Below are 272,249 nucleotides of genomic sequence, written 5' to 3'. Positions count from 1 at the left end.
TTTGTAGATAAATCTTTAATAAAAAGATTATATATCGAGAGTCCTCGTTGTTTATTTGTTAAGATGTGATAAATGTACTTTTGACAATGTGGAAGTATAATAGTGGAATTATAATTTCTCAGAAAAGGCCATTTAGACAGAATGGTATTCCTGATGCCATAAAACTGAGTTAGTATTGGTGAAAAGAAAATTTTTTCGCAAAATTCTTCATAGTTTTCAATTAATTTACCTTGGTCATTACATAAGTCATACACATAACATATCCCTTTTCGTGACCATTGTTTAAAATGTAAGGTCTTGTTATCAATCTTTATTTCTGGATTGTGCCACAAGGGACGATACAAAACACTTTCTTCGTTGCATGGAAGGTACAAAAAACAATGTATATTTTCAAGGACTTCTTTCCAGAACAGATTTTTAATAGATTTCAACTTTTTTCTCCAATAGTCCGCCCCATATGAAATAATAGTAAATTTTGATTCGCCAATCACGTCTTCAAAAAGGTAGGTCCATGAATTATCATTTGTTAACAGGCGTTTTATCCAGGATAGTTTCATGGATTTAATGAAAGCATCAATTTGTACCATTTTAAGACCGCCATCTTTGTAATTTTGAACTATCAGGTTTCTTGAGATTCTGTCGTTTTTCCTGCCCCATATAAAATTGTATAAAGGTCTTTCTAGGATTTTTACAAAGTCCTTATCAGGTCTTGGAATACTTATAAATAAATGTGTTAATTTAGAAAGAATGATGCTTTTAACAACTGTAATTCTACCTATTGGACTAAGACACCTCTTTGACCATATGTGAATGAGAGTTTTAATTTCTTTAAGTTTGTCACAGTAATTCAAGTCAGCAAGTTCTGACAGATTCGGACTGAATTTCACTCCTAGGAAAGTGAATGGTAAGATAGTAATAACTTAGCAATTTAGATATGATCGTCCTATTGTAAGTGAGATGTACTTTAGTATATGAACACTGATACTTGATGTCAGATGTACTTTAGTGTATGAACTTGATGTCAGATGTACTTTAGTGTATGAACTTGATGTCAGATATACTTTAGTGTATGAACACTGATACTTGATGTCAGATATACTTTAGTGTATGAACACTGATACTTGATGTCAGATATACTTTAGTGTATGAACACTGATACTTGATGTCAGATATACTTTAGTGTATGAACACTGATACTTGATGTCAGATGTACTTTAGTGTATGAACATTGATACTTGATGTCAGATGTACTTGAGTGTATGAACATTGATACTTGATGTCAGATGTACTTTAGTGTATGAACACTGATACTTGATGTCAGATGTACTTGAGTGTATGAACATTGATACTTGATGTCAGATGTACTTTAGTGTATGGATACTTGATGTCAGATATACTTTAGTGTATGAACACTGATACTTGATGTCAGCTGTACTTTAGTGTATGAACACTGATACTTGATGTCACATGTACTTTAGTGTATGGACACTGATACTTGATGTCAGATGTACTTTAGTGTATGAACACTGACACTTGATGTCAGATGTACTTTAGTGTATGAATACTGATACTTGATGTCAGATGTATTTTAGTGTATGAACACTGATACTTGATGTCAGATGAACTTTAGTGTATCAACACTGATACTTGATGTCAGGTGTACTTTAGTGTATGAACACTGATACTTGATGTCAGATGTACTTTAGTGTATGAACACTGATACTTGATGTCAGATGTACTTTAGTGTATGAACTGATACTTGATGTCAGATGTACTTTATTGTATTAACACTGATACTTGATGTCAGATGTACTTTAGTGTATGAACACTGATACTTGATGTCAGATGTACTTTATAGTATGAACACTGATACTTGATGTCAGATGTACTTTATTGTATTAACACTGATACTTGATGTCAGATGTACTTTATTGTATGAACGCTGATACTTGATGTCAGATGTACTTTAGTGTATGAACACTGATACTTGATGTGAGATGTACTTTAGTGTATGAACACTGATACTTGATGTCAGATGTACTTTAGTGTATGAACACTGATACTTGATGTCAGATGTACTTTAGTGTATGAACACTGATACTTAATGTTAAATATACTTTAGTGTATGAACACTGATACTTGATGTTCAATATACATTAGTGTATGAACACTGATACTTGATGTCAGATGTATTTTAGTGTATGGATACTTGATGTGAGATGTACTTTAGTGTATGAACACTGATACTTGATGTGAGATGTACTTTAGTGTATGAACACTGATACTTGATGTCTGATGTACTTTAGTGTATGAACACTGATACTTGATGTCAGATGTACTTTAGTGTATGAACACTGATACTTGATGTCAGATGTATTTTAGTGTATGGATACTTGATGTCAGATGTACTTTAGTGTATGAACACTGATACTTGATGTCAGATATACTTTATTGTATGGACACTGATACTTGATGTCAGATGTACTTTATTGTATGGACACTGGTACTTGATGTCAGATGTACTTTATTGTATGGACACTGATACTTGATGTCAGATGTACTTTATTGTATGAACACTGGTACTTGATGTCTGATGTACTTTAGTATATGAACACTGATACTTGATGTGAGATGTACTTTATTGTATGAACACTGATACTTGATGTGAGATGTACTTTAGTGTATGAAAACTGATACTTGATGTCAGATGTACTTTAGTGTATGAACACTGATATTTGATGTCAGATGTACTTTAGTGTATGGACACTGATACTTGATGTCAGATGTACTTTATTGTATGAACACTGATACTTGATGTGAGATGTACTTTAGTGTATGAACACTGATACTTGATGTTAGATGTAATTTAGTGTATCAACACTGATACTTGATGTCAGAGGTACTTTAGTCTATGAACACTGATACTTGATGTCAGATGTACTTTATTGTATGAACACTGATACTTGATGTCTGATGAACTTTAGTGTATGAACACTGATACTTGATGTCAGATGTACTTTAGTGTATGAACACTGATACTTGATGTCTGGTGTACTTTAGTGTATGAACACTGATACTTGATGTGAGATGTACTTTAGTGTATGAACACTGATACTTGATGTAAGATGTACTTTATTGTATGAACACTGATACTTGATGTCAGATGTACTTTAGTGTATGGACACTGATACTTGATGTCAGGTGTACTTTAGTGTATGAACACTGATACTTGATGTCAGATGTACTTTAGTGTATGAACACTGATATTTGATGTCAGATGTACTTTAGTGTATGAACACTGATACTTGATGTCTGATGTACTTTAGTGTATGAACACTGATACTTGATGTTAGATGTACTTAAGTGTATGCACACTGATACTTGATGTTAGATATACTTTAGTGTATGAACACTGATACTTGATGTTCAATATACATAAGTGTATGAACACTGATACTTGATGTCAGATGTACTTTAGTGTATGAACACTGATACTTGATGTTAGATATACTTTAGTGTATGAGCACTGATACTTGATGTCAGATGTACTTTATTGTATGAACACTGATACTTGATGTCAGATGTACTTTAGTGTATGGACACTGATACTTGATGTCAGATGTACTTAGTGTATGAACACTGATACTTGATGTCAGATGTACTTTAGTGTATGAACACTGATACTTGATGTCAGATGTACTTTAGTGTATGAACACTGATACTTGATGTCAAATGTACTTTAGTGTATGAACACTGATACTTGATGTCGGGTGTACTTTAGTGTATGGACACTGATACTTGATGTCAGCTGTACTTTAGTGTATGAACACTGATACTTGATGTCAGACGTACTTTAGTGTATGAACACTGATACTTGATGTCGGGTGTACTTTAGTGTATGAACACTGATACTTGATGTCAGATGTACTTTAGTGTATGGACACTGATACTTGATGTCAGCTGTACTTTAGTGTATGAACACTGATACTTGATGTCAGACGTACTTTAGTGTATGAACACTGATACTTGATGTCAGATGTACTTTAGTGTATGAACACTGATACTTGATGTCAGACGTACTTTAGTGTATGAACACTGATACTTGATGTCAGATGTACTTTAGTGTATGAACATTGATACTTGATGTCAGCTGTACTTTAGAGTATGAACTGATACTTGATGACAGATGTACTTTAGTGTATGAACACTGATACTTGATGTCTGATGTACTTTAGTGTATGAACTTGATGTCAGATGTACTTTAGTGTATGAACACTGATACTTGATGTCAGATGTACTTTAGTGTATGGATACTGATACTTGATGTCAAATATACTTTAGTTTATTATCACTGATTCTTGATGTCAGATGTACTTTAGTGTATGAACTGATGCTTGATGTCTGATGTACTTTAGTGTATGAACACTGATACTTGATGTCAGATGTACTTTAGTGTATGAACTGATACTTGATGTCAGATGTACTTTAGTGTATGAACTGATACTTGATGTGAGATGTACTTTATTGTATGAACACTGATACTTGATGTCAGATGTACTTTAGTGTATGAACACTGATACTTGATGTCAGATATACTTTAGTGTATGAAAACTGATACTTGATGTCAGATGTACTTTAGTGTATGAACACTGATACTTGATGTCAGATATACTTTAGTGTATGAAAACTGATACTTGATGTCAGATGTACTTTAGTGTATGAACACTGATACTTGATGTCAGATGTACTTTAGTGTATGAACACTGATACTTGATGTCAGATGTACTTTAGTGTATGAACACTGATACTTGATGTCAGATGTACTTTAGTGTATGAACACTGATACTTGATGTCAGATGTACTTTAGTGTATGAACACTGATACTTGATGTCAAATGTACTTTAGTGTATGAACACTGATACTTGATGTCAGATGTACTTTAGTGTATGAACACTGATACTTGATGTCAGATGTACTTTAGTGTATGGACACTGATACTTGATGTCAGATGTACTTTATTGTATGAACGCTGATACTTGATGTCAGATGTACTTTAGTGTATGAACACTGATACTTGATGTCAGATGTACTTTAGTGTATGAACACTGATACTTGATGTCAAATGTACTTTAGTGTATGGACACTGATACTTGATGTCAGATATACTTTATTGTATGAACACTGATACTTGATGTCAGATGTACTTTAGTGTATGAACACTGATACTTGATGTCAGATGTACTTTAGTGTATGGACACTGATACTTGATGTCAGATGTACTTTATTGTATGAACGCTGATACTTGATGTCAGATGTACTTTAGTGTATGAACACTGATACTTGATGTCAGATGTATTTTAGTGTATGAAAACTGATACTTGATGTCTGATGTACTTTAGTGTATGAACACTGATACTTGATGTCAGATGTACTTTAGAGTATGGATACTGATACTTGATGTCAAATATACTTTAGTTTATTATCACTGATTCTTGATGTCGGGTGTACTTTAGTGTATGAACACTGATGCTTGATGTCATATGTACTTTAGTGTATGAACACTGATACTTGATGTTATTTGTACCTAAGTGTTCGATGAGGGTCCCGAACCTGTTGATCCAGTTGGGATATACCAAGGTTCAAAGCCTGTCGGTCGTTTGTAGTTGGCTACGGTGATGACAAAACTCAGGGATCCAGGCTTGATGGTCCTATATACTTAGCGACAGTTCGGACAGATACCAAGGTTCCAAGCCTGTTGGCCCTATGTACTTAGCGACAGTTCGGACAGATACCAAGGTTCCAAGCCTGTTGGCCCTATGTACTTGGCGACCGTCCGGACAAACACCAAGGTTCCAAGCCTGTTGGTCCTATGTACTTGGCGACCGTCCGGACAAACATCAAGGTTCCAAGTCCGTTGGTCCTATGTACTTAGCGACAGTCCAGACAAATAACAAGGTTCCAACCTGTTGGTCCTATGTACTTAGCGACAGTCCGGACAAATACCAAGGTTCCAACCTGTTGGTCCTATGTACTTTGCGACAGTCTGGACAAACACCAATGTTCCAACCTGTTGGTCCTATGTACTTTGCGACCGTCTGGACAAACACCAAGGTTCCAAGTCTGTTGGTCCTATGTACTTAGCGACAGTCCGGACAAACACCAAAGTTCCAACCTGTTGGCCCTATGTACTTTGCGACAGTCTGGACAAACACCAATGTTCCAACCTGTTGGTCCTATGTACTTTGCGACAGTCTTGACAAACACCAATGTTCCAACCTGTTGGTCCTATGTACTTTGCGACAGTCTGGACAAACACCAGTGTTCCAACCTGTTGGTCCTATGTACTTAGCGACCGTCCGGACAAACACCAAGGTTCCAACCTGTTGGTCCTATGTACTTTGCGACAGTCTGGACAAACACCAAGGTTCCAACCTGTTGGTCCTATGTACTTTGCGACAGTCTGGACAGACACCAATGTTCCAACCTGTTGGCCTATGTACTTAGCGACAGTCCAGACAAATACCAAGGTTCCAACCTGTTAGTCCTATGTACTTAGCGACAGTCTGGACAGACACCAATGTTCCAACCTGTTGGCCTATGTACTTAGCGACAGTCCAGACAAATACCAAGGTTCCAACCTGTTGGTCCTATGTACTTAGCGACAGTCCGGACAAACACCAAGGTTCCAAACCTGTTGGTCCTATGTACTTAGCGACAGTCTGGACAAACACCAAGGTTCCAAACCTGTTGGTCCTATGTACTTAGCGACAGTCCAGACAAATACCAAGGTTCCAACCTGTTGGTCTTATGTACTTAGCGACAGTCCGGACAAATACCAATGTTCCAACCTGTTGGCCCTATGTACTTAGCGACAGTCAAGACAAACACCAATGTTCCAACCTGTTGGCCCTATGTACTTAGCGACAGTCCGGACAAATACCAAGGTTCCAACCTGTTGGCCCTATGTACTTAGCGACAGTCCAGACAAATAACAAGGTTCCAAGTCTGTTGGTCCTATGTACTTTGCGACAGTCCAGACAAACACCAAGGTTCCAACCTGTTGGCCCTATGTACTTAGCGACAGTCTGGACAAACACCAATGTTCCAACCTGTTGGCCGTATGTACTTTGCGACAGTCTGGACAAACACCAAGGTTCCAAACCTGTTGGTCCTATGTACTTAGCGACAGTCCAGACAAATACCAAGGTTCCAACCTGTTGGTCCTATGTACTTGGCGACCGTCCGGACAAACACCAAGGTTCCAACCTGTTGGCCTATGTACTTAGCGACAGTCCGGACAAACACCAATGTTCCAACCTGTTGGCCTATGTACTTAGCGACAGTCTGGACAAACACCAATGTTCCAACCTGTTGGCCTATGTACTTAGCGACAGTCCGGACAAACACCAATGTTCCAACCTGTTGGTCCTATGTACTTGGCGACAGTCTGGACAAACACCAATGTTCCAACCTGTTGGCCTATGTACTTAGCGACAGTCCGGACAAATACCAAGGTTCCAACCTGCTGGCGGTATGTACTTAGCGACAGTCCAGACAAATACCAAGGTTCCAAGTCTGTTGGTCCTATGTACTTGGCGACCGTCCGGACAAACACCAAGGTTCCAAGCCTGTTGGCCCTATGTACTTGGCGACCGTCCGGACAAACACCAAGGTTCCAAGCCTGTTGGCCCTATGTACTTTGCGACAGTCCAGACAAATACCAAGGTTCCAAGCCTGTTGGTCCTATGTACTTGGCGACCGTCCGGACAAACACCAAGGTTCCAAGCCTGTTGGTCCTATGTACTTAGCGACAGTCCGGACAAATACCAAGGTTCCAAGCCTGTTGGTTCTATGTTTTCAGCGACAGTCCAGACAAATACCAAGGTTCCAAGCCTGTTGGTCCTATGTACTTTGCGACAGTCTGGACAAATACCAAGGTTCCAAACCTGTTGGCCCTATGTACTTTGCGACAGTCTAGACAAATACCAAGGTTCCAAGCCTGTTGGCCCTATGTACTTTGCGACAGTCTGGACAAACACCAAAGTTCCAACCTGTTGGTCCTATGTACTTTGCGACAGTCTGGACAAACACCAATGTTCCAACCTGTTGGTCCTATGTACTTTGCGACAGTCTGGACAAACACCAATGTTCCAACCTGTTGGTCCTATGTACTTTGCGACAGTCTGGACAAACACCAATGTTCCAACCTGTTGGTCCGATGTACTTTGCGACAGTCTGGACAAATACCAAGGTTCCAAGCCTGACGATTCAGAAGCTGAATATTCCAACTTGTGGTTATGAAAATCAACAAGAATTTTTACGTGTTATATCTACCAATGGGATTGCTCTACATACAAGGAAATGTTAGGTCACTGTATATAAAGTTTGTCATCTCCGTCCGTGGAATATTGTGGGTTGGTTTTGTGATTGTTGACTTTTTTAAGCCCTACCTGCATAATGAACTTCTAGTTTTCGACAAGCACGTGGTTAGTAAGTAATACTTTCTGATTTGTAATTAAAGCAGCTTTACTTGATTTAGTAACACCAACTTGAAGGATTTCCTCCGTATTTAAAAAAAAAATCCACATAGCTTCGGATTGAATCAGAGGCAAGCAATGCTGGATGTGTGAATCTAGACATTATTATACCAAACAGCTTTTCATGACTTTAAATTATTTGCTGACCTTGAACGGAAAGAAACTTGTAGGTGTGGTATGTCCTCGTTTTAATGCCTCGACACTTTGAAATTCCCTCACTGCTGCTGACTGACAATTCCATAGATCGTCAGTATGTAACCAGATCGACTTGCTAGAGAAAACGTAGATGTTAGAACTGGACAATATCAGATAAAGAAATCGAAAAAAAAAGAGTTAAATTTCATCAGAAATCACTTCCGATGTCTACTGCAAAATAATAATAAAAAAAACCCATCAAATATGTAAACGTCGATCACATGCATGACAAAAAGAAGGAAGATATTTGTTTTGTAAATCCTACATCGAATATACTAAAGCTACAATTTGCCTTCTTCAAAAATGCACACCTTGTTTATACTGTAAGATGTAGTTATAAACTTTTGTGTATTTATCTTTGAACAGGGTTTTGATTATATTGACTTTACCTTTTTGATCATTTTTAGTATAATCGTAATAATAATAAACATTATTTATTGAGGCTGAAAGACATGTATAGCCAGATGCTAAATCTTCAATATGGTCCTCCTATAATGCATGTGCTTAATAGAGTTTATACATGACCGTCGTGAGGGCAAGCTTATTGGACCGAATACAAACAACGACAAAGACAAGATAGAGACTAGTTAGAATTGAACTTGGCCGTTTTTTATATATAAACGACGGACTTGAAAATATAAATTTACAAGAAAAACGTTTGGTCGTAGGTGGGGATTTACACATATCTACATGTACACATACTGTTAATATTTATCATTGCTGGTATAATGGCAACTTTGTATAATACAATATCTACAGGTACAATATAATATATTGACAACCACCACAACCACAATATAAGCATGTACCAACGGCTATAAAACCAGTCTCCCAGAAGATACTCCTCCTATCTACTCAAACAATATAACTTACAAACGTCTGTAAGACGAGGTTTACAGGTACAGCAAAAAAATAATGAATGGTATTATTGTTACCATTACAGGTACAGTAAAAGAATCAAATAAAATGAAGGGTATCATTATTACCATTACATATATAGCAAAATAATCATGAAATGAAGGGTATCATTGTTACCATTACAGATATAGCAAAATAATCATTAAAGGAAGGGTATCATTGTTACCATTACAGGTACAGCAAAATAATCATAAAATGAAGGGTATTATTGCTACTATTTTACATGGCAATCATCGCGAAACAGACGTATGTTGTTTCTAATTAGGATTTGATCGGGATCCACCAATGGAAGGACTATCATTAAGACAGAACAACTGTCGTGTTTACCGCGAATGATTACTACACGGGCCCGGGGTCGATACTCCACGGGATAGCTCAGGGTGGATCGGTCGTCCTCTTGCCACCTAACAGTGCGGCTCTGTGTCTATAAACCTAACTCATCCACAGTTACGGAATCTGAACGTAATTGTCGGTATCGTAATATGTTGACATTTTTTAGAGTGTTAGCAAATTTATAAGCAGGCTGGTTGGGAGATAATTCAATATGGAATATTGTAGGTTGGTTTTGTGATTATTGACTTTTTTAAGCCCTACCTGCATAATGTACTTCTAGTTTTCGACAAGCACGTGGTTAGTAAGTAATACTTTCTGATTTGTAATTAAAGCAGCTTTACTTGCTTTATTAACACCAACTGGAAGGATTTCCTCCGTATTTGAAAAAAAATCCACACAGCTTCGGATTGAATCAGAGGCAAGCAATGCTGGATGTGTGAATCTAGACATTATTATACCAAACAGCTTTTCAAGACTTTAAATTATTTGCTGATCTTGAACGGAAATAAACTTGTAGGTGTGGTATGTCCTCGCTTTAATGCCTCGACACTTTGAAATTCCCTCACTGCTGCTGACTAACAATTCCATAGATCGTCATTATGTAACCAGATCGACTTGCTAGAGAAAACGTAGATGTTAGAACTGGACAATATCAGATAAAGAAATCGAAAAAAAGAGTTAAATGTCATCAGAAATCACTTCCGATGTCTACTGCAAAATAATAATAAAAAAACCCATCAAATATGTAAACGTCGATCACATGCATGACAAAAAGAAGGAAGATATTTGTTTTGTAAATCCTACATCGAATATACTAAAGCTACAATTTGCCTTCTTCAAAAATGCACACCTTGTTTATACTGTAAGATGTAGTTATAAACTTTTGTGTATTTATCTTTGAACAGGGTTTTGATTATATTGACTTTACCTTTTTGATCATTTTTAGTATAATCGTAATAATAATAAACATTATTTATTGAGGCTGAAAGACATGTATAGCCAGATGCTAAATCTTCCATATGGTCCTCCTATAATGCATGTGCTTAATAAAGTGTATACATGACCGTCGTGAGGGCAAGCTTATTGGACCAAATACAAACAACGATAAAGACAAGACAGAGACTAGTTAGAATTGAAATTGGCCGTTTGTTATATGTAAACGACGGACTTGAAAATATAAATTTACAAGAAAAACGTTTGGTCGTAGGTGGGGATTTACACATATCTACACATACTGTTAATATTTATCATTGTTTGTATAATGGCAATTTTTATAATACAATATCTACAGGTACAATATCATATATTGACAACCACCACAACCACAATATAACCATGTACCAACGGCTATAAAGCCAGTCTCCCAGAAGATACTCCTCCTATCTACTAAAACAATATAACTTACAAACGTCTGTAAGACGAGGTTTACAGGTACAGCAAAAAAATAATGAAGGGTATTATTGTTACCATTACAGGTACAGTAAAAGAATCAAATAAAATGAAGAGTATCATTGTTACCATTACATATATAGCAAAATAATCATGAAATGAAGGGTATCATTGTTACCATTACAGATATAGCAAAATAATCATTAAATGAAGGGTATCATTGTTACCATTACAGATATAGCAAAATAATCATTAAAGGAAGGGTATCATTGTTACCATTACAGGTACAGCAAAATAACCTTAAATTGAAGGGTAGCATTGTTACCATTTTACATTGCAATCATCGCGAAACAGACTATGTTGTTTCTAATTAGAATTTGATCGGGATCCACCAATGGAAGGAATATCATTAAGACAGAACTACTGTCGTGTTTACCGCGAATGATTACTACACGGGCCCGGGGTCGATACTCCACGGGATAGCTCAGGGTGGATCGGTCGTCCTCTCGCCACCTAACAGTGCGGCTCTGTGTCTATAAACCTAACTCATCCACGGTTACGGAATCTCAACGTAATTGTCGGTATCGTAATATGTTGACATTTTTTAGAGTGTTAGCAAATTTATAAGCAGGCTGGTTGGGAGAGAATTCAATATGGCAAGTGTCGTACCAAACGAAGGAATATTTCAGTTAAGAATCTAGTTAATTTAATGAGGCATTGACGAAGTCAGAAGTTAGTGTGAATACTTTCCTGAGTTATAAATATGACACATTCATGGAATGACTTGTTCTCTGTAACAATAGGATTGGTATTTATGGCCATGGTGACCGGAGAAGACGAAACAGTCCTTTTGAAACTAGGTACGTATTACTTTGTGGTGTCGTGTATCTATGTTGTTCATCACAAATCCTCACAATCGGTTGTAGTGTTTGTTTAGACACACTTTGATGATATCAAATGATGTCAAATAAAATTCTCATGTGGACAACAAATCAAAGGAAAGGTTGGTTTAGCACAGTACAACGTCTATGTAACGCCATTGACCCGAACAATCTGGTATCCGACGTCGAATTATCTACGAATTACGTCATGAGACATTTGTCTACCAACCTAGCCAATAACGACAAGCTTGAATGGTATAATGCCCTATATGACGATAGGAACAATGCTAACGGTAACAAACTTCGTACATACAGAACTTTTAAAAACGATGTTAAAACTGAGCGGTACGTCAGACTTGACATACCCAGAATCCATAGACGTAACTTAGCTCTTTTTCGCGCGGGATCGCTACCATTGGCCGTTGAGACAGGTCGGTACGCCAGGCCGCCCATACCCCTGGCAGATAGACAATGTAAATTTTGTACTCTACAAAAAATTGAAGACGAGGAACACTTCTTAGTAGAATGTGAACTTTTCTCTGATTTAAGACACACTCTTTTTCTCAAATGTGCTCAGCATATTGACGGTTTTCATGATATGAACAATAAAAATAAATTCATAAGTATTATGTTAAACGATGATCTCCAGCCAACTGTAGCAAGTAACATTTCATCCTTCTTCAATAGGCGAAAAGTATTTAATTGATTATTTGAATATATGTAGGGTAGATAGTGAGCGATTGTAGGTTTGGGTTGCCTCATCACTTTCGCTCATATCCTCTCTTGATATTGTCAAGGATATATAACTTAATAATAACTTTAAATTAGCATATGTGTTCTAGAATAAATACGGTAACAATTGAGTTAATTAAATATGCGTGATCTCGTTACTTCCACTTACTGAAATTTGAACATTTGAACTTTCAACAGTTGTAGGGGTCATAATTGAAATTTCACTCATTCATGTATTCGTACAATAGTTCAGCCTCAGTTTTGTGATACTTTTATATATGTACATATTTTTCTTGACCATACTATACCGTAGTCTGTGTACATTAAGCTATATATATATTGACTTTTAGGTGATACACTTTTATTATAACATATGTGATAATTTTTTTTACTGTTTTAAGTGTCTCATAAGTCAACCATACTGGCTGGGTGTTGATCATTGTACTATGTATATTTTATTGTATAATGTATTTTATGTTGATCAATGCGTGACACTTTAATAAACTAATTTTATTATTAATTGAGGGAGTCAATAACAGAAAACACGAATGAACAATCGAAAACACACGTTACAGTTCATACCAAGTGTTCTATTGAGTCTCATTACAACATGTTATGTCAAAGGCGGGGATACAGGGAATCAATGACAATCTAGAAACCCGAAAACAAATCACAATCGTATAGTCATTAAGATAAGTATTTTATAGGCGACCACTGTGATACTTAGTGTTTTATTAAGAATTGGTTTTGAATAGGTTCTGTTTTCGCTCTTTGAAATTCACTTCACTATTTCTGATGAATGGTGAAACACATGTCCAAAGCGTTAAAGTCTCTGACCAGGCAGAAGTCTAAGGGTTACAGCCTGATTGAACCAGATGATAATGGAATCCAAAACTATTGCGATACAGAAAGGACAAACTCGAATATTTCTACACTTGTAATGATAATTGGTCGACACTCCGTGGTAAACAATGTTCTCGGTATACGTGATAAAACAAGATAACGGTATGAATGAAAAGAAATTCAGCTTTAAAAATTATTCTCTTTTAATCCGAACATCTTCTTGCGTAAAAATGCGGTACAGAAATAACTGTTTTTACCGGGAATGTCCCCGTGCTCACGTTATTTAAATATATTTCTATTTGTAACTTAAATATGTGAAGAGATTCGGCACTGGTTATACAACTTACATAAAGCCCCTTCCCGATACAATTATACATAAATATAACAGCAAAATGGAATGTTAATTTACATATTTACAAATTGGTTTTAGAAAGAGAGAGAGAGTTTCAGCACGTACAGCCAGGGCGATAAACCATGATATGTAGAAATTACAATTGACTTCTAAAACCGTATCATATCAATTTCCTTTTATATTACATAGATAAATATCTCGATAAATGTCATTAGTATAATGCTCCTCACCCTGGAAACCTCAAGGAATAACATAAATATAAACGTAGCCTGACGCTTAACTGTTGTGGTGTGGTTCAGAGTGCCAGCTCGCTCAGTTAGACACATTAAATGGACATTCCTTCGTTTGAATAAAATGTATGTTGCCAAAATGAAACTCAATGAGAAATGTGTATTTTCCCCAAATAGTAAAAATTATTATCTTTAGATTAATACGTTAGTTTTACTCCCAAGGGAAACCCAAGTGCTTCAAGTATTATAATCATAAAAACTATCAATTCGACTCGAAATATCACTAATTAGCGCAAAGGCAGACGGTATTTGTGTACGAAAGGTCATATTTCTGTACATTTCGGCGTTTCTTTCATTACTGGTTGGCACAAAAACTCATATAATCGTCATTCAGGCATAGATTTTATCAATAGAAATTTTGCACGTTTCTGATGTCCGAACGAAGGGAGGCCCCTTTAAGTAATATACAACAGACATCAAGTACGTGCTATCATAGACGTCTATGTATAAAACAATAACCTATTATGATGGAGATGTTCATATGTAATAATTAATATTCAGCAATTAGATTCTGATACATGGCTATGACCGACTGTGTCTGGTTTGTACATATGGAAATATCCTCTATCATATTGAATCAATTCATTAATAAAGCTGGGAAAATTTCCTGTGTACAAAGCAGACACAATCTAACCACTGAAGCATGGTCGAGGACGCCCCAATGTAATCGCGACAAGGGAATTCCTTTAACGCTACCCGAATGATAAGCGACAAGGGAATTCCACAAAAGTAACATGATTACAACGCGACTCCAACGAAACCACCTACAACGCGACAAGGGAATATCCTTAACATTACCTGACGAAGGAATTCCACTAACATAACCTGATGACTGCACGGAACAGAACCGGATTACTTTGCGACGAGAAATTGCCCTAACAGAACCGGATTACTATATGCGACGAGGAATTTCCCCTAACAGAACCGGACTACTATACGACGAGAAATTGCCCTAGCGTGACCTGATGACTGCACGGCGAGGGAATTCCCCTATCGTGACCTGATGACTGCACGGCGAGGGAATTCCCCTATCGTGACCTGATGACTGCACGGCAAGGAATTTCCCTATCGTGACCGGATGACTGTGCACGGCGAGGGAATTACTCTATCGAAATCAGATTACTACGCGACGAGGGGAAATCCTCCAGTTGCTCTGTGCGTTAACAATTGAGCGCCATGGTTGTTAAGTTCATTTATAAAACAAGCACTCAGAATGAAAATAGAACAGAACCTAAAAAATACGAAATGATGAAAACTAAGTTGTCGTACTACTTCTTTTTATCTCGTTCGTACGACTATATTTTCCCTCCCTCTAAAAATGACACGAATCAGCTATCGTATGATACACATTAAAATAAAATGAACATTAAATGACACACCGGAAGTATCTTTGGACGTGAATCACAGTGTTCTATTTATCCTAATCTACAGGGACCTGGTCCTATTATACCTTGTTTTATTGCCCTATTAACGACCTACCCATACAATGACGATTGATTTATCATACATCATACGGGTTATTACGGAAGTGTGAAATATCGAACAGGCTTCAATGTGACTTTACCAATGGTATCCCACACAAATAAAACCAACACATGTTACGACAGTTACTGTCTCTTGCAGGTTCGGTGTTTAGATTTACCTGCTGCATTATTAAAAGAGGCGACTGAATTTGGTGAAAGCGGGGACTAACCTTTGTGTTTTATATTTTCTGTTCTTTCTGAATACCATTTCTTCTTAATTTTACCCAATAAGGAAGGTTACGGGTTCTTTTGATGCATTTTATGTTAAAATTAGGAGTATTATCTACGCTTTAGCGTATTTATTACATTTGGGGATTATGTCCTCGTGAACGCTAGCTATGGTCATATATGATGACAGGGACAACGGTTAGCTAAGGTCATATGATGACAGGGACAACGATTAGCTAAGGTCATATGATGACAGGGACAACAGTTAGCTGAGGTCATATGATGACAGGGACAACAGTTAGCTAAGGTCATTTGATGACAGGGATAACAGTAAGCTAAGGTCATATGATAACAGGGACAATAGTTAGCTATTGTCATAGGATTACAGGGACAACAGTTAGCTAAGGTCATATGATGACAGGGACAACAGTTAGCTAAGGTCATGTGATGACAGGGACAACAGTTAGCTAAGGTCATATGATGACAGGGACAACAGTTAGCTGAGGTCATATGATGACGGACAACAGTTACAGCTATGGTAATAGGATAACAGGGACAACAGTTAGCTATGGTCATAGGATTACATGGACAACAGTTAGCTAAGGTCATATGATAACAGGGACAACAGTTAGCTAAGGTCATTTGATGACAAGGACAACAGTAAGCTAAGACCATATGATGACAGGGACAACAGTTAGCTGAGGTCATAGGATGACAGGGACAACAGTTGGCTATGGTCATAGGATTACAGGGACAACCGTTACATGTAGCTATGGTCATATGATGACAGGGATAACAGTTAGCTATGGTCATAGGACTACAGGGACAACAGTTAGCTGAGGTCATGTGATGACAGGGACAACAGTTAGCTAAGGTCATAGGATTACAGGGACAACAATTAGCTGAGGTCATGTGATGGCAGGGACAACAGTTAGCTATGGTCATAGGATTACAGATGACAACAGTTAGCTGAGGTCATGTGATGATAGGGACAACAGTTAGTTAAGGTCATATGATGACAGGGACAACAGTTAGCTATGGTCATATGATTACATGGACAACAGTTAGCTATGGTCATATGATGACAGGGACAACAGTTAGGTATGGTTATGTGATGACAAGGACAACAGTTAGCTAAGGTCATATGATGACGGGGACAACAGTTAGCTAAGACCATATGATGACAGGGACAACAGTTAGCTATGGTCATAGGATTACAGGGACAACAATTAGCTGAGGTCATGTGATGACAGGGACAACAGTTAGCTATGGTCATAGGATTACAGGGACAATAGTTAGCTGAGGTCATAAGGATTACAGGGACAACAGTTAGCTATGGTCATTTAATGACAGGGATAACAGTTAGCTAAGGTCATATGATGACAGGGACAACAGTTAGCTGAGGTCATGTGATGACAGGGACAACAGTTAGCTATGGTCATAAGGATTACAGGGACAACAGTTAGCTGAGGTCATATGATGACAGGGACAACAGTTAGCTATGGTCATAAGGATTACAGGGACAACAGTTAGCTGAGGTCATATGATGGCAGGGACAACAGTTAGCTATGGTCATAGGATTACAGATGACAACAGTTAGTTGAAGTCATATGATGACAGTGACAACAGTTAGCTGAGGTCATGTGATGACAGGGACAACAGTTAGCTTAGGTCATATGATGACAGGGACAACAGTTAGCTATGGTCATAAGGATTACAGGGACAACAGTTAGCTGAGGTCATATGATGACAGGGACAACAGTTAGCTATGGTCATGTGATGACAGGGACAACAGTTAGCTATGGTCATATGATGACAGGGACAACAGTTAGCTGAGGTCATATGATGGCAGGGACAACAGTTAGCTATGGTCATAAGGATTACAGGGACAACAGTTAGCTGAGGTCATATGATGACAGGGACAACAGTTAGCTATGGTCATAAGGATTACAGGGACAACAGTTAGCTGAGGTCATATGATGGCAGGGACAACAGTTAGCTATGGTCATAGGATTACAGATGACAACAGTTAGTTGAAGTCATATGATGACAGTGACAACAGTTAGCTGAGGTCATGTGATGACAGGGACAACAGTTAGCTAAGGTCATATGATGACAGGGACAACAGTTAGGTATGGTCATGTGATGACAGGGACAACAGTTAGCTAAGGTCATATGATGACAGGGACAACAGTTAGCTATGGTCATAGGACTACAGGAACAACAGTTAGCTGAGGTCATATGATGACAGGGACAACAGTTATCTGAGGTCATGTGATGACAGGGACAACAGTTAGTTAAGGTCATATGATGACAGGGACAACAGTTAGGTATGGTCATGTGATGACAGGGACAACACTTAGCTATGGTCATGTGATGACAGATAAGACAAGAAAAACAACGATTATGAAGTCGACCAAAGTTCTCGCCCCATAGATACATGCAGAGGGACACAGACTAAAACATGCACAACTTTTCGATTCATAAAAACTGATCTAGAAAAAACTAGTGCGCGATAAATCTAATGGTGTTTCACTGAATAGCATGTATTGAGGATCGATGGACTAGCGTGATGTCTGGTATATAATATCAGCATGTGTAAATTATCATGTTTTATACATGGTAAGACGATAACTGTTGATAAATAGGCGTACAGACAATTTAACGATCTACCTATTGTATGGCGTTATTAGCTTGCACATAAAGGAATTTTAATTTGTCGAGCAGATAACACAATGAGATATTACCTTGGACTATACTATACAAATGCACTCGGCATAACTACGTTAAAGGACATGCACGCGCGTTCGAAAATTATATACAAAGTGACATCAGTAACAGGGTTTACAGACATCAGTAAGAACGGTTACAGACATCAGTAACAACGGTTACAGACATCAGTAACAACGGTTAACAGACAGCAGTAACAAGGTTTACAGACAACAGTAACAACGGTTACAGACATCAGTTACAAGGTTTACATACATCAGTAACAGGGTTAACAGACAACAGTAACATGGTTAACAGACAGCAGTGACAAGGTTAACAGACAGCAGTAACAAGGTTTACAGACAGCAGTAACAAGGTTAACAGACAGCAGTAACAAGGTTTACAGACAGCAGTAACAAGGTTAACAGACAGCAGTGACAAGGTTAACGGGGACAACAGTTAGCTAGGTGATGTGATGACAGGGACAACAGTTAGGTATGGTCATGTGATGACAGGGACAACAGTTAGCTAAGGTCATGTGATGACAGATAAGACAAGAAAAACAACGATTATGAAGTCGACCAAAGTTCTCGCCCCATAGATACATGCAGAGGGACACAGACTAAAACATGCACAACTTTTCGATTCATAAAAACTGATCTAGAAAAAACTAGTGCGAGATAAATCTAATGGTGTTTCACTGAATAGCATGTATTGAGGATCGATGGACTAGCGTGATGTCTGGTATATAATATCAGCATGTGTACATTATCATGTTTTATACATGGTAAGACGATAACTGTTGATAAATAGGCGTACAGACAATTTAACGATCTACCTATTGTATGGCGTTATTAGCTTGCACATAAAGGAATTTTAATTTGTCGAGCAGATAACACAATGAGATATTACCTTGGACTATACTATACAAATGCACTCGGCATAACTACGTTAAAGGACATGCACGCGCGTTCGAAAATTATATACAAAGTGACATCAGTAACAGGGTTTACAGACAGCAGTAACAAGGTTTACAGACAGCAGTAACAAGGTTTACAGACAACAGTAACAAGGTTAACATACAGCAATAACAAGGTTAACAGACAGCAGTAACAAGGTTTACAGACAGCAGTAACAAGGTTTACAGACAACAGTAACAAGGTTTACAGACAGCAGTAACAAGGTTAACCAGTAACAAGGTTAACAGACAGCAGTAACAAGGTTGACAGACAACAGTAACAAGGTTTACAGACATCAGTGACAAGGTTTACAGACAGCAGTAACAAGGTTTACAGACAACAGTAACAAGGTTTACAGACAACAGTAACAAGGTTAACAGACAGCAGTAACAAGGTTAACAGACAACAGTAACAAGGTTTACAGACAGCAGTAACAAGGTTAACCAGTAACAAGGTTAACAGACAGCAGTAACAAGGTTAACAGACAGCAGTAACAAGGTTTACAGACAACAGTAACAAGGTTTACAGACAGCAGTAACAAGGTTAACAGACAGCAGTAACAAGGTTAACAGACAGCAGTGACATGGTTAACATACAGCAGTAACAAGGTTTACAGACAGCAGTAACAAGGTTTACAGACAACAGTAACAAGGTTTACAGACAACAGTAACAAGGTTAACAGACAACAGTAACAAGGTTTACAGACAACAGTAACAAGGTTTACAGACAACAGTAACAAGGTTTACAGACAGCAGTAACAAGGTTTACAGACAGCAGTAACAAGGTTTACAGACCAGTAACAAGGTTTACAGACAGCAGTAACAATGTTTACAGACAGCAGTAACAAGGTTTACAGACAGCAGTAACAAGGTTTACAGACAGCAGTAACAAGGTTAACAGACAGCAGTAACAAGGTTTACAGACAGCAGTAACAAGGTTTACAGACAACAGTAACAAGGTTTACAGACAGCAGTAACAAGGTTTACAGACAGCAGTAACAAGGTTTACAGACAGCAGTAACAAGGTTTACAGACAGCAGTAACAAGGTTTACAGACAGCAGTAACAAGGTTTACAGACAACAGTGACATGGTTAACATACAGCAGTAACAAGGTTAACAGACAGCAGTAACAAGGTTTACAGACAGCAGTAACAAGGTTTACAGACAGCAGTAACAAGGTTTATAGACATCAGTGACAAGGTTTACAGACAACAGTGACAAGGTTTACAGACAGCAGTAACAAGGTTTACATACATCAGTAACAAGGTTTACAGACAGCAGTAACAAGGTTTACATACATCAGTAACAAGGTTTACAGACAACAGAAACAAGGTTTACAGACAGCAGTAACAAGGTTTACATACATCAGTAACAAGGTTTACAGACAGCAGTAACAAGGTTTACAGACAACAGTAACAAGGTTAACAGACAGCAGTAACAAGGTTTACATACAGCAGTAACAAGGTTAACATACAGCAGTAACAAGGTTAACATACAGCAGTAACAAGGTTAACAGACAGCAGTAACAAGGTTTACAGACAGCAGTGACAAGGTTTACCGACAACAGTAACAAGGTTTACAGACAGCAGTAACAAGGTTTACAGACAGCAGTAACAAGGTTAACAGACAACAGTAACAAGGTTAACAGACAGCAGTAACAAGGTTTACAGACAGCAGTAACAAGGTTTACAGACAACAGTAACAAGGTTTACAGACAGCAGTAACAAGGTTAACAGACAGCAGTAACAAGGTTTACAGACAACAGTAACAAGGTTAACAGACAGCAGTAACAAGGTTAACAGACAGCAGTAACAAGGTTTACAGACAACAGTAACAAGGTTAACAGACAGCAGTAACAAGGTTTACAGACAACAGTAACAAGGTTAACAGACAGCAGTAACAAGGTTTATAGACAACAGTAACAAGGTTAACAGACAGCAGTAACAAGGTTTACAGACAACAGTGACAAGGTTTACCGACAACAGTAACAAGGTTAACAGACAGCAGTAACAAGGTTTACAGACAACAGTAACAAGGTTTACAGACAACAGTAACAAGGTTTACAGACAACAGTAACAAGGTTAACAGACAGCAGTAACAAGGTTTACAGACAGCAGTAACAAGGTTTACAGACAGCAGTAACAAGGTTAACAGACAGCAGTAACAAGGTTTACAGACAGCAGTAACAAGGTTTACAGACAACAGTAACAAGGTTTACAGGCAGCAGTAACAAGGTTTACAGACAGCAGTAACAAGGTTAACAGACAACAGTAACAAGGTTAACAGACAACAGTAACAAGGTTAACAGACAGCAGTAACAAGGTTTACAGACAGCAGTAACAAGGTTAACAGACAGCAGTAACAAGGTTAACAGACATCAGTGACAAGGTTTACAGACAACAGTAACAAGGTTAACAGACAACAGTAACATGGTTAACATACAGCAGTGACAACGTTACGGACAGCAGTAACAAGGTTAACAGACAACAGTAACAAGGTTAACAGACAACAGTAACAAGGTTTACAGACAACAGTAACAAGGTTAACAGACAGCAGTAACAAGGTTGACAGACAACAGTAACAAGGTTGACAGACAACAGTAACAAGGTTTACAGACAGCAGTAACAAGGTTTACAGACAGCAGTAACAAGGTTAACAGACAGCAGTAACAAGGTTTACAGACAGCAGTAACAAGGTTTACAGACAACAGTAACAAGGTTAACAGACAACAGTAACAAGGTTAACAGACAACAGTAACAAGGTTTACTGACAACAGTAACAAGGTTTACAGACAGCAGTAACAAGGTTTACAGACAGCAGTAACAAGGTTAACAGACAGCAGTAACAAGGTTTACAGACAGCAGTAACAAGGTTTACAGACAACAGTAACAAGGTTAACAGACAGCAGTAACAAGGTTTACAGACAGCAGTAACAAGGTTAACAGACAACAGTAACAAGGTTAACAGACAACAGTAACAAGGTTAACAGACAGCAGTAACAAGGTTTACAGACAGCAGTAACAAGGTTAACAGACAGCAGTATTAAGGTTAACAGACAGCAGTAACAAGGTTTACAGACAGCAGTAACAAGGTTTACAGACAGCAGTAACAAGGTTAACAGACAGCAGTAACAAGGTTAACAGACAGCAGTAACAAGGTTTACAGACAACAGTAACAAGGTTTACAGACAACAGTAACAAGGTTTACAGACAGCAGTAACAAGGTTTACAGACATCAGTAACAAGGTTAACAGACATCAGTAACAAGGTTAACAGACAACAGTAACAAGGTTAACAGACAACAGTGACAAGGTTTACAGACAACAGTAACAAGGTTGACAGACAGCAGTAACAAGGTTAACAGACAGCAGTAACAAGGTTAACAGACAGCAGTAACAAGGTTAACAGACATCAGTAACAAGGTTTACAGACAACAGTAACAAGGTTTACCGACAACAGTAACATGGTTAACATACAGCAGTGACAACGTTACGGACAGCAGTAACAAGGTTAACAGACAACAGTAACAAGGTTAACAGACAACAGTAACAAGGTTTACAGACAACAGTAACAAGGTTAACAGACAGCAGTAACAAGGTTGACAGACAACAGTAACAAGGTTTACAGACAGCAGTAACAAGGTTTACAGACAGCAGTAACAAGGGTGAAGTCGTTGAGATGAGATGCTTGATCAACGCACTCGTTAAGGCTTCGGATATATTGCACATTAGTTTACACGGATCAGACCCGACGTTATGATCGCCCGAGCAACTGATTGTGATAACGAGTAATCCACGGAGGCCATTAATAGTAATGAGGGTGCATGTTGATGGTATTAATTTCTCACTCGACGTACATTACAGACTGTCGACATATTAAGTTTAAAGTATACATTTCTTAAACAAACAAACAAGGGAAAACACTCAATGTTATCATTCTTATTATTTAACACCGCGTCAACACAGAAAGGTGATTAGAGTTAATAGAATTTATTTTTATTTAAAAAGAAACACGAAACAAAGGATAATGTAAAAGCCTGATGCAAATATTTTTTACCGAGTGGACCATGGGCCTTAAAGGGCACCCGAGGTCCGATATATAAATATGTTCAGCATATAGGATATCCACTATTTATATCACATTAATTACTTTATATCTTATCGACTACTTGACATCTTATCCATTACTTGATATCGTATCCATTACTTATTATCGAATCCATTACTAGATATCGTATCTATGGCTTGATATCGTATATATAACTTGATATCACATCCATTACTTGATATATCGATTACCTGATATCGTATCCAGAACTTGATATCGTATCCATTACTAGATATCGTATCCATTACCAGATATCGTATTCATTACTTGATATTGTATCCATTACTTGATATCGTATCATTACTTGACATCGTTTCCATCACTTGATATGGTATGCGTAACTTTATATCGTGTCCATTATTTGATATCGTATCCATTACTAGATATCGTATCCATTACTTGATATCGTATCCATTACTTGATATATCCATTACTTGATATCGTATCAATACTTGATATCATATCATTACTTGATATCGTATCCATTATTGATATCGTATCCAATACTCGATATCGTATGCATTACTTGATATCGTATCCATTATTTGATATCGTATCCATTATTGATATCGTATCCATTACTTGATATCGTATCGATAACTAGACATCGTATCCATTACTTGACATCGTTTCCATTACTTGACATCGTTTCCATTACTTGATATCGTATCAATACTTGATATCATATCATTACTTGCTATCGTATCCATTACTTGATATAGTATCCATTTATTAATATCATAAGATGCTATCTATTCACAGTTGTGATTTGTTTGCAATCCTTTGGTAAATAAAAGAGAAGATATAACTACAAAAAATAGTATTTTATGATATCGTATTACATTGTTTTGCATTGCACTGTGTTGTATTTTTATTTAAGGCATTGTACTGCATCGTTTTGTATTTGTAATGCATTGTATTTTATTTCAATGCATTGTGTCGTATTTGTATTGCATTGTATTGAATATGTATTGCATATTATTGTATTGTATTTGCAATGCATTGTATTGTATTTGATTGTATGACGGTCCTAAGGCAATTGGAATCATTTACGGCCAAACAGCACCAGACTTGAAAGACGTTCACAGAAAGAAACACATTATACTCTAACTAAAATGATTAAAAAAATATTTAAACAAAAATATGATATCTAACAAACTAGCTGCAAAACACATATTTTAATGGTGAGTTGTGTTGCAGGTAAATAATCAATAATAAGCGATGCAGATATTGCACTGAATAAGCTTTTTTAAGGTCTAATGTTGAAAAAGTGGCCACGAATCTGTTTGAAATGGAGCAAATAAAAAGCAATGACAATAAGAATTCTTCGAGGGAATATACCAGTACACTGTACCACCGTAAGGCTTTACTCCACAGGTATAACGTGTTTCTTGTTATGCATAGTAGAACATCTAAACACTGTTGTATAAAGTGTTCCTCGCTATACATTGTAGAACATCTTAACACTGTTGTATAAAGTGTTCATCGTTATACATTGTAGAACATCTTAACAATGTTGTATAAAGTGTTCCTCGTTATACATTGTAGAACATCTTAACAATGTTGTATAAAGTGTTCCTCGTTATACATTGTAGAACATCTTAACACTGTTGTATAAAGTGTTCCTCGTTATACATTGTAGAACATCTTAACAATGTTGTATAAAGTGTTCCTCGTTATACATTGTAGAACATCTTAACAATGTTGTATAAAGTGTTCCTCGTTATGCATTGTAGAACATCTTAACAATGTTGTATAAAGTGTTCCTCGTTATACATTGTAGAACATCTTAACAATGTGGTATAAAGTGTTCCACGTTACACATTGTAGAACAGCTTAACACTGTGGTATAAAGTGTTCCTCGTTATACATTGTAGAACATCTTAACACTGTTGTATAAATTGTTCCTCTCTATACATTATAGAACATCTTAACACTGTTGTATAAAGTGTTCCTCTCTATACATTTTAGAACATCTTAACACAGTTGTATAAAGTGTTCCTCGTTATACATTGTAGAACATCTTAACACTGTTGTATAAAGTGTTCCTTGTTATACATTGTAGAACATCTTAACACTGTTGTATAAAGTGTTCCTCGTTTCTCTTCCTTGAATCACCGCGTGTATCATTGTCCATTCTTTGTATAAAGGTTAAAGTTAAGAGGTTTTCATTTTCTCTTTGAAATTGTAATTTCAAACGAATTTATGTAAGGCTAATTACTTAGACTGAATGCCTTTAATATCCGGATAGAAATCATACATGGCTGTAAATGGTAACCTGTGGAAGTAATTGCCAGACTGTCTGAACTGATTCCCATCAATGTTTTCTTTGTGAAGAGCCAATTAATACGGTATATTCGTGTCGATAGGATGCACTTTCGTCTTGTGACATCAGTCTTTTGTTCAAACCAAGTTATTTTTGTTCCACAGTAACATTTAAGAGATGTCATGGTTAGGAACCGTTTCGCACGTAGACATATTATTTGGTATATGATGTATCAAGGTATTCAAGGAACTAAATCGCAGACACGACGAGAGATATGCTACGTACAAACGGACAAATACTTGTCCTGTCAAATAGGCATATGTGCTGATAGGAATACACAACAAAGTGTGATGAATGACGTTTTAGATATGTAGTTAGATATAATCTGTACATAAAAATGTAATATACAATGATATTGATAAAATATTAAGTGTCCAGTGTTTTCTTATTGTGTAGCAAATGCCACGAGATATACTCAGCCAATTCAATCAGTCAATAATGACTTGGCCAGAGCAAGCTTGGCAAAACCGTCATCTCAATTATTGTTAGTCTGTGCTACATGTAGTTTGTAAACACGACATCTCGACATTTTGTTCAGTCGCGCAAACATATTAGATATAATCTATTGTTTAATCTTTTAAACCAATGTAGTTGCTGTGCTATGTGAAGTCTAGACAGATTTCAGCAATCATAAGTGGGGAAAGAACATACCAACTGTGTATCTTTGTGTGTCGAGGTTTCTCCGATTAAGCTCACAAGGACCTTCGCATTTTTTACAGTCTATTTATGTAACTGGACCTTCCCTAGTGTGGGTAATACATTTTTAGACGTTTTGGAGTGTTAGAACCTTTCCCTACCTAGGGAGTGTGACAAAGAAATCTTGACATTCATAAATTTCTCCGAGGGTTGATATTTCTTTGTCACACTCACCAGGAAAGGAATGATTATTTTTCTCCCATCACTTCGAATAATTGCATATCCAAGAGGTGACCAAGGTCTGTTTGTAAACAAATGTACATGGTTTGCGCATGAATATTCTCATTTGAAGAAGTACCCATCACATGCCCAGAAATATCACGTTTAAAACTGGAGATAAATCGGTAAACTGTGTGAGACAAAATGATCTAATTTACCACAGTAAAATCTATGTGGTAGTATTGAGATAAGATGAACAGGGTGTCTGGCTGTCTGTAGATTATAGTAGAATATATGTGGGAGGTTTGAGGTAATTAGAACACCGTGTCTGGCTGTCTGTGAATTATAGTAGAATATATGTGGGAGGTTTGAGGTAATATAAACACCGATGCTGGCTGTTTGTGAGTTATAGTAGATTCTATGTGGGAGATTTGAGGTATCTTGAACTCCGTGCCTGGCTGTCTGTGAATTATAGTAGAATATATGTGGGAGGTTTGAGGTAATATAAACACCGATGCTGGCTGTTTGTGAGTTATAGTAGATTCTATGTGGGAGATTTGAGGTATCTTGAACTCCGTGACTGGCTGTCTGTGGATTGCAAAGGTTTGAACAACTTGCTGTGATTTGCGGATTATAGTAGAATCTAGGTGGACCCTTTGAAGAAGGTTGTTGTCATTACCAATGCTTACTAGTACAAAAGGTGTATCAAACAGTGGTAAGTATCGATTTCTTTGAAATAGAATGTGTTCAGCGATTAACATCGTTGTCCCCTGGGGTAGCACTATTCTGGCTGTTTGATCAAGGTTCATGATATATTAATGTATTTTGTTCTGATTGAGACGGAGCTTGCGGACTCCGATTCATTCGTTTAGTGGAGTATTCTGGTAAAGTAAATACTTCTCTAGCGACGACTGACCATGCTGCACGTTTTGTTTGGATGACCTTGACCTTAACCTGTCTGTGTTAATAGAGGACTATATATAGGATTGAGGGTATGTAATGATTGACGTTGAATACAAGATATATTACAGAAGTATGAACGACAGGTAGTATCTCATACGAGTGAAATATATAATTTCATATTCACCATGAAACCAACACATTTACGAAACTAACGTGTAAAACGCGACACTAACGTGTATTGTTTATAGCATACTGTAAGAAACAAGAAACCGTACTATTTGGGGGAAACTTTTCCCTCCGGTAACGTTGCACATTTATTACATTGGAATCCTCTTAGGCGTTTAGGAGAACTAGCGTTTCAAAGAAAACTGTCACCTAATGTTTACTTTTTATGGTATATTGGAGCAGTTTATCGATCCATAACTGAGTAGTATATTTATCCTTTAAATACAGTATGTTTATGCCACATATATGTAAATGTATATTACATGTAATATATAGGTTTAATTGAATCACAGAGCAAATCGATTATGTTTTCCATTTAGCTGTACTTCCGGACGACTTTACCTATTATTGTCATTGTTTGTTCTACAATAGTTCATTAAGTTTTAATTCAGACATACAATCGATATTGTCTTTTCATTCCTAATTGATGTATCATCATCATGCAGTTGCTAACATCAAACATTTGTTTTAAGATATTTACGTTCAGCCACAATTATAGACACAAGAACTTGGTACACAGAGGTGGCAAAACTTGTCAAGGTTATATCACTCAGGCTGTTTATATCAAGGTTTATAACACTCACACTGTTTATATCAAGGTTTATAACACTCTGACTGACTGTTTATACCAAGGTTATAACACTCATACTGTTTATATCACGGTTATAACACTCACACTGTTTATATCAAGGTTATAACACTCCAGCTGTTAATACCAAGGTTATAACATTCATACTGTTTATATCAAGGTTATAACACTCACACTGTTTATACCAAGGTTCTAACACTCACACTGTTTATATCAAGGTTATAACACTCACAATGTTTATATCACGGTATATAACACTCACACTGTTTATACCAAGGTTATAACACTCACACTGTTTATACCAAGGTTATAACACTCACACTGTTTATACCAAGGTTATAACACTTACACTGTTTATATCAAGGTTATAACACTCACACTGTTTATATCAAGGTTATAACACTCACACTGATTATATCAAGGTTATAACACTCACACTGTTTATATCAAGGTTATAATACTCATCATGTTTATATCAAGTTTTATAACACTCACACTGTTTATATCACGGTATATAACACTCACACTGTTTATATCACGGTATATAACACTCACACTGTTTATATCAAGGTTATAACACTCACACTTTTTATATCAAGGTTATAACACTCACACTGTTTATATCGAGGTTATAACACTCACACTGTTTATATCAAGGTTATAACACTCACACTGTTTATATCAAGGTTTATAACACTCACACTGTTTATATCAAGGTTTATAACACTCACACTGTTTATATCAAGGTTATAACACTCACACTGTTTATATCGAGGTTATAACACTCACACTGTTTATATCACGGTATATAACACTCATACTGTTTATATCAAGGTTTATAACACTCACACTGTTTATATCAAGGTTATAACACTCACACTGTTTATATCGAGGTTATAACACTCACAATGTTTATATCACGGTATATAACACTCACACTGTTTATATCACGGTATATAACACTCACACTGTTTATATCAAGGTTATAACACTCACACTGTTTATATCAAGGTTATAACACTCACACTGTTTATATCAAGGTTATAACACTCACAATGTTTATATCAAGGTTATAACACTCACACTGTTTATATCAAGGTTATAACACTCACACTGTTGATATCGAGGTATATAACACTCACACTGTTTATATCACGGTATATAACACTCACACTGTTTATATCAAGGTTATAACACTCACACTGTTTATATCGAGGTTATAACACTCACACTATTTATGTCGAGGTTATAACACTCACACTGTTTATATCGAGGTTATAACACTCACAATGTTTATATCAAGGTTATAACACTCACACTGTTTATATCAAGGTTATAACACTCACACTGTTTATATCAAGGTTATAACACTCACACTGTTTATATCAAGGTTATAACACTCACACTGTTTATATCAAGGTTATAACACTCACACTGTTTATATCAAGGTTATAACACTCACACTGTTTATATCAAGGTTATAACACTCACACTGTTTATATCAAGGTTATAACACTAACACTGTTTATATCGAGGTTATAACACTCACACTGTTTATATCGAGGTTATAACACTCACACTGTTTATATCACGGTTATAACACTCACACTGTTTATATCGAGGTTATAACACTCTGACTGTTTATATCAAGGTTATAACACTCACACTGTTTATACCAAGGTTCTAACACTCACACTGTTTATATCAAGGTTATAACACTCACACTGTTTATATCAAGGTTATAACACTCACACTGTTTATATCAAGGTTGTCACACTCACACTGTTTATATCAAGGTTATAACACTCACACTGTTTATATCAAGGTTATAACACTCACACTGTTTATATCAAGGTTATAACACTCACACTGTTTATATCAAGGTTATAATACTCACACTGTTTATATCACGGTTATAACACTCACATTGTTTATATCAAGGTTGTCACACTCACACTGTTTATATCACGGTTATAACACTCACATTGTTTATATCAAGGTTTATAGCACTCACACTGTTTATATCACGGTTTATAACACTCACACTGTTTATATCACGGTTATAACACTCACAATGTTTATATCAAGGTTTATAACACTCACACTTTATATCAAGGTTTATAACACTCACACTGTTTATATCAAGGTTATAACACTCACACTGTTTATATCAAGGTATATAACACTCACACTGTTTATATCAAGGTTATAACACTCACACTGTTTATATCAAGGTTATAACACTCACACTGTTTATATCAAGGTTATAACACTCACACTGTTTATATCAAGGTTATAACACTCACAATGTTTATATCAAGGTTATAACACTCACACTGTTTATATCAAGGTTATAACACTCCGACTGTTTATATCAAGGTTATAACACTCACACTGTTTATATCAAGGTTATAACACTCACACTTTATATCAAGGTTTATAACACTCACACTGTTTATATCAAGGTTATAACACTCACACTGTTTATATCAAGGTTATAACACTCCGACTGTTTATATCAAGGTTATAACACTCACACTGTTTATATCAAGGTTATAACACTCACACTTTATACCAAGGTTATAACACTCATACTGTTTATATCACGGTTATAACACTCACACTGTTTATATCAAGGTTATAACACTCCAGCTGTTAATACCAAGGTTATAACATTCATACTGTTTATATCAAGGTTATAACACTCACACTGTTTATACCAAGGTTCTAACACTCACACTGTTTATATCAAGGTTATAACACTCACAATGTTTATATCACGGTATATAACACTCACACTGTTTATACCAAGGTTATAACACTCACACTGTTTATACCAAGGTTATAACACTCACACTGTTTATACCAAGGTTATAACACTTACACTGTTTATATCAAGGTTATAACACTCACACTGTTTATATCAAGGTTATAACACTCACACTGTTTATATCAAGGTTATAACACTCACACTGTTTATATCAAGGTTATAATACTCATCATGTTTATATCAAGTTTTATAACACTCACACTGTTTATATCACGGTATATAACACTCACACTGTTTATATCACGGTATATAACACTCACACTGTTTATATCAAGGTTATAACACTCACACTTTTTATATCAAGGTTATAACACTCACACTGTTTATATCGAGGTTATAACACTCACACTGTTTATATCAAGGTTATAACACTCACACTGTTTATATCAAGGTTTATAACACTCACACTGTTTATATCAAGGTTTATAACACTCACACTGTTTATATCAAGGTTATAACACTCACACTGTTTATATCGAGGTTATAACACTCACACTGTTTATATCACGGTATATAACACTCATACTGTTTATATCAAGGTTTATAACACTCACACTGTTTATATCAAGGTTATAACACTCACACTGTTTATATCGAGGTTATAACACTCACAATGTTTATATCACGGTATATAACACTCACACTGTTTATATCACGGTATATAACACTCACACTGTTTATATCAAGGTTATACCATTCACACTGTTTATATCAAGGTTATAACACTCACACTGTTTATATCAAGGTTATAACACTCACAATGTTTATATCAAGGTTATAACACTCACACTGTTTATATCAAGGTTATAACACTCACACTGTTGATATCGAGGTATATAACACTCACACTGTTTATATCACGGTATATAACACTCACACTGTTTATATCAAGGTTATAACACTCACACTGTTTATATCGAGGTTATAACACTCACACTATTTATATCGAGGTTATAACACTCACACTGTTTATATCGAGGTTATAACACTCACAATGTTTATATCAAGGTTATAACACTCACACTGTTTATATCAAGGTTATAACACTCACACTGTTTATATCAAGGTTATAACACTCACACTGTTTATATCAAGGTTATAACACTCACACTGTTTATATCAAGGTTATAACACTCACACTGTTTATATCAAGGTTATAACACTCACACTGTTTATATCAAGGTTATAACACTCACACTGTTTATATCAAGGTTATAACACTCACACTGTTTATATCGAGGTTATAACACTCACACTGTTTATATCGAGGTTATAACACTCACACTGTTTATATCACGGTTATAACACTCACACTGTTTATATCGAGGTTATAACACTCTGACTGTTTATATCAAGGTTATAACACTCACACTGTTTATACCAAGGTTCTAACACTCACACTGTTTATATCAAGGTTATAACACTCACACTGTTTATATCAAGGTTATAACACTCACACTGTTTATATCAAGGTTGTCACACTCACACTGTTTATATCAAGGTTATAACACTCACACTGTTTATATCAAGGTTATAACACTCACACTGTTTATATCAAGGTTATAACACTCACACTGTTTATATCAAGGTTATAATACTCACACTGTTTATATCACGGTTATAACACTCACATTGTTTATATCAAGGTTGTCACACTCACACTGTTTATATCACGGTTATAACACTCACATTGTTTATATCAAGGTTTATAGCACTCACACTGTTTATATCACGGTTTATAACACTCACACTGTTTATATCACGGTTATAACACTCACAATGTTTATATCAAGGTTTATAACACTCACACTTTATATCAAGGTTTATAACACTCACACTGTTTATATCAAGGTTATAACACTCACACTGTTTATATCAAGGTATATAACACTCACACTGTTTATATCAAGGTTATAACACTCACACTGTTTATATCAAGGTTATAACACTCCGACTGTTTATATCAAGGTTATAACACTCACACTGTTTATATCAAGGTTATAACACTCACACTTTATACCAAGGTTATAACACTCATACTGTTTATATCACGGTTATAACACTCACACTGTTTATATCAAGGTTATAACACTCCAGCTGTTAATACCAAGGTTATAACATTCATACTGTTTATATCAAGGTTATAACACTCACACTGTTTATACCAAGGTTCTAACACTCACACTGTTTATATCAAGGTTATAACACTCACAATGTTTATATCACGGTATATAACACTCACACTGTTTATACCAAGGTTATAACACTCACACTGTTTATACCAAGGTTATAACACTCACACTGTTTATACCAAGGTTATAACACTTACACTGTTTATATCAAGGTTATAACACTCACACTGTTTATATCAAGGTTATAACACTCACACTGTTTATATCAAGGTTATAACACTCACACTGTTTATATCAAGGTTATAATACTCATCATGTTTATATCAAGTTTTATAACACTCACACTGTTTATATCACGGTATATAACACTCACACTGTTTATATCACGGTATATAACACTCACACTGTTTATATCAAGGTTATAACACTCACACTTTTTATATCAAGGTTATAACACTCACACTGTTTATATCGAGGTTATAACACTCACACTGTTTATATCAAGGTTATAACACTCACACTGTTTATATCAAGGTTTATAACACTCACACTGTTTATATCAAGGTTTATAACACTCACACTGTTTATATCAAGGTTATAACACTCACACTGTTTATATCGAGGTTATAACACTCACACTGTTTATATCACGGTATATAACACTCATACTGTTTATATCAAGGTTTATAACACTCACACTGTTTATATCAAGGTTATAACACTCACACTGTTTATATCGAGGTTATAACACTCACAATGTTTATATCACGGTATATAACACTCACACTGTTTATATCACGGTATATAACACTCACACTGTTTATATCAAGGTTATAACACTCACACTGTTTATATCAAGGTTATAACACTCACACTGTTTATATCAAGGTTATAACACTCACAATGTTTATATCAAGGTTATAACACTCACACTGTTTATATCAAGGTTATAACACTCACACTGTTGATATCGAGGTATATAACACTCACACTGTTTATATCACGGTATATAACACTCACACTGTTTATATCAAGGTTATAACACTCACACTGTTTATATCGAGGTTATAACACTCACACTATTTATATCGAGGTTATAACACTCACACTGTTTATATCGAGGTTATAACACTCACAATGTTTATATCAAGGTTATAACACTCACACTGTTTATATCAAGGTTATAACACTCACACTGTTTATATCAAGGTTATAACACTCACACTGTTTATATCAAGGTTATAACACTCACACTGTTTATATCAAGGTTATAACACTCACACTGTTTATATCAAGGTTATAACACTCACACTGTTTATATCAAGGTTATAACACTCACACTGTTTATATCAAGGTTATAACACTCACACTGTTTATATCGAGGTTATAACACTCACACTGTTTATATCGAGGTTATAACACTCACACTGTTTATATCACGGTTATAACACTCACACTGTTTATATCGAGGTTATAACACTCTGACTGTTTATATCAAGGTTATAACACTCACACTGTTTATACCAAGGTTCTAACACTCACACTGTTTATATCAAGGTTATAACACTCACACTGTTTATATCAAGGTTATAACACTCACACTGTTTATATCAAGGTTGTCACACTCACACTGTTTATATCAAGGTTATAACACTCACACTGTTTATATCAAGGTTATAACACTCACACTGTTTATATCAAGGTTATAACACTCACACTGTTTATATCAAGGTTATAATACTCACACTGTTTATATCACGGTTATAACACTCACATTGTTTATATCAAGGTTGTCACACTCACACTGTTTATATCACGGTTATAACACTCACATTGTTTATATCAAGGTTTATAGCACTCACACTGTTTATATCACGGTTTATAACACTCACACTGTTTATATCACGGTTATAACACTCACAATGTTTATATCAAGGTTTATAACACTCACACTTTATATCAAGGTTTATAACACTCACACTGTTTATATCAAGGTTATAACACTCACACTGTTTATATCAAGGTATATAACACTCACACTGTTTATATCAAGGTTATAACACTCACACTGTTTATATCAAGGTTATAACACTCACACTGTTTATATCAAGGTTATAACACTCACACTGTTTATATCAAGGTTATAACACTCACAATGTTTATATCAAGGTTATAACACTCACACTGTTTATATCAAGGTTATAACACTCCGACTGTTTATATCAAGGTTATAACACTCACACTGTTTATATCAAGGTTATAACACTCACACTTTATATCAAGGTTTATAACACTCACACTGTTTATATCAAGGTTATAACACTCACAATGTTTATATCACGGTATATAACACTCACACTGTTTATATCACGGTTATAACACTCACAATGTTTATATCAAGGTTTATAACACTCACAATGTTTATATCAAGGTTTATAACACTCACACTGTTTATACCAAGGTTATAACACTCACACTGTTTATATCAAGGTTATAACACTCACATTGTTTATATCAAGGTTTATAACACTCACACTGTTTATATCAAGGTTATAACACTCACACTGTTTATACCAAGGTTATAACACTCACACTGTTTATATCAAGGTTTATAACACTCACACAGTTTCTATCAAGGTTTATAACACTCTGACTGTTTATATCAAGGTTTATAACACTCACACTGTTTATATCAAGGTTATAACACTCACACTGTTTATATCAAGGTTATAACACTCACACTGTTTATACCAAGGTTATAACACTCACACTGTTTATATCAAGGTTTATAACACTCACACTGTTTATATCAAGGTTATAACACTCACACTGTTTATATCAAGGTATATAACACTCACACTGTTTATATCAAGGTTATAACACTCACACTGTTTATATCAAGGTTATAACACTCACACTGTTTATATCAAGGTTATAACACTCACACTGTTTATATCAAGGTTATAACACTCACAATGTTTATATCAAGGTTATAACACTCACACTGTTTATATCAAGGTTATAACACTCACACTGTTTATATCGAGGTTATAACACTCACACTATTTATATCGAGGTTATAACACTCACACTGTTTATATCGAGGTTATAACACTCACAATGTTTATATCAAGGTTATAACACTCACACTGTTTATATCAAGGTTATAACACTCACACTGTTTATATCAAGGTTATAACACTCACACTGTTTATATCAAGGTTATAACACTCACACTGTTTATATCAAGGTTATAACACTCACACTGTTTATATCAAGGTTATAACACTCACACTGTTTATATCAAGGTTATAACACTCACACTGTTTATATCAAGGTTATAACACTCACACTGTTTATATCGAGGTTATAACACTCACACTGTTTATATCGAGGTTATAACACTCACACTGTTTATATCACGGTTATAACACTCACACTGTTTATATCGAGGTTATAACACTCTGACTGTTTATATCAAGGTTATAACACTCACACTGTTTATACCAAGGTTCTAACACTCACACTGTTTATATCAAGGTTATAACACTCACACTGTTTATATCAAGGTTATAACACTCACACTGTTTATATCAAGGTTGTCACACTCACACTGTTTATATCAAGGTTATAACACTCACACTGTTTATATCAAGGTTATAACACTCACACTGTTTATATCAAGGTTATAACACTCACACTGTTTATATCAAGGTTATAATACTCACACTGTTTATATCACGGTTATAACACTCACATTGTTTATATCAAGGTTGTCACACTCACACTGTTTATATCACGGTTATAACACTCACATTGTTTATATCAAGGTTTATAGCACTCACACTGTTTATATCACGGTTTATAACACTCACACTGTTTATATCACGGTTATAACACTCACAATGTTTATATCAAGGTTTATAACACTCACACTTTATATCAAGGTTTATAACACTCACACTGTTTATATCAAGGTTATAACACTCACACTGTTTATATCAAGGTATATAACACTCACACTGTTTATATCAAGGTTATAACACTCACACTGTTTATATCAAGGTTATAACACTCACACTGTTTATATCAAGGTTATAACACTCACACTGTTTATATCAAGGTTATAACACTCACAATGTTTATATCAAGGTTATAACACTCACACTGTTTATATCAAGGTTATAACACTCCGACTGTTTATATCAAGGTTATAACACTCACACTGTTTATATCAAGGTTATAACACTCACACTTTATATCAAGGTTCATAACACTCACACTGTTTATATCAAGGTTATAACACTCACAATGTTTATATCACGGTATATAACACTCACACTGTTTATATCACGGTTATAACACTCACAATGTTTATATCAAGGTTTATAACACTCACAATGTTTATATCAAGGTTTATAACACTCACACTGTTTATACCAAGGTTATAACACTCACACTGTTTATATCAAGGTTATAACACTCACATTGTTTATATCAAGGTTTATAACACTCACACTGTTTATATCAAGGTTATAACACTCACACTGTTTATACCAAGGTTATAACACTCACACTGTTTATATCAAGGTTTATAACACTCACACAGTTTCTATCAAGGTTTATAACACTCTGACTGTTTATATCAAGGTTTATAACACTCACACTGTTTATATCAAGGTTATAACACTCACACTGTTTATATCAAGGTTATAACACTCACACTGTTTATACCAAGGTTATAACACTCACACTGTTTATATCAAGGTTTATAACACTCACACTGTTTATATCAAGGTTATAACACTCACACTGTTTATATCAAGGTATATAACACTCACACTGTTTATATCAAGGTTATAACACTCACACTGTTTATATCAAGGTTATAACACTCACACTGTTTATATCAAGGTTATAACACTCACACTGTTTATATCAAGGTTATAACACTCACAATGTTTATATCAAGGTTATAACACTCACACTGTTTATATCAAGGTTATAACACTCCGACTGTTTATATCAAGGTTATAACACTCACACTGTTTATATCAAGGTTATAACACTCACACTTTATATCAAGGTTTATAACACTCACACTGTTTATATCAAGGTTATAACACTCACACTGTTTATATCAAGGTTATAACACTCACACTGTTTATACCAAGGTTATAACACTCACACTGTTTATATCAAGGTTTATAACACCCACACAGTTTCTATCAAGGTTTATAACACTCTGACTGTTTATATCAAGGTTTATAACACTCACACTGTTTATATCAAGGTTATAACACTCACACTGTTTACATCAAGGTTATAACACTCACACTGTTTATACCAAGGTTATAACACTCACACTGTTTATATCAAGGTTTATAACACTCACACTGTTTATATCAAGGTTATAACACTCACACTGTTTATATCAAGGTATATAACACTCACACTGTTTATATCAAGGTTATAACACTCACACTGTTTATATCAAGGTTATAACACTCACACTGTTTATATCAAGGTTATAACACTCACTGTTTATATCAAGGTTATAACACTCACAATGTTTATATCAAGGTTATAACACTCACACTGTTTATATCAAGGTTATAACACTCACACTTTATATCAAGGTTTATAACACTCACACTGTTTATATCAAGGTTATAACACTCACACTGTTTATATCAAGGTTATAACACTCACATTGTTTATATCAAGGTTTATAACACTCACACTGTTTATATCAAGGTTATAACACTCACACTGTTTATACCAAGGTTATAACACTCACACTGTTTATATCAAGGTTTATAACACCCACACAGTTTCTATCAAGGTTTATAACACTCTGACTGTTTATATCAAGGTTTATAACACTCACACTGTTTATATCAAGGTTATAACACTCACACTGTTTATATCAAGGTTATAACACTCACACTGTTTATACCAAGGTTATAACACACACTGTTTATATCAAGGTTTATAACACTCACACTGTTTAGATCAAGGTTATAACACTCACACTGTTTATATCAAGGTATATAACACTCACACTGTTTATATCAAGGTTATAACACTCACACTGTTTATATCAAGGTTATAACACTCACACTGTTTATATCAAGGTTATAACACTCACACTGTTTATATCAAGGTTATAACACTCACACTGTTTATATCAAGGTTATAACACTCACACTGTTTATATCAAGGTTATAACACTCCGACTGTTTATATCAAGGTTATAACACTCACACTGTTTATATCAAGGTTATAACACTTACACTTTATATCAAGGTTTATAACACTCACACTGTTTATATCAAGGTTGTCACACTCACACTGTTTATATCACGGTTAAAACACTCACATTGTTTATATCAAGGTTTATAACACTCACACTGTTTATATCACGGTTTATAACACTCACACTGTTTATATCACGGTTATAACACAATGTTTATATCAAGGTTTATAACACTCACACTGTTTATATCAAGGTTTATAACACTCACACTGTTTCTATCAAGGTTTATAACACTCACACAGTTTCTATCAAGGTTTATAACACTCTGACTGTTTATATCAAGGTTATAACACTCACAATGTTTATATCAAGGTTTATAACACTCACACTGTTTCTATCAAGGTTATAACACTCACACTGTTTATATCAAGGTTATAACACTCACACTGGTTATATCAAGGTTTATAACACTCTGACTGTTTCTATCAAGGTTTATAACACTCTGACTGTTTCTATCAAGGTTTATAACACTCTGACTGTTTATATCAAGGTTCTAACACTCACACTGTTTATATCAAGGTTATAACATTCACACTGTTTATTTTACGATGTTCTGTCGACAGACGGTGTCATTATGGCAAAAAACTAGATTATTGGACTCTTAGAAAAGGGAATACACCAAACTAAAGGCAGAATCGATAAATAGATAAAGATTAAGAATATTCATGACATGTTAAAAACCACTGATGTATACACAAGTCAATTGAATGCAACCAAAATTGTTAAAAACGTATATCAAACTTAGTTTGTATAGATGACTCCATGTCATGTAGATCGTGTCACGTATCCATTTAAAATGCGTACACTTATCATGAAATGTATCAATTGAATAACATTAATTTGCTATTAGCAATACAATAAGGCTGGTCCACAATAAGCTTGAAAAGCGTGGATGTGCTCTATGGCAAACGAGAGAGGATAACTCGGTACGTCGATAATGTATAACCTCGCAAAGAACGTTTTATTTGTAACTTTAGTTGTAAGTTCGTTTTAAAAATATCGTTTTCATTTGTTCGATAATGGTTTTACTAATCACGGAAAAAACATCGGCCGAGTACGAAATTGATGTTAGAATATCAATGGAAGCTATTAACTGTTTTGTAAAAGACACTTGTAAATACATATTTAATTACCTCCCCTTCAATATATATTACAAACACAAAAATTCAAGTTTTGGCAGCTTTATTATCAACTAATGTACATAATGGAATATATTAACATAAAATGCCCTTTCACCCCTGATCAATTTATCTCTGAAAGTCCATTATATTTAACAGTTAAATCATAAGCACTTAGGAGGGGTGAAAGGGCTACAAACAAAAGTACATAATTTATAATCAAGCACAAAAATATGGGAGACAATAATTGAATTCCATGAAAACACACATGTACATTATTATTACAAACAATTTTTGCTATTGTCAATAATATCTGTCCCATTGACATGAAAATGTTCTAACACAATTAATATGAGAAAAAAAAAAAAATTATATTAATTAAATGACGTAAATTAAAGCCACCAAGCCTCCGGCCACCAAAAAAGACGATCTGACAAAGTGTGGTGTTTCTTAGCAAGGGGACCGCGGTGGCCGAGTGGTTAAGGTGTCCTGACACTTTATCATTAGCCCTCCACCTCTGGGTTGCGAGTTCGAAACCTACGTGGGGCAGTTGCCAGGTACTGACCGTAGGCCGGTGGTTTTTCTCCGGGTACTCCGGCTTTCCTCCACCTCCAAAACCTGGCACGTCCTTAAATGACCCTGGCTGTTAATAGGACGTTAATCAAAACAAACAAACAAATCTTAGCAAGTAATCTACATATGTTCAGATGCAACTATAGAAGTGTGGTTTAGGGCTAGGATCGATGATTTAACCAATTGTGCCACTTGCAGTTTTTGTTTTAAGGAGTGGTCTAGGTACACCTTATAGGCCTCACTGGCCCAGTCTCCCTGCATCTGTATCAGTTCCCCCGGTACCCGAGATTGATGAAAAGCCCACGTGGCTCCTCCACGACGAAAACTATGAGATGAAAATAAGGTCGGATCTTGACCTGTGAGAGAAATAAGTTTACGTAAGAATTTGTGAAAAAGGGGATAGGAAATTGGTTTCAATCTGGAACCGGGGAGCGAGAAAGCGGGAGCAGATGAATGAGCCTGGACCTGATCGCACATATTAAAATATGCCAACACAGGACATAAGGTGGAAGAAGGTATACTTACGAGCGGAATCTCGTGCTTTCTTTTCCCGCATTGGTTTGTCTTGGACCATTTGATACAAACCAAAAGCATATCATCTTTTACTGTAATATCCTCTCTTAACAAAATTTTATTTGAATTAAAGTGTGTGTTGGAACTAATGAGGTTTGACTTACGAGCCATTAAATAAAATGCCAAACAAAAAACAACACCATAAAGTGGCTTCTGTAGAGTCAGAAAAATCTATAAACTTGGATATTTCTAATAATAATAAACAACTGAAAGGATCCTGTCTGTTCAGGGACAAATACAAAACTAACTAATCCAGGTGTATGATAGTGAATAACTCCTACAGTAAGGAGAGATCACAGGAGAAATTGATCAATGAAATTGATATTCAAATCAGATGACTGTTCACCAGAAATCTTATCCAGGGAACCAACAGGGATTAGGTTCGACAGGTGAACACATTTACCTGGTCAGTTACAACTACTGGTCACAACCCACTGGACATGAATATATATTGTACAGGGTATAATTAACCATTATGGAACATAATGTAAACATTACATTTTTTAAACACATCGTTGCATTCAAAATGCATTTCTGACATTGATTTAGCAATGATGTAATTGCTCCCAATGTTCCAGACAACTTGTTTGTCTCTGTTGTAATATTGAGCATTGTTTGACAAGGACAATGGGAAATAAACCACAAACGTTATTGCTAGATAGTTTTGTACAGCCGGCCATTATTACCTTTCATTAAGAATGAAGTGGCACTATTTAAGTCAGTTAAGAACTATCAACCATATCGTTTCGCAATTTAAATATTTGGAACTGAAGATCAAAAATCAAAGTACGGCGGTTCGATAGATTTTTATTGAAAGAAAAAAGTGTACCCGACGTAACGGTACCAGACCCTCCAACACTAAACAATGCGATTAATACTCCCTACCGTCACTCATTATAATCAGATAGGGAGTCAAGTGTCATCTTTATGCGCTATTGTTTGACCATAAAACCCATCGCTTCGACGGACTTCAACCCATGTTCGTTAAGTATTACCGATCAAATCACCAGGAACAAATAAAATAATCATCAAAACAAAAATTACTCGAAATTTCAATCGAATACAGTTTGCACACCACGTTCACAGTTTTACACGAGGTATTTTAGTCAGAATACACCTGTACACCACGTTCACAGTTTTACACGAGGTGTTTCGGTCAGAATACACCTGTACACTACACTCACAGTTTTATATGGGGTATTTAAGTCAGAATACTTGGTTTGGTTTGGTTTGGTTTATTTTGTTTAACGTCCTATTAACAGCTAAGGTCATTTAAGGACGGCCTCCCGTGCGTGCGACATGTATGCGTGTGGTGAGTGCGTATGTGTGTTTTGGGAGGCTGCGGTATGTCCGTGCTAAGTCTCCTTGTGATAGGCCGGAATTTTTGCCGATTTATAGTGCTACCTCACTGAAGCATACTGCCGAAGACACCCAGCAGCACACCCCACCCGGTCACATTATACTGACAACGGGCGAACCAGTCGTCCCACTCCAAGTATGCTGAGCGCTAAGCAGGAGTAGCAACTACCGTTTTTAAAGACTCTGGTATGTCTCGGCCAGGGGACAGAACCCAAAGCCTTCCTCACAGGGGCGAACGCTCAACTAAAGGCCAAAAGTGAGGCATTGTCAAGGGAGATATTAGGAAGAAGAAAGTTGTTCAGAAAGAAGAGAAAAGATAAGATCCCAAATTTAGTCGCCTCTTACGATCATGCAATGGGGGCAGCAGGTACAATTCTTACGCCCTACCTGCAGGGCAGAAGTCAGAATACGCCTGTACACTACACTCAGAGTTGTATATGGGGTATTTTAGTCAGAATACACCTGTACACTACACTCACAGTTTTGTATGGGTTATTTAAGTCAGAATACACCTGTACACTACATTCACACTTTTATATGTGATGTTTAAGTCAGAATACACCTGTACACTACACTCACAGTTTTATATGTGATGTTTAAGTCAGAATACACCTGTACACTACACTCACAGTTTTGTATGGGTTATTTAAGTCAGAATACACCTGTACACTACACTCACAGTTTTATATGTGATGTTTAAGTCAGAATACACCTGTACACTACACTCACAGTTTTATATGTGATGTTTTAGTCAGAATACACCTGTACACTACACTCACAGTTTTATATGGGATGTTTTAGTCAGAATACACCTGTACACTACATTCACAGTTTTATATGGTATGTTTTAGTCAGAATACACCTGTACACTACACTCACAGTTTTATATGTGATGTTTTAGTCAGAATACACCTGTACACTACACTCACAGTTTTATATGGGATGTTTTAGTCAGAATACACCTGTACACTACACTCACAGTTTTATATGTGATGTTTAAGTCAGAATACACCTGTACACTACATTCACAGTTTTATATGGTATGTTTTAGTCATAATACACCTGTACACTACACTCACAGTTTTATATGTGATGTTTAAGTCAGAATACACCTGTACACTACACTCACAGTTTTATATGTGATGTTTAAGTCAGAATACACCTGTACGCTACGTTCCCTCGCACCAGTACTATGGCATGTATGTATACCGTCTGTAATAGATCAGAGTAGAATCATTAACGACATTCTATTAGCACTGAAATATTCATCTGCATAAGCCCTTGTCGCCAACTTTAAAATACTCGGAGAAATATATTGGATATTTCCCATCATACTCACAAGGCTAGAAATCAAATCAACTCGAACTGCTAACTAAACCTTTTTCAATGTATCATTTAAGATGATTATAACCTTTTCTAAACATTATCAATGATAATTATACACTGTTTCATTATATCACCAATGGTAATTATACCTTGTTTCATTATATCACCAATGGTAACTATACCCTGTTTCATTATATCACCAATGGTAATTATACCCTGTTTCATTATATCACCAATGGTAATTATACCCTGTTTCATTATATCACCAATGGTAATTATACCCTGTTTCATTATATCACCAATGGTAACTATACCCTGTTTCATTATATCACCAATGGTAATTATACCCTGTTTCATTATATCACCAATGGTAATTATACCCTGTTTCATTATATCACCAATGGTAATTATACCCTGTTTCATTATATCACCAATGGTAACTATACCCTGTTTCATTATATCACCAATGGTAATTATACCCTGTTTCATTATATCACCAATGGTAACTATACCCTGTTTCATTATATCACCAATGGTAATTATACCCTGTTTCATTATATCACCAATGGTAACTATACCCTGTTTCATTATATCACCAATAGTAATTATACCCTGTTTCATTATATCACCAATTGTAATGATACCCTGCTTCAATTTATTATCAGTGATATTTATACTCCGTCTCAATAAATGATATTGATACACTGTTGATGGGAAATGCTTTTCGATTCCTGACATTGTTAATTCCAGCATGTTATGCAATGTAATTATAATCGAAAACAGCTATATATTTATACGAATATAACAGGAAATGAAGTATATGGGTCAATATCATATGTCAAGGGACTATGAACGTGTACCAAGGGTATTTATGATGATTCTCTCAGGTTTGTATAGCGAAATATATTGTGTACTGCTGGATGACGAGTGCGGTTAACACTTCAATCAATGATATGAACATTGAGCCGAGGAGTACATTTGTTACGTCTACCAGATGTTATTGTTACATTGATTACTAGTCCGCCCCATGGATATGTTTCTGCTTTACTCCGTCATTATAATGGTGAGATATTATACTCGCCCTTCGTCTGTCATGGCAATCTTTGCTATCGCTTTTTGTAATAAGTACTGAAACAATTTTTCTCAATCTTCATATATAGGTTTCCCTTGATCCTTATTTGCGCCCATTTAATTTTGGTCTGATTCAGAATAAATAACAGTCGACAGGCAGTCGCCTTTTTTGGATCGTTGAGGATTGTTGTCACAATTTCCTGAAGGATTTTTCAACCTTTATATGTATATACCGATCCCTAGTTTATTTTGGGTTTCATAAGGAAAACAAAATGGCCGACAGGTGACCATTTTGAATTTTGAAGTTTCGCTATTTGTTGAAAGGTACTGGAAGGCTTTTTATCAAACTTGTAGGTTCCTCTGGCCCCCTAACCTTTCCCATTTAATTTAAATATGATTCGAAAAATAAAATGGCCGACAGGTTGCGTTCTTCTATTTTGGTAATCGAAGTTTGTTATCGCTATTCATTGAGGTCTTAAGAAAGCTTAAACCTATTTTCTGGGTTCCCCTTGCTCCCTGTGTGTGTCCATCCAAAGTTGAGTCTGAACGGAAAACAAACATTTGGCAGTTGAACTTTGCTATCGCCTTTTCTTGATTAGTACTGGAAGGATGTTTCTCAATCTTAATATGTAGGTTCTTGTTGGTCCCTAGTTGTGGCCATTTGATCATCTTAGATTTCCCCGTTTGAATTTAGCGCCCTTTCTTGTTGTTCAAATTATTTTTTTCTTAGATCACGATATACATGTCACTACAGCCAACACTGTCTCACGATCACGATATACCTATCACTACAGCCAACACTGTCTGACGATCACGATATACATGTCACTACAGCCAACACTGTCTCACGATCACGATATACATGTCACTACAGCCAACACTGTCTCACCATCACGATATACATGTCACTACAGCCAACACTGTCTCACGATCACGATATACATGTCACTACAGCCAACACTGTCTGACGATCACGATATACATGTCACTACAGCCAACACTGTCTGACGATCACGATATACATGTCACTACAGCCAACACTGTCTGACGATCACGATATACATGTCACTACAGCCAACACTGTCTGACGATCACGATATACAAGTCACTACAGCCAACACTGTCTGACGATCACGATATACATGTCACTACAGCCAACACTGTCTCACGATCACGATATACATGTCACTACAGCCAACACTCTCACGATCACGATATACCTATCACTACAGCCAACACTGTCTCACCATCACGATATACATGTCACTACAGCCAACACTGTCTCACGATCACGATATACATGTCACTACAGCCAACACTGTCTCACGATCACGATATACATGTCACTACAGCCAACACTCTCACGATCACGATATACATGTCACTACAGCCAACACTGTCTCACCATCACGATATACATGTCACTACAGCCAACACTGTCTCACGATCACGATATACATGTCACTACAGCCAACACTCTCACGATCACGATATACATGTCACTACAGCCAACACTGTCTGACGATCACGATATACAGGTCACTACAGCCAACACTGTCTCACGATCACGATATACATGTCACTACAGCCAACACTGTATCACGATCACGATATACCTATCACTACAGCCGACACTGTCTCACGATATACATGTCACTACAGCCAACACTGTCTCACGATCACGATATACAGATCCCTACAGCCAACACTGTCTCACGGTCACGATATACCTATCACTACAGCCAACACTGTCTGACGATCACGATATACCTATCACTACAGCCAACACTGTCTCACGATATACATGTCACTACAGCCAACACTGTCTCACGATATACATGTCACTACATCCAACACTGTCTCACGATCACGATATACATGTCACTACAGCCAACACTCTCACGATCACGATATACATGTCACTACAGCCAACACTGTCTGACGATCACGATATACCTATCACTACAGCCAACACTGTCTCACGATCACGATATACATGTCACTACAGCCAACACTGTCTGACGATCACGATATACAGATCCCTACAGCCAACACTGTCTCACGGTCACGATATACCTATCACTACAGCCAACACTGTCTCACGATCACGATATACATCTCACTACAGCCAACACTGTCTGACGATCACGATATACCTATCACTACAGCCAACACTGTCTCACGATATACATGTCACTACAGCCAACACTGTCTCACGATCACGATATACATGTCACTACAGCCAACACTGTCTCACGATCACGATATACATGTCACTACAGCCAACACTCTCACGATCACGATATACATGTCACTACAGCCAACACTGTCTGACGATCACGATATACCTATCACTACAGCCAACACTGTCTGACGATCACGATATACCTATCACTACAGCCAACACTGTCTCACGATCACGATATACATGTCACTACAGCCAACACTGTCTCACGATCACGATATACATGTCACTACAGCCAACACTGTCTCACGATATACATGTCACTACAGCCAACACTGTCTGACGATCACGATATACCTATCACTACAGCCAACACTGTCTCACGATCACGATATACATGTCACTACAGCCAACACTGTCTGACGATCACGATATACATGTCACTACAGCCAACACTGTCTCACGATCACGATATACATGTCACTACAGCCAACACTGTCTGACGATATACCTATCACTACAGCCAACACTGTCTCACGATCACGATATACATGTCACTACAGCCAACACTGTCTGACGATCACGATATACATGTCACTACAGCCAACACTGTCTCACGATCACGATATACCTATCACTACAGCCAACACTGTCTCACGATATACATGTCACTACAGCCAAGACTGTCTCACGATCACGATATACATGTCACTACAGCCAACACTGTCTGACGATCACGATATACATGTCACTACAACCAATACTGTCTCACGATCACGATATACATGTCACTACAGCCAACACCGTCTCACGATCACGATATACATGTCACTACAGCCAACACTGTCTCACGATCACGATATACATGTCGCTACAGCCAACACTGTCTCACGATCACGATATACATGTCACTACAGCCAACACTGTCTCACGATCACGATATACATGTCACTACAGCCAACACTGTCTCACGATCACGATATACATGTCACTACAGCCAACACTGTCTCACGGTCACGATATACATGTCACTACAGCCACACTTTCACGATCACAATATACATGTCACTACAGCCAACACTGTCTCACGATCACGATATACATGTCACTACAGCCAACACCGTCTCAAGATATACATGTCACTACAGCCAACACCGTCTCACGATATACATGTCACTACAGCCAACACCGTCTCACGATCACGATATACCTATCACTACAGCCAACACTGTCTGACGATCACGATATACATGTCACTACAGCCAACACTGTCTCACGATCTACATGTCACTACAGCCAACACCGTCTCACGATCACGATATACATGTCACTACAGCCAACATTGTCTCACGATCACGATATACATGTCACTACAGCCAACACTGTCTGACGATCACGATATACATGTCACTACAGCCAACACTGTCTGACGATCACGATATACATGTCACTACAGCTAACACTGTCTCACGATCACGATATACCTATCACTACAGCCAACACTGTCTGACGATCACGATATACATGTCACTACAGCCAACACTCTCACGACCACGATAAACAGATCCCTACAGACAACACTGTCTGACGATCACGATATACATGTCACTACAGCCAACACTGTCTCACGATCACGATATACATGTCACTACAGCCACCACTGTCTGACGATCACGATATACATGTCACTACAGCCAACACTGTCTGACGATCACGATATACATGTCACTACAGCCAACACTGTCTCACGATATACATGTCACTACAGCCAACACTGTCTGACGATCACGATATACATGTCACTACAGCCAACACTGTCTGACGATCACGATATACATGTCACTACAGCCAACACTGTCTCACGATCACGATATACATGTCACTACAGCCAACACTGTCTGACGATTACGATATACAGATCACTACAGCCGACACTGTCTGACGATCACGATATACATGTCACTACAGCCGACACTGTCTGACGATCACGATATACATGTCACTACAGCCAACACTGTCTGACGATCACGATATACATGTCACTACAGCCAACACTGTCTCACGATCACGATATACATGTCACTACAGCCAACACTGTCTCACGATCACGATATACATGTCACTACAGCCAACACTGTCTCACGATCACGATATACATGTCACTACAGCCAACACTGTCTCACGATCACGATATACATGTCACTACGATCACGATATACCTATCACTACAGCCAACACTGTCTGACGATCACGATATACATGTCACTACAGCCAACACTGTCTCACGATCTACATGTCACTACAGCCAACACCGTCTCACGATCACGATATACATGTCACTACAGCCAACATTGTCTCACGATCACGATATACATGTCACTACAGCCAACACTGTCTGACGATCACGATATACATGTCACTACAGCCAACACTGTCTGACGATCACGATATACATGTCACTACAGCTAACACTGTCTCACGATCACGATATACCTATCACTACAGCCAACACTGTCTCACGATCACGATATACATGTCACTACAGCCAACACTCTCACGACCACGATAAACAGATCCCTACAGACAACACTGTCTGACGATCACGATATACATGTCACTACAGCCAACACTGTCTCACGATCACGATATACATGTCACTACAGCCACCACTGTCTGACGATCACGATATACATGTCACTACAGCCAACACTGTCTGACGATCACGATATACATGTCACTACAGCCAACACTGTCTCACGATATACATGTCACTACAGCCAACACTGTCTGACGATCACGATATACATGTCACTACAGCCAACACTGTCTGACGATCACGATATACATGTCACTACAGCCAACACTGTCTCACGATCACGATATACATGTCACTACAGCCAACACTGTCTGACGATTACGATATACAGATCACTACAGCCGACACTGTCTGACGATCACGATATACATGTCACTACAGCCGACACTGTCTGACGATCACGATATACATGTCACTACAGCCAACACTGTCTGACGATCACGATATACATGTCACTACAGCCAACACTGTCTCACGATCACGATATACATGTCACTACAGCCAACACTGTCTCACGATCACGATATACATGTCACTACAGCCAACACTGTCTCACGATCACGATATACATGTCACTACAGCCAACACTGTCTCACGATCACGATATACATGTCACTACGATCACGATATACATGTCACTACAGCCAACACTGTCTGACGATCACGATATACATGTCACTACAGCCAACACTGTCTCACGATATACATGTCACTACAGCCAACACTGTCTGACGATCACGATATACATGTCACTACAGCCAACACTGTCTCACGATATACATGTCACTACAGCCAACACTGTCTGACGATCACGATATACATGTCACTACAGCCAACACTGTCTGACGATCACGATATACATGTCACTACAGCCAACACTGTCTCACGATCACGATATACCTATCACTACAGCCAACACTGTCTCACAGAAAGCAGCAAGTCCGGACCAGGTTTTTATACTTTGATTTACTCGATCACAGGAAAGTCATCTTCAAAAGGGCGAACGCTCAAGGCCAAAACTGAGGCAGTGTCAAGTGGGAAATAAGGCAGAAAAATAATTTAGAAAGATTGAAAGTCATACTTATCCTTATTTTAGTCACATTTTTACGCATCATGCGATAAGGCAGCAGGTACATTTCTTACGACTTAAGCTGCTTTCTGTCATTGTCTGTAAGACACTGTAATGAAGCCATGCTATTGACCAGGTAAACAATTTAGATATTTAGTCTCGGTTTTTTTCTTACATCTTAAAAAAAATCCTAAAAGGAAATTAATTGAGATTTATTGACGTGGGACAGTGTCACGGTACCTGGAGCGTGGACAGACCTGTATTGACGTGGGACAGTGTCACGGTACCTGGGGCGTTGACAAACCTGTATTGACGTGGGACAGTGTCACGGTACCTGGAGCGTGGACAGACCTGTATTGACATGGGACAGTGTCACGGTACCTGTAGCGTGGACAGACCTGTAATGACGTGGCCCAGTGTCACGGTACCTGGAGCGTTGACAGACCTGTATTAACGTGGGACAGTGTCACGGTACCTGGAGCGTTGACAGACCTGTATCGACGATGCATACTCAATGTCTGGTATTGTAGTTACATAATTCGGCGGTGTATTTACATACGATACAATGTTAATTATGGTAATAGATTAACCGACTCACAGTAAACAAACATTTAAATCATGGTCGTAGGATTGTATAACTTAATGTTTATATATATGTTTGGGGCCCTCTCTTTTTAAATGTCTTTCAATAAATAATATATATTCGTTATTTGACCATATGATCAGATAAGGCTGTAGTTGCCAGATCGGTGGGATCCCAATGGCGGGGAATGTGCGACTTTTCGGTAGGGATATCCCTAATTACTCTCGAATTTCCCCAATAATTGGACCTTACTATTTTAATTGTATAAAATATAGCTTTACATATGCTGTTTTAATACTATTTATTATCTTCAAATTAAACCACATGATTTGATATTCAATAGAGATTTTTAAAGATAAGTCCGGATCAGAACACATTGTTTTTATTTAGTGTCTCGCAAGCCATAATGGGCTTAATATTAATACAGTTGTATGTGATTGTGCCTCAAATGTCTGTGTTATTACGATTATAGTAACATGTGACACTTTAATAAAATATCATTGATTGAATAAATCGATAAGACATGTGAAGGAAAACCCACAAAGCACTTGCGTTACGATATGCTCTGGTACGACAACTACTAGAGACACTTATGATATCGTTCAGTCCTGTGTTTACTTCTGTTGTTTTCCTGACTACATGACTTTAATCCCCTACCCAAACACAAAATCTTCCAACGACCAAAATGTCCTAGGTGATTAAAATCAATCCATTTCTAATTCTAATTGTTAATTTTTCTTTGACAACCATATAATTATCATCTCTTTAGTAACATATATATGTACAGCACAGAAAGTTTCAATTCCTTAACTTGGATAACCCTACACATACATTGCCCGTGTAAACGAAATATTGACCAATAATTCTTAAATATAGTCTATCTTAAATCCAAACGTAACAGCTACAGCAATAAAGCTGTATAATAAACATGATGATTTTAATTTCCCAGTTGTTAACTTTCCATTTCTAGGTAGTAACATCTCTACTTCCCCTACCTATGGTGTTTACATACCCCAGTTGATTCGATACAAGTTGACGATCTCATCGAAAGAGTCCATTCCCTTATGCGATATGAAGTAAGACTTATTCGAGCTTATTGAAACGCTTACTCTCCCAGAACACTTGATCTTACTTCCCTGGTAACTGTCAAGGTGACTCCATGCAAATCTAGATTTTTACTCATATTTATCACTGATTTTATTGATTAAGAGTTATAATAACGGTTTCTTTATGTCGATATTCCCAGTTCCTTTCATACCCCCTCAACTGAGATTCATAGCCTTTTCTATAAGAATTGCCAAATATTATTGAAATCATTGACAAGATATTCCACCCTCGGGATCACAAAATGTGGGCAAATGTTCAGCAAGCCTGAGGGTTTCACATTTTGTAGTTCCTTGGAAAGAATATTCCTATCCTACATACACACAAATGAAAGCGTCTTACAGTCTTCCCTTCTCTATATTCGACGGGAGAAGTCGTGCTGATATCGGCGTTTGGTGTTGTTGTTCTCGTGTCGATGTGGTACGATTCCAGGATACTTCCATTAAGCTTGATAGTTTTAGCACGTCACTGAACATGTAAATTTATTGATATTTTTATTATGGCAACCATTCTACATCCTCGCTCACTCCTGAACAACAGACAACCCAATAGAATACCGATAACAATCACATATCGTGCAATGTCTATTCTGACTGTACAGGTACAATGTGCAGGTGTAAAAAACTAGCATATTGCGTGTACAAATAGACTAATGAATTGCTAGGTGTCCTGATTAGCCAATGACATAATATAAGAGGTTTTCTTTACGCAGGATAAACGATTGATGTCTCCGAAAGATATTTTTTGCATACATTGAAAATTCACAATTGACTGGTGTTGTAAGATATCTTTGTAATTATAGTGGTATAATCAAAAGAGATTACGAATGTAACTATCATAGATCGATGGTTGTTATACGCTCTCTTAGATTTCACAACAGAGCTGTGCTAAATATTCAGGTAGCATGTACTTGTAGAGAGGAATCGCATAGAAAAAATATTTGGGATATTGTTACAAAACGCTCGCGAAGAAACTGTTAATACCATAGTGTTTTTTTCTATATGGTATTTGTTTATCTTGTATCTATAGTTTATTAAAAAAGAATAAGATTAAAAAAATTAAAACTACAAGCACCAGCAACGAAAAAATATAAATGACGCCATCTATTTGATGTTTTTCGTGCTAACAAGTTGACATAATTAGCTATATTATTTACTTATACATGTATTCCATTCTGAGTTAATTTTATTTAGCTCTAATTGATAGTTTCTCTTTGAAGGTCTTGTTACAGGGCCGTGTGCAGCCATCTGTGACAAACAGACCACCATCAAGAGCGTGTCGGGTCTGAGTGACGTCATATCAGCCAAGATCACGTGGGCACACATAAATGTATCGGAGCCTTATCTTGTCCTTAACACAGGTACCTGGTCATTGTTACATTTATGAAACAAATCCTATATTTAACGTGATAAAGTAGATAATATGCAAACTGTACTATGTAGACACATGAAACAAGGGTTGTTAAACATATAATATATTGCTTTTAGATATCGTTATTACTTACACATTCAAAATGGCTACTTGGCCCTTATTGTTTTGAAGTGCCCATCGATGGAACAATACAAAATGTAAATTATACTTTTTAGAAAAATAAAATAAAATGAAAGATTAAAAAATAATAACATAATAAAACAATAAATAAGTGACACACCTCTTTTTAAGAATATTTGCATTAGTAGTGACAGGTTTGTATTTAATGGGTTTTTTTGTGCGTTGACTTGGCTTTGACTTTGACGACCCATTTGGAGTCATTAAGAGGTAAATACTTAAAAAGGACATAACCCTATTTACAATGTACTAATATTTCCCCATTAGTGAATAGAATGCGGGAAGATGACAATGACTTGATTTTGCTGTTGGCGGAGGTCGACTATCATCTGAACTTCTCTCTTCTGCTTCCTAACAATGCCACTCGAGTTCTGCAGTGGTCTGCTCCTCAATCTTCAAATGAGGAAGATCGTGACAGTGTTTCGCTCAACAATTGTGGTTCCAGCTCAACATTTATGTCTCTCAGCCATGGAAATGACGAGACGGTTGATATGTGTCAGACTGAGACGCATGCTGATTTTAACTACAACATCATTAAAGACCGTCAACAGCATCGCGGTAGTGGGAACGCTTTGGTAGATATTGTTGCCTCGCTCACACGCCATCTGATGTGGTCATCGACATTCGTGATAACCGACAAAGGTAACGTCACATGCTCGAGTATACGAGTACATTTATAGTATGACGGTAAAACTGTGTGTCCTTTTTGATGGGTGTCAGTCTGACAATTGTATAAATGCTTTACTCATTTGTCATCCATATGTTTTTGACCCCGGGGTTTTGACAATACGCTACATGTCATGCTTGTCTTTTGCCTTTATTCTGGATTATGTTGGTATCGGATCAAAATGAACCCATGTATGATGGTTCGTTTCTATTTTCCAAACTTGTCTTCATAAATGTATTCAAGCATATACTTATCAGTTCTTAATCCATATTGAAAGGTGTGACTGCATTTTGTAAAATCGTGTGTCGCAGCAGATGTCGGATTCTTCAGCAAAGATGATGTAATACATCTACTTGTTGATAATATAAACGAATGCAAAATGTACTGTTTGGTATTAGTGTGATTTACCCTGACCCGTTAGTACTGAAATTATGATGGTCCTGTTTTCTTAACTACATGTCATTAAAATATCCTGTCAAATGAATAATTCAATGGTTTTGATTTAATGGCATCACTAAAAAATAGATAAAGTACTCAAATAAGGTTTTAAATCATTCTTTAGATCTGTACTATATTATTAATAAATCAAAGTCGCAGATTTCAGCATCAGTGTAGCGTAACGTGGTGCATCGAACATCGACGATGAAATTTCAGTATATGTACAAAACAAATTGTAATGGATCAGTAAAACAAATGAAAAGTCTTTTGTTTCTATTTATTTTTCTAATCAAACAATGGTTGCGATTTATACATTTATGTGTTTACAGAGGAAAACCTGAACGACATCGGGCGTGGTCTTTCTTCCGTTGGCGTATCAATTGTTGACGGTATGATGCCAGATATCAAATCACCACGGTTTGAACAAGATTTCCTATCTGCGATTGACTTTGCTATTCGAGAATTGCCCAATATTACCATAGTATGTAGCATGGAATGTGTCAGGACAATACTGAAAAAGGTGAGTCAATGTCATCAAACTGTTGTTGATAAGTAATGAATATTTGACTGTTGGTTTAAATGTCCTGGCTTGATTTTAGCACACTCAATCGATATACGAAGCATTGTATTTTGACACCTGCGAATATGGACGAACATTTGGATACATGTTTAATCAGCAACATGATATGTCTTTGTTCCTTGCTTATCATTACAGATATTTTACATCCATGAAATAATCGTTTATATTCTAGTGTGAGATGTTGACGAATCAGACGAATCGTTTGTTATTGTAGACGGTGATATTCACGAATAAGATGTAAACCATTGGTTAGTGTATTATGTTTTCGGGGTTATATGGTTAGCCATCCGTAGACGAAGCTATGATGAATAAGATATGTTATGGATGTTTATACATATACATGTATTTCGTTAACAATTTGTAGGCATTTGCTATTTTTACGCTTTCAGCCCTTCTCCATCGCTCGCTGGGAGGTACACCGCTACGCCATGCGCCATATGACACGATGGATTATCATTACTTTCAGCGATTTTTCTGCCGCTGACCAATTAACTGATCTAGAAACAAACCTAGACAACGTAGTGGTAATCGTTCTGCCGGAAAATATGGTCCGAAAATCTCTTTTCAATGGAGAAGTAAGTTTTCATAATCTGCTAGATAATAGCAATCACATATTCTTCATTATGAAAAATAATACGAAAAATTATCTTCAAAAGTAAAAATAACATAAAATAAAAAAAATGTAACAATTGTTTCATGATCAGTTTTTCAAGTCAGGATGCCAGAACAAGGCTGGGTGGAAGAAATGGTTTGTATTACCTACTTAATCAGAATTGCGAGTGCCATAGACCATGTAAGGATTTTTTTTATCTCAACTTATTTTCAGCTCACCTGCCTGAATGACAAGTGAGTTGATGGCATGGTGGGGCGTCCGTCGTCCGTCCGTCTGGCCATCTGGCGTCAAATTTCAATTTAAATGACTTCCAACTCACCAAGAGGCCCCCACATATTTTATATTATGAGAGTAGCATGCTGGGATGAATAACTGTGACATACTTTCAAAGTCAAAGGGGTCGAATGTGCTAAAACCTTTCAGCAATATAATGGCCAAATTGGACCAGAAGCATCCTTGAATGAAAGGCAGTTTTTTTCCCAAACGAATTACCTCGATATATGTTAAAAAAATATGTTAAAATCTTAAAGGGTCATCTATATAGGAGAATAATGTTGAATTTTAAACACGAATAAATATCTACAAAGGACCTGTTACAGGTTACATTGATTTTTGCCCACGAGCCAATTTAATAATTACCGGATGATATTTGTGTAACGTTTACGGGGTGTCGTACCCGGTTGATTCCGGGATAAGGCGTGTTAACACCAATGCCCTATCCGCGCTGATAAATCTATCTGTCGGCTCCAGCACACATGTGCCTGGTATACGTGATCTTTTCTCGGCGATAACATTCCCTACGACAATCATTTCACTGGCTGGGGGAAGACAGATATTTTCAGAGACAGCGACCCGGTAACAGCCATAGGAACCTTTGAATAACAAAGGGATGTTGATGTCGCGCATTCTCAGTAACCCCTGAGCAATGTCAATCATACAACCCTGCTCTATCATGAAGTCCATTCCCAGCAAACCATCAATAGTTAGGTCAGCAATCACGGTCGTCATTTCTACAGTGCGTGCTCCCAGAGAGAATGATAATACTCCTGCACCGACCACCTCCAATCTGCTGCCATTCGCTGTCTTAATCAGCTTATCCATGTTTCCCAGGCTAGGTCTATCGTCCTCCCTAATCCTGTCAAACACATCTCTTGAAACTATTGTCACCGTAGATCCAGTGTCTACTAAAAGCTTCACTTCTATGCCCTTGATAGTTGTCTGTATGTATATGCCGGCGTCGCAAGCTGCGCTAACTCCTGCGCTGTGGCTGACAGCATCTGTCTTATGCGTAGGTTTTCCATGCAGTGCATTGGTTTTACCGTCCGCCTTTTTCTGTTCCTTATTCTGTTTCTTTTTCGGGCAGTTCCTGGCTATGTGGCCATTTTTCTTACAGAAAAAGCATTGAATGTCTGTGTTACGATTCGGCCCAGCTTTGTTTGGTGTGTCGTGCGCACGTTGCTTCTGGCTTTGTGGTTTGGCCTTCATCGTAGCCATTAAAGTTTCCATATCCTCCTGGAGCTTTTTTAGGGACTTACTGAGCGCCGTTATATTGTCAGTCTGATCCTGTTTGTTCTCATCCTCAACAACGGCTGCTCTCGTATGGTGCTTTTTCTCCGACTTGTTATACGCCTCTAACTCCACAGCAAGCTGTACAGTTTCGTTGAACGTGCGAGGCCTCGACTGTTTAATGCGCACGCGCATCTCAGAGTCATGTAATGCGTCTATAAAATGCTCCTTCGCCAACGTTTCCTGTAAATTGTTTGGCGCCGTCGGATAAGCTAAATAGGTCAATCTTCTTATAGCTTGCCCCAACTCAGGTAAGGATTCGGACGCCTTTTGCCTCTTCTCCTTTAACTGTGTTCTGTACAAATCGGTCTAGTTTGGGGGAGCGAAGCGTTGTTCCAATGAACGTACGAGCTCGTCATAATGGTCTCTGGAGTCGGTTGGAAGGTTACCCAATACACCTTGTGCTTGGCCACGTAATGACACGGCAAGATATAAACCCTTTTCCTCCTGTGACCAGCGGTTAAGTTTAGCGCATGCGTCAAAGTGCGTGCGGTAATCTATCCATGAGCCGGTTCCGTCATAAGTAGCAGGTTTGATATTTCTAGGTAGCTGCCTCCTTGTAACAGGTGAGTCTTGCCCTGTATATTGTTCTCGCGCTACTGCCAAGCTCGGGAGCTGCCTTCTGCGTGTCGTAATCCTACTAGCAGACTGGCCTCTCAGACTGCCCACATGCGTATTCGCCGCACGAGCTAAATCATCCCCATGCGTATCTGCCGCATGCGCATTTGGTGTATAACTCGAATCGGCCGCATGCGTATCTGCCACATTAGGACTTGCCGCATGCGTATCCGCCGCATAACTTACATCGGCCGCATGCGTCCCTCTGTAATTCCTGTCAATATCATGGGTGTCCACTTGATATTCATGGTCCAGATCACTCCCTAGGTCTAGTCGTACCTTTGGCTTGGTCCCCGTTGCGGTGTCCCTCGTTGTAGTATCGTTTACACTACTAAACGGTGTTGACCCGATCCCAGAGTCCCGGGTGCTCATGCGCCCATCTGAGCCGGACGTTAGTGGGGTCGACTGGGCGAGCTGTTGACGGATTCTAAAACTCTCCTCCCGCATTCGCTCTAGCCGCTTGTCTAGCTCACTAATCTCCTGGTCTATATCGGCTTCCATCATAATATTTAATTGAAAACGTGTGGTTATTTGTAAACAGTTGCCTTATCCCACCGCTGCCACCAGAATCTGTAACGTTTACGGGGTGTCGTACCCGGTTGATTCCGGGATAAGGCGTGTTAACAAATAACTAAATAGAGCACGAGCTGCTTTCCTAGCAGCTAACAACACTCTCTCAATTTATAATACTTAATTAGTAATATATACAATGATCATGTGATTCGTTTATATACAACGCATGCGTCTAGCCTGACGCATGAGCCCTAAACATACGCATGAGCCGACGCATGAGCCCTAAACATACGCATGAGCCCTAACAGCATATATACATACTGTTTATTTATTGCCGGTGCGTTATTTTCCGCACAGTAGTGTGTACCCTAACAGTAACTACGCACGAGCAGGTCGTACTAACTGCCCCGGAGACAACTGTGTCACTGCGCACCGCGTCCTGTGTACGCTGGTGTTAACCAGCCAAGACCCCTACGGCTGCTGCGCAGTATACACACACGTGTATAGCCTACTACACGTACGTCTTGTGTACGCTCATGCGCCACTCGCCAAACCCTGCACAGGTCGAAAAGAGCGACGCACGAGCCAAGACTGATACTAGCACGTATCACTCCAAAGCCTCCGCTGTTAGTAGTACCAACTGGTCGTATGGAACACGTCTTCAGAACTGGGCCGTGAATAAGAATTTTCTCGGCCTTTTATACCCTGTCAGAACAAGATGTCTCGCTCTAAACGAGAAGCCTCGTTCTAATTAATCGCCATCGTGGTTCCCATAGCGTTTGTAACAATAGGGTTCAAAAATCACAGTTAATCAAGCTCCGAATTGACATTGACAAACACGGAAGTATATATACAGTTACAACAATAAAGGTAAGGCTATCTGAGCCTTCTAACATGTATAACTTTGATTCGCTACACTACCCACGTCTCCGATGATACTCGTCGCGAGTTCGACAATAATTAATGAACAACAGAATTAAACTAATTTACATTTATTTACATCGTGTAGCATGGATCATCTAGCCCTTGAATTCGACATAGTGATCCTTGAATCTACCAGGACGCTTCCTAGACCTAACTGGTCTGGATTCTTTGTCTTGGACCGCATCCTCTGACTCCGCATTTGATTCTTCGTCAGTATTGACTGCTTCATCTTCAGGAATTTCTACATCCTCTTGCTCTTCACCCGAGGGATCTTCTTCCTCATGCTGATTACTGCTGACTTCCTCGCCCCGCAATACCTGTCTTGTATGGGGACGCATGCGGTCACAATGGACGTCTTGTGGTTTTCCTCTGAGACCACAGTCTACTTCATATAAGACTTCTGAGACCTTTCTCAATACTCGATAAGGACCTCTCCAAAATGAAGTGAACTTCTTGCTGGTTCCAACCTTCTTGATAGGGAAATACACGCCAGCTCTAAACTTTCCCCATGAGACAGAACGATCATGATATCGCTTCTGTCGTTGAATTGCTCCAGCTATGTGTTTCCTCGCATGCGTGTGCGCTTCTTCCAAGCGTTCCTGTAACTCCCATGCCCATATGGTGTTGTATGGTTTCTTCAGTGAGTTGGGAAGCTCATACGCAATATCCAGCGGGGTGCTCGTTTCTCGCCCGCGCATCATCAAATTTGGCGAGCATCCTGTAGTCTCGTGGGCTGATGAGCGATACGCCATCATAACATATGGAATGTGTTGGTCCCAATCTCTGTGATGATCCTCTACATATGCGCTCAACATAGTGGCTAAGGTTTTGTTGAAACGCTCCACCATACCATCTGATTGGGGATGGTAGGGAGTCGTTCTCGTTTTTGTGATTTGTAACAAATCACACATTTCTTTGAAAACCTTCCCTTCGAACTGTCCTCCTTGGTCGGAGTGGATGTATGTAGAACTCCGAAACGACTTATCACCTCTTCAACAAGAATGGTAGCAACGGTTTCAGCCCTGAGGTCTGGCATAGGAAATGCCTCTGTCCATTTACTGAAGTAATCGGATATGACTAGAATGTGCCTGTTTCCGTCCTCAGTTTCTGGTAAATCAGCCATGATATCGAGTGCAATCCTCTCCATGGGCATACCTGAATGTACCACTTGCATTGGGGCTTTTTTAGTCTTCGACGGATTTTTCCGTTTGGTGCACGTCGCACAACCAGCGATGTACGTTTGTACATCTCTTTGAAGTCCCGGCCAAAAGTACTTCTGTCTTACTTTTGCCATGGTTTTGCTAACTCCAAGATGCGCACCAGAGCGGTTGTCATGTAGACCTTCCAGAATGTTTCTTCTCTCCGTCAGGGGCACAACTATCTGTTGTATACTGTACTTTTGTCCTGGCGGTGTCCAAGCTCTACATAGCAAGTCTTGGTGTATAGAAAGCAATTCCCATTGACTCCATAAACACTTCACAAAGAAGTTGTGTGCTGTGATATCCTTATAGGACGGCTTCTCACCCATTTCTAACCACTTCTGCACGAGTTCAATGTCTTTGTTCTCCTGCTGTCTCTGCAGCATCGTATGGACATCGTCCATTTTAGCGTCAGTCGTATCAGATGTGCACTTCAAGGTAGAAGCGGCATTCTCCTGGTTGTTCGTCCAGCCACATTGTTTGCATGGGTATCTGCTCAACGCATCCGCGTTCCCATGCTTTGGACCTGGGCGGTGCTCCACCTTCATATCATATTGACTGATTACCTCCATCCACCGAGCAAGCTGCCCTTCTGGGTCTTTAAAGTTGGTGAGCCAACGGAGGGAGCTGTGATCAGTCCTAACTATGAAGGTTCGCCCATACAAGTAATGCCTGAAATGTTTTAGATACTGTACCACCGCAAGCAACTCTCGCTTGGTAACACAATACTTTCTCTCGCTTTTAGAGAATGTTTTGATGGCATACGCAATTGGTCGTTCCTCCCCATTGAAAACCTGGGATAGAACTGCACCAGAGGCAAATCCACTTGCGTCTGTGTCCAAAATGAACATTTTCTCGAAGTCTGGTAAAGCGAGAATGGGTGCTTTAATGAGTGCGTTCTTCAAGGTGCTGAATGCGTCACTGCATTCCGTTGTCCAGTTGAACTTGGTGCCCTTCTCCGAGAGCCGATGTAGCGGTTTCGCAATCGCTGCAAATCCCTGAATAAATCGCCGGTAGTAGCTGCATAGGCCAAGGAAGGACTGTACTTCGGTCAGATTCGTAGGCCTGGGCCAATCTTTAACTTTGGCTATCTTCTCGGGGTCGGTAGATACCCCTTCTCCTGAAATGATGTGTCCTAGGTACGCGACCCGCTTAGAAAATAGTGTGCACTTCTTGGCTTTGAGCTTTAGTCCCGCAGCCTCCAGGCCATCAAACACTTTCTCAAGGTTCTCAATCATGTCCTCAAAGGTATTACCAACAACGATAATATCGTCCAAGTAGATCAGGCAAATCTCATAATGCAGGCCAGCGAGCACACGTTCCATTAGACGCTCGAACGTGGCAGGCGCATTGCAGAGACCGAACGGCATGACGCAGAACTGGAAAAAGCCTTTACGTGTAGAGAAGGCTGTCTTTGGTCTATCTTGTTTGTCGAGTTCCACTTGCCAGTACCCAGAGAACAGGTCGAGTGTTGAAAACCATGCGTTACCCGATAGATGGTCAAGCGATTCCTGTATTCTCGGCAGTGGATATGCGTCCTTGGAGGTAACGGCATTGAGTTTGCGGTAATCTACACAAAACCGTGTTGTCTTATCTTTCTTTTGTACTAGCACAATACCAGACGACCACGGCCCTGTAGATGGCTCAATCACCTTTTTCTGTAGCATATCCTCTACATGCTTGTCCACTTCACCGGTCATATGGACTGGTACTTTGCGCCATGGTTGTTTTATCGGCTGCGCATCTCCAGTTTTTATCTGGTGTTTCAACAACTGTGTACGTCCGAGGTCCAAGTCAGATGACGCAAACAGATTCCTTCGTTTAGCTAAAAACGCTTTAGCCTTCTGTATCTGATCCCCTGTCAAATGCTCACGAGACCTCTCAAGTAGTTGATGTAGCTGTTCATCCAGGTACGCTGTGTCCACCATTGCTGTCCGATCAGTGGTTTTATGGGTTATACGCTCCACTGGTGAGAGCTGTCCAACTATTGTTCCTCCGTATATCATTTGTGGATCCTCTGTAACATTCATTAGTCTTACAGGAACACAATTAGCCGCAGGAGAAACTGCAGCACGAGCCACCAATGCCCTATCCGCGCTGATAAATCTATCTGTCGGCTCCAGCACACATGTGCCTGGTATACGTGATCTTTTCTCGGCGATAACATTCCCTACGACAATCATTTCACTGGCTGGGGGAAGACAGATATTTTCAGAGACAGCGACCCGGTAACAGCCATAGGAACCTTTGAATAACAAAGGGATGTTGATGTCGCGCATTCTCAGTAACCCCTGAGCAATGTCAATCATACAACCCTGCTCTATCATGAAGTCCATTCCCAGCAAACCATCAATAGTTAGGTCAGCAATCACGGTCGTCATTTCTACAGTGCGTGCTCCCAGAGAGAATGATAATACTCCTGCACCGACCACCTCCAATCTGCTGCCATTCGCTGTCTTAATCAGCTTATCCATGTTTCCCAGGCTAGGTCTATCGTCCTCCCTAATCCTGTCAAACACATCTCTTGAAACTATTGTCACCGTAGATCCAGTGTCTACTAAAAGCTTCACTTCTATGCCCTTGATAGTTGTCTGTATGTATATGCCGGCGTCGCAAGCTGCGCTAACTCCTGCGCTGTGGCTGACAGCATCTGTCTTATGCGTAGGTTTTCCATGCAGTGCATTGGTTTTACCGTCCGCCTTTTTCTGTTCCTTATTCTGTTTCTTTTTCGGGCAGTTCCTGGCTATGTGGCCATTTTTCTTACAGAAAAAGCATTGAATGTCTGTGTTACGATTCGGCCCAGCTTTGTTTGGTGTGTCGTGCGCACGTTGCTTCTGGCTTTGTGGTTTGGCCTTCATCGTAGCCATTAAAGTTTCCATATCCTCCTGGAGCTTTTTTAGGGACTTACTGAGCGCCGTTATATTGTCAGTCTGATCCTGTTTGTTCTCATCCTCAACAACGGCTGCTCTCGTATGGTGCTTTTTCTCCGACTTGTTATACGCCTCTAACTCCACAGCAAGCTGTACAGTTTCGTTGAACGTGCGAGGCCTCGACTGTTTAATGCGCACGCGCATCTCAGAGTCATGTAATGCGTCTATAAAATGCTCCTTCGCCAACGTTTCCTGTAAATTGTTTGGCGCCGTCGGATAAGCTAAATAGGTCAATCTTCTTATAGCTTGCCCCAACTCAGGTAAGGATTCGGACGCCTTTTGCCTCTTCTCCTTTAACTGTGCTCTGTACAAATCGGTCTAGTTTGGGGGAGCGAAGCGTTGTTCCAATGAACGTACGAGCTCGTCATAATGGTCTCTGGAGTCGGTTGGAAGGTTACCCAATACACCTTGTGCTTGGCCACGTAATGACACGGCAAGATATAAACCCTTTTCCTCCTGTGACCAGCGGTTAAGTTTAGCGCATGCGTCAAAGTGCGTGCGGTAATCTATCCATGAGCCGGTTCCGTCATAAGTAGCAGGTTTGATATTTCTAGGTAGCTGCCTCCTTGTAACATGTGAGTCTTGCCCTGTATATTGTTCTCGCGCTACTGCCAAGCTCGGGAGCTGCCTTCTGCGTGTCGTAATCCTACTAGCAGACTGGCCTCTCAGACTGCCCACATGCGTATTCGCCGCACGAGCTAAATCATCCCCATGCGTATCCGCCGCATGCGCATTTGGTGTATAACTCGAATCGGCCGCATGCGTATCTGCCACATTAGGACTTGCCGCATGCGTATCCGCCGCATAACTTACATCGGCCGCATGCGTCCCTCTGTAATTCCTGTCAATATCATGGGTGTCCACTTGATATTCATGGTCCAGATCACTCCCTAGGTCTAGTCGTACCTTTGGCTTGGTCCCCGTTGCGGTGTCCCTCGTTGTAGTATCGTTTACACTACTAAACGGTCTTGACCCGATCCCAGAGTCCCGGGTGCTCATGCGCCCATCTGAGCCGGACGTTAGTGGGGTCGACTGGGCGAGCTGTTGACGGATTCTAAAACTCTCCTCCCGCATTCGCTCTAGCCGCTTGTCTAGCTCACTAATCTCCTGGTCTATATCGGCTTCCATCATAATATTTAATTGAAAACGTGTGGTTATTTGTAAACAGTTGCCTTATCCCACCGCTGCCACCAGAATCTGTAACGTTTACGGGGTGTCGTACCCGGTTGATTCCGGGATAAGGCGTGTTAACAAATAACTAAATAGAGCACGAGCTGCTTTCCTAGCAGCTAACAACACTCTCTCAATTTATAATACTTAATTAGTAATATATACAATGATCATGTGATTCGTTTATATACAACGCATGCGTCTAGCCTGACGCATGAGCCCTAAACATACGCATGAGCCGACGCATGAGCCCTAAACATACGCATGAGCCCTAACAGCATATATACATACTGTTTATTTATTGCCGGTGCGTTATTTTCCGCACAGTAGTGTGTACCCTAACAGTAACTACGCACGAGCAGGTCGTACTAACTGCCCCGGAGACAACTGTGTCACTGCGCACCGCGTCCTGTGTACGCTGGTGTTAACCAGCCAAGACCCCTACGGCTGCTGCGCAGTATACACACACGTGTATAGCCTACTACACGTACGTCTTGTGTACGCTCATGCGCCACTCGCCAAACCCTGCACAGGTCGAAAAGAGCGACGCACGAGCCAAGACTGATACTAGCACGTATCACTCCAAAGCCTCCGCTGTTAGTAGTACCAACTGGTCGTATGGAACACGTCTTCAGAACTGGGCCGTGAATAAGAATTTTCTCGGCCTTTTATACCCTGTCAGAACAAGATGTCTCGCTCTAAACGAGAAGCCTCGTTCTAATTAATCGCCATCGTGGTTCCCATAGCGTTTGTAACAATAGGGTTCAAAAATCACAGTTAATCAAGCTCCGAATTGACATTGACAAACACGGAAGTATATATACAGTTACAACAATAAAGGTAAGGCTATCTGAGCCTTCTAACATGTATAACTTTGATTCGCTACATTTGTAGTACTATATGAGACAACCCATGAAATATTTTCAAAAAAATCAAAAGGTCCCAGGGGCTTGTTATAGGACCATTTTAATATCACCCTACATAGGATTGTAACAGGGTTCCATTTTTAGTCAAAATAACGCACATTAAGCTTTTTTAACTTCAAAAAGTTATCATTTTATTTAGAGTGATATTTACTGCAAATCATAGATGCATTTATGCAACAAAAAATATCTATTAAAAAAAAACTATATTAAACCCCAAAATAACCTATAGTTTTAAGCCAATTTTTAGCCACGTTTACTTTTTACGGAATTGGCATAAGTAATTTCGTTTCTTTTACACCCAAAATATTTGGCAATTATTTTGACAATTCTGTTAAATATCTATGATTAAAATTTTAGAAAAGTTGAAAACCGATAAAGTTGTCATATATACAACAATCTGCAGGGAAGTATTTTCCAAAATAGCCCTGCTGATAGGGCGTAAGAATTGTACCTGCTGCCCCCATTGCATGATTGTAAGAGGCGACTAAATTAGGGATATTATCTTTTCTCTTTTTTTCTTAGCAACTTTTTCTTCCTAATGTCTCCCTTGGCAATGCCTCACTTTTGGCTTTTAGTTGAGCGTTCGCTCCTGTGAGGAAGGCTTTGGGTTCTGTCCCCTGGCCGAGACATACCAGAGTCTTTAAACCGGTAGTTGCTACTCCTGCTAAGCGCCCATGGCCAGCATATCAGGAGTGGGACGAATTGTTCACCCGTTGTCAGTATAATGTGACTGGGTGGAGTGTCCTGCTGGGTGTATTCGGCAGTTGCTTAAGTGAGGTAGCACTATAAATCGGCAAAAGTTCTGGCCTATCACAAGGAGACATAACACAGACATACCGCAGCCTCGTAAAACACCAATCTAATTAGAATATAGATGTTCATTCTCACTACGTTACATGAACATCTAACAACATCCCATAAGGGGTCACGTCAGGGTGACCTTTTGGATAAGCCAATCAAGTGACTACTTCCAGAATCTTGGAAGTGAATTTTATATGTCCGAATTAGCATGACTGGAGTGCATAGCTTGTATAATCTGTCAATTTGTTTCAAGTCATTTCGTCCTAGAAAGCATATAGCTATATACTGTACCGAAATGGTTTGCTTAAGATTCATACTGTGACGAAATATTTAGCTTCGATGACATCGACAAATTGCCAATTCGCCCTGAAAGTGAAATACACACATCTCAGAGGTCACCCTGACGTGACCCCTTATGGGATGCTGTTAGATGTTCATGTAACGTAATGAGAATGACCATCTAAATTTTAATTAGATTGGTAAAACACACATGTGCACTCACCAGACGCATGCTCTGAACATCTCCCTTGTGCCAAAACACCTTGGTATAAATCATGTAACATTACACAGTGTTTACAAAAACATTTTTGGCGACAAAGTGAGTGTTATCCTAGATGGAACTTACATTTACCCAAACAAAAGTTCGCACCATGTGTTTAAGAGGTCGTCATATTGTGGACAGAAAAAAACCAATTACCTCAAGTTTTATGTCCATTGTTTTACCAGATGGCTATGTATTGAACCTTACTTCGGGAGTGTCAATGATGCGTCAACCATCAAACCCATCATTGACAATGTTGAATTTCTGAAGGCTTGGCTTGCCAATCATGACAATGTCATAGTTAATCGTGGGTTCAGGGATGTCCTTGATGTTCTTGTTGAGATGGGGTATGATGCAATGATGCCATCCTTTCTGTCTGCTGGAAAATCCAAAGTTGATACATTCAGGCAAATGAAGACAGAACGTGTACTAAAACTTGTTGGGTTGTCGCAGTCACATTATACTGACAACGGACGAATCAGTCGTCCCACTCTTAATATGCTGAGCGCTAAGCAGGAGTAGCAACTACCATTTTAAAGACTCTGGTATGTCTCGGCCAGGGGACAGAACCCAAAGCCTTCCTCACAGGGGCGAACGCTCAACTAAACGCCAAAAGTGAGGCATTGTCAAGGGAGACATTAGGAAGAAGTTTCTAAGAAAGAAGAGAACAGATAAGATCCCAAATTTAGTCGCCTCTTACGATCATGCAATGAGGGCAGCAGGTATAATTCTTACGCCCAACTTGGAGGGCTATTTTGAAAAGTACCTCCCTGCAGATTGTTGTATATATGACAACTTTACCGGTTTTCAATTTTTCTATAATTTTCACCATAAATATCTAACATAATGGTCCAAATAATTGCCAAATATTTTGAGTGTACAAGAACCGGAAGTAGTTGTAGCAATTAATTCCGTAAAAAGTGAACGTGGCTTAAAATTGGCTTAACAATATAGGTATTTTTTGGGGTTTAAGATTGTGTAATTTTTTTAATAGATATTTTTTGTTGCATAAATGCATCTATGATTTGCAATAAATATCACTCTAAATAAAATGATAACTTTTTGAAGTTAAAAAAGCTAAATGTGCGTTATTTTGACTAAAAATGGAACCCTGTTACAATCCTATGTAGGGTGATATTAAAATGGTCATATAACAAGCCCCTGGGACCTTTTGATTTTTTTGAAAATATTTCATGGGTTGTCTCATATAGTACTACAAATATCATCCGGTAATTATTAAATTGGCTCGTGGGCAAAAATCAATGTAACCTGTAACAGGTCCTTTGCACAAATTTTTTTATGTGATATACCAATTGTTTGTTCGACATGAAGTTTCTAAAAAAAATAGCCAATAATTTGCTGTGGATGCCAGCAGTTTCTTCTATATAGTTAGTGCTAATGTAGCATGTAGTTCCAAGTCACATGGATATCCAAACCTGAAAAATGGCCATGCTGTTATGCTCACAAGTGAATATAGCACAGGATAGGAGCATTTGATTGACCAGATTTGATTTTATGTACGCATCAACACTAATTTTGTTTTGACATTGAAATGCAAATGGCGGCTGTGAATAATTTTACAGTAATATGGCATAAAGGAAGGCATTTCAATAAACAAAATTGCTCCTTTATCATAGTTTTAAGACATGTGATCATAGTAAGAAAAATATTTTTAAAACAAATTGTTAAATAAGTGAGTTTGAGGCTTTCTTCATAAATATGCATTTTTACCCCAAACTCAGAGGTTGAACATTTTTTCCTAAAAGCAGTCTTCTCGCCAGGTCTAGAGTTCTTGATAATGTTTAATAAGAACATTTTTATGTTTGGAATGCCTTCTTATATGCCATATTTCTGCGGTATTATTCACAACGCCATTTGCATTTAAAGATTAGAAAGTCATTTTGATTAAACCAATGCTCCTATTGTGTGCTTTCGACACTTATGAGCAAAACGCCATGGCTATTTTGTGCAATATATGTGATACAAATGAGCTAATTGTGACCCCCCTGAAACATGCCTTTTTTCGCATGTTTTGAAGCAATTTACAGACAGCTTAACAAATGATATGTTAACAGTAAGGTCCACTGCCTTGATAATATTAAATGTTGACAAAGTTACTTCTGCAACATAGTGGTAATTTATAGGCTTGTCAAATATCACTGTTTTTACTGCATTACTTTTTATATGCCCTTAAACGACTTCTTCTCAGAAATCACGAGGCCCTTAGACCATACATAGGCCCTACAGGACAAAGGTCTACAATGTTTGTAGAATTAAATGATTTTGATCTACTTTCAAGGTCCCATGAATCAAATGTGCTATAATCTTTAAATGACTACTTCTTAATAACCAAGACGTCAATTTACTCAATAGTGTGCCACTAGCATAGTTTGTTAAAGCGCGAATTGATTTTTTTTAAATGATTCTTTGCAGATAGGGTATAATTATTATACCTGGTGCTCCAATTGCACGACGGGGAAAAAGTTTGTTCGAATAAATGCCCTTGATCAACTGTCAATGTGTCGCGTGTTAAATGTTTAGAGAGAAAGGACTACAATTTTTTTTTTTAATGAAAACAATCGATCGGAGGACGTATGCAGCTTAGCATCCACATAAATGACATCAGCTTCAACGTTGCATTAGGAGTAGGTGAGCGATACAGGTCTCTCTCTGATTTGATAATTTGATTTCTATGTCAGCGTTTATACTACTTCACTTTTGACATTTGCATTTCCAAAGGAAAAAACAAACGAGTTTCTGTTTAAAACTAACGTCCTCGCGAATTGTGGGTCATTTATAGCGCAATCGCACTGAAATGTCACACCTGAACACGGTTGCAAGATGGCCCATTAGGTCACATGACACCGACAATGGGCGAGCCAGTCCGCACAAGAAACTCTTAAGCCTAATGTCAAGCAGAGAGTCCATGGTTCGTCTGGAGATAGAAACCAAGGCGAGGCAGTGTAGAGAAAATTCGTCTCCTTTGTCGCCTCTTTGGCATGCGTTCCTCATTTTTCTTCGCATGGAGTCTATCGGTACTTGATTTCTCCTGCTTCACATTAACATAACAATCTAATGTCAGTATAAGGACCTAAAGAGATGTCTCAAAACTTTTAAACGGCAAATGAACCTCTCTAAAGGGAAAGCAGCCACTCTTTTTCATTTATTTGTTTTTGACCCCTTGAATTATAAGTGGCGTTTTGAGGCGGTTATTCCTTGTAGAAGGCTTATTGCATGTTATCGAATGCAATTTGGTAAGGGACCCAAGGACAAGGAAGAGAGATGACATTTAAATTTCAAGCAATAAAATGGTATTTTTATGTCCGGACTCATTAGTCACTGTCAGGAAAAAAGTCTTTATCAATTAAAGTAGTTTTGACAAACATTAAAAAAAATCTAAATTCCAGATATGCACAATTAAAACCATATTATTGAACTAGTGTAATCTACTCTGTCACATTATTCTTCATGATAACGTGTTAAAAAGTCTTTATTCTCATTAATATGAAGTCTAACGTCAAGCAAACGACAGACAGACATTAACAAATTTAATAACTCTCGTACAGAATCTATAACCTTTCTCGCAAGGCAGACCATTTAAAACGAATTGCATAATCGAGCCGCAATAATATGATGTTATCAACGTAAAATAATGCAATTAGGAACGCACGACTACGTCTATGAAATATAACTTTTTTATAATACATGACTCATGGCAATAGCACGTGTTGGTTCCGGATGGATAAATTGTATGTTTCTGGTGGTGGTGGCATGGAGGTGGGGGGGGGGGGGGGGGGGGGAGCGAATGGACAGGGATGGGGTGGTGTGTGTGTGTGTTGGTTGGTGTGGGGGACTAGGGGTTAGTAGGGTTGTGGTGGGGTGAGCGTTGGGTGGGTGTGAGGATGCAGAATATTGCAAGAGAACACACATATTAGACCAGATATTCGGAAATACAATGGCGGCGAACATACATATCTAGATAGATTCCAGGTAATGTCACCGGTGTGGCTACAACCTCACTGTTTACCCTGTATACATTGCACATAGATGATACTATTCACCAGTACGATCATGATATTGGCCGTAAAATGTACCCTGGTCCTCAACCTCGAAAACAAGTTAAAACAGATAATCAAAGCTAGCAATCAAAGTAAATAATGAAACGAGGACTCTACCAAAACATACGCAATACTCCCTACACAGATTCTTAGAGATCCCTTAAAAACAATAAATCTATGCTGAAAACCGAGAATCAAAATAACTAATCAATGCTGAAAACCGAGAATCAAAAACATCTAATTAATACTGAAAACCGACAGTCAAAAGCAACTCATCGATGCTGAAAACCAAGAATAAAAAATCTAACTGAGAGCCAAAAACAACTAATCATTGCTGATTACCGGGAGTCAAAAACAACTAATCAATGCTGAAAACCGAGAGTCAAAAACAACTAATCAATACTGATAACTAAGTGTCAAAAACAACTAATCAATGTTGATTACCGAGAGTCAAAAACAACTAATCAATGCTGAAAACCGAGAGTCAAAAACAACTAACCAATACTGATAACTAAGTTTCAAAAACAACTAATCATTGCTGATTACCGGGAGTCAAAAACAACTAATCAATGCTGAAAACCGAGAGTCAAAAACAACTAATCAATACTGATAACTAAGTGTCAAAAACAACTAATCATTGCTGATTACCGAGAGTCAAAAACAACTAATCAATGCTGAAAACCGAGAGTCAAAAACAACTAATCATTACTGATAACTAAGTGTCAAAAACAACTAATCATTGCTGATTACCGAGAGTCAAAAACAACTAATCAATGCTGAAAACCGAGAGTCAAAAACAACTAATCAATACTGATAACTAGGTGTCAAAAACAACTAATCAATGCTGATAACTAAGTGTCAAAAACAACTAATCAATGCTGAAAACCGACAGTCAAAAACAACTTATCAATGCTGAAAACCGACAGTCAAAAGCAACTAATCAATACTGATAACTAAGTGTCAAAAACAACTTATCAATGCTGAAAACCGACAGTCAAAAACAACTAATCAATGCTGATAACTGAGGGTCAAAAACAACTAATCAATACTGATAACTGAGAGCCAAAAACAATTAATCAATGCTGAAAACCGACAGTCAAAAACAACTAATCAATGCCGCTAACTAGGGGTCAAAACAAGTAATTATTACTAATAACAGAACATAAAAAACAACTCATCAATGCTGAAAACCAAGAATCAAAAACAACTAATCAATTCTGATACTTGAGAATCATAAGCAACTCATCAATGCTGAAAACCGAGAGTTAAAATAACTAATCAATTCTGATACCTGAGAATCATAAGCAAGATATTGCATACAATCATTGTTCGATATATTGGGTGAACATTCGCTAAACGAGAACAGAATTGATCATTCGGTAGCACTGGCTCTAAAACGAGCACTTACTTTTAATGAGTGTCTCAAAAAACCAACTCACTAACGTTTGGCAGACCCAACGATTCAGCTTGATATCATTTATAATCAGTAATAAATATTGATCACTATATACCGATCACTTAAGACAAAATAATGAAGATAAAAGCCTCGTTCAATCGAATCTACATTTCCGCTTTATACACCAATGTATTCGTTTTTAAGGCATGCTTACTGCTTTTCTTTTATACCGTTTTAGGTTTAATCAATATAATTAGGTCATTTCCACGAACGGTAGATAACAGACGGATAATCTTATAGTGTCGAGGAGAGAGCCAATCATCTTCGCCATGGGGGTGACCATTCACATCACTGCCTGTATACCGTCCAATTATCAATTATCAAATTATAATGTAACATCGTAACATACAAAAATATCTACCTGAAAAGGTAAATCTAAAGCGACACTATAGAATGTCATTACATTGAAATATCGTGTCACAAGCACATTTGCATGACATCCCTCTTGTTCCATTATACTGTAATGTCGTGTTAGAAACACATTGGTATGACATCACTCTCGGTCTAATATACTGTATATCATGTTAGAAACGCATTGGCATGACACCCCTCTTGTTCCATTATACTGTAATGTCGTGTTAGAAACACATTGGTATGACATCACTCTCCGTCCATTATACTGTATATCATGTTAGAAACACATTGGTATGACATTCTCTGTCGGTCTATTGTACTATAATGTCGTGTTAGAAACACATTGGTATGACATCACTCTCGGTCCATTATACTGTATATCATGTTAGAAACACATTGGTATGACATCACTCTCGGTCCATTATACTGTAATGTCGTGTTAGAAACACATTGGTATGACATCACTCTCCGTTCATTATACTGTAATTTCGTGTTAGAAACACATTGGTATGACATCACTCTCGGTCCACTATACTGTAATGTCATGTTAGAAACACATTGGCATGACATCACTCTCGGTCCATTATACTGTAATATCATGTTAGAAACACATTGGTATGACATCACTCTCGGTCCATTATACTGTAATGTCGTGTTAGAAACACATTGGTATGACATCACTCTCCGTCCATTATACTGTATATCATGTTAGAAACACATTGGTATGACATCACTCTCGGTCCATTATACTGTAATGTCGTGTTAGAAACACATTGGTATGACATCACTCTCCGTCCATTATACTCTAATGTCATGTTAGAAACACATCGGTATGACATCACTCTCGGCCCATTATACTGTAATGTCGTGTTAGAAACACATTGGTATGACATCACTCTCGGTCCATTATACTGTAATGTCGTGTTAGAAACACATTGGTATGACATCACTCTCCGTCCATTATACTGTAATGTCGTATTAGAAACACATTGGTATGACATCACTCTCGGTCCATTATACTGTAATGTCGTGTTAGAAACACATTGGTATGACATCACTCTCCGTCCATTATACTGTATATCATGTTAGAAACACATTGGTATGACATCACTCTCGGTCCATTATACTGTAATGTCGTTTTAGAAACACATTGGTATGACATCACTCTCACTCCATTATATTGTAATGTCGTGTTAGAAACACATTGGTATGACATCACTCTCGGTCCATTATACTGTAACGTCGTGTTAGAAACACATTGGTATGACATCACTCTCGGTCCATTATACTGTACATCATGTTAGAAACACATTGGTATGACATCACTCTCGGTCCATTATACTGTAATATCATGTTAGAAACACATTGGTATGACATCCCTCTTGTTCCATTATATTGTAATGTCATGTTAGAAACACATTTGTATGACATCACTCTCGGTCCATTATATTGTATATCATGTTTGAAACACATTTGTATGACATCACTCTCCGTCCATTATACTGTAATATCATGTTAGAAACACATTGGTATGGCATCACTCTCCGTCCATTATACTGTAATGTCGTGTTAGAAACACATTGGTATGACATCACTCTCGGTCCATTATATTGTAATATCATGTTAGAAACACATTGGTATGACATCACTCTCCGTTCATTATACTGTAATATCATGTTAGAAACACATTGGTATGACATCACTCTCGGTCCATTATACTGTAATGTCATGTTAGAAACACATTGGTATGACATCACTCTCCGTCCATGATACTGTAATGTCGTGTTAGAAACACATTGGTAAGACATCACTCTCGGTCCATTATACTGCAATGTCGTGTAAGAAACACATCGGTATGACATCACTCTCCGTCCATTATACTGTATGTCGTGTTAGAAACACATTGGTATGACATCACTCTCGGTCCATTATACTGTATATCATGTTAGAAACACATCGGTATGACATCACTCTCCGTCCATTATACTGTAATGTAGTGTTAGAAACACATCGGTATGACATCACTCTCCGTCCATTATACTGTATGTCGTGTTAGAAACACATTGGTATGACATCACTCTCGGTCCATTATACTGTAATGTCGTGTTAGAAACACATCGGTATGACATCACTCTCCGTCCATTATACTGTATGTCGTGTTAGAAACACATTGGTATGACATCACTCTCGGTCCATTATACTGTAATGTCGTGTTAGAAACACATTGGTATGACATCACTCTCCGTCCATTATACTGTAATGTCATGTTAGAAACACATCGGTATGACATCACTCTCGGTCCATTATACTGTATATCATGTTAGAAACACATTGGTATGACATCACTCTCGGTCCATTATACTGTATGTCGTTTTAGAAACACATGGGGGGGGGGGGGTAGACATCCACTCTCGGTGTCCATATAATTGTAATGTCGTGTTAGAAGTAGGAAAACACATTGGTATGACATCACTCTCGGTCCATTATATTGTAATGTCGTGGTTAGAAACTACAGTGGTATGACATCACTCCCTCCGTCCATTTATACTGTATATCATGTTAGAAACACATTGGTAAGACATCACTCTCGTCCATTATACTGAAATGTCCGATGTTTAGAAAACACATTGGTATGACATCACTCTCCGTCCATTATACTGTATATCATGTTAGAAACACATTGGTATGACATCACTCTCGGTCCATTATACTGTAATGTCATGTGAAACACATTGGTATGACATCACTCTCCGTTCATTATCCTGTAATATCATGTTAGAAACACATTGGTATGACATCACTCTCGGTCCATTATACTGTAATGTCGTGTTAGAAACACATTGGTATGACATCACTCTCCGTCCATTATACTGTATATCATGTTAGAAACACATTGGTATGACATCACTCTCCGTCCATTATACTGTAATATCATGTTAGAAACACATTGGTATGACATCACTCTCGGTCCATTATACTGTAATGTCGTGTTAGAAACACATTGGTATGACATCACTCTCCGTCCATTATACTGTATATCATGTTAGAAACACATTGGTATGACATCACTCTCCGTCCATTATACTGTAATATCATGTTAGAAACACATTGGTATGACATCACGCTCGGTCCATTATACTGTAATGTCGTGTTTGAAACACATTGGTATGACATCACTCTCGGTCCATTATACTGTATGTCGTGTTAGGTATGACATTGGTATGACATCACTCTCGGTCCATTATACTGTAATGTCGTGTTAGAAACACATTGGTATGACATCACTCTCCGTCCATTATACTGTATATCATGTTAGAAACACATTGGTATGACATCCCTCTTGTTCCATTATACTGTAATGTCGTATTAGAAACACATTGGTATGACATCACTCTCGGTCCATTATACTGTATGTCGTGTTAGAAACACATTGGTATGACATCACTCTCCGTCCATTATACTGTAATGTCGTGTTAGAAACACATTGGTATGACATCACTATCGGTCCATTATACTGTAATGTCGTATTAGAAACACATTGGTATGACATCACTCTCGGTCCATTATACTGTAATGTCATGTTAGAAACACATTGGCATGACATCCCTCTTGTTCCATTATACTGTAATGTCGTGTTAGAAACACATTGGTATGACATCACTCTCGGTCCATTATACTGTAATGTCGTGTTAGAAACACATCGGCATGACATCACTCTCCGTCCATTATACTGTATATCATGTTAGAAACACATTGGTATGACATCACTCTCGGTCCATTATACTGTAATGTTGTGTTAGAAACACATCGGCATGACATCACTCTCCGTTCATTATACTGTAATATCATGTTAGAAACACATTGGTATGACATCACTCTCCGTCCATTATACTGTATGTCGTGTTAGAAACACATTGGTATGACAGCACTCTCCGTCCATTATACTGTATGTCGTGTTAGGTATGACATTCTCTGTCGGTCCATTATACTGTATGTCGTGTAAGGTATGACATTCTCTGTCGGTCCATTATACTGTATGTCGTGTTAGGTATGACATTCTCTGTCGGTCCATTATACTGTATGTCGTGTAAGGTATGACATTCTCTGTCGGTCCATTATACTGTAATATGTAATGTTAGAATGTTAGAAGAACATTGACATGAGCCAAACCAATAGATTAAAATTATGCGAATCAAAGAAAGGTCTGTCTTTCGGATGTAGATTTTTTGTTTTTAGGGAATTGAGATATATAACGATAATAGAAGAAATGTTGCTGACTGTTTAGGAACATGTTGATTTCAGGACGTACAGACGTACATACAGACTGTGCTGAGAGAAATCGGCGGCAGCTACAACCTGTCTTACGATGAGGAAAACAATACCACTCTCAAAATGCTGACGATGGATAAATTCGTCTCGGTAAGCAGTTTTTTTTATCTGGGCTTTGTCCATTATCAATGATGAATCCATTCTTTATGGATAACAACACTAAGCTAGCATATTGTTGGTCAATACTTCAATGATAATTAATTGCAATCCTATCATGATGTTTGTGAATACTTCACCAAAAGATATAATGAACAAAGCTGATAATATAATGTTGAAATTGATTGGCATAACGATAAAACCCAACAAATGTTGGTAGAACCATGTACATTTTGTAATTTGCTCATATAATATAATATAATAATAATATCAACTCTAATATTAATGACCTCATACAACATAACGATAAACCATATAACGCATGTGGGCTAATACCGTGCCTTATTATGTTGCTCATTAGTGTATTTATGCAAAATATATATATTACCACTAATAGGTTGAGATGACGTCACATCGTGTACAGGTCCCGTGTAGTGTCTGCAATTCCTGACACAAAGGTTTCATTATGTGTTTTCAGTGCTTTGTTCGATTTTTATATTTAAATTGATCAGATACAACATCAATCAATACGATATATAAATTTTGTTAAAAAAAATATGTTACGCATAAGACTTTGTCGTCAGTACGTTCGTGTTCACAGCTTGGATCGGCTGTCATGGCAACGACGATGCTTGTGGTTTAACTACAGTGATGTACAACTGAAAACTTCGACACTATACCTTTTTCCATTGGAAATGATTTATTGATAATTAATTAATACCGATCCATTGCATTCGTCTATCAACGTTTGTTTGTGTCTATATGCCGATGTCAATACTTAAAACACCGAATAAGCTAAAAGTTCAAAAACCGAAGCGTGAACATTAACACTATAAATCGTCCTAGAATACCCAACATCTAAAAGCAATGCTTATGAAACAGATAAAAGCGCGAAGACATTCTTATGAAAGAAGAATGTGTAACACTTCCCTCCAGTTTCTAAGTACGATGAACAAGTGTATCATGTTTATTTGTACGTTAATGGGGTACTCTGGCCATATTTGCCGACCAAGTGTTAACGTAGTGTTTCGTACCGGTCACATGACCACGCGAGAACACGAGGACCGCTGATAGATAAGGACGTTGGACACCGAACATTAAAAGCTTGTTGTGAATCATACAGAACTGACGAGGAAATCATTAAATAATGTATTTGTTTTAAAATTTAAATATTTTTTTTTGTTTAAAAATTAAAATGATTTTTGTTCTGCTCGATTATAAATCCAACATTAACAGTTATGTGATATATATGATACAATCATAGAATCCAATGGAGACTATAGTATAATGAACATATCATTTCACATAGTTTTTTCTATACCGTATGGTTTTCCAGATGATTCCGATTACAGGATGCATACATGCTCTCAGGAGAATGACTAGCCTATCACGGCTAGAGGTCTGATCAATGGACACCCTTGACATCCATTGTAGTGAACACAATATAACATGAAACCTATTTACGTACTGACCGGGTGTGTGTTGTTGTATCAGTGGTATTCAGCGATCCATACATATAACACCACTCTGTTTTGTCTCGTATAATAATTTGTATTTTGCATGTACATTAGAATCTTTCTATCAGGTTCACAAAATGCAAACATAGTTCATGTTTTTGTAATTATACGATATCGAGGAATTTGTATCTCATTGATTAAACTCTGCATTATATCATTTGCTTACTTGAACTTCCCCTTTTATTTTGGATCACTACACTTGGGCCTGTTTGTCTTTGTCAATGCTCTTACTAAAGCAACAAAAAATTACCAGGTCAATCATTATATCAAGCCGTTTGTACCACCATAAACGAAAACATCCCTGGCATCATTAACGAGTCCTAAATATAGATACAATAGTACATCTAATTTGAAACTATGGTTACTGTCGGATTTTATGACGGATCTTAAATACGAGAATACTTCTTAAAAACCGTTCATTATCATAGATAACGTAAAGTCCTTCAGGATTACTCAAATCCGGCAAAATCAACTTTATCTAGATCGGCAATATAATTACGCGTGGTACTGATCTAATCCGGAATGACAACATCTACAGTCTATTATTTCATCTTAACATGCCTTATAAAATGAATTCAATACCGCCGGGATCTGAAATACAATGAAATACACATCCCCATTGTCGACATCAATATGTAGAAGAAAGGCTAAGTCGATGGTACATAAGACACCTATACAACTACACTGAACTACAATTAACAGAGAATCCGGAGAGTAAATCCTCACATCCGTAATTAATGGACTTTCTTTTCTCTGATGTGTTCAGTATTCTAATTAACATGAGAAGGATTTTAAATTCTACCACTGGTTGATTTCACGACTCAGATATCACAGAAATAAAAACACTACAGTATTAGCCATTAGGCGATGTTTCGTGTTTTCATTTTATTTTTCATACGATCAGGAGAACTGTGGTCAGTCGAGGCTTGTTTTCTTTGACATTCATAATGCATTTAGATCTATAATAGAAGTTGTTTTCTTATTTTATGAATTACGGCAGAAAGCTAAAATTGATCATGATATACTTATGACACTTGATTACATTTTTGTTTTGTTTTTTGTTTTTTATTTATTTTATTTTTGATTCACACATATTCATACATTTTGATTTACTACAAACTGTGTTTACATATTATAAGAATTGTACCTGCTGCCCCCATTGCATGATCGTAAGAGGCGACTAAATTTGGGATCTCATCTTTTCTCTTCTTTCTTAACAACTTTCTTCTTCCTAATGTCTCCCTTGACACTGCCTCACGTTTGGCCTTTAGTTGAGCGTTCGCCCCTGTGAGGAAGGCTTTGGGTTCTGTCCCCTGGCCGAGACATACCAGAGTCTTTACAAATGGTAGTTGCTGCTCCTGCTTAGCGCTCAGCATACAAGGAGTGGGACGACTGGTTCGCCCGTTGTCAGTATAATGTGACCGGGTGGGGTGTCCTGCTGGGTGTCTTCGGCAGTATGCTTCAGTGAGGTAGCACTATAAATCGGCAAAAGTTCCGGCCTATCACAAGGAGACTTAACACGAACATACCGCAGCCTCCCAAAACACACATACGCACTCACCACACGCATGCATGTCGCACGCACTGGAGGCCGTCCTTAAATGACCTTAGCTGTTAAATGGACGTTAAGCAAAATAAACCAAACTAAACCAAATGTTCAACTAAATGCCTGTTCAATTGGTTGCCATTTTTTATTCATTATATGAATTTCATTGTGTTTATAATGACAAAAATGTATTTATATTTCTCTCTGTCTCAAATATGACAAAGCACCTGTTACATGTATCAAAGGAGTAGCAGAACAATATCTATATATAATGATTGCATTTTTGCCAATGAAATATGGAAATTTAGCAAACTGATCAAACTTATATTTGCCATACAGCGATGAGCAGTGAAAATATGTTTTATAGTTTTTAACCAATCAGAGCGAACCTTTGTTTTCACCTCACTGAATCTTGCCGATTATTCCAAGTGAAGCGAAAAGAGATAGATGGGTTATTTTGCTGTAATTCTGAAATATTCAGACTAGTTTTTGACACAATACTCACTTGACGTTAGCGTGTCATGCTCATATTCTCCGATAACAACTTAAAATGCTTAAATTGCGCTGATCAGTTCTTCCAAAATGACGCCACCAAGTTGACATGGAGTAACGCCACAAAGACACGACGTAATGAATTATGTAACTGATTCCCGCATTTTTTTTGCACTATTTCCGATGTTTTTAATTTCGTTTTTTAGCATGAAAATGCAAAGATATATATACTTATATCGATATTCTGCCATACTCGTGAAATATATGTTATATTCAACTGGAAACCATTCAATGTCCTCTCTATATATGTAGCGTCTTATTATAAAAAAACAACAATTTAATATATCTTTTTAATAATTGCTGCAGTAACCTAAGATGGCATCCATTTTGTCGAGTTCAATGGCAATGTTATATTTTTCATGAAGCAGGTTTGAAAACTCTCCAAATCACATTAACATGAATACATTGCCACATAAGATGATACAAGTCTTTATCTTCTTAATTGCAGAAAGTACACCTCTTTATCATCTTTTACTTCATATTTGTATCGAAGAGTATTAATGCACAACATTCTATGATTTATTTTGAACTGAAAATTTCTTAAAATTATATTATGTTTACAACTCCCTGGTATCAAATAGGTCAATTTCCAATTAATATCTAGATTTTGTAAGTCTTGAGACCACTCTTAGGTTTATAGAGAGAACAGGTGATCAGAATTCTGAATAAAAGGTCTTAGTTAGTTTGACAAAAAATCCGATAAGTCTGATATCATCTGTTTCTTGAAACGTATTGTTACCATAGCTACGAATATACCTTTTACATATGCCCAGAATAGCTAAAATAATGTCATAGAACTTAATTTTCTGACCATGTGGCATATTAAAGTTTTGAGAAGTCATAACGCAACCATCATTTTCAATAAAATCTGCTATCCTGTTGATACAATGTAACTTTAACTTGCCATTTCTGGTGCAGATTTGCTTTATATTATGATTAAACCATATTGGCTTTGACAAGTAGTATTCAGCGTTATTTTGTTCCAAGTTTAGCGTACTCCATGCCCAAAATAATTATCTCTAAAAAGGATATAACTTATCGGTAATGTTTTGCATTATCATTTTAAACATATGGGAGAATGCTAATGGTTCCATATTTTTCCAATTTATCGAGCAAAAGCAGTTTCCATGGAGAGGTATTCTGGGGATCAAGTATTTTCTGAATCCAAGTCATTTCCATAGATTTGATAATCTGTCAATGTCAATCATTTTTAGGCCATCGTTGTCCCGACTACTTTTAATGTAGACCTCTTTAAAATATTTGTCCTTTTTATCATTCGAAATTAAATTAAAATATATTTCATTTAATTGTCGAAGAAAGCAGGTGGCATGGGTAAAACTGTTAATAGTTTTCACTAGAATTGGAATTGCCAGCGACTTGATGACGGTGATTTTTTTAAAGTCATGGTTAGAAATCTTAAAGACCAGTTCTTCAAAACCGTTGTACTTCCATAATGTTTTGGTCATTTTATTATAAAATTGTACAATATGTATCTGCCGTAAATGATATTCGAAATAAAGTGTAAAATACAAAATTAAATATAATGTTCTCAAAGTGAACCGCACTGATCATCATGTTAACATGGCATGTTCTGTAGTTCTACTTTATTTCGTCCAGAGCAACAAAGTCATGTGTCAGTGGGTAGCCATAGAAGCCCTGATGTGGACCAAATCCGGAAGAAAATTCCAGACCGTCGGACATATCCGGGATTCCGGCAGAGTACTCACTTCCGGTGACATATTCCCTAACGCCAAATTTGGATTTAATGGTCGGGAATTTCTAGTATCCACCAATGTGGTAGGTTTGATTACAAAGATAATTGTACTGGTGAAGTCTTGATCATTGCTGTCAATATATTTTTTTGGTTTGTTGATGGCAGTTTCAAAATAGACCATAGTCATTTTGTAATTTTCATCACCTGTTTTTTTCCAAGTGAAGTCTTAAAACCTGCAATTAACTTAACAGAAACTACGACAATTATATTTTTTACTACAATATTTATGTTCATTTTACACCCTCCCACGTTGACAACCCCACCCACGCAATTTTCTAGGTGTCCATACACAACCGGATGTTTTGAACATATGTAATATATGCAGCTGATTTTCAAGCATCCTCCTTCAAAATATTAACCTTATCACTGATTGACCGCTGAAAAGCACCTTTCATTTACTGGTGATAGTGTAAATTGGATGTTTGCATATTCGCGATAATACTGACGACAGTTGGTGTGAATAGGAGTAAGTGAATAGATAGTGATTTTAGCTCGTCTGAGAAAAAGTTAATTTGGCATGTTACTATCCTTTTTCATCCGTCTTAGTGAATCAGTCATTAACATTTAATTTTATAAACATAAATGAGGAAATTCAATGAAACTTCATAGAAATGATTAGCGCTTGCTCCTCACCCGTTGTCATTGCATGTCCATCAATTAAAATCGTATGATACTGAAGGAAACTTCATAAGAATACTTTTCCGAGTCTCATTGCAAACATATCAGCTCTTTTAAAAATATATTACAAACAGATATTGCAGCAAGGTAGGCTATATCAGCTTCACATCTGACTTTGTTTGGTATAACGCAAGTATATATCATTTTACCTGTGCCAATAAGGCGCAAGGGCTTCTTATGTAATATCTCCATACCTTATAATAGCTAAAGGGTATCAAATCTCTGTTTCATAGTTAACGGTACAAACATGAAATAGTAGATATTACATTTTTTATCATTTGACCGTATTTGTTCCTCCCACGCAGGTCTGTGTAAATGTATAAATCCTGTTTCTATTATCTTCACAGTGGGATCCGTTTGTTGCTAAACACGATAATATGACGTTCACTGGATTCTGCATGGACATGCTGGATCATTTAGCAGCCAGTTTGAACTTTACGTAAGTATGGATGTTAATGTTGTATTTCAGTCACTTTGCATTTTTATCGACTCAGTAAATGTAACATTTCGGAGCTATATTCGTTTGCGCTTAATACGCCTATGGCAGAAACAGAATCAAATACAGGACAAAATCGTCAAAATGATCTTATCGTTTTATATATATGTACTACTAAAATACTGATATAAATTTAATTGATAAAAAAGGAATCCATATTTATCTTGGATAGAAAAATATAGAGCAGGAATTCACATTGAAAACAAGATATTCAATACAAATTCGAACTTGACCTGATATGAAAGTTAAATGTTGACTTACCTCGTCACTGTTTAGATACCGTTTGACTATGCCGGCAGATCTCGCTTGGGGGATGGAGTTCGACAACGGCAGCTTCAATGGTTTGGTCGGTCAAATGCAGAGAAATGTACGTGCATCTCTTATTAATACAATGGTGCTGATTGATACAGCACTGTTTGGGTGGGAAAAACCTTCAAATGGAAAGTTAAGTGTAAAAACATGCCATGTAGAAATTTGTATTCAATTTTCAATTACAATTCAAACAGGTCCTCACATAAGATATTCATGAACTCAACTATAATTGTAATCTGTACTTTAAAAATCCATTAAAATAATAATATATTGATATAAATGACTATCTCAACTAAGTAAAATCAATTCTATTTCCAAGAAAGTCTCTTTACAAATATTTCTGTCGTTCTTTTATTAAGAACATTTCATCAAAAGTATAACTCACACGTCAGTACTCACTTGGAATATTTCTTAGCATTGTTGTCCTATTGTCACAGGAGATAGACCTAACGGTGGCCCCGATGTCTATCCAGACAAATCGCGAGGCAGTCATGGATTTCTCGTACCCTTATTTCTATGAGCCAACCGTAATGATTCTGAAAAAGCCCGACCCCTCCGAAACAAAATGGCGGACCCTGATCGACCCCTTCACCACGACAGTCCTGATCTGTATAGGAATAGCACTGCCAACAATGTCCTTCGTGATGTGGATGTTGGAGTATCTCAGTCCGTACTACAGTCATATAACGGACAGAGCTTCCATGAGGGGGCTTCATCACTTCTCAGACTCGTTTTGGTACCTGTATGGCGCCCTCCTCACACAAGGTAACCTAGGCAACACATACTGTCAATGATATAACAACATGTCACCATTATCTGCTGTTAGTCCATCACTGGTCCGTGATCTCTGAGGAAGTGGCGATTTGTTTTCTATTTTCCGTACAAGTAATGGTTCTTCCCTTGACGGTGTTGCTGTAGGCCGCGGTTTCATCCTTAACTAAGATCCGCCCTCACATCTAACATCTAACTGTTATCCCTTTTCAAACTCCTTAGACATGATTTTTGCCGAGAAAAACCATCGATAAGATCTTTAAATCACTAACAAGAATTACTTTTCCCCTTTAGATATATTGTCGATGTGTTAAGGAAAGAAAACAACACATTTTTCACATGAAAACATCGGCGATGCTCCGGTTAGAAGGACTCATACCAATGAGACAAATATAAAGAAAACAACCATTTTGTGATAATTGCATATATAGTTTTACACTCTGGTGTGGTGACGTGTGATATTTCGACTATTTTGTTGAATATTTAGCTATACGTGAAGCTGTCCTCTTAAGTAAAGATCTGACAGTATTCCTTTCAAACTGTCAGACTAGTGATGCAGTAAGATTGCTCTTTTCAGTGTACTATCTTTATTTTCTATTTTTACTGAAATCATATCAGAGTGTGTTTACAGCTTGTTGTGTATCTCCATTTGATCCCCACAGATATATAATTTTTGATAAAATGCCATTCGTGACTCTTGCCCACAACTAACATGGAACTATTTCTCGTTTCGATACCAGGTGGGGAACACATGTCGGACTCTGTCTCGGGAAGGACATTACTAAGCTTCTGGTGGCTCTTCTGTATCGCTATGATGGCCACATACAGCGGCAATCTCATTGCCTTCCTAACAGTTTCCAAGGAGAAACTGCCATTCGACACTATTGGCGGCATGGTCAAACAGGACGTTTATAAGTGGGGGACTATCGGAGGGACGGCCTTCATCGATATCTTTAAGGTATTGTAAACTGAGGCACAATAGAAAGCGCTCCCATTGATACATGTAGATACAGAGATATTTATTCAGTCACAATGGATGGGAGCTGTCATTAATGTATTTACTAAGACTTAATTTGCGAATATTACAGTGTATATTCCAGTCAATGGAGATGATTTATTACAGATATACCCGAAACGATGGAGGAAGGTTTTTATATTTTTGTTCTGAGGTGCATTGTCATTGGAAAGTCGACTTTCATAACTTCTTGTTATAGTGATCCAGTATACGTGATGTTTGTACTAGTTAAACGAAGAGAAGGTGCCGTGATAGCACAGTCAGTTAAAGTAGCGGCCACGTAACCTCAGATAAAGATCCGAGGTGAGAAGTTCGACGCTCCCTACCAGTGTCAGTTTGTCTTTCTCAGGAAGTTGAAAAGCAGGCCGGTCTGTGTTGTCATGGTTGTGTCCTTGGGCAAGGCACTTTACCCTTATTGTTATAGGTGGCATGTGACAATGAGGTAGTTACCAACTACAACAAGGAAACCCCGCCTCAAAATGATCCCACGTGGCGCTAAACCAACCAAAAACAAAACACGAAAATTGCCTTTAGTTTTTCCAACATGTATCTATTAATCGGATTTGATGAAGAATTTTAATTCCATCAAATAAGAAATAAAGTTGTATTCATGCATTTATGTAATATTACAGACATCCAAACAGCACGTGTACCAACAAGTGTGGGACGGACTTGTCCGCTTTAACCAGTCAGAAAACGACGTAATGAGCTCTAACCCGGAAGTCCATATAACCAAGGTACTGTCTGGGGACTACGTGTTTCTTGGGGATAAGACCTTTAACGAGATTAAGATGCGGAGCCGTAACGAGTGCGATTTGGTGATAACAAAAGAGGAGTTCCTACCTCTACAGTATGCGGTTGGACTTCCGAATAACTCCCCGTACACAAGGCTGTTCGCTAACGAGTAAGTACGCTAGGGTCATTCAGTTCGATAGTTATTCTTGGAATTCATATCGATAAGAGTTCGACAATATCTTTATAAAACTCTGTGGTCGTTGTTGCGAAATGTACGTGATAAATTCACCCTCATAAAAAATCTTTAAGTGTCCTTTTTTCGACATAATTATACGACATCATGAAATAGCCAGTCACAATCGGATAGGTATCGTCTTGTAAACTGCAATCGATGAAACTAAATGTATTCTTGTTTGGATTCATTAATTAAATGTACGCGTTTATTTTCAGAATACTTACAATTCATGAAAGTGGACTGTTGCAAATTTGGAAACTAAAACATTGGCCTAAACAGAGCACATGTTACAGTTCGTTGGTACCTGAAGCTACAATAGTGAACTTGATTGACATACAGAGTGCTTTCTATCTGATCGGAATAGGGATTGTGGTGGCAGGAACAGTGTTGTTATGTGAATGTGGATACTCCTACTGGCAAAAACAAAAAGGTATCAACTCGCACACCGACGCAGTGATCCATAGACACACCAAAAGTATCTTATAACAACCATAGTTGATTACGCTCTCAATTAATTCGCGATTTCATTCTATTTTTTCAAACAGCGTAAAAGGAACCATTGAAAATTATAACCATCATAATATGGTAAAATAATTCATACACGTTTTTGTGACGACTTATTTTCAACAATCAACGGCGTGTTTTCCGTTTTAATGTATATATATATATTAACTTAATATTGTCATGGCGTGAACATCATAAAAATAAAACTCTTGGGAATATTTGTAAGGAAATGGTATATCGTGCTGGAATGTACAATATATGTACGCCAATCTAAAATCTACAACCGCGTCTTATTTAAAGGTGCTACAGCTCTGACAAAGAGTAGCTATGATCAACGGAAAATAGAAAGAGTAGGTTGTATATTTTTATATATTAACATAAATTACATACTTGTCGCTATAATCATTTCCTAAAAGGTACATTAGGCTTCTCGTTTTTTTTATTTGCTGGCGTTAATAAGTTATAATTTCATAAGGCGGGAAGCATCTTGAAGGTGTTGGACTCATAGTGGAAGGTTTAAAGTTCTAAATTTTAACATTTTCCAAAAGCACAGGCAGCGTAGTAGGACAGCAGCACAGGCAGCGTAGTAGGACAGCAGAGCTTGTGTTAGACTGACAAATATACAACACCACAACTAGGAGAATGTTACAATACTAATGGCGGCGGGATAGTGGAGAAAATCCGAAACCGATGTCAGGAAAGAAGAATAACATAACTAGTCTTGACAATTATGTGTCTTATCTGTCTAATAACATTCTTATAATAAAATATTAACATTTGCTAAGAATCTGGTCGTCTTTATTTTGATTCGTTATTAATACAAAGCTGATCCGATATGTTATACACTGTGCCGTACCAACAAACATTCTTAGCCAACCTTCAACAGATGGTGGGCTATTGAAATCACCTTTGTTCGTGGTACCGGTCCGTCAGTCAATCTTAACCCATCCTTGTTAACGCTATTTCTGAAATGTACCAGTGAAATTTGTCCTGTAATTCTATGTACGTTTCCCTTGGTCTCCAGTTGTGCATATTGAATTTTGAAATTGACCTGAAAGCAATATGCCGACCATATTTGATTTAGAGTGTCGAAGTTATCTCAATATCCCAGAAAGTTTCCCATTCACCTTTCTTAAATGTCGGTTTCCCTTTGTTTGGTTTGTTTGTTTTTGTTTAACGTCCTATTAACAGCCAGGGTCATTAAGGACGTGCCAGGTTTTGGAGGTGGAGGAAAGCCGGAGTACCCGGAGAAAAACCACCGGCCTACGGTCAGTACCTGACAACTGCTCCACGTAGGTTTCGAACTCGCAACCCCTTGGTCCCTAAGTAACATTGAATTGTTTTTGCTATTGTTATTTCTTGAGAAGTACTAGAAGGAAATTCTAAAAAGTTTCATACGAAGGTGTGTGTTGGTCCCTGGTTGGTCCCATCGCATTTTGAATCTTTTCGGGAATACTAAATGGCCGGTTGGCAGTCTCCTCGTATTTTGACAAATACAGTTTGTTTTACTTAATACTCGAGAAAATCTGGAACAGCATTTTTTGAACTTCGTAATTATATAGGTTCCGCATGGTCCCTTGTAGTGCCTGTGCAATTTTTAAAGTGATTGGGAAAATAAATGACTGATAGGCAGTCGTCCTGGATTTTAACACTTGGAATTTGTTATTTCTTAAGAAATAGTGGAATCATGATATGTCAGATACCTTTAAAAGTTTGTTATTGCTATTTCTCAAAAAAAAAGTCTTGATTGAACTTTCTCAGACTTCATATTTAGCTTTTCTTCTGTCCTTTCTTGTGCTTGTCAAATTTTGAAACTGATCAAGAAAGGAAAGGACGACTAACAACCATTGTGTATTTTAAAACTTAAAACCTGTTCTCGCTATTTTTCAGAAAATTCTTCTTAGATAATTCATTACACACGTACATAGAATCCCCTTAGTATATTTATAGCATGGAATATTCGTTTGATAAAAACAAATGAAACAGTCATCAACACATGTTCTCTCTCAACCTTTAAGTGGAGAGATCGCCCCGTGAGGAAGGATTTGAATTTTGTTCTCAAACCGTCACGAACCAAAGAGATTAAATACTTGATGTTGCATGCTTTATGTTCAGCAATGAAAGGGGTGTACACGGAGATATAACAGGACCAGTTTAATGCTAATGGAGCTGACTGGGAAAGATGTCACGTCAATGTCTCTGTGACATGGCATTTCAGTGTAATGGACTGGGAGAGATGTCACGTCAATGTCTCTTCCACGTGGCATCTCAGTGTAATGGACCGGGAGAGATGTCACGTCAATGTCTCTTCCACGTGGCATTTCAGTATAATGGACCGCGAGAGATGTCACGTCAATGTCTCTTCCACGTGGCATTTCAATGTAATGGACCGGGAGAGATGTCACATCAATGTCTCTTCCACTTGACATTTCAGTGTAATGGACCGGGAGAGATGTCACGTCAATGTCTCTTCCACGTGACATTTCAGTGTAATGGACCGGGAGAGATGTCACACCAATGTCTCTTCCACGTGACATTTCAGTGTAATGGAATGGCAGGCAGAGAGGTCACGCCGATGTCCCTCCAACATAGCATTTCAGTATAATGGACCGGTAGTGAACAATAGTGAACAGGGAGAGATGTCACATCAATGTCTCTTCCACGTGGTATTTCAATGTAATGGAATGTCAGGCAGAGATGTCACGCCGATGTCCCTCCATCATGGACAGGTAGACAGGTCATGCCAATGTCTCTTCTTTATGAGATTTCACCGGAAGAGATGTCATCTCAATGTCTCTGAAAGATGGTCAGTATAATGGACCGGGAGAGATGTCACGTCAATGTCCCTACAACATGGTATTTCAATTAAATTAAACTATAAAGCGTACCTAGGAGAGTCCCTCCATGAATGTTCTTGTTTTGTTTAATAAGGCAACAATAAAATCCTGGACTAACAATCTCGCCTGACGATTAAATTATCCTATGACATTTAAAAACGTTCATAATGTGATGAACGCAATGTGGGGAATCGTTTGGGGGAAAGGAAAATATTTGCAAATATGAAAGAAATCATTCCATTATGCCAACTCTTTTAACTGAATATTCACAGACATTTTGACAATAAACTGCCAAATCCAGTACGTGTTCTATTACATCAGAGAATAATGGAAATAAAACCATCGGGAAATCGAGTTGGCCTCTACTAACGTGTTGGAATACATACGAGTTATCTCCCGTAGTACCCGTTGTCGACTGTTGCTGCCCACTGTGGTCACTTTAACTCCGGCCGTTATGTATACTCAAACATATACAAAAAAACTCGGGGGCATATTGGCTCCACTCCTACTTTCAAAGAGCAGATATGGGTTATTTTGTTCGTAATAAGGACGTATTGCTGGTTAAATACGGTACTAAACACGTGATCGGTACATGACCTGTCACTGATAATTAGAGTAAGGGGTGACAGCTAATCCGCATAACCTACAGACTTAAGTCCATCGTATCATTGTAGAACAATGGAACTTAGCACGAAGTACACTCATCACGTATTTAGGAAATACAGTGTTTTCTCAAAAACAAACCCATACATAGAAATTACACTATCCATTCCTTCATCGCCTCGTCATTATTACTGTTTAAATTATTTTCAACATTTGAACATTTTCAAGTTAAATATAGAGGCAATTAGTCTCGCGTGCAAGGAAAGACCCTAGTTGTTCACGTGACGATAAATACATCAAGCAAACAAACATTGTTTCCTTTACAAAATCATACAGGAGAGGGTCAGCGTGTACATGTAGGTCATTCGATTAAATATTTTATAACTTACATGTACAATACACAGTAATTTATGATTTGTTTACAGTGCACATGTTCTAGGAATCTAAAACATAAACGTCACAGTGAATAGAAATGTCAATCTATGGTAAGGCCCCAAAAACTGGACGAAACAAGTGCTTGTGTATCGTAAATTATAAGTGTACGCAAGTAAAATCGTGTATACCTTTTTACTTCATTCTTCCGATATGTAGGACAGAGAAAACGCATTATGGATATCCTTTTGCCACGTGATTGTCTTGTTTATTTGTTTAATTATATAGTGATTTTCATGACATGTTCACTGGAAGCTGACTAGCTCCGAACGATCATGTGACATTCCTGTTATGTAAAACGAAAATGATTGTGAACGGGTGACGATAAGAACCAGGGAAAGGGAAGTCAACCGCGGTGTGTAAACAAAAACAATAACACACGGTTACGAATTGTTTCATATAAAGTATACAATCATTAATATTTTTGAAATGGCTATATCTATGATTTAAAATCAAAACTTCATCCATATTAGCTGTTTTAGTAACACATTCGTACTGTATCATATCCTAGCAGTGCTATACTTTGAGGTTTATTTCATTTCAGAAATATTTTATTAACAATACAAATATAAATAAATACAAAGTATTGTCAAAAGAATAAGACAACAGGCGCAATGCCTATATCAGTCTTCTTCTATTACTTCCGGTTAGGCTTGGTAGAAAGATGATATGTTTCACTTTATTATTTCTACAGAAATTATATATCATTACATGTATAGTATCTAATTCAAAAAGGGATTACTGTAAGGAATTATATGTTCATCATGAAATTAAATAGAATAGGTGTTATAATTATAGAGATAACTACTATTCAAAATTACTTAGTAAGAAAACAAAACTATTATTTGATAAAGTGAAGACACAACATATTTCCACCAAGCCTAAAATGAAAAGTTATATGTAATGTAATAAACAACAATAACTCACTCACACACATTCATTCATACTTTCATACTAGAATGTTATAAGGATGACTATTTAACATAACAAACTTGCTATAATAGTTGAGTAAATGTATATAATTGTATTACTACTAAAGACAGTATTACATATAGTTTCTTATTTATACACAGAAAAACGTTTTGAGGATTTAATATATAAGTTTACATGATATAGAATAGAGATATTTAAATGATCAGGAGCATTAATGATGCCACACACTAGGCATTGAAGATTTATATAACCTAACAAGTTGTAGATGGATAGAATATGGTGCCTAGAATTGGAATACATGGGACATTGAAAGAAAAAATGCACAAAATTTGAGGTTTATCGGGTATAGTGGCTGATTACGGCCATCTCTTGTTAAGCTTATTTCTTGTGAAATTACAGAAATGTATTAAAAACAGTTAAGATGAATACAACAAACATTATTAGTATACCTTATAGGAACTTAATACTTTTTACACATACATGGTATGTACAAACCATATTATATATATTAAGCTGTAGAACTTTCCAGACTTATCTATGTTGCGTATTGCCAATTATTAACGAATATTTGTTTTTTTTATGACAATTACACTATATATATGTCAGTGTAAAAATAGTTAGCCCTATTGTATAATCTCTACATACAGTATAAAGGGAGATAACTACTCCAAAATTTACAAAAGTCCAGAGGTCCTTACACTAGTTATTTTCACAACAATGAATTTTCAAGTATGTTTCATGTAGCTCCGATATAGACTTAAGCCTACTGTACACTTTATTTTTAGTAGTGGCATTAAGTATATTGTATTGTAAAGAAGATGAGTACATTGTGTATTATTATAGTACACATAAGGGGCGATAACTTTCCCCAGATTCCCACCAGTCTATAGGACAAATAAGCTATTCCTAGTGAGATAAAGAATTACAATGAATCTCTGTATAATTTATAAAGCTTAGTGTTATTTACCTGTGCATATTGTAAACATAACTTTTTATAAGTATGAATTTATATGCTATTATGCTATAGTGTAGAAGTTGCCAGTTATTATCAATTAATATTCTACTACATTCATATTTCCCAGATTTTCACAATTCATTATACGGAAAAGTAAGAAACAAACAATTATGTCCATACATATGATCTGCTCACATTGACATGTTATAATTGTAACATTGCTGTACACTTGTTTGACCTCTTGTTACACACTCTCAAGTGTGTCAGAGAGTAATACAAATCTTGAATCTTGTTGGCGCTTTAGCGTGTTAACGTTCTCAAACCGCGCCAAATCTAGTTTAAAACCACGAAAAGGTGTCAACACGTACGAAATATCGCGTTGGTGCGTTAGGGTCTTGATACAGTTTTTAAACGTGACAAGGCGATTTTTTCCCTATTAAATCTCGCCGCTTTGGCGCGTTCTCAAACACGAAAACACAAGACAGCGGTAACCAGCCACCGTAAACAGCCATCATATATAGCCACTATATACAGACGCCATATACAGCCATCATATACAGCCACCATATACAGCCATTATATACAGCCACTATATTCAGCCACTATGTACAGCCATTATGTACAGTCACTATATACAGCCATTATATACAGTCACTATATACAGTCACTATATACAGCCACTATATACAGATTACAGCCACTATATACAGTCACTATATAGAGCCATTATATACAGCTTTCATATACAGCCACTATATACAGATTACAGCCATTATATACAGCCACTATATACAGCCACTATATACAGATTACAGCCACTATATACAGATTACAGCCACTATATACAGCCATTATATACAGCCCCTATATACAGCCATTATATACAGCCACTATATACAGCCATTATATACAGCCACTATATACAGTCACTATATACAGATTACAGCCACTATATACAGTCACTATTTACAGCCACTATATACAGCTTTCATATACAGCCACTATATACAGATTACAGTCACTATATACGGCCACTATATTTACATTCTGTGTTGCATTTGCCTATATGTCATTAGTAAACCAAATTGTAGTCATGAGAATGTATACGACAATTTACAGTGATTCGGTCAGAGTAGGAATACAGCCCCAGGAGTTGTTGGTCAAAACAATGGCCACCAGTTACTTTCGGCCTGGAGAGATTTCAAATGCTAGCATTTATAATCCACAACACAAAAGTAAAGCAACTTCACAAGTTATTAGAGTAATATTTTATAATTAAAACAAAATGTAGTCAACAAGAAATAACTATAAGCGCCGTTCTTGATCTAGGAATAATCAAATTGTCAATGTCGTCACACTCACAGGGGCTCGTTTCAGAATTTTCAGAAAAGTAAAACACGACAACATTAAAAGTTCAGTATTTATAAAAAAAAAAAAAAAATCTTGTGAAAAATCGGGAGCATCAACATGGTTTCCGGTTGTGTATTTATATTGGATTTTAGTTTTGTGGTTATTTACTGATGTTAAAGGCCTATCTTACAAATCGAGCCCCTATGAAGTTGAAAATCGTCTGCTAAGATGTGACTGGTTAGACTTGAATCTGTTTCGAACGAAATATCTTTGGAATCGTTTTCACATACTGTCAAGACGACTTTCATTTAGAATGTAAGAACTGATATTCTTCTGAAAATAACGTAAATCCAGTCGATAGAAACTTAAGTATTTCCGAGGAATCGAGTCTGTCCTGTGCAATACCCGTTCAAAGCCGCATCACTTCTAAATGTTAACTGTATAGCATTGCGCCGAAAAACGGCTTGGATTTTAAACAGACATTATGCAATTGTGAATAACTTGACGATATCTACAAACGTATATGAAATAGAAAATAAAGCTAAATTTGTCCAAAACCATTATATGTGTTTGCTATTAATAACGACATGAGGGACTATATTAATCCTTCTGGAAGTTTCGGCTGTTCCGGTATTTGAACCTGATGACGTCAGTGATAGGGGGAAGCGGCAAATTTAAACGCGTCTTAAGTTACAGTAAATAAAAAAAATATGAATGTAAATATAAGCATTGAACTGTTACCAAATGGTAGTATACTGTCGATATGAATACAATTTGGGTGACAGATAAATATTTCATGTGGCCCTAACGGGCGACATTCTATTTATCTGTCACTCAAATTGTATTCATATCGACTGTATACTACCATTTGGTAACAGTTCAATGCTTAAATATACATATTACTGCCATTATATACAGCCACTATATACAGCCTCTATATACAGCCACTATATACAGCCACTATATGCAGCCACTACATACAGCCACTATATACGAGAACTCTATAGATAGCGTTACATATGCATGTATACATGTATATATTGGATATATTATATATAATCCTATATTGGATTATACCGTCGTTATTACTTACAAGACCCTATACAGCATAGTAACATAGTAACACAAATGACGAAGGAAGACAACATATATATGTGTGTGTGTGTGTGTGTGTGTGTGTGTGTGTGTGACCTCTATAGACCACTGGCCTTGACTCAATAGAGAAAGCAATTTAAAATCTGACACTGTTATGTTTCACTAGTTGTAATGTTAAGAAGTAAGTGTGGTCATTAAATTTCACCGTTATAATCATATTCAGTGACAAACGACTGTGAAGAACTACTTCCTGTGCGTTATCATTTTAAGGACATCGTAAAGCGGCCTTCAAGTTTTAGCCAATTAGTCAAAATAGTCAAATAGTTCCGTTCAAAGGTCACCATGTCAACCAATCAAAACTCATTTAGAAATTATTTCACGTGTGGTAGAAAGTGAATGTTATTCAACTGTTGTAATGATTATTCCATGCCTTTGGAGTTCATAGCACCCTACTTTTGTGGTAGAAATAAATTTACTTATATTTTCTTGCAATAGTTATAAAACTAGTTATATAATTTCGTACCGATCAGTTTTATTGATGCGAATTGAAGCGCGGAGAGGACATTAATGCACATGGAAAATCGGGGTTTCGGTAACTGTCGGATATGAACGTGTCCCCACACGTGATCACATCCTAATCAAGCTGCTGTTTCCATGATAATCCACAAAAGAGCAGTTTTCTTTTCGAGATTACGGTGATAACCGGTATTCAGGTTCTTTCTAGATTTCAATGCATTTTCTAAGTAGTAAAATGTCCACAACTTTTACAATACCGTGTCGAAAAATATATATATACTGTAACATTATCATGGGACTGTTGTTGTAAATAAACAGTGATGTTTCTGAATTGTAAAAGAATATTTTTACATTTAACTCAATATAACAAACGTCTCGTATTTCTAATGGGCGTGCCTGCGATATATATTGGTGACCAAAGTATACTTATAGTGTCAGAGTCCCCACACTTATCACAAGGTGAGCGGGCTGATGTTCGCACTGACCTGAATACAACATAGTACGTACGTTAGGTGTTTCAATGAACATCTATATATCTTATTGAAGCGACATCAGAGATAAGCTGCACCAAGACAACGGGTAAGTACATATGTATGTAAACTCATTGATAGGTATGTATAGTCCATTTCATCTTTCCTCTTTGGCTACAATGTAAGCTTTATATATTTTCTTTGTTAAAATGTAGTAGATTTCTTTGTTAGAATATAGTATTTCTTTGTTACAATGTAATATTTCTTTGCTGCAATGTACTTAGTAGTGTTTCTTTGTTACAATGTAGTATATCTTTGTTACAATGTAATATTTCTTTGCTACAATGTACTTAGTAGTGTTTCTTTGTTACAATGTAGTATATCTTTGTTACAATGTAATATTTCTTTGCTACAATGTACCTAGTAGTATTTCTTAGTTACAATGTAATATTTCTCCATTATACTGAAATATTTCTTTGATTCAATGTAATATTTCTTTGTTACAATGTAATATTTCTTTGTTACAATGTTATATTTCTTTGTTACAATGTAATATTTCTTTGTTAGATGTAATAATTCTTTGTTACAATGTTATATTTCTTTGTTACAGTGTAATATTTCTTTGTTACAATGTAATATTTCTTTGTTACAATGTAATATTTCTTTGTTACAATGTAATATTTCTTTTTTACAATGTGATATTTCTTTGTTACAATGTAATGATTCTTTGTTACAATGTAATAATTCTTTGTTACAATGTAATAATTCTTTGTTACAATGTAATATTTCTTTGTTACAATATTACATTTCTTTTTTACAATGTAATATTTCTTTGTTACCATATAGGATATCTTTGTTACAATAGAATGTTTGTTTGTGGAAGTGTAGTATTTCTTTGTAACGATATAATGATTCTTTGTTTAAAAAAAACAACCTTACAGTCGTTTTAATATCGTATCATTTCTTTACGTTCTAACATTCCCGATTGTTAAAGTATCATTAGAATCACTACGGTACAACTGGTGTCAAGGTCGACATATCAAGGACAATTTGTGAGTATGTCCAAGCTGATAAGAACATATTATGGGTTCATGGCAGCGTTGTAAGTGAACATGCTATCAAAAGATAAAAAGATATGAAATGTGTGTTACATATATTTTATACAGATACTAGACAAACATTGATTGCACCTTACTAATACTTATGCATTGAACTGTTACCAAATGGTAGTATACAGTCGATATGAATACAATTTGAGTGACAGATAAATAGAATGTCGCCCGTTAGGGCCACATGAAATATTTATCTGTCACCCAAATTGTATTCATATCGACTGTATACTACCATTTGGTAACAGTTCAATGCTTATATTTACATTCATAAAGATTTTTTATTTACTGTAGATTATGACGCGTTTAAATTTGCCGCTTACCATATCACTGACGTCATCTTGTTCAAATACCGGAACAGCCGAATTTTCCAGAAGGAATAATATAGTCCCTCGTGTCGTTATTAATGACAAACACATACAATGGTTTTGCACAAATTTGACTTTATTTTCTATTTCATATACGTTTGTAGATATCGTCAAATTATTCACAATTGCATAATTTCCGATTGTTTAAAATCCAAGCCTTTTTTCGGCGTAATGCTATACGGTTAGCATTTAGAAGTGATGCGGCTTTGAACGGGTATTGCACAGGATAGACTCGATTCCTCGGAAACACCTAAGTTTCTATCGACTTGATTTACGTTATTTTCAGAAGAATATCAGTTCTTAAATTCTAAATGGAAGTCGTCTTGACAGTAGGTGAAAACAATTCCAAGGATACATTTGTCTTTCGTTCGAAACAGATTCAAGTCTAACCAGTCACATCTTAGCAGACGATTTTCAACTTCACAGGGGCTCGATTTTGTAAGGTAGGCCTTTGGCATCAGTATACATATACAACCGGAAACCATGTCCATACTCCCGATTTTTCACGAGATTTTCTTTATATAAATACTGGACTTTTAATGCTAATGTTTAATGTCGTGTCTTGCATTTCTGAAAATTCGGAAACGAGCCCCTGTGAGTGTGACGGCATTGACTTTGACAATTTGATAATTCCTAGATCAAGAACGGCGCTTATAGTTATTTTGTGATGACGACATTTTGTTTTAAGTATAAAATATTATTCTCATAACTTGTAATGTTGCTTTATTTTTTTGTTGTGGATTATAAATGCTAGCATTCGAAAGCTCTCCAGACTGAAAGTAACTGGCGGCCATTGTTTTGACCTGCAACACCCGGGGCTGTATTCCTACTCTGACCGAATCACTGTAAATTGTAGTATACAGTCTCATGAATACAATTTGGTTTACTAATGACATATAGGCAAATGCAACACAGAATGTAAATATATATATACTGCATTCGTTCAAAATTCAAATCCATATGGTATGCTGATAACAGTCACACACTTAAAATATAACAGTCATTCAATTTCCAAAAAACAACGCTGTCCGACATACCTGTTCTGCATTACATATACGATTAATTTAGAAATTAAATGACTGTTATGGTTTTTGTGCTTTTTTACGGCCATCGGTAATAAGTCATGTAAGACAAGTGCTCCACTGGTATCAGCATATCATATGAATTTGAATTTGAAAGAACAAATCTATTTAAAACATTTGGCTGGTTTGTGTTTTCTTTGTGTTTTGTGCTTTCAAAATGTTTGTAAATATACTTAGAACATTAGCGAATTTAGCAATGCGCTTATGATCTATATACAATATGTAGTTGAGTTAAGCATTGAACTGTTTTTGTATGGTATTTATGATCTATTTGAATGCCAGAGCTTTGCAAGCAAACAACATAATGTGCGTTAGCATTCAAAAACAGTTCAACGCATATATTTACATTCCTTTTACATTTTTTATTTTCTAAATGCTATAATTCATATTTAGAATGTATAATTCTTGCCTTACCGACAGTCAGCAGATTTTTTGTCAGTCGTTGGAACAGCCGAAACATGGTCGCGTGCTTTTTGGCAAACAAAATAGTACGTGGAAAATAAAATAAAAAACCTCAATTTTGTTAATCATTTTATTATCAACGTAATGCACAAATGGCATATCTTTTATAACGAATAATGTAGAAACACTAATAAGTCGTTAAACATAATTATCGTGGATATTGTAGTTCCGGTTTGTGTTGTATTAATACGCTGATAAGTGTAGGGCGTGATGGATGGCATTTAAACGTACATCAATGCCAGAGCTCTCAAACAGACTATGCCAGACAAATGTAAATATAATGTGTAGACGAATGTCCACCGACACTATCCGCTCTCAGAAACATAATATCCACGTGTTTGGAGTTAATCGCTCTGTTTTGGGAGTTAACTCCGTTTTGGGAGTTCATAGCTTTGTTTTTGGGAGTAAATAATTCTGTTTTGGAAGTTAACAACTCTGTTTTGGGAGTTAATAGATATCTTTTGGGGGTTAACAGCTCTGTGTTTTCTGACTTGGGGAAATCACCTCACTATGAACCCCATTAAGTCTAATGCAGAGAAAATGAGTTATTGCTTATTCAAATGTTATAGAAATGATGTGTGGAGTAAACATTGGGATGAATACCTAATTAGTCTGCAGTTAATGAGGTGTTGACAATATTTCCTTGTATGATATCCTTGGAGACATTGACCAATCAGATTTATGATCTCTCATTCTCAAGTCCGTCTAGGTATTCTAGAAGAGTCAAAAGAGTCCTTTGCTAAACATCAGTATGTTAAAATAAATTGACAGGCGATATTTGAATAAACCAGCCAATGATTTCGAATAGTGGCGACTGCACAAGTACCTGTAAACACGACTAATTAAACGAGTCAGTGTCCATCCATCGTCCTCCTGTACCTGTAAACACGACTAATTAATCGACTCAGTGTTCATAGACTAATTTAACGAGTCAGTGTTCATCCATCGTCCTCCTGTATCATCTGTAAACACGACTAATTAATCGACTCAGTGTTAATACGACTAATTTAACGAGTCAGTGTTCATCCATCGTCCTCCTGTACAACTGCTTTATCACACTATATAAACAGTACTGAATGGCTTTGAACTTATTTTCATTTCAGAATGTTTTCGAACTAGATATATCTTTTTCAACTTAACACGTAATCTCCCAGTGATTCACATGTGTATATACATACTTATATGGCATAATCATATCTCAGTCGGTTAGGGAGATATCTTTCCATTGTCTCCTAAATCGAGTATAAACTGAGATGGCTGATTCGCGTCATCCCTTCATTCGATATGTACATTTTGTATGTTCACATAGTTTTTTTATATACTAAAAGACTGGTATAGTTATTTTGTGGTAGGTAATGGAGATGTTTTTTTTTACTTTAGTCCTAAGTCGAGTATATCGTTTTGGAATTAAATTCAAAATGAGACGGCTGGTTGCTGGTCTTCCATTTTGATATGTAGATACTTCTTGACATTTTATATGCATGTAACTTTCCATTTTGTCTTTGCTTTCACCTAACTTCGCAATGCGTCATATGTGTTGTCTCCAATACTGAATCTGCCTTCTCATCTTTTTAATAACACGTTATTTGTGTGGGTATCTTAAATTCAAAATTGGCATTCTGTGATGAATATAACCAATCACAAATGCCTGCGTATGTACCAGTGTTTTATCGCAATGTCTGTGGCATGTTTTACTGATCAAACATACATTACTTGTTTAATATACTAATCCCAAGATATATGATTCCCTGAATCCACAAAAGAATAATCACAAGAAAAACAAAATCATGTACTAATGGATTTACTAAAAACTCATTTGTTTTTCTTGGGATTATTTTTTTGTGAATACACATGTAGTTGTATGTCAACATTATTATTTTAATTACTAAAATTGTGACTTAAATTATCTTCTTTTTTAAATATTATTTTTTTAAATCGGTAATTAGTTTATTACAGATTCAATGTGAAATGCTTTAAAGGAAAATCTTATAGATAAGGTATTGGCGCGAAAAAAATTCAACAGAAATGGCGCGAATAAAAAAGAGAGAAATCATGCGATGCATGCGAAGAAAGAGTTCGTGGCGCGTAAACACAAGTAAATATAACGCACGTAATGCAACAGATAATTTCCTTTTTTTATAAAATGCTCACTTGGAGGTCTTTTTTTTTTATTAGAAAACGCAAAAATAGCGTTGACCAGTCCATTCAAAATGGCGCAGTCTTGCACAGCGTAACGTTGCAAGGACACATCAAAGGTTATACTACTAATCCTCGCGTTTTATTTCCTTTCTGTTTTTAATTCCTCGAAAATTGGATATTTTTCATTGTCCACACAGTTAGAATTACTTCTTTGCTCCATATATATATATATTCGGTTATACTCGTGATACACATGTTATACCCATGTTGGAACTATCCACATTATAATATTACCTTCGGACTATCGGGCCTTCGGACTATTGGAACTTAGGACTAACTTGCCTTTGGACTATAGAGCATTTGGAATATAAGGCGGTCACCTTGGTATTTAACACATACATGCATCTCGCCCATAAAGGAGCCGTCCTTAAATTACCACAGCTGTCGATACGACGTTAGACAATACATTTGAAACCCATTTGGGAAGCACTGGATACAGTCTGAATACAAGCACCTTAACAGTGCCCGAGATATTGTGCATATTTAACTGAGTTTCCATCTTAACTTAAACTGATCTTGATCTTTGTCTTTGGGACTGGACAAGTTATCAAACACAAGCGATTTCCACGAGGAAGTATCGGACAATGTCTTGAGTTCTATCAACCATAAAAACCGCAAGATAGTTTATGCACCAACTGCTTTTCTATGTACAGTAACAGTGGTCTTGATTTTTAACTATGGGTCCTGAAATGGAAAAAGTCTGAGCGCAAGCAGCTTTTGTAATTGTGTATTGTTTCATACATTGAATTGTTTTGTAATGTCTCCTCTCTGATGTGTTGAAAAACACAAAGAAATAAAAAGAAAGAAAGAAAGACTACACAGATCCAGTACTTTAATTCAGGAGTGGACTAGATAAAGTCCTAATGCGACTGGCCTAACTCGTCAACTGAAAGGCCGAATAACAGCAATAATAACAACAATAATAACAACAATAACAACAACAATAATAATAACAATAGTAACAACAATAGTAACAACAATAATAACAACAATAATAACAACAATAATAACAACAATAACAACAACAATAATAATAACAATAGTAACAACAATAATAACAACAATAATAACAATTATAACATCAATTATAACATCAATTATAACAACAATTATTATAATAACACCAATAATAACACCAATAATAACAACAATAATAACAATTATAACATCAATTATAACATCAATTATAACAACAATTATTATAATAACAACAATAACAACAACAATAACAATAACAACAACAATAACAACAACAATAATAACAACAATAGTAACAACAATAATAACAACAATAATAACAACAATAATAACAACAATCATAATAACAATAGTAACAACAATAATAACAACAATAGTAACAACAATAGTAACAACAATCATAATAACAATAATAACACCAATAATAACAATTATAACATCAATTATAACAACAATTATTATAATAACACCAATAATAACACCAATAATAACAACAATAATAACACCAATAATAACAATTATAACATCAATTATAACAACAATAATAACACCAATAATAACAACAATAATAACAACAATAGTAACAACAATAATAACAACAATAGTAACAACAATAATAACAACAATAATAACAACAATAATAACAATTATAACATCAATTATAACAACAATTATTATAATAACACCAATAATAACACCAATAATAACAACAATAACAACAATAATAACAACAATAATAACAACAATAATAACAACAATAATAATAACAATAATAACAACAATAATAACAACAATAGTAACAACAATAATAACAACAATAGTAACAACAATAATAACAACAATAATAACAACAATAATAACAACAATAATAATAACAATAATAACACCAATAATAACAACAATAATAACAATTATAACATCAATTATAACATCAATTATAACAACAATTATTATAATAACACCAATAATAACACCAATAATAACAACAATAATAACAATTATAACATCAATTATAACACCAATAATAGCAACAATAATAACAACAATAATAACAATTATAACATCAATTATAACATCAATTATAACAACAATTATTATAATAACAACAATAGTAACAACAATAACAACAACAATAACAACAATAATAACAACAATAATAACAACAATTATAACAACAATAATAACAACAATCATAATAACAATAATAACACCAATAATAACAATTATAACATCAATTATAACAACAATAATAACACCAATAATAACAATAATAACAACAATTATAACAACAATAATAACAACAATAGTAACAACAATAATAACAACAATAATAACAACAATAATAATAACACCAATAATAACAACAACAATAATAACAACAATAATAACAACAATAATAACAACAATAATAACAACAATAATAATAACACCAATAATAACAACAACAATAATAACAACAATAATAACACCAATAATAACAACAATAATAACAATAATAACAACAATAATAACAACAATAATAATAACAATAATAACAATAATAACAATAATAACAACAATAATAACAACAATAATAACAACAATCATAATAACAACTATAACAACAATAATAACAACAACAATAATAACAACAATAATAACACCAATAATAACAACAATAATAACAACAATAATAACAACAATAATAATAACACCAATAATAACAACAACAATAATAACAACAATAATAACACCAATAATAACAACAATAATAACAACAATAATAACAACAATAATAACAATAATAATAACAACAATAATAACAACAATAATAATAACAATAATAACAATAATAACAACAATAATAACAACAATAATAACAACAATAATAATAACAATAATAACAACAATAATAATAACAATAATAATAACAATAATAACAACAATAATAACAACAATCATAATAACAACAATAACAACAATAATAACAACAATCATAATAACAACAATAGTAACAACAACAATAACACCAATAATAACAACAACAATAATAACAACAATAATAACACCAATAATAACAACAACAATAATAACACCAATAATAACAACAATCATAACAACAACAATAATAACACCAATAATAACAACAATCATAATAACAATAGTAACAACAATAATAACAACAATCATAATAACACCAATAATAACAACAATAATAACAATAATAATAACAACAATAATAACAACAATAATAATAACAATAATAACAATAATAACAACAATAATAACAACAATAATAACAACAATAATAATAACAACAATAATAACAACAATAATAATAACAATAATAACAATAATAACAACAATAATAACAACAATCATAATAACAACAATAACAACAATAATAACAACAATCATAATAACAACAATAGTAACAACAACAATAACACCAATAATAACAACAACAATAACAACAACAATAATAACACCAATAATAACAACAACAATAATAACACCAATAATAACAACAATCATAACAACAATCATAATAACACCAATAATAACAACAATCATAATAACAATAGTAACAACAATAATAACAACAATAGTAACAACAATAGTAACAACAATCATAATAACAATAATAACACCAATAATAACAACAATCATAATAACAATAATAACACCAATAATAACACCAATAATAACAACAACAATAATAACACCAATAATAACAACAATCATAACAACAACAATAATAACACCAATAATAACAACAATCATAATAACAATAGTAACAACAATAATAACAACAATCATAATAACACCAATAATAACAACAATAATAACAATAATAATAACAACAATCATAATAACAATCATAATAACAATAATAACAATAATAACAACAATCATAATAACAATCATAATAACAATAGTAACAACAATAATAACAACAATCATAATAACACCAATAATAACAACAATCATAATAACAATAGTAACAACAATAATAACAACAATCATAATAACACCAATAATAACAACAATCATAATAACACCAATAATAACAACAATCATAATAACAATAGTAACAACAATAATAACAACAATAGTAACAACAATAGTAACAACAATCATAACAACAATAATAACACCAATAATAACAACAATCATAATAACAATAGTAACAACAATAATAACAACAATAGTAACAACAATAGTAACAACAATCATAACAACAATAGTAACAACAATAATAACAACAATAATAACAACAATAGTAACAACAATCATAACAACAATAATAACACCAATAATAACAACAATCATAATAACAATAGTAACAACAATAATAACAACAATAGTAACAACAATAGTAACAACAATCATAACAACAATAATAACACCAATAATAACAACAATCATAATAACAATAATAACACCAATAATAACAACAATAGTAACAACAATAATAACAACAATCATAATAACACCAATAATAACAACAATAATAACAACAATAATAACAATAATAACAACAATAGTAACAACAATAAAAGCGATCAGCCCAACAGAACTTGAGATATTATAAAGAAACCAAAACACGGACAGACAACCTGCATGATAAGCATAGGCAACCACATCGTACGTTTTGAGGACTAATGAATGAAATTTAATTAATAAATTCATTCATTCATTCATATTTCATTTACTCATTCATTCAGTCATTTATATGGGCTCTACTTTGATTTGAAGAAAGGAACTATATACACATGTATATACATTGACATGTCACAGTAAATCAGGCAAACTAGACTAGTACAAGATAATCATATAATACCAACCTATTAACTTCACATAGTTCAAGCCAATTAAAGCTCAGTTGTATAATATAATATAACCACCCTATTAACTGTATATCAACTGTGACTACCATTCAGTATAGTTTTATCTAATATTTGAACTGACATCAATTGACTTGTAAACTGAATATGAGTGAAACATATCATTGTCACTAATCATACTATTGATTGTAAACATACACGCTCGTCAAGTAATAAGTTCTTCTGTGTGAATACTAGTGTGCTCATGTATCCCACGCGTGTGATTTAAGTACGCATGTCCAAAGTGCGGTGGAAAAGAAGCTGTGTAGTTACGGGGTCAACGTACGTACATAGACGTTCCTCAGGGTATAGCATCAGTACCATTACATCACGTGGATGGTAAAACATCAGCTGTGAAGCACGTGATCAGTGTGTGACTGACATGGTACAGGACAGTAACATACGACAATCAGAGGTCTTCTCATTTATGGATTCTAGACGGCGGGTACGTGGTTGTGTGTATTCTATTTCAGTTTTGTATTTATGTGTGTAGTTTAACAAACCCGAAGACTGTGGTGGTGGCAAAACAGCTGTTCCTGCCTTGACTAATAATAAATGTACTATATATATAATACAGCGTGTACATATTAATATCAACATACTAGCACCACTGTTTAGTGTAAAGGTTTACCTAACCATCACTTTAAGCTTGCTACGGTTCGTAGCACTGGGAATCCATAGTCAGGTTCGACTCAGGTGTAAAAAGAGATTATTTGATAATTGGACTTAGTTACTGGAAGACTGGTTTTCTTGTGACTAAAATACGCATTAGTTCGTTACCATAGTTTCAGTAATAGGAATGGGATTGGATAACCCCAAATCTCATGGTAGACGCTCTATTGTAATTATAGGTTTAATTGTTTGTTATTTTGGAAAAGAGCCGACGTAGAATGACACTTGAAATATATTTAGAGAGTTATGCTTTACTAGTGTACAGGCGAGATTCCACCTGTCTAGTGGTGAACAAACACTTTATAATATTCAGTCATGGCATACGACAATGTGCACACCTTCCTATTTCAGGACGGTTGTTATCTTGGGAAACTGCTTTAAGAAAGTTTTAATGGTGCGATGTATAGCTGATACAGGTGTAAATAGGGTAACCGTACTGTGTACACAGTATTACGGAACCACTTCATTACACTGTTATTAACATAACAGGTAGGTGTTGTGATCGATAGCGCACTCCTTTCGTCAGCTGTGTTGTTCATCTTCAAAAAGGCAATCATATGGCGCAAAGAGCTATCATATATGAATATTCATGAACATGCACAAGTTAACACCGTTCTGGTCGGTATCAACAGGTGTATAAAATAACTCCATGCCCTGTATTGATTAAAGGTGAGTATGTGGGTCTACCACAGTTCAAGGTAAATCGGCATTCTCATCGGGTTCAAGTCAAACACTAAACCATTCCCGAGTACACAGTAAGATCACCATCCCTTTAGTGCTCCGTAGTATCTCCTATGATTGTGAGAGATTCATGACTAGAGAACGAGATATTCAGTCGAGAAGGAAAGGGAAACCATTGTTTATAAAAAAACGGCGTGTAAAAAATAATGGGGTCGGTTTGTGAATAAATACTATTACTTTGTTGTTAAACAGCCGGTATTTTTCTTGTCAACAGTTAGGTGTATTCATATTATAAAAAGGTTTTCCGCGCTGTCGAATCCAAGCATTAGAAAGAGCGGTGCATGAATAATCTGTTAGCTGTTAATGGAGTCTATTTTGGATAGAGTTGCCTATGTCGAGACATAACGACGTGTACCTCTATAAGCATTACAAACATGTATACTGTTTACGATGGTGTAAAATAAACCGAAAATATGTAAATGCACTGTATATTTATATTCAGTTACAATGCAGGAGGCAGGGGGTTTCAATTTGTTGAAGTATATGCCGATACGGACCTGGAGAAACATGAATACTGCCCCCTCCCCCCCCCCCCCCCCCCATCCCAACCCCCAAAGCAAACATCATGTTCACATTTTACTTTGTTGTTATTTTCAGATAGCAAACATTATATAATACACAACTGTATATGAAATAACAAACTACAAGAATAGAAAAACGTTATTTTCCTGCACACATTAGTTCAACATAAAACAATTTTGGAGATTATATCGACGTGTTTATAAGACCGTAAAGAGTTTGGAACACAAAGCCTGGTAATACTGAACATGATTATACAGTATTGCGACGGTATGTCTGTAGACGTACTTTTTCACGACCATGTCGACAAACTCGCCGTCCAAAAGCAAACCAAAATTAACAGGTTCGACATTATTTCATTGAGCAACCCTGGTCGGCATTCCTCTGGTCCAACCGAGCAACCCTGGTCAGCTTTCCTCTGGTCCAACGGAACAACCCTGGTCGGCATTCCTCTGGTCCAATCGAACAACCCTGGTCGGCAGTCCTCACGTCCAACCGAACAACCCTGGTCGGCAATCCTTTGGTCCAACCGAAAACTCTTGGTCGGCAGTCCTCAGGTCCAACCGACCAAACCTGGTCGGCATTCCTTTGGTCCAACCGAATAATCTTGGTCGGCAGTCCTCAGGTCCAACCGACCAAACCTGGTTGGCATTCCTCTGGTCCAACCGAACAACCCTGGTCGGCATTCCTTTGGTCCAACCGGATAATCTTGGTCGGCAGTCCTCATGTCCAAACGACCAAACCTGGTCGGCATTCCTCTGGTCCAACCGAACAACCCTGGTCGGCATTCCTTTGGTCCAACCGAATAATCTTGGTCGGCAGTCCTCAGGTCCAACCGACCAAACCTGGTTGGCATTCCTCTGGTCCAACCGAACAACCCTGGTCGGCATTCCTCTGATCCAACCGAGCAACTGTGGTCGGTATTTCTCAGGTCCAACCGAACAACTGTGGTCGGGATTCCTCTCTTCTAACCGAACAACCCTTGTCGGCATTCCTCTGGTCCAACCGAACAACAGTGGTCGTTATTCCTATGGTCCAACCGAACAACTGTGGTCGGGATTTCTCTCTTCCAACCGAACAACCCTTGTCGGCATTCCTCTGGTCCAACCGAACAACTGTGGTCGGCATTCCTATGGTCCAACCGAACAACCTTGGTCGGTATTCCTCAGGTCCAACCGACAAACCCTGGTTTTCATTCCTCTGGTCCAACCAAACAACCCTGGTCGGCATTCCCCAGGTCCAACCGAACAACCTTGGTCGTTATTCCTCTGGTCAAACCGAACAACTGTGGTCGGCATTCCTCCGGTATCACACCGCTTTAACCGTTTGTACCGCAATAAACGAAAATAGTCCTCACGAACCAGTCCTTTGAAATTGTACGAACTTAAAGGTGAACTTAAAGAAAACATGTTCTTATTTTATAAACACTGGTTTGTTACTGCCAGAGGACAGACCCATCAATCGATTTAAGAGGCGAGCGCAAAGCTGCTTAATACATAGATGCAGCGTTAAGTGAGACCTCAAAGGAAATCACAAATATTTAGTCTCGTATTGCAATTGAAACAGCAGGTACAATTTGTACGCCCTTCATGCAGGGCAGTGACAGTAAGAAAACCGCATGATCATATTTCGAACTTATTTTGTTGATGGACCTGAAAATTGAACCCTGTATACACACTGCATCGCCAGCAAAATGGCGTGTTATCAACATTCTGTTTCATAATCAAACTAACATATGACACAACTGTAAATTGATAAACAATAATAAGTCAGGTATGGTGTGGACGTGTTAGCTTTCTAGTATTTGATGTCGTTAATATAAAGCCTATATATACCATGGATTCAGGAATCACGACCTCTCCGATAATCAACGTTAGCGGCAATCCACTTAATGATCTGTACGTCTGTTTACTCCAGCTTGTCACCGTGGGCAGTGTGAAAGGAAATGAACGGACAGTCGAGTAATCTGTGGTTCGATATGTCAATGTAATGTCTGTGTAAGACGGAATATTGACCCACGATATCTACTATTACCAGAACTATAGAGGTGTTGAGAATGACATGATCTAACCATCAATGCCGTTGGTCTTCCTATGGACACAATGGACATGCACAAACCTTGCTTGGTTTTGGGCCATTGCAAGAACAACTTTAGATGCAGTATCACAACAGAATTATCCCGCATATACCGTGCCTAATTCAGACAGGCAACATAAGTAAAGCTTGTAATATTCTTTTTATTGTTAACACAACTTTATGTGTTGATTTTTAAAACATGAATCACATGCATATCTTAATGACGGTACAACCTGCAACTCGACTGTGTCATTTGACATCGGCGTTCACCTGAAGATAGGATTTCACCAGTATTAATCATAAGATCCATAAGAAGTGAAATCCTATCAACCACCTCTTTTCGTCTTACCAAATAAGATATTTGTGTCCAATCACACTGCGAGGAGAATTACCGGGTCTTCTTTCTAATAAAAATGTTCTTGAAATGTTTCCCTCGACACTGGGTGTAGGTTTACTGGGTCTTCTTCTAAATAAGATATATTCTCCTAATGATTCATCGACACTGTATGTAGGTTTACTGTGTCTTTTTTCTAACAAGATATGTTCTCCTAATGTCTCCATCGACACTGCGAGGAGAATTACCGGGTCTTCTTTCTAACAAAAATGTTCTTCAAATGTTTCCATCGACACTGTGTGTAGGTTTACTGGGTCTTCTTTCTAAACAAGATATGTTCTCCTAGTGTCTCCATCGACACTGTGAGGAGGGGTATTCGGTCTGTCCCACAGTCGTGGCATACGGGGACCATTAACTGTTACGTGCTGCTCCGCGCTGGATGTTCAGCATTGACAAGGTTACACAGTGGAACATACCATGTCCATTCAGAGAAGAACCTGATGAGGTAGTATACCATTGTGTCTTCGACATAAATTCGGTTTTGTCTTTAGTCCTGTTACGAGTTTATTACACAAGACGCAAACATTACAGTCCATATAAATATATAACGCTTGTTAAAAAGAAAGAAAGAAATAGGAGATATGAAAGGTGATACATAATTTGTGTTACACATTCCCTAGACCAACCATCGTGTTGTTTTACGTACTCTTTGACACACAGTAAGGAGAAGTCGTACCAAGGAAGAATACCTCTCCCACATACCTCTCCCACATATCCGTGTATTGTTGATATTTTGTACTTGTTTTGTTATTCATTACCTTTTCCTGTTTTAGTCGAGTTCAGGATCCACTCACTGGATTTGTCTGCGTTTGAAAGGAAAAAACGTCACTACAACAGAAGGGTTTAGCTAGCGGAGGTCCATTTGAAGCACTGCAATCAGAATAAAGGAATGCCGGAAGTGACGTCATGGTAAATATAAGCACCACGATTGAGGGCGATAGTGACCTCGGGGTTTGTAACGGAAACATCAAACATATAGGAAACCAATATGAGACTAACATGCATAAATCAAAATGTTCATCCATTGGAAATGTCAGTAACATGACAGAAAAGAATAAAGAGACAGATAATGATGAACGGAGGACAAGCACTTCTGTGAATACTGATCGTCATAGAGCAAAGGATTTGTGGCATGAAGGACTTCCGGTAGATACTGGATGGGCCTGGATGGTGTTGCTAGGTGAGAATAAATAAATACTTAAATCATGTATTTACCTTAATTTCCGCCTGTTTTACGTATTTAATTACCTTTATAAATTTGTCCAAATTTATTACGTCAGAATGTATTGCACCTCTTCCTGTACATCATGATTCGTTTTGAGCCCGTTCTGGTTTTGTAATTTCACTCTATGATGCCATTGACGAACCTTGGAGGAAAGAAATAAATGTCTAATAAGAAGTCCATGCGAAATATACTGTGTAAGGCTAAGAATTCGTATTTAGATATCCCATGCACTTACCTTTTGTACATAATAAAATATGAAGTCAATGCTGATTTTGCAGGATGTACCATAAATATGGCTCTGATCTTCGGTACTCTGAAGGCGTTCGGGATCTATTTTGTGGAATTCATTGTCGTATTTGAAGCTGAAGTGTCTGTGACGTCACTAATATCGGGTATTCAACAAGCAACATATTCTGTGTTTGGTAAGTAGCTGAAGAACAAGGTATGTAAAATGTCAGTATATCTTACAGTGTCAATATCACTATTATGCTACATTGTACATGTAAAATGTCTGTGTATCTGACAGTATCAATATCGCTATTATACTATGCTAGATATCCACTGTTCACTATAGCCGATGTTTCAACGATATAAAGTATCCAAAAGCGCTGCCTAGCACAGCCTATTGCTTCGGCAGCTAGAGGGGGTTCTGATTGAGCATACACGGCATATTTCTAAGAAGTAGACAAAAGTTGACAAAGCAATTCCCCTTCGGCATCCTGGAAAATTCAGGATTGGCAGCTTATACAGTTCTCAGTCAAAACATTGTTGATTCTTTGTTGAATGCTTCATCGAGAATCTTACAACTTTTCAAATTATTGATGGTCACTGTTATTGTTTGTACTAATATTTGAATGCTAATCGAAATCAACTCAGTTATAGCCACCTTATTTATTGTATGCTTTGATTTTATGCCGTTTTAATTGTTAATATTTATATTTTCACTTCGCTCCGCCTCAATGAACATAGTAAACTCAGATCACTTGGAACTCAGAACAGGTCGAGTGCTTCTGTTCTGAGAGACGAATCACTTTCTTGCCGGCGTGTGAATACATTCACTGAGTTTACAATGGCGATCGAGTTCTGTACCGCCTCAGACTTGAATGCACTTTCATTTTGTGAATTGTGTAACATTGTTATAAACGTATATAAACACAAGTGGAATAGCCGCTTTATGTGCTAATAAAAATGCCAGTATAATGCAGACAGTTTAGAAAACAGGATCTGACAGAACACTGACACTCCCGATAGCACCGAGCTCATGACCTACGTAGCGCAGTAGGTCTAACGTTAGCTGTATCTCGAATGCCATGCTTGATACCATTTTAGTGGTCACAGAAAATAAACCTCAATTTTAACACTATTTAACAACACAAAACAAACTGTAGCAGCAGTATGCTTTATCGAGCACAGGGACACATTATTGTCGTAATTTGACTCAATCTAAACATATGGAGGACACAAGTTTCCAGCTGTCGAATACCGCGATTTTCAAATCAATGTTTCTTTATAAATTTACTTACTATTATCAGAATTTACATCCCAAAACGCCAGTACGACAATGAAATCCAATATTTCAAGAGCACAATGTACATCATCAGCTAACCTGCGACTAAAATCCACATTGTTACACTTTTTCTGGAGCTCTGAATATCCCGGCTATTAGACTGCATCACATACGGTCACAGGGGTTCGGCGTTAAATTTTGAGTAACATATGACATCTATAAATAATCGAAAGACTAAAAATCCAACATTCACTCAAATTATAAAACCTTACAAAATCCATTTTTTCAAGGCTTTAGAGAGAATATAAACTCTGTTTTTAATGTTGTGATATTTCACTGAACAGCTGTCGTCACGTTAATCTTGTGCTCATTTTTTTAACCGAGTCCCTGTGTCTCGAGTGACCAAATCACACACATACTATACTGTCAACACTGCACTTTAAATTCTTATTTATATGGGTATTGCTAAGTTTTTATTATATTTTATCATAAATATTTGTTATAAATGAATATTTTACCTTGAAAATATCGTATTTATGTGTATCAACATCGTAATAATCAAAACGTGTATGGGACTATATTTTGTGTTGCCTTGACGACGAGAATAGCTGACTGTCTGCTGTTCCACTACTGTGCACACATGTACGATAAGTATAACAATGTTACAAAATGACATACTTACGTCACACCGTTGTGACCGAATTTTGCAATCTGGTGGCGAAGTTTTTAATTTGGTTAACGTAAATATAAGGATTGAAGTGAACTGCGAAGCAGTTCATGTACCATTTGCACGAGGTTCACTTCCCTTCATCAGTCCATGCAAGTAAAAAAATTGACAATCAATCCTTAAATGAAATGACGATAATACTCTAATTGAGTAAACTGTTCAAAACGTGAAAACGTGATAAAAACCGAATGCCTATAGGCGGATAAGTATGAAAATTATCATTGTGTTGATCACGTGATAAAAACCTAACAGTTATCATTGTGTTGATCACGTGATAAAAACCTAACAGTTATCGTTGTGTTGATCACGTGAGTAAAACCTTTATGTCTATAGGCGGATAAGTCTAACAGTATACAGTTGTTGACTGGGGTTGAGGGCAACAGATGATTTGTTGGACCCGAGGACAAACTGTTGCCCGAGGCCGAAGGCCGAGGGCAACAGTTTGTGTGAGGGTCCAACAAATCATTTGTTGCCCGAAAACCCAGTCGATAACTGTTTTGTTATACCCCATTGACGTCACGAATTGTAGGTGTGACGTCACTCCAGTCCAACAGCACATTTTAACAGTCGATTTTAACAGTTCTTTGGACCGCTCGACGGAACAGTTCATTTATTGGCATTTTTGTCAATAGAGTTTATATAGAAACTATTTTATAGGGGTATAACAATTATCGTTGTGTTGATCACGTGATAAAAACCAAACATTTATCATTGTGTTGATCACGTGATTAAAACCTTTATGTCTATAGGCGGATAAGTCTAACAGTTATCATTGTGTTGATCACGTGATAAAAACATAATGTATAAAGGCGGATAAGTCTAACATTTATCATTGTGTTGATCACGTGATAAGTCTAACAGTTATCATTGTCTTGATCATGTGATAAAAAACCCAAATGTTTATAGCCGGATAAGTATTACAGTTATCAGTGTGTGTTATAAAGTATAAGTATGAAAATTATCATTGTGTTGATTAAGTGATAAAAACCTTACAGTAAGTCTATAAACGGATGACAGGTATCATTGGGTTTATGGCACGAAATTTAGTATTGAACACGGGGACATTGAATGGTGAGCGTCAGATGCTTTTTTTTTATATTTGTTACTGAAGGCCTATTGAATGAGTGGTAATTACATATTCGTGCCTGACCGTGCCTATTCACTTCAAGAAACCTGTTATTGCGATCATAATGGCTATCAAATGCTAAGTAATACGTTGTTTATGTTGTAACCATTGGCTTTATATAAAATGAACTCGCGTTTGAAGGTGATATAAAGTTTGGAATTAAGGAACCCTGAATTAAACGATCCAATAGTCTCCAACAATGTATTCCAAATAGCCCTTTTAACGTAGGAAATAACAAATGACTAGCCGAAATTTTAGAGTATTACCCCATTATTCCAGGGGTGAGATATCACGTTCGATTTTCATCTCAATAAATTTTATTGACGAAGATGATTAAAGTCAATATGATTGAATAACAGGCAAAGCCTATATAAATTCTCTCCGACGACTCTCATGCTTGATTGGATACCTGGTGTGACGCATTGTTCGAGTCGAGATAATTTATCCTGCATTTCTTTTGAATAATGAATAAAGCAATAAGTACTGTTGTATTGACTGTGCTGGCTGTGAGACTGGACTTAAAAAAGCTTTTCGTGAAATATGTTGTATTATCAAATATTATAAAAAAGGATTTCATAATAAGTTTGATAACATATAACCTTATTAATTTATTTTCAATTATTGTTTGTTTTTCAATCGGAGTGTCGTGTTACTACGAGGGACTAGGAAGTAAAAAAACAACACTAGAATAAGAAACAAACGACTGATTTGAGAGGATTTTATTATTGAAAGTTGTGTGTGCCTTAAGGTAATAGACATGTTTTCACTTTATATACACATACAGTTTAACGGTACACTCTATTTTTTTTCGTTTTGAGAATGTGACTTCACTCGGATTTGACCTTGAAGTTAATGACGTATATCGTCGGTGAATCAGAAGACGTTTACCTTGCGGAACGCCTGGTCTTTGTTTTGTTTTCAGCTGTTAACGTCCTCGCAACATCCAGGTTAATTAAAGTCTTATCCCTCAGTACTTTTTAAGGATCCTTATGTATATCTTTACTTCCCGTTCGTATTAGAATTACGAATTTCGTTTAATGTCAATATTTTTTTTCGTTTTCGTTACATCTTGACCTCCCAATTTAGGATTTACATTCTGTTAAGTAAGAAGTGTGTTTCGGGTAGTCAGTTACTACCAGTGATGAACATTGTCTGATTTTAACCTGTTTTTCAGCCCTGCCTATGCTGACATTCGGTATGAAATACGTCACCTGTCGCCAGGCGTCCATGACAGGTGGTTTCCTCGCCGGAACTGCTTACATCCTTGGTAGCCGCGCCGTGAATATCTACATGTTATTGGCCACTCACGGCATTATTTACGGTATGTACCAGTGTCTACATGTTATTGCCCACTCACGGCATTATTTACGGTATGTACCAATATCTACATGTTATTGGCCACTCACGGCATTATTTACGGTATGTACCAATATCTACATGTTATTGGCCACTCACGGCATTATTTACGGTATGTACCAATATCTACATGTTATTGGCCACTCACGGCATTATTTATGGTATGTACCAGTATCTACATGTTATTGGCCACTCACGGCATTAGTCTACGTCTATAATGGTGTTCTTACTAAATATTAAATGATAAATTTCTGGTACAGGATTCTGTATCCTCTATACCAGACTCAGTACCAGGTAATAATTCAGGTTATAATAATATTGTATAGTTTTTATTGTAAAATGAATCAACATTTTCCTAGTGATTATCCAGTTCATTTTTTAACCATATGTAAGTGAAGAATAGCCACCTAGAATGTGGTTCCGGCTTCGAAAGTGGGTTCAGGTTTGACTTCCTACACGAAATCGAGATACAAATGAACCAGTTTAGATTCTTGTATTTTATCCGGTGTCATATTGGATGCATTTGACCGATCGGCAAGATTTTGTCTTTAATATTACCAAGTTGCTATATTTGTTCATTTTTTCTGTGTCGATCGTCCCTTCAACAGCCAGGGCCATTTTAGACAAGACCTCCTGATAGTACGGACTATCTGTCGTAATTGGGCGAGTTGCCCAGACAGCACAGGACAAGACGTGATATTATCCCAGGTCTCTAAGAAACGCAGCCGCTGCTGGCTTTGGTCAATGTCTGTCAATAACTGCATGTCGTAATAATAGCTGTTTTTGTACTTTGTGTGATTTGTGAATGTAATTGTACGAATGAGTTAGCTCCCCTTAACTGTTGGATTTGTATAGCTCATGAATAAATTTAATATCTATATATTGCATAATCTGTTTACAGGCTTTGCCTAATACATTCTACTTGTTACAACTTTGTCAATAAAATTTGTTGAAAATTAGATGACCCGACCCTCCTACAGATCCGTCACCTCGGATGCAAGGTTACATCATTCAGGTATTCGATTGAGCTTCCGTGAGTTTCTTTTTAACATCATTGATAAGGCGAAGTCTCACTGAAGCCGGATCCATAAACGTCGAAATATGATTAGATTTAAACTATATGTCTGCTGTGGATACCGAATTGTCGTGTTTATTGGGCACTAGGGTATACGTCTTGGACGATGACAGGTAACTTCACTTGTACAACAGACATAATACATCATGGTGTATGTCTTACCTTTACGTGCAGGTATTTCTTACATATATTATTTGGATATATGACTTGACAGAACGACGAAAGAATGGAGGAATGAATAAATGATTTAGTGAAAATGAATATCAAATTACTGAAATTATTTCGAATCTTAATACAATGTAATTGTACTATTTCAAACAGTTTGAATTCGGTATACAGCATGACGTTTCGGTGACTACAATCTGTCACATTGGTGGAGTCACCGAAAACACTTTAACCCAATACTGTTTGTGATATACTAAAATCTATACATGAAGTTTTATTAACCTTTACATTATTTTTCATGTATTGAATTTTGTCTATGAGCTGTATATCTAAAAGTTAAGTTATCCGTGTTTACCCCTAAATAACTGAATTATTCCAGTGTGTACCCCTCAGTTACTAACTTATTCCCGTGTTTATCCCTCGGTAATTTACTTATTTCCGTGTTTACCCCTAAGTAACTAAATTATTCCCTTGTGAACTCCGTAGTAACTAACTTATTCAAGTGTTTACCCCCCAGTAACTAACTTATTCAAGTGTTAACCCCTAAGTACCTAAATTGTACTCCTGTGTTTCCCCCTTATTAACTTACTTATTCCCGTGTTAACCTCTCAATAACTAACTTATTCCTGTGTTTACTTCTAATTAACTAACTTATCCCCGTGTTTACTTCTAAATAACTAAATTATTCCAGTGTTTACCTCTCAGTAGCTAAGTTTCATTGTAATTGACACTATCGTTCGAAGACATAATGGAAGCACAAAAGCAGCGACTAGATTTCTGATTTGATAAACCTGTAATATTGCCGTTTGACTATTTTCAGGTTTAGCCTTGGCCTGTGTCTTTCCGTCCAGTTCCTACCTCGTCGGACTCTACTTCAACCGTCGCCGTAGTCTCGCTAACGCAATAGTCCTAGCGGGAGCAGCCTTGGGCGGGTTAGGGTTACCTCCCCTGTACCGCTTTCTTCTTGACACATACGGGTTGCGTGGAGCGCTTATTATCACAGGTGGTTTTCTGTTCAATACTATGGTCAGTGCTATGTTAATGAGACCAACAGATTTCTACGCATGCGCAAGTCGTAGATCAAATGACAGTGGTGATATATCGGAGTCAGATTTATCCCATCAGGCCAAAATTCTAGAGCCTGAACAAGATAAATTATTGCCTAGCATATCCCACAACACTTTACATTTCAAACCAGACAAACTGGGCTCTAGTTTATCTCACAATAAACTTCATGTTTGTAGTTTATCTCATGGCAAGCTACAGGACAAGGAAAAGGGTAAATTGGGACTGAGCGTCTCGAAAACGGAAGTGACATCTTTGCAGCCCTCACCTCTCCTTCATCACATAAAACTCAACTCCTTTGTTCCTTCAAACGGATATGTATCATCCACTGACAGTATCATAGAACGTCTGTCCCGTTCTAGTGTTATATTCTCGGCTAGTAAGGGAGACCTAGTGCACAGGTCCGTACAGGATCTAGCTGCATCCAACACGCAAATCAGCTGTTATAAAAGCATCGACACCGTTAACATGTCGGTCGAAATTGAAAATGACAAGCCCAAAAGTCTGTTCGACTTTTCCGTCCTGAGGAGTTCTCTAATGCGTCTATTCTTAATTGTTTACATTCTAGGAGGCGCTTCTGCGGGATATGTTCACGTTTTTATACCTCCGTACGCAAGAGAGCGACAGATCAGCAACTATCAAGTTGCGTTGATAGTGTCGGCCACTAATGCTTGTGATTTTATCGGCCGTGTCCTTGGTGGTGTGATAGTTGATCAACACATCCTTAGATCTCACACAACGGTTGGAATCACACAGTTGTTGGCCGGAGTGGTCATCCTTATGTCCCCTATCTACCAACAGTTTTGGTCAATGCTTATTTTCGGGATTCTGGACGGTCTGTTTGCCGGAAGTCTGTTCTCGCTGGCCCCTGCCGTGGTGGTGGACTTCCTTGGAATGGAGAAATACAGAAGCGCGATGGGGATATTGCTTGTCTGCCAGGGCGTGTCACTGGGAACCTCGGCACCAATAGCTGGTATGTCAACATATAAAAAAGTAGTTTCATAATGACATCCTCAGCAAATGTAAAAATTTGACAATTTAATCAAGCATGCCTTTTTTATTATTCAAGCGGAATCGATGAAATATATAGACGAAAGAATCTGCAGTCAATAGTTATCGGCTACGTATAGCCAATGTCCAGTATGGTCAGTTTATGATTTGTGAAACTCGCGATATATATAGCGATAATTCCAATGTTTTGCAACATGTTGGTGGTAAACAGATCCACGCAATCGAAGCATGATCTTGTATGGCTTATTATGTCCATTCTCCGCGAAGACCACGGACCTTATTACTATCTTGTAATTACACTGTAACTACCCTTAACTACATTGTAACTACCCTGTAACTACCTTGTATTTACCTTGTAACTACCTAGTCCTTGTAAATGCCTTGTAGCTACCTTGTAACTACAGTATAACTACCTTGTATCTAACTTGTAATTACCTTGTAACTACCTTGTAACTATCCTGTAACTACATTGTAACTAGCTTGTGATTACCTTGTATCTAACTTGTAATTACCCTGTAACTCCATTGTAACTAGCTGGTATCTAACTTGTAATTACCTTGTGATTACCTTGTTACTACCTTTTACTACCTTTTACTACCTTGTAATCCTCTTTTACCTGGATATGTTAATGGACGTGTGAAACTACCATGTGGTCTTTTCTATAGACGTACCGATTACATAATGTACTTCCAGGTTAAGGATGATGTAGGCTACTAAATAGCAAGGTGTTATATTATTTGTCGATAACCGTAAAATATCACACGCAAATATGTTAAATGTTTAATCAGACCATTCATTTTCCTTTTTAATAATTCCGATTCCTTTGCAGGCCTTCTGAGGGACGTCAGTGGAACATACACTACCTCATTTTACTTCATCGCCTGTAGCGCCCTCGCAGGCGCTATATTGATTCTAATAGTTCCGGTACTCCTGCGCAAGTACAAAAATGTATGGAAATCACATGACCCGAAAAGTGAAAAGGAAACTTCCGTCCATCTCACAGCGACAGAGAACTCAAAAGAAGATGTTTAATGGCAGAACTGAGGACGTCGGACCCTTCCCTATCTTGTCACTCCTTTTTCCATTGGAATAATGTGTCCAAGTAATGGATGAGCGTCTGACAAGTGTGTCCAAGTAAGGGATGAGCTTCTGATAAATGTGTCAGTAATGGATGAACGTCTGCCAAATTTATCTAAGTAGGAGATGAACGTTTGACAAATGTATCTAAGTAAGGAATGTTCTTCTGGCAATGTGTCCAAGTAAGGGATGAGCTTCTGGCAATGTGTCCAAGTAACAGATGAACGTTTGACAAATGTATCTAAGCAAGGAATGTGCTTCTGGCAAATGTGTCCAAGTAAGGGATGAGCTCCTAGCAAATGTGTCCAACTAAGGGATGAACGTCTGGCAAATGTAAGAAATGAGCGTCTGACAGCTTTTCCGGAACTAGTTAACCATTGCCAGTTATGGATTGACATGAGTGATATTTTTTATACCATTGTTATTCATATTAAACTTCAAGACATATATACAATAGTGTTTAATCTTAGGTTTTGATCTGAATACACTAGCAGCTGCACGCCGGCCATGAGAAAACACCCCAATATGATGATGTTCGTACTACATCAAGAAATGTTCGCAAGATATACAACGCAAGAAGATTAGAGTATCATGGTACGACATATCTTATTATCAAGATCTTGCATGATTGTCGTATTTTGTCATGTGACAATTGGGATTAGTCATACGAACATTTACGAGAGGTTCCGATAAAGCCTGCAGATGATTTCAGGAAGATGCTTTCGATGTCCAAGAAAAAGGGCGGGGGTTATGGCAAGGCTAACGTTCCCGAAAAAATGTTGCATGACCATGTTTTGAAATTTCTCAATTAAACTGTCTGGAAAATGTGGAAAATGAAGGTCGCAAAGACATTGTAAGGTCAAATAATGCATTAAGTTGGAGTTTAACCATAAAGTATATACGTAATATGATATATAAGGAATTAGAGGCCAAAAATAGTATTTAATGCAGTAGATGGTTATGTCGATAGGGATGATATTTCTGATTTATATATTAAGAGGAATATTATATCATTATTGGATATCAAGTGGAACGATATATCTGAATTTAATATTAAGGGGAAAATGATTTCTTAATTTGATGTTAAGAGGAATATTATATCTTAATTTGATATTAAGAGGAATGGTATATCTGAATTTGATACTAAGAGAAACATTTTGTCTTAATTTGATATTAAGAGGAATGATATAACTGAATTTGATATTGAGAGAAATATTATTTCTTAATTTGATTTTTAGTGGAATATCATATCTTAATATGATATTAACAAGAAATTGTATATCTGACTTAGATATTGCGAGAAACCACATGCCTGAATTTTATATTGAGATTAATGACATATCTTAATTCGATAGAAAGATAACTAATGTTATATCTAAATTATATATCATGAGTGATGTTATAATTGAAATATATGTCTTAACTTACTCCAATAGTGGGATCGTTTCTACGCAAAGAAAATTATTTTACATCACTTGTGCTAAATGTTTGGAGGGATCAACTCCGACCAATGCAGAGGCAATAGTTCAAACGTGTGTCTATGGGTATTCTTACACTTCATATCACCACATAAACAGTTGGTGAGGAGTAAGTTTTCCTGCAGAGCAATCACCCTAGTTTTGAATGTGCTGTATATGAACGAGTAACAGATATCAAAAGTGCCCTAAAAGTAGTAGGTTCGTATCTGGAGTTAAAAGATAGGACACATCTGCCTTTTTGACTCGAACTAAGGTTCGTATCTGGAGTTAAAAGATAGGATACATCTGCCTTTTTGACTCGGATATTTTCATTAAGTGTTACGTTTGTGTTTCTCTTAACAAGAATGCAATCACTATAGTATATCACTTGGTCTATATCTTTACTGTTTGAAATAAAGTAATATGTAATGTGTCATGATATTTAAGTGGTAAAAGAATCGTCATTTTGAATCAGTCATTTTAGATACGTATTGAATCGTTCTGCATGGTAGACCCCATGGTTTTTTAGGTGCCTTATTTTTATTTTCTAATTTATTTATTTTTTTGTTTCTTTTTTTTTAATGTTCAAGGGTGAAGTTTTGAGTTCTGAATACTATGGAATTCACCTCTACTCAAAGTATACATGAGCAAATGTCATGATGCTTAATCTAGCAATGCCTAAAAGATCTCAGGAAGTTTTAATATATGATATATTGATAAATATATATTTATATTTCTATGATCTGTGATAATGGTGTCAGTTCTCCATGGTTACTTTATGATATTGAAATGTCTTTCAAGGAGACATGGCGAAAGGGCGATCCACAACGATTTGTTTCTCGACTATTATAGTAATCTCTTTTTCATATTTAACTACACATGCGTGTGCTGAAATATTTTAATACGAAAAACGAAAATGACCATGTCTGAATTTAACGTGTAACCGGGGTCTCGTCTGTGTTCTTTCGATTTGTTTTCACTTAGTTAAATTGTACCAATAGTTGTCACTAGCAAATATACGCGATTTGTGGAATGGAATCAGTCATTTGTCTGTAACATTGATGCTTAAACAGTGTTTATGGATTCAGACATTTGTTTATAACATTGATGTTTAAACAGTGTTTATGGAATCAGACATATGTCTGCATCATTGATGTGTAAACAGTGTTTTTGGAATCAGGCATGTGTTTGTAAAATTGATAAATCAACGGTGTCTGTAACCTGATGGTTAAACATTGTTTATGGAATAAGACATTTCCCCGTAACTTGATGTGTAGACAGTGTTTATGGAACCAGACATTTGTATATAACATTTATCGTTAGACATTGATTTTTGAGTCAGGCGTGTGTTTGTAAAATAAATGAATAATCATTGTTTATGGATTAGGATATTTTTCTATAACATTAATGAATAAACATTGTTTATGGATTAGGATATTTTTCTATAACATTAATGAATAAACATTGTTTATGGATTAGGATATTTTTCTATAACATTGATGGATAAACATTGTTTATGGAACCAGACATCTGTCTTCAACATCGATGATGAAACACCTTTTTTTGCAAGAGACTTTTTTTTTTTTTTTTGACGTGTAGACATTGTTTATGGAATCAGAAATTTGTCTGTAATTTGATAAGTAGATAGGGTTTATGGATTAGGCCATTGTCTGTAACATTGATAAGTAAACTGTTTATATATGTTTGTATTTTACACCCATGTAGATTGGTGTTTTTCTATACGCAATTAAATGTTCAAGTCGATAACTTCCATTGTATTATATGCTGTTGTTAAATGACATTACGTCTTTATAAAGATTTATTCTCTTATATTGGAAGCGCTATGTGGTTAAGATGTATTAAGTTATAAAATGTATAATACTGTCATTGCCTTTTGTACAATCATCATCAGAAGTTGAAATTAAACCCCAAACAAATCTTTATTTATCTGTGCATTCTTTCTGATGATAAATGGACAATGGTGTTCATATCATACTTATACTTATGATTATGAATTTATGTTTTATATTATTAACATTTGTGATTCGCACATCACGTTTCAAAGCAATTATTACATTCCTTTTTGCTGTAGTTTTGAATTGCGCTGTGGTCAACAGTTTATGGATATTTACAATTCTGTATTTCAAAGAATCATTACGATCATTGCGATTCCATGTAGATATGGCCGAACAAGATTTACTTTGCTTATTAGCATTGCAGGAGTAGAGAAAGCTGTCTCTCACTGCATATCACTGATCGATGACAATTTGAAGTCTGAATGAGAAACAAATATACTGTATAAATGTCATTGTAATGAGTAGTGTAAGTACTAGAACTTACTTGTGATAATAATTGAGATATTTGAGAGATCACCTTGGAGTCCTTATTATTTTCCGTACAAGTTACTATACCGTATCTAAGACTCTATCTGCATTCAAGGTGCTACTATCTTGTGTGTATTTTGTACAAACCATTAATGTTTCTGAGTCAACATCCTACAAGCTTAACAAGAGGCACGAAGGTCAGTTGGTAGGACGAAGGGCAACATGATCGAAGGGTCGCTAGTTCGAGTCACGGCACGGGCGCTGTGTTGTATCTTTCAAAAAGACTATTTTTACTCCTTTGTGTTCCAGTCAACTAAGCTGTAAATGAACACATGGTAAGACAGCTTACGAAATGTGTGTAAGCAAGCCGTTCGTACCGAAATGGCAGCTCCGTTTGTATGCTCTGCAGGGAGTTGAGAAAGGCATTGACTGGTTTCTAAAGGCCACATAACAACGGATGATCAATGTCATTTGTGAAACGTTTGAAACGGGTATGTTGCTATGCTATAGCGGTGTATGAAACTCCTAATTGCTATTTATTGTTATAAACATAGAATTCACTTTTACATCTTCCTATTGTAATTCGTTGTTTTTCTTAATGATATTGAATTTCTCCGATTTAATACATGTAAAATGATATCAAATACAGGTGACGCATGTTATAACTTACAAGATATTAAATACAGGTGACCTTGTTATAACTTACAAGATATTTTTTTTTTTTTTTTTTTTACAAGAAATGTTATTCCCCCTGGACATTTAACAATTTGGACTGCTGCCAGAGTTGAGGCCCTGGATTCAAAATCCTGACAAATATGTCCTCATGCAAGAGGGCTCTTATTCATCACCTTACATTCATTTACACATTTCATTCCTTTATTTTCATTCAATGTATTACACACATTCATACACACATATATGCACACCGTCGTTACATAATACATTACACAATACATACATGTACCCACTGCCAGGGTTAATGCCCTGGATTCATTACTTCCTAAATAATTTCACTCACCATATATACATATTTAATTATTACGTCACTCACTTGATTGCATCTCACACATTGATTTCGCATATACATACATACACACACTTACAAGATATTAAATATAGGTGACCTTGTTATAACTTACAAGATATTAAATACAGGTGACCTTGTTATAACTTACAAAATATTAAATATAGGTGACCTTGTTATAACTTACAAGATATTAAATATAGGTGACCTTGTTATAACTTACAAGATATTAAATATAGGTGACCTTGTTATAACTTACAAGATATTAAATATAGGTGACCTTGTTATAACTTACAAAATATTAAATATAGGTGACCTTGTTATAACTTACAAGATATTAAATACAGGTGACCTTGTTATAACTTACAAGATATTAAATATAGGTGACCTTGTTATAACTTACAAGATATTAAATATAGGTGACCTTGTTATAACTTACAAAATATTAAATACAGGTGACCTTGTTATAACTTACAAAATATTAAATATAGGTGACCTTGTTATAACTTACAAGATATTAAATACAGGTGACCTTGTTATAACTTACAAGATATTAAATACAGGTGACCTTGTTATAACTTACAAAATATTAAATATAGGTGACCTGGTTATAACTTACAAGATATTAAATATAGGTGACCTTGTTATAACTTACAAAGCATTAAATGCAAGTGACGTTTTTTATAACTTGCAAAATATTAAATACTTGTGACGCTTAATATAACGTACATCGTTTAAACATAATAACTGAATCCATCGTTTTCAAATAGAATTCTTTGACAATATTTATACTTAATTTGTTCTGCCAACATACACTTCAGATAAAATAGATTGATCAGAACAAGATTGTTGATGTTATATTTACCTGGGATTTAGAAGTGTCACATTTTGTACAGATTTGACATCACTCCCCTAGCACACTACGCTCGCCAATGACAGTAGTAAAACCAAATATTAGAATAAGCAACGAAACACGTTAGTATAAAAGAAACATAACTCTTCCATGTTTAAATACTATGTAGACGTTGCATTTGGGCTTTCTCAAGCGAATCTCTCTCGTTTATACCTTTCACTATTCGTAGTTGGAACTTATTAGATCTATCTGTACGATCGTTTCCTTCCCTCAAGTTGTTCAACCATCTCCACCTATCTACTACATGCAGTTATGGTAAAAGAAAGTTAAATATTTTACATACTAGATTGAGGCACAATTGTAGTGTTCTCAAATATGATCTGTATCGAGTAAATTTTATATTAATCATACGTTTTGCATCAAATCCAGCTATATATTTTGATATGTTTTTTTTGTACACTTTCTTACAAACCTGCGTTTATGTAAAATAGTCTATATATCTAATTTATGTTTATGCCAATGATGCTTTCTCAATGATTTCATGTAATATATTTGTTCATTGGGAGAGGGCGTCCAAAAGTTGGAAATAAACTTGTGCCTAATGCTTTGTCACAATTAAATTGGCAATAACATATGTTTAAAAGTCAAAGACGTTGCATGAAAAAGAAGAAAAAAAAGGATAATAAAAACTGTTAATTTGTACAACCTCAGAACATGGCGGGAAGGTGAACCAAGTAATCCGCCAGGTAAATCCTTGGCCGGAAATTACATACAAATATCATCACAAATACACGCACAAGCAAGATCAATGCTAAATATCTACCCGCAGATACCGGACATAAATCAATATGCACTCTGACCTAGCAGAGTTGGCATGTACTTGTACCAAAAACCGCTCGCACATCTACATCTTCGCTAGCAAAGGCTTCTGATTACGTTACGCTCCACCAACCCTTACTCGCAGTAAACAAAAACTGCGGCTCTCAGTACAGAGGTACCTTGTCAAGACATGGCATTTTACCTCAATACAGAGACGTACAAAATTTTGGGAAACATTCGAGGTGGTCGATCAATTGATAGAAATTATTGATCACATACCTCATCAAAAGGACACAAGCCTCCATGTGTGTTTGTAAACATCACCGATGAAGTACATGGGTAACGCTCATTTTGATTGGTCGAAAATTTCATGCGTAAAGGGTGGTAATTTCGAATCTCCGCTAGGGGGCCAGAACTGACGACTATATCTGCGAAGGGTTCGTGGCACTCCGCGAGATGGTAGCCGACATATCCAACTTGGAGAAACCATACTCACCAATCGCACTTTAGCTCCCAAGGATTCACATGACAAGCATTAGTGGGTTGGTACTCTACTAATAATTACACTATGCACCTTCCTGCCACAAACTCCTAGGATACCACCATTAGCGAGTTTAAATTAGTCTGGTAGGGTAACCCTATCAACACTAAGTTGGCAAGTCAGTACACAGTCAAATAATACACAACTCAAATAACAGAAAAATATAACCATATGCCTGCCCGCCATGTCCTGCCATGAAACAATAGGGACTGCGACTAGTAATGCATGTATCCATTAACTTATTTGAACACGTGCGATCGCCGCCCGGTGATTCGACGATATATACACTGGAGTCCATAGCCACAGAAAGTCCGTTCTGGAAGAAACAACCTCGACAGCAGAAATCGGTAAACACGAATACATCTCAAATGCTAATGATATAGCTGTTATATATATATATAGCTCTTATGGTGCATGCAGGGGATGACGGGTGGGTTGTTACAATTTGTACACTACCAAATCTTGTGTGCTCGGCGTGGTCGGCAAGAAAAAGGACAAAGGAAGCACTGTATCTTATTGCGCAGACTCCGACTGACCACTCCCGCCGTGGCCCCTATCGCACATTAACCTTAATAACAAGGGCGCTAATTGGTATCAGCTAGACGATATAAATTGTCGGAAATCAAAATAAATATTGCGTTTAATTTGAAAATTAAACGACATTAAACATACAACCCAGTAAAACTACATCTCAGTAAACCTACATCCCAGTAAACCTACACCCAAGTAAATATATGTCCCAGTCAATCTACACCCCAGTTAACCTACACCCCAGTTAACCTACACCCCAGTAAACCTACACCCCAGTAAACCTACACCCCAGTTAACCTACATCATAGTTAACCTACACCCCAGTTAACCTACATCCCAGTTAACCTACACCCCAGTTAACCTACATCCCAGTTAACCTTCACCCCAGTTAACCTACATCCCAGTTAACCTACATACCAGTTAACCTACACCCCAGTTAACCTACATCCTAGTTAACCTACACCCCAGTTAACATATACCCCAGTTAACTTATACCCCATTTAACCTACAGCCCAGTAAATATATGTCCAAGTCAATCTACACCCCAGTTAACCTACATCCCAGTTAACATATACCCCAGTTAGCCTATATCCTAGTTAACCTACATCCTAGTAAACCTACACCTCAGTTAACCTACATCCTAGTTAACCTACACCCAAGTTAACCTTCATCCCAGTTAACCTACATCCTAGTTAACCTACATCCCAGTAAACCTACACCTCAGTTAACCTACATCCTAGTTAGCCTACACCCCAGTTAACCTACATCCTAGTTAACCTACATCCCAGTTAACATATACCCCAGTTAACCTACATCCTAGTTAACCTACACCCCAGTTTACCTACATCCCAGTAAACCTTCACCCCAGTTAACCTACATCCTAGTAAAACTAGTAAACCTACATACGAAGAAACAAAAATAGTTTTAAATCTTGGAAACGTATTCTATCATAGCACCGTTATTGACATCTGATACGTCGTAATACCATTTAATAATGTACGGGTGGAGACTATTTGTTACCAGGCCCGTTTGATCGCCGATAACAGGAAACACTATTTGATGTTCGGTAAGACAGAACCACTTAACGCTGTCGATTGCACTTCCGGCACCTTCCGGTTGATATCATAAGTAATACTTTCCTGCAGTGTCCGTATTTCAATGTTTACGTAACATAATCTTCCCGTCTGTTTCGTGGAATAAGTGCCTTTAAGGATAAGTGTACTTGTAGAATTATCATCATTGTGGGATGAAGCTGCGCATGCGAGGTAAACAAATGGTGGTTTAATGAAAATGACATCATTTGAAATTTGAGAAAATATTCACTATTCCTAAAATTGTTTTGTTACCTGTATTTTTCACTAATGCGATTCGGTCACATTAATACTGCAAATCATACACGCTGAATCTTATCGAAAACGAAAACTATACAGTATAGACAGAAAGGCCACTGGGACGGTCTGGGAGTACACGTTATACCCTGAAGTTGTAATTAAGTTAACAATACAAAGGATGCATTGTGTTAACTCTGGGTTACAGTGACGACAAACTTGCGTCAGAGGAAGGTTTGCATGTCACAAACCACGGACACACAGGGAGCCAATGTCCGGACGCCCTATCAAGTATGTCGGTCAATTGTGTATGTACTGGCACTTGAGTGAAATACAAACGTGCTTGGGTAGTGTTAGTTTGCACAAAATATTTTAGCTGACATGCCTAGAATAGTACATTTTTTCAATGGTGGCCCCAAATACAAATTACACAAAGAACTGTTATTAGATTTCTACAGTCTGGGGATCTCTCCAAAAGTAAATTATACTTGTGTAGCAGAGAAACCTCTATCTTAAGTCACCGTGTTGATCTGGCTGAATATCTCGTTTAACATTGCATAATCTCATAAAATCCGTGACATATACCACCAGTAAAAAAAACCAGCAAACCGATTAGTCGTCGACTTAGATTTACTTTCATTCAAAGTTACTTTTTGTAGGCATTGAAGTGTTCACCAAATCAAACAAGTATACGTGGCTTATCATTTCCGCGAACATCTGAAAAGTGCTTACAGTGTACGAGTGGAAGAGGATATGTTGAAGTAACACGAATTGTAAATTATTTCTAGCAGAAAGCCGTTAATACATGATGAAGTTGACGATGAAGACTATCACGCTACGAAACAGAGTGCGCTTCATATTGCCACATTATATTTTCTTTGTATGGCTTCATCCTTAGTTATTGGGGTGGATTTTCTATGACGTCACAATTAGGAACAATGCTGAAGTCACAAATTTTAGGCGTTCTTATTGATTACTACATACACTAGCACCGCATTATGTTTTTGTATTGGTATCAATCGGGGAAAACCTGGTCTTCAAAATACTCGTATGTGATATTCCAATGTAAAGACAGATTGTGTTTTGAAAATTAAACTTCACTCGTTTTAACCCGTTAATTTCCTTGTAATCGTATGGCATTTGCTGCTGGTGTCTCCTTGACACCCATCCTCATATGACCCTGGCTGCTGGTGTCTCCTTGACACCCATCCTCATATGACCCTGGCTGCTGGTGTCTCCTTGACACCCATCCTCATATGACCATGGCTGCTGGTGTCTCCTTGACGCCCATCCTCATATGATCCTGGCTGCTGGTGTCTCCTTGACACCCATCCTCATATGACCATGGCTGCTGGTGTCTCCTTGATACCTATCCTCATATGATCCTGGCTGTTGATGTCTCCTTGACACTCGTCCTCATATGCCCCTGGCTGTTGATGTCTCCTTGACACCCATCCTCATATGACCCAGGCTGTTGATGTCTCCTTGACACCCATCCTCATATGACCATGGCTGCTGGTGTCTCCTTGACACCCATCCTCATATGATCCTGGCTGCTGGTGTCTCCTTGACACCCATCCTCATACACTTTTTGTATGACCATGGCTGCCGGTGTCTCCTTGACACCCATCCTCATATGACCCAGGCTGTTGATGTCTCCTTAACACCCATCCTCATATGACCATGGCTGCTGGTGTCTCCTTGACACCCATCCTCATATGACCAGGCTGTTGATGTCTCCTTGACACCCATCCTCATATGACCCAGGCTGCTGGTGTCTCCTTGATACTCGTCCTCATATGACCCTGGCTGTTGATTGTTGTCTCTTTGACACTCGTCCTCATATGACCCTGACTGTTGATGTCTCCTTGACACTCGTCCTCATATGACCCTGGCTGTTGATGTCTCCTTGACACTCGTCCTCATATGACCCTGACTGTTGATGTCTCCTTGACACCCATCCTCATATGACCCAGGCTGCTGGTGTCTCCTTGACACCCGTCCTCATATGACCCTGGCTGCTGGTGTCTCCTTGACACTCGTCCTCATATGACCCTGGCTGTTGATTGATGTCTCCTTGACACTCGTCCTTTATGTGACCCTGGCTGTTGATGTCTCTTTGACACTCGTCCTCATATGACCCTGACTGTTGATGTCTCCTTGACACTCGTCCTCATATAACCATGACTGTTGATGTCTCCTTGACACTTGTCCTCAAATGACCCTGGCTGTTGATATCTCCTTGACACTTGTCCTCATATGACCCTGGCTGTTGATATCTCCTTGACACCTGTCCTCATATGACCCTGGTTGTTGATGTCTCCTTGACACTCGTCCTCATGTAACCCTGACTGTTGGTGTCTCCTTGACACTCGTCCTCATGTAACCCTGACTGTTGGTGTCTCCTTGACACTCGTCCTCATATGACCCTGGTTGTTGATGTCTCCTTGACACTCGTCCTCATGTAACCCTGACTGTTGGTGTCTCCTTGACACTCGTCCTCATGTAACCCTGACTGTTGGTGTCTCCTTGACACTCGTCCTCATGTAACCCTGACTGTTGATGTCTCCTTGACACTCGTCCTCATGTAACCCTGACTGTTGATGTCTCCTTGACACTCGTCCTCATGTAACCCTGACTGTTGGTGTCTCCTTGACACTCGTCCTCATGTAACCCTGACTGTTGATGTCTCCTTGATACTCGTCCTCGTATAACCCTGACTGTTGTAGTCTCCTTGACACTCGTCCTCATGTAACCCTGACTGTTGGTGTCTCCTTGATACCCTACTTGTATAACCCTGACTGTTGTAGTCTCCTTGACACTCGTCCTCATGTAACCCTGACTGTTGGTGTCTCCTTGATACCCTACTTGTATAACCCTGGATGTTAAGGACATTAAACCAGAACCAACAAATAAACATTACTCTAGAAACATTTTCAATAAATGGACAGTTTATCTTCCTTCAGTAGTCGAGATCTGTCACGGATAATGGGAACACGTCCCTGATTGTGGAATCGACTGGGGAATTTAAATATTGTAGGTCGGGAAAGAGATATTATGCAATTTAGAAAAGGAAAATTAACACTTGGGAAATTGAAATCATCTCGCTTATCAAACAGATTAGCTTCAAGTTACGTTGGAAGGAAAGATCGAAGTTAGCGGTCGTTGTTAAAGAGACTGTATTGTCCTTGATTTTTGAGTTCTACAGGGTATTGAAAGCCTATACTTCTATTTTTTATTTATTCTAAGATAACAGTGGTCAATATGCCTATATGTGGAATTGAAGGACTTTGAGAGTCTTTGTTACCAGCGCTAATGGTTCTTCAATAAAGTCATACATTGAATCGGTATCGTGATCTACTTATACACATATTTTCTATGAGTAAACACTCGTCAACGTGTCTTTGCCTTTAATAGATGATATTTACTATTTTATGTATCATCATGGTGAGTGTACACGTGTGGCATACTATACACAAATTAATTGTTAAGTAGTTGGTCTTCCTGTAGTACTTCTACATATCAGTTTGATTTCCGCAATGTGTTGAGCGACTCTCATCCCCTTGAGGCCGATGGTATCTTTACCGGTTTGTCTCCTGAGGCTGGTGATTACCAGTTTGTCCCATGAGGTCGGAAATGTCTATACCAGTTTGTCCCCGAGGTTAGCGATGTCTTTACCAGTTTGTCCCCGAGGTTAGCGATGTCTTTACCAGTTTGTCCCTGAGGTTAGCGATGTCTTTACCAGTTTTTCTCCTGAGTTCGGTTCTGACTTTATCAGTTTGTCCTCTATGTCTGGTGATGTCTTCACGAATTTGTCGCCTGAGGCTGGTGATGTCTTCACGAATTTGTCCTCTGATCGGTTACTAGGTCAAATTCTGCTCTAAATGGCTGACATTTCACAAGGTTGTCTTTACATTAGGGAAGTCCTTTAGTAATGACACATATCAGTTACTCGACAGGTTTGAGTGACGAATTGCCCGGATGGTGAGACAGCATGAGCAGTCATGCTTAACCAGGATACGATGTATCCTATAATGGCGCCGCTCAGTCTCGTCTAGTCCCGATAACACAATATCGATTGTTTAAACTTCCCCAAGTAGTCACGATGTTCTAAACAATAGGATGATCATTTGATAAGTAATGTCATGATATAGTTAGTTTGATTATGTTCAGACTTACGAGGCATACTGCGAAAGAATCAATATTTATATTTAGTATAAAGTGTATTTAATGGAATATATGATATTGTCATACAGTATAACAATGAAACAGAGGTATTGCTACACATGTATGTCGAATTTAAAGAACTAAAAATCTTCATCAATCTTTATACCATCCCATAAAAAACCGCTACTCTCACAACACTTAATTTTCACATATTCGTTTTAGAAAAACTTTATTTTTGAAAGAATACACACAAACAAATATTAATATAGTATAGTAAGTTTTAAAATTACTGATGTTGTTATGTAGAAAAAAACCGTGTGCTCTCTTGACCTATTACGCTTTAGATTTTTATACGATTTTTACATATGATATTATACATAGATACATAGATGTATTCTGACAGCATACATAAAATATGTACAGGATTTACATCCTTTGATTGTCAGCTCGTAATAAAGTTATTGAATTAGTAAATAATTGTTTAGTTCACAGCTTGATTTTCTCTTTGAAACAGTACTTTTGTGGCTGATTTTTCCAATGTACATAAAGTTTATATTCGAATTGTTTAATTGATGTGGCATTTACAACATCAAATGGGAGACTATTCCACATATCCACAATTCTCTGCGTGAATGAATATTTTCTGATATCTAATCTTGAGAATCCGTTATGTATTTAACGTTATGTCCGCGAGTGATTGGCCCTACATTTACGGAAAACAATTTTGCGATTTTTAAGTAATATTTTCCGGAGATGATTTTATAGACCATGCACAATCATGTCTCCACGAGACCGTCTATATGCTAACGTTGGTAGTGACAGTTTTTGTAGACATTCAGAATATGAGATTAGACAAACCAGGAACTTGTTTTGTTGCTCGACGTTGAACATTCTCTATTGTTTCTACATGTTTTGCCAGATGAGGACACCAGACTTGGACCACATACTCGATGTGAGGTCTTACTAAAGCCGTGTATAACATTTTAAAGCTATAGGGGTTCATGTTCTCCACCGTCCTCCGTAACATTCCCATGATAGAATTAGCTTTGTTAACCTTTCGCAGATATATTTATCCAATATAAGTTTATTATCTATGGTGACACCGTATCTTTTTCTGAGTCAACAAATGTTAAGTGTTGAACACTTTCTTCCAATTTGTAGTTATAGGGATCCATAATTGTATATCCGACACGCATCATTTTGCATTTTTCTGGATGGAATCGTAGTTTCCAGGTTTCTGACCATTTGTTTAACGAAAATATATCTTGCTGAAGAATTTTACAATCCAGTTCATTATTAATTGCTCTAAATGCTTTCGTGTCGTCAGCAAAAAGATAAGTTCCGGTTCCATTGCTCATTACGTCTGGCAGATCATTTAAAACAAGACAATAAGAAATTCAATCCGATAAACTATTATTTATTAATGAACTAAATTGATCTATGACTAGTGCCTTTACACTTACCCAATTAGGATATCCATCAATTTACATAAATTGCTATATATTAGGTCATAGCGATGTCTGGCAGGATCCTAAGAATTCAGAAACTGACCGCCTGTATTCTCCAATACATATATGGCACATCAGCGCCACCAAGGTAGAACGGGTTGGCCTCATCCCCCCAAAGTAGCTTTTGAGTGGGAGCAATCGTACAACCACAGGGGCTTGGCACGATTTTCCAAATGATAGTCTATATATATATGTATATAGTATCATATACATATATATATAGACTATCATTTGGAAAATCGTGCCAAGCCCCTGTGCGTACAACAACCCAGAATAATTTATACCGTAATTTTTTCATTGTCTCCATTATTAATTGCTCTAAATGCTTTCGTGTCGTCAGCAAAAAGATAAGTTCCGGTTCCATTGCTCATTACGTCTGGCAGATCATTTATATATGATACAAAGAGAAGTGGTCCCAACACAGATCCTTGTGGTATACCGCTTATTACTGGATTCCATTGTGATGTTTCACCGTTCACTACGACTTGTTTCCTTCCAAGTAAAAGGCTGTAATCAAAGAGGAAAATTGGCCAGCAATACCTTATTTTGAGAGTTTATGTACGAGTTGCTGATGAGGGACTTTATCAAAGGCTTTCATAAAATCACAGTACATAACATCCACACATCCTCCATTCTCCAAAATATCTGTCCATGTCTCCATGACATTGACGAAACTGTAGAACGGTAGATCTACCATTTATGAAGCCGAATTGTGCTTTACTAAATAACCTTTTTTTCCTCATGTGGATCATAATTTCTTCTCTGATTAATGATTCAAGTATCTTGTAAACAACACTAGTATTAGATCGTAACTTCAGATATATCTGGATAATGTGCGAGATGGGTTCACAAAACAAGAAAAATTTCGACCATGTTAATAGTTTATACATACTGAATTACTACAGCCTTCTTAACGTCCTCTTATTGTCTATCTGTCTGTCTGTCTGTCTTCATGTCCGCCCATCTTCTGTCTGTCTGACTATTATCTCCATCATTGCCTGAAATATGGGCAGCTTAACTAAACATACGTGATTTTTCTGACGTAAGCTTCCGTAAATCTTAACCTATGTTTTGTATTCCTTAACCTATGTTTTCTATTACTTAACCAATGTTTTCTATAACTTAACCAATGTTTTCTATTACTTAACCTATGTTTTCTATTACTTAACCAATGTTTTGTATTACTTAACCTATGTTTTCTATTACTTAACCAATGTTTTCTATTACTTAACCAATGGTTGTTTTCTATAACTTAACCAATGTTTTGTATTACTTAACCAGTGTTTTCTATTACTTAACCAATGTTTTCTATTACTTAACCTATGTTTTGTATTCCTTAACCTATGTTTTCTATTACTTAACCAATGTTTTCTATTACTTAACCTATGTTTTCTATTACTTAACCTATGTTTTCTATTACTTAACCAATGTTTTCTATTACTTAACCAGTGTTTTCTATTACTTAACCAATGTTTTCTATTACTTAACCTATGTTTTGTATTCCTTAACCTATGTTTTCTATTACTTAACCAATGTTTTCTATTACTTAACCAATGTTTTCTATTACTTAACCTATGTTTTCTATTACTTAACCTATGTTTCTATTACTTAACCAATGTTTTCTATTACTTAACCTAATGTTTTCTATTACTTAACCTATGTTTTCTATTACTTAACCTATGTTTTCTATTACTTAACCAATGTTTTCTATTACTTAACCAATGTTTTCTATTACTTAACCAATGTTTTCTATTACTTAACCTATGCTTTCTATAACTTAACCAATGTTTTCTATTACTTAACCTATGTTTTCTATTACTTAACCTATGTTTTCTATTACTTAACCAATGTTTTCTATTACTTAACCAATGTTTTATATTGCTTAACCAATGTTTTCTATAACTTAACCAATGTTTTCTATTACTTAACCTATGCTTTCTATAACTTAACCAATGTTTTCTATTACTTAACCTGTGTTTTATATTACTTAACCAATGTTTTCTATAACTTAACCAATGTTTTCTATTACTTAACCAATGTTTTCTATTACTTAACCTATGTTTTATATTACTTAACCTATGTTTTATATAAGTTAACCAATGTTTTCTATTACTTTACCAATGTTTTCTATTACTTAACCAATGTTTTCTATAACTTAACCAATGTTTTCTATTATTTAACCAATGTTTTCTATAACTTAACCAATGTTTTCTATTATTTAACCTATGTTTTCTATTACTTAACCTATGTTTTCTATAACTTAACCAACGTTTTCTATTACTTAACCAATGTTTTCTATTACTTAACCAATGTTTTCTATTATTTAACCAATGTTTTCTATAACTTAACCAATGTTTTCTATTATTTAACCATTGTTTTCTATTACTTAACCTATGTTTTATATAACTTAACCTTTGTTTTATATTACTTAACCAATGTTTTCTATTATTTAACCAATGTTTTCTATAACTTAACCAATGTTTTCTATTATTTAACCTATGTTTTCTATTACTTAACCTATGTTTTCTATTACTTAACCTATGTTTTCTATTACTTAACCAATGTTTTCTATTACTTAACCTATGTTTTCTATAACTTAACCAATGTTTTCTATTACTTAACCTATGTTTTCTATTACTTAACCAATGTTTTTTATTACTTAACCAATGTTTTCTATTACTTAACCTATGTTTTCTATTACTTAACCTATGTTTTCTATTACTTAACCTATGTTTTCTATTACTTAACCAATGTTTTGTATTATTTAACCTATGTTTTATATTACTTAACCTATGTTTTCTATTACTTAACCAATGTTTTCTATAACTTAACCAATGTTTCCTATTAATTTACCTTTGTTTTCTATTATCTTACCTGTGTTTTCTATTTATTAACTTAAGACGTTTTCTATTATTTTACCTGTGTTTTCTATTATTTAACCTATGTTTTCTATTATCTTACCTGTGTTTTCTATTATTTTACCTATTTTTTGTTTTTTATTTTAAATGACCTTACCTTGATAGGACGTTAAACAATACAAATCAAACCATACAGGGGAGGCCGTCCTTAAATGACATTAGCTGTTGATAGGACGTTAAACAATACCAAACCAAACTATACAGGGGAGGCCGTCCTTTAAACGACATTAGCTGTTGAAAGGCCGTTTAATAATACAAAATCAAAACCAAACCAGGATTCGTAAGGTGTCCATTGACTCCTTCCGTTCGGCTATACGGACCATCCTCACACAACCCGTAATTACACAGCGTTGTTTGTTAGTGTCGGTGGCGTTGGTTTACACGCGGTCTGCCACGCATGACCGAAACTGGGATACTTATCGCAATCATTATAGATAACCACCTTGTTAGTAGCCTGGTAGGTCGCTACAATGTGGCCGGGAAATATGACACATGTTCTCAAAATGTAGTGTGCTATATACTGACTAAAGTTGTATGGATTATGAGGTAGTTTGAACTACATGAAACGGAAAACAACAACGAGAAGATATTCGGTAGAACTGGTTATAATGAGCGAGTTTACTTCAAACTCAGTAGATTACTCGAGTGACGTCAAAATTTATTTAAATGTAAATCGATTTTTTCATTAATATTTACTCAGGGATTTAGCTAAGTGACACGGATGACAATAATGGCAAAAGAACGAAAAAATATGAAATAACGTTTTTCAAATCTGAACAGAGGAAAATAACCACATCTACACTTAACACAATGATGAATAGATAATGCTGTTGGGAAAGTGGGACTAAAATAAAATAGTTCCGATTAAAAGAAAATAATATCGTCAAATTTTAATTCCGATAATACAAGGAAAAATGTACATATGTATAGACATTTTAATGTAGATAATACCATGGTAAAATGAACATTTGTATAAACATTTTGATGTCATTTGTATAAACATTTTGATGTCATTTGTTTAAACATTTTGCTGTCGATAATATCATAATAAAATGCATATTTTTATAGACATTTTCATGTCGGTAATAATCGGTAAAAATGTACATTGTATAGACATTTTGATGTAGATGAAACATGGTAAAATATGTATTTGTCGTGACATTTTGATGTCGATAATACATGGTAAAATGTACATTGTATCGACATTTTAATGCCGATAATATCATAGTACAAATGTACATTTGTATTGACATTTTCATTTAGCTAATACATGGTAAAAATGAACATTTGTACAGACATTTTCATGTCGCTAATACATGTACATGGTTTAAATGTACACTGTATAGACGTTTTCATGTCGATAATGCATGGTTAAATGTATATTTGTATTGACAATTTAATGTTATTACATGGTAAAATATACATTGTATATACATTTTGATGTCGATAATAAATGGTAAAATGTAGTGACATTTTGATGTCCATAATATCATAATAAATTGTACATTTGTGTAGACATTTTGATGTCCATAATATCATAATAAATTGTACATTTGTGTAGACATTTTGATGTCCATGATATCATAATAAAATGTATATTTGTGAAGACATTTGTCGATAATGTCGATTTTAAATGGTAAAAAGTACATTATATAGACATTTTCATGCCAACAATACATGGTAAAATGTACATTTACATAGACATTTTAATGTCGATACTACAACATAAAATGTACGTTTGTAAATACATTTTAATGTCGATAATACAACATAAAATGTACGTTTGTAAATACATTTTAATGTCGATAATACAACATAAAATGTACGTTTGTAAATACATTTTAATGTCGATAATACAACATAAAATGTACGTTTGTAAATACATTTTAATCTATCGTGAAATACACTAGAATGCAGGATTTTGCATTTACCTGCTAAAATTTTTCCCTGGGGAGTACTCCCGGACCCCCCGTAATTTAGCACTAAGGCTTGACCGGGAGAATCCTTGCGACATCGATATCAGTGTATAAAAATAACTCGACGCATTTCTTTTATCGCGAGATTTGTCATTGAGCCGAGAACGAAGATACTACAACGTACATTACACATAAACAGCACAAATGACCGTTTGTTTACATAATGCTTTCATTTGAACATATTAACAAAATATTCTCGAAAGAACTGGTCAATATAAATAAACTTACAACTAAATACTAAATTTTAGAATGTAGCAATATGCATACAACGAAACATCGATAAAATTCAGAAATCCGAAAAAGCTAACCGGCCATCCATTAGACGTCCGGCAAAATCGGAATATAGGAGTCTTCACTTTTTCTTCTCTTGCTAAGTTCCAACAAATCAATTATTTTCCCAAGGAAATCCTTGTTTTGTCGATTCCAGTCCCTTTTACGTTTTTTTTTGCCAGAATCTGCCTACGTTTTGGCAGGCTCGAGCTTTTGGCGTTCCACCATTTTGTATTGACTGATAACCCGCCCAATGCATTGTGAGACTAATTTGCATAGAAACTTGGTCCGTCAAACCTATTTATTATTTTTTGGAATTTCCCGTATACTTTCACAAATACACATTTTCCATCAGTTTTTGATTCGAGATCATTTGTTAGGTATATATTAATTCAGAAAACTCTAAAGAGGTCAAAATATAAACAATTATATATATATATATCTTTGTGAGTATGGAGCTTTAAGTTTCCTTATGAAAGCAAATGGACGTAAGGTAACCATTGGTCGAAAACCAAAGAGTAAAATACCGAAAAGGGCCAAGAAGTTATCATATCCGGGACATTAATGGGAAAGGACCAATTTCGTATCGTTTGTGAGAGTGTCTATGCTTCTCAACTGTTGTGGAAGTAATCAGATGTATCAGTATCGATAACACTGTCAGATATAACGATAACACTGTCAGATGTATCAGTATCGATAACACTGTCAGATGTATCAGTATCAATAACACTGTCAGATGTATCAGTATCGATAACACTGTCAGATGTATCTGTATCGATAACACTGTCAGATGTATCAGTATCGATAACACTGTCAGATGTATCAGTATCAATAACACTGTCAGATGTATCAGTATCGATAACACTGTCAGATGTATCTGTATCGATAACACTGTCAGATGTATCAGTATCGATAACACTGTCAGATGTATCAGTATCAATAACACTGTCAGATGTATCAGTATCGATAACACTGTCAGATGTATCAGTATCGATAACACTGTCAGATGTATCAGTATCGATAACACTGTCAGATGTATCAGTATCGATAACACTGTCAGATGTATCAGTATCGATAACACTGTCAGATGTATCAGTATCGATAACACTGTCAGATGTATCAGTATCGATAACACTGTCAGATGTATCAGTATCGATAACACTGTCAGATGTATCAGTATCGATAACACTGTCAGATGTATCAGTATCGATAACACTGTCAGATGTATCAGTATCGATAACACTGTCAGATGTATCAGTATCAGTATCGATAACACTGTCAGATGTATCAGTATCGATAACACTGTCAGATGTATCAGTATCGATAACACTGTCAGATGTATCAGTATCGATAACACTGTCAGATGTATCAGTATCGATAACACTGTCAGATGTATCAGTATCGATAACACTGTCAGATGTATCAGTATCGATAACACTGTCAGATGTATCAGTATCGATAACACTGTCAGATGTATCAGTATCGATAACACTGTCAGATGTATCAGTATCGATAACACTGTCAGATGTATCAGTATCGATAACACTGTCAGATGTATCAGTATCGATAACACTGTCAGATGTATCAGTATCGATAACACTGTCAGATGTATCAGTATCGATAACACTGTCAGATTATATCAGAATCGATAACACTGTCAGATGTATCAGTATCGATAACACTGTCAGATGTATCAGTATCGATAACACTGTCAGATGTATCAGTATCGATAACACTGTCAGATGTATCAGTATCGATAACACTGTCAGATATAACGATAACACTGTCAGATGTATCAGTATCGATAACACTGTCAGATGTATCAGTATCGATAACACTGTCAGATGTATCAGTATCGATAACACTGTCAGATGTATCAGTATCGATAACACTGTCAGATGTATCAGTATCGATAACACTGTCAGATGTATCAGTATCGATAACACTGTCAGATGTATCAGTATCAATAACACTGTCAGATGTATCAGTATCAATAACACTGTCAGATGTATCAGTATCGATAACACTGTCAGATGTATCAGTATCGATAACACTGTCAGATGTATCAGTATCGATAACACTGTCAGATGTATCAGTATCGATAACACTGTCAGATGTATCAATAACACTGTCAGATGTATCAGTATCGATAACACTGTCAGATGTATCAGTATCGATAACACTGTCAGATGTATCAGTATCGATAACACTGTCAGATGTATCAGTATCGATAACACTGTCAGATGCGTATCAGTATCAATAACACTGTCAGATGTATCAGTATCGATAACACATGTCAATGTATCAGTATCGATAACACTGTCAGATGTATCAGTATCGATAACACTGTCAGATGTATCAGTAATCGATAACACTGTCAGATGTATCAGTATCGATAACACTGTCAGATGTATCAGTATCGATAACAAGCTGTCAGATGGTATCAATAACACTGTCAGATGTATCAGTATCGATAACACTGTCAGATGTATCAGTATCGATAACACGTCAGATGTATCCAGTATCGATAAGCACTGTCAGATATATTATTCAGTATCGATAACACTGTCAGATGTATCAGTATAGATACCACTGTCAGATGTATCAGTATCGATAACACTGTCAGATGTATCAGTATCGATAACAACTGTCAGATGTATCGATAACACTGTCTGATGTATCTGTATCGATAACACTGTCAGTTGTATCGATAACACTGTCAGATGTATCAGTATCGATAACACTGTCAGATGTATCAGTATCGATAACACTGTCAGATGTATCAGTATCGATAACACTGTCAGATGTATCAGTATCGATAACACTGTCAGATGTATCAGTATCGATAACACTGTCAGATGTATCAGTATCGATAACACTGTCAGATGTATCAGTATCGATAACACTGTCAGATGTATCAGTATCGATAACACTGTCAGATGTATCAGTATCGATAACACTGTCAGATGTATCAGTATCGATAACACTGTCAGATGTATCAGTATCGATAACACTGTCAGATGTATCAGTATCGATAACACTGTCAGATGTATCAGTATCGATAACACTGTCAGATGTATCAGTATCAATAACACTGTCAGATGTATCAGTATCGATAACACTGTCAGATGTATCAGTATCGATAACACTGTCAGATGTATCAGTATCGATAACACTGTCAGATGTATCAGTATCGATAACACTGTCAGATGTATCAGTATCGATAACACTGTCAGATGTATCAGTATCGATAACACTGTCAGATGTATCAGTATCGATAACACTGTCAGATGTATCAGTATCGATAACACTGTCAGATGTATCAGTATCGATAACACTGTCAGATGTATCAGTATCGATAACACTGTCAGATGTATCAGTATCGATAACACTGTCAGATGTATCAGTATCGATAACACTGTCAGATGTATCAGTATCGATAACACTGTCAGATGTATCAGTATCGATAACACTGTCAGATGTATCAGTATCGATAACACTGTCAGATGTATCAGTATCGATAACACTGTCAGATGTATCAGTATCGATAACACTGTCAGATGTATCAGTATCGATAACACTGTCAGATGTATCAGTATCGATAACACTGTCAGATGTATCAGTATCGATAACACTGTCAGATGTATCAGTATCGATAACACTGTCAGATGTATCAGTATCGATAACACTGTCAGATGTATCAGTATCGATAACACTGTCAGATGTATCGATAACACTGTCAGATGTATCAGTATCGATAACACTGTCAGATGTATCAGTATCGATAACACTGTCAGATGTATCAGTATCGATAACACTGTCAGATGTATCAGTATCAATAACACTGTCAGATGTATCAGTATCGATAACACTGTCAGATGTATCAGTATCGATAACACTGTCAGATGTATCAGTATCGATAACACTGTCAGATGTATCAGTATCGATAACACTGTCAGATGTATCAGTATCGATAACACTGTCAGATGTATCAGTATCGATAACACTGTCAGATGTATCAGTATCGATAACACTGTCAGATGTATCAGTATCGATAACACTGTCAGATGTATCAGTATCGATAACACTGTCAGATGTATCAGTATCGATAACACTGTCAGATGTATCAGTATCGATAACACTGTCAGATGTATCAGTATCGATAACACTGTCAGATGTATCAGTATCGATAACACTGTCAGATGTATCAGTATCGATAACACTGTCAGATGTATCAGTATCGATAACACTGTCAGATGTATCAGTATCGATAACACTGTCAGATGTATCTGTATCGATAACACTGTCAGATTATATCAGTATCGATAACACTGTCAGATGTATCTGTATCGATAACACTGTTAGATATATCGATAACACTGTCAGATGTATCAGTATCGATAACACTGTCAGATGTATCAGTATCGATAACACTGTCAGATTATATCAGTATCGATAACACTGTCAGATGTATCTGTATCGATAACACTGTTAGATATATCGATAACACTGTCAGATGTATCAGTATCAATAACACTGTCTGATGTATCAGTATCGATAACACTGTCTGATGTATCAGTATCGATAACACTGTCAGATGTATCAGTATCGATAACACTGTCAGATGTATCAGTATCAATAACACTGTCAGATGTATCAGTATCGATAACACTGTCAGATATATCAGTATCGATAACACTGTCAGATGTATCAGTATCGATAACACTGTCAGATGTATCAGTATCGATAACACTGTCAGATGTATCAGTATCGATAACACTGTCAGATGTATCAGTATCGATAACACTGTCAGATGTATCAGTATCGATAACACTGTCAGATGTATCAGTATCGATAACACTGTCAGATGTATCAGTATCGATAACACTGTCAGATGTATCAGTATCGATAACACTGTCAGATGTATCAGTATCGATAACACTGTCAGATGTATCAGTATCGATAACACTGTCAGATGTATCAGTATCGATAACACTGTCAGATGTATCAGTATCGATAACACTGTCAGATGTATCAGTATCGATAACACTGTCAGATGTATCAGTATCGATAACACTGTCAGATGTATCAGTATCGATAACACTGTCAGATGTATCAGTATCGATAACACTGTCAGATGTATCGATAACACTGTCAGATGTATCAGTATCAATAACACTGTCAGATGTATCAGTATCGATAACACTGTCAGATGTATCAGTATCAATAACACTGTCAGATGTATCAGTATCGATAACACTGTCAGATGTATCAGTATCGATAACACTGTCAGATGTATCAGTATCAATAACACTGTCAGATGTATCAGTATCGATAACACTGTCAGATGTATCCACTAGTTTTAAGTTTGAATTATAATTACAATAGTAATACAGTAAAACATACGTTACTTTGTCTGATAATGTGGTTTACCATAGTAAGTAGGTCACAACCTCTGTATACAGGATTGTACAACCTACGTCAGCGTAAAGACTACCACACTTCCGATGAGTCAAATAATGACCCGAGAAGACTGAATATCATCTGAGTGGACCAGTTGTCCACTTGCTAGTGACATATGGACTTAGAAAACACCAGTTTACGCGTACTCGAGTACACAAATATATAGCTATCTGAATATATCAGTTGAAAAACTTACATGGCTTCCCTTACACAATTAGAAAACTAAAAAAGACTAACCACATACGAATTTATCCTATATATTTAACTTAACTGTGTAGCACCTGTTTAATTGTTTTTGATATTTTCACATATGACATTTCGTTTATTATTCAGAAATCTTATTTTACGAATTCTTTTTTTTTCCGACCCTAGATACACCGACAACTTCCACAATATAGCCTCTAAATTACATCAGCTATTCTAAAAAAACTTCTGAAGTGCAGCGTTTAATACGTGTACTAGCAGCTGTGGCAGGGTAAACTATTGGTTACCTCGATGCTTTTTTATTATTAGAGCAGCATTGTCTTGAATCATTTTCATATCAAAGCGGTCAAAGTAGAAAAGACATTGCTATATGATATGATCCTATATAACGTTGATATCAAAGTGGTCATAATGAAGAAGTCTTAGGAAGTGTGCGCTAGGTAAACAACAGTTTTCAAATGAACAATAAGAACAATACGTTCAGGTGTTTTGATGTATTAATGAATGTTGTTTAGAAAGTATGGATACGCCTTTTGATAAGATCATCAGCGTGTTGATGGAACAGTCATGATCGGTATAAGAAAGGTGCCTTGCTTTCCGGTGCAGCGATAGGAAGGGTATACAGTGCAATATTAAATCCCGTCGAGTGTACTTGACTGAGAAGTGACTACCTTGGTTGTCTAGGTATGAATTGATGGTAAAACTCGATGTTTTGATAAACTACATCAACATCGTTTTACTTAATCAACAATAATATTATAATATGAGTTGAATTTTCACTAGAGACATGACGTTGTCACGTGGTTCTGGATACATTGTTTCTGTCTAAAGTAATTTAAGGTGACAAATTCGTATGTCTCTTTATTTCACGTCCCTCACGGTCTTGTTTTTCTTTCTTTCTATTTTCTGTCATCTGCTTTGGCATTCTGTCTTTTGTGTCAGCGTTGTGTCTTTTCCATGTGTGTGGATCGCGCGACGCTTTTTTGTGTTTACGATTATGCTATGTTTTATCCACTATGATTTTGTAAACTGTGATATATTTCGTCCTTGTGAGTTGTCAATGAGATGTTTTGTTCGTGAATGGTGACACAGTGATATATTATGTCTGTGTATGTTGATACAGTGAAATATTATTTCTGTGTGATATTTATGTCGATGTATGTTGAAACTGTGATATATGATGTCTGTGTATGTTGACACTGTGATACATTATGTCATGTATGTTGACACTGTGATATATAATGTCTGTGTATGTTGACACTGTGATATATAATGTCTGTGTATGTTGACACTGTGATATATAATGTCTGTGTATGTTGACACTGTGATATATTATGTCTGTGTATGTTGACACTGTGATATATTATGTCTGTGTATGATGACACTGTGATATAACATGTCTGTTTATGTTGACACTGTGATAAATGATGTCTGTGTATGTTGACACTGTGATATATTATGTCATGTATGTTGACACTGTGATATATTATGTCTGTGTATGTTGACACTGTGATATATAATGTGTGTGTATGTTGACACTGTGATATATTATGTCTGTGTTTATTGACACTGTGATATATAATGTCTGTGTGTGTTGACACTGTGATATATTATGTCATGTATGTTGACACTGTGATATATTATGTCTGTGTTTATTGACACTGTGATATATAATGTCTGTGTGTGTTGACACTGTGATATATAATGTCTGTGGTTATTGACACTGTGATATATAATGTCTGTGTATGTTGACACTGTGATATATAATGTCTGTGTATGTTGACACTGTGATATATAATGTCTGTGTGTGTTGACACTGTGATATATAATGTCTGTGTGTGTTGACATTGTGATACATTATGTCATGTATGTTGACACTGTGATACATTATGTCATGTATGTTGACACTGTGATATATAATGTCTGTGTATGTTGTCACTGTGATATATTATGTCTGTGTATGTTGACACTGTGATATAATATGTCTGTTTATGTTGACACTGTGATACATTATGTCATGTTTGTTGACACTGTGATATAATATGTCATGTATGTTGACACTGTGATATATAATGTCTGTGTATGTTGACAGTGTGATATATTATGTCCGTGTTTATTGACACTGTGATATATAATGTCTGTGTGTGTTGACACTGTGATATATAATGTCTGTGTGTGTTGACACTGTGATATATAATGTCTGTGTGTGTTGACACTGTGATATATAATGTCTGTGTATGTTGACACTGTGATATATAATGTCTGTGTGTGTTGACACTGTGATATATAATGTCTGTGTATGTTGACACTGTGATATATAATGTCTGTGTGTGTTGACACTGTGATATATAATGTCTGTGTATGTTGACACTGCGATATAGTTTGTCCTCGAATACTGTCAGTGATAATTTTCACTGTAATTTTAATTATTCTGTCCATTTGTTGTACCACCATAATTTTCCTTTTTTGAAATTTGTAATAAATGACAAATAATACAATTGTATATATGTAACTGTAATCTATAGTCTGTTCCAATATTATACCATATCGATAATTCTTTTTTCTATGGCACCTACATGGAGACGCTAAAACTGTATCGTTTGACTTAAAGTATACGACAGACGCTCTTATAACCAAATAAGGTCATAATATCAAAGCAGTGTTTTCATCTTTTAAATATCACTAAATTTCGTCTTAATGGTTACTTACCTTGTTTGGCACAGTGTTGTGTGGTCATAACATCGCTGTTGTTTGGACGAAATCTGGAACATTGATAAGAAAAATCACCAAACTTGCACAGCTCATACCATAACCAGTGTATTTCTCCAATAAACTCCCTCTCTATCCTGAATAATTGAAGCGAGACATAAACACGGACGTTCTGCCATCAAATCCACCATAAACCTTCTTGTTATTGCTTTATAAATAATTTTTAATTTATTTTTGAAATTTGAAATTTTCAAATCAAAGTCTTGGACAGGAAATAGTTATTTTAATTCAGTGTCTACGACTAGATACAACAGTTTGGCAGATATTATAACAAAGCGATAATTCAGTCGAATATAATAACTTAAGTTTTGGCCATGAAACCTACTACAGAATGTGTAAATAAAAAAATACGGCTGGTGTGATATACAACCAGGCTACATTATATATAACATGATGATTCAATTACGTAATAATACCATAAACATCAGCAGCTTAGAACATATTTATTTACATATTTAGATACAGGCCAAACACTGCCAAACTTAAGCACTGCATAGCGTCAATATTGAGAGGAGCAAGCAGCGTATAGCGACTGTTACAAGGTGAACCCGTTAGCTGTTTACAGACGATGGGTTACTTATTGATGTGCTGTCTTCTTTAGTTGCATGAGTCAAAAAGTGCCCTAGACAAAGTACTTAAACCGACTGAACTTGTATGGGATCGTTCTCATATCACCACGACTTCTATTGCTACAGCGGATATGAAAACATCCTTCAAATCAAAACTAGATATTTCCTTTGTATTGTAAATATATTACTAAAATAAATGTAACACTTATTAAGTATACCTTATATGTACTAAGGTGTTTTATAGAGTGGTCTGAAGAACCAACAAGTCAATGCATATTGGAGACGGGACGGGTTGTTGTTGTTGTTGTTACTGGGGTAGTTCTTGTTTATTGTTTCATGTCCACTTACACATATTTTTTTTTATTTATTGTGGTTATAGTAAACATCATAGTAGTGATAAACAGTTTTGTGTATAACAACGGATTATCTACTTATAAGGACATTTGACTATGTCCTGGGGGTTTCCCCTAAAGTACCTCTTCCTGCTATCCAGATGATGAGGCTGCTCAGTCACCGACGGATGGCTATATAAATGAAAACGGTCATGGTGAAATCAAACAGTACATATTAGTAGTCTCAGGTATAGCCTTCACTGTTTAATAGTAAGTTTACATAGCATCCCATTACCAGGCGGACGGGTGCACGGACTGCTCAACATGGGGACTTACACCTGGATAACAGCATTCACGGTATGTAACAAAACATTACTGTAACAGTAACATATTATCTGTAACAAAGCATTACTGTAACAGTAACATATTATCTGTAACAAAACATTACTGTAACAGTAACATATGATCTGTAACAAAACATCACTGTAACAGTAACATATTATCTGTAAACAAAACATCACTGTAACAGTAACATATTATCTGTAACAAAATATTACTGTAACAGTAACATATTATCTGTAACAAAACATTACTGTAACAGTAACATATTATCTGTAACAAAACATTACTGTAACAGTAACATATTATCTGTAACAAAATATTACTGTAACAGTAACATATTATCTGTAACAAAACATTACTGTAACAGTAACATATTATCTGTAACAAAACATTACTGTAACAGTAACATATTATCTGTAACAAAACATTACTATAACAGTAACATATTATCTGTAACAAAACATTACTGTAACAGTAACATATTATCTGTAACAAAACATTACTATAACAGTAACATATTATCTGTAACAAAACATTACTGTAACAGTAACATATTATCTGTAACAAAACATTATTGCAAAATCAATTTTATTATTTCCTGGTTTAATTTGTAGATTAAAACACGTCAACTTTATTAAAAAGTTTTTACATTTTTTGTGTGTGATTACACTTTCGTATTTCACTGCAAGTGTTAAATGTTTTGATACTGACAGAGCTTATCTTTATGCATACTTACCAACCAAATTGTTTCATAATTTTTAGTTTTCTTATAAAGCATTATATTACCCAATATACATTGTATTTCCAAACCATTCCATTGTCTCGAATGACATGGAGAAAACACCTTTGTCCATACAGAGAGTAATTAATATAAGCTTATAGCTTGTTTTCGATTCCTACTGAAAGAAGTTATGAATTTTGATATAGTGTGTAAGTGTAATTAGATAGAATATTGTTTAAACAAAGGGCCTTTCTGAAGGGGACGAATGTGGTTAGAAACCTCTATCGATATTAGCGCTAGTTTTTCACCGCAATCAAATGGTTTGTTATGTAACACGATGTTATATCAGTACACGTGCAAAATACTAAAATTCTATGACATCACATTGAAGCGTATATAAATATGAAAATGCAATTCAAGAAAGTTAATGCTTATTATGCTGTGAGCGACAATTATTGTACAGACATCAGAGACCATTAGAATGAATACCAAGATAAGAACGCCGTTGTGATGTTTTATAACAAAGCAGGCCGACTTTATACTCTATCGCCCTCACTCGGCGTTTATCTATCTAATGAAAATGTTAAGTAATAAAATAGCTTTTTTTGTCACGGAAGACAAACTGCACGTGCCAGGTAACAATTAATGTGTGAGGTGCATGCGCGTGCCTTTATTTGATTATGTGAAACCCGTTTTTATTAAATAATCAAATTTCACTATGCACATTTAATAGGACACGTAATTATGAAATTATTTGTTTTATTTTTGTTAAAAGACACCTTTTATCCGTGCCGAAATAGTATATACTAACTAGCACACAGGAGAAAGGTGAATAAAACAGCAAATATTTTCTGAAAATGAAAATTTATGTTCAAAATCATATAGACCCTGACTTATCGAATGTTTGTCAGTACCAACTTTTCATAGTAGTTAGCAACAGTCCATAGCTTCCTACTGCCTATAGTTACCGACTGTCTGTAGTTAGCAACTGTCCATAGCTTCCTACTGCCTATAGTTACCAACTGTCTGTAGTTAACTGTCCATAGCTTCCTACTGCCTATAGTTACCAACTGAATCTCGGCTAACTTATTTTTATCATTACCTAGCTTTGTCATGATACTTAAAATTCCTAAAAGAAGTGAGATTTAATTGTCTGTAAAATGACAAACATCGCTTCAAATATCTACTGGGACGGCGCCAATGATACTCCTATGGTAACTAATACTTATTTAAGATTCAGTTATATTTGAATCTACATAAGACAACAACATTGTAGGGAATACAGAGTGTATGTCATATACTAGTACGCAATATGATGTTTGCCTGATAAAAATACCACAGCAAAGCAATTATATATTTAATATTAAAGAGTTAAGTCCGTATCTACCAACTCTAAAAAGTTACCAATTAACAGACTTTTGACCAATTCTTTCTGTTGTTACCGAAAGTAAGTCCATACCTTAAACACGAATTACCAACTCAGTTTTTACCGGGAAAAGTCTTTTGATGTTTCTTTATCAAATATTGTGATATAATATAAGTATAGCTTGATAAAACATTTTGGTTAAGGATTGGCAATAGGCTCTTTTGAAAAATATTAGTTCAAAGTAAACCATTGATACTTCTGGTAGCTATATTATGTGTTGTGTAAGCTTTAACATTGAGTGATTAAGATATACTTTGAATGTATTTACTGGGATAACTGTGTTCATACATTGATAAGTTTAGTTTGTCGATCAAATGCTCTTCTTTCAATTCGACCTCCGGTTCAACATGGTTTATTTCCGATTTACCTTTTCTATCATTTATCTATACCCATCACAACTCGATAAAGTGACAAAACATTATAAAATGCCTCAAAACTCAAAAATGAGGACAGGTAAACGTGGTTTTGATCTTACAACCACACTGCAATGGTATACTAGCTGCGTATCATTAAAACTAATATACTCGATTACTGAAGTCCTGTGGTCATACCCAAATTCTTTTTCCCGTCCAAATCACGGATGTGTCAAGATTATCCAACTAAGAATACAGAAACAGGGACTACTAATTCCTGCGGTTGGAATCAGTGTTGTTATAAAAAATACACAAAAAAATAGACTGATAAAGCACGTTTTATCAAACATATGACGGTGTACGTTAGCAATGAACATCTCCAAGTTAATTATCTATGGCCGAGAAAAGCCAGTCATATCCACCGCGTAGTTTTCATGACTTGTCTTCTTATCGTATGACTCAGTTTCAATTTAAAATTCGTTAAAATGTAATTAGATGTTAAACCGCCTGTTCTAGGTCGAACACATATGTCATGCAATCTAATTCAAAGGAAATTAAGATAACAGTATGAAAGTAAGGACTTTACATAGACATACAAACAATGGGAAGTGTATTGGTGTCTTTAATAATAAAATGGCCCTTCGATTGTCTTTACTGTTAGAGTGACCATTGTATCACAAAACATCACATTATATATGTTCATTCTTTGAAGTCGGAATATAATTTTGGCACAAACTATCGTTTCAATAAAATACCACCACAACATTCTGCTTGTCATGAATATCATGTATATTTCGAACATACCTTTACTAGTAGTTTGTATTCCTGGAGAGGCCTTCTTAAATGACCTTACACAGGCAAAATGTCTTGATGTAAATTTGACCTGAATTTGACCTGAATTTGACCTGATTTATTTTTCGTGTCAAATTCAGATCAATTTCTTGACATGAATTGACTATTCTGCCCTTTAATGTCAATTTGACCTGAAAATATTGATATAAAATTAACGTGAATTCGACATGAATTGACATGAAGACACTTTGCCTGTGTAGTTGATAGGACGTTACCAAACCAAACTACCTAGAATCAACCAGGTTTTAAGTACATAGTTCAATACAATTACATAAACGAATTTAGAAGGACAATGGACGAACCTTAATTTGATTTTATCTACCATAAGTAAATCCTTCACGGTGTTATTCGTTACAGGTGTTGTGTGGGATCGTCAGTGTTTACGGACAGAGAGACCGGAAACCATTTACGGATATGACGATCGACCAGATCATATCAAAGACGATGGGTGATAATGAAAGTAAGTACTGTTACCATTCACGTTACAGGTCCCTTTATATTGTACCAAGTGTTACCAGCCAAGTATCCGGAAAAAAAATCAAAATAAATGAAATAATAATAACCCGTCAGACAGCTTAATGTGTGTGTTAACTGTTCTTGGTTTTAACGTCTTACTCATCGACTCTATCAACAAATAAGTTCTTGATTATTTGATGGTGGATACATGGTTTCTTCTTGACAATTATTTTTTTTTTTGGGGGGGGGGGGGGGGGGGGGGGCTGAGGGGCGTAGTATTTTCACTCTAAATTACTTTAAACCCTAATATTTGCCTGAATGAAGGTTAAGTTTTCTGAAACAATTCTTTGTTGATATAATAAAAGTGAGGATCATTTAAATGCTTCTAGCAACTTTTTTCTTTTCCGATTTTATTTCACACAATCAGCAATAAATCATGGCACTAATAGCATATGTTCGTAAAAATCCATATATTTTGTTCATATCTGAACGTTCCTGGCACGTGCTTTCTGGATAAATGGTAATATACCATATAACTAACCGATTTACACGAGTACTGCCAAGATGTAGGGTACTGTTGGGGGCCATGTGATCGGTCTGGTTGCTGTGGCGGTATGTTAATTAACCTATATGTATGGTATTATAGACATTGTAACCACACCTGGACAAAAAACACTACCGTTAAGATAGATATTTAAACCTTAAACATTTGAAAGACGAATAACGTTTACCAAATTTTATTTTTTCTTCTGATAATTACGAGGCTACAAAACATAAACACTCCCGTTTTCAACAACAGCAAAGTAATAAGAATTGGGTACAAATATAGAAATAAATATAAAAAAAAACCAAGATAACGCTTATGATAAACCCTTATAGATACAGTTGATACTGACCACTCCAGTAGATACTGACCACTCCAGTAGGTACTGACCACTCCAGTAGATACTGACCACTCTAGTAGATACTGACCACTCCAGTAGATACTGACCACTTCAGTAGATACTGACCACTCCAGTAGATACTGACCACTCCAGTAGGTACTGACCACTCCAGTAGATACTGACCACTCTAGTAGATACTGACCACTCCAGTAGATACTGGCCACTACATTAAATACTGACCAATCCAGTAGATACTGACCACTCATGTAGAACCTGATCTCTTTAGTAGATACTAACCACTGCAGTAGATACTGACCACTACATTAGATACTGACCACTCCATGAAATACTGACCACTCCAGTCGATATTGATCACTCTAGTAGGTACTGAACCACAATTAAATAAAATTTTCTTATTAGCATATTTTTCAACTAACACTTGCCATTTACCCCCTGATGTGAATAACCTACGTATCCAGGTAAGTTTCAAGGCTTCGATAAAAGACTTTCTTGGTAGCTTTTATCTCCTTTTTTGTTTTATCGACTCGACTTTACCATAAGAAATTAAAGATTTCTAAGTATAATATTTTAATAAAATTGTTATCAGGATTTGGTAAGGAGATAAATAGATGATTAAATTGGGATATTAATAAAGATTTAATTATTTGTATTCTTCCTATTGGTGTTAATACTCTTCTACTCCAATTCTTAATTATAGACTTAAGTTTCACTAATCTTTTATCATAATTTAATTTAGGGATTTGATGTAAATCTACATGAAATTCTATACCTAGTATCGTAAATTTTAGACTTCCCCATTGCAGGTTCCATTCTGGGTAATGAACATCATCAATGTACTTTTTACTGCCTATCCATATTACTTGTGTTTTGCTTTTATTTATTCTGATACCAGAATTGTTTTGCAAATGAATTTAGTTCTTTTATTGATTCTTTTAATGATTGTTTTGTTCCATCTAATATAAGAGAGGTGTCATCTGCGTATTTTGAGAGAAGTAGTCGACAGTTATATATGTTTATACCCCTAATAAGATTATTATTTCTAAGTCTAATTGCTAGTATTTCTGAACACAAAATAAAAATATAAGGAGCTATTGGATCACCTTGCCGACATCCCCTCTTAATTTCGAAAAAAGAAGACAGATTACCACCTTGATTAATTGCAGACAGAATTATTATGTAATGTTTTTATCCAGCTTCTAATATCTTTACCAAAATTAGAATATTTAAATACATTATCAATATACTCCCAGCTCACCGAATCAAACGCCTTTTCAAAATCCACAATCAAAAGCATCTCATCAATATCGTTATCCTCTGTATACTGCATTATATCGTAAATTTATCGAGTATTTCCCCCTAAAAATCTGCCTGAAATAAAACCTGTCAGGTAAAAGAAATTGCCTTGGTTATCACCTTTAGGTATACATGTAATAATTCCAGGTTTTTGTGTTATGGATAAGCTTCCATTTAAAAAAGATCTTAAAACAAACTTACCTAATTGTTTATTATTTTTCATATTTTTTAAAGAATGTGAGGATTCAGTATAAGTTATATTTCCCTCTAAAGATAAAGATTCTACATCATTTAATTTTGGAACATCACAACTCGATAAAAATTGATTTAAATCTACTTCTTCAATGTTACTATTACTTGCATACAATTGTTTATAAAATAATTTAACTTCATTTAAAATATCTTCATGTTTTCTTACGACATCACCATTTTCTTTTTCTATCATCGGGATAATTTTAGAGGTAAAATGTCTATTTTCAAGATTAAAACAATATTTTGTCGGCTTCTCACCCTCTTCCACCCAATTAACCTTTGACCTTATAATACTACCCCTCATTTTCCTATCCCTTTTTTTTTCATCTACTTGAGCCAAATTAACATTATCCATATTTTCTAAACTGTTAATAGATTCTATTGGAGTATTTTTTGAATGTTTTGTATTTCTTTCTTATATGATGCATATGAAATAGTTTTACCTCTTATTTCAAATAGTATAGTTTCTAAAAAAAGTTGGTCATTAATTTGAAACTGGATATCATCGTCTGATATATCATTAAGGAAATGTGGGTTATAAATCAATAGGGCATACTGCTTTTTAATTTCCAAAATTAGCGTATCTATAGTTTTGAGATAGTCCTCATCATGTAATAAAGAATTATTAAATTTCCAGAGGCCTCTTTCTCTCTTAAAGTCAGTAAATTTTAATGTAATAATAGGTATGGAATCATCAGATCTGTATCTGATGAGCGGTATAGCTCAAAGTAATAAATGAACTTGAACTTGATCTGTTTCAATACTAGATTTTTGTACATTACTTAACATATTTTCCGATGCAAGTACAAAATCTAAATGTGCCTGCTTAATAGGATTATTTATTCTCCATGTATATCTCTTATAATCTGGATGTTGTTCTCTAAAAATATCTACTAAACTGAATCAATTACTTTATCTCGTGCCTTAGGATTATTTATCTGTTTATCACTTCTGTCATTATCAAGGTCAGGGTTCATCACTAAATTAAAATCTCCACAAATAATACAAAAGTCATTACTATATTTATCACATCTATTACTTGCTGGTAAAAAATATTGTTTACATCTTACACCAAAAATATCTATATATTCAAGTGTAGAACGATTTAAAACAAGGAGAAGTTGATAGCACTATAAACGATATCACGACAGGAACCACGACATGAATCTGTATGTAGCTATGAGTTATGTGTGTTTACAATTAGAAGACATAATATTGTCAGCACTGTCAACTTACCTACTTTAACTTAGATTGAAGTTTCAGAATATTTTTCGCGCAACATTCTAAAAAACAATATAATAGTTCGTGTTACTTCAAATCCGTGAATCTATAGAATACACGGAAGGAAGAAAACGACTTTAGTTTAACATGGATAAATAAAGTTGAGGATTTTATTAGCTTAAGTTGACAAGGTTCTAAACAACGATAACCAGATGTTCTCCGCTGACACCTATCCCCAAATCAAATCCACATCTCCGAAATAGATATCGCATTTTCCTTTTGAACTTATATCAACTCATAAGTATCAAATTATCTATTTGTTCGCATGAAACAATAACCGCTGTTACACATAGTTAGTATATAGAGCGTGATAAGTGTGCCCGTGCGGTATGCACCATATGCACATGAACTATCCCTGTGCCACGTGAGCTAGACTTAGTCATGTTACAGTCCTGCATGGAAAGGAAAGTAAAGGAAAGGGACTCGTAATTGGTCTGATATTCACATTCTGTTGAAGGGTATCGCAGTACCTGTTTTCCGAACCCTCTGGCCCTCGTGTATGATGAAATATCCACCACATACTGTAATTTATTTTGATGCGAAATATTACATAAATTTAATTGGTGAAACATTTATGATGAATATCATCTGAAATGAATGTTGTTTCTCAAATACTTGTGAATTTTTAATATAATTTAATTAATTATGAACCTGGTTCAATCCAGTGCTGTCAATACATAAAGCAATGAAACTTAATGGCCAGTGTTATTGACATATTACCGGTAACCACTATAGCTAGTCTCACTAATGGCCAGTGTTATCGACATATTACCGGTAACCACTATAGCTAGTCTCACTAATGACCAGTGTTATTGACATATTACCGGTAACCACTATAGCTAGTCTCACTAATGACCAGTGTTATCGACATATTACCGGTAACCACTATGGCTAGTCTCACTAATGACCAGTGTTATTGACATATTACCGGTAACCACTATAGCTAGTCTCACTAATGACCAGTGTTATCGACATATTACCGGTAACCACTATAGCTAGTCTCACTAATGACCAGTGTTATTGACATATTACCGGTAACCACTATAGCTAGTCTCACTAATGACCAGTGTTATTGACATATTACCGGTAACCACTATAGCTAGTCTCACTAATGACCAGTGCTATCGACATATTACCGGTAACCACTATAGCTAGTCTCACTAATAGATATAGTATTTTAACCAATATTCTTGTTCCTCTCTCCAGTGATAGCCAATCTCGTACGGATACCCGACGGTAAAAGGTTAGCTGAACTGGACATGATGCTTACTCCAGAACAGTATGACGCCTTTTATCCAAATAACACAAAGAAAAGGTAAACAATGAATAGTATCTGTTTTATAGTTGTATCGGCTGGAATCTAGTTAATGTTTCCTTACTGTTAAAGATACTTCATCATCTACAATTTATACAGTGCCTCTCGCAAAAACATAATGATATTTTGATAAAATAATATAATGATATACTCATATAATGAAATGATAGTGTAATAGAATAATGATATACATGTAATATAATAATATAAAAAAAGATCGCTTGAAAGACCGGAATAGATGCAGAACGCAATAGAATTTATTTAGGATGTTCATAATTATGTGCCACTTTAAACATAAAAGATAAAATTTAAAGATTTTGGAGAATGGATGGCATTCCATATGAAAAATGAACTGGTATGTGTACCCTGCCAAGCCGCGTGTTATCTTGCGGCATGCCTTTACTTCATTATGAAACTGTTCAGTCAGCAGGAAAGAACGGTCAAGATAAACGCTCATTAATTGTTTGATAATTGTAAAAAAAAAAATAACGTTAATACCAGTATTTACTATTAAGTTCTTGTTCAACCTCTTCATGAGCATCTTAGTATCAATATATCATCTAGGGGAGACAATACCTACACTCTCAAAGACAAACTGTGAGCAGAATACTTCTGTTGGTATTTTGAAACTGTTGAAAACAATAATATTGTAATTCTGGAAATCTAAAGCAACGTTTTTCAGAACTACAGACCAGAAATAGCAAAACTATAGTCACAAACAAAACCCATTTTATTCTGTAGTAGGAGAAATAGCATTTAAGATGGCACGATTTTCAATTTAAATACTGTATTTATAACTAAATCATGATTGACTCTTCGGTTTCAGGAAGAAGAGGAAAGCTGTGAGCAACACTGTCTACCGTTGGCCCAGAGGCGTGATGGTGTATACAATCAAAGACGGAGTATTCAGTTAGTAACGATCATACTCATTTTTGATATCAGTTATCCCGCTATTGTTTTGTTATAAGTATATATAAGTATATAACGTATAGTATGTCTGTTACAGATTGATTTGGAACCGGTCTGATAAATGACATAGCGCATGGCGAATATTTAACTTCTTAATTGTTTTATGTAATAATCTATTAGACATGGACATTTCGGTCACTAAATCTGATACTGACATAGCGCATGGCCAAAAGTACTCTTCCAGTGTTTTATGTAATAAAGTATTAGACATGGACATTTCGGTCACTAAATCTGATAGATGACATGGCATGGTCAATAATAATCTTCCAGTGTTTTATGTAATAAAGTATTAGACATGGACATTTCGGTCACTAAATCTGATGGATGACGCCTTTTTGCTGTTATTTACTGATGAACATATGACACTGACGTAGCTGGGTAACTGGTACATACATTAACAGTTTTGAGGGACTGATTCATTGGACATCTCGACATGACATAACAAATACAATGCATTCATGCGTGTTGGCCTCTCTTGCAAAAATGTTATGGGATATGTACCTATGTACACAGTACTACGCCAGATACTTACGATTTACTCCTTTTTGTGACAATAGGCCAATATTTCACCTACTCCTTTCTGTGACAATAGGCCAATATTTCACCTACTCCTTTCTGTGACAATAGGTCAAAATTTCACCTACTCCTTTCTATGACAATAAGCCAATATTTCACCTACGCCTAGCGAATTCATTCTTATAAACATTTACTCGAACCCGGTAAAAAAAACCCGGTAAACAGTTCCTTTGGTCTGACAGAGTTCGCAAAAATGTAATGAAATGGGACATCAATGACGACTTAATACTCCACTGATCTGTATACAGCTTGATTGGTTTAGAATTGTTTTAACAACTATCCTATGATCGACATGTTTTGTAGGTAATGAAGACAAATACATGATCAAGGTAGCAATGAGAGAATGGGAAAAGTACACGTGCGTCCGCTTCCAGGAAAAACGACCATCAGATGAAAACTACGTTTTGTTTAATGACGGATTTGGGTAAGTTACCTCGTAAATGGCAATTGTGGCGTGTTTAGGTCTATTTATAATACATTAATATATAATATGTTTTAAAATGAACTTAATTCCTCATAATAATATGTAAAGACATAATCACTCTTCAATGAAAAGTGTAAAAATAAATGTCGATGACCGGTTTAAATTTGGAACATTTTAAAACCCTCAGTTTAATTCATTTTCGGCCCTACTCTACCAAACCATCAGTTTAATTTATTTTCGGTCCTTCATTGTCAGTTTGTGTTGAAAGTTGATTATACCTTGTGTGTCTTTTGTAAAACCTTCTATATCTTAAATCCACGACTTTTTATTAAAATAGTATCTTTACACAATACACATTCCCTTTCAGATGTAATTCACAGTTGGGGATGACTGGAAGGGAGCAGCTTCTGAATCTGGATGCCAACGGATGTAGATGGGTAAGTAAACAATACTTTATTTATTGATTTTCGTCGTCGTCGTCGTCTATTTAACGTGATGACCAGTGTAAGGATTTGTATTACCAAACCTCGTTGTTAATTTAATTGGAATAATGAAAAGATTACAAAACGATTACAATACTGGTTGGTCATCAAAACGTGTTGGTAGTGGTGTTAGTGAGTATGTCATTGTTCGAGGGGTTCATTTTCGCTGTTCTCTGGGAGAGATTCGAGAAAATTATTTGTAAAAAGAAAACAAATATGGCCAGTTTAATAAATTCCACGAAAATAACATCTTTTCAACTTTAAAGTTAGGTAAAGTCACACAAAGTTAACAATACCGTTAAAAGAGTAGGCAGATTTCCCTTAACGACCTCACCCTGCTAGTAGCAACCAACCATCGTTCTATATAGGAATTTGGCTGAAGTAGAAAATACCAAATGATTTGTTGAAAGGGTAAGAAAAGATGTACATCAGCAGAGCATAACTTTTCTAGAGAAAAAAACATTTTACAGGTTGTTTAATTGTTTATTCACGTGAAGTGATACAAAATGGCGGCTGTGTTTTGGCAGTAAAATCCTTCAAACATTTACAATGTTGGCAAACACGCCAAACGAGCGAAGGTAGGCAGTATACCTGGATCTTATATTTCTATTTAATCCGTAGTAAGGTCAAGTTATTGTACCTTAACAATAGAACCTATGGAATACAATCGTTACTGTTTACGTCTACAGAAAGGGCTATACCTACACGAGATAGGCCACGCCTTAGGTCTCATCCACGAGCATCAACGACCCATTAGAGACAGGTTCATCAGCATCATCTCCCAGAACGTGGAACCTTCGATGTTACAGTGGTTTAATAAGTATCCTCAGAGACAGGTTAACCCATACAACGTCGATTACGAATACTCCTCAGTCATGCACTACGGAATCACGGTAAGAAACACTTTAGATTCCATTAATTTGATAACATTAATTTACTTTGAACTTAAGAGACGCATGAAGTACAAACATATATGAGGGAATTATTGAATAAACTCCTATTTAACATATAGTGTCATTTAGAGCAAGACGATAGTGTGCCAACATTCCAAAGGAAAATATACTAAAGATTTCACTGATACATATCCTTCTTATGTTAATGCTTAAGCCCATTTATTTATGTATGTATTTGGTTATCTTTGGTTTCTTGTTTCTGAAAACTGGACATATAATGTTCACTTGAATATCGCAGACGCCTATGATTTTAAAGTATTAGTTTCCTTGTGAAGTACTAGACGTAAGTGTTCAAATCACCGGCCCTACAGGGATTTGTCCTATCGGGAATGTTTGCTGTATTTATTTGACAAAATATTGATGCGTAATTGCAATTGCCAATGTAGGCCTTTTCCAGAGACGGCAAATCCCAAACTATCAGGGCTCTACAGGCAGGCAGAGAGGAGGAAATTGGACGTGTATACCTGAAAGAACTGTCGTTTACCGATGTAGAGGTGGTCAACAATATGTATAACTGCAATGGTGAGTTGTGACGTCAGCAACATGTATAACTGTAATGGTGAGTTGTGACGTCAGCAATATGTATAACTGTAATGGTTAGTTGTGACGTTAGCAATATGTATAACTGTAATGGTTAGTTGTGACGTCAGCAATATGTATAATTGTAGTGGTAAGTTGTGACGTCAGCAACATGTATAACTGTAATGGTTAGTTGTGACGTCAGCAATATGTATAACTGTAATAGTAAGTTGTGACGTCAGCAACAGGTATAATTGTAGTGGTAAGTTGTGACGTCAGCAACATGTTTAACTGTAATGGTGAGTTGTGACGTCAGCAACATGTTTACATGTAATGTTGAGTCAAGATTTCACTAACATGTATAATGTAGCAGTACGATTGTTTTCAAATGTGATTTCAATAAATTTAATGTTTGTTTTCATATGTTTGTGATGTACTTTTCTTTGATGTCCATGCATTTCTCTCGGTCGTCGTAACATTAACTGTATACACCATAGGTAGTGTTAGAGAGAATAATGCAATTATTTATAGCTGAAATTTATGAAAGACAGCAAGACGTGATATGTGTTCGCCTTGATATTCAAAACATAACTTGCCTGTATACCATCGAAATGAAACATTACCGAAAGCTTTGCTACATAACTGTCGTCTTTATTTTCAGATCACTGTGACAAAGAAAGTAAAATCTGCATCAATGGAGGGTTTTTGGACCAGACCTGTCAATGTCTCTGTCCAGACGGTACCTACAATTGTGAGCAGGGCAATAACCAACCTGCAGATCCGTGTAAGTATATCATATCTGTCATATAAAGATATAGGGCGAGTTCAACTGGCAAATCAACACCAATAAACACTGCATCAGTTATAATATAGCAAAAGAATTTAGGTAACAACATTTGATCCTAAATTCACTGAAGAATGATAGGGGAACAAAGCAACTATATCATGTCTCTATAATTGCTTACGAGGCCCCTAACATTACTGACGAGTCCTAGAAGGCCAAACAGGTATATGGTGTCCCAAACATCACTGACGAGTCCTAGAAGGCCAAACAGCTATATGGTGTCCCGAAAATCACTGACGAGTCCTAGAAGGCCAAACAGCTATATGGTGTCCCAAACATTACTGACGAGTCCTAGAAGGCCAAACAGCTATATGATGTCCCAAACATCAATGACGAGTCCTAGAAGGCCAAACAGGTATATGGTGTCCCGAACATCACTGACGAGTCCTAGAAGGCCAAACAGCTATATGGTGTCCCTATCATCACTGACGAGACCTAGAAGGCCAAACAGCTATATGGTGTCCCAAACATCACTGACGAGACCTAGAAGGTCAAACAGCTATATGGTGTCCCTAACATCACTGACGAGTCCTAGAAGGCCAAACAGCTGTATGGTGTCCCTAACATCACTGACGAGTCCTAGAAGGGCCAAACAGCTGTACGGTGTCCCTAACATCACTGACGAGTCCTAGAAGGCCAAACAGCTGTACGGTGTCCCTAACATCACTGACGAGTCCTAGAAGGACGAAACAGCTGCATGATATCCCTACCATCACTGACGAGTTCTAGAAGGACGAAACAGCTGTATGTTGTTCCTAACATCACTGACGAGACCTAGAAGGACTAAACATATGTATGATCCCCCTACCAAACAGTTGCCTGATGCCCCTACCATCACTGACGAGTCTTAGAAGGACGAAACAGATGTATGATGTCCCTACCATCACAATGTGTGATGTCCCTTTCATCACCGAAGAGTTCTATACGCTATATTGTGCAGTTATGTTAATTGTTGACAGGCGTTTTTAACGTGTTTCTTGTATATTACTAGTCTTTAACTGACATTAAAATGTCAATAACATCAATTACCTTCTATATTAACGACACCTCTCTCTTGTAGCCTGTGTCAACACTGAGAGTGACTGGCAGTGTAACATATGGGCGACACAAGCAGAGTGTGCCAATAATCCAGGATTCATGCACGACAGATGTCGCAAGGCGTGTGGCCTCTGTGGAACACCAACGTCTGTAGGTGGTACGTATAACCGGTCGCATTGACTCCGTTCCGTTATGTAACGCGCTGACGGGCTCAACTTCGACGTGTTACAGACTGTAAATATGACTGTATGAACGCGATGACAGGCTCCACCTTCATTGCTACAGTTTGACAATGTTTAACTCGATGGCGGGCTCCACTTCGATATGACACAGACTGTAAATTGAAGCGACACAACTGTAGAGCGTTCGGATTGTATTACGTTACAGCATAAAATATGTATCTCTTAACATTTTGGTAGTTAAATAGTTAAACAGCTGTGAATGTCATGTGATTGATTTTGTAATGGTCGATCGACACCCAATTAGAGTCAAAACGGTTTTTCTTCATCATTTGTGTTAACAGAAAGTAACAGTCCGTCTCATAAGTTTCGTGACAACTACACGTGTCTAGTTCTAGTTGTTGGTAGGTAAATATCCGAAACTTCGAAACAATATCTGTTTTATGATTAATATCTCCTGTTTAAGGTAATGGTGCTGAATGCCTCGATCTTTTTGACGAAGACGCCTGCCGGAAGTGGAAGGAGAACGGTGATTGTATCGTCAACGAGGACTGGATGAGACGAAGCTGCAACTCCACGTGCGGACTGTGTGACTCAAATTTAAGCCCACCCGGAAGTACGTCACAAGGAGTATTGTCGTCCTAGAATAAATTGTCAGATTTTTCAGGAGAGTTCTAACCCAAATTAACTATAATTATGTTTTTTAAAAATGTCATTGTACTGCATTCTATATTACAATAAATAGTTCTGACAGCTAGAGTCTAGTACATACAATTTACCGTGGGATATCATTAGATATGTGTACAAACTGACATTTTATTATATTCAATATCTTCCATACTTTAAATTGTACAAAAACATAAGAATATGCCTTCCCCGATATACGTGTCGACTACATGAAGTGTACACATTTAGGTAAGATCCTTGTCATTCCATCGGGAATAAGATGCTCAACTGACAAGTTGATGAAATTACACTTGATAACAGCATTTCTTTTCTATAATCGAACATTTTTGTTTACGTGTACTTGTAATTTTAGCGGACTGTGAAAACAGCCACAGCAGTGACAGTCAGTGTGAGGAATGGGCTCGTAAAGGGGAGTGTCAGATTAATCCTGCCTGGATGCCAGACAACTGTCAGAAAGCATGCCGTACGTGTCCTCTCCGACGAGGGACCACCCGACGACCACGAGTGACCACAACACGACCACGAGTGACCACACGTCGACCACAAGTGACCACACCACGACCACGAGTGACCACACGTCGACCACGAGTGACCACACGCCGACCAATTAGAACCACCACTCCCTATACCACACCCACTACAAGCGCTACACCAAGTGGTAACCGTATTTTCTGTTAATGTAGATGAATATTATCGTGTATGAACAAATGTTATTATATTTTGGTATAAATTGAATCGGGTACAAAAATAAACATAAAATATTTATTTGTCTAATTTCCTTCGTTGATTAACATTTTGAAAAATGTTTTAGATTTTATCTGGAGGATTACATTTTCTGGTGAAGATCCATAACATACATTTAATATGTTTTATTCAATACTTGAAAGTTATGTTCTTTAACGTTCGCCAGGCCGACTTATCTTTATAAGGAAATATATGTATATCTTCCTGTTTTCCAATAGCTGACTGTGAGAACCGCTGGCCAGACCGGCTGTGTATTCCCTGGTCAGAAAACCGTCACTGTCAAATCAACCCTACATTTATGGAGGTCAATTGTATGCTGTCGTGTAACAAATGTCCAATGACAACAAATACAGGGAATACTCCCGAAAAAGAACCTACAAATAGTAAGTCACCATTGAGTAACATTTCGTACGCACTCTTGTTTTCAGATAATCAAGTTTTTCACATAGGTCAGTTCTAAACCCCTTAGATTCGCACCGTCTACGAATAGTGTAGCCGACCTGACTTGTATACTTTTTGCCACCTAAGTGTAAATAGATTATCATTTAGACGAAATAATCATTACAATTTTTGGATAACATTCAGCTTATACCACACGTGGGAGAATCGTTTTGGTTGGCTAACACTTAAAGGCCGCTTCACAAGTCCCACAAATGATTATATATACGAGTTTTCTCATTTTTTGAAACGAATACACTTGCTTATTATTTATTATGATTTGTAATAAATTGTAACACTTCCATATATTTCCGAAATTGTCAGTTTTGCATATTAATTAGCACCATTGCACTTTAGGTCATATCCTTACACCCCACTTGATACTATGAATAGAACTCACTTTGACACAAAACAGAGACAAGTCCTTTCATCCTCAGATTAGCTTTTCTATTGTGGTAGAGACAGGTCACACAAACTCGTGGTTGTTGTTTGTTGTTTTCCTTTAAATCTCGTTACTTATTTTTCGTATTAAGTTACAACAAAAACAACAAAAGTATCACGATTAAAAGAAATACCATATACAACACCTCATTATATGTTATACAACAACCACTCTTTACATGTAACCTCTATATACAACAACCACTCATTACATGTGACCTCTATATACAACAACCACCCGTTACATGTGACCTCTATATACAACAACCACTCGTTACATGTGACCTCTATATACAACAACTACCCGTTACATGTGACCTCTATATACAACAACCACCCGTTACATGTAACCTCTATATACAACAACCACTCGTTACATGTGACCTCTATATACAACAACCACTCGTTACATGTGACCTCTATATACAACAACCACTCGTTACATGTGACCTCTATATACAAAAACCACTCGTCACATGTGACCTCTATATACAACAACCACCCGTTGTGTAACCTCTATATACAAAAACCACTCGTCACATGTGACCTCTATATACAAAAACCACTCGTTACATGTGACCTCTATATACAACAACCACTCATTATATGTGACCTCTATATACAACAACCACCCGTTGTGTAACCTCTATATACAACAACCACTCGTTGTGTAACCTCTATATACAACAACCACTCGTTACATGTCACCTCTATATACAACAACCACTCGTTACATGTGACCTCTATATACAACAACCACTCGTTACATGTGACCTCTATATACAACAACCACCCGTTGTGTAACCTCTATATACAACAACCACTCTTTACATGTAACCTCTATATACAACAACCACTCTTTACATGTGACCTCTATATACAACAACCACTCGTTGTGTAACCTCTATATACAACAACCACTCATTGTGTAACCTCTATATACAACAACCACTCGTTACATGTGACCTCTATATACAACAACCACTCGTTGTGTAACCTCTATATACAACAACCACTCATTGTGTAACCTCTATATACAACAACCACTCGTTACATGTGACCTCTATATACAACAACCAACCGTTACATGTGACCTCTATATACAACAACCACCCGTTACATGTGACCTCTATATACAACAACCACTCGTTACATGTGACCTCTATATACAACAACCACTCGTTACATGTAACCTCTATATACAACAACCACTCGTTACATGTGACCTCTATATACAACAACCACTCGTTACATGTGACCTCTATATACAACAACCACTCGTTACATGTGACCTCTATATACAACAACCACTCGTTACATGTGACCTCTATATACAACAACCACTCATTATATGTTATACAACAACCACTCATTATATGTTATACAACAACCACTCGTTACATGTGACCTCTATATACAACAACCACCCGTTACATGTGACCTCTATATACAACAACCACTCATTGTGTAACCTCTATATACAACAACCACTCATTGTGTAACCTCTATATACAACAACCACTCGTTACATGTGACCTCTATATACAACAACCACTCATTGTGTAACCTCTATATACAACAACCACTCATTGTGTAACCTCTATATACAACAACCACTCGTTGTGTAACCTCTATATACAACAACCACTCATTGTGTAACCTCTATATACAACAACCACTCGTTGTGTAACCTCTATATACAACAACCACTCGTTACATGTCACCTCTATATACAACAACCAACCGTTACATGTGACCTCTATATACAACAACCACCCGTTACATGTGACCTCTATATACAACAACCACTCGTTACATGTGACCTCTATATACAACAACCACCCGTTACATGTGACCTCTATATACAACAACCACCCGTTACATGTGACCTCTATATACAACAACCACCCGTTACATGTGACCTCTATATACAACAACCACTCGTTACATGTGACCTAGCTATATATACAACAACCACTCATTACATGTGACCTCTATATATTCAACAACCACTCGTTACATGTGACCTCTATATACAACAACCACTCGTTACATGTGACCTCTATATACAACAACCACTCGTTACATGTGACCTCTATATACAACAACCACTCATTACATGTGACCTAGCTATATATACAACAACCACTCATTACATGTGACCTCTATATACAACAACCACTCGTTCACATGTGACCTCTATATACAACAACCACTCATTACATGTGACCTCTATATACAACAACCACTCGTTACATGTGACCTCTATATACAACAACCACTCGTTACATGTGACCTCTATATACAACAACCACTCGTTACATGTGACCTCTATATATTCAACAACCACTCATTACATGTAACCTCTATATACAACAACCACTCGTTACATGTAACCTCTATCTAGGAATTAGAATAAACACCAGAAGAAAACCAACGTAAAAAACGAGCCCAGTCAATAATCTTGAGGTACACTCTGACCCCAATATGATTACATTATATGGCCTTCGATGTTAGATGGGATTTGTAACCAAACATCAACCAGTTGGAACCATTTACCCATAGGGCATGATTTCCCAACTCACGGTCAGTGATATACGTATTCTAGACACACACACATATATATATATATAGACCGGAGATTGGTGCAAATGATATACGTATTTTAGTACCATAAAATACACACACACACACACACACACACACACACACACACACATATATATATATATATATATATATGGACCAGAGATTGGTGCCAAGTACCGGTGAATTTATCATCAATTATTTACCTTAAAATGAGCATTTCCTTGTAATCGGGTGTTTGGTATTAAGACGTGTGTTCTCTGTTAGATCCCGAGTGTATCAATGACCCTGGCTGGAGCATTCACTGTGACAACTGGGCGAAACACGACCACTGTAACATCAACCCGGGCTGGATGAAAACTTTCTGTATGAAGTCTTGTCGATCGTGTGCGTCACGTAAGTATTTTTCAATCCAAGCTCGATGTTGGTTTGTTTGAGTTTACAGACCAATGGAAATATCGACAGAAAACAATAAAGTGGAAATAAGGTCCTTTTGACGTTTGAAGTGAATGTCATTGACCAACGTGAAAGTCATTGATCAAAGTGAATGTCCTTGATCAAAGTGAATGTTCGTGATCAAAGTGAATGTTCGTGATCAAAGTGAATGTTCGTGATCAAAGTGAATGTTCGTGATCAAAGTGAATGTCCTTGATCAAAGTGAATGTTCGTGATCAAAGTGAATGTCCTTGGTATGTCGTCAATGTGAATGTCCTTGGTCTGCCGTCAATGTGAATATCCTCCATTGGGAATATATTGACGGGGACAAGTTTAATTTGCAAGACAGCTTTATAGTTGATGGTAAAGTATTTCCAGAGAGCTATACCTCTGATACGAGTTACCGTAGTTCTCGAGTTAGCTGTATTTTCTCAAGATAGCTGTATGTTCTCAAGAAAGCTGTATGTTCACAAGATAGCTGTATGTTCTCAAGATAGCTGTATGTTCTCAAGAAAGCTGTATGTTCTCAAGATAGCTGTATGTTCTCAAGATAGCTGTATGTTCTCAAGAAAGCTGTATGTTCTCAAGATAGCTGTATGTTCTCAAGATAGCTGTATGTTCTCAAGAAAGCTGTATGTTCTCAAGATAGCTGTATGTTCTCAAGATAGCTGTATGTTCTCAAGATAGCTGTATGTTCTCGAGCTAGTTGTATGTTCTCAAGATGGCTGTATGTTAAGACAGGGGAGACTCTTCAGGCATCTGTATAATGAAATTGGGTAGTTCTCAAGATAGCCGTTTATTTATACGGGGAGGTGTCTAAAGATAGTTGTATATTTGGATAGGGCTTATCCCATAATGGCTGTTTATGTATAGATGGGGCTTTGTCTCAAAGTTACTGTACATGTATAGATGGGGCTTTGTCTCAAAGTTACTGTACATGTATAGATGGTGGGGCTTTGTCTCAAAGTTACTGTACATGTATAGATGGTGGGGCTTTGTCTCAAAGTTACTGTATATGTATAGATGGGGCTTTGTCTCAAAGTTACTGTATATGTATAGATGGGGCTTTGTCTCAAAGTTACTGTTTATGTATAGATGGGCCTAAAGGAAGATGTATTATCTATATGCCATTTATTATGAGGTGGATTTGGCTTTCTCGAGAAGAAACACTTAATTTATTCCATTTCTTTTCAGAATTACGTAGGCTTGCCAAACGACAGGCTATGGCAGAGGGAGTCATTTACGAAGACGGTTCCATTAAAAACGGGACAAATCCATTTTCTGACGAGTCTCCAGCAGACACAGGCGGAGAATCACGAGCGACTTCTAAAAGATCCGCATTTGGCCTTCTCCTCGTGACCGTGGTCTGCGTACTCCTCGGTCACTAGTTCATCAACTGTGATATCCTGCTATAATAAACTCATCTTTGAAGTTATTGTATAGTTTTCCGTTTGGTGTTGTATTTTTTTTCTTGTCCATTCTTAGTGACCCTGTTATCTAAGTTTCGGTGCTTCTCAAACAGTGCCTCTGCTGTCTTATTTTCAGTGCTTCGCAAACATTACTCTGTGCAGCGTTGGTGCTTCTCAAACAGTGACCCTGCTTATCTTAGTGTCGGTGCTTCTCAAACTTTCTCAAACAGTGACCCTGCTATCTTAGTGTCGGTGCTTCTCAAACTTTCTCAAACAGTGACCCTGCTATCTTAGTGTCAGTGCTTCTCAAACTTTCTCAAACAGTGACCCTGCTATCTTAGTGTCGGTGCTTCTCAAACTTTCTCAAACAGTGACCCTGCTATCTTAGCGTTGATGCTTCTCACCCAGTACTCTGCTATCTAAGTGTCGGTGCTTCTCAAACAATTCTCTGCTATCGCAGTGTTGGTGTCTCTCTCGTATCTAAGTGTTGATGCTTCTCAAACAGTGCCTCTGCTTGCTTTTCACACAATGCCTCTTCTATGTAAGTATATCGGTGCTTCTCAAACAGTTACTCTTCTTTATCAATTATATGCCCGACTACTTTAATAAAACGCATGCTAGCATACTACCTGTAATGATTGGAAGCATACATTCATGTCATATTTATTTTCTTGCTGTCAACTTTGACTGTGATATTGTTGGGTTTTTTTCGTTGTCATTATACAATGGATCTTACCAAACCCGCCAGATGAAACTGTATATTTTACAAGACATGTGAATATCGGGTTGTATACATATAATCCATTTCGTACCATGTTACCTGCAGATTTCTTATGGGATTTTTTTTGGTATAAATTAATGTACATTGCGTACTTGTTGTGTACAAATACTGCCACGAAGAATACTCTCTATGCAGCATTAGGTAGCTGGTATGATTTTAAATCTGTGTATTTCAGTGTCTGTGTACTCCCTCATGAAAATACTGAAAGTCTATTTGTTTTGTACAGGGAAACTATTTATCAATATCACACTGTATTTTACGTTTATTGGAACTGCCAATAAGAATATTATTTCTGTTTTGTTGATAAAAATGTCTCCACGATTAGTGGAATATGTATACAGTAGGGAATGTATATAACGATTCAGTGTGATCTATTTTACCGGTGATGCACTTTTGTCATAAATGATATAATTGTATAGATTCAATTCTGGTATTTTATAATTCATAATCGATTTTTGTATTCCCTAATGTTTAAAGTTGTTTAAAAATAATACCATATTTACATGAATTTCCAAGTCAACAATCAATTTCATCTTTACTGTCCTATTTTTCATATCATATATTAAGTTTGATCAGTGGTACATCAATTTTCGGGGTTTTGGCATTATGTAAATTAAAAGTTCAAAGAAGGCAACACGAAAAACAGCAGCAGAGATTGACTAACCATGATAGAACATTTCACTCATAACATAGAGAACATTGGTTTTGTCCCATACGTTAATATCACTTCATATAACATCTGACTCAGAACACTGGGGGTATATAGGCTTTGTATAGGTGTACAGTAAGCTACTTTATCATTTACTCCATGCCTTTCATTCTGAAGTATTTTAAAATCGATTTTGAATAATTCAACTGAAAGAGAGTACTTCCAACAATGATTATAATCTGGTTTCCTATCATAATGTCATTTCATTATTATAGTGTTGTAAGCATGGTGTTTTATTTACTGCACTAGAACTTCCATTCCGCGTAGAGCCGGAAATACGGTTGACATCTTCATCCACACTTTTTTATGCTCTCTTCTTTTGCTAGGAGTAAGATAGAGTTCCTTTGAAATACAGGCTCCATACCTAGTCCATACTTAACGTCATGACCTTGGGGACATGTATACAGAAATATTGACCTTGGGGACGGGATTTTCAGTTCTCTATGTACCGTCCACAGAAGCCTCAATATCCCCAGCAGTGTATACTGTATCATGGGGTCCTGAAGTTAACAGTGACTTTTTGTTTAATCCATGTTTCGTTAAAGTTCCAATGAAACCCCTTAATTGTTGACATATCATGTCTGTGGTGGAATTTAACAAAGGAAACCTGCCTCATCCAGAGATAACGTAATACTGAAGGCTCATATAAAGATAATACAAGAGAAATCACATTAGGGCAACTAGTTTTAAGTTATGTCGTCATTTTTTCCACTACTGATTTGATCACAACTCGGTGAAAATGTCAGAAAAAGGGCTATACTTGAAATATTGATGTCATGTAAAGGAGAAAAGATGTTGTTTCTATGCGATTTTGATATAATGCAATGCATATCTTTAACAATAACAAGGCATCCAGTTGACCCTTGATTTTCTGTAATTTCAGAAGTCAAATCACTATTTCTCTGAAATTTGAACGCTCAAGACATGTCAAATAGACACATGTCCCTCCATCTCAAGAGTCCAAAAAAATGTTAAAACATACTCCCAAGGGTCTACTGGATTCCTCGAATAAATTATTACAATTTTATCTGTGTATTTGCGTTTCCCCTGATATTTAATATTGCCTGTCATGAAAGTATGAAATGTAAGAAATATTTGTATATTTTTGTAAATAAAATATTTATACAAAAAGACAGTTGTATTTTTTCAATATTTATTGTCAACTGATTGCAGTAATTCATATTAATATCACAGTCATACAACTTTAAATACAGTGTATCTCCATCTGATACCAACAATACAACAAGATTAACAGTTTAGCCTTTAGGCTTTATACAAGATATATGGTTTCACAACACCAACCTTTCTGTATGCATGTATTGAGAAATTATTTTCTACTTAGAATTTCTCATTTAGTGTTCTAACTTATTCCCAATAATTTCATCAAATGATATAAATTGACAAAACCATGACCAGCAGCATAACCTACATTACGTACAGGTAACGAAGATTGAATTGTGACAAGTAATGATAGTCTACATTACGTACAGGTAACGATAATTGAATTGTGACAAGTAATGATAGTCTCTATTACGTACAGGTAACCAGGATTGAATTGTGACAAGTAATGATAGTCTCTATTACGTACAGGTAACCAGGATTGAATTGTGACAAGTAATGATAGTCTACATTACGTACAGGTAACGATGATTGAATTGTGACAAGTAATGATAGTCTACATTACGTACAGGTAACGATGATTATTAGTCTACATTACGTACAGGTAACAATGATTGAATAGTGACAGGAAATGATAGTCTACATTACGTACAGGTAACAAGATTGAATTGTGACAAGTAATGATAGTCTACATTACGTACAGGTAACGATGATTATTAGTCTACATTACGTACAGGTAACAGTGATAGAATTGTGACAAGTAATGATAGTCTACATTACGTACAGGTAACGATGATTATTAGTCTACATTACGTACAGGTAACAATGATTGAATAGTGACAGGAAATGATAGTCTACATTACGTACAGGTAACGATGATTATTAGTCTACATTACGTACAGGTAACAAGATTGAATTGTGACAAGTAATGATAGTCTACATTACGTACAGGTAACGAGGATTGAATTGTGACAAGTAATGATAGTCTACATTACGTACCGGTAACGATGATTGAATTGTGACAAGTAATGATAGTCTACATTACCTACAGGTAACCAGGATTGAATTGTGACAGGTAATGATAGTCTACATTACGTACAGGTAACGAGGATTGAATTGTGACAAGTAATGATAATCTACATTACGTACAGGTAACGATGATTATTAGTCTACATTACGTACAGGTAACAATGATTGAATAGTGACAGGAAATGATAGTCTACATTACGTACAGGTAACGATGATTATTAGTCTACATTACGTACAGGTAACAAGATTGAATTGTGACAAGTAATGATAGTCTACATTACGTACAGGTAACGAGGATTGAATTGTGACAAGTAATGATAGTCTACATTACGTACAGGTAACGATGATTATTAGTCTACATTACGTACAGGTAACGATGATTGAATTGTGACAAGTAATGATAGTCTCCATTACGTACAGGTAACGATGATTGAATTGTGATATGAAACTCAAACAAGAGCCAAAAAACATAGTTTCTTATTCATTTCTTTAAAATGATTTTTAGAAAAACAATAAATCATACATTTTTATGTATATCAAACTACCAATCTGTATTTTTGGCAAAACTTAAAATATGGCATTTACAAAATATAACAGAAATATACTGATTTAATTAACAAATAAGTACTGATTTATATCCATCATGTTCCTTTTGGTAAAACAAAATAAATACAAAAGTTTCATATCAAATAAATATGTAAGCACTAAACATGTCCATTCAGTGAAATACATTGTCACCATTAATATCATCTACTTTAGCATACTGACAGAATCACATTAATACTTGTATTGATACTAAGTTTCTGAGTAGACAATCTAACATATAAACGAAGGCACAAATCCCCAAGCCCACGGATATATCTATTATATCTATAATACACAATGGCCTGTAGGGTTGGGGATATACGACAATAAACACTTAAATGAGAACAATAAATACCACGAATAAAGATAAGATTTTTTTTTTCAAATTCAATTATATAAAAAGCTTATTTCCACATTCTGTTCAAATGTTAAAAGTTGCATTTTAATAAAATGTTAAATAATAATGCGTGTGAAATATATTGTAAAGAAAAATTATGTTTTGCTAAAACAAAAATTTTACTGAAATCCAAATTTTACTTTCAGATGCAGCCTTGTAGATCTACAATAAGTGTGCCAGCATCATTAATGAAATAAACCAATGCTAGTTATAAAGTGATCAATTAGGGATTTGATTTTGACGTAATGTGGTTTCTACATAAACATGACATGTTAAAAAAAGACAACAACAAAAAAAAGATTGAGAACTAACAAGCTTTACATGTATTTCATAACAAAATTTTCTTTGCATTTATTTGATAATGTTTTTCCCCTAATTTTCATTGATATATAAATTGTTTGTGGAATTGAATTGCATTGATTACAATAATGCTTAGTAATAAAGCAAGCTTATGATCAAACTTGGGTCACCAACCTTCAATTATCACAGGTGAAAGTGAGCTTTAAAGTGTTACCAAGATAAAAGCCATATGATCATTTTACTGCTTAAATCATCACATTTACATGAATTAAGATGAAATTCCATGCTACATTTAGGTATTATTTTGACTATCTTATAGCTAAAATTAATTTTGGTAAACTTTGAAATTCTGATATAAGTAATGATATACGTGTATATGGAATGTGAATTCAGTATTTTTGACATGTCAGCAGCTAGAATATTATTATGACCAATACATAAAATAAATTGGTAGATGCATATACTATTTGTTTACCCTAGTGACAGTATCCACTTCCCCTTTCTTTAATATTAGAATCATGCTGCAACAGTATTCTAAATTTTGACATCGCGATATAAAAAAAGTCAAATTCTACAAATACTGTAGCTTCTTCATATTTCAAAAATACAATAAGAACTTTGAGAAAGAGCGCGAGTAACAATATCTACTCATGTAGATACAATGTAAATGGACACAATGAAACAGAAATTGGACATGAATTGTACTTTGTCCAATAAAACTAGCACTATAGACTCCAGTCTCTGATGGTATCACCTCAGCTCTAAACAACCCTGGTCAATTACATGGCAAGACAGCAGAAATTACTAACAGCATATTTCTTATCAGTAACCATGCTACAATGAATATCATGTCAATATTGCCATAGATTTTATCGTTTATATACTTTTATTGTCTGTTAATATTTCACTTACATAGTTCCCAAAACAGATATTCATTAAACTGGATAAATTGATGACAACTTTTAGGTAATTTTACTCCCCTTCTTCCTCCTCCTCCTCCTCTTCCTCCTCCTCCTCCTCTTCTTCATCAGTAAGTCCTTCCCTAGCACCATACAGAATTTCGGAGAGTGTCTCTTTGCTGCTTTTGAAGTCCCTGAGACAGTGAGGTGAGCAGGCACGGAAGATGAAGGGGAGATTGATGATACCATGAAGCTTGCTCACAGGTCGTATGATCCTCAAGCCTGGTCCATATAGAGGTCCATGGCAGCAGTCACATGTAGACCGGCTACAGATCACAAACAGTTCAATAAAGGTGTTAGTGAGTCCTGATTATAGGTTTATGTGACGAGTACAGATCACTTACAGGTAGTTCAATAGAGGCGTGTTAGTGGTCCACATGAGTCCAGATCATAGGTTTATGTAATTAGTATGGATCACTAACAGGTAGTTAGATAGGGGTGTACATGGTCATAGGTTTATGTAATCAGTATGGATCACTAACAGATAGTTAGATAGAGGTGTACATGGTCATAGGTTTATGTAAAGAGTACAGATAACAAAGAAATAGTTCAATAAAGGTATTAGTGAGCCCTGATGATAGGTTTATGTAATGACAGAGATGTGTCATTGATTAACATTAAATTGGTTAATTAATACGATGAGTTTATATCTAACGAGAAGAAAGAAGATATGACAACATTTCAGTCTGTTTACAGACTTTTTGAACATGTTTATAAACAAACTGACATGTCTGAAAAAATATATATCTATATAGTGCATCATTACCAGGACAAATGAATGTTGAGATCTATACTAATGAAAAAAATACATAACGACAGTGAAATACTGTTTATATGACAGCCAACAGATATATAATTGAACAAAGTTGATCAAATTGAAAAAAATATAATAATCACTATCATAGTACAGTTAACTGATACAGGGATAGCTGTTTACCTGGACAAGACGCTGATGACTGACGGTGCCAGGCCCTCCGTCTTCCGGTACATTTCAGACTTACACATTGTCAGAGCGGCCATATCAATCAGTCTCTGTCGAGTGATAGATGATAATATTGCTAAATTAACTGTAACAATGTATTGCACACATACTAGGTATTATATTTGTATGTTTGTTATTCCCCTTAGAGCTACCAGTGATTTTCTGTCAATATTTACAGACAATATCTGTCAGATCCATGCTTTATATATAACATTACAACTGTTCTAAAATTATCCATGCAGGAGGGGTAGGAGGCATTGTTTTAGAGACCCTGCCATCCATCAAATATCAAAACACATTCAGTATAAGGAATACTAGAAAAATGTGGATTCAACCCCACCACCCATCAAATTTGTATACAAGTGTCTTCCACCCCTCCCACACAGTTATTTCTGGAATAGCTCTTAGTTAAAAGTTCTCTTATGGCAAAACATTTTGCTTACCTAGCTAACTTTAACATTTAAGTGAATAGGAGTCGCATATATATATAATATATATATAGAAGCGTTTTTCAGTTACCTGAGGTTGGTTGCGAGTATTTTCTTTCCAAAACAGCGGATGCATAAAATTGTTTTTGACATTGAGATAGTTGAGTTCCAACAGTAAAGCACCACATGGCATGGCTGGTAACTGGTTTCCCTCCATATTTAGTTCTCTCAGGGACCTGTACAAAAGGAAACCGTTTGATGTAACAATATCCGAGGTCTCCTCTCTGGTTACTACCTCATGTAACAGTAGGCCTAAAGGCTCTATAGTTAATCTGAATAGTTATAATAAAATCAGATAAGATATATAATGTATGAAAAACAAATACAATATTTACCAATATAATTGCCATGTATAAATGCATTCTCTTTAGTCTGACTTGAACTGGCTCTGATAAATTGTGCTGATGATTTATATTACACAAGTATACCCACACTTACAAAGAATAAAACTGGGTCATGAGCATTACATACAGACAGGAGATGATATCTGCTCGGTAAGTTTATAAAGGAAGGATTTAAACTTATTATAACAGAATAATGAACAAATAGAGGAAAATACCTGAACTGACTGACTTCATTTGGGACAAAAGTGATTTTGTTGTAGGAGATATCCAGATGCCGCAGTTTTTGCAAAGAAAACAAACTGAAAAGAAATAAAGCATATTCAGTTTTATGGTCCATAGAAGTATTAATCTATTTTAGTTTTAAATAGTGTTACTTTCTTTCACTTCAACTTGTAGACTTATACTAGCAACTTAAGTTATATTGATAAAACCAACTCCACTGCTTCTAGCAGTTGTCTTACTTGCAAAATGTCAGTGTTTTCCATCAGATGATACAATTTGCAAATTATGATTAATTGAAAACTGACGAACATTACCATACAAAACACTGCAGTAGCTAATGATAAGGATCAATTAAATAAGTCCAGTAATATGTTGACTGAGGTGTGTGCTGACATACCCAAGAGGCAGTGTCTGTAGGAGACAGAAAGACACAACCAATGTTTTTAAGTTCTTAAGACGCTGGATGTCAGGTGGCAGTTCTCGTAGAGGATTGTTCCTCAACTTCAGTGTCACCAACTGCTTTACATCAAGTATGGAGCGAGGAAACAGCTGAAAATGTCAATAATCAAATTTAATTACTTTGAGAGAATGACATTTTCTCACAATTTTCTGCAATACAATGCAATTCTGTAATTAGGTATATCAAATTATTGATTACAAAACATCTTTAAAGACATGACATCACTACCAGATTTTGTTGTTGATCACCCAACTGCAAATTATGTTGTGATTATTTTATTTTTTTTTGAAACATTTCTTTCACAATTACCAATTGCTGTAAATAAGTCACATGCATTTTTTGCAATGCATACATCCATCACATATCCTGTTCAATATAACAAAACAAAGACTCAGTCTTTGTCTGTTGATGCATAAAATGTATCAAATATCGGAATAAAAGAATTAAGGTCCATAATTCTGTGAGAGTAGCACAAGTTCTTAACACAATTAACTGTCTTTTGCAAGCATTAGCTTGGTGAAGCAGTAGCAAAGAATTAGGTTTACCAATTAATGTCACAGATATACATTACATGCGTAACATTAATTATGTAATTATCATAAAGGAACAAGGTGTACCCTTTATTCTGGCAAACATATATACCTAATATCTAAAATTTTCAACTGCAGAGAACATACCGTGAAGTCATTGAATGACAGGTTGATGTAGGTCACTGTTCGAATGAGAGGGTTGATGTCTGGCAATTCTGATATAAAATGTGCCTGGTAATTTATAAATAAAAGATATTAGCTATAGATGGCAGTCAATACAATGGAAATATTGATGTCTCACTACTAAAAGCCGTCCTACAGGGAAAATATGTCGAGATGTAGCCCAAGTTTCCTCTGGCCCTGAAACCATGTCTGGTGTAGGTCCTATATATACTAGACACTGGTGTCAGGGTCAGAGGAAACTTGGGCTAGTCGAGATGTAAACTGAAGCTTAAAGAAAACCTACATTAAATTGAAAAGTCAAATGCTATCAACTGTGGCTGAGCCATATGACTTGTTGATACATGCATTGATGGATATCATTGTACACTTAAACAACTTCACAGTTATATACTAATTAAAATATGACAGAAACATTTGTCTAGTCATCAAGAATTGATACGCTTGTAAAATTTATAAGAAAAAACCTTCAGTACACTTATTTAGTAGATAGTACAATAAAACGTATTAAATGCAGCTGATTAACCATATATGAAATAATAACCTAGATCTGTGCTGAAATTTTATTCATTTGGTGTGCATTGTAAACAAGAGCTGTTGGAGAACAGCATAGCTCGTCTCGCAAATGTTTGTCAATAAATAATTAAAATATATTAATTGGAATGGTTTCGCAAATTGCATTAATAATATTTAGATTGCTTACTTGATCAGATTATGTTTTGTGAATTCATGCAATTTTCAAAACCATACCAATTTATATATATATAAATTATTTATTGACAAACATTTGGGAGACAAATTATGCTGTTGTAGATTAAATGAAGATATTAAACACAAATGTAATTGCTTTTGGACATATTTCTTCAATTTTTTGACAACATATCCTAATGAGAGTTGTCTCCCTTGAAAAATGTGACTGGTATAAATTGTCTATTGTGACGTTTTCATATTGTTTTATATTCAGTTTCACCCCAAGAAAGGATAGTGTAACTCCATAGAAGGACTCTTTTACCAAATATCAGCACCCTAGTACAATCATAAAGTGATGTGTTAAAAAGCTTTCAACATCTGCACGAAAATTTTTAAAAAATGTGTTTTTTCCTCAAAAAAACATTTCAGTTTAACTCAGGAAAGGGATAGTTTAACCCCCACAGGGAACCTAATACCATGTATTACTATGCCTTTCAACACTCACAATATAAACGTAACACAAAGTCCAAAGATTTAAAAACAAAAACAAAAAAACACAGATTTAAAAACAAAAAATCCAATTTTTTTTTTAAGTTTTACTCCAGGAGGGGATTGTCTTACTCCATAGGGACTCTATTGCCAAATATCAGCACCCTTGTACAATTATATAGTGATGTATTCAAACCTCTTAAAACTTGCACCAAAAACTTAACGCAGCTAAGTCAAAAAATTTGAAAATTCTTTCCCACAAAAATCTTTTAGTTTAACTCTGGCAGGGGATAGTCTAACCCCAGAGGGACTCTATTGCCAATTATCAGCACCCTAGTACAATTATAAAGTGATATATTAATACCTTTCAACACTTGCACCAAAAACTTAACGCAGAAATATTCTAAGTCAACAAATTTGAAAATTCTGGTTTTTTCCAAAAGAAATCTTTTAGTTTAACTCTGGCAGGGGATAGTCTAACCCCCAGAGGGACTCTATTGCCAATTATCAGCACTCTAGTACAATTATAAAGTGATGTATTAATACCTTTCAACACTTGCACCAAAAACTTAACGCAGAAATATTCTAAGTCCAAAAATTTGAAAATTCTGGTTTTTTCCCCAAAAAAATCTTTTAGTTTAACTCTGGCAGGGGATAGTCTAATCCCAGAGGGACTCTATTGCCAATTATCAGCACCCTAGTACAATTATAAAGTGATGTATTAATACCTTTCAACACTTGCACCAAAAACTTAACGCAAAAATTTTCTAAGTCCAAATTTTTTCAAAAATCTGGTTTTTTTCCAAAAAATCTTTTAGTTTAACTCCGCCAGGGGATAGTTTGACCCCCACAGTGACCATATTACCATAAATTACTATGCCTTTCAACACTTGCACCAAAAATTTAACATTTGGAAAACCAACGCCGACGCCGACGCCGACGCCGACACAGACGCCGACGCCGACGCGACAACATAAGCTCTCACTCTTCTTCGAAGAGACGAGCTAAAAACTGAATTTCTTCACTTTTCAAAAGATACCTCATACCTATTTTATGATTATTTGATTGGATTTGAATTTTTTTAAAGATTTAAATGAATAAGGAAACACTCTGATATTTACCTTCAAACTCAGAGCCCTGCCACCATTGATGAGGGAATCTAATATTGCAAGTTCTGAAGGGGAGATTACTCCATTAGCATCTCCAGGTGCAGCTGTTGATAAATGAGTTATTTTAAAATATTAAGATTGAAATATATTTAAAAGATTTTCTTTAAAAGGTATTATTTATGATAAATTTCCAAATCACTTAATTAATAGAAGATTTCAATTTTTCTAAAGTTGTTGTAAAGACATTACAATCATTTATGTAATAATGTAATAGACAGAACCTGGGTACGCACTAAGACTAAATAAAGTTAAAACGATTATTATTAATAAAAATTGAGCACCTTTCACTCCAGGATTTAGATTTTCTTAGAAATCTATTTTGGCTGAAAATCCTGCTTATAACTCAGACTTATTAGTTCTCAAGTTTGAATCACCTACATGTACAAGACATCATTTTGCTAAACATCTTATTGCAAATTGAAAATGCATCTGAAAATTTAATGACAACATGGTTCATACTTTGGGAAGCTGGTAATGTTATAAAGTCTATATAATGCAGTGTTAAGCAAGAAAGTACTAAATAACAAGAGGTCCAGTGGGCCTGCACCGCTCACCTAGATATTTCAGTCATTTTGGCGAAATAATTTCATTTAAGTTATACAACTATTATTTTCTACCTTTTTTGCTGCCCCTCCTGACTATGGTTCAAACCAAATGTGAACAAAATCCTGTCATTCATCATGAAAACATTCCCCTATTAGACCCTCTCTCTCTCTCTGGCCCCAAGGAAGCCACACCCTCTGTTTATACAACATTATATCTCCTTTGCCCAAAAATGCTCCAAGCAAAATTTCATCAAAATCTATTCAGTCGTTCATGACTAGTAGTACTTAGTAGTAGCCATCGAAAGGATTTTCCTAAATTCCCCTATTTGGCCCCGCCCATCCGACCCCAAGGAAGCCACACCCTCTGTTTATACAACATTAGATCTCCTTTGCCCAGTTATGCTCCGGACCAAATTTCTTCAAAATCCATTCTGTCATTCTAGACTAGTAGCGATTTAAAGGAAATGATAATGGACAGATGAACAGCATAAGCTCACCAGCCCTTTGGGCCAGGTGAGCAAAAAACAACACATTTTAGTACAGAACTCACTGAAGGGTGACTGACTGCGTCCCTGAGCCCTGGAAATACCGAGACCGGGCTGAGTGGAACATGGAATCCACAGAGGGAATTTCTGTATCTCTGAAAAAATTAAAAAGTAAAATCATCAATATCTTGTCATACAAGAACAAAATATTATGACTTTTCTTTAAAAGAAAGAAAAATATGATAAAGTTTGCATGTTTGGTGAAAAAGTTGACATTAGACTAAAGAAATTTTAATAATGATAACAATTAACACCTCATATCTGGTGTCAATATCAGGTTAACACCTACTGTCGAATCTGCTGACTCCTACTGGCCACCTCTGTTGTATCGTCCTCATACAGTATAATCTCTGTGTGTGGTACATCTGCATCATGGTGGCTAGGACTGTATCGTTTTAGTGGACGAATAACAGATTTAACTTCTGTGTTCATGAGATCACGGACATGTTGTTTTATCATGGCCGCCATCTCTATAAGCAGCTGCTTCTGTGGAATTCTGGGCTCTACCGGGGGAATGCTTTGCCCTAGAGAATAATATTTAACAGTACATTAAACACATATAGTATCATTAATGTGAAAGAAGTTCCAAATCTATACAACATAGACAATTATGACTCATGCCCCATCTGTGATTCTAACTCCTGATCTATAGCACCAGTAAATTACATATGACAGTTACAGAACATTCCTAGATAAAGATATTGTTTTATTGTTTAAACTCAAAGTTTTCATGACCAAACATTTTTATAATCAATAATAAGATATCAATGTTGAAATTTCTTAGTACAGCTGTCAGCTAGGTTTTCCATGAAAATACAAAGAATGTATGTGATAAGGGGACATAATTAATGTCCTGTTTAACTTGTGGATATCAATTAATTAGTACCATTAAATAATTCCAGTTAACACAAAAGAATCCTGAAATCAAGAAAAGTCATAAACCCCTACCTTCAGGAGTTAATGTGTTGGTGTGAACTAAGTCCTGAGATAATTCATATGTATTTTGTTCGGCAAGTAGCTTTGTCATTTTCTTGTAATTATGTCTGGAGCACATTGCCTGTTTCACAGACCTCATTGGAAGTCTCTGTCTGTCCGATATCTCCATCATGAATGTTTCTAAAGTAAACGTAGGGGGAGCATAATATCTTATATCATCAACATAGTCAACATGGAATATTTCAGGGTGTCTCCGAGGTGGTCGGGCAGGGAAACTTTCTGGTCCTCTCGGTTTAAACGGCTTTATTAAAGATTTTCCATCAACATAAGTTCCAAGACTTGTTTTGACCCTGTACAAAGGATCCAAAATAAATTTCTTGTCATCTCTGCTGACAAAAGTCACATTAGTTTGTTGAGATCCATGCTGTATAACATGTCTGTATAGGTAGTGTTTTCTTGTTGGGTTGGATTCTGAAGGTGGCGGTGATATCAAGCTAGGCACCACACTTGGTGTGGGAGACTGTCGAATTGTCACTGGGGTTTCTCTTGTAGGAATATCTGTATCATAGTCATATGTTTCATAAAATGGTTTCACTGGTGAATTTGCATTCTTGGTTGGGGAAGGTGCTGACAGTGGAGGTAGGGGTTTAGGGGCTCTTGGTCGTCGTAGGAGTTTGGCATCTTGAGCACTGTTCTTCTTATGTTTTGATGAACTTGCAGTAAACACGAGCTGAAATGTAACAATTCAAATTTTACACTGAACTTACAAAATTGGAAATAATCCTGGACATGCAACAATTATCTAAAATAAAATACAGAACAAGCAAATTCATGGAATTTATATCCCTTCAAAAAGTGCTTTCCTGACATATTGCAGGTAAACATTTTCGAGGTTAGGAGCAAACATGTCATTATAGCTCATGATCAACAGAATGATAAATTCTTTAAAAGGCTTTAAACTTAGTTTATCCAACCATGATCAGCCTCATATTGATTGCTTCAATAAATAGTCATGAGGCTACAGATTAATTTGGGTTTCATTATTGATTTACTCATCAAGAACTATCACACATGCTGATTTATGCCTGTCAAATTTCATTCCAGTCTGTGAACTGGTAATTATGTGAACCATGCCCCAAGCATAGCTTGTCAGCATCCTGACCTATATTCAGCATCATGAAAAATACATGAACTGAACTTACAGAATTGGCCTATCTATACAGGGTTATCAAAAGTGATTTACAAAAATCATAACCCTATTTTTGTTGATAGAATTGGGAGAAAAGGCAAGGAAGTTAAAATCAGTAGTGTCCAGGATGAATTAGGAAGGTAATGGCAAACAACTCGGAGGACAAATCTGAATTGATCTTATCAAGAGCAAATGAAGGCTAGGGAAATAATAGACCCCAGATTGTTAAAATTAAGTTCAATTACAGATCAAGCAGATAAGATTATAGCTTTATTAGGTGCATTTGGTCCGATACCATAATATGGAATGATACATTAAACACAATCTTAATCTAGTTGAAGCATTAATGGACAAAAGCTCAGGTGCCCCAATTCTCCACAGTTTCTGAATCCTGACAAAGCTAGGTTACGATATAAAATGGTACTTGAAGTTGATCCATCAAATGACCTTAACTTAACGAAACTATAAAACACAAAAAATAAGGATTTGAACCACACCATATCTTAAAATTAACTTTGTGATTATGCAATGCACAGGGTCCATGCCTAGCTATTATTGTGACAAACATATTACTGTGTCATTGAATGGTGCAGAATGCTGCAAGCAGTTTCTTGGCCTCTTTTTCGAATGTTGTTCTGCATCATGGTACAGGTTATAAGGATTCAAAGCTTCTGGTCACATATAAATTAATTCTTACATTTCAATATCCTGCACCATCTTACATCATGGTAACATGTTTGTCAAACTCATAGCCTATTAGGCATGAACCCTGTATGCGTGTACTGTAGCCTATTAGTATTAATGGAAAACTATGAATCTGTTTTAAAATAGAACTTTGGAGTAAGAGGCTTCTAGAACATGAATCCTGGCACTGTGTCTGCTTTACGGGTTTTTTTTTTTCACTACATGGAAGTCCGAGTGGATTCTGACACTCATACCTTCGCCAGATTTCATATATTTAATGCCGTAGGCCTACTGTAGGCCAGACCATTCTGTCCACGTACGTGTCCCTCTGTCTGGCCAAATGGTCAGTCATCCGGGACATGCTAGCCACAGCTTCCTCTGGCCCTGACACCAGACATGGTCATTCTGGCAGACCTATATCTTGTAAAGAGTCAGAGCTCACCAATTTATGAAAATGTGGAATAATCACCGTTTTACTTCGGTGTCGCTTAAAGTTTTGGCAAGGATGTCGTTAGGCCTACTGCTGTGTTCATATGAATTCTGAAGGTTACATAACGTTTGCGTCAATATAGTCAATTAAAACGTATTGATATCTTAAGGACATCTTAAATTATTCTTCGTGATTGTAAGTCGTTTTAGAAATCATGAACATGAAATAATACAAAGTTACAAAATAATACACTTACGGACGGTCCACTTGCCGCCATCTTGACGCTGTAACCATACCAACTTCCGTGACTTTTTCTCGTGAAGTCTCGAAGGAAGCGAGACCAAGACGAGCACCTGTTAACATGTTAGGCCGGGTATCAAGAGCGTCTGCTACAAAGGTATCGAGATATTTTTCAAGTACGTGTCGTTCCAATGGAAAATTTAATGAACCATTATCGGGACACGATATGCCGAGAGCTGGAGGAATCGCTTCGATGATGCGACTGCCAGTACAAGATGATGCGAGCGGTAAGACAAAGTTTTAATAGATAACACGGTTGTCCGACAACGTCGGTAGCGTGTACTTTCCAAGTCCGTGAGAGTTGCAAGTTACACGGAGGGGACACCGGTCGCCGTGAGAGTTGCAAGATCCGTGAGAGTTGCAAGTCAGAACAGTTTGTCATTGAAACAGGTCATGAGTTGTGTGTTTTACGTTATTAAACATGTTTATAAAAACGCAATGACAGTCGCCGCCGACATTGTAACGCGATCATTGTAACTGTGCAAACATGTTTCAAATATAACTAGTGTTAACTTAGCATTATGATTATTTAATTGTGACTGGACAATCTCTTAAGTATTGCCAATCAAGGTATTACCTGAAAACCTGCGACCTCACGCTAGGTAAGCAGGCCACGCGAGGTGTCGCTTGCGGTAAAGTTGAAAGGATCGGCCGCCCGATCGTGCCGAGTGACGTGACCAGTCAAAACAATCCACAGGTGTTAGCTATGCTCAGGCATTTTTATTTTTTATCAATATACTTGCAACCTGTATGTTTATGCATGAAGCATCTCTTAGGCATGCCAATAAAAAAACCAGAATGAAGATGTGTGGATTTTTGGATTTTTAATGATTTTTTTTTAATTTCGGAAATTTGGTAATTCTTGTCAGCTTTGTCAACCATTTTTCAAAAAATGCGTCAGTATGAAAAAAAAAAAATTTTCAAAGTGATTTTGGCGATATTTACATAAACCACAATATAAAAATATATGTATTTTATCATATGAAAGCAAATTTGGCGTCTAAAACATAAATTTTTTTTTTATCTCTGCGCAAAGATGCCACAATTTAAAAAAAAAACAAGCAAATTATCTCCCTTTGCAATTATCTACAATTTTGCTTTCTTCGCCAAAGAAAATACACACACCTGTCTAAAACATGTAAACTAGAAAAATAAGAAGTAACATTTAAATATCTGTATGAAAAGCATCAAATTAATCAGGGACTGTGTCTGTGACCGTATCTTTGACATTGTTAGAATTAAGACGACTGTCAAATATATTGAAATCACATGAAAATGTATTTTTAACAACACTTGGAAATAATCATTGAGATTTTTAGGAACATACCAAGTCTATATCAGTCCCGATTTTACTTTCACTAGTTTCAATTTCACAGTAACAAACTTGCACAATATTCGTCACAATCACGTCGGAACGATCGCTTACGTAACTTGTCGTGAGTTACGATACTCAACTATAAGTTAGTGGATTATACATGCTATATAGATAAATTCTTTCATGAAAATGTTTCATTGGTGCAGTACCATTACTATCTTTTAAATTAATAACTTAATTAAGTTGTACATCGACAAAATTGAAGTGTTATGCATTTTCAAATGCTAAAACCAAACCTGCATGAAAGTGAAAGTAGATAATGTCAACATGGTCTGTGGCTTACCATAGTCGTAACGGACCCCATTTTATTTTTTTCATATGGTCATTTCGAACAAAAAGCGGAATAATCACACATCTTTTATGGTATGTATGTATATATAGAACATGTGTTAAATTAAATAAGAGTATTTTTGACATGTAATCGGCGTTTAAAGAAAAATACACGGATTTACAGATTTCAATTTTGGACCGCATCTTACCGCCATTGATTTTCTCTAAGATTTTTCTCATTAACATAGCCTCAATATCATATATGCATCATCGGTCAATCGAATGTTTGAAAGGTATACGCTTTCATGTGCTAATTTAACGCTATAAAAAGGCGCTTGAGAATGACGTTTTAGGTATAAGGTAAGGTGACCAAAAAAAAGTTACCTCCCCTTTGCCTGAGCATAGCTACAGGTGTCCCAATTAGTGATGGATAATTTTGCAGGTATCAACTATGTTTTGTAGATAATACGACTGGGCATATTTAAAACAGACATGTTGATGTTCTGACCTAATTGTACCAACACATATCGCCTATTTTTACAGTAGTGGTTTCGTAAACGCAACAGGTTATGTATTCTGCTTTTGATGTATTTAAGAGACCATTTATTACAATAATAAAGTGATAGTTAATCATTCAGATAAAAAATATAATCTTGCAAAGATTATACTGTACAAATGTTTAACTTTTGTGTCACAAATGAAACGTGTACTGTACTATTTTGGGGCCTACTGTAGCTACGCATTGCCCGATCCGCGAGCGGCTTCGCGCAAAAACCATCATAATTATCGCGAAATGAAGAACGTTTAACGATCAATTAATATTGAATTAAATGAAAAACTATCATTTTACTTACTTATAAATGTGCCATTGTTCAGGCCGCCGTTGTTACGTATCAGATTTACGATGGATGTGTTTGTGTCTAATGATTTTACTCTGCCAAGATTTTCGCCGATATTGTCTCAAATAGTTCGAACTCACGCATATTTTTTGAAGCATAATTTCGAATAATTCGAACAGGTTCGTCAATATTTATTTAATTTTGTTCGAACTAACCGGAGGTTTACCGTATGTCAAATATGAAAGCCCTATATTGTACAGTTAACATTTAGTGGCCAATTCAAGATTAAAGGTAAATTTGGTCGAAGGTCAGTCAAGGTCAGCAGGTCCACAAATGTAATATCAATGGAAAGGCCTTGTCACCAGAAACACACGTCAAATACCTAAGGTATATCCTCAATATTGACACAACACAGTTTTATTAAACTAAAACCTAGCTGTCTACGGATGCCAAAGCCAGGGGCAAATAATTATACCCCAGTGAGCTAATAACCTCATTTGGTGTTTTTGATAATTCAAGACAAAACCTATATCAAACCCAGGTTTTAAACATACTTGAGCCCAGAAAAAAGGTCATTTTAATATGAGGGAGATTTATAGCACTCCATCCATGGTGTCTTCTGGCAAAAGATCAGGTCTCCCGGTCTTCTGGAACTTGAGATTTGACTCCTTTGGCCTCGCAAATAGTTCAAGGTCATTGTTGTTAGGCAACTTCAGCACTCCATAGCAGGTAAATGTACCTACTGGCCCAGGATGTGTACCCTTTTTTTTAAGAACTTAAAAAGAAGATTTTCAAAGGTATCTTTAACTATTTTTTTTAACTATTTGACCCATATGTGATCTTGAAAATAGGTCAAATTCAATAAGGAAAATTCATAGCACTCCATATATAGCAGGTACCTAGTTTGATTAAAAATCTTTTACAAGTATATTGAATTGTATAGTATTCAAGCTAGTTGATAAAGTTTGTAACCGTACTTCTAACATGCCCATGCAATGGGTATCCGTCAACTTGCTGCCTATGTTGGGAGGTTTTTTTTTCAGGTGGTGTAACTTGTAGTAATATGCTATCATAATTAGTTAACCATCTCCCCATCACTTGATATCTGCCCTTAAAGTGACCTCTGTAAGTGATGATGGAAGTATCATTCTGAAAAAAATATCAAAAATATGAAAAAATAAAACCGTTATGAATTTGAATTCAGGAACTTTTTTATTTTTAACATTTATGTAACAGATAAACAAGAGCAAAGTAACTAAACACCATGATAACCGGTATACAGACTTTTGTGGAAAAATACTCTCATTTTAACCAAATTGCTAAAAAGAAAAGATGACCATTATATTGCAAAACTTGTATTTTGAGAATTTGTATTGTCAATAAATAGATCATATTTAAAATTGCTTTGAGTCATTAGTGTTTAAAAAATTTTGAAAATATGATTTAAGGAAATATACATGTTTTATATAAAATACTATCATATATTTTGAGAACTTGAATATAATGGAATGCAAATTTACATGCTGTCAATCATATTACCTGGTAGACTTGTTATTTTTTCCGTCTTTGCAGGAGTTTGTAAGTTGCTTCACAACAACTTCAGATGGTTTAAAGACTAAGCACCCCCTTGTATCTTAACCACTACTATTAACAAGAGGCCCAAGGGGCCTGTATTGCTCACCTGCATTATTTGAGCAAACATCAAAATAATTCTGTTTGTTCATAGCTTAATTTGTTGATGTCTAACAATGCTATAATATATATGATTATGGGGTGGGGATCTCAAATGCTTTAGAGAAATAACCCACAAACAAAGTCAAGATTCAACATGGTTGTGTTTAAAGAAACTATCATTCCCTTGGGGTGGGGAAAGACCCCTGGGCCTATTTTCACATCAGAAATGTGTTCATCTCTTGATGCCCACGCAGTAATATGCTATATATGGTTATGGGGTGGGGATCTGAATGGTTTCAAAGATGTAACCACTGAAATATCAATGTCATACATTACTTAGTTTGAGAGAAATCAATATTGCCAAATGGACACCCCCCCCCCCCCCCCCCCCTTTGACCCTGCCTCTGGGGGGTCAGCCCTATCATTTGTACAATTTTGAATCTACATCTTATGGATGCTATCAGTCAAATATGAGCAATATCTATTGCTTAGTTTAAAAAAAAAAGTAATTTATATCAAATAAGCCAAATTGATCCCTTTTGGCTCTGCCCATCAGGCCCCCAGGGGGTCAGCCCCAACATTTGTACAATTTTGTATCCCTACCGGATAAGAATGCTACCAGACAAATATTAGCGATATTCATCGCTTAGTTTCAGAGAAGAAGTCGTTTATATTACTATAGCCCAACAAAATTCGGTCAAATTCCATTGAGCGGTTATGAAGAAGAAGTCAATTGTTGACGGACAGACAGACCACGTACGCCATGGTATGGTATCAGCTCACCTTGGTCCTTCAGACCAGGTGAGCTAAAAATTAATGATTCAGCAAAACTGAAATAGGTGGCTTATATTTGTTTGTGGAAAACATACACAAAAAAAAGGTAATTGCTTTATAATGCATATTTTAGACTTTTAAAACAGGTCGGATCCAGGAATGGGAAATGCAAGTACAAGTTGAAATTGTCAAATATCACTGTTATACAGGCCGTTTGATTAAGGTCATTTTGGGTTGAACCGACCTGATCCAGCCATAAGAAATGCAAGCACAATTTCATCAGGCCAAATAATACTGTTATACAACAGAGGTTGATTATGAACTCCTGCTTGCATTTCTCATGGCTGGATCAGGGTAGTTCACCTTAAATTGACCATAATCAACATGTATAACAATGCTATTTGACATTCTGAACTTGTGCTTGCATTTCTCATGGTTGGATCAGGTCGGCTCAACTCAAAATGACCATTATAAACCATTATAACAGTGATTTTTTACATTCTGAACTTGTGCTTGCATTTCTCATGGCTGGATCAGGTCGGCTCACCTGAAAATGACCATTATCAACTTGTACGTATAACAGTTATTTTTTACATTCTGAACTCGTGCTTGCATTTCTCATGGCTGGATCAGGTCGGCTCACCCCAAAATGACCATTATCAACATTCTGAACTCGTGCTTGCATTTCTCATGGCTGGATCAGGCTGGTTCACCTTAAATTGACCATAATCAACATGTATAACAATGCTATTTGACATTCTGAACTTGTGCTTGCATTTCTCATGGCTGGATCAGGTCGGCTCAACTGAAAATGACCATTATCAACTTGTATAACAGTTATTTTTTACATTCTGAACTCATGCTTGCATTTCTCATGGCTGGATCAGGGTAGTTCACCTTAGATTGACCATAATCAACATGTATAACAATGCTATTTGACATTTTCAACTTGTGCTTGCATTTCTCATGGCTGCATGGATCAGGTCGGCTCAACTCAAAATGACCATTATAACCCATTATAACAGTGATTTTTTACATTCTGAACTCGTGCTTGCATTTCTCATGGCTGGATCAGGTCGGCTCACCCCAAAATGACCATAATCAACCTGTATAACAGTTATTTTTTACATTCTGAACTCGTGCTTGCATTTCTCATGGCTGGATCAAGTCGGCTCATATCAAAATGACCATAATAAACCATTATAACAGTGATATTTTACATTTTGAATTTGTGCTTGCATTTCTCATGGCTGGATCAGGTCGGCTCACCTGAAAATGACCATTATCAACTTGTATAACAGTTATTTTTTACATTCTGAACTCATGCTTGCATTTCTCATGGCTGGATCAGGGTAGTTCACCTTAAATTGACCATAATAAACATGTATAACAATGATATTTGACATTTTCAACTTGTGCTTGCATTTCTCATGGCTGGATCAGGTCGGCTCAACTCAAAATGACCATTATAAACCATTATAACAGTTATTTTTTACATTGTGGACTCGTGCTTGCATTTCTAATGGCTGGATCAGGCTGGTTCACCTTAAATTGACCATAATCAACATGTATAACAATGATATTTGACATTCTGAACTTGTGCTTGCATTTCTCATGGCTGGATCAGGGTAGTTCACCTTAAATTGACCATAATCAACATGTATAACAATGATATTTGACATTTTCAACTTGTGCTTCCCTTGCATTTCTCATGGCTGGATCAGGTCGGCTGAACTCAAAATGACAATTATAAACTTTTATAACAGTGATTTTTGACATTCTGAACTTGTGCTTGCATTTCTCATGGCTGGATCAGGTCGGCTCAACCCAAAATGACCATTATCAACTTGTATAACAGTTATTTTTTACATTCTGAACTCGTGCTTGCATTTCTCATGGCTGGATCAGGTCGGCTCACCCCAAAATGACCATTATCAACTTGTATAACAGTTATTTTTGACATTTTCAACTCCTGCTTGCATTTCTCATGGCTGGATCAGGTCGGCTCACTCAAAATGACCATTATCAACTGTATAACAGTTATTTTTTACATTCTGGACTTTTGCTTGCATTTCTCATGGCTGGATCTGGTCGGCTCATATCAAAATGACCATAATAAACCATTATAACAGTGATATTTGACATTTTGAACTTGTGCTTGCATTTCTCATGGCTGGATCAGGTTGGCTCAACTCAAAATGACTAAAATAAACCATTATAACAGTGATATTTTACATTTATAATTTGTGCTTGCATTTCTCATGGCTGGATTAGGTCCGCACACCCCATTATGTCCATACCAGTATAACAGTGATATAATTTGAAAAGTTTTTGAAGATTAAAGTGTTAGCTTTTGATAAAATTTTGGCCTGATCTTAAAAGATCTAGGTCACTGATATGACATAATATTGTACATGTAAATAATTTGTTGGATTCAAATCAAACTCTCTGATACTAATGAAGTTGATTTAAATGAAACATCCCTAATAAGTATTAATTGGAAAGTTTGTGTGCTGTTTATAAACTAATCATCCACCTCTGGAGTTATCATAACTTTAAGGAGGCGTGTTAATTTGAAAGAACATGAATTTACAGAGAGTCACAGACAATTACACTTTAACTTTTCATAAAGGTTTGATTTACATACATGTATACACTGGCCATAATAAAATGTGTATGTATATATATTATGTACCTGTAAGAATGATTTCATTGACTTTGAACTTAGAAGTTGGCTGTTTCAGTTCCTTGCATTCTGAGATATACTGTCCTGCAGATCAACAAGTTAAAGTCTGGATGAAAGAAAGTACAAAACAATATTGTATATAACTAGCTGGTGATATACTCATCGGGTCAGTAAACTGGTAAGCATGATACTAATGAAACAAGGTCATATATCTTTAGTTATACACGTACTAATATAAGCACCTATGCTCGGTCCAAAGAATCAGGATTTTTCATTTGAATCTGGAAAATAAATTGATCATAATAAAATACAGCAGTAGATTCTACAGTACGTTTCTGCTAACCTTACCTCTAATTTTGGTACATATGCTTTCCCGACTGTTATATTTTTTCTGCGTTGAAACAGAATCTTTGTTTACGTTTTCACATGCAAACTAGGTGTAACATTCGCCAGTTACAACTGACAACGTTTTACTGATCTTAACGTAGTATTAGCAGTTTTCACGACTTACTTAATATAATTTTGTGATTCCTAGATTTCGGATGTTGACACAATTGATTATCATAATTAACGGTAAAATACTTATATCACGATCTGAAAACTTGTAACTCTCACGGCGGAAATGACAATTTTCAGTGCACATGCGCGCTTGCAACTCTCACGGTACTTGCAAAGTACACGCTACACCTGTAATCGGCCGCTAGCCCTACGAACTAGTGACATGCCCCTGTGTACAGCGTGCCGATACGTATCTAGGTAGCTCCAATTTCCACGGTAACATTTTTGTAAAAAAACATTGTGAAAAAGCTCAAATCAGACAGTTAATATGGTTTAACATGAATATAAAAGGCCGTTTTTTATCATGAAAATTATCAATACAACACTATTTTCATCATTTGAACAAAAACAAGCCTGGCACGACAAAGATAAACACTAATACACAATAATATTATTGTAACTGCTTCACAAAAAAATATATATATAATTATATAGATAAGCTCTCTGAAATGTTTCTGTAACTACCCTAGCAAATATACCAAATCAAAACCTTTGTGGAGGGGTTCATTTCTCAAATCTTTCTCAGCACAAGTGTACTGATCGAAGCACCTTAATTAGCTTTGTCTTTATGTTAACTTGGGCTGTTGGTTACCATATATGCTGGCCCTATATAATTTATAAATACTGCCTGCATGGGCGGTGAACCTTTTATTATAATTTATATTAAAATATATTTATTGTGACATTTTAGGTATTTTCTTTTGAAGTTTACTGCCGGAAAGAAAGCTTGCTAGAAAGTGATATCATTGTGATAATTTGCATTCATTGACTGACATCTATCTTACAACATAATTTTCATAACATTTCTAAGTAAATACTTTTATTTAGAGTGAGCATTGAGTTAAATAATTCAAAATAATGTAATTTTGCATTTATTTTTTTGTAACTTGTTGCTTACATAATTATCTTTCCAAACTTGAATAAAAAAGATCATTGGCCAAGCTTGAAATAATGTTTTTACCCCTTTTTTTTTTATTTAAGTGAGGGAAGGAAGTGTTCCATGCAGGAAGTTATTTTCTAATAGCAAGTTATCTCCCCTTAGTTTTTGTTTGCTAAATGTGTTGCGCGTGAAATGTGTTTTCCGGTCAAAAATGTCACTCACACACTTTCTCCCCCATGAGAATTTTAAAAAGTTGGCAAGTATGCACAAGCAATTCATTTTGAACTTTAATTAGAATCTCCACCAACACTCATTTTCATATTTGAGAAATTGTTTGCCCTTAGATCTTTGAGATAATAAAAGTCATTGTATTTAAGTGGAACTAAAACTTCTACATGACAATGACTTGGGACATGAATTCTAGTGTTTTTCTTTACATGGTTTAAAGCGCCTGAATGAATGGAATCTGATTCCATTTAGAAAATGCAAGATTCAAAAGTCTTTCAATTTATCTTTTCTGGATGACTGTGCTTCAATGACATGCAATAGACCACTAGCCATGAACTGGTTTCTTTTCTGTCATCAACATTTAAATTTTCGCGTCTAGTAGGGGATTTTTTTCACTTTGATAATTTTCCTAACAACAGAATATGTGCTGTAAGAAACAATGACATTGTACCAATTTCACTTGATCCACAGCCACTTGAATATTATAATTGGATCTTGTCACAAATATAGCATGTTTCCATTTGAAGGGATTACAAATGTATGACATTTACTGCTAATTTTGTTGTTACCATGGTAACCAGGTCACTATACTTCGTTTTTTTTTGGGTGAGTCTGTAGACACAACGATGTACCAGCTACTCTTCCTAAACTACTGAGAGAATTTCAACGAAACTTTATGGCAATAACCTTATACATTGTAGATGTGCGTAATCTACCGTATATCATGTTGTAATTTTGTGGTTACCATGGTAACCAGGTCACTATACTTCGTTTTTTGGGTGAGGGGGAATTTTGTCCAGTCAACTCCTCATAAACTTGTGAACTACTTTAAGTCAAACTACACAGGAGTGATAGGGACCATGTGTAAATGTGCATGCATGATATTTCTTGACAGAATTTTTGGTTTCCATGATATCTAGGTTTCAATACCCATATTCTTGTGGAAAACTTTGTCAAGACAACTCGGACAACTCCTATATAGCTATCAACCGATTTCATTTGAAATACACAGGAATGTTAGGGACTCATAATTGTACATATGCATGCAGGTTCTAGTTCTGACTCAAACTCTACCCTCAATCCCATATTTTGTTTGACTCAGACTGTATTTGGTGATAAAGAACGTAGGGAACAATGGTCTTTCTTAGGTTGATAGATCTAGAAAGGCCAGAAGATTTGTTGGTCAATTGCTTCTTACATCCTGTATTTTGAATGTATTTTTCTTACACAGATTAAACATGGCTGAAGTTCAGTGGCAACCCCCACTCCCAAACCTGGGTATTGTTTCTTGGATTTCAAGCAAGAATGATAAGTTTCCAAAGCTTGCATTATGTTGGTAGAAACAAGTCCACTTTAAAGCACAGCAGTCTTGTTGGCAATTGTCTGCTTTTATACTTGATCAGAACCAACAATTTATTATGCAGTTTCTTCCTAGGATCTGTATCTTCCCTTTTCTTCCCAATATTCAGTGTAAGAGAACTTTTTTTTATGTTAAAAACTTCTTGCTTTATTTTACTGAACATGAAATAAAAGGCATTTGATTACCTCTTTTTTTTCTCTTTTGATGTTTCTGTGTTTCCTGTCAGATTTGTAATCAGATAGATTCCAGTACCATTTTCATTTTAACATTTTCATTTTCAAAACTTGTGAAGACCGCTGTTGTAGTACTCTTGATGTCATGTTCTTTTCCTTTCATGGCTCTATCATGTTATCATCTTTCTTTTCACAAGGACATAGGCCATTACATCAGTCACAAGAATTTGAAGTTTACTGGAATAAATACAAAAGCCCACCATTGTTAGAAACTGCTAATTCTGTGTTTCCAATTCCTGACTCCCCAAGTTTATTTATTTGGCTGTGTATATTGCTGTTCCGAAACTATGAGTGATTGACTATGCTATTACGAATGGTTTCAAAAGCTAATTATTTAAATGAGAAAATGCAGCTTTTTACAAAGTTTCCATCCTTATAGACTGGAATGTTTTTCAGGATAGTCTCATTGTGTGATACACTATTGACGCATGTATCTAGTAATTAACACCCAGAGTTAAAATCCGAGATCCTCTATATGTACTATAGTACATCAAGGATATTGGATTTTAACTCTGGATGTTAAATCAATTAAAGTGCCTATAGTGATACCTAATATCAGGGAATGACAATTTTATCAAAACAATATTTTTTCCTTATTTCAGCTACAAGGGTTCATATATCAGTTAATTGCTTTGGAACATGAAACCAAAACCTATTACATGGGTGTGATGGTATGAGCCTTACCCGACATGGCACCTTGTTGTACAAACTGAGACTGAGATAGCACCTTGTTGCTCTAATATTTTACTGTCAGTAGTTATCGCAGAAAAATAAAATCTTGTTTTTGTCAAAAAATTGAGATAGCACCTTGTGGCACTAATGGGATGAAATTACATATATCAATGAAAACAGAATATGTTTTTGGGAGGAAATATCGTAGATCCTATGCATTTGATATTGATTTTTTAATTGAAGTTAAATATATTTCAACGTATTATGTTTGACAGGTTTGTATGCCTGCTTTGTTGGTGTACCCCTAGACATTGGCACGTCTAACAGGGCAGGAACTAGACATGGTCCTCGGCAAATACGGGCAGAATCCTCACTCTTACGCAAGGTCAACATCTCCACAGGTAATCATCACTAACTGCCTTTTCACCTGTCTGCACAGGTAACAAGCTTATATGTATTTGTGCTGCACCCATCAGGTGTTAATTTCAATTTCTTCACAATAACCAAGATGACTTAATAGGTAATGATATTGGACTAGAAGCATGCTGGGATGTTAGACCTCCTAGTTTGAAACTGAATAACTCAATCATTATCAACAATAACTGAAAAGAAAGTCTTACAAACAAATGTCTATTACTTTAGTAGGATGAATGACCAACATGTACTTTTAAGGTGACACTGGATGAATGTAATAACATCTAATTCCTAAAATGACTATGTTGAAAGAATACGTACCAACGGGTAGTCGACCCAAACCTGAACACCAACGTCCCATAGTAATGCTATGATAACCAAACCAAACCAACATCCCATAGTAATGCTATGATAACCAAACCAAACCAACATCCCATAGTAATGCTATGATAACCAAACCAACCCAAACCTAACACCAACATCCCATAGTAATGCTATGATAACCAAACCAACCCAAACCTGAACACCAACATCCCATAGTAATGCTATGGTAACCAAACCAACCCAAACCTGAATACCAACATCCCATAATAATGCTTAATAACCAAACCAACCCAAACCTGGACACCAACATCCCATAGTAATGCTATGATAACCAAACCAAACCTGAACACCAACATCCCATAGTAATGCTATGATAACCAAACCAACCCAAACCTGAATACCAACATCCCATAGTAATGTTATGATAACCAAACCAAACCCAAACCTGAATACCAACATCCCATAGTAATGCTATGATAACCAAACCAAACCTGAATACCAACGTCCCATAGTAATGCTATGATAACCAAACCAACCCAAACCTGAACACCAACATCCCATAGTAATGCTATGATAACCAAACCAAACCAAACCTGAACACCAACGTCCCATAGTAATGCTATGATAACCAAACCAACCCAAACCTGAACACCAACATCCCATAGTAATGCTATGATAACCAAACCAAACCAAACCTGAACACCAACATCCCATAGTAATGCTATGATAACCAAACCAACCCAAACCTGAATACCAACATCCCATAGTAATGCTATGATAACCAAACCAAACCTGAACACCAACATCCCATAGTAATGCTATGATAACCAAACCAAACCAAACCTGAACACCAACATCCCATAGTAATGGTATGATAACCAAACCAACCCAAACCTGAACACCAACATCCCATAGTAATGCTATGATAACCAAACCAAACCTGAACACCAACATCCCATAGTAATGCTATGATAACCAAACCAAACCTGAACACCAACATCCCATAGTAATGCTATGATAACCAAACCAACCCAAACCTGGACACCAACATCCCATAGTAATGCTATGATAACCAAACCAACCCAAACCTGAACACCAACGTCCCATAATAATGCTATGATAACCAAACCCAAACCTGAACACCAACGTCCCATAGTAATGCTATGATAACCAAACCAAACCAAACCAACTTCCCATAGTAATGCTATGATAACCAAACCCAAACCTGAACACCAACGTCCCATAGTAATGCTTAATAACCAAACCAACCCAAACCTGAACACCAACATCCCATAGTAATGCTATGATAACCAAACCAATCCAAACCTGGACACCAACATCCCATAGCAATGCTATGATAACCAAACCAAACCAAACAACATCCCATAGTAATGCTTAATAACCAAACCAAACCCAAACCTGAACACCAACATCCCATAGTAATGCTATGATAACCAAACCAAACCAAACCAACATCCCATAGTAATGCTATGATAACCAAACCAACCCAAACCTGAACACCAACATCCCATAGTAATGCTATGATAACCAAACCAAACCAAACCTGAACACCAACATCCCATAGTAATGCTATGATAACCAAACCAAACCAAACCTGAACACCAACATCCCATAGTAATGCTATGATAACCAAACCAACCCAAACCTGAATACCAACATCCCATAGTAATGCTATGATAACCAAACCAAACCCAAACCTGAACACCAACATCCCATAGTAATGCTATGATAACCAAACCAGCCTAAACCTGAACACCAACGTCCCATAGTAATGCTATGATAACCAAACCAAACCTGAACACCAACATCCCATAGTAATGCTATGATAACCAAACCAACCCAAACCTGAACACCAACATCCCATAGTAATGCTATGATAACCAAACCAACCTAAACCTGAACACCAACGTCCCATAATAATGCTATGATAACCAAACCCAAACCTGAACACCAACGTCCCATAGTAATGCTATGGTAACCAAACCAAACCAAACCAACTTCCCATAGTAATGCTATGATAACCAAACCCAAACCTGAACACCAACGTCCCATAGTAATGCTTAATAACCAAACCAACCCAAACCTGAACACCAACATCCCATAGTAATGCTATGATAACCAAACCAACCCAAACCTGGCCACCAACATCCCATAGCAATGCTATGATAACCAAACCAAACCAAACAACATCCCATAGTAATGCTTAATAACCAAACCAAACCCAAACCTGAACACCAACATCCCATAGTAATGCTATGATAACCAAACCAACCTAAACCTGAACACCAACGTCCCATAGTAATGCTATGATAACCAAACCAACTCAAACCTGAACACCAACATCAACATTAGTAGTAAATTTAATAAACCCACCAGAATCAAATGTTCCAAGAAAATCTTCTTCTCTTCGTAGGCAGTAGAAATTGAAGCAATATAGGACAATTAGGACTTTTTAGGTGCTGTGAAACAGCAACCTCAAGCGGTCATCACCAAATTTTGCTAGAACAAATTCTTTCAGAACTCTCGGGGGAATCAAAATGTGGCTTATTTCAATGATAAATCCTGATGACTTCAGGATGGGACCGGATATATTTGTTCCCAAAAAAACGCTAACACACTAGACAATCTTGTCTCCTTTATTACTTTTTTGTGATTCAGTAATATGATTCACATTATTAGGTCACCTGAGACAAAGTATCAAGTGACTTTTTCTAATTGCCTTTTTGTCCGTCGTCGTCCGTCCGTAAACAATTTACATTCTCGACTTTTTCTCCAAAACCCCTAGACCAAATTCAATGAAATTTGGCAGGAAGCTTCTTTGGCTAAAAGTCAACCAAAATTGTAAATTATATGGTCCGCACCCCCCAGGGGCCTGAGGGGTGGGGCTAAAAAGGGTCAAATTGACTAAAAATTCAAAAATCTTCTTCTCTACTCTCAGATACGATGGAATCAAAACACTCTTCATAGATGGAAGGGTCTTAAGGTGCTTTACCAAAATTGTGAATTTCATGACCCAGGGGTCTCACGTTTGCCCTTGGGGAGGGGGTAAACTTTACTATAGTTTATATTGGGAAATCACATTTTTGACTTTATTTGTTGGATTTGTAATGGAATTCATTCTGATTTGGTTAACATTATCAGCATGGGATGGCATTTTGATGGTATGTACATGTTGGCCCCGACTGACCCCCAGGGGCTGATGGGCGGGGCTAAAAAGGGTCAAATTTACTGAAATTTCTAAATTATTCTTCTCAAGACCCAAATAAGGTAGAATCAAATACTTTTCATAGATGGAAGGGTCTTAAGGTGCTTCAATAAATTTATGAATTTCATGACCCTTGGGTCTCACGTTTGCCCCTGGGGAAGGGGTAAATTTTACTATAGTTTATATTGGGGAAATCACATGTTTGACTATAATTTGTTTGATTTCTATTGAAATTCATTCTAACTTTGTTAACATTATCAGCATAGGATGACAGCTTAATGGTATATACATGTTGGCCCTGACTGACCCCTAGGGGCTGATGGGCGGGGCTAAAAAGGGTCAATTAAATTAATTGAAATATTTCAAATCTCAGGTGACCATTAAGGCCCATGGGCCTCTTGTTATATGTCTGAAGACATCTGTTGAATTTAAATAAATTATAGAAAAACAACTTAAATTGTACACATTCACCTGTATTATCTCTGAGTATTCCTAACTATTTTCTGTGCAAAGTATTACGCTTGCTTCCTGGTTTGTGCGAGGGGAAGATAACTTATAGATACACTCTAGTTGCTGCGATAGTGAAAAGTCACCTCGAGCTCTTGGGTTGATAAAAATAGCCCTCGGTCATCGAATACTGTTTTTAGCCCACCATCATCAGATGGTGGGCTATTCAAATCGCCCTGCGTCCGTGGTCCGTCGTCCGTCCGTCCGTCCGTAAACAATTCTTGTTATCGCTAATCCTCCGAAAGTACTGAAGGGATCTTTCTCAAATTTCATATGTGGGTTCCCCTTGGTGCCTAGTTATGCATATTGCATTTTGAGACCAATCGGAAAACAACATGGCCGACAGGCAGCCATCTTGGATTTTGACAATTGAAGTTTGTTATCGCTATTCCTGAGAAAGTACTGAAGGGATCTTTCTCAAATTTCATATGTAGGTTCCACTTGGTGCCTAGTTATGCATATTGCATTTTGAGACCAATCGGAAAACAACATGGCCGACAGGCAGCCATCTTGGATTTTGATAATTGAAGTTTGTTATCGTTATTTCTGAGAAAGTACTGAAGGGATCTTCCTCAGATTTCATATGTAGGCTCCCCTTGGTACTTAGTTATGCATATTGCATTTTGAGACCAATCGGAAGACAACATGGCCAACAGGCAGCCATCTTGGATTTTGATAATTGAAGTTTGTTATCGCTATTTCTGAGAAAGTACTGAAGGGATCTTTCTCAAATTTCATATGTAGGTTCCACTTGGTGCCTAGTTATGCATATTGCATTTTGAGACCAATCGGAAAACAACATGGCCGACAGGCAGCCATCTTGGATTTTGATAATTGAAGTTTGTTATCGCTATTTCTGAGAAAGTACTGAAGGGATCTTTCTCAGATTTCATATGTAGGCTCCCCTTGGTACTTAGTTATGCATATTGCATGTTGAGACCAATCGGAAGACAACATGGCCGACAGGCAGCCATCTTGGATTTTGATAATTGAAGATTGTTTTCGCTATTTCTGAGAAAGTACTGAAGGGATCTTTCTCAGATTTCATATGTAGGCTCCCCTTGGTAATAAGTTATGCATATTGCATTTTAAGACCAATCAGAAGACAACATGGCTGACAGGCAGCCATCTTGGATTTTGATAATTGAAGTTTGTTATCGCTATTTCTGAGAAAGTACTGAAGGGATCTTTCTCAAATTTCATATGTAGATTCCCCTTGGTGCCTAGTTATGCATATTGCATTTTGAGACCAATCGGAAGACAACATGGCCGACAGGCAGCCATCTTGGATTTTGACAATTGAAGATTGTTATCGCTATTTCTGAGAAAGTACTGAAGGGATCTTTCTCAATTTTCATATGTAGGTTCCCCTTGGTGCCTAGTTATGCATATTGCATTTTGAGACCTATCGGCGGAAAACAACATGGCCGACAGGCAGCCATCTTGGATTTTGACAATTGAAGTTTGTTATCGCTATTTCTCAGAAATTGCTGAAGGGATCTTTCTGAAATTTCATTTGTAGGTTGCCCTCTGTGCCTAGTTATGCATATTGGATTTTGAGACCAGTCAGAAAACAACCTGCCCGACAGGCAGCCATCTTGTATTTTGACAATTGAAGTTTGTTATCGCTATTTTACAGAAGGTACTGAAGGGATCTTCCTGAAATTTCATATGTAGGTTCCCCTTGGTCCCTGGTGTTGCATTTTGGGACCAATCCGAAAACAACAGACAGCCATTATCGCCAAATCTTAAATTTTATATATAGGTTACCCTTGTTTGAAAAGTACTAGAGGGCTGTTTCTGAATTTACACAGATTAGTAAGACTTAGAGGAAGGGAAAAGTAGAGAAAAGATCAATCTGACATGGAACCTTTAAAGATCATTCAATGGTGGGCGCTAAGATCCCTCTGGGATCTCTTGTTAGTCTCTGATTTTCCAATTGGAAATCAATTTGTGAAATGTTTGATTGTTTTTACATTGGATACTTAAAATGAAAGTTGAATACTTCCAATTGGTTCGTCATTTCAGAGAAATAGGCCACACAAAAATGGCCGTGCTGGTTGAGTTGGTTGAAGTGATTATGAGGCGAAACCTAACATTAGCTTGTTTCCGTAACAGAGATTCCTTTAGCAATAAAGAGGTTGCATGTTTTAAATCAGTCGATTGTGAAATGCTTGCACAAAGTATATAACATGAACAACAAGTCACTGGAACAGATAAGGTAGGCTAATTCAACGGAAACAAATTAAATTTCCGAGACGAGTTTGAATGAAAATTGTCAGATCTCTAATTAGGATACAGATAAGTTATTGCATGGAGATAAAAAAAACAGTAAATTGGGTACAATTTAAAAACTTAGAAACCAAAATAAACTAGGAGAGTAATTCACAGGAATCTTTTATATATAGGGAAGCGCATTGTGATTTCACAAGATTAATTGATCTAAGTATGAAACTTAATCACAGTATGCCAATTCAAGTGAGGTTTAAAAACAGAATTTGTCACTGTTCATCACAACTTTAATGCAACCACCGACCTTTTAGGTCACCTGAGACGAAGTCTCAAGTAACCTTTTCTAATCGACTTTTGTCTCGTCGTCCATTCGTAAACAATTTACCTTTTTCGACTTCTTCTCAATAACCAAGAGGCTTAGATACCTGATATTGGGCATATAGCATGCTGGGGTGAAGGGCTATCAAGATTGCTCAAATGAGTGACCTTGACCTTCATTCAAGGTCACAGGGGTCAAATATGCTGAAATCTTAAATACGACTTCTTCTTAATAACCAAGAGGCCAACAGACCTGATATTGGGCCTGTAGCATGCTGGGGTGAAGGGCTATCAAAATTGTTCAAATTAATGCTAATATGAATGACCTTGACCTTCAGCCAAGGTCACAGGGGTCGATTATGCTAAAATCTTTTTAACGTCTTCTGGAGGACCAACACATAGAAAAGATATATTTCGCCTGTAGCGTACTTACTATAGTGAACACATAGACATCACATTCATGGTCACAGGAATCAAATCTACCAAAATATATCAAAATTCAGGTGACCTTTAAGGTCCATGGGCCTCTTGTTAAAGTAAATAGAATTCCTTAAAATTACATAGGATAATCATCAGTAAAACATTCAGGAATGTACTTAACAGAAACAATAAAAATGTCTTCTTATTACTTGCCATTTTATATTTATATAATATTTGCTTTTCTAATGTATTTCAATCCCTCATGCACAGCACCTATTAGAGATTTTGTGACTCTGGTAATAAAATGTTTTAGGTGAAAACATGCCATCCAATAAAAAAGAACAAGTATTAGAGACATGATGATGATGATGATGATGATGATCTATTACAGGTGTATACTTCTTTGTGCATATTGCAATTACAGCAAAAATAGCCTGTAAACTTCTTTGTTGAGCTAGGTGCTTCTCCATATGATTCCTTCCAAGTTGCTGATGTTGGAGATGTAAATTTGAACCTGTACAATCTACCTAAGGCTTGTGAAGATATCCGTAACCATTTCTCTCGCATTGTACAGACCGGGTGTATACCTTTGGCCCTGGGAGGTGACCATACCATGACCTATCCGATTCTACAGGCTATCAGGGTAATTGATGACATAATTTCCATATTAGGCATCCCTACCCCTATAAATAACCCTTATCAGGGTAATTGATGACATAATTGCCATATTAGGCATCACTACTCCTATAAATAACCCCTATAAGGGTAATTGATGACGTAATTTCCATATTATTAGGCATCACTACCCCTATAAATAACCCCTATCAGGGTAATTGATGACATAATTTCCATATTAGGCATCCCTACCCCTATAAATAACCCCTATCAGGGTAATTGATGATGTAATTTCCATATTAGGCATCCCTACCCCTATAAATAACCCCTATCAGGGTAATTGATGACATAATTTCCATATTAGGCATCACTACCCCTATGAATAACCCCTATCAGGGTAATTGATGACATAATTTCCATATTAGGCATCACTACCCCTATGAACATCCCCTGTCAGGGTAATTGATGACATAATTTCCATATTAGGCATCACTACCCCTATGAATAACCCCTATCAGGGTAATTGATGACATAATTTCCATATTAGGCATCACTACCCCTATAAACAACCCCTATCAGGGTAATTGATGACATAATTTCCATATTAGGCATCACTACCCCTATGAATAACCCCTATCAGGGTAATTGATGACATAATTTCCATATTAGGCATCACTACCCCTATGAACATCCCCTGTCAGGGTAATTGATCAGGTAATTGCCTTGTTATGATTCCATAGTAGACACCTCTCCCCCTATAAATGCTTGCAGTCAATATTTTTTTTGCACTGTTCTATTTACTTAAGATTACTTAAATATGATAACTGTCAAAATATGTTTCTTTACAGTTTACACCTAATCATGTGGTAATTTTTGAGGTACACTTACATGAAAACTTTTAACAATGTTATACTCTAAACTTTGGGAAATTTATCAACATAGGACAAGCATGGCCCTGTAGGTTTGGTCCATGTTGATGCCCATGCTGACACCAATGACACAATGCTGGGTGAGAAAATTGCTCATGGGACACCTTTCCGTCGTGCGATGGAGGAGGGCTGCCTGGACGGACATCGCGTTATACAGATTGGTCTTCGTGGTTCTAATTACAACGTCACAGATTACGACTGGGGTAGAGAACAGGTAGGGCTTTTATTGGGGGACTTAAATTTGAACAGGTAGGACTGTCTGTATACAATCCCTCTAAATGCTTGAAAGATGGATTATTCTCAATTTTACTGAGTATTAAAACAGTAATATTTTTGCTCAGATGAAATGTCTAATTGTTTAACAGTGTAGCCCTATCAGTTTATTGTTGTTATGATACATATTAATCTACAGAAAGCATGTATTTTTATAGTTAAGTCCAACTTTTTAAACATGACACCGACGATGAGGACTGTCAGATGTAAACACAAGCAGACGACGTAAGAGTTGTCCCCCTTGAACGCAGATTACTCCGTGCCCTTGAAATGCTATGTAAGATAGATTTATCTTACATAGCTATCTTACATGGGCAAACTCTATCCAACATGGCGAGATATGAGAGAAAAGAGATTTGTCTCACAAATGCAGACTGGACACTGAACTACATGTACTACTATTAGTTGCATAGTTTGTTTAAGTAACCTGATACAGAAAAATATCAGGTCTAGTGACCCGATACAGAAAATGATCAGATCTAAAACAATCTCTTATCTGTGAAGATGGACAGTATTCATATCAGTGGTTTCTTTTGGACAGGGTTTTCGTGTAGTTCTAGGCCATGAGTGTTGGCACAAGTCCTTGACCCCCCTCATGTCCGAGGTGAGAGAGATGATGGGTGACCGCCCTGTCTACATTACCTTTGATATTGATGCCCTTGACCCTGCCTATGCTCCAGGAACAGGTAATAATGGGAAAAGGTTACATCTGGAATTTAATACAATGATCATAGTATTTAAAATTAAAAAAAAAAAACTTTCTTTGATGTACATATTGTTTGGTTCAGGGAATAGTTTCACATTTCTTTGTGTGGTCCTATGCATCAGATGACTAGAGTGTTGTCTTTATCCCCATTTGGTGAGTCTAAGTCGGGCCTTTCCGATTCCAGGACGTTAACAGGATTGAAATAGCTCCCTGTAATGGATTGGGTATGCCATGCTCAAGGGTCTTTACATATTGTTTGGCAGTCCTCTTTGGTCTGATGCTGCTAAGTCAGAGATGTATAAACATATGTGTATCTCTGTAAATTAAATACTAGCTGCATTATATTGCTAAGATGAAGAGGACTCTCTTTAGCTTGATAGGTTGAGCATAGATTAGGAAACTAGAGTTCTTGGTTTTGGTCCCTAGTGGAGTATCAAACTAAAATAAATAATGACCGCTGTTACATAGTAATATTTTATAAGAGAGATGTCTGGTCACAGGTGATTGATCATGACCCAGTTCAGATAATAATACCAGTATGTATTGATAACAGGTACACCAGAAATAGCAGGCCTCACACCTATACAAGGACTGGAGATTGTAAGAGGCTGCCGGGGCATGAATATTGTTGGAGGTGACTTGGTCGAGGTAATATTCTTTTTTTTTTTACTCCTCACTTTAAGCAGGTTTTTTTGTCAGATTCACCAGATTGACACAAATCAGTGATTAGAGTCAGCACCACATAAATGCCTTTCACCAGACAGTAAGCGTTACATGCCGTAGGCCTTTGTGAAACTAACCAGTGTGTTGTTGTTGTTGTTTTTACTGACCAGTATAGACAAAGTTGAAAGGTAACTGAAAAGACAAACAACTCAACAGTCAAAACAAACACTGCTAAAACAACAACAACTTTCTATTTCTTTTTTCTTTTTTTTCAAGATCGTTTTTAGGGTGGGGATTTAATTGCGGACACCCCCCTATTCCTAGATTATTTGCCAAAGTGGTGGTGGTGGTGGTGGGGGGGGGGGAGCTTATATTTGCGGGAGGGGGCTTATTTGCGGTTAAATACAGTAACTTACTGGTTTACTACATGACTGCCTATCGCTTTGTTCGTGTGTATGTAATTTGTTCTGTAACTTTGTTATAGCTTACTAACGGGTATAATCAACGTTTTACAAAGCTTCAGTGATTTCTGTTAACAACATGTCTACCTTCAGAGTATTAATGCAAACAATTTTTTTTTCAACAGGTGTCCCCATCATATGACCCCTTCGGCACAACAGCCTTGACTGGTGCTAACATCCTTTTTGAGATGTTGTGTGTTCTTCCAGAATGTAAATATTTACATTAAGGAACAGGTGACACAAACAGAAATAGTTTTACTGTTTCAATCAGTTTTGGTACACCGCCCCAATTAAAACCTGATCTCTATCATAATCAGAACATCGTACATATTACTCAAAGAGTAGAAACTACTTTTTCTGAATCAAAGAAAAATACTTCTTCACAGAGTTAGCATGAAAATTTATTGAAATGGCTACATGTGGTGTTTCACATTATGCCAACCTATACCATAACACATTTCAGTACAAAAAAAGAAATACACCTACTTATCATAAATTGAAATACATATTTTCAATGTGCCAGTTTAAGCTATAAATCATACACAGCCACGTAGCCAGGCAAGGGGTATGTAACCGGTGGTGGATATCGAGCCAGCAGTATGGTCATATCTACAAGGTGGATTTTCTTTTATATTACACATCAATAAAAACTTAGTGTGATTGATGGTAAGGAAATGCGACACAATTTTAAAGTGATTTTACCTATACTAGAATATTAATATTTTTGGATGCCAAATGCTTGATACCGGTAACTTGATTTATACTTTGTTAATTTGTACTTGTTAATTTATATTGATTTTATTTCTTTACATCAATGTAATTGTTGAATTTTTATAAATATAATCCTGTCATAATTAAATCTTCAATGAATGCAAAAATGTGTTGTTTCATGTGTCTGGAAACGGTTGTCATAGTGCTTATCACTGTAATTGAAGGAGAAATGAAAAATATCTTGCCAGTGCTGGGCCTTGACTTCTCTTTCTCTCCAAGGAGACATCCTACCACTAGGCTAAGTTAATAAGGACCTGGGGCCTGCGGTGGCCGAGTAGTTAAGGTGTCCCGACATTTTATCACTAGCCCTCCACCTCTGAGTGGCGAGTTCGAAACCCAAGTGGGGCAGTTGCCTGGTACTGATCGTAGGTCGGTGGTTTTTCTCTAGGTACTCCGGCTTTCCTCGATCTCCAAAACCAGGCACGTCCTATCGTTCATAGGACGTTAAACATAATAAACAAAACAAAACAAAAAATAACAAGGTCCTTATACTTCATAAGAGCTCAAAACACAACCTTAATTCCTGTAGTTGTAAGGTTTATCACATTCTTTGTATAAATACACATTAAATGAGTTTCACAAAGGGTCACACAGATCACCCGTTACCTCGGCTCACACAACAGTTCACTGTTAGCACACCTGCACCGTTTGCTAGCTTGAGTGGATTGAGAAGAATTGACTCCCGCACTATGAAAGTTCTCATCAGGGGCAGTAACTCTGCCCAATAATCCCAACTTACCAAACTAGAACTGTCGCCAGGATGGCTGACTACTACCCCCGCAATCTGCACGAGTCAATGGTAAATTGGAACTGTTAGTTAGAGGCTAACTAAGATAACCCAGTAATATAGTGACCAGTTGCCATAGCAACCATAATTTTGAAAAAAAAAAAAAAAAAGTGGCATGCACATCTACACATGGTCCTCTATATTTGTGTGAAGTTTCATTGAAATTGGCCATTTAGTTTAGGAGGAGTTGTCCGGACAAACTTAAAAGTTATGGTTCTTATCAGAAAACCTGTTTATAGTGACCAGTTGCCATAGCAACCATAATTTTGAGAAAAATAAAGTGGCATGCACATCTACACATGATCATTAATTCGCCCATCGGTTTAGGAGGAGTTGTCCGGACAAAATGCGTGGACGGACGGACGGACTGACAGACAACCTGATTCCAGTATACCCCCCCTAACTTCGTTGCGGGGGTATAAAAAGAAAGGTTTTATAGCTATGTCTACAAAGTTTGAAAGTAATTAGTTGAAACTGAAGGCAAGGTTCTACAGAGATAAACATGTAACATTAAGAGCAAAAATAATCTAATCAAAATGCTCTTCAGGGAAACACAACACATCATAATCATAAAGCCTACCAAGTTTCAAACCCCATATTGTAACACTCCTGTCAAATTTTGATGTGCATATAAAAAGTAAAACACCAACATTTTTTTTTAACTAGATTCCATTATGTAGTAAAACATGAGTCCTGTCTAACAATCAACATATATTTTATTCAGTTTCCATCATCATGTATATATATATAATTTGAACACATGGTTGATATAACAAAGTTTTGGCTGATGTACATGTCTGACATAATAATCACAGATATTTTGTAGACATTGTTGTCAAAGTACAGAATATCATTAGGTTTGTATAAAACCAAAATATTAAGGAAGCAACATTTAAACTAGTATTTCTGCTTGCTCTGTGCAAATTGAAATATTTAAACTATTGTCAAATTTTAGGCAAACTAGTTTAATTTGAATTATACTAGTGTTTTGGAGTGTGTACCAACAGTAAGTGTATAATTAGCAAAATGTGTGGAAACAAAAAATGAAAAGGAGAAAGTATGATGAGGTAAATCAACAGCCATGTCTCATCTTGTTCTGTATCAATTGCTTATTAATATGTAAAACAATCGCTTGTATTGAGGCTTTTGAAAAGACAAAACTACAATTAATGTAAATAAGTCTTAAGACACAAAACTATAAATGTAAATAATAACCTACAAAAGATAAAGTTAAAAACATTACCAAGTATAAAAATACTTCATAACTCCCCACAGAAGGAAAGTACCTGGTATATATAAAAAAAATGACTGGACAATTTTGATACTAGTGATAATTGCCTAATGATAAATGAATGACTACAACTTCAAAGTTTGGGTTTGTTTCTATCTACATTCAATGTACTGGTCTTCACTTATCTCATAACAAAGTTAATCTTCGCTTATCTTATAACAAGTTGAAAGGTCATTTACCCTAAACAATGTTGTGGTCTTCACTTATCTTATAACAATGTTAATCTTCACTTATCTCATAACAAAGGTCAAAAGTCATTTACCCCAAACAATGTTCTGGTCTGCACTTATCTCATAATAAATGTCATTTACCCTAAACAAAATACAACCAATGACATACACCACATGTCATTCACATGTAGCTTGTATTGCACAAATTGTAAACAATTTAACTTATATTGCACATTCAAAATAAAATAATGTATGTACAAATAAATTTGCACTAAATCTATTCGAGGGAGATAACAACTGTGTATGTTACCCTGGAATTATTTTGTACAAAACTTTTTTAAAATGTTGAATTAAATAATCATTAATTCTAATTTCACATAAAAACTTATTTCAACTGGTCAAATCCTTCAGTATACTCAAGTAAGCAGGGAATAGTTATCACACTCATTTAGGTTTCCATGAGACCTAAACTTAATAAATTAATAGATTAATATTTATTCTTATAAATAGACGACATATTTTGAATCTAATTTCTAAGAAGAAATTCTTTCTTAGAAATTATTCAAATTTTTATGTCTGATGTCTTTGTAACTGTTACATTACAAATTCATAAACAGTGACACAAATTCAATTTTATGTTTCATTCAAATCCACTACATACTCCATCGATGATGTTAATAAACCTCTCTTTTTTTTTGGTCTGAATGTGAACAATATACCGTATAGCCGATTCTTTTCATGGGGATGATATTTCTGCTATTTAGTGGAGCATTGACGTAGCATTATCTACCAAATGAACAACAGATAAGACTTGTTATGTTATAACGTCATTAGTCGACTAGACCACCTCCAATTACCTAAAGTTATTTACAATCACAATCATAATTTTTCAGAACATATCGCATGCTGCATATGACAGATGATTTATAACATATTATAACCAAAATATCACGGTTATATACACAATGCTTACAGTTATAAGCGTAAATCGTTGAACCATACTCCTGTTTATACTGTAAAACATCTGGAATAAATCTGCTAATTCGCGAAAATGAGATTTCCTACAATAGCCTGATCGAAAAATTAGAATTCACAGAATTTTTTTTCATTTAAAAAGAAATGGCAAAAAAATTAACCTGAAAAATTAACCGGCTATACAGTAGTATGCACATACAGTATTACTCTTAGTGAAATGTTCATAGCCATTACTTTACCCATCTCTTACCTAAAGATTTCTCTGTGTGTGAAAGATGGAAGTAAAGTTTTTCATCAAAAGACAGAATGGCCATTCCTTCATTATAAGTATTATGACTAATCATCATCTCATTCTTAGAATTCAGAAGAATTCCTATTTGAAGAGAGGGTATCCCAATTTATAAAAGACAACTACTGAAATATATTTTCCAATCAGTCTATATCTAGCACTGGAAATCCCCCTAACTGATCCTTCCACCAGGATTGCACATTGTTGGAAACATTTTCCCCTATCAGGACAGTTTCCAGGACTTTTTCCTTTGTGGGAGACACATCTTCTGGAGCAGATTCCGTTACCTGACCAAGATTCACCCCAAGGGTCTTGGCTCCTGTAAAATATAGATACTATTATTTTTACTGTGATTAATTAATATCAAAGCTATTAAAACACTAACTTAGGACATACGCTAAGCACTATGGAAATGGATTACATATAGTACCAAAGATATACCCGGACAATAAATCGGTACAGTGGATCTGTTTATTATAATATTCTACTTTCCAGAGAAAAAATATTATAATAAGTGCGATATTATAATATCCAATATCATTGATCATAAGTCGGATCCTCTGTAGTACTTTTCATAAAATCCAAGGTATTGATAATACAAATCTGCCATGTGACACCATGTGACTCAGAAACAAATCATATGGCTATTTAAAAAGTATTTTACCACTACATTTTGACATATTGATTAAGATAATACAGCAGGGCAAAGTAAGTAATTAGAATCCCATAATTTTATATGGTTATACTACCAAATATTTCATTTCAACATATTCTATTGTTCAAACAATTAGATCGAACATCGGGCAAATGCATATATTATTAAGTTTTCTCCAGTTGGACACAGCTTGAAACAGAACCAGCCCATTGTCAGGTGAACAGAACCAGCCTGTTGTCAGGTGATCAGAACCAGCCTGTTGTCAGATAAACAGAACCAGCCCGTTGTCAGGTGAACAGAACCAGCCTGTTGTCAGGTGATCAGAACCAGCCTGTTGTCGGGTGAACAGAACCAGCCTGTTGTCAGGTGATCAGAACCAGCCTGTTGTCAGGTAAACAGAACCAGCCTGTTGTCAGATAAACAGAACCAGCCTGTTGTCAGGTGATCAGAACCAGCCTGTTGTCAGGTGAACAGAACCAGCCTGTTGTCAGGTGAACAGAACCAGCCTGTTGTCAGGTGAACAGAACCAGCCTGTTGTCAGGTGATCAGAACCAGCCTGTTGTCAGGTGAACAGAACCAGCCTGTTGTCAGGTGATCAGAACCAGCCTGTTGTCAGGTGATCAGAACCAGCCTGTTGTCAGGTGATCAGAACCAGCCTGTCGTCAGGTGAACAGAACCAGCCTGTTGTCAGGTGAACAGAACCAGCCCGTTGTTAGGTAAACAGAACCAGCCTGTTGTCAGGTGAACAGAACCAGCCTGTTGTCAGGTGAACAGAACCAGCCCGTTAATAGGTAAACAGAACCAGCCTGTTGTCAGGTGAACAGAACCAGCCTGTTGTCATGTAAACACTTGAGATGCATACCTGAAGAGATTCTGATGCTTCGTTTCTTGAGTCCAGGCCTTTCCTTGTCACTGCGGGAGAGTCCATCACCTAAGGTGGGGTTCAGGTATTTCCTGACAAAGGAGCCCTGGGGAGAGAGGGGTGGAGGCTGCACTAGGATGTTGGGAGGCTGGAGCTCAACTGTCCCTTTTTTTCTGGTTCGGGGTAAAGTTGGACCCTCGTCTTTACTTTCTTCGCTGCTCTCCGCAGCACTGGACGGCTGTTCAGTGACTGTAAACAATGGCTCATTGGTTGCCCGGAGGTTGGTCAGAATATTGGAATGTTCTTTCTGCAACAGCAATTGTTAATTCATTGTACTTTTTATGACTTTACCAAGCACATGTATGTAGCTGTGAAGTTCAGCTTTTATTAATAAAACCTGTTAAAAATGTAAATAAGGTGAAACTAAAATGGATCTATATAAAGTAAATATTTTATAATTAAGAATCTTCTGCTGAGGAAACTACAGTTCTATAACCTTAGTATCACTATCATATCTAGAATGAACTGTTTTACATCTTTCCTTTATTAATTTTGCAACTTTATTTCAAACATTTCCAATGTTGGGACAGACTCTAATCATGGGATAATGGTCACCAGGAAAAAATCAAGTAGTTATACTGTAGTAAGTTTGTGCACATCATATTTTAATGTTTGCTTGTGAAATAATCATCCCCTCCCACAAAGTTAGCAGTGGTACAGGGAATCAGCTTGTCTGTCCATCTATATTTCTTTTACCTGTACATGTAATACTGTAAACATGGTTATTTCTCCAGGGATTTAATTTTGCACTTTTATTAGATAAACTATGGACGTGGGGGTTATTTCCCTGATCAATGTACTTTTTTTCGTTTGCACAGGTTCTATAAAACCACATACATCACAATACAGTAGACATCAGGAAAATTTTCACGACCAAATGACTTTTGCACATACAGTGCATTCCGCTTAATTGGGTTGCCTATTTGCGGGGACTTTTTACCCGATTAACCGACTTATGCAATAAGCCGAAATGCACGTTGCCATCTTGGATTAGGTCCGTAATGGTTGTCAGACTTGGGTCGATTTTGGATGAAAATATTTGCGTTATTATTGTTAATAAACGGTGTTTTTGTTTGTGCTTTTAGTGATGTCAAATTTTCAGATTACTATTACTAATTGTATAAAAATACATGTATTAACATAATAAAACCTACAGATTGTTTCTTATTTGCGACACAGTGCAATCGTAGCACCTCAAATCGGGGGTCATACATCCCTGTTTCATCCACGTGTTCCTAATTTGACATACGATCTAAGGACTCGCCGACAATTACAGCTAAAATCATTATTGTTTATCCTAGAGGCATTCTTTTGTTCGCTATTACTTTTTTAATATTCCATATTATTTCCAATTGCCAAAGCACAGAGATCGGAGAAACCGAGTTAATACGACCTTGACAGTACTGGCAGTCACTGATAAAACAACACGAAATCCAATGTAATGTTTTTATTAACCAGTTCTAATCCTTATCTGAATAGGAATTATAAGCTAACATCGGGCGTCTGTCCTTTTATCTGCTCACTACTGTTTTTTCAATAACTCACCTGTGTACCGGTGTCGTCACATTTCCCCGTGGCGAACCCCTCACTTTTGATTCGCCACAGTTAGCGGTGATATCAATCGATCTGGAGCAATGTCAGACCCAGGTCAAAACCTATTGTTTTGGTTTCTGCTTCGAAGATTTTACATCCCAGAAGTAAAAGTTTAATTGTCTAGTAGCTTAATTATGCTTTTAAACCCCCATATTACTTTGGCCTGTTGCTGACTCTAAAAATAACATTTAATTTTACCCAAAATTCTTAATCGATTTCCTGTTGGGGAAAAACCCCACGAGGCAGAATTAACAACACAGTTCTGAATATGACAAAACCCCGACATAACATTATCGTTTAAGGTAATATTTTACCGTTTTTTGACATTTTAACCATCTAAATTACCCTTTTTGTTGATAAATGTCTAAAACTTGAAGAAATACGTGATGACTTTCGTGAAAAGCGGAGCATTTCTATTTTTTTTGTCAAATTATTGTATTCCAACAACTGAAAAATACGACTTTTCAAACCCAATTAAACGATTTTTTTAAACATGATTTAAGAGTTTTTGAATTTTTAACCCAATAAACGAAATACCCTATTAAGCGTTACCCGATTAACTGGAATGTACTGTATATAAATATTTAGCATAAATTTCCACAGTGAATTTGTTTAGTTTTAAAGTACGTTTTCTATAAGATTTGATATGGTGATTCACAAAAGATGTCTATTATTAACACATACCGCCCTTATCCTCTTGAGACACTTGTCTAGCCAGTTCCTAATGGTTTGTTTGGCCACCTCCTCCTCGATAGTGCACTCAAGCTCCTGTCTAGCTAGCAGTTCCTCCAGCTGCAGGCTCTTACTGATGTCCACTGACCGGTATGCCAGCATGCTGTTAAATAATTTACACATCACAAATACCATAGTATAGACAAAATTTTCTATGTTAAATCTCTTATAGTAACGGTGACTGACCTCATGTTAGCATCTCTATCAATAGTAAAATTGACCTTAATGACATACTGCGCTAAAAATGTCTCCCTGCATACAAAATGATGCAAGAAAAACTTTGTAACGTTTTATCAAAATCCAAGGTATTTTGTTAAGATGATTCAATATGTTCTGCCCATGAAATGCAACACTGTACCATGTAGAAAACATAATGTGATATTTTACCAAAGTTAGTACTTTTCTGGAAATACTGTACACATTTTTTTTTTTTAATTTTTTTTTTTTTTTTAATTTTTCAAAAGTACTGACACTGACCTATATTTGCACCATATTAATGCAAGGAAGAACTATGTTTGACTGACAGAAAGGATGGGGCCAGTACATGTCAGCAGTCCCTGAGTGATCTTGGCACCCACTATTGAACGATCTTTATTGGTTCTATGTTAAACTGATCTCTATTTTCCCCTCCTTTTCCTCTTAATAATCTGATGTTAACAAGAATAAGTAGAACCTACACATGAAGTTTGAGAAATATCCCTCCAACTCTTTAATAAATAGTGATAACAAACTTCAATTCTCAAATTCCTAGATGGCCGTCTGTTGGCCATTTTGTATTTCTGATCAAAAATCTAAATTGAATTGGCACAACTATGGACAAAGAAGAACCTACACATAAAGTTTGAGGAATATCCCTGCAGTACTTTTCAAGAAATAGCAACAACAAGGATTGTTTATTGATGGACGGTGCAAGGCCATTAAATTTTTGATGATGGTGGGCTGAAATACTTACTTTAAAACATCGTGAAATGTGACCTCAGCACCTCCATGTTGTCTTTCAAGTTCATAACACATGTGTTTAAACAGGAGACGGTCTTTCTCCAGGTCGACCTCTAGACGACCCCTTAGTAACCGTAGTAACAGCCTCACCTTCCTTACAGATATAACACCCTACAAAATATCAGCACAAGTCATCATTGGCCTTTGAGTTGAATACTGTTATAATATTATCATTTACATTACATCAACAGCAACAAAGTATTGACATTTAACTTTCCTTGGTTCTCCATAACAAGAAAACAATTATCATTACGACTCTTTTTATTGCTGACGATCTACTGAAATCACATATTCACTATTAATTAACCCAGTGTATAGAAGTAGGCTGTTGTGGGTATTATCTATAGAGTGTACAAGACTTTCAAAGGACGTATACATGGGTCATATGTTTGAAATTCTCAAACAACACATACCTGGATCGTGATATCAATATGAGTGACGTCGACTGGTAAATTCTGTCAGTCATTTAGCAGGCACGTATTAAGAGAAATGATACATTTGAGGCATAAGTTTTAAAATTTCTCAAATTCAGGACCTGCCAAGCCTTGTTTTCAGGGTCTTTCCAAGGCCTGCACAAACCTGGTTTAAGTGTGAAAACCATACAAATAATATTACTGGTATAATGTATATGATGATCAACTGACACTGACCTTCCTACTGATGTCGACAAGGTTCCAGGTGTTCTGAAAGTGCCGGATGTCACTGTAGCTGAGCAGGGCATCCTCCTCATTGGAGTAGAACAGAGAGAAATTCTCCATGATGATAGCTACAAAGAGAGACATTAATAATCATGCCATTTAATTTTTAGTCTGTTACTTACTACTGTATGAATCTGTAAACAATGTAAACAGAAGCGCATCATCGTCTTAATCCTAACGTTCTGAGTAGGATGTATTGATCTGGTCCAGTAGAATGATGAAATTGTTAGCTCTGTATGTGCCATCTTGTGGACAATATGGTAAACTGTTATGGATCCATGCATACTTGTGATATCTTTGTTAAAGATACAAGGAATCACACCACAATATAAAAGTTAGATTGACCAGATCTGATTTTGGTGGAATTCTTTTGTAATACTCAAAGGACAGATATCAGCCTTGTGATTTTTTCAGGTCTTTCTGCCAAACTGCCAGCCATGAATGCAGAGAAGTACACTAAGAGCAAAACCCTTATATTTTGAAAAGAATGCATTCAAAATGTATAAAACATTACTCCCACTTAAACTTTATATATATATAGGTCACTATCTACTGTCTTTAGTCTACAATACATGTATAATATGACCCAAGAAATTATGAATATATACTACATGTATATTAGAAAAATTGAATTGTTATGCATGTGTAGATCACCTAGGGAGACACATTCATGCTAGTGTACACCCCGAACAAAGGTGAAACAATTATGCCAACAAGTACGCCGAGTTATTTTGATTCTTTCTGATATTAATACAATCGACCCCATTACGCTCAAACCACCTGTACATCCAGGACAAAGATGATAAAAATGTACAGTGTTATTTTCAGATATCAATACAATCTACCCCATTACACTCAAACCACCTGTACATCCAGGACAAAGATGATAAAAGTGTACAGTGCTATTTTCAGATATCAATACAATCTACCCCATTACACTCAAACCACCTGTACATGCAGGACAAAGATGATAAAAGTGTACAGTGTTATTTTCAGATATCAATACAATCTACCCCATTACACTCAAACTAGCTGTATATCGAGGACAAAGATGATAAAAGTGTACAGTATTATTTTCAGATATCAATACAATCTACCCCATTACACTCAAACCACCTGTACATCCAGGACAAAGATGATAAAAGTGTACAGTGCTATTTTCAGATATCAATACAATCTACCCCATTACACTCAAACCACCTGTACATGCAGGACAAAGATGATAAAAGTGTACAGTGTTATTTTCAGATATCAATACAATCTACCCCATTACACTCAAACTAGCTGTATATCGATCGCGAGGACAAAGATGATAAAAGTGTACAGTATTATTTTCAGATATCAATACAATCGATCCCATAATGCTCAAACTAGCTGATGATGTACTCCGTTATATTGATTTCCCTTTTATAAATACAATCTACCCATTTATTTCCATTTTCAATATTTCTTATGTTTATAAGTAAGTAAAGTTATTGAAAGTAAAACTAGAAAGCATTTATATAATAGGTACCGAGAAAGTCTATACTTACCAACCAACAGGTTGAGTACGATGTAGGTGATAATGATGTAGAAGGAACAAAAATAGAGGAGAGAGGCTGTAAAGTTACCACAGTCTGTCTGCCAGTAATTCTCACCAGGGTCTGCCAGGGTACAGAATGGTGGACTCACCTAAAACACACAACACAAATGGTAGGACACATTTCAAATACTTGAAAATGTTTGTGAAGCCTGTATGCCACTGTCCTGTTAATGCTTGGGAAAAACGACAAAATGTTCAAAACAAGTCAAAAGTTGAAAACAAATTAATTCATTTGTACTTGAAAGGGAACCTCACACAAGGAGATCTTATCAACTTTGTCTACAAAATGTCTTGAAGACAGACGATGAGAACATTTTGTTGCCTCCACTTATGTGGTAGGGACATAGAAAACTGGGGCAGCAATGTCTGCGATTGCTGGTTCCATTATCAGAAACAATAAAGATATCATCCCAATTTATCCTAAAACTATGACCTTGACACAAAAACGTGAAAATGACACACAAAACACTGTTGAGTGGGTTGAAGTGTACAGAGTTTTATTTGGTTAGCTGCAATAATGAGGAGGTGACACATAGAAAAATGTGTTATTTGACCAGACTTCACATTTGACCTAAGACAGTGACCTTTAGCTTGGCATGTGTGTAAACTTTGAGGTATCTGTAACACGGAAATTAATGCTGGATGAGGATCTGGATGTTTAGTCTAACACTTCTGATTCATTTAATACATCACCACTCAAGTGTATTTAGTCAACAGCTTAATATTTCATGTTGTGTTCACATCTCTACCAATCTCTCATCTCACCCAGACATTGTTCTCCCTTCATTCTGTCTTAGCGTACTCTCATAATAATCTTCAGTTCCCCTGTAAGTATATCCCTTTCCAAATGCATGGGAGGTTTACTCTATACTCCCCAGTCCATGGGAGTTCTCGTTTTCGCCATCCAGAGTTATCTCCCTTCAACGTTTAGGGGATCCCCGATCCTCTCTCTCTTCCATCTCCTGTTATGCTCTCTTAATGTTCTCCCTTAATATTGCAATAACCTGTATACTTAAGTTTACTAACTACCATTCTGACACACCCACTGTGCATATAACCATAAAGGCACATTTTATCAACATCCTCCTCCACTGATCTATTGAGCACCTTCCTCCTATATATCGTAATTGCCAACACCAGCAGTCACTCGCTGACATGCTGTCAATCGCTGAACAACATCATCTCTTCTATGATCAAACCCTACACACCAACCTGTCCACCAAAGTTTTTTGTTTACCAGTTGACTTTTGACCTAAGTACAGCTTTCTCTCCAATACCAATTGTTATACCCGTCTTAAAGCTATAATTATTCTAATTAATCTAACTAACCAATTATAAAAGCTATGATTATTCTAACTAACCGATTATCAATCCATTTTTTTACGTTCCAGTATACCACCTTCTTCAGTTCACGTTTGCTGCAGGTTTAAATTACAAAATAAGAAGGTTGTAAACAGAATCCACTGTTTTAGATAATAAAGACTGAAACTTACCATACAGTCATGCATAATTTTATTCCAGTCTTCCCCAGTGACAATCCTGAACAGCAGAGCTATGGCATTGGAGGAGGTTCCAAATGTGGCATGTCTGTGATAGAGAGTTATATTTCTCATAATGATCATGCACTAAAGGTCATAGCATATATGAATTATATGTCAAGAGTTTGATCTGTGCTGTATCAAAACATTAACCCATTAATTCTTATATCTATTATTCTATATTAAAATTGAAGGAATATTTTAGATTGCATTTAGATCAAGTCTAGGGACACACTAGTAAAAATCTGACTTGTATAACATTATAAACATTGAACATATAATATTTAATTATCAATGTCACTAGAAAAACAACAGAAGAATTGTATTCTAGTTTTCCACCTACCTCCCAAGGTCATGGCCATGTTTGACTGTACCAAATAGGATAACGCCAGCATAAGCATAGAACATCATAAGAATAAACATTCCCATAATGATGAAGAAACTCTTAAACACAGACATCACCACAGTCTGCATCAACATCTTCAGTGTGGCCTGAAAACACATTCAAGTTATCTTTATGGAGCTGTGGTCTTCTACGTTAACCTTCAGACTTTTTTTATATTGATTCAGTCTCATTGGATTTGAATTAGAAATGGTATCTACCTGATGTGTATTTTGACCCTCTACTTTTCAGGCATGTTTCCCAAGTATCAACTGATACATTTGGTGTATGTCATTGAGTTAAATATTTCCGATTTACAGTAGCTAACTTAAAATTACACAATTATTGTGAGCAGTGTAATAATAACCCCCCTGTGTGTGATCAATTTATCTTTTCCCTAGTATCCGGGATAGCCCTGTGAAGTATGTGAGAAAATAACAATTACTGGTAAGACCTTTATTTGTTAAAAAGCACTTACATGTTTGCCGGTAATGGTGAAGAATCGCAGAACTATCACAATAAAACCAAAAGAATGGGTCTGGTCATTCTGAAAATCAAAACATGATATAAATTGATTTCATTCTTAAGTCAAATATACATGTATACTGTCTGTAACAGAAATATCTTTACATCTGAAATGGTTTTCTTCACTTACCCCTATTGTAAAGTTGAGAATGATCCATACAAGTCCAAGAAAGGTGACAAACATATCAAATCTGTTTCTGCGACTTGTCCAGTAGCCTCGCGGTGACAGGGCAATCATTTTCATCACCACCTACATACACAACAACAAGGTACATTATACAATAAACAAAATAAAAATTTCCAGTATTTTTAGCTTTTTCGAGATGTAAACAATCTCACAGACCTTTTCTTATCATATATAAAGTATTCATAAAAACATTCACTAAACAACACATTTTGACCATATAGATACATTAAGTCCTAATGGTCACTGTCTCCAGTTACTGACTATACAGGAAGTAGATCAAAAATCTTCAAAACTGTATTAACTAAAATATATATTTGGAATAATTTCAACCTAATCAATATTCCATTTTACACTAAAGAGGCACGATGGGCCTGTCTCACTCACTTGATTCTAGAGAGATTTGAAGTTGATCTTGGTCATTTATGCAGATACTAAGCTGATTACCACTTTATTCAAATATCAGAGTAGGTAGTGTAGTGTGAGTAGGATGGATATATATATTATTATAATTCTATAGATGAGTGAAATATTGGTTCATGTTGCAACTTTTGTTGTTCACAATTTTACTGACCAACCATGTGGTTGGAGGGAGTTTGCATGATCGTAGTAATTACATAATGTTATATCACAAATTTCGGGAGTTCTAGATTTAAATGGGTGGTATTTTCGGGCAGGTGAATATATAAATGATAACATTTTTCAAAATGGTTTAATTCTATTGCTTACAAGTAACAACTTGACAGACAAAACTAACACACCAACCCCCACAGGTGTCCATGGCAAGATCTGATGTGTAATGAAGCTATTAAGCTATTGTTAAACTGCACAGGTAAACAAACGTTTAATCTAACATATCTTTACTAGACAATTTGGCAATACAGTCCTCGAATTAATGTGAAATCATATGCCAAGAATGCAAAGGAGGCCTCATACATTTAAAAACAAGTCTGAGTGGAATTTTGCAGGTTATGTTACTATGGAAGTTTGTATGGTAACACACTTACCTCACAGAAAAACATCATAGTGAAAACAGCTGATACAGTGGCCAAGACATGTGTTGTTGGCATGTTGGACTCCTTCCACTGAAACAAAAATTACAATAAATTGTTTAGCTATCACGGTATGGCAGAATTCAAGTAAATGGTCAAGATTTTAAAACAACTAAAGTCAATGGGTAAATTAATAATACCACATCCTTTAAAGGATTTCACCACTAGTTAGCATTGATAAAATTTTATATTTCTAAAAAGAATTTATTATCAATATTAGAAACGTTTTTGAAGAGAGTGGATTATGATACCATATCACAATTGACAGTGGTGTACATTAGATAAGATGACTCTATTACATACCGGTACTGCAAGGAGACTGCAGTTGAGAAGAACCAGAAGGACAGTGGCTCGCTTGAACATGGTGTCTTGTGTGATGTCATACATCTTAGCTCGGAGACCAGCCGCATCTGCATGGGGAGAAACAATGGGAAGCGATACAAAAATAAATCAACAAAAAGGCGAAATCCTGAAGTATGTATTGATGTCGATTAAAAGCATGCTTTATACAAATAAAGATTGTCAAGAATGTGTCTCGTTATCCTGTTCTTATCTTGTTCATTGTTGAAATTAGCATACTCCCCTATATACCGTATTTGACCTAATAAGGGCGCAGGGCGCGGGTAATTGACAGTGGGGGCGCCCTTATTAAGATTAGTTATTCTGAAGTTTTATGAAACAGACTATACCCTAGAGCAGAATACCCAAGGTTGTGGAAACGGTAAAATATTCAGTCATAAAAATATTCCAGATGAAGATATCTAATCATTATCGTATATTAAGCTTAAACACCTCTTGAATACTCCTGTAAACCATGCCAGCTGATCTTTAGACCAGAGAACGTGTGTTCCACCATTTATGTTCAAATGGAACTCTTGTGTTCTATTTATAGAAACAGGTGATTTCCCAGATCATATCAGACACCATTTTCTTTGACCTAATAATTGATTTACAATGTCTTTTACTAGCTTTCTGTTCTGAACAAAAGTTATTTATCAACAAGAATGAAGTCTTTACTTTACCTTCAAATAAAGATGGTAAGTTATTATTTGTATGTGTGTTTAGTTTTGGGTGCTCTTTGCACTGACATGATATCTGTAGCCTGTAGGAATACACAAAATGTGGCGAAAACATGTGCTCCAGTTACTTAATTTGCTGAAGAAAATTGAACACATAAAGTAGCAAAATATTTCACATGAATTATTACTTTTGAACACCATTTTGACACTCAGTCAAAGATTTATTTCCTTGAAAAAAGGTAGGGGCGCCCTTATTAGGGCAGGCGCCCTTATTAGGTCAAATACGGTATAAACATTAGTATTATGATCAGTGTAGCATATTCCACGTTATAAACATTTTAAATTATAATTTTCTATTACAATAACATTTTTACAAATGTGTTCATGTGGTAAGTCCATGTTAATGTCCACAATACATGTCCCCTACCAACCTGACAAATTGACAATAACTCAAAAGGGATGGTGACAAAATGTAGTATTACAGCAAGACTATGCTTGTCTGATACAGGTAGGAAATAATTAAATAAATGATTACCTGGTTTAGGGGGGATGTGGAGCGGCTGAGCTAACTTAATCCTGCCCTTGAGATCCAGCCATCTCCTCTGATCCACAGTGAGTAGAGCTGTCCCCTGGTAAATGAGACAATATGATACCAACATTTTTAGATAATGCTACTGTGGCAAGAGATCACGATTACAGTTAACAGGAGCTCTGACATGCCCAGACTATTACAGTTAACAGGAGATCTGACATACCCAGACAGTTACAGTTAACAGGAGATCTGACATACCCAGACAGTTACAGCTAACAGGAGATCTGACATGCCCAGACAGTTACAGCTAACAGGAGATCTGACATGCCCAGACAGTTACAGCTAACAGGAGATCTGACATGCCCAGACTATTACAGTTAACAGGAGCTCTGACATGCCCAGACTATTACAGTTAACAGGAGCTCTGACATGCCCAGACTATTACAGTTAACAGGAGATCTGACATGCCAAGACTATTACAGTTAACAGGAGCTCTGACATGCCAAGACTATTACAGTTAACAGGAGCTCTGACATGCCAAGACTATTACAGCTAACAGGAGCTCTGACATGCCCAGACTATTACAGTTAACAGGAGATCTGACATGCCCAGACTATTACAGTTAACAGGAGATCTGACATGCCCAGACTATTACAGTTAACAGGAGATCTGACATGCCCAGACTATTACAGTTAACAGGAGATCTGACATGCCCAGACTATTACAGTTAACAGGAGCTCTGACATGCCCAGACTATTACAGCTAACAGGAGATCTGACATGCCCAGACTATTACAGCTAACAGGAGCTCTGACATGCCCAGACTATTACAGCTAACAGGAGATCTGACATGCCCAGACTATTACAGCTAACAGGAGATCTGACATGCCCAGACTATTACAGTTAACAGGAGATCTGACATGCCCAGACTATTACAGCTAACAGGAGCTCTGACACACCCATATGGTTGCAGCAAAAAGGAACTCTGACATGCCCAGATGGTTACAGCTAACAGGAACTCTGACATTGACAATTACAGCAAATAGGAACTCTGACATTGACAGTTACAGTAAATAGGAACTCTGACATTGACAGTTACAGTAAACAGATACTCTGACATTGACAGTTACAGTAAACAGATACTCTGACATTGACAATTACAGCAAATAGGAACTCTGACATTGACAGTTACAGTAAATAGGAACTCTGACATTGACAGTTACAGTAAACAGATACTCTGACATTGACAGTTACAGTAAACAGATACTCTGACATTGACAGTTACAGTAAACAGATACTCTGACATTGACAGTTACAGTAAACAGATACTCTGACATTGACAGTTACAGTAAACAGATACTCTGACATTGACAGTTACAGTAAACAGATACTCTGACATTGACAGTTACAGTAAACAGATACTCTGACATTGACAGTTACAGTAAATAGGAACTCTGACATTGACAGTTACAGTAAACAGATACTCTGACATTGACAGTTACAGTAAACAGATACTCTGACATTGACAGTTACAGTAAACAGATACTCTGACATTGACAGTTACAGTAAACAGATACTCTGACATTGACAGTTACAGTAAACAGATACTCTGACATTGACAGTTACAGTAAACAGATACTCTGACATTGACAGTTACAGTAAACAGATATTCAGACATTGACAGTTACAGTAAACAGATACTCTGACATTGACAGTTACAGTAAACAGATACTCTGACATTGACAGTTACAGTAAACAGATACTCTGACATTGACAGTTACAGTAAACAGATACTCTGACATTGACAGTTACAGTAAACAGATACTCTGACATTGACAGTTACAGTAAACAGATACTCTGACATTGACAGTTACAGTAAACAGATACTCTGACATTGACAGTTACAGTAAATAGGAACTCTGACATTGACAGTTACAGTAAACAGATACTCTGACATTGACAGTTACAGTAAACAGATACTCTGACATTGACAATTACAGCAAAAAGGAACTCTGACATTGACAGTTACAGTAAATAGGAACTCTGACATTGACAGTTACAGTAAACAGATACTCTGACATTGACAGTTACAGTAAACAGATACTCTGACATTGACAGTTACAGTAAACAGATACTCTGACATTGACAGTTACAGTAAACAGATACTCTGACATTGACAGTTACAGTAAACAGATACTCTGACATTGACAGTTACAGTAAACAGATACTCTGACATTGACAGTTACAGTAAATAGGAACTCTGACATTGACAGTTACAGTAAACAGATACTCTGACATTGACAGTTACAGTAAACAGATACTCTGACATTGACAGTTACAGTAAACAGATACTCTGACATTGACAGTTACAGTAAACAGATACTCTGACATTGACAGTTACAGTAAACAGATACTCTGACATTGACAGTTACAGTAAACAGATACTCTGACATTGACAGTTACAGTAAACAGATACTCTGACATTGACAGTTACAGTAAACAGATACTCTGACATTGACAGTTACAGTAAACAGATACTCTGACATTGACAGTTACAGTAAACAGATACTCTGACATTGACAGTTACAGTAAACAGATACTCTGACATTGACAGTTACAGTAAACAGATACTCTGACATTGACAGTTACAGTAAACAGATACTCTGACATTGACAGTTACAGTAAACAGATACTCTGACATTGACAGTTACAGTAAACAGATACTCTGACATTGACAGTTACAGTAAACAGATACTCTGACATTGACAGTTACAGTAAACTGATACTCTGACATTGACAGTTACAGTAAACAGATACTCTGTCATTGACAGTTACAGTAAACAGATACTCTGACATTGACAGTTACAGTAAACAGATACTCTGACATTGACAGTTACAGTAAACAGATACTCTGACATTGACAGTTACAGTAAACAGATACTCTGACATTGACAGTTACAGCAAACAGATACTCTGACATTGACAGTTACAGCAAACAGATACTCTGACATGCCCAGACAGTTACAGCTAAGAGGACTGTGTAATGTTATACTGTCTAAAACTCACATACAAGAATAATTGTTATTAAATTAACTTAGTGTTTAGTAGAATTTTAATCAGGAATGATAACAACAGCAAGCTCATTACATACTGACCTTATTCTCACTGTAATTTGCTATGACCACACCAACAAACAGTGTCAGACCAATCATGTAGCCAATAAATACGAACACATGGACGTAAATTGCATGGACCTGAAAATATAAAAATATTTACTGTCAACGTGGTTATTTCCAAGTAAGTTTCGTGATTTTGATAGGTAAATTATATGTATAAGGGTTATTTCCCTGATTTTGTTTTTCATCCGTTCCAAAAATACCACACATCACAAAACAATACCTGTGGGGGAAATTTTCGTGGCCATATGGCATTCGTGTATTTAGCAAATTTCCATGCCTACAATAACATGGACCTGGAAAAACAAATTATTTGCACATCAAAAGCATAATCCTCTAGTCTGTTGAAAACAAAAATCACATAGCCAAGTAAATATTCAACATATTCTATATGAGAGACTGACCGTGCCAACACGCTCTATGATGACATCCCTGACTTCCAGCCAGCCCTCCAGTGACAGCACCTCAAACAAGGCCAACATGGCATTCCCAATGTTGTCAAAGTTAAAATTGTAGGGATTTGTCCTGTAAAATAAATATCATTATATGTAATATTTATTACTAAAATAAATTATGTCTGCTATTTCAGACATTATTATTAAAATTATTCACCAAGGTGTTGAGATTAAATAGGGATAGAACAGTGTTTTTATTACCTTTACAGTGGTATGAAGACAATGGGATACAGACATGTTCTATATAGAGTGTAAGCGTTATATATTGAATATGTCTGTATCAATTGCGTAGCGCTATATTGAATATGTCTGTATCGCATTGCATTCATACCACCGTAAACACAATAAAAATACCGTTCAGTATATATATTTACATCAAACAAATCATTGAAGTACCGTAGGAAGAAAATAAAAGAAGGGATGTGTTGCGATGTTGGTAACTATAGCAGATACAGCATGTTGTTGCTAATACAATATAGTTCCAGTGAATCTTCGTAAAGACACCAGTATTGTTAGCAAAATTAAAAGAAAGAGCTCATTGACAACATTTTTGTTTAATGCCTTTTACGTTTTCAAATAATTGATATATTCACAATCCACAATTTCCGTCTCCGAGTAATTATGGTTGTCAAGCACAGCATGCATTGACACAGATTTAGTAGTAACGTGGTTGAATGTTCTATAGGAACTGTACGCTTCAGCCATTGGTTAACGTTGGTAGCCTACCTCATGGAGAAGTTATATACAATCCCATTTCCACAATATTCAGTTTAGTTTTTGACAAAACAATCACTTGATGTTAGCTTTTTGTACATAAGGTAACAGAATACAATACTAAAATTGCATTGATCAGTCCTTAAAATGGCTCAGTCTAGTTGATGTCACAAAGAGACATCATGATTATGGTACTGATTTTTTTGCAGTCAGAGTTTACTAAGCTGAAGAATGAAGAGATGTAAACATAACTGTATGGTCGCAGTCACTGCACTACACATACAGGTCAGGTAAATTATGTGAAATTCAGACTTCATACTGACGAAATCTTTACAACTGCCTTACCATGTCCTAGGGACGTAGAAACCAGGCTGCTGGTTCTTGACGACTTTAACTTTCATTTTGGTTACATACACCTGATTCAGGAAGATTCCAGTACAATTCTCCTGTAAAATAAAGGTTATATCATGACTAAAAAATCTACAACAAGTAGACAATCAACAGTTTCAATAATGAAATGAGCCCAGGGGGCTAGTACATGGGGTCTGACACATAGTAGGGGTGGGCTTATTGTAAGACAATATAAAGATAGCATTGTTAGCACTTTTATTGACCTAGCATAAGACAGATGATAAACACAGTGCAAAACTACAATTAAAAGTAATTTTGACCACATTGTCAAATATAACCATTCCTAAATTACACTACTATGTATTCACTTAAAATGAAATATGGATGGACTGTAGGATCTAATTCGTTTTGACACTTGAAATCTGCTGAAAATCAAATAGTACAGATAATCTGCATACGATCCATGTACTACTGATAATAAGTGATTTTTCAGGTGCTTGAAAGGTACCAGTAACAAGGGTATCCAGGTATGAGATATTGTAACTTACTTGTTTTAGGGTCTATAACAGTGACAAGGGTATCCAGGTATGATATATTGTAACTTACTTGTTTTAGGGTCTATAACAGTAACAAGGGTATCCAGGTATGATATATTGAAACTCACTTGTTTTAGATGATAAGTGAACAATATTTTTTCAAGTACAACTTACCCTCGATAGGATAGCTGGGTCATTACACCTGGCCAAACGACCGCCCAAAAGGTGTACGCCAAAGGTAGCAAACAAAAACATGAGGACTATCAGCAGAACAGATACCTACAGTGAGAGATAGAGAGATTTCATGGTTATATCAAATCGGGGAACACGAAACAGACATACACTTTGAAAGTTATTTGAGAAATCATGACCAACCATAACTCCTAATTATCAAGTGACTGATAATGAAGTAATATAAATCATCAGAGTTTTTGAAAAGCAATAATTCATATTTGTTCAATTCCCTACATTTGCCTCTCTAGGTGAATGGTTTTAGCATCAAAAAACCAGACTGGTTCCTCAATGGAGACAAAGAGCATGAGTTATGATATCTCCATGGAGTAACAGACAGAAGAAGCATCAACTCATCTCACTACAACTTAAGATAGGTATTCACTCATCAAAGTAATTGTATGGACCCAACAGAGCATGCAAGTTAAGACTCCTTAACGCATCTAAGTATGTGATGAGATAGGTGTTGACTCCTCAGCTAAGTGAAAGCTACATAGGTGTAGACTGAGCACCCTAGTTAAGATAAAGATTGAGTAAAAAGTTCAGAGAATTATCGACTCATTGGAATATGAGTTTTGACAACGTCAGCAGATCAAGTACATATATGTTTAATGGTATTTACCAACAAAATTTCCTTGAATCCTCTGACAAGCTCATATACCACCATTCTCATATGTGGGACGAGTACGAAGATCCGGAGTGGACGGAGACAGCGTAGAATCATAAACACCTGTGCTAACGAGATTGGAGGCACTTCCTGTGGCATCCAGCAGACAAAGATTACGCTCACCTGTACAATAGCAAGAAGAAAAGTTTACAAACCTGTTTAAAGATAGCACTACTCATAAAGCAAAGCAAAGGAAACAATATTTACATTATCTGAACACTCATCCTTTCTCCATCCAAGATACTTTTTTACTAAATTACAATAGGTATATATATTATAGATGTGAAGTGACTAATCTATACTTACAGAGTAAATAAAAAGGTCGAGAATTCCACCAAAATCTTTAATCACAGCCTTTGGTGTGAAGAAGAACCCATTGGCCAGAACCTTAAGGCCCATCTCCAGACTCATACAGATCACAAAGAAATACTCTGTTACCTGATTGGATAAATGAAGATACATCATTAGATCAGAAAAAGATACGTCAATTTCAAATATTATGTAAAATCAATGTATTTAATTGTGTAACAATGTTTCAAGATTGACAGAGCTTTCTACTGATCAAAAGATCATTGCCTTCTATCACCTTGATGTGAGTCACTGAGGCCAAATTACCACTGGATGAAGACTTGAACATCTTGAAAAGTTGTAACATGTTTATACATACTTTGTTTGTCTAGTAAAGTCTCATACAGAAATATGTACCCTTTATAGGCCAGTCCTTCCTTCTGACAGTACATCTGTATTTATAAGTCAAACTAAGTTTGAGAGGTTTCTCAACAGAAGGAAAGAACACATCAAACAAAATATATTTGTGGCATTACAGATCTTTAAAATGTTTCACATCTTTCCTTTAAAATACTAATGCTTTCTTTGCTGAAATGGCTTCTATTGATTCCTGACAGCATTAACATTTAACGGTGCTGAGTTACTTCTTGGGTGAAAAACAGTGAAAATGCAATAGTAGTTACCTTGAGGCTGAGATGGTCCATCAGTCGGAAGAATGGTGTCTCAAACATCATGGAGATACAGGACATTATGGTGACCATGATCATAACCCAGTCAAGATAGGTCACGAGCCCCAGCAACTTACTGTAACATAAAAGTCAGACTTAATACTACAGATGACGTGTTAGTCTGGCAAAACAATCTCTGATAATGATTACTTACTTTAACACAAATCCATTAAAAGTAAGGCATAGCAAAAAGATACAAATCCCCTTGTATGTCCACATGAACTTGTTTGAGGTATTCTTATATATACTTGACCAATACATCAAGTTTGATTAAAATCTGTTTTAAAATAAAGTCCAACAAAGGAGATATTCTAATGATAAGACCAATATACATGTATGAAGCCACTAGAGTAATGACAAAAACAAACCATACAAAGTAATGTACATCTGGAACACTATTGCTCTTACTCTGGAATTAGATATCCACAATTTTACCAGTGTGAGGTTTTCTATCTCACCCTAGGGTTGCAACAATCTACACATGTTCTCTGCAAATTTTCAACAATTGCACGATGTCACGACAACATTAAAACAATGTCACATCGACAACTCAATCATGTCTCAGTAACACTGACTTACATTGCTGTAAAGTCAATATTAGATACATAAGAGTGTAAACAGGGTAGGAAATCATTCACCCCCTTGAGGGTGAGAGAGACATTGGAATCTCAACCCTTGGGGTACCATGAGGCTTGACAACTTAGAATCTTCAGTTGAGATTTCCCCCAAAGGGTGGGAAAGATTCTATTAATCCTTTCCTTCACTTTGCTGCAAAGGGATAGTTATACATGTTTTAATTGTTCAGCAGTAACCTTTATGTTTCTAATCCATTACTGTACACATTTTAATTGTTCAGCAGTAACCTTTATGTTTCTAACTACTTACTGTATACATTTGAATTGATTACTTACTGTATATGTTTGAATTGTTCAGCAGTAACCTATATGTTTATGATTACTTACTGTACATGTTTTAATTGTTCAGCAGTAATCTATATGTTTATGATTACTTACTGTATACGTTTTAATTGTTAAGCAGTAACTTCTATGTTTCTGATTACTTACTGTATACGTTTGTACTTGCTGTTGATTTCTTTGCCAGTGACAGGGTCCCTCAACATGTAGTTGTACTTGGCATTAACTATCACCTGACAGATTTTTCTGAACTTAGTCTCTCTCCCAACAGTAAACAGAGGTGTGTCAAAAAATGGATGGTTCTCTCGAAGGTCCTCTTCCTGTTGATTCCTAAATATAGTAGAATACAAATCAGACATATTTTTTGTCACCTGACCCAAGATTAATCAACATTCGTTAACAGGTATGCATTCAGTCACCCGGCCCAAGTTTCATCAACAATCATTAACAGGTATACATTCAGTCACCCGGCCCAAGTTTCATCAACATTCATTAACAGGTATGCATTAAAGTGACCTGGCTCAAGTTTCATCAACATTCCTTAACAGGTATACATTCAGTCACCTGGCCCAAGTTTCATCAACATTCGTTAACAGGTATACATTCAGTCACCTGCCCAAGTTTCATTAAAATTCTTTATATCCTCAATACACCGATGGTGATGTTACCAGCAATCACACCCTAATGTGCCTGCATATCATGTATGTTAAAACCGACAGATGGAAGGAGGGATGATATACAAAAACACAATATGGATGGACAGAATTTGATGTTTGATACACATAAACACTCACAGTACACTGTAATATTTGTTTATAATGTTATAACCAAACCTTTTGATTTCTGCTTGTTGTTTTTTCTGTTGCCACACTTTGATGTCAAATTCATCGTTACGTCTATTTACAATGTGAGCAACACCGTAGTGTAAGTCACCATTTTCTTTGACTGTTCCAGAACTTTTGGTGTTTGTTCTCAAACTGCCTGGTCGGGAACCTCGCATACTCCTGTTGAATATGAATATAAAATGAGATATTGTAATCTGCTAGATTATAAGATTATAGTTACAACACAGAGTGAATAGACATTAATATTCCTACAAAAAGACTTTATTACAAAGAAATTTTCTGTTTCCAAATCATTATAATTTATGATTGTACCTTGAAAAATATTATTAAAAAAAATTAAAAATAAGAATTTGCCGAAGTTAATTTGCTTAAATAAATAAAAGATAGAATATACTGTATGGGGCAGCCATTCAAGATAGATATATCGGTGGTGTGATTAAATACTCAAGACTACAGCTGGATTAAATCAATATCATATACAATGAATCGTCATGTGTGCATTTTGCAATTATTTAACTGATTCATATTAGTGATTATTGCAACAAATATTATAAAGTGAAAGTAGGAGATCATAGAGGGCCACTCAAGTGAGTAGGACGGCCTCTCATTAAAAGTGAAAGTAGGACAGGGCTACTCATTAAAAGTGAAAGCAGGACAGGGCCACACATTTAAAGTGAAAGTAGGAGATGGACATTGATTAATGTGAAGTGGGTGATTATTATGCAGGAAGGGGTTCCTGTTATGTAAAGCTTGAGTCAGTTTATCACAGGCTAGATACTGAGAATGGGAAATCATCTATAAAATACAGTGTATAAGCTGGTGGGTGTACCATATAATCAGAAACACATTTTAGATTCATTTATTCATGCTAGTTAGTGAGAATCAGAAATAACATACAGCACATCTTATTGATTTGAGGTTGTCATTATTTACATGCAAAGTTATTCAGATCATTTAATTATGTGTTTTTGTAGTGTTCCAACAAAATGATTCAATATACAATCAATGTTAGCTCAAGCTTTCATGCAAGTCAATTATTAATATTTTTAAATTGCTGTGTCAATATCAATCATTGTTTTATATATTATACACTTTATCACTGTGTCAATATCAATCATTGATTTATATATTATACACTTTATCACTGTGTCAATATCAATCATTGATTTATATATTATACACTTTATCACTGTGTCAATATCAATCATTGATTTATATATTATACACTTTATCACTGTGTCAATATCAATCATTGATTTATATATTATACACTTTATCACTGTGTCAATATCAATCATTGATTTATATATTATACACTTTATCAAACGAAGATAAAGAAGCCAGGCTAACAAAACATAGGAACAGAACATATTTAGGAAATGAAATCGATCTTAAATCATTTCAATTTTTGTGACAACAAACATTTTTAAATACAATAACATCTGAACATTCATAGAAAACAAAAACTATTGAGGAATATACAAAATGATTAAACATATTACTCAATGATTATTTTTAGTTACATTTTCCTTTTAAAACCAGTTGCAATGTTTACATATATTTATTGAGAGTTTTGTATGGAATTTTGTTGACTAGATTTATCCATGCTGTTTTTCGAGTTTTGTATGAAATTTTGATGACTTGAGATTTATTCATGCTATTTTTCGAGTTTCGTATGAAATTTTGTTGACTTACGATTTATCCATGCTATTTTTCAAAATTCGTATGAAATTTTGTTGACTTTAGATTTATCCATGCTATTTTTCAGCCTGTGTCAGTAGTGGTAGGGTGGTATAAAAACAGTTAAGAGCATCATAGCGACCAAAAGATATCAAACACAAATCTAAACTGGGACTATATTCACGTTTTAGGATAAAGTCTGAAAATAAAACACCATAGTCTTGTGATATTTTATATAGAGACATTACGGTCAACTGACCATCATTTATCATATGGTGACAGTATATTGCTGTCTATTTTTGTGTTTCGTGTCACCGACTTTAGCCAGTGTTCTGTCAGTTTTAATCGATTATTTACTGATTTACTGCCTAAATGGCTGTCTATTTTTGTGTTTCGTGTCACCAACTTTAGCCAGTGTTCTGTCAGTTTTAATCGATTAGTTACTGGTTTACTGCCTAAATGGCTGTCTATTTCTGGGTTTCGTGTCACTGACTTTAGCCAGTGTTCTGTCAGTTTTAATTTATTAGTTACTGGTTTACTGCCTAAATGGCTGTCTATTTTTGTGTTTCGTGTCACCAACTTAAGCCAGTGTTCTGTCAGTTTTAATCGATTAGTTACTGGTTTACTGCCTAAATGGCTGTCTATTTTTGTGTTTCGTGTCACTAACTTTAGCCAGTGTTCTGTCAGTTTTAATCGATTAGTTACTGGTTTACTGCCTAAATGGCTGTCTATTTTTGTGTTTCATGTCACCAACTTTAGCCAGTGTTCTGTCAGTTTTAATCGATTAGTTACTGGTTTACTGCCTAAATGGCTGTCTATTTTTGTGTTTTGTGTCACCGACTTTAGCCAGTGTTCTGTCCGTTTTAATTGATAATTTACTGATTTACTGCCTAAATGCACGGCTGTCTATTTCTGGGTTTCGTGTCACTAACGTTAGCCAATCTTGTCAGTTTTAATTTATTATTTACTGGTTTACAGCCTAAATGGCTGTCTATTTTTGTGTTTCATGTCACTGACTTTAGCCAGTGTTCTGTCAGTTTTAATCGATTATTTACCAGGTTACCACCTATATTGCTGTCTATTGCTGGGTTTCCTGACCGTCATCAGTCATTGTTGTGTAGGCTTTAGTTAGTTACCAGATATAACCACCTACACGACTGTCTATTGCTAGTTTCATGAGCTATGTAGAGAGTTTAGAAGAAATCCACAGTAGATCACTTGTGTGTTTGTAGATATTATTTGTTCTAAGGATCAGTAGGCAGAGAGCTGGAAAACCAAACTCTCTGGAATTAAAACATCTTAATTAGTTTTATAATAAGAAGAAATTAGTCTCAAACTGTTCATTTTCTATATCTATATGTTTTTGTAGATTTTATAAGGATTACCATCAAATAACACATAGAAAAATCATATTTCACAAAATACATGTGTATACTCAATATGAGAACAATGATATACAATGATCATACATTATTTAGTAAGTGAACTAGACTAAGTGCAGGACTAAGATCTTTTTGTGAAAAGTGTGACTACAAAATCAATGTCATCAAATAGACATAAAATTTCGGAGACTGTCATTTGACTGAATGTCACATCACAATCCCGAGAGTACAAACTATCCCCGGAAAACAGGTACAAATATGATTGAAATCTCTGGTGCCAGTTTCATCAATATTTCTTAACTTAATATTTTCTATAGGAAAGCAGTACAGAATTTAAGAAAGTTTACCAAACTACTATTTTTTCCTTAAATTCTGTAATGTTTTCCTATAAAATTTTAAAGTTAAGGAATTTCCTTAAGTTAGGCCTAAGGTATTTTGATGAAAACGGGGCCCGGTTTCTTTTCTTATTTCAAGTATTGGGTTTGAATCAACATATCTATACCTCAAATCTGAGAAATATTCTATATAACAGTACTGATAAGGTAAGATAATGCATGACTGTCTTCTTCTAAAATTTGATCTATCCATTCATAAAAGTAACACTAATACAAGAGGCCCAGAGGGCCTGTATCGCTCACCTGGTTTCATGAGATATGAAACAAGAAAGATGCTTCAGTATATTTGTCGCTGGTATTGCTATGTCAATATATATCATAAGCATTTTATATGGGTACATGTACATTGGTTTTATTTTATTGCTGAAAATGCCAAAAAGTGCATTAATCCATGAAATGAAATTGACTTTTGGCACGACCCCATAGGGATGCTACCACACATATGTGAGTGATATCCATTGCTTAGTTTCAGAGAAGATCTTGTTTAGACCAATTGACCCCTTTTGACCCTGCCCTCTGCCTCCTGGGGGGTCAGCTCCTTCCTTTATACAATTTTGAATCCCTACCCCTAAAGGATGCTACCAGTCGAACCAATGCTAAGTTTCAGAGAATAATTTGTTTAAATCAATTTAGCCAAATAGACCCGACTTGGTCCCATCCCTCAGCCCCCTGGCGGCCCGGGTCAACCCCAACATTTGTACAATTTTGAATCCCCACCAAATAACCTTGCTACCATACAAATGTAAGTAATATCCATTGCTTAGTTTCAGAGAAGAAGTTGTTTAAACAAATTGACCAATTTTGGCCCCGCCTCTCAGGCCCCTTGGGGGTCAGCCCCACCATTTGTACAATTTTGAATCCCCACCCCATAGGGATACTACCAGGCAAATATGAGTGATATCCATTGCTTGGTTTCAGAGAAGAAGTCGTTTATATCAATATAGACCAATTTACCCGTTTTGGCCCCGCCCCTCAGGCCCCTGGAGGGGCCAGCCCCATCATTTGTACAATTTTGAATCCTCACCCCATAGTGATGCTACCAGGAAAATATGAGCGATATCCATTGCTCGGTTTCAGAGAAGAAATCGTTTATATCAATATAGCTAATTTGACCATATTTGGCCCCGCCCCTCAGGCCCCTAGGGGAACAGCCCCATCATTTGTACAATTTTAAATCCCCACCCCGTAGTGATGATACCAGGTAAATATGAGCGATATCCATTGCTTGGTTTCAGAGAAGAAGTCGTTTATATCAATAAAGACCCATTACCCGTTTTGGCCCCGCCCCTCAGGCCCCTGGGGGGCCAGCCCAATCATTTGTACAATTTTGAATCCCCACCCAATAGTGGTGCTACCAGGCAAATATGAGCGATATCCATTGCTCAGTTTCAGAGAAGAAGTCGTTTATATCAATATACCGAATTTGACCATATTTGGCCCCGCCCCTCAGGCCCCTGGAGGAACAGCCCCATCAGTTGTACAATTTTAAATCCCCACCCCGTAGTGATGATACCAGGAAAATATGAGCAATATCCATTGCTTGGTTTCAGAGAAGAAGTCGTTTATATCAATATAGACCAATTTACCCGTTGTGGCCCCGCCCCTCAGGCCCCTGGGGGGCCAGCCCCATCATTTGTACAATTTTGAATCCCCACCCCATAATAATGCTACCAGGCAAATATGAGCGATATCCATTGCTTGGTTTCAGAGAAGAAGTCGTTTATATCAATATAGCCCAATTGACCCCTTTTGGCCCCGCCCCTCAGGCCCCCGGGGGGCCAGCCCCATCATTTGTACAATTTTGAATCCTCACCCCATAGTGATGCTACCAGGCAAATATGAGCAATATCCATTGTTCGGTGTTCAGAGAAGAAGTCGTTTATATCAATATAGCCAAATTGACCCCTTTTGGCCCCGCCCCTCAGGCCCCTGGGGGGCCAGCCCCATCATTTGTACAATTTTGAGTCCCCTACCCACAGGGATGCTTCTGACTAAATTTGATTAAATTCTGATCAGCGGTTATGAAGAAGAAGTCAATTGTTGACGGACGGACGACGGACGACGGACGACGGACGCCACGGTATGGCATAAGCTCACCTTGGTCCTTCGGACCAGGTGAGCTAACAAGTGGTGTATGATATCAAGGACAGAAGAATAGATGTATTCATCAAATAATACAATTATAAAAATAATCTGTTTCAGATTTCAGATAAAGAATAAATCTATTTTTGTATGATTTTCTATTTTTCAGATTCCAAAATACAGTTTTTGCAAATTTTCAAAAGTCATATCTAGTTTTACTCTTATTTGAAAAATCTACTCTGAAGTAAATTACGTATGAATTACCTCCTGTCCATGCGGAGCTGGTACTGCTGTGACAGAAGGGATTTTGGCCCTGACGCCACTAGCTGGGTAGATCCACACACCTGCATCTTCTGTTGGGCTGAATCCCTGTAACAATTACTTAATCAGTGACCATAGATAATATAAATCAGACAAAATTTGTTTCTTTCATACGAAAAGTGTAATATTTCACATACATTTTTGTGTATCTTTAATTTACATTTTGATTTATTTGTTGTTAATCTGATTTTAGAAACAGCTATGTGATAATTAATGTTTACAATGAAGCCTACTCTTTTCATTATAATATAAACTCCACAGCAGTAGACTTGTTTAACAGAAGTTAGATTACAAATGTGGGCGATGCAACATATGCTTCAAGTTACATCAAAATAACTTCAAGTCTTTGAAAGTAATGCCGCAGACAAGACTGAACTCAACTGACTTTTGACATTGAAATGAAGGTTTCAGTGTATATTGCACAGCTGCTTGATTGCAATGAATATGTATGTTTCAAGTTTCATTAGAATATATTGATCTGTTTAAGTTTTGCCTCCAACAAGATTGTTATAAACAATGTGATGAACATAAACTAGATCTAAAACAAGATGTCTTCCTTCTATTGAGGAAGAGACATAATGTATAGATTCTATTAATTCATGATTTATCAGACAGAATTTGTAAAGAAGCACCTTCTATACAACCTATTCTAACTTTATTGGTTGTATATATAATTCGTCTAACCTAACAATCATTAACTTTATTGGTCGTATATATAACTCCACTGACCTAACAATCATTAACTGTATTAGTTGTATTATATAACTCCACTGACCTAACAATCATTAACTGTATTAGTTGTATATATAACTCCACTGACCTAACAATCATTAACTGTATTAGTTGTATATATAACTCCACTGACCTAACAATCATTAACTGTATTAGTTGTATTATATAACTCCACTGACCTAACAATCATTAACTTTACTGGTTGTATATATAATTTGTCTAACCTAACAATCATTAACTTTACTGGTTGTATATATAATTTGTCTAACCTAACAATCATTAACATTGTTGGTTGTATATATAATTTGTCTAACCTAACAATCATTAACTTTACTGGTTGTATATATAATTTGTCTAACCTAACAATCATTAACATTGTTGGTTGTATATATAATTTGTCTAACCTAACAATCATTAACTGTATTAGTTGTATTATATAACTCCACTGACCTAACAATCATTAACTGTATTAGTTGTATTATATAACTCCACTGACCTAACAATCATTAACTGTATTAGTTGTATATATAACTCCACTGACCTAACAATCATTAACTGTATTAGTTGTATATATAACTCCACTGACCTAACAATCATTAACTGTATTGGTTGTATTATATAACTCCACTGACCTAACAATCATTAACTTTATTGGTTGTATATATAACTCCACTGACCTAACAATCATTAACTGTATTGGTTGTATATATAATTCGTCTAACCTAACAATCATTAACTTTACTGGTTGTATATATAATTCGTCTAACCTAACAATCATTAACTGTATTGGTTGTATTATATAACTCCACTGACCTAACAATCATTAACTGTATTGGTTGTATTATATAACTTCACTAACCTAACAATCATTAACTTTATTGGTCGTATATATAATTTGTCTAACCTAACAATCATTAACTTTATTAGTTGTATTATATAACTTCACTAACCTAACAATCATGGAGATGCCATTTTTCTTCTCCACTACCCCTCCACTCTTTGTTCCCTGTACCGAATGCTTCACCAGCTTCAGTGGCGTTGATTTTGTAAATGGAGTTGTCTCCTCATGGTGTTCCTGTATGTCCACAGTCAAGTTTAACTCCTGACCCATGAATTGTCGCATGAAGCTCTCACGGATGTCAGAGATGCTGAAATCTCCTGTCAACTTTGTCAGGTGAACCATCTGTGGATGATTCCTAAAAGGCAAAAGAGTAAGTCAGTTATAAACTATTATAAACCACACACCTACCAACTTCCCCTTGTACGAGAAAATACAGTTATCATCCCTCATTAGATTTAATCTATTATTGTTTGTTCTTCATAAACAACTCTTTGAAAGAGCAATAATAGCTATTTACAATTAGGTGTTCTTAATTTTGTGTTTATAGTATGACTTTTTCATGTTGCATTTCAATCATAGTTTTAAATACAAAACCTGTCAGGCAATACTTACGGAAACTTGGCAAATATCCTCAGTCTGAGTGGCATGGTCTCCTGAATTTCAGCGCTCTGTTCTCTCGCCTTTCGCTGAGTAACACAAAGGTAAAAAGTCCATTTGTTTATAAAACTTTGCTTATTACCTTTTTTCTACCTGCACCGTAACAGGACTTTTTACATAATAACCACAATTAACATATTTACCTTATACATATAGGTATATGTTATACTGATTTAGCTTACGACACACAAGTGGTCCAATGGACCTGTATCACTCACCTGATCTTCATGTAATTCTGTGAACTTCTATAAGTGGGTAAGGCAAACTCACTGATCTTTGTCTATAGCACTGACTAGCATTCTATATATCTTATGAATACTTGTATAAAGATTATACCTCTACAAAGATCTCAATTCATTTCCAATGACTGTCAAAAGTTGGTTAACTATGCTAATGGCTAAACATTATGGCTCTGGGTCTTTTGGTTATTTAGAAATGTGAAAACGAATATGCCACAGATATTATCTCAAGATCTATTTGGGAGGAAAGATAAAGTGTGAGAAATGGAGAAGCTTGCATCCTAGCTTTTTTGTATGCTATGCCCTGTCCCGTTTCGCTTCCTTATACCTGCACTATAATTTTTTTATAATCTCAATCAGGTCTTCATGAATGAAAATCAAACTTTCTATCAAAACGTAATCAAACAGTCAATCTTTGATCAAAGCCATTGTTGAAATGAAAAGCTCACAGTCAGTGTACTGGAATTTTGCCCAGAACTGATGTACAATTTTCACCCAAACCAATGTTACATAGTAGCCTCGCTTTCAATACCATCATGTCACTCGCTCAAATCGAGCTTTTAGACAAGTATTTTTCTGGTCAAGCTGGACACTAGACTGTCCAATAAATAAAGTCAATGAAAATAAGAATGGACATCTCAAGGCAGAATGTATGTTATGTGTGAAATTGAATATTTCCAACTACATGTATTTTATAATTTGGGTGATAACCAGCTTTAACATATTTGGCCATAAAGTTTGATCTTAACTTAAACACACAGTAATACTTTACCTGTTTGAGTTTTTTGATGTCCTCGTCTAACTCCAGATTGTCTAGAATGACAGCTACAAAGGAGCTGATGACGATCTTCAAACCAAAGCATAGACTGGTTTTACAAGGCAGTTAATACTACACTAATGACAGCAGTTAATATTGAGGTCATTTCAAACAACATTACAACAATGGTATTTGTTTTTTAAATCTTACATTCATTTGTCATAATAATGAAATTCATATATATATTTTCACGTTGATTTACAGGAATTGAAATCGAAACAAATTTTTTTTTTTTTACACCGATCTGAATGAATCATAAATATTAATTTCAGCATTGTTTTGATAAGCAATGACAAAATGATGCCCACAAAAGTTTGAAATTAGACGCCGTTGTTAAATACATATTATAACACTGATATCTACCTGGTAAAAAATTAAACAATAGCATCTTAATGTATATATAACTTCTTTATACCAGTAAAATGTTAGGTTGATTGAACATGGATATAATGTTACTCATGCATGGTTAGTATTTCAACCCAGGTTACACAAACCAACCATTTGTAGTTATAGGATATATAGTGGATACTGTATAAATACTGGATTTCATGCATCATCTGTTATAACAAGATGTTTATTTCAGTTATAATGTATTGCCAAGGATACCAGCAAACACCAACAATTAAGTAGAATATTCCACCCCAAAAATATGCAACAATGCTGAAGGTCAAGGTTATCTTGTTATCGTACATACAAGGTTAACTTTTGATAAAATGTCTGTGGGGGTCGTAACTGTCATATATATGTATTTGTGACACTACATATATAGCAAACGTGATCATATACAAGATGAATGTGAAGAGAAGAAACGGTGAAAAGTGTAAATATTGAAAATTGAATTGTGTAACTGCTACAACAATCGTAGGTCAAGGTCATTATTGTATTATACGATACAATAATCCTCAAATAGAATGCACAATAACAACAATTTAAAGTATTATGATACTTTATTTGTATCTATTCTTAACAATTTAAGTTATTTTCTTCAGTAAAAAAATTCATCTTTTTTCTTTTCAAATTTTAAACCTATAAATAGATAATTTTTAGACATCATGAAATACTGTGTATGATACAAACTGAAAAATTAAATAAAAAACTCTAGTATAATGATATGACTCAGATAAAATTACACCTATTTTTTTAACGGGTATAAAACTTGATGTAACACATACATACATGTTCTGTAAACAGAAGGCTTGTATTTCAATAATAATTGTTGTGATTTACTGTAAAGTATGTCATTTCATGATAATACAAACTTTTGAATCAAGGTGTTTTGAAATATTTCATTCAAAAGCAAAATTGTGTTGTTCAAAATCAGGGAAAGTAGGGGTGATGATGTTTTTGTAAAAAATTAAATGGTATCAGAATAGGAAAAATGGTGAGGTGCTGTTTCTAATTGAAATGCATTAGTAACAGCGAAATGCATTGTCATACTTACAAACTTACAAAAACCCAAACTAAGAATTCAAGATACACTGAAACTGAGGCAACAGATATACTTAAAATGTCTGCTTAAAGCATGTTCAGTAAATTCAAATGAAATATAAATTTTTAGTCTGATATTTATCATAGATAGTCTTAAAGTTAACAATTTCCTTGAAAAACAAAGAAAATTCAAATCAAATACTGGTAATTTTTATAAAACCAGCTATTGTACTGTATAATTCCATCTTTTGCAATTTTTTTGGTATTTTAATGCTTTTTTTTTTTATTTATGTTGTTACATGGTATCCTAAACGAGAATGTTTTATAATTCAACGTACAAATTTTCTTAATTGTATGTTCTATTACAGAAAAAGTCCCATCTTTCTCTGGGAGTGCCCATTTTTGAATGATGGAGGGTTTGTTGAGGACTGGTGTACTATGTTCCCAGAACAAACACAAGAGCTCCTACACATGTACACCACTTCCGCCTATTGCACTGTCTGTTGATTATGCTTCTCTAACTTCCCCTCCTAAACATCACAAAATCTTCTTTACAGAAAACTAGAAGCATCAAGCCCGTCAAATCAAAGGAGAATTGTTGCAAATAAAAATTCCTTCTAATGACTTGATAATGTACCTCAAAGCAAAACAAACATGAAACAAAATCAGCAAGGCTACTACTACCATTACACAAAATCCTGTACAGAAATCACTAAAACAACAGAGAATGGATATTCAAATGGACTGTAACAGATATCAGGAAATCTATACATATGCAGGTTTGAAAAGAAATGCATTTGTAAAATGACACTGAATTTTTTTTCTAAAAATATTTTTGTCCAATTCAAGATCCGTACACTGATTATGAAATTTATTGCTGTAAATTGAAAATATCTAACATATCCTACAATTTGTAATTTACTTTGAAAAACCTTAATTCTTATAGCAGCTTACTTTCTGTTTTTCCCCAGACTTTAGTTCATACTAACATTCATTTCCTGATTTATCCCCAGACTTTAGTTCATACTAACACTTATTTCCTGATTTATCCCCAGATTTTAGTTCATGCTAACACTTATTTCCTGTTTTATCCCCAGACTTTAGTTCCTGCTGACACTTATTTCCTGATTTATCCCCAGACTTTAGTTCATACTAACACTTATTTCATGTTTTATCCACAGACTTTAGTTCATACTAACATTTATTTCCTGTTTGATCCCCAGACTTTAGTTCATGCTAACATTTATTTCCTGATTTATCCCCAGACTTTAGTTCATGCTAACACTTATTTCCTGATTTATCCCAAGGTTTAGTTCCTGCTGATACTTATTTCCTTTTTATCCCCAGACTTAATTTCGGACATGAATGATTGCTTCTTTACTTCAAAGAATTCCGTTTCTGACATTTCCTGTGGTACCAGGCATGCTGTACCATGACTAGAAACATACACAACATCACGGACATCTAATTCTCCTCTGATTAGTGCCTCTTCACTGTCCTTTTCCTTCTCATCATTGCAATACCAAAATCAGAGACTAGTTAAATAAAAGTACAAATTAATGAGCTATTCAATTGTATGACCTTTGTATGACATTCTTAAACAGACTATAAAATATACACATTTACCAAATTGCCTAAAAAAAAAACAAAAAAAAACTGTTGACTGCATTTTTATATGCTAGAAATTAAATCACTTAATTAAAATACTGTCATAATTGATAGTTTAATTGCACATAAATGAAATATGAAAATGAAAGCAAGCCCTTAGACATTTGAATATTGCTTATAGCCGAGACAAATGTGAACTATCTAAATCTAATACTGGATTTATCTTCTAAAGGTATTAATAGTGTTCACAAAGGATACATTTATAGACTTGCAAAAAAAAAAAATAAGAAAATAAAAAAGGTAAAACTTTCATTCATTTATAAGGGTAGCACTAAAATATGGTTGAGACTTGGCCTGTAGGATGTTAATAACTAGCCTCTGATAGCACGTCATGTTACTTATACAAGAGGAAATCTGAGAAGCAATAAACCAACCTTGACACATGAAATGGGCGTGGCAGTTTTTCTACTGCAGCTTTCTAATCTCTAAAACCATCACAAACTTCTAACTGTAGTCCAAAATTGTTGGACAATTGATTGATTGATTTCTGATTTCTGCCATGAACAACACAAACACTATACAAGTTTACTGTGCTGCATAGATTTACTCACCAGTGTTACAAAAAGGTGGTAGAATATGAAATAAATGGCTACCAAGGGCGCTACGCTTTCACCTGTTTCCCACATGGTGATTTCCATCACTTCTATCCAGCCCTTATTAGCAAGAATTTGAAACATTGACATGAAAGCCTGCATGAGAAGAAGGAAAAAGGAGCATATAGAAATTAATGAGGTTATAAATGGACAAATCAACACAGCGTGACACCAGTTACCTCGGGTAACCACAGCCAGTCACTTAGCAACAGGTTACTAAGGTAACCAGAACAGGTAACCTAGGTCAGCCATATAGCAACAGCTTATCATAGTAACCATGGTAACAGTTTACCTAAGCTTATTCTATATTACAAAATGTTACTTTAGGCAAACATAACACAGGTTACTATGATAACCATTTTGACAAATCAAGGTAACCATAACAACAGACAGCAAGGTGATAGTATACAAGGTGATATCTGTGGAGGTAAGTTAGGTTAGTGTTAGTAAACTGTTGAGCTCAGCTGAAATGCCAGGGATAGCTATAGTGACGCCTCGTGCTTTCCTAAACATTAACACACAATCTATAATAAAAGAAACATGTTAATATCAGCCTCAAGCAGAATAAAGAGCAGCAAAATATATATCCTGAAATTTTGTTTCAACAACCAAATGAGCTAAACTTGTTATTTTTCCAAGAAAGAAATTAATGTATCTGATTTATAACTACATGTGATACCATATGTTTTTATTGTTGTTCTTACTGAAAAAATACCTTATTATCTATCATTATTTAAGATATGAAATAAGTTTTAGATTTTGTGTTTATTTGCATTCCTAATTAGTAAAAAAATGAGGACCTGGAAACCACAGCAGTTTGTTTTCAGACATCACTCATAGTGTAGCTGTAATATAATACCTAATAAATAGCTTGTGCGTATATTATTCCCAATACATTTCCATTAATATCAGCCAAAGCCAGTGTTTACCTCTTAGCTGTAAAATGAGAACAGCTGATCCGCAGATAAACTTCTCTACAGGATTCTATTTACAGAAAATATTCTCACATCAATCAATGTATCATTTAGAAGGTATAATTTTGTAACAGAAGTCATAATAAATTGAATTTATTTCAAAACTTCCAGTAAAGATTAATCCTTGAATCCATAACTTACTACAATAACACTCTAGTGAAAGAGCTAAGGAGAAATTCTCCCTAGCCCAGGTCACAGGAAGCTGCTATTATTTTTCAAGAATGAGTTAAGATATTTATGAAGAAAGATCTAGAGCATCCATTTATAATGTGTCTACTGCCCAGACATCATGCATACCTACACTTGAGCGTCATGCAAAAGAAAGCATCTTAAAAGTTTTTATTGAAATTTTATTTAAATGAAGCAGGTATTCTTCAATAAATTATTACTATCTTAATCAATTCAAAATTCATCGTTGATTGTCATAGATACTGATCTACCTTACGTTCCGTTGTTGTAAAACATGACATAAAAAAAGCTTCTTGGACCTGGGGCCTTACAAGTAAAGCTTGTTTGGAGCACCACAATTGATGCAATATTAAATGTTTCATGGAATTCTGGCTTTGTGTCCGATTAACTCATGGAAAATCTGATCAAGGCTCTGACTTAATATCTTTGGAGTTCATCAATGGCAGTCGACATTTTCCATTTCACACATTCCATTCTGGTCAACTTTCCATTTTAACTATCATATGCTCTATTTTGATAATCCATTCTAATCTGATAAAATCAAACATTTACATCTGAGAATGGAACACTGAACATTTACAGCCATTAGTTGTATTTTTTTTTAATTTCATTACATTTTATATTAGTTGTTAACATAAGCTATGTTAGAAGCTAGAATCAACAATTGTAAGGTCCACTACAAGAAATTTAAACTAGACATCAAAGAAATTTGACTTAATTTAGCTTTGTTAATTAATTAACAGAGCAGCAGTATTGTATTATTATTGTTGGATTATAAATAACATAAACTGATAATCAATTTATAAATAACATTACCTGATAATGAAATAATGAGCAGAATTCAACGCCTATTCTTAATCATGTGATAAAAACAAGACTTTAAATGAATACTTTTCCTGTAAAATGAAAACTTGTATAAGCTATAATAGTAAATCAGCTATCGCGGAATGCCATACCAATCTTTGTAAGGATCTTATAGCAAATACAGTGAAACCTGCCTCAAAGAATCACCATGGAGGTTTTGAGATCCCCCCTTCCCTTTTCGTGACATTACTAATTAATTGAGACATAGTGGTGTAACGAGCTGTAATAGTCCAAACCATCCATTATATACAGGTGGTCTTTATAAACATTTAGTTTTTACAAACTAGTTTCACTGTATTCAACTGTTTTAATATACGTGAAAATCTACTATTAAAACAGACAGGTTAATATCAATACACCGATATTTGGAATGCAAGGTAAGTTTGTATATATGAACAGTTAGATTAATGTTGTATTTTATTATCAAAAGCAGTTAGTAAATAAATAACAGATTATTATATAGAAATGCAAGAGTTCTGTCCCTTGTCCCAGGATCTGCAAACAAAACATTCCATAGTCCTATGGGGAAGTACTCACCAACGATACAAAGAGATGATACAGACAGATATAAGAAGCTATTAACAGCTGTAAAAAGCCACTGCTAGTGTGTGCCAACACTCCATCGAGTACATCAATCCAGCCCTCCTGGGTCAGGATTTGAAACATGGACATAAGGGACTGCATCGCAGGAGTAAATAAAAAAGGCATTAACAGGACGATATCGTTTTCATATTACTTTTAGCAGTATGTTTTACATAATAGGACTACTGAATTAATAAATATTTATTTGTCAATTAAAAAATGACCATTTTATGATACACCAGACTTTTGCAAGTTGCAGAATCTACTAATAAACACTTTGTGAATGCATGCCTCGTTAATAAGTCTGTTTAATCAAAATATGACTGATTCTTTCTTTGTTGATTTCATAAAATTTGTAGGATGATGGGTTGAGTTGATCATTCTTTATCGACACAAGTAAATTAGATTTTCAGCATTTCAAATTCTAACACCATATGCTAGCTGGTAATAATTTGGGTGATTCTTCTTTTCAATTTAACATGATAATATGAAACATCAAAGGGTTTAGAGGTGACAAAAAAAATAAAAGAACTATGGTTAAAATTTATTAGATGAAAATTTTTATATTAGATGATAAGATTTTGTAACATTTCCGAGTGGTTGAATACAAGAAAGTTCAGTAGACTATATATTACAAAATAGGTGAAAAGTTAATCTTGAACAAAATCTCCCCAAAATCAACTGTTTCTTACAAGTGAACTATTTCATCAATTGGTATTATTTCTACTCTGAAAGTAGGAAGCCATAGTCTTCAGGATTTCATGTTGAATTACTGTGTGATGAATGCTAATTTGAAGTTGATCCACTGCAAAGTAACAAGTTTATATATACAATCACATTATGTTAGAACAGTACAAACCTGAACAAACGTCTCAAAGTTCCGGAAATCTTTGATAGAACAGAACAGCTGGAGACTGATACTTGAGGCAATGATGAGAAGACACATGGTGAACAGAATGAGACTTCCAAGCTTCTTACCAGGTCCAAAAATCTGGGGTAAAAAACACATCATAGAAAATATACAGCGAACAGAATATGGCGCCAAGCTTCATACCAGGTCCAAAAATCTGGGGGGAAAACACATCACAGAAAATATACAGCAAACAGAATATGGCGCCAAGCTTCATACCAGGTCCAAAAATCTGGGGGAAAACACATCACAGAAAATATACAGCGAACAGAATATGGCGCCAAGCTTCATACCAGGTTCAACAAGCAAATTCCTTGAATTTACTTCCCCATTTTCCTGACATACTTTAGGTAAACATTTTTGAAGTATGGAGAAAATATGTCATTATAGCTCAATAGATAAATTCTGTTGAGCCATAAAGTGTTGCACGAAACTGAAAGAAAAAAGTGAAGCCTTTTACAGAAATGGAAAGTGACAGACAGACAGACTAACCCAAATTAATATCCCCAGTTTCGGTGAAAGCGAGGGATAACAAACTGAGGAAAAAACACATCATAGACCAGAATAAGGAAAGAAAATTACTTTATTTACTACAAACAAAGTAACACTTACTTAGAATGTTGATTTTTCAATAGGTAGAATCAGAAAAATCAGCATAAATAAACATTAACTTGTAAGCAGCAGACAAAAAATTAGTTTAAAATCTTATCATTTTAATCCAGCAAATTAAACCTATGAAATTGGACAACGAGATAGGATATATTGATGTCTAGTGGATGAGCTTACTTGTTGGCATTGGTTAATTTTTAGATACATAGTTGGAGCATTATTATGTGAAATGGACTATTGTACATATTTCAGCACACTGAAAGCATGATGCTAATTTAGGATTGCACAAATTACACTTCTTTTGGTGAAGCCCTAAAATCTGGGTTCGCCAAACTAAGACGTACAATTACAGTCAAACACACTGTATCAATAATGTATATCTCTGTCAGGCCAACATATCAAACTCATTAAGGTAACAGACAGAGTAAACTCACCTTAAAACAGAAGTCCTCAAGCATGGGTGACGCTTTTATTAGACGGACAACTCGTAACACCTACAAATTTAATACATTTTTTGAGACTCACTTTTGTCACCGTAATTTCTTTCAATTACACTAAAGAAATGCATAAATTCATTTTTTTTTTCTGCGATTTGAAATTCAGCTTAACTAAATGCACATCAAGTGATAGTAAATAAAATAAATCCAAGCATTTTTACTCAACCATACATCTTTTTTAAGACAAGTATGATTTTATACACCTTAATTTTCAGAGTTGTAATTGTTGTAACAGAATTACTGATACAGATTAACATCTAACCTGGAAGTATGTAAACTGTGACCGGTAAAGGCTGGGGATGATGTGTAGCATTGTACCAATGGCCAGCAGTAACTCAAACTTGTGGAGTGATCGCCGCAGGTATCCCTGTAGACTCAGACACCAGATCTTAAACATGGCCTCGAACACAAACATGGCTGTAAACACTACCTGTAAGACAATCAATTCAACACCATTAAGTATATTCATAGAAAATAATCTGCAGGCAAATCTTCTGGTTAATCAACATTTATACTAAACAAAAAATGTCTGTAAGACATAAATGCTCCCGCTGCTTCTTGACATCCCAAACAGTTTGGCGATTATCGCATCAGCAGTTCCTCAGATTCTGAGATTAGCATCAGGATGGGACAGGACGGGACGGGACGGGACGGGACGGGACAGACATGGGTAACACTATATGCCCCCCATTTCATGGATGGGGCATAAAAACAAACATGGTAATAGAAAACAACCAACTGATTCTGATTAAATATGCCAAAAACACCTATTGCATGAAGATTAGTGCAACATATCAAGTCAATATGAAAATTCTGCCATTCTTGCCAATTCTTAAATCCACAAAGAACAGCAAATTCTCAAATCCACAAAAATCATTTCTCACCAAAAACTTTGATCAAAGCAATCCAGATCTCTATTTTGTGTCATATTAATTTTACAGATTTGCAGATGTACTAAATTTTGTTGCCATAGTATTTATTCTTAAATTTTTGTTGCCATAGTATTTTTTTTTTCTGAAAAACTGAGGTAAATGCAACTTCTTGATATTGGTGTGAATGATGACACAAACACTTTAATCTCAGTTCTGTTACTGTATGTATATTATATATATAAATAACAATGACTAAAAGGCATCTGATTCTGACCTCTGCATAATAGAATCCATCTAGTTTGTTTTCAGGTAAACGAGTCTTGTGATCAAAGGAGAGGCTGGCTTCTGTGATAGCACTGGCAAGGACTAGTAAGAGGAAGAATGTGTGGAACACATTGGAACACATGATTCTCTGGAAGACCGGGGGAGCCATTCCCTGTGCCTTGTTCTCATCAATCATCACCATTTTCCATGTGTTCCCCTCCGTCTGAATCACCTGTAACATATGACCTGACTTGAAATATCATCTCTTATCATGTTAAGTGTGAGCACTTCACTTAATATGTACTGAATTGGTAAAATATCCAATTCTCATCCATTCATCCTTCCAGCTGTCCAGTTACATCAAGTCTATCAAGAAAATTTATTGGACCACTCAGGGTTTGACCAATTGGACCAGAGTTCTTTGTTTATGGCATAAGGCCTAGCCTAACAGCCCGATGTTGCTTTCAAAGGGACAAGACTTGTATAAACATCTGCAGGTCCGTCAAGATTAATCCCTGACATATTAGATTGAAAAAAACATTACCAAAGCTGTCTTTTCTCATAAATGGAAATGCCCTTGCATTGGTCTTTATATTTTTTATCATTTATTTTTTAAAATACCTTTTTAAGAGCTATTAAGTGAAAAAGGGAATCTATGATATGCATGTCCTTTGTTCACTAAAGAGACTGACCTGAGAGGAATCCGAGTCTGGTGCGCTCTTTCTAGGACCCCACATCTGCTGGAACTGTACACGGATCTCAGCAAATGACTCGATTATCACAGCTATAAAAATGTTCTGCAGCCAACAAAACAAAATGTTTCAGATACACCAACATCTCTGTCAATAATCACAGCTATGAAAATGATCTGCAGCAAGTACATCAAATGTTTCAGACTTACAAACAAGTTCTTTGATGTCAGTATAATTCTGGGGACAATTTCTGTGAGATGTTTTGGGGTTTTCTTTCTTTTTCTTTTAATTTTTGTTTTTTTTAAACACCATTGGTTTAAATATATTTTTATTGCTGTGAAAATGACAAAAGGGATTAGGCAAAGTTCTTACAACTTTGTTAAATACTGTTGAAAATAATACGAATGAATATAATAAATATGAAACAGTCATACATTGCTAGTAAAACAATCTATAACTCTTACAGTCAAGTTAAAGATTCTAACTTTATGATTTTTTCTTACAAGATCACACCATGTGATACAAATCATGAAATTTTCATTTTTTGTTGCAACCTTTGATAAATATTTAAGAAGATATGTATTCTTTTTCGTTTCTTAAACCTGCAATACTGTGATTCAAATTCATGAGGAGGAGGTAACTTTGAAAGTAGCATTAATTGTTGAATATTGAGAACTATTGTATAATTATTTTTCTGTAGACATCAGAGTTATATGGAATATAAGTCCTCCCTGTACACTACCTTGACCAGCCATGCCATCAGGAATATAAGTGTGATGAAGTAGACAAAGGCTAGCCATGACTGTAGACTGTCTGTGGTCCGATACAACAGAAACACCCATCCCTCCTGAGAGCCTGCTTCATACACAGTGAAGAAACTTGTCGCTGCAACAAAAAATAACACCTTCTAGTCCACTTGTTTAGGTAGTAATTGCTCCCTGAGTCTTGCCTCTGTGACCAACTATAAAACCTTTGAGCTGTCTACTCTGTACAGCAGGGTGCATGCCAGCTTACGAAATTCTAGTGCCAAACTTTTCACCAAACTTGATTTTTGCTGCCAAATCTTATATTTTGGAGCCAACTTTCTAACACTTAATTATAACTTAAGTTCCTTGGTTGATGAAGAGTATTGTTTTGCTATCAGTCATTATTGTTTTTATAGATTTCATTTAAAGTTTTTTTTTTCTTTTTTTGGCACAGGGAGTCATTGCTCCAGGAATCACAACTTATAAACATAGACACTTGGTACTGTGACAAAAATAAAACCTTCCAGCCCACTACTTTGTACAGACAGTAATCATGCCTGGAATCACAACTTATAACATTAAGAAGCTTGTCAGTCCACAAAATAAAACAAACTGACCCAGAACATAACAATTATATGACTCCCGACATCAAAAATGGCCTCTTTTGGCACCAACAAAATATGATATTCATACCTCAACATTGTACCTTTAAGCTGTTAAAACTGATAAATTCTATTCACTATAGGGTAATCTTAGGTAAACACCTGGACAATTTAGGAAATGTAACATACATGCCATAAATTAATTAAATTCTTCCCAAGAAATTGAAATTTCACTGGCCCTACCAATCTGATTCAGAAGATTTCAGATACCAAAAATGCAATTACCAAGCATTAGCAAATATTCATGGTGACCCAACATATAATCAGAGATGTTTATAAGTAGAATACATATAATTGATAAAATATAACAAATTCAATTATTTTGTTAACATTATGAATTATCTTAGAATTATTGAAAAACAACCTGTTACGTTATGTAAAATGAATATCTTACTACTTTCTCCTCAGACATGGGAAAATACATACCAAACTCGTCAAATCCATATATCTTACTACTTTCTCCTCAGACATGGGAAAATACATACCAAACTCGTCAAATCCATATATCTTACTACTTTCTCCTCAGACATGGGAAAATACATACCAAACTCGTCAAATCCATATATCTTACTACTTTCTCCTCAGACATGGGAAAATACATACCAAACTCGTCAAATCCGTTGAAGCCCCTCTCACCACGTTCCAACTGAAGTTCCATACAGGTCATGTCATCTGGGCATTGGTAGCCAAATTCAGCTTTCGGAGAGCAGTATGTGTCCGGAATCGCAAGGTCCATGATGGACACATTACTGAAAACATTTAGTAATAACATAATATATCTAACTGGATATTGTTTCTCATTGATTTCTATGACATTCTGGATTTCCCATCAATATTCTGTCTTCAAAGCCATTCCAAATAAAATGTTGTTTTTCTCCATTTTTTAAATCATGGGTAACATTCTTGATTATTTCTCAATGCCATGTACTATTCTGAGGATTTCAGTCATCTAACTTTTAACTGCCATATAAAACATTATTTACACCTTCAATCTGAGGCACAGAAAATTTATATTAAATTATGAAATTTATAGATAGGAGGATGATTGAGATCTCACTCCCTTTACACTATCAACAAGTAAATTTTGGGCCTTCAGGAAAACGATCTCTCTCAACGAGAAATACGATTGAAATTTAACTATAGTGATGACTGATCCAATCTCTATTATACAGCTTTCTCACTTGGGATCTGAAGTGTTGAGAACACAGTGATATTTCAGCTCTCCAAAGAACTGTACACCCAGGATTCCATACAGTGACATGAAGAAGAGGAAGAAGATCGTCACATTGTAAATCTGCTGCCCAGATCGTCTGAAAGACAGAAACGAAACATATGACTTGCTGATTAGAGAAAATCCTCTGGTATGAGCTTTACCTCTGTATACAGCTGATTTTTTTTATTACACTTGATGGTGCTTTTATTTTTCCATTTTTTTTAAAAGAAAAAGTCAAATTTTGACAGCAATTAAATTTACTAGGTACAATAACTGTCCAATGTGTTATCTGTGTTGTTCAATCCTTTCTGTAAACATTTAAAACCTGTGATTATACCAAATTTAATAATATTCTTTACTTACTTGAATATTGAATTTATTCTGGCCTTTGGCAATTGAAACTTGAGAAAAACTCTGAAAACACGGATCAGGATTAGAGGACGCGGACATCGGAGAATTGACCAAAATTGTCCAACAACACCTGTCATCTCAAACACCTATGGAATGGAAAGATTCATATAAATCAGAGAATCATCTAATTTCATACTAATATATCATCCCTTATACCTACACAAAATTCATGTAAATTCTTAGGCCTTTTTTGCCAATCTGATGGGTTCAACTGTTTCAGTAGTAACAAATTAATATTCATCTAACTTTGACCGTTTAATAAATCATCATTATTATGTTCATGGATTTAACTGCTTGTTACAGTTGCCAATTAACAAATTAGCCAAAGGGTATCATCACATTACCAGACAAAATTAATACCACCACAATACTTGTACTTAAGAACTAAAACATATTTGTTTGTATAGCATTTAACATTCTAGAAACAGTCAAGGACATATGAGGATGGGTAAGTATGGTAGGGGACACCAACAGCCAGGGTCATAGGACCTCATGTAGACACCAACAGCCAGGATCATATGAGAATGGGCATCAAGGAGACACCAACAGCAAGGGTCATATAATTATATAAGGACAGATGTTAAGTAGTCACCATCAGCCAGGGTTATATGTATACCAGGGCTATGAGGACGGGTGTCAAGTTGTCACCAACAGCCAGGGTCACATGCGGAAGATTGTCAAGGGCTATGTGAGGACGGGTGTCAAGGAGATACCAACAGCCAGGATCATATGATGGGTGTCAAAAAGACACCAACAGTCAGTGTCATATGAGGACAGGTGTCAAGGAGACACGAACAGAAGAAAACGAAGATATGTAGCAAATAAATCGAAAAGACAGCAAAGACAGGATAAGATAAAATATCGTAAGTGTTGAAATGGAACAGCAGATAATTAAGTTTTGGTCACTTAAATGTCCCATAATCATTAATCATTATGTATTCAAAAGGCCCAGAATGCAGTACCCTTGTAAAACATGCATATGCATGGTTCAAACTGTGACTGGTTGGATCAGTATTGCTTTATATCAAAAAATATAATATGCTAATTTATAAACTCACTGGGCATCTCTATAAAACCAAATCTACAGAATGATTTATTGTTGAGACTAATACAGATTTACTGTTGTAAAGATTAGCACAGATCTGTTATTGTAAAGAGAGATTTGCTAATAAAAAGAATAATCCAGATTTGCTATTGATAAGACTAAACAGATCTGCTATTGAAAAGAATATACAGATTTGCCATTGTAAAGACAAATACAGATTTCTATTGTAAATATTAAACAGATCTGCTATTGGTAAGACTAAATGGACCTGCTATTGAAAAGACTATACAGATTTGCTATTGTAAAGACTAATGCAGATTTGCTGTTGTGAAGACAAATACAGATTTGCTGTTGTAAAGACTAGTACAGATTTGCTGTTGTAAAGACTAGTACAGATTTGCTGTTGTAAAGACTAGTACAGATTTGCTGTTGTAAAGACTAGTACAGATTTGCTGTTGTAAAGACTAGTACAGATTTGCTGTTGTAAAGACATATACAGATTTGCTGTTGTAAAGACAAATACAGATTTGCTGTTGTAAAGACAAATACAGATTAACTGTTGTAAAGACTAATACAGATTAACTGTTGTAAAGACTAATACAGATTAACTGTTGTAAAGACTAGTACAGATTTGCTGTTGTAAAGACTAGTACAGATTTGCTGTTGTAAAGACATATACAGATTTACTGTTGTAAAGACAAATACAGATTTACTGTTGTAAAGACTAATGCAGATTTGCTGTTGTAAAGACTAGTACAGATTTACTGTTGTAAAGACAAATACAGATTAACTTTTGTAAAGACAAATACAGATTTGCTGGTGTAAAGACAAATACAGATTTGCTGTTGTAAAGACAAATACAGATTTGCTGTTGTAAAGACTAGTACAGATTTACTGTTGTAAAGACAAATACAGATTTACTTTTGTAAAGACATATACAGATTTGCTGTTGTAAAGACATATACAGATTTGCTGTTGTAAAGACTAGTACAGATTTGCTGTTGTAAAGACGAATACAGATTTGCTGTTGTAAAGACTAGTACAGATTTACTGTTGTAAAGACTAATACAGATTTGCTGTTGTAAAGACTAATACAGATTTACTGTTGTAAAGACTAATACAGATTTGCTGTTGTAAAGACTAATACAGATTTACTGTTGTAAAGACTAGTACAGATTTGCTGTTGTAAAGACATATACAGATTTGCTGTTGTAAAGACTAATACAGATTTGCTGTTGTAAAGACGAATACAGATTTGCTGTTGTAAAGACTAATACAGATTTACTGTTGTAAAGACCAGTACAGATTTGCTGTTGTAAAGACTAGTACAGATTTACTGTTGTAAAGACTAATACAGATTTGCTGTTGTAAAGACTAATACAGATTTACTGTTGTAAAGACTAATACAGATTTGCTGTTGTAAAGACTAATACAGATTTACTGTTGTAAAGACTAGTACAGATTTGCTGTTGTAAAGACTAATACAGATTTACTGTTGTAAAGACTAATACAGATTTGCTGTTGTAAAGACATATACAGATTTACTGTTGTAAAGACATATACAGATTTGCTGTTGTAAAGACTAGTACAGATTTGCTTTTGTAAAGACATATACAGATTTGCTGTTGTAAAGACTAGTACAGATTTGCTGTTGTAAAGACAAATACAGATTTGCTATTGTTAATATTAAACAGATTTGCTACTGTAAAGACTAAATGGACCTGCTATTGAAAAGACTAGTACAGATTTACTATTGTAAAGACTTTACATATTTTCTATTGTAAAGACTATACAGATTTGTCATTGTGAAGAACAAACAGATTTGCTTGTAATCTATTATTTAACCCTTGCCACATGTGAGTGACTTTAGGTGCCTTTACCTGTTGCCTGCCAAATGTATAAGCGACTCTAGATCTGGACACCACTGCTCTATTTCCATGTATGTGTAAACGACTCTTGATGTCATTTAGGCTGTTGATTTTCGCTACTAACTAGTTATATAACACTTCCTCAAACAGCAACTCTCATTCTTAAAACTATACAATCGAAATAGTCCGATACATGGTAAACTTACCTGTAGTATCACAGACACCCAGAGACAAAACACCATAAAACCATCAAACTGACACCATCTGTCCTTCAGGTACGGGGCCTCACCCTAAAATCATAGACCATTCTCATATGTATATAACGTTTCAGATAAATGTTGAAATTATGTACACCATTCACATGTAATTAAGTACAATAAAACCTCCTGTCAGTTCAAACACAAATAAATATTGATGAAACCTGTTTGAAATATTGTTTTTATTGGAAAAAAATACGATTGAACTATCCGCCGATAACAACTGACTGGAGGTTTACCTAATAAATGTATGTTATTCAAGCTTTGAACACCCTTACATTATTTTACTGTAAACCTTAAGTACATGTACTGTCTTTGCATTGTTTATTTGTATGAAATATATCAATTTTACTGTCCTTTATATATGAGTCTTGATTATTTTATGGAAGTGTTGAATTTAATCCTCTCTCTTTAATGTGTTTGTAAATGTCTGATAAAAAGTCTTGTAACATCTTAATTCTTATCTTAATGACAAGTATTTAAGACATTCATACCTTTAAAACTCCTCTTATATGCATCTTGGCTATCATCTCGGCAGTAAACAGAAAGGTAACAATAAGGTCAAAGGCGAAGGTCAGGTATTCCAACTCTTTGTAGTAAGCAAACGTCTTGGGAGTGTTCATACTGACAGACATTATACTAATGAGGGCACAACCTCGTAACAACCGTCGTACCCACGGCTTGTTTACCCAGTCAATATCAATGTTGTCATTAAGGTTTTCATCTGGCCCATAATCAGCCAACTGACTGTCTTTGAAACTCGTCTTCCGATTGACCAGCATCTTTCTTTGTCGGAGTGGACGCTGGAGATGGAGAGTAAAGCAGGGGAGGCAACTACCAGAAAACATTGAAATTGTTGTCAAGTGCCGATGGGGTCTGCCCAAAGCTACTTCTTATATATCAGAAAATATTCTACAATATTTAACATTGTGTATGTTTCTTTTGCCATTTCCATAAATATAGGTTCAAGTTAGTTTTTCTCCTCTTCAGCATCTTTGTCAATCTTCAATCTTCAGAACTGTCTGAAAAAATATTTGGGAGATGAGATTCCAATATTAATAATTATCAAAATCAAAGTACTGGAAGTTCTGTAAACGAACATTATTGTTTAATGCAAAATCAGTAATCTTCTTAGTTTTAAGTTGATAAATTTACTGATATCGGTTTAGGAATTAATTGCAAATAATTTGAAATGTTTGCAGCTGTTCTGATTTGATTGTACGTATACACATGCATGTTTTTGTAAGGTCCTAATTGAAATTGGAAGTTTGTTGATCTATCTTGGATCGATGAAAATAAAATATGTCTTCTTTCTTTCGGGAAGGCATCATCAGTTATAATACAGCCAGGACTCTGTGACCTTATTGATGCCAACTTCTAATATGAACTAAATTTAGGCTAGTTCCATCGTTAGTTTGGCATACATAGTTGTATTTCAACTTAATATGATGAAACACACATAAAGAATTACTGAAAACCAAAACCAGAGCTGCTAATCAAGGCCCGAATTAGGAATGTATCCTATTGAAACTGTACTCAAGCATTTATGGTACTTCAAAACAAAAAACTTCGACTCCTTTTGTTCAGGAATCATTTGATGTTAATAAATCTGTATATGAGAAGATAAACTTCTGGTATAATTACAGGATGGTAAACAATGTGATAAAGAATTACAACCAGATAAAGACTATCTTCATCGAATAATTCAGCAAACAGGAAAAGAAAACTTCAAGATTCATTTTCAACTTCAAACCTGATCACAAAGATTACAGTCCATTCGATGGGACGACACATTCCCTATTTATTGTCCCTTTCCAATGTTGATCATCCAATCATACTGAACCACACAATTCAGCAATGTAATTGCACAAATCACACCTTTTGGTGGTGAGAACATTTTTGGGGGTGTTATAAGATTCCATAACTGTATGCAAATTGTGAAGCATTCCATATCTATAACTATATATATGTATACATACAGTACGTGTATATATTTACACATATCAAAATTGGAATGACACAGGAGATTTGCAAGTTTAAGTTCACCATCAGTCATGGGAGGTTTATGTAAAATGTTATATTTACCGGGGTAATTAGTAATTTTGAGAATATATTGATGAAGCTCTAATCTGTACATTCTACCAGTGCTTTGAGAATGGACACAATTTTATGTTCTCCAATGTCAAAATTAATCATATGTAAAATATTAGGGGTTTATTCGCCATTCTAGGCCTGATTGCCGTCATAGTAAAATTACCAAAATGGACTTGAAATCAATATTTTTAAGAGAATGATCTATGACTTGAATATTTCATAAAAATAATGTAATACATCGTTCATTCACTTCATTCAGATCTTCAGACACCACATAATTTGTGAAGTCATATATAGAAATATATGAACCATTTTGTTATTGATTTATAGTTCACACAAGTAAGCACTAGATGTAAGCAGTAAGTATATGTACCGCTATCTACTGGCATGACTTTGAGTACAGTAAACTACACTCGCTTTGTGGATATTGACAGGATAACATATATTTACATACTAATTCAATTTTAGAATTGTAACTGAAATCTTGTAACAGCATGGCACAAATAGTCATCTGAACATGTGTTGTATATTGAAAAATTATTTAAGGTAAATTTTCAGTTTATCAATTCATTGATTACTCCGTGTTTGAAGTATGGTGTAGTGAGAATTTCAAGTCTTGATCATGACTTGATGAAAATTTTAAATTAACAAATTATTAAAATGAATTTGTTTGAAAAATAACACAAGTTCCACAGCAATATTATATAGAGAATCAATCACAATATATCAAAAGTTATAAAACTACAAATAACAATTAACGGCTGAATATCAAATTAAGTGAATATCACAAGTCTGTTTGCATTTGTTTTTAGATCATCCGGATTTCCGTTTTCCAGCTTTAACAAAAAAACGAGAAGTATTTTAATTGCCGTTATAGTTGAATTACCAAAATGGACCTGAAATCAGTACTTTTAAAAAAAGAATGATCTATGACTTGAATATTTCATAAAAATAATTTAATACATCGTTTATTCACTTCATTCAGATCTTCAGACACCGCATAATTTGTGAAGTCATATATAGAAATATATTAACCATATTTGTTATTGATTTATAGTTCACACAAGTAAGCACGAGATATAAGCAGTACGTATATGTACCGCTATCTACCGGCATGACTGAGTACAGTAGACTACACTCGCTTTGTGGATATTGACAGTATAACATATATTTACATACAAATTCAATTTTAGAATTATAACGGAAATCTTGTAACAGCATGGCACAAATAGTCATCTGAACATGTGTTGTATATTGAAAAATTATTTAGGTAAATATTAACTCATTTGCTTGACTTTTAGAATTGTAACTGAAATCTTGTAACAGCATGGCACAAATAGTCATCTGAACATGTGTTGTATATTGAAAAATTATTTAGGTAAATATTAACTCATTTGCTTGACTTCAATTTTCAATTTATCAATTCATTGATTACTGTGTTTGAAGTATGGTGTAGCGAGAATTTCAAGTCTTGATCATGACTTGATGAACGTTCTAAATTAAAAAATTATCAAAATGAATTTGTTTGAAAAATAACACAAGTTCCACAGCAATATTATATAGAGAATCGATCACACTATTTCAGAAGTTATAAAACTACAAATAACAATTAATGGCTGAATGTCAAATTAAGTGAATATCACAAGTCTTTTTGCATTTGTTTTTAGATAATCCGGATTTCCGTTTTCCGTCTTTGAAAAAAAAAAATACGTAGGTGTATATGTATTGCATAGTAAACGTAGCCATGTGTACATATGTAACAGCTGATTTCAATCAGATTGACTTAACATGAACTTAACACCGTCTCAGTAGTTCGTCACAATCGAAAATTTGATCGTGAATACGGTATTTTGCAAATTCTTTCAAAATACTTCCAGGTAAAGGAAAAAAATGCATATGGTTTCTATACACACACCAAAGATTAATAGATCCTATATTGGGTCCCTTCTCTCGTAAAAATATCGATTTGGGTCCACTAGCGGCCATTTCGGTAATTCAACTCTAACGACAATCGGGCCGCAATTCGCAAATGAAAAATTAATTTAAAATTCGTAAACCTCTAATATTTTACATATGATACAATTAGGCATTGAAAAACATATATGTGGGTCAATTCTCTGAAAATAATGCCAATTTATATTATAATTAAGCCCGATTTTTCTTCGTTTCGGTATTTCCAAGTCTGCTTCACGTGTGGTCCGTTTCAGTAAATATTCTCGTCTTTGCCGAAATAAAAACAAGCTATATAATTGTTCATTTTAAACATGACAACAACTGCCAACCACACGTATCCAAAAATGTTATTGTTGATATCATCTGAATATTGCCGTAGTTATCTGTCACTTCGATTGTACACCCCATGCCAAAGTGAAGGAAGAATCGACCAATCAAATTGGTTTATTTTTGATTTCCGTAAATCTTGCAGTTACCTCCCTTACAACAGTAAATACGTTCCAAGTATCGCCTACAACAAGCAATCCCGTGCACATAGCAAGATATTATCATTTGCATTTGATTTATTGGGTCATTTTCGTCAAAGGAAAATGGTATATGGAAATCGATGACAATTTTAACGCTATGACCAGTCACCCTGACCACAAATGCCACCTAATTGTAAGCCTGTACATATGTACAGTTCTTTCTCGCAAACACGTACAGTAACTACAGTATAGTATGATACAATGTATCGTCTCGTATGCCGTCATTGATATATTTCTTTCTCTAAATTATAGAAATACACACCTAGTTGATAATGATGTAACATTCTAGAATATATATATTACACATTTAAGTAAATCGCGGACAAATTTGCAGACCTATGCTATAATGTCAGCCGTTTTGGAAAGAACACAGAAGAGCAAAACTTTCTAAACATCCGGAGACGAATGCGCCTGCGCAATAGTTGTTTACATAAATATATTGACCTGGACCGGAGTTATTCGCAAAGTTCAGGTTCATTTAGTCTTTTCATTTCGCTAGAGTTATGCATTTCTCAAATCGTATGCATCTTGAAAACACCTACTGAATACATTTCAACCTTTTCGGTAAAACTACTATATAAAACGAAGATGTTTTTGCAAGTAAATTATTTGAAGCGTAAGGCAATGGGGGCAGCCATATTTCATTGAAACAGACAGTAGATGGCATATTGGTGAATGTGGCTACCATATATGGTTATATTTCTCAGTCCAGTTCTTGATCACAATAACCGAACATTAATGTTCGTTTAAAAATCTTGTCATTTTAAAACATTGCAATATGCGTTAAATGTTTTATATTATAACATGATAAACTGGCCCCTGTGTCAAAACCTTTTCTCTACCACTTTAATTTGGTCCCAGGGCTTTTTCTCACTGGTTTGGGAAGGTCCTTTTTGTCTCATTTTGGGAAGAAAATAGGTGAATTGGGAAAATTGTTTTAGGAATAAAATGCAAATTTTAGGAATTTGGCTTTAAAATGAAATAATTCCAATTGGGAATGGGGCCATGAATTAACGACCCCAGGAAGCCCCCAGAAAAAGCCCTGCTGGTCACTCTAAAATTATAGTTAAAATGTTTGTACACTATTCATAAATCAACGCCCTAATAATGACCACCTCTGTAAACTAGCAATAGTTCAGTTGTGGTGACACATTTAGTTTAGACAGGTTATATAATGTACTGTACATACAGATTATTATCAAACTAACAGGTTATTCCGACTTTACATACAGATCTAGTTATTTTAGTAAATATATATATATAATTAAGAGACCTTGTGAGAAGGAGAATACAATTTAAACTGTAAAATATGAAATGTAGACACAAAACCTCAGCTGGAGCAGTGACAGCAGCTCTATTGTAAGTAAAACCAGTAACACCCTAGACTTCCTACAACGTAACCTGTCATCATATATATGTACAAGCAGGTCAATGAACAAACATGTACATATATATATCTATACCATGGAGTATGCCTAGTCCTATACTGGATCCCATATATGGGGTGCTGTTTTACTTTTTATTTCCATTTAGTTATATAGTTAATGTTTAAGTGTTATCACTAGCTATGCTCAGGCAAAGGGGAGGTAACGGTTTTTTGTCACCTTACCTTATACCTAAAGCGTCATTCTCAAGCGCCTTTTTATAGCGTTAAATTAGCACATGAAAGCGTATACCTTTCAAACATTCGATTGACCAATGATGCAGATATGATATTGAGGCTATGTTAATGAGAAAAATCTTAGAGAAAAAATCAATGGCGGTAAGACGAGGTCCAAAATTGAAATCTGTAAATCTGTGTATTTTTCTTTAAACGCCGATTACATGTCAAAAATACTCTTATTTAGTTTAACACATGTTCTATCTATACATACATGTCACAAAAAATGTATGATTATTCCGCTTTTTGTTCGAAATGACCGTATGTAAAAAATAAGATGAGGTCTGTTATGACTATGGTAAGCCACAGACCATGTTGACATTATCTACTTTCACTTTCATGCAGGTTTGGTTTTAGCATTTGAAAATGCATAACACTTCAGTTTTGTCGATGTACAACTTTATTAAGTTATTAATTTAAATGATAGTAATGGTACTGCACCAAATGAAACATTTTCATGAAAGAATTTATCTATATAGCATATATAATCCACTAACTTATAGTTGAGTATCATAACTTACGACAAGTTACGTAAGCGAGCGTTCCGACGTGATTGTGACTAATATTGTGCAAGTTTGTTACTGTGAAATTGAAACTAGTGAAAGTAAAATCGGGACTGATATAGACTTGGCATGTTCCTAAAAATCTCAATGATTGTTTCCAAGTGTTGTTAAGAATACATTTTCATGTGATTTCAATATACTTGACAGTCGTCTTAATTCTAACAATGTCAAAGATACGGTCACAGACACAGGCCCTGGTTATAATTTGATGCTTTTCATAAAGATATTTAAATGTTACTTCTTATTTTTCTAGTTTGTATGTTTTAGACAGGTGTGTGTATTAGCTTTGGCGAAGAAAGCAAAATTGTAGATAATTGCAAAGGGAGATAATTTGCTTGTTTTTTTTTTTTTTTTAATTGTGGCATCTTTGCGCAGAGATAAAAAATTTGTTTATGTTTTAGACGCCAAATTTGCTTTCATATGATAAAATACATATAGTTTTATATTGTGGTTTATGTAAATATTGCTGAAATCACTTTGAAATTATTATTTTTTTCATACTGACGCATTTTTAGGAAAAATGGTTGACAAAGCTGACAAGAATTACCAAATTTCCGAAATTAAAAAAAATCATTAAAAATCCAAAAATCCACACATCTTCATTCTGGTTTTTTTATTGGCATGCCTAAGAGATGCTTCCTGCATAAACATACAGCTTGCAAGTATATTGATAAAAAATAAAAATACCTGAGCATAGCTATTATCACTAATTATAAGTTGTTTGATTGATTATCACTAATTGAATAAGTGATATCACTCAGATATCACCTATTCAAACGTAAGTGATATCACTTCGACACTTAAATGATAGGCCTATATCACTTGGATGTTTAAGTGATATCACTTATGTCATTAATGTGTGCTTTATACCAGATATATAATCTTACCAGTCTGCACCCAAATGTTATAGGCAGTTTATTAGAACATTCTACATTTTTTTGGTCCTATTAAAGTTTTACTGTACAGTGTTTGCATTTTGATAGCTTCGGTAAGCAATTCTAAACGTACTACATTCTAACCCTTACCCAGCCACCCCTTCACTGAACCGTCGATATTATAGGCCTATAGCCCTCGGCCTCGCTAAACTCGTCCGTGCAACAGGTCGACGTTTCATATGAAGTCTGCGATCGGACATCCGTATATAAGTACAATAAAAGTGCAGTAGACTTCTGGTAATTTAAATCTATTAATAATAATAATTTGATTCTGCATTATTTGATATAAATATTCACCTGTTTATCAGCGAATATCACCCATTTCCTCCACATATCTCCAGAATTTTCACCTTTCTCATTTTTTTCCACAAACCGGAAGTCTTCATGTAATACACAAGACCCCGGATGTCCAGCCACAGCAGCCGCCTATAGTCCGTTTCAAATAATAACAGCACTGGGAAATGGATCAATAACGCGCTTTGCCGAGATTCCTCGCTTACACAGCTGTTATCGCGCTGATTTCCTGACGTTAACGGGCAGTAGCCAAATATCTAGTTTGACTGGTGTATATCGCTGTAATTCAAACAATTTCCGACCTTGATAATAAATTTCATATTTTTTCAACAGTATC

The 272,249-nt window shown here is 35.9% G+C and overlaps 6 protein-coding genes across 9 annotated transcripts; 4 read left to right on the top strand and 2 right to left on the bottom strand.

Annotated features, from left to right (window-relative positions):
- Positions 1 to 12,017: 12,017 nt before the first annotated feature.
- On the top strand, positions 12,018 to 89,917 carry LOC117342117 (glutamate receptor ionotropic, delta-1-like). 2 transcript variants are annotated; one of them, XM_033904120.1, is made up of 14 exons: positions 12,018 to 12,232; positions 54,891 to 55,031; positions 55,487 to 55,861; positions 56,654 to 56,844; positions 57,294 to 57,479; positions 78,876 to 78,992; positions 84,231 to 84,410; positions 85,413 to 85,504; positions 85,838 to 85,928; positions 86,311 to 86,638; positions 87,385 to 87,602; positions 88,292 to 88,563; positions 88,845 to 89,059; positions 89,682 to 89,917. In XM_033904120.1, the coding sequence occupies exons 1-14, from the start codon at positions 12,136 to 12,138 to the stop codon at positions 89,693 to 89,695; spliced, it is 2,517 nt and encodes an 838-aa protein (XP_033760011.1). In that variant the 5' UTR covers positions 12,018 to 12,135; the 3' UTR covers positions 89,696 to 89,917. The 2 variants fall into 2 exon arrangements, with proteins under 2 accessions (XP_033760011.1, XP_033760010.1); XM_033904119.1 differs by having other exon boundaries at positions 88,845 to 89,917.
- Positions 89,918 to 108,638: 18,721 nt separating this feature from the next.
- On the top strand, positions 108,639 to 127,476 carry LOC117342116 (monocarboxylate transporter 12-B-like). The gene is made up of 6 exons (XM_033904118.1): positions 108,639 to 108,833; positions 113,564 to 113,970; positions 114,294 to 114,437; positions 118,550 to 118,696; positions 120,792 to 122,009; positions 122,877 to 127,476. The coding sequence occupies exons 2-6, from the start codon at positions 113,697 to 113,699 to the stop codon at positions 123,077 to 123,079; spliced, it is 1,986 nt and encodes a 661-aa protein (XP_033760009.1). The 5' UTR covers positions 108,639 to 108,833; positions 113,564 to 113,696; the 3' UTR covers positions 123,080 to 127,476.
- A 24,903-nt stretch (positions 127,477 to 152,379) lies between these two features.
- LOC117342113 (zinc metalloproteinase nas-15-like) lies at positions 152,380 to 176,717 on the top strand. The gene is made up of 15 exons (XM_033904114.1): positions 152,380 to 152,534; positions 156,229 to 156,331; positions 161,265 to 161,373; positions 162,200 to 162,282; positions 163,222 to 163,342; positions 163,710 to 163,779; positions 164,514 to 164,717; positions 165,164 to 165,299; positions 165,958 to 166,080; positions 167,201 to 167,335; positions 167,824 to 167,973; positions 168,397 to 168,702; positions 169,007 to 169,171; positions 172,521 to 172,649; positions 173,883 to 176,717. Exons 1-15 carry the CDS (start codon positions 152,502 to 152,504, stop codon positions 174,074 to 174,076), a joined length of 2,061 nt encoding a protein of 686 aa, XP_033760005.1. The 5' UTR covers positions 152,380 to 152,501; the 3' UTR covers positions 174,077 to 176,717.
- A 9-nt stretch (positions 176,718 to 176,726) lies between these two features.
- On the bottom strand, positions 176,727 to 190,203 carry LOC117342114 (leucine-rich repeat-containing protein 63-like). Its single transcript, XM_033904115.1, is given in 12 exon segments — positions 176,727 to 180,242; positions 180,914 to 181,008; positions 181,478 to 181,622; positions 182,006 to 182,089; positions 182,410 to 182,561; positions 183,150 to 183,233; positions 185,483 to 185,574; positions 186,626 to 186,647; positions 186,649 to 186,715; positions 186,910 to 187,144; positions 187,569 to 188,286; positions 190,116 to 190,203. Coding segments are annotated over 12 exon segments (1,968 nt in total). The 5' UTR covers positions 190,137 to 190,203; the 3' UTR covers positions 176,727 to 179,989.
- Positions 190,132 to 213,782, top strand: LOC117342115 (agmatinase, mitochondrial-like). Its single transcript, XM_033904117.1, has 7 exons — positions 190,132 to 190,386; positions 201,984 to 202,109; positions 209,608 to 209,792; positions 210,707 to 210,907; positions 211,508 to 211,652; positions 212,226 to 212,320; positions 212,922 to 213,782. Exons 1-7 carry the CDS (start codon positions 190,221 to 190,223, stop codon positions 213,021 to 213,023), a joined length of 1,020 nt encoding a protein of 339 aa, XP_033760008.1. The 5' UTR covers positions 190,132 to 190,220; the 3' UTR covers positions 213,024 to 213,782.
- A 1,270-nt stretch (positions 213,783 to 215,052) lies between these two features.
- On the bottom strand, positions 215,053 to 271,997 carry LOC117342111 (sodium leak channel non-selective protein-like). Of its 3 annotated transcripts, none has more exons than XM_033904111.1 (40): positions 271,916 to 271,997; positions 264,381 to 264,908; positions 263,836 to 263,919; positions 260,669 to 260,802; positions 260,274 to 260,402; positions 259,696 to 259,841; positions 258,427 to 258,569; positions 257,685 to 257,789; positions 257,003 to 257,224; positions 256,119 to 256,286; positions 255,794 to 255,853; positions 254,700 to 254,831; positions 253,796 to 253,936; positions 247,498 to 247,572; positions 246,442 to 246,515; positions 245,939 to 246,184; positions 244,200 to 244,304; positions 240,261 to 240,275; positions 238,385 to 238,555; positions 237,702 to 237,881; positions 236,593 to 236,713; positions 235,928 to 236,059; positions 235,577 to 235,744; positions 234,898 to 235,002; positions 234,182 to 234,282; positions 233,072 to 233,192; positions 232,647 to 232,745; positions 229,496 to 229,589; positions 228,245 to 228,351; positions 227,897 to 227,974; positions 226,836 to 226,955; positions 226,659 to 226,727; positions 226,142 to 226,290; positions 225,754 to 225,847; positions 224,211 to 224,349; positions 222,631 to 222,746; positions 221,934 to 222,091; positions 220,934 to 221,084; positions 218,597 to 218,903; positions 215,053 to 217,398 (listed from the first exon to the last, which is right to left on the bottom strand). In XM_033904111.1, exons 2-40 carry the CDS (start codon positions 264,732 to 264,734, stop codon positions 217,223 to 217,225), a joined length of 5,289 nt encoding a protein of 1,762 aa, XP_033760002.1. In that variant the 5' UTR covers positions 264,735 to 264,908; positions 271,916 to 271,997; the 3' UTR covers positions 215,053 to 217,222. The 3 variants fall into 3 exon arrangements, with proteins under 3 accessions (XP_033760002.1, XP_033760003.1, XP_033760004.1); XM_033904112.1 differs by lacking the exon at positions 253,796 to 253,936 and adding an exon at positions 251,190 to 251,327; XM_033904113.1 differs by lacking the exon at positions 240,261 to 240,275.
- Positions 271,998 to 272,249: the final 252 nt, after the last annotated feature.

Source organism: Pecten maximus, chromosome 14 (assembly GCF_902652985.1).
Source record: "Pecten maximus chromosome 14, xPecMax1.1, whole genome shotgun sequence".
NCBI lineage: Eukaryota > Metazoa > Mollusca > Bivalvia > Pectinida > Pectinidae > Pecten > Pecten maximus.
The sequence above is the reverse complement of the archived record's forward strand: the minus strand, read 5'-3'. Positions and strand labels throughout refer to the sequence as shown.

Excerpts from the sequence above, each read along its gene's own strand:
- LOC117342117 (XM_033904119.1), top strand. The coding sequence starts at position 12,136 with ATGACACATTCATGGAATGACTTGTTCTCTGTAACAATAGGATTGGTA. Across the intron at positions 12,233-54,890 it reads AACAGTCCTTTTGAAACTAG|GTCTTGTTACAGGGCCGTGT; the intron begins GTACGTATTACT and ends TTCTCTTTGAAG. Across the intron at positions 55,032-55,486 it reads TTATCTTGTCCTTAACACAG|TGAATAGAATGCGGGAAGAT; the intron begins GTACCTGGTCAT and ends TTTCCCCATTAG.
- LOC117342116 (XM_033904118.1), top strand. The coding sequence starts at position 113,697 with ATGGTAAATATAAGCACCACGATTGAGGGCGATAGTGACCTCGGGGTT. Across the intron at positions 118,697-120,791 it reads CACTCACGGCATTATTTACG|GTTTAGCCTTGGCCTGTGTC; the intron begins GTATGTACCAGT and ends GACTATTTTCAG. Across the intron at positions 122,010-122,876 it reads AACCTCGGCACCAATAGCTG|GCCTTCTGAGGGACGTCAGT; the intron begins GTATGTCAACAT and ends ATTCCTTTGCAG.
- LOC117342113 (XM_033904114.1), top strand. The coding sequence starts at position 152,502 with ATGGGGACTTACACCTGGATAACAGCATTCACG. Across the intron at positions 162,283-163,221 it reads AATCAAAGACGGAGTATTCA|GTAATGAAGACAAATACATG; the intron begins GTTAGTAACGAT and ends CATGTTTTGTAG. Across the intron at positions 168,703-169,006 it reads TACAAGCGCTACACCAAGTG|CTGACTGTGAGAACCGCTGG; the intron begins GTAACCGTATTT and ends GTTTTCCAATAG.
- LOC117342115 (XM_033904117.1), top strand. The coding sequence starts at position 190,221 with ATGTTAGGCCGGGTATCAAGAGCGTCTGCTACAAAGGTATCGAGATAT. Across the intron at positions 202,110-209,607 it reads CAAGGTCAACATCTCCACAG|GTGCTTCTCCATATGATTCC; the intron begins GTAATCATCACT and ends TTGTTGAGCTAG. Across the intron at positions 211,653-212,225 it reads TGCCTATGCTCCAGGAACAG|GTACACCAGAAATAGCAGGC; the intron begins GTAATAATGGGA and ends TATTGATAACAG.
- LOC117342111 (XM_033904111.1), bottom strand. The coding sequence starts at position 264,734 with ATGTTTTCTGGTAGTTGCCTCCCCTGCTTTACTCTCCATCTCCAGCGT. Across the intron at positions 258,570-259,695 it reads CAACGGATTTGACGAGTTTG|CGACAAGTTTCTTCACTGTG; the intron begins GTATGTATTTTC and ends TTTTTGTTGCAG. Across the intron at positions 228,352-229,495 it reads CCACATCCCCCCTAAACCAG|ATGCGGCTGGTCTCCGAGCT; the intron begins GTAATCATTTAT and ends CTCCCCATGCAG.